Genomic DNA, 287,498 nt, shown 5'->3' on the forward strand with positions numbered 1-287,498 from the left:
ATAAAAATCAAGCTTTTGGGCTCAGCAGCTAAATGTTCATGTTGGCCAGATCTATACACATGTTGACCTTCTTTGTTTTAAAACAAAAGACAGTTTGTCACTGTCCATCAGCCAGAGACTCACCTGCAACAGGCAGTTTCTCAGGTCCCAGCTCTCATCCAATATCCAAACTCAACTCAGAGTGACCTCTTTCCTCTGCTTGCCTACCACACTTCCTATCTCTTCCCAGTGCACCTGCTCCCTTCTTTCAGCAGCCATAATGAACACACCTCATTTTTGCAGGAAACTGTATGCTCCCCAAGGGTAGAGACTATCTTCCAATTGGAGATTTAAATGCGTATTGATCAGAATACCCCGCTGCAGGAAAAATATACGAAGAAGAACAAGGAAGCCCTTAAAATACCAGTGTGGAACAATCACCAAGATATATCATTAAGCGGAAACATAACTCTGCAAGAATACGGTAACACTGATTACAAGGTTACCAGGGAGGTATACCGGGTGGTTGAGGGGCAGAGGTAGGAAGAGACTTTCCCTCAGGTTCTCTCTGTACCTTTTAAATTTGAGCCATATGTATGTATTCCCTAGTCCAAAAAGAAGAGCAAATTATAATTTAAAATAAAATCTAGTAAAAAGAAAATATTTGCTCAACATAAAACAACAGTGACCAAAAAAAAAAAAACACACACACAAAAACCCTACCAAAACAAAATAAAAATAAACAAATGTCATTTGGGGTATTACACTTTGGGAAGTCCTTTAATAAATAAATCTGTTTCACATTAGCTTAGTGTTACCGAGACTTGTTTCACCAGGGAATTCCAAAAGAAACATAAGGTATCTAGTGTTTCTCAGATAGTTCTCACTGCTTTTAAAAAATATTCACTTATGGGCCAGATGCAGTGGCTCACGCCTGAAATCCCAACACTTTGGCAGGCTGAGGCAAGAGGATCGCTTGAGCCAAGGAGTTTGAGACCAGCCTGGATAACATAGTGAAACCTCATTTCTACAGAAATTAAAAAAAAAAAAAAGAGGCAGGAGGATCACTTGAGCCCGGGAGGTTGAGGCTGCAATGAGACGTGATTGTGCCACTGCACTCTTACCTGGGCAACAGGAGTGAGAAAAAAGAAACTATACTTATGAATATCTCACAAAACACAAGTGACCCACTGATGTGCTCTAGGCAACATTTTAAACCAGGGCGTAGATCCTAACTCTGCTGCCAGCTCTGTGAATGAAACTGGGCAAGTCCTTTCCCTTCTTTGGGCCTCAGTTTCTCCATCTCCAAAATAAGCCAGTGGTATGAGATTCTCTCTGACATTCCTTCCAGCTTTGAAGGTGAGAGATTCTCCAGCAAAAAAAATATATCAAAAGTCTCCTCCAAACTAAGCACGTGCTTTAAGTAGCAATTGGAGGCTGGCAGAGGACGATGATACTTGTTAAAGAGAAGTTACAAACATACCTGATGTAAACACGTTTCCCAGCTTCTCCAAAAACCTGGGGGATTAAAAAACAAAACCAACCCCAGAAGACATTCCAGGAGGTTATAAGAAACCAATGCATCATCTTTGGTTCACGACAGTTGATGATATTACCAAAGTCTCATCACTTCCACTTACTCACTGTCCAGCCTATTGGGGAAAACCCTGGTTTGAGACTCAGTTTCCTCAGCTATAAAATGGGTATAATAATTGCTTTGGCGCTTTCCCAAATTCTTGGTATAGGCACTTAATTTATGACAGCAACAGAGATAAGAGAATAGAGAGCCTGCAACAGGCTTGTCAAGCCATTTGTCAAAATGAAGTAAAAACATTGCTTATCAAGTTACATTTCATTTGTTGGTAGATTTCCGTTGGTTGTGGCAAGAGCATGGTATGAGACTATCCTCCTCATCCATTACTAGAGGCAAAGTAAATGTATAAAAGCCTTTGGCGAAGCGATTTGCCCATATATATCAAGAGCCATGCAAGCATTCAGGCCCTTTGACCCAGCAAAATCTAGATCTGGGGATTTTAAAGAAATGACAAAAATAGGAGAATGTGATATGTATGAAGACATGCACTTTGGGATTATCTGTGATAGTGAAAAACTGGAGTCCTTCTAAATATATAATACTAGGGAATGATATATCCACTTAAAAGAGTATTAAGCAGCCATTAAAATAATTATTAAAATATTTATTTTTAAATGATAATCATGAAAACCTGTGGCATTATAATGATAAACTGTCAGGTGTGAAAGCTGAATGAACGCGAGGCTGTAACTACACTCATAAATCACCTATGTAAATTTTGCCTGAAGTAAGAGGAACACTGAACAGTTCATTTGTTAGGGTGGTAGGATTATGGATAATTTTCTTTCCTTTTAATTTCCCTTATTGTTGTAACATTGCAAACTAAATAAAAATCTGGGAAAAAATACAATGAAGGCAACAGACAGGTACATTGTGTTGTATCCTTCGTAAATCCTTTCACTGAAGAACGGGATTAAATGTGGCTTACCATAGCAAATCATAAAATAAGACTCACATTTTGCATTTCCTCTAGACCCTCCTACCCTTCTGAGAATAAATTAAAATATAAACACTAGAGTTGAGTTTTTAAAATCCAGGATTATCTCATTATTCTATTTAAAACATATAAGGAGAGAAAATACACTTTTTTCTTCTGGATTAAAAGTTTCCCTGGCCAAGTTCTGTATGTCTGTTCTTCCCTATTGGCAGGTCAAGGGTCCCCATTCCTACCACAGGAGTTTATCAACCTGTTGACTTTGCTCAGCTATCGCACAGATGGTGGTGAAATCATCAGATTGAAGGAAACCCAACAGTTCTTGCTTTATGAAATGAGCATGCTATTTCTGGCCAGGCTACAAGCTCGGTCTGGTATCAGGATCTCCTGAGATGATGTGCAGGAAGGCACAGAAGTGCTTTGCAAATCCTCCAGAGCTGTGACCATCTGGATCTTTTTTCTTTAGGAGTCAATGTAACATAATGGAGGACTACAGGGATAGAGTGGACTTAGGGGAGTGGGGAGACGGGGCCTGGGTTTTAGGCAACCCGAAAGTGTTAGTGGTCAAACGATTTGTGTGGAAAATCAGACTGGCTTTCAAATTCCAGCTCTGCCATCTCCTAACTGTGTGATCCTGGGCAACATCCCAGGTCTGAGCCTCAGATTTGAGGCTTCATCTGTGAAACCGGAGTACTAACAAAACCTGCTGCACAGGTTTGTTTTGAGGATGGAATATGATCATGTATGCAAAGCACAGTGCCCAGTGATGTCCAAGAGATGTCCCTTTTCTCATTAGTCTTGCCCTCCCATGAACTCACTGTAGAACCTTTGGCAATTCTATTTCCTTCTCTGGGCCTTAGTGTCTCCATCTGCAAAATGGGAGATGGGATGGACTCAGCTGTCTCCCACAGCCATTTTAGCATATGGGCCTATGATTTCACAGTGGTTCTTGTAGCAATGTCCTTTTCTTTTCTTTTTCTTTTCCTTTTGCAGTTTTTATTTAAACAGAAATAAAATGGGCACGTGGACTGTCTATTCATTTTCTTTGCTGCATAGCCTTGCTTTGTGACTGGTGAGTCTGATGGCCAGCTGGGCTGCTCTTTCCACAATTGCTTTGTGGTTCTTGGAGGAAACATTGTAAGCGATCTCAGCACAGTAAGATTTGTTGCACCTCAGCAGCACTTCCAGCTCCTTGACGTTGTGGACCAGGAACTTCTGTAAGCTACTGGGCAGCATGTGCTTTGTCTTTTTGTTGCTCCCATAACCAATGTTGGACATCAAGAGCTGGCTCTTGAACCTTCTCTGAATCCTGTTGTCAATACCTCTAGGTGTCTGCCAGTTACACTTAATTTTGACATATCAGTCTGACTGCTGCCGGATGAATGTCTTGTTCCTCTTTTTGAAAATCTTGGGCTTCATGAGGGGTCTGAGGGCAGCCATGATGTGAGTAGGAGGTTGCTGCCACCTCCACAGGCAGCACCGAGGAAGAAAGGGCAATGTCCTTTTATTTTTTGAGACAGAGTCTCACTCTGTTGCCCAACCTGGAGTGCAGTGGTGCGATCTCGGTTCACCGCAACCTCTGCCTCCCGGATTCAAGCTATTCTCCTGCCTCAGCCTCCCAGGTAGCTGGGATCACAGGCGCAGGCCACCACGCCTGGCTAATTTTTGTATTTTTAGTAGAGATGGGATTTCACCATGTTGGCCAAGCTGGTCTCAAACTCCTGACCTCAAATGATCTGCCCACCTCAGCCTCCCAAAGTGCTGGGATTACAGGCATGAGCCACCGTGCCGGGCAGGGAATGTCCTTTTAAAAATAGATTGTATGCGAATGTGTATCTCAATGGGACACAGCCAGGGGAATGGGGTTGCAGAAGTTTTCTATAAGATTAGGCTCTCAGCTCCATAATCCTGCCCTTGCTTTACTCCTGAATGTGCTTCCTCTAGTTAACATTCCAAAACCACCATCCCTTCCAAATGGGGTTATTCCAAAGACATCCAAAGACATAGAGGAGATGTTGTAATGCCCTTCAAAGTGGCACAGTGAGGGTTCCCGTGAAAAGATCTGTCTGAGCAGATCTCTTCCTCTGGAATTTCAGAGCAGATTTTTTTTCACAGGATCCTTTGCTGTGCCACCTTGTTTGTTCTTTCCTGAGGGTGATGACTCCCAAAGAGCAGAACTTAGACCAGTGGCAAGAAGCTTTATGGAAGCTAATTTGTGCTCAGTGAGGGAAAGGACTGCCTAGAAGGCAAGGGGTTCATGAGCTCACTGTCCCTGGAGGTATTCAACCTTAGAATGGACCACTGTTCACTGGGATGCTATAGAGAAGCCAGCCTGGATACAGTTCATACAATTAAATAAGGCCCACTACCCAAAGTCCCTATGCTACTAATGAACTATTTACCAATTAATTATCACTTAATTAGCAATATAGATGATCCCAAACTTACGATGGTTTTACTTAGGACTTTTCCACTTTACAATGGTGTGAAAGCAGCATATGTTGAGTGGAAATCATACTAAATTCTGAACTGTGCTCTTTTCCCTGGGTATCATACCAGAATATGCAGTAAGACACTCTCTCAATGCTGGGCAGCAGCAGTGAGCCTCAGATCTCAGTCAGCCCCATGATCACGAGGCTAAACTATTGACACTCTGTAATGTGTTGTGTGGCCAGATGATTTTGCCCTACTGTAGGCTAATGTAAGTATGCTGAGTATGTTTAAGGTAGGCTAGGCTAAGCTATGGTGTTCGGTAGGTGTATTAACAACATTTGTGACTTAAGGTATCTTCAATTTATGGTGGGTTTATCAGGATGCAACCCCATTGTAAGTTGGGGCACTTTGTACATTAATTTTTTTTTTGAGACAGTGTCTCACTCTGTCACTGAGGCTGGAGTGCAGTGGTGCCATCACGGCTCACTGCAGCCTCAACCTCCCAGGCTCAAGTGATCCTGCCATCTTAGCCACCTGAGTAGCTGGGGCTACAGGCACGCATCACCACCCCTGGCTAATTTTTGTAATTTTTCCTAGAGACAGGGTTTTGCCATGTTATCCAGGCTGATCTCGAACTCAAGCGATCCACCCACCTTAGCCTCCCAACTGCTGGGATTACAGGAGTGAGCCATTGCGCCCTGCCTGTACATTAATTAATAAACTACTGGTTGCACCATCTTAAATGCTCTGGCCTATTCTAGTTTCTCTCTCAGGAGAATGCCCACTGGAAGACTCCTGAGGGTGGGGGTTGGTGGAGAATCAGACTGAACACTTAGGACTTATCTTTCTGAGCCTTCTTTTCTACAGAGTGAAATTCTTTCTGCAATTTATAGGGTGTGTGTCTGTGTGTGTATGTGTGTGTGTATATACACTAGAGTTCACCTCATTAGTGCATTATTGACTGCAATTTTGTCTCTTCATTTTTCCTTTAGGATCTGAGGGTATTTTTCTGCCTTTCAGCTGTGGCCAGCTGTGTTTTATCCCAGCAAGTCTAGATCCGACATTGTCTTTTCAGAATTTTAGCAGCAGTACCATGACAGCTGTTAACCTTATGGCTCTCAGATGTGCTTGAGGTGAATTTTTTGTTCTTTGCTTTCTCTCTTTCAGCACTGGAAAAGGATACTTTAAAAACAAACACAATTTTTCAACCCATGAGTACTGTCGGCCTCTTCCTATACATACCTACATTCATACCTCCTGTCCAATGCTGGGCCATTGGCTCCTCTACCAAAGGAGAAATGCATTTAGGTTACCAAAAAAGGTTTTCTGCCGGGCACGGTGGCTCACACGTGTAGTCCCAGCACTTTGGGAGGCCGAGGCGGGTGGATCGCAAGGTCAGGGGTTTTAGACTAGCCTGGCCAGCAGGGTAAAACCCCATCTCTACTAAAAATACAAAAATTAGCCAGGCATGGTGGCAGGCGCCTGTAATCCCAGCTACTCTGGAGGCTGAGGCAGGAGAATCGCTTGAACCTGGGAGGCAGAGGTTGCAGTGAGCCGAGATCATGGCATTGTACTCCAGCCTGGGTGACAGAGCGAGACTCCGTCTCAAAAAAAAAAAAAAAAAAAAGATTTTCTGTAAGCAGCATTGGGGAATTCCAAACCCATCCTAACAATACTTTGTGAAGCAAATCCCAGCTGTTATATCATTTGGTCCTCACAACTGCCATGAGAAATAGGTTGAGTGGGTGGCACTTATTCTCCCCATTTTATAGGTTAGCAAACTGAGGGGCACAGAGGTGAAGTCATGCTTCTAGGATGTGGTGAAGTGAGAGCTAGAGTCATGGGCTGCAGAGGACCAGTTCAGGGAGGATTTTACCTTCACCACATTTATTCATTCATCAGACTCTCAAATGAGCATTTTTATATGCAAGTCCTGTGCTGTTTTGGGGTTGCAAAGAGGGATCAGACACTGTCTCACTGCTTTCATGAGAGAAAGGGAAGAGGACAAGGAGCCATGACAGTGTGACAAAGGCATTCACATAAGTGTGGCACCCAGGGGGAGTCTGATATGCTCACTAGTGGAATAACCCTAGACACAGTGCAGACACAAAAGCCCACAAAAGCAGGCATAGTGACTCCTGCTCAGCCAGGGAGGCCAGCAAGAGAGTCTTGCAAATCTCCAAAGGAAGTTCAGATGTTCCCGTGAGTTTTACCTGGGAGTAGCAAACCCTGGGGTGTGTAAGTGGATCAGACCTTAAGATTGCTGTAGGCTGGGCATGGTGGCTCATGCTTGTAATCCCAGCACTTTGGGAAGCCAAGGCAGGTGGATGGCTTAAGCCCAGGAGTTCGAGACCAGCTCGGACAACCTGGTGAAACCCTGTCTCTACAAAAAATACAAACATTAGCAGGGCATGGTGGCGCATGCCAGTAGTCCCAGGTATTCAGGAAACTGAGGCAGGACAATCACTTGAGCATGGGAGATCAAGGCTGCAGTAAGCCATGGTGGGACCACTTCACTCCAGCCTGGGTGACAGAGTGAGACCTTGTCTCAAAAAAAAATAAGATTAATGCAGTCCTTGAGGACTCTTGTTTCCTCAACTGGTCTCAATTTCATCACCAGGGAATTCTCTCTATTCTCCTGCCTTGCCAGTTCTTAAATAAGCCAAGCATTTTCTCCCTCCAAGCCATTGCTCATCATATTGAACTGTTGGTCTGTAGCATCCTTTTCCCTTTCTTTTCCAACTCACTCTTCCAGATCAAATGCTGCCTCCTTTAAGAAGTCTTCATAGATTTCCTTAGCAGGAAGGGAGGACTCCACTTTTGTTTTCCGAATTGTATATAATTAAAAGCCTGGGCCAGGTGCAGTGGGTCACGCCTATAATCCCAGCACTTTGGGAGGCCAAGGTGGGCGGATCACTTGAGACCAGGAGTTGGAGACCAGCTTGGCCAACATGGTGAAACCCTGTCTCTACTAAAAATACAAAAATTAGCCAAGTGTGGTGGTGTGTGCCTGAAATCCCAGCTGCTTGGGAGGCGGAGGTACAAGAATCACTTGAACCTGGGAGTCGGAGGTTTCAGTGAGCTGAGATCGTGCCACTGCACTCCAGCCTGGGGGACAGAGCAAGATTGTCTCAAAAAAAAAAAAAAAAAAAAAAAGCCGGATCAAGTTCTTCTGTGGATTAAAGGCTTATTTCTTCAGTGTGGCTTCGAGCAACTTGAGGCAGGAGGCTCTCATCTCCCTCCAGGACTAAGCACAAGGCTGTCTTTGCTGAATAGAATTGAATTAAAATGAGAGGAAGGGGGCACATCCATTACCAAAGTCAGACTTTTTTTGGTCCTTTTGGGGCAAATCAGGAATGGTTTGTCAATATGGCTGCTGATACTTTGGGGATCTGGATGTTGCCAGCCTCACAAGTTCTCGTTCAGGGTGTTTAGACAGGTGTAGACCTGGTGAGTGGGGCAGGGGTCAGTGAATCACAGTGGCTTAGTGCTTGCTCTGAAAAAGCTTTTAAGCCAGTGTTTCTCAATGGATGGTCCAGGTACTTCCTGCACCCTACTCACCTGGGGAAGTTACTAGACATTCAGGTTCCAAGCTCGGTCTCATAGCACTAAACCAAGCTCTCTGGGGCTGGGGCCCAGGGATCTGCATGTGATTCTTCTCACACTGAAGTGTAGCAGCTACTGTTATAAGGGAACAGAATGACTTACTTCCAGAAGAGCTGGTGCCCAAAGGAGAAGTCCTGCCCATGGGAGCCAGGAGACTAGGAGGAGTGGTGAGAACTGGACACAGACACTTCATCTCCAACCCATAAGGTAACAGGAAGGGTGAGCTCAGGGCTACGTGGCCTGAGCAGAGAATGGTGGCCACCAGCTGCGGCTCTTGGGGGGTCTTTACAGCCTGAGAGGATTTGGTAAAGTTCATGAGGAGCATTCCAGGCTGAGGGTGGTTGGTTTGCTTTTCCAGACTGAGGTTGTTGAGGGAACTTTGTGCAAACTTCCCAGGGGAGAAGGTTAAAAAAAAAAAAATTCCAAAAAACTGATGGAGAGTAAGCTTTGCTATGTTTCTCTCCTTTGGTCCTAGGGCCTTTCTCTTATTTCTTCCCTTTGGCCTGTGGGTCCATTTACTCCATATGGTAAGGAGAGAATATGTCTTAGCTGCTGCTCTGACCATCTTCATGAGGTACAACAGGGGCCTGCCCACTCTAGCCATCTTCCTTCCTTTGTCCCATTCCTCAAACCATTGTGAATTCCTTCCCTCAGAAGCATTTGCCATTCCTACATTGTTCCCAAACCCTTGGGCAGCTCTTTTTTCAGTATTTTGCTTGTATGTTGATATCCAGTAGGCTCTTCTGCAAAGTGCAGATCTTAATTATGCCATCTGCTCCTTATTTATCTAGCAAAGTCCTACTTACCCTTCAACACTCATCTCAGGTCACCCTCTAGAGATGTTCCCTCCAGCCTCCCCCTTTCCAGAGTCTGGCTTCAGTACCTGGCACAGTTCTCCCAGATCTCTCTTTGCTTGCACACATCTTCACTCTCTTACCATCTAAGTCGAGGCCTGTTTCCCTTCTGGACAGGGCCTGGTGCTCAAGTGGCATTGTACTGTGGCTCCTAACCCAGGGCTGTGCACCCCTTTCCAGGGTGGCTTCAAGGATCAAAGGATGTTGTGTGAGGTTTGCTGAAGGCATCTCTGCAAGTGTTCTTGCCCTCCTCCCTGGCTCTCATGACAGGGGAGGGTACTGAGCTGACTCCTTAGGCCAAGGGGGCAGGGAACACCAGTGACTCAGGCTTTCTGACTGGGTTTGGAGAAATAGTGGAAGTCTATTCACTTGGGGTGTGTGTTCCTTCAGGACCAAGGAGCATGACCCCACCCCTCGCCACCCTCTCCCCTCCACGCCAGCTGGGATTCAGCTTCAGCCTGGGTGGCCAGAAGGGGCAGAGTTTTCCTTTGGGTCTTGGAAACTGCCCCAGGTGGTACCCCCAGGCACCCAGCCTACACAGAAGACCTCAGAGGAAATGGAGGGGCCAAACGCTCGCTAAATGGGCTTTGGTGAAAGGAGCCAAGACAAAACCCAGCTCTGAGCTTAATTAAAAAGAGTGCGTAGTCCCTCCCCCAACAAATGCAGATTGCCCACAAAGAAGAACAGGAACCCAGTGGCCAGGAAGACCCGCAGCCTTATAAACAAGCACTTTGGGCTATGTAGGGCAGCTCTGCTATGATCTGATACAATGACTATTGTCAAGGAGGGCTGTTTTTCCATGTTTTTGTATCCTTTTCTTCACATTTTCTTTTGCTACCTAATTTCATGCATCAGAGGTCAAAAGACAAAAGGTCAGGCCTGGTTTAGAGGCAGCAAACTCCCCACCACCAAGAACGTGTGTCCAAAAGAGCGCTTTGAGGCACCGCCTGCAGACACTGGCAGGTTTTCATCCCTGATTCTCTTTTGTCACTTCATGGGGTACATGAGTCTACGTGCAAATTGCATGAGAAATGAGACACCAACTGCTGTACCAAATTAGGAAAAAATTCACTAAACTGTTTCCATCTCATACTTTGTTTATAAGAATTTGTACCTAACAAGGAAAAGCCCATCTTTGAACTCTCAGCCTGCCTATGGTAGAGAACTTTACACACACACACGCATATGTATGTAAATATATACATACATAAAATATATATACATATACACACATATATCCTGTAAAAATAAAATCTGAGTACATATTTCTTAATTGTTTTGCTGGGAAGATTTATAAAGATCTGTCCAGAAAATTGCCAATACTTGTTCTAAAGATTGTTTTAGTTGAAAGGATAGCAGCATTTCAGTATGAACAATTTAGCATGATTATTTTGGTATGTATTTCGTATGAATATTTTGTCCTCAGACTGCAAATCTTTCCAATGTCTCATTTTGGATTCTTAGGTAATAGTAGATTGCCGGAGTTTCCTTATGTGATAGGTCCACACTATGTGTTTATAACGAGGATACAATGTCATGATTTCCCATTAGAAATATTTTCATGATTTAGGGGGATAATGACTTTCTGATTCTATGTCCATAAGCTCCTCATATTAGATATTTCAAATGGTTTTCATCCAACCGAAAATAAATTAGGGGATATCTTTAATTTTTCTTTGTGTAGAGGTTTTTTTTTTTTTTTTTTTTTTTTTGGTAGATTTGCATTCAGTGCCAGAAGGCCCCCACCTCCAGTACAAAGTGAAGGAAAAGTGAAGGCTTTGGGAAGTGTCTCTGGTGATGGCTAAACACTGAGACTGGCTTCAGGGCTCATCTCAAAGGCACTTTGGCCCAAGTGTAGCTCATCTTTTCCATCTTACTCTGGGCTGGGTTGCTAATCAGCAGCAAATCTGAAAGATTTTTAGAGCACAGTTTTATTTCCGGCACGTTCTCAAATCCAGACTTCATATCCTGTAGCCCCCTGACCTTCCCAAAAGACTTCCCTCCCAAAAGAAAAAATAAAAATCAGCCCACAACCTGCCCTGAGGCTGAGGTATTCACTTGGCGATTTGCAGGTTCACAAGGCAGGCTCCAGGGAAAGCACCCCAATCCTGGGGTGATCCTCTGCCACGGCTCTGAAGTTATTACAGAAAAATGGAGAATGAAGAAACGAGAATATTAAAGGGCCTACTTAAAGGCGCGCTTCACTTCCGTTTAACACTCTGATCTGCGTCCAAAACTAAAAGAATCGTTTAGCTTGTGCACTCACCCTCACTCAAAATCGCTTGTGCAGTAGGCTCTTTTATGTTCCAGTACTTCGTGGAATCAAATTATATCACATTAAAATGTTATTAGTTTAAAACACATTAAATAAATGTAAGTCTGGGCCGACGCATGAATGTTTAAAGCTCACATTACACGGTGAACTAGAAGAAAAGGGGGTGAGGAGAGCCAACAGAACATCGTATAAATACTGATAGAAATAAAGCATCCTATGTGCAAACTTTCTTTAGCAAAATATGGTTTTATTACTTACACTTATTATGGTATTGTTAAATTTGAAAAGAAATATAAAGAGAAATGAACTGATTTACGCTTGTTTTCAATATTAAACAACCAGAATGCCAGTAAATCTTTTCAATGCCCCATTTTGGATTCTTAGGTGAGAGTGGATTGCTGGGACGTGTTGGCAAATTTTAAATACAACTGATTGCCTGTTTTCCATATTCATATATTGCGAATGTAACTCCAGGAGAGTGAATTTTATCTCAAAATTCTTCAAGAGTTGCCTTCAAATAGCGTCTCTGTGCATATGCATACGGCATACACTTGACGTCTACCATGTGTACCTGTGCGCTGGAAACTAGTCGTGGAACTGAATTGAATTAGTGGATTTGAGTTGAAATGAACCCATCCAAACGACCCCAGGTCTGCGCTCTTTGAGGCTTCTCTCAGTAACATTTCTAATGAAAGCAAGAAAAGCAGTAAAGTAAAACAACAATAGTAATAACCCACCATGAGCACCAGGTTACCCGAACACAGACCCATCGCGTATTCTAGCGCAACCCAAGTATTTCCGGGTGGCGAGTCGCTGGCACATGGTGCCCCAGTGAGCCAGCACCCGGAGCTCGAAGCCCTGTAGGCGCAGAGGACCCCACTGCCAACTGAAATGGGTGTTTTGACCCAAACCAATCCTCAGCTCCTTTTTGCCCCGGGCGCCGCCTGAAACCCCGAGGAGACGGCTGGCCCGCGATGTGCGCTTTTTGCGCTCTGCGTTGTGGGAGTTGCAGGTGGAGAGGCGCCCCCATCCATCCCGGCACCGCCCCTAGGGAAGCCCCAAGTTTATACCGCAAGGGACCAACTCGCCGCGACTCGGCGTCCACCCTCAATGCCGACACCGTTCAGGCCCGGCAAACGAAGCAGGGCTGGGCTGGGCATTAGGGGCGCCGCCTGCCGAAGATGCGGTACCACGTGCGCGCTGTACGGACCCCGAATCCTGTGAGTCCAGCTCCGGTCACAGGCTTTCGAAGAACTGGGCCCTCGGCTTTAGGGCGGGGCCTCTTCTTTGCCTCCTGCCTGGATGTCGACTCCCACCCACGCTCTGCGCGAGCTCCGGAGCCGAGCCCCAGTGCCAGAGTCGTTCCCTGAGGCTTCTCCCAGGGCTCGCACAGAGGGAGGCCCAGTGGCGGACGGCGATGGCCCAGCCTTTGCTGGATTCCGGGCTAGGGGTCTGGGGAAGAGGGGCACCGGGCCGGAAATGAGCCCCAGTTCGGGCTCCACGAGCCCTGGAGCCCCCAACGATGTTTCCTGGCTGAGTTAAAGAGCCCGACCTTGGCCCCTCGCCTGGCGATGTCGGCCTCCCCCTCCCTTGCCCGCAGCGTCTTAGCTGGAGGGCAGCTCGCAGCGTGCCTAGGCCAACCCCTTCTGCGTCTCTTTTCTTTTCCTGTCACTCTCTGTTCTCGGTTTCTGCTTTCTCCTTCTCACAGAATGCCAGAGCGCGCAGGGGCCTGGAGGAGCTTCCGCACCAGCCCCTTTTCTGGGCCTCCAATTTGCCTTCCCCACAGTCTAGTCTCCCCCCGTTCCATATTTCTTTCTGTATAGACTCTGCTCGTATTTCCTCGCCGATTGAGCCAGCATGTGTCTCTGCCTCTAAATCTTCTCCCTCGTGTAACATTAAACAAACCAAGGTGTGTTGAGCTGGAGAAGTCCTGGCAACGTGGACAGAAGGAATGGCTTATTCTGTCCTGGGGACATTTCCGGTCACTACAGTTCGGTTTCCCCTTGAGGCGGCGCCAGCTCCGGTTCCGCCCCGCAGGCCGCTGCTACGGAGGCGCCCGCTCGCTGTCTCGCTCTCTGGCGGTGTCTGCGTGTGTTCGGGTGTGGGCACATGTATCTGTGCTTGCAAACCAGGGCGGGCTCTCCAAACCGAAAGCTGCGCGGAGTTGGGTTTCTGGGATTCTAGGGCTGCGGGCAAGGGAGATGGGGGATTTTCCCGGGATCCCGACGCGGATCTGAGCCTAGACTCCCCGCGTTCTGGCCCCTTGTCCCGTATCTCTAGGGCCGCAGTGTCAATTCCGTGTCCTCCGAAGTGGTTCGTCACCTGCTCCGCCGCGGGGAGCCGCCCCTTGGGCCAACGCTGCGGGAGTCCGGACAGTCCGAAGCGTGCTGGCCAGGCGCAAGGGGAGACCGACTCACAGGGGAGAGGGTGGGCAAGGGGACGGCGGCTGGGCCTCGGTACCCCGCGAGGGGGGCTCTGTGATTCTGACCCAGCACCGGCGCCTCCGGGCCCGCGAGGTTTTGAAGACCAGCGGGCGCCCCCTCGGGAACCACATTTGTTTCCCGCTGGTCTCGAGCGTCCAGAGCGCGAAGCGGCGGAGCACGGCGAACCTACGATTCGTGATGCTTGGCCTAATCCTCTGCCCTTCATGGGTGCGGGCAGGAACGGAGTAGCGGCTGATGTCCCCTCCCTAATCCCAAAGCCCCACAAAAGCCAAAATACACACGCAAACTCTCACCAGCGCATCTCACAAACACAAAAACTAAAGCCAACACATGAAAATATAACCCGATCCCCCATCAAAACGTACAGCTCAAAAAAATAAAATTCAAATCGAAGGAAACAAAACACACACAACACGAAATTCCCTAAGGCAACACACACACAGACGACACCCACTCACACCAAATCAAAACACATCTAAACACCGCCGAGAAGGAAAAGCCTTACAAACGACACACAAAAAGACAGCCTACAAGGACAAAGTACAAAATCACACAAAATCAAAACTCACCCCAAAGACCAGGACTTACAGAGCAAAACCCGCTAAAATCAATCCCACGAAAAAACAACACGCAAAACACCCGAAACAAAAGAATATCCCATGGAAAAATGAAAACTCACAGAAAACAAACAAAAACAAAACAAGCGCTCTAAATGGAAACAACAACAACAACAAAACACCAACACCCCCCGCCCCCAGCCCGGGGTGAAATGTCAATTCCGGGAGGGCTTTTGATCTCCAGGCGCGGACAGGCCGCTCCTCCCAGGCGCTGCCTCCCGGCGCGGGCGAGGCGGGAGGGCGGGAAGTCTGGGCTGGGGCTGGGCTGCGGAGGGAAAGAGTCGAGCACTCGGAGATGGCCAAAAATCAAATCTCGGGGTAGGGACACGGGCCCGCAGGCTGCAGGGAGGAGGCGGCGCTGGGGAACTGCACAGACCACTTGGTGGGGGGGCCGCCCGGGAATCCACAGCCACATTTCCGATTGTGGCGAAATCTGCTCAGTGGATATGTGATGTCCAGTTGCCGCCGGGGGCCCCCCTTTCCTCGAGCTCTAGGCTCTTCCCCCTAGGTTGCGACCCAGCCTCGTGACCACCCCCTCCAAAAAACAAACAACACTCTTGCTGAGGACGATTCACTCTCCAAAACTGCCATTGTCCGGCGGGCCAGGAGTCCTCCTACGGAGCGCTCCCCCGCCCTGGAGAACCTTTCCCCTGCGACCACCCCGCTGCAGGGCCCCACAGGCTTTCAGTGGCTAGGCCCAGCAGCTGAACTAACTCAAGGCTGGGGAGGGGAACAGGGAAGGGAGGCTTGAGTCTGGCCCGAAGAGAGAGGGCTGGACATGCCACACCTCTGCTCGGTCTCTGTGGATCTGATTTCCTCTCTGGAATCAAGTCCTGGGGCTCTGGGACTCCACAACGTCTCAGGGCTCGAGGGCAATGCGATTCCACTTATGGGCCGGGGTAAGGTGTCTGGAACTCCCGCCAATCTCCAGGAACTACTGAGATGTTCTGCTCTGCCCGGGTGCTCCAAAGCGGAAGCCCGGATTTCATCTCCAGTATTTCACAGCTTAACCTCCATGCTCTGGGCCAGAATGGAACTTGATGTGGGGAGGGGTTCTGGGACTAGAAGACTGGATGGGACCTGGGGGCTTTAGGGATCTGGCGCTGCCCTAGGGTCAGGGGCCCAGCAATAGTCAGGGCCCCAACAAATTGGGGTGGGGGTTGGATGGCTGGGAACCCTGGGGTCGGGCGCCGCCCTAGGGGTGAATAGGAGTAAACCGGAACGTCGCCTCGGTGCCTGGCAACACTGCCAGCCTTTGCAACCCCTTTCAAAAGCACCTGCTTGGCCGAGCAGTTAATTTCTTCAAAAATAAAAACCCGGCCTGCGCTCGTCTAAGCAGCGGGGTTTGCACATGGAGATGTCACAGGCCCCGCGCACAGCGCAGAGGGCCGCGACCCCCAAGCGCATGTCTTAATAGAGGGTGCGGCTGGAAGACCCGGGCTCCCGGGCTCCGCTTCGGTCTGCCCCTTCCCGTAGGTGCGCTGGCTAGCGCCCGGCGCAGGCTGAAGCCTTCCTTCCCTCCCCCCAACCCCTATAAAAGTCTGGGGCGGCGCGGCAGCAGCACTGCTGCTCTCCCGGCTTCCCGCTCTACTCCGGCCCGGCCGGGTCCGCCACGTCTGGCGCACTGAACAGGCCCGGCCGCGCAGCGCCTACCCTTTCCTCGCTCCGGGCCGGCAGTGTGGGGCGGCGCGCTGGGGGCGCGGCGTGTCTGGGGACATCTTGTGATGTTGGCGAGAACAGGACATGATCTCACATGGCGAGAAGCTCTTTAGTTCCTTAATCATTTCACGGTGCCTTCGGACGCTTTTTTTCCACCTAAAACGTTTAGTTTCAGCTCAGTGATCAGCTACCCCAGCTCGGCGGGGGAGCGGAAGGCTTGAATTATTCCGACCTGTGAGCGGCCCCTGGCACCGAAAAAAAAAAAAAAAAAAAAAAAAAAAAGAAAGAAAAAAAAGGCACAAAAAAGTGGAAACTTTTCCCTGTCCATTCCATCAAGTCCTGAAAAATCAAAATGGATTTAGAGAAAAATTATCCGACTCCTCGGACCAGCAGGACAGGTAGGACCGCGATACGGGCTCCAGACGTGCAAACTCCGGGACACGGCCAGGCCCTGGTCCCCACGCAGGGTGACCCTGGAGGAGGAGGGGGCGCGCCGCATTTTCGTAGAGACTGTCTAACTGCGGCGTGTTTGTTATGTTTTTTCACCTATCTGTTCACACACTTCTGCATCAGTCCAAATATCTGTGAGTTTGTCTGTGTTTTCCTCTGTTTCTGAATGTTCACGCTGGTGTCCTTCCGGGGGTCTGCAAGTTAGGGCCTGTGTGTTTATATAAGGGACTCAGTGTGTGCATTACAGTATATGTATTTTTAAAAGATGTAAAAATATATGTTTGTGTCCAAAAGTTGTTTGCCTGTGTGTGTGTGTGTGTGTGTGTATCTTTATACTCGTGGGGTATTCGTGTGTGTTTATAAGTTAGTACTTGTGTGTATATTCTTTTGGGTATCCAAAATGTGTGTCTACTATGAGTGTTATTTATGTAATTGGGAAATATCTGAGTGTACATCCACTATTTAAAGGGTCTGCATTCACCTGTTATATCCCAAGTGATTTTTGGATGTGAGAAAGAAGTGGCTACACTGACCTTTCCATTTTTGGATGTCAACGGCTGTCCAATGCATACATGCCAATGTTCACATTGTGTCTCTAGGCAAACTCCTAGACGTGGGTCTGGGGCCTATGGAGATCCGTGGTGTTTAGCATGTGCATTGTAAGGCCCAGTGTCCATTCTATTGGGAGATAGGACCAGGAATGAAGGTGTGAATTCAGGGCATGCAGCCTCTTGGTGTGTAGTGAGCACTGTTCAGGCTACCATTTGTACAAACAGGTCTCCTGTGGCAGGCACAACCTTGCAGATGACAGCGGACACCTGTAGGGTTAGTTGTGACATTTCTAGGGACCCCCAGCCTACATTCACTTTCACCTAGACAAGCCTCTGACACTGGCGTGTGTATTTGTGTGTACACACAGACACACACACACTGTGTCCTCAGGTTTTATCCTGTGGGTGCCGCACCAGTGGAGGAGAGCACAGTGGGTGGATGCGTGTGCATAGTCTGGGCATTCAGCTCTAGGGCCTGTATGCGCACAGGCCTCCCTGGCTTAGGTCCCCATGTGCCTCCCACAGGCTTGAGAAGTAGGTAGCAGGATGTGTTTATGTCTGAGAGGAGATAGCAGGGACAGTAGGCCTCCATCTGCCCTGAGGCATGAATCAGGTATGGGGGGCCTCTTTCACTCACTAGGCCACTGTGTAACTCCACACAAACATTCTCCTGGCCCTGGCAAGAAGCCCTCTTCCCCCATCTCTGTGCCCTCTGAGAACCCCCATCTCTACTCCAGCCTCAAATACAAGCCTAAGAGCAAAAAAGATAAACTTAGACCCCAAGCCCAGGACAACTTCTGGGGCATAACTGTGTTTCCAAAATTGTGGCTGAAGAGAAGTGAGGGCAGAGATCTGAGGCAGAAGAGTGCTCCCAGGATGAGGGCTCAGGAAAAGGTACCTGGAAACTCCTCTTCTCCATCCTCAATTCTCAGAAGGCCCTTCTCCCTGGCAGTGGGCTTCTCAGCAGATGGACTTTCAGAGAGACCTGAGCCTGGAAGTGGGTGTTGTGTATGTGTGGGGAATGAGGCGGGGATGTGTGAGTGTCATGGAGAGGGTCTGCGCAGTCCTCGGGCTGGCTCTCCCGACAAGCTGTCTAGAAGAATGTAATTCATGGCGGTCGATGGGCTCTTTGATTAGTTCAATTGCCTGAATAATCATTTAATCAATAAAGCATTTTATTCCTCTGCATAGCTGGACTGGGTGGGGCTTGGGGTGGGGTGAGATACGGGAGCCCTAGGCTGGCCAAGCCTTAAAATCTAGAGAGCCACGCCCCCTCCTCACTGATGGGTTGGGGAAGAGCTGCCTGCCTGGAAAAGGGCGACAGTTGAAGTGAGACTGCACTTCCATCTGTCCACTCCAGCCTGGGTCAGGGCTGGAGAAGAGAGGGAAGCTGAGAAGCTGTCCAAGCTGGTGCTCAAAGGGTTGTCCAGGTCTGGTTCCTATGAGAGCTTCTTCCTTCTCCCAACTTCTGGGTAGTTCATGGGCCAATAGACTTCCTTTTTCTTCCTTCAGAACCATATTCCATTTCTTACCCCAACCTCAGTTTCCCTATCTGCCCAACGGGGAGGGAGTGTGTCCTTCTGGCTCTAAGCCCAAAATAAGGTCAGGTCAACACTAAGCAGGGAGCCACTTAAGGACCTTCTCCTCTAATGTCTTCCTTGCTGTAGGGAAAGGAAACACAGAGGTTCAGAGAGGGGCAGGGACTTGTAGGAGATCATAAAGCATGAGTAATGGAGGGAATAGGAATGGAAGGTGATCTCTCTGCCCTTAGACCTCCTGTTCCTGCTGGGAGAAGAGACAGATTCCCCCCTCTCTCCATGGACCCCCTTGGAGAAAAACTACTACTTGGGCAAGTAGTAGTCTCTCCTTGCCATGGGAACCCTTGAGTCCTTAGATCCGGGCAGACCTGGATGGATTGAGTACTTTCCCACTGGGCATTGACATCCAGTCTCACAGTTCTGGAATGAGCCTGGAATGGAGTGATAGATATTAATAACCCCCATTCATGAAGCTTCATCTCACAGAGCCTAAGAAGTCACATCTCAGGATTTGTTCTCTGCATTAAACAAACGGGGAAGCAGAGGCTTTAGAAGGGGCTCCCTGTCTCAAGTCTTTGGGAGAGAGAGTAGTCCCAGCGCCCCTGGCCTGCAGGACATGCTGGTAATGATAACACACCCCGACTAAGGTGATTTTACACGATTCTTGAAAAACCTGGTTAAATTCTCATTTTTTCTCCATCCTCTTCAAGAACTCCTGAAAACAGGGACAGGTCAAGTAGAGCAGACTCCTGATCTAGGGGCAGGAATCACGCAGGAATCTGCTGTGCCTCCACTTGCTGTATAATTTCAGGTCAATTTCTTTCCCTCTGATACTTAATTTTTTTTATTTTTTAAAAATGAAGTTTAGAGAGAACTCAGTGGGTTGAGACAGCCATGCTGGCAGCATCCCTGATCTTTCCAGAACCGAGCAACCAGTCTGAGCCCTATTGGGCCTCACTTTGTCAGAAGCAAGAACAGGGAAATGGGCTGGACTTGGGTTGAGAGAGTTGATGTCAGGCTAATAGAACACTGTAGCAGCCCCCACATCCTGAAGCCACGGTAATGCAGTGCGCTGGGAGGCGTGGAAGGGGAAGCCGGGAGGGGGTGTGTCCCCAGTGAAACGAGGCCTCTGGCTTCTCAAACATTATTCTCAATGGGCTGTCTTTCAGTACTAAAACTTTCAAAGGCAATTCGGTTCACATAAATTGAGTTTCTTCCTGGATAGTTTCCTTTCGCGGTCTCCTGCCCCCAGCGCCTAGCACAGGGCCCGGCCCAAAGTCCTGTTACTGGGAGAAAGAAAGCGCATCACTGTAGATCAGAGCGAGGCCCGACTGCGTTGAGAGCCGCGGTGAGAGCTGCTAGTCTCGCTCTCCTGGACCCAGGCTTCGGCTCGTGGGCGTTCAGAGACAGGACTGAGGCGCAGTAGCCCGGCTCCACCATGGACTTGCTGTGCAGCCTCGAGCTAGTCACGTAACCTCTCTGGGCTGTCGTTTGGTGACCTGTAAGGCTGGGCTAGGTGGTCACGGTATGAGGTCCGGTCGCGCCTTTTGGGGTTGGAACTTCCCAGAGGCCGCCCGCTCGGGCGGTGATGAATCACCCCTATCCAGAGGGAAATTCCTTCCCCCAAGAACGCCGAGAGTTGCGGGAAGGGGCTGCTCTGGGTGCACAGGTAAGACGGGTCCTGTGTGTGCCACGCAGCAGAACACTGTCCCGAAGCCGAACACCTACTGTGTGAAAGGGAGAATCGGCGCTACTCCTGCTCGGGCCGTGCCCCGGGGATTCTATGCAAGCCTCACGGGTATCCGAAGGAAAACCTGCGTGTGCAGGCATATTCCAGCCGAGTTCTTCGATTTGGCAGCATCGCCCCTCCCCCACCATCCCGAGAGCGGCTCTGGAGAGGCGCTTTTGAGAAAGGTTTCCAGCCCGCAGCCTTTCTTCTACCCCAGACTTGCTGTGTGACTTTGGACAAGTCGTATCCTGCCTCTGGGCCTCGGGTTCTGCACCCGTGAAATGGAGAAAGCATAGCTTCGAGGCCCTTTTAGCTCTAAGATTCTAGAGAACCTGGGTTTGTAGGCCTGAGCTCAGCAAGAGAGGCTGGGGGTGGGGGTGTCACTGGCTGCATCCCTCAGGGCGTCCCGCACTCCCGCCTCTCCAGTAGGTGTGCAAGCCGCCATGTTGAGTCTGGGCCGAGGATCTGAATTCTGGTCATTTCCGACCCACTGGGCGCCATCGGGTGAAGCCAGTGCAGGAAGTCTATTCCATCCCAGTCCCTCTCTGCTGTTGCGATCTTCCTGCTCCAAGGCCTGGGGTGAAAGGGGAAGATCCGGACAGGCGGGGTTCCAGACAAAGAAGAGATAACGCCGCCACTCCACCCCGGCGCGCACTGCAGCCTCCTGGGTCCCCAGAGGCCCGCCTGGGGCCGTTTTCCGCAGCTGTGCCCTGGTGGGGGGTGGGGACGGGTGTCAGCGCCGGAAACTTGTCTACTGGTCAGGGACAGCTGGGTGTGGAACAGGGACAGAAGGTGGGCCCAAGAGTCGACCCCAGTGTAGGAGTTTGAGAAGTAGAGCATGAGTAGAGAGAAGGCAGAGGAAGGGAAACCGAGGCAGAGAATAAAACAAGAGGATAACCCAGGAATCCTCCCATGATCAGCCTGTACTCTGTCTTCCTTACAAGCCCAGTCCTGGAGCAGGCATCTCAAAGCCCTTGTTTTGTGGATTTATGTTTAATATTAGCGGATCATCACTCATGAAATAGAAAGTGAGTCTTCGGACCACTCCCATGAGTTGCTGGGGCAAGGGAATCCTCAGCGTCGTTCTTGAGCCAGGGCCCAGATGGCTCACAGAACTATAGCTTCCTGGGTGAAGAATGACTGTCACACGCTTCCTTTTCAAGGTCCAGTTTCTTTGATTGTTGTCTCAGAGCCTTAAAACCCACAAAGAAACGGACTCGCTAGTCAAAGATCCCTTCTGTAGCAAGAGAGTTCTGCTACAAATCCATCCATTTTGTCTACATAGGGACAGGAACTTCCCCTGTAGAGGGAAGGTCAGTTTCCCGTCAACTGGAAGCTGCCGCATTGCAGCGCGCCTGGCCGCTTTGCTTGACCCTTGCAGATAGAATGCGCCTGTCCACCCGCCCGCTTCAGGGACCCTTATTAGCCCTGGACGCGACTTGGCTCATTCGGTTCTCAAGAAGCCTTGAGCCGGGTGCGGAATTTCTCCGGTGGACAGAAGCGCAACACCAGCTCCCAAAGCGTCTGGCAGTTCCTGATCTGAGGCAGGAAAGAGGGCCAGCCACTCTGCTTGGGTAACCTGGCCCAAAGCCTTAGCCCCTCCACCCACGTGCGCCCTGGTGCGCCCCAGTTACTAACTTTAAAGGAGTGTGAGATATTCTCCCCCTTCCCCCAACGTCTCTGCCTTTCGTTAATGCAGCAATGAGGGCCCTGCAGGTGGAGTGAGGGAGGAGGGTGGACGACGAGGAGCCAGTGGTGGTTTAGTAGGTACTTGATAAAATTAGGAAATAAAATTAGGAAATATTTCCGTGGAAGGAGCCTTCAGTAAAATCTAGTTAACCCCACTCTGCCCATTTTACAGATGAGGAAAGTGAGGTCAGAACTGGCAGATATGCACACACTCCGATGCACACAATCCGATCCCATCACGAGCCTGATGGTGCAGGATCTCTACTGCGCTCCTTGTCTTCCTCCAACATACATTTTTTGTTTTTTGGTTTTTTTGGAGACTTCCCCCATTCTCACCCTTCAATCGACTGCTCTCAAGCCTTGAGAGCGTCCCAGGATCCCAGCATTGCGGTGGGGAGGTCCAGCCCGCGTGGGACCCGCAGCGGGACTCTCCAGGCACTGCGTGGGCCCCTTTCCCCTCCCCACAGCCGCGATCCACTAGGCCTTAGTCCAGCGCGTTTGTCAATGAACGTGGCGCCGCCGCCTGGGCCCCGCCCCCCATTCTCTCCCATTGCCCAGGTGTCCGCTAATCAGGCGGAGCCTGTGGGCTGCTTAGCCAATGGGGCGGTGTTTCGGGCCAGGGCCGGCTGACGCCGCTCTGATTGGCTTGGTGGAGCGTGATTGGCAGGTTAGCCCCCGCCCCGCCCCCGCCCGGAGGGAGCTGAGCCCCGGGCGGCGCTGTCCACACGCAGCGGGTCCTGAAAGCGGCTCCGGGGCGGCGCGGTGGCGCACTGTGCGCGCCGAGCAGGCGGAGGGCTAGCGACGGCGGCGGCGGCGGCAACGCAGGCAGTCAGAGCCGGCTGCGGCTCCATCTCAGCCCCGGCAGCCCCGGCAGCCCCGGCGGCGTTGGTGGCAGGGACCCTCTGCTCTCTCCTCTGTTCCTCACTCCACGCCTGGGGCAGGCACGGCGGCCGTCCCGGAAGAGGCAGCGGAAAGACAGTGGAATCAGACCCACGAGGGAGGGCGGCGGGGCTCGAAGAGTTGGTTGGCACGAGGTAGACACCCCGGCGAGGAAGAGTCCGTCGCTGGTGTCCCCGTTCCTGGTCCCAGCGATGGGCGAGCAGCGGGGGCCGCGGGAACTTTGAAGGCAGCGGGTCTCAGTGTTGGAGGGCTGCACGCTCCCGGGGACTCCGGAGTCGCGGCCCCAGCGTCAGGGGCGGAAGCATCTCCAAACCCGCCAGGACCCCGCGCTGCCGGAGAGGAAGTTCTTTGCAACTTCGTCCGAGACGTCGGAGAGCCAGTTGGAGAGAGGCGGAGGGGGCAAGTCCGAGCCCCAGAGACTCGGAGAAGCAGAGAAAGAAAGGATCTGGCGGAGACCGAGGGGTCGAGGAGGGACCTCAGAAGCATCGAGGCCGCGGAACCAGCCTGGCAGCCCCCGGGTCTCTCTGCCCCCTGAGTGAAGTCAAGGGCCGATTGTTCCGGCGGCCTCCTCAAAGCTGCTCCTTCCCGGGGCCGGGGGCTGCTGGCTGTCCCGGAGGCGGGCCCCTACGCTATGCCCCCGAAGCCGCGGGCGCCTTGGCCGCAGCTACCCCGGGCTGGGCCCGGAGCTGCCGCTTGAGCCAGCCAGGGAGGGAAGCCAGCCGGAGTTGGGCACCCGCTCCTAGCCCGGGTGCGCTAGCACCATTTCCCGCCTCTCCGCGCAGCTCCGGGCGGTCTCCAGCAGGGAGGCTCTGAGAGAGACCCCGAAGCTCCAGCAGTGTTTTCTGAGCCCAGCTCGCACAGTGCCTGGCCTGGTGGCGAGGCTCCCTATCCGCCCTGGGCAGCCCCTTGGCGCCGGGAGGCGGCGGCGTGGGCCGGCCTGAAGTCTGGAGCGCCCCGATGGAAATACACTGTAAGCACGACCCGTTTGCATCCATGCATAGTAAGTAGGCGGCGAGCTCGCTTCTCTCACTCTCCCGCCGGGACCGGGTTGGGGGTGCCGGACCGTGGGTCAGGTACTAAGGCCGGAAGGATCTCGGACCTCTGCAGCCGCGCAGCTAACTTTGCAAAGTGCAGGGATCCCAGGCAGGGGACCTGAAACAACGCACTTGGCCGCCCGGGCTGAGGCACCTGGGAATCCCGCCTCCGGCAACGCGTAGCTTGGGCAGCGAGCTGCAGCCTTTCAAGGCTCCGGCGGCGACATTTCAGCTCTTTCGGAGAACCCTGGCTTGGACCCGTAGAGGGCTCCGGGCCAGGCCAGTTGGAGGGCAGTAAGTTGTAGGGAGAGGTCAGTCAGTCTCAGACAGCGCCCCACACCCCTACTCCGATGGCGCCTTTTTCAGCCATGGGGCTGATCCAGACTGGCGCTTGGAGGGATAGTGGGGCCCTGACCCGTGTCTGTATGTGTGGAGGAAGAGGTTGAGAGCTAAGCGAGGACACCGGGGCTAGGGCCCCAAAGGCATCCTGGAGTTGAGGAGGGGGCTTTGAAAAATCAAGGAAGTAGCGGTTTCTGAGTTCAGCTTCTGCTTAGGAGCCGGCCAGTTCATACAGAGACCCTTAAAGACCCCATTGGGTCCTTCTCTGCAGGACGCCTTTTCTCATGGCTTCTCCCCTTTAAAAAAAGAGGATAAGAAACGAAAAAGAAAGAAAGAAAGAGGAAGCCAATTAGTTACCACGCAGGCACCCCCGCCTCTGAAAGACGCAGCGTGTGTAGGAGACGGGAAGGGTCATTTCGGGCGAGGGCAAGGCCGGCCTGGCTGCCTGGCCCGCAGGGATCCTGCCAATTCACCCATTACCACAGCCTCCTGTGAGATGAGCGCTCCTCTCACGGTGAGTTAACGCCGGATTAGATTCGGAGATTTCAAGGAAATTCCAAGTGGAACGAATCGCGTTTCCTTTCTGTTTGCTGCAGAGCCAGGTTGGAGGAAGGTGCCAGGCTTCGGCAGCCTCGGCTCGGGTGCCGCTCGGGGTCTCTGCGGGCTGCAGGTCAGGGAGTTGCTCCCGGGCTAGGAGCCGTCCCCATGCCTGGTCCCCCCACCCCGCTCCCCCCCACCCCAACAGCCTGGGATCCAGCTTTCCTAGCCGCAGGTCCCCTATTTAACAAAGGCAGCAGAGACCCGGCTGGAGTGAAGGTGAGCTTCCCGGGGCGAGCATGTCCGTGTCTGCCACGCAGTGCTGAGTGGCCTGGCAAGCAGGGGAAAGCTTGTGTAGGCAGCCAGGGCTGGCTGCGGGCAGGTCAGTTTCTCTTTGTGTCAATTTTCTGAGTCTGAAGTAATCCACCAAAGCGGTGGGGAGCTCTGTGCAGAGGAGCCCCCTGTTCTGGTCCCAGCCCAAACGATTCCTCAAGGTTTGGGGCCTGCGCCCAACCGGTTTCCAGTCTGTGGTGACCCCAGTGCCCTCCACAGCCTTTTCTGCCTCGGACTCCAGCCTGGCTCTGGGGAGGCCCTGATCTTGCAATGTAAGCCCAAAACAAACCAGTTAGGGCAATGCTCTGAGAGGTGAGCAAGCCCTTGGCTCAGCCAAGGAGCAACTGTGGGGACAGATGGGGAGCACCAGCCCCTGCACTTCTCTCCTCACTTGTGGAAATCCACAGGCCCTCACTGTGTCCTTCCGCCCAGCGCTCCGTGGCCCAGAGGTTGTGCCCTAGCCCTTGGGGAGATAGCATCAGACCTGGTGGTCTCTCGGCTGAGCATCAGTGTGGAGAAGGCGGCTTCTTTCAGGTGCAGGTTAGCCAACCGCTAATGTCTGTGCCTCCTTGTCCGGCCTTCAATCGCCCCCTCCGTGGGAAGTGCTCCCTCCCATTTTCAATCTCCCTGGCAGCACAGTGGGGGCTGGGCCCCAGCCAGTCTAGCTTCCAGAGCTGGTGCAAGACCTTGGCTTCTCTGGAAGCACTCTCGGTTCTGAGGCCCAAAGCTGTTTTCTTGCACAATGTAGGCCTGCTCTGGGGCCCCAACTTGCTAGCAATGGGGAGTGGGGGGTACAGTAGATCCTGGAAGGTGGCTGAGGTAGTAGAGGCTCAGATCAAGTCCCACCTCGTCACCTTCCTCCTGGCCCCGTCAGTTTCTTCTTCCTGTTACCGCTCCCTGCCTCCGTCCCCCTACCACTGCTTCCCCCCACCACTGCTTCAGAGCCGGATAGCTTCTTTGGAGAGGAGCAGGGACTTCCAGGAAATGGGCTTCTGAGTTTGGAGGAGTCCCCACCCACTATTCCAGGCTCATCATTTTCATCAGCACGATAACCTCCTGCTCTCTTCCTGAGCGGTTCCCCTAGGTATCTTTACCAGTTATAAAACACTCATAGCCAGGGTCCTACCTGACAGTGGCCTAAACCTTCAGCTTCACCCATTTTACAGAATATGATATTGAGGTCAGAGAGACAAAAGTACTGACTCAAGAAGTTCACATTGGCACAGCTGGAGCTGGTTCTTGGGTCTCCCTGACCATCTGACAAAGGCATTAAAATGAAGCTTCAGAGGGTTCACAGAAGGGGAGAGGGAGGGACTCAGATTCCAGAGAGAGGGCAGTGGGTATACACATATGCAAAGCTCTCTCTCTGTCTAGTCTAACCATGTATATGTCTACTGCCTGACTCTCCACATGTATCAATACCATTAGGGAGACTTCTTCCCTGCCCTTTCCCTGTGCCGCTGTTTGCCTGTCTGTGTACCCCTTCATTCTTTCTGGTGCATCTAGGAAAAATTTTAATGATCTTGTGGGGGTCCTGGAGCTCAATCTGTGGCTGAGTCAGCAAAGACCCTTTCCCCAAAATCCTATGCTCAGCCATGGTCTTTGGGGGTATTGGGAGGGCCTGTGGTGGGTAGCATGACCTTATCAGGGCCTGAGGAGCGTCTGTGGAGGCCAGCCCTTTCCACACCAGAGTCACAAAGGCCTCAGGGGCCTCTGCAATTCAGTCTTTCTCTCCTCACTCCCCTCCAAACACTGCCCAGTCTGCCCTGTCCTGTGGTCTGTCTTTTTCTTGTATCTGTGGGTCTGTTTCCTGGTCTTCACCTGATTTGTTTGCCTCTGTCTCTGTGTCAGTCCCCCTTTCACGGGATGAGTCCTCACCTAATTGGAGTCCATAGGAAGTACAGGCTGGGACTTGGGTTCTCCAAGAAGATGCAGGGCCAGAGCTGGCACCCCAGAAAACAAAGGTCCTCTGTCTAGAGAAGTCCCCTGTCCTCCAGAAGCCCCTTCCTGGGCTTCCTCCATTTTCTCTTCTTATTGCCTCCCGTTGTGTGCCACCTTCATCTTTCTTTTCTTGGCCTATTCTAGCTTCTCCATTCCTTTTCCCTCTCCTCTGCCTGCCTAACCTGCTGCTTCCTTTCCAGGCTCTCTCTCTCTCCAGGTTGTCTGTCTCATTCAGTTCCCACTCTTTACACTTCTCTTAACACACCTCTTTTTTCCTCTTTTCTTTCCCTGTCCTGCCTCGCCTCATTCAGACTTTGGACTTCACTTCTTACCAATTCCAGAGTAAGTGACCTTCCTCACACCATAGTTGTAAACCTTCTCACCACCACCCTCTAAGAGCTCTATTGGGTAGGATTGTAATGGTGGAGAAGGCCAAGGGGTCTTGGGGACCTTTCAAGGAAGTTGAGGAAGGTAACAGGCTCCCAGGTCACCCCAAGTCTGTTGTCAGCTGTGGACCTATAGATGAGATTATGAAAGAGCATTACTATCTCAGCCTATGTGGTCAAGGGTAGAGGGTTTGGGGACCTGCTCTCACCTTGAGAGACCTGGCTCTAGGAGACCTTTAGGGTTTTCCCATGATACAAAACAGCCCCCAGTGCTCATAAATGTCCTGCAGGACTGCTTTTGGAATTTAAGTCCTCTGAAGGTTGCCACTGTGTTTTGGGCAGAAAGTCTCAATTGTCAGTGACATAGAGAACAGGCTATTGCAGATGGACCATAATACCTGGACTCCCAGGTCATATCAAAAGTGTGCTGGGTGTTTAAGCTTCCTTTGCCTGCCCTTTGTTTTCCCAGATGAGCTTATACCAATTTTGAATTTATTTTCTTTTACTTAAATCCAGCCTGCTCTTGAAAGATCTGTACAACCTTTTTAAATAGGTGTTCCCAGCCCCAGAACAAAGCCTTCTGAAGGCTCTTGGCCAGGGTGGCTGCAGTCTTTCTGTTTTAGAAAAACTATGCAATTATGTTTCCAGCTGCAAAATCCTATTTGGAATGGTTTTCCTTTTTCTTATGTCTTTTAGAACAATCAAAACTGAATAAAGATCATTTTGAAAATCAGAAATCCAGCTTAGAACTGCAACTAAGTACTTCAGTTATCTATAAAATTGTGTTTTTCCTTGAAATAAGCCTGAGCCTGGACATTTTTGGGAAATATTCATGGGAAACTTGAGTGGATTGCTTGGACAGTTTTTAGGAAATACATTATATTATGGGGGTTTTTGCTCCCTTTATTTCAGATGCGGTTCATGAACCTGGGTTGTAGTTTAGTACTGGGGAGAAATAGCTGAGATGAGGTGGCTATTTCATATTTTAGAGTTGAGTGTATATGTGTGTGAGACCTTTGAGGTCTTTCCCTTGTATGGTCGAGTCCTAGTCCAGTCTTGGTTCAGGAGGAGTTTCCCCTTCCTTTGCCTCTGAGCTGCCAGCAACATCAATAAATGCTTTGACTTGGCTTTGGGCTCCAGTCTTCAGCAACGTCAGTGAGTGACTAATTAACAGCTATAAGGTCAATGATGTTGCTGCATCGGATCACTCTGTGTTTACTGGTTTGGCTCTTCATTTACTTGAGTCCTTGTGTCCTTCCAGATGGACCTTGATGTAAGAGAAGGGTGGAGGAGGCACTTTCTCGGGCTCCTTTTACTTAAAATCTATCCCAGGACCCTTGTAAAACCTGGGATCCAGAGGCTTTTGTAGGTTTCTTTATTTTCCCTGGACCAAAATAAAGCTATATGTCAATTGCAAAACGTTGTAAAAATTCCAGGGAAACTCCTTTATAACAAATCCCCGTGCAGTGGAGTGGAATGTGCTGTGTGTAGAAGATGCTATGGCCCATTTCTTTTGTGTGCTTTGAGAAGGTACAGTGGTCAAGTCTGCATGTCAACCTCACCTTCTTAAAGGGAGGGTTTTAAACAAGGCAATGGTTGTTTTTTTTTCTCAGTACTCTGCAGGTGCTGTTAAATTTTTAAAAAATTCCTTAGCCTTTGAATTAGATTGCTGATTAAAAACAAAATTCCCTGAGATATACGTTTATTGGAGTTGTTCTTTTCACTTTTAAAGACATTTGTTAAAAGGAAACGAGTTTTATTTTTTTCCTCTTTAAATATGATGTATTTTAATGCATATTTTCTCCCCAGGATCTTCCTTAGACCTCAGCATCACATAATAAGTTGTGCCCATTTCGTTTACATTGAGATCTTCACACATTTCATTGTTTAGAAAAATTACGGGGAAAATGCTAATAATAGTATGGGGATGTTTGCTGTCAATAGCTCAACAGACTGGCTGCAGATGGACAAAGGCTAAGATTAATTTTAAAAAGCAATCTGGGGACTTCGTGTAGTTTGCACGATTGGACTCCAGGCGCGAGACATCCAGCCTGCCGGCCATTTGTGATCAGAGGGGCTCTGGGTCCTCACAGCGGTGCTTCTCCTATGTGACTGGTTCTAACCACCCTTTCCCTTTCCTTTTGTTTCTGATCTGTTTCAGGACATGGAGGAGTGAATCAGCTTGGGGGGGTTTTTGTGAATGGACGGCCACTCCCGGATGTAGTCCGCCAGAGGATAGTGGAACTTGCTCATCAAGGTGTCAGGCCCTGCGACATCTCCAGGCAGCTTCGGGTCAGCCATGGTTGTGTCAGCAAAATTCTTGGCAGGTAAAGGCAGGAGCTCGAGGCTTCCCTTGATCTTTCAAATAAAGACCTAAAACATGACCCAGCAGCTGTCCAATATGACAGTATCATAGTGAGAATCATGGTGGCATTTTGTTTCACACGCAGAGCACTTTAAAGTCTGCAAAGCCCCAATTCCAAGTAGCCCTGGGAAACCCCTGTCTCTAGTGACATGTGGAATAGGGTGACTTAGTCAGGAGGGAAGACATGTTTTCTGAAAGCCTGGTGAATTGTTCTAAAGAACTCAAGAGTAAGACGTTCTTGGGAATTTCCCTTATATATCCTAGGTGAGCCTGGGTCCCCGCGTAGGACTTAATATCACATAACCAGAGTTCAATGTTTCATTTTAATGTTTTTGGAAGCATATTCCACTTTTAAAAGTCAGCTGTTATTTTCAGTTTTGGGTTATTATCAACCTTGTTACGTTGGGCTGCAGTATTTTCCTTCTCTATGTTTTTATTTCCATCGCAGTGACAAGCATCCAAAGTATATATTAAATTAGAGAGGAGGAAAAAAAAAAAACCCAAACACCAACTTTCAAATATGACATTTGAAAGTTGCCACTTGACCTGGCGATTTGCTGCAAACAAAATACTAACAATGAGGCTTCTCCCATAGGACCGTGCAGCCTTTTAGCACTCCCGTTTATTTTCTCAGTAGCCTCCGCATGATCCAATGAAGCACGTTTTAAGATGAGAAAACAAACCTAGAGAGGCAAAGTGACTGACACAGGTTTATCTAGCCAGGCAGTACCCGGGTTGCAATGACGCCTAAAGGACCCCTAGACCATCTGGGTCTCACCATAGCCCCAAAACAAAGCCACAGGTTTGTTTCTGGGCATGTGATCTTGTTTTAGGTCTGCCCTGGCAGGCAGGAGCTTTCTTGGGCTTAGCTGTTCAGTGCTTTCTCACTATTTCTTTTCCCGGGTCAGAAAACAACCTTTGTCCTGTAGTTTGCATTATGGTTTGAGCACAGACACCTGAATAGGAGGTAAATATTTTGAAGTATGTCAGTGACATTCTGACTTTCTGCTGGCTCCTTCCCTTTCATCTGCTGGAATTCAAGAAATTCTCTCAGATGGAAGGAGCAACAGCTTCTAATAACCTTGGGGAGGCTGCTTGTTTGAGGCCAAGGGAAGAAGTTTTAGGACCAGGGGTCTGGCAGCTCCTTTGGGGACCTTGATCCCAGGGTTCATTCCGCATCCTCCAGCCCAGTGCAGGTTACCTGAGCTGTGGGGGCTGTGGGCTTCACTCCTGTTTAGCACTCAGAAAGCAAATTAACCCCAGAGATAGGGGGCGATTGCAGGACATTAACATGGTTTTCTTGTGAGGTGGTTGTTTTAGGCAGGCGGATGGGAGCGAGAGAAGAAAAGTCGAAGACAGAGAGATAGAGAAAAGAAAAAGAGAAAAAGAAGACAAAGAGAAGAGAGAGTGATTTTAAAAAGGCAGAGAAATAGAAAGAGATAGATAAATGACAAGACAGGAGAAAGAGAGAGAGAGCACAATACTTTAGACTATCTCAGCATCAGACTTCTAGAACCAAAAGGCTCCTAGATATCTTTTTGTGGAGCCTCTTCATTGTACCGAGAGAGAGGGAGAGAGAAAGAAGGCCCTTTCTTTGTTTTTGCTGAGACATCTTTGCTGAGCCGACATTTTGCTCGCTGTTTGAAATCTCAGGGCAAGATACTGAGCCTTTTTCAGAGGGGACATCCAAACATGTGGTCCTCATGTTCTGGTGCTCTGGAGCCTCCAAATCTCCCATGGAGATTGAGGGGGACAGGGACGCTTCCGAGACCAGCCGGCAGCCGGAATAGATTTGTCACTAGGTAGAGTGGCACTCGGAAGTTACGCGCCGCTCCGGTGCCTGACCGTTTAAGTTGTCAACAATAAATTGGAATTTCATAGCTCATTATTTTCATAACTAAGAACCACAGTGGACAAAATGTCACTCTAATTAGAACTGCCTTTTAAGAAACAAGTTCAGCCCTAAAACAGTGTAACTGGGAATTTCTGAACTGGGGCTGTTCAATCCACAGATTTTTTTTTTTTTTTTTTGGTCACCGAAGAATTTGATGGGCACACAAGAGGTGACAGATTGTAGGGAGAGTACGATGTGTGGTGGCTATGGTTTTCAGAGTGTGTGGCAAGGCAGGCAAAGTCCCTGGGGCACACAGGGATCCCTGTCATCTCAGGAAGGTGGGCGGTCTGCCAGGAGTGTGGGCATTCGGTCTACAGAGCTTTCGGAGGGGCTAGAGACGCACAGCTTGGTGGCATCTGAGGCTGAGTTAAATCCACCCAGGGCCTGGCTGCTGTCTTTTTTCACTGGAGCCTGGTTGGGAGGTTCAGGTCATTGGTATTGGGTAGTATGTTACACAGTAAGAAGAAACACTAGGGATTTTAATCCTCCGCATGTGCTCTTTATTTTATGTTTTGCAAAGCTTATTCTCAACCGTCTGTATTTCTGTCTTCAAAACAGCCCCACAAAGCAAGCAGGGAAGACATTCTCCCCCTATTGTATGAATGGGAAAATTGAGGCCTAGAGAGGCTAAGTGAGTTGGCCAAGATCACACAGAGAGTTAGCATCAGAGCCACCTACACCTCTTGACTACTAAACTAATGCTCTTTGCACCGAAGGACATTGTGTGTTGGTGGCTGCCGTTGGTCTTTTGTCTGTAAGCCAAGGGGCTGCACGGCTGTTTTGCTGAGATGAAAGGATAGTTATTAAATCTGAATCCTCATTTGACACAGTTTCGAGTTGGGGTTTTCGGAGTGTCAGGGTTGCCTTCTAAGTGCCTGGCCCATGTGTCAGTCCAAAGGACGACAGAAACCTCTCATGTCAAGGCCGCAGTCTTCCACAGTTGGCACTGCTCAGGTGGGATGGGCAGGTAGCCCTGCGTGCTGCCGCCCGCCAGCTATGTAAGTGGGGGCCAGGCTGGGGGGGACCTTCAGCCTGCCACCCTCTCAGAGTTGCTATGTGAATGTTGCAGTCCCATTCAAGTAACATATTTTGAGTATCCAGGACAGGGTTGTCTAAATGTCTGTAACCCCTTCCCTGAGATTCTGCCTGTCCTAACAGACACTCAGTGACTATCGATTGAGTGAGTGAATGAATGAAAAATGCATGTGAAAATGCCTGGCCTGGTAAATAGTAAAGTTCTCTGCAATTGCAAGGGGTCATTATTCTTATTATTATTTAAAATTTTATAAGCAAAGCAGCAGCTTGCTGTAGCGGGAAGAGCACTGAATTTAGAGTCAGGTTTGAAAGCTGGGGCTGTCCCTAACTACAGAAGGGAGTTGGGCAAGTCACTTAGTCTTCCGATCATTTATTTTTCCTTCTATAAATCCCTGTGGCCTTGCAGGGTTAGTGTGAGGATCAAGATAATTCGAGGAAGAGCTCTTTAGGGTGCTGTGGCTGAATTATAGTGAGTTGTATTATAGTAAAAATTGGCTTTACATTATAAAATTGACAGGACAATTGGAGGCTGCAGAGATTGCTGTGTGCCTTGACTTAGGGTGCTTTTCTAGCCATCTGGTTTTTTTGGGATATTGTTAAAAAGTTGTTTGTGAGTAATAATTTTTTGGCAATTACAGAAAAATTGCTGAAAGCAATTTTTTAGAAAGAGGGAAGATAGGTTGAGTTTTTACCTTATGGTCAAAATTTGTAAATGAGTCACTCTTTTCAATGAAAAACAGACATTTCACTTTCACATCACTGCTTCCAAAGTATTTCATCTCTTTCAGGATATTCACTAACTTGGCCTTACCCAAACATACCCAGGCTGAGAATTTCAGCATTTCTGTAAATGTGACCAGTCATCTTGGGTAACATTTTCTACCCATCTCAGAATCACCTCGTTCCCTTGCCTATCATCAACTCTTGTTAGGTATAAAAATTATTAGTCATTTAAAAAATGTCCTTTTGGTTTTTTAAAACAGATTCAACTGCAAGATAATTTCCTTGGAAAAGGAAATCAAGAATTCTTCTGTAAATATTGAGAGAGACGTCTGGTGATGTCTCAGATTCAGAAAAGAAATTATGTCAATTTTTTCCCCCCTGAAATGATGTTTCATGACACTCTTCTTCTTGGTCTTGGTTTTACTGTAAAACCCTGACATCCTATTTTCCTTAATGAGCAAATGCTGATAGCATGGAAATGTCCTTAGGAACAGCCATTTACCTCAGGGGAGGTCCCTGGAAGAGTTGCCGTGACTTGTGGTTGGTTTTTCCGATTGCTTGAGTTTTGACTTACAACAGATATTTTCAGATAAGTCTGCAATTCAACATTCCTTTTAATTTTACACCGGGATTATTATTTTTCTCTTACGGAAAAATAAGTTGCATTTCAGGGGACAGTTTCATACAATGCTGGAGATTGTGCTAGGGCTTGGGAGAGCTGGCAAATCAAAAGTGTAAGCTACCTTATTGGGGAAATTGTAGTTCAAGAGGCTGGGTGGGCAACAGCCCTAGCTTGCCCATTTGGTCTTGTGTGACCCTAGGAAAACTGTTTAACCTTGATGAATCTCTGCTTTATACCTGTAGGTCAGGACCTATTCATTTATTTGTTCATTCACTCATTCATTAATTCAAAGCAATTTATGTGCTTTAGAACTGTTGGAGATAAAATGGGAAAACTGACTCGAAAGTTTTCTGTAAACTATAAAATGGTAGATGAATGTGAAAGAATTTTGTTAATGCTTAGCCAGTGCTGTCCAATAGAAATACAATGAGAGACTGGCCGGGCGTGGTGGCTCATGCCTGTAATCCCAGCACTTTGGGAGGCCGAGGCAGGCGGATAACCTGAGGTCGGGAGTTCGAGACCAGCCTGACTAACATGGCGAAACCCCCGTCTCTACTAAAAATACAAAATTAGCTGGGCATGGTGGCACATGCCTGTAATCCCAGCTACTCGGGAGGCTGAGGCAGGAGAATCACTTGAACCCAGGAGGCGGAGGTTGCAGTGAGCCAAGATCACGCCATTGCATTCCAGCCTGGGCAACAAGAGCGAAACTCCGTCTGAAAAAAAAAAAAAGAAATACTATGAGAGCTGTGTATGCAATTTAAAATTTTCCAGCAGCACAGTAAGAAAAGTTAAAAAAAAGAGGTACTATATTTTAATTATATATTTTAACTCAATATATAAAAATTGTTATTTCAACATATAACTAATATCAAAATTATTGAGATATTTTACTTCTTTTGGTACTAAGTTTTAAAAATTCGGTGTGTATTTTATATTTACAGCACATTTTGATTCAGACTAGCCATATTTCAAATGTTCAAAAGCCGCATCTGGCTGGTGGCTACTGTATTGGAACGTGCAGATCCGGACGTTTCCTGGACAGAGTAGCCCGTTATTTTGTTGCCAATATCCACTTTACTGGTTCCTCATGGCTAAGCTTCTTTCTCTTTGGGTCCTAGGTATTATGAGACAGGAAGCATCAAGCCTGGGGTAATTGGAGGATCCAAACCAAAGGTCGCCACACCCAAAGTGGTGGAAAAAATCGCCGAATATAAACGCCAAAATCCCACCATGTTTGCCTGGGAGATCAGGGACCGGCTGCTGGCAGAGCGGGTGTGTGACAATGACACCGTGCCTAGCGTCAGTTCCATCAACAGGTGAGGGGCTCGTGCCTGTGGGGGTTGGGGATTTGGGGGGATGGCAGGGCATCCTGGAGGCTCTGCATGTGCCTTTCCTGAAGATCTGGTCTCTCTTTTCACCAAGGCCCCTTAGGGGTTACTGAACAGGAGGGATGCTAATGGGGCCTTCTTGGTCTCTGTTACCCTTCTCTTCTTTCCAAAGCAGGTAGGAGTCCTAGGCCCAGGGAGAGGGGAGCATGCCAACACCCTGGCCGCTCGAGTTTCTTCTGAGCCCAGAGTTATTTCCATCCCTCCCTTCACCACCCACCTATATGTGTGGAACACTTCACAGAGAATTGTCCTGACTAGACCTTCACAAATGTCGCTCTCCCTGCAAACCTAGGCTCAAGGTCTTAGCACTGGCCCATCTCAAAGATTCCCAGGAAGAAAATCCTTCCTCCAGTTTGGGCAGAGCTTGAGCCAGTGAGTGAGAGGAACATAAACCTGACTTGGAGTTGGGAGACTTGGCTCCTTGTTCCAGCTCTGCCACAAACTCAAAGTGGGACCTTGACAAAGCTCTTCCTCTCTCTGAGAGCCCAGAACCCCAGTGGTTCTGATGTGCATCTTCAACTCCAGAGGTGTTGTCCAGGAGGCTAAGATGCTCTGGAGCAATGGAGTTGCCCTCTCCCCAACTCATACGTGGAATCTCACACAGGGAGAGAAAGAACCAGAGAAACACCCTGGGAGTCATGCACAGGATCTTCCTGGCAGCCACACAGCTCCCTTTCCTTTCCAGTCTGATCCAAGACACATGGAAGGGAGCTCTCAGAGCTTTAAAAATAAACGTATGGAAGAAAGTTTTCTGTTGTAGATGATGCAATTTCAACTCCATTTAAACCCACAGAATCAGGGATGAAGTTCAGAGATGAACAGAAATGATGGTTCTCTAAACTCTGCAGAGAAAAGAGAAGGCAGCAGCCTGAAAACTTGGACAGTTTCCATTTCTCCAAATCACACCCTACCATCATCAGTGCAGAGCTTGTGTGGGCGTAGGGGACCCTCACTCCTGGCAGAACGAGGTGGTCGGTCAGACTAGAATGAGAGCCTCTTGTCCTGATAGTGGATCCTTCTGTGATGATTCAAATGCACAGATCGCTGTGGGAGTGCATGTGTTCACATTTTGAGTCCTGCTATTTTGTAAATTGTTAGCCTGCTTTTCTTCTCTTGGCAAACCTTGACAGAGGCCCTGACATCATGCATGGTACAGGGGAGATAGAGGAGAATCAGGCACACAGTTTCTTGGTCTGTTCCAGAGGGGCTCTTTGTCCAGGGTGGGGTTCTGACAGGCACTTAAAAGCCTGATGCACCTGGACAAAATTGCTGAGGGGGTAGCAATGATGATGGTAGGTTTTGGGGAGGAGGGGATAACTCCTGTTCTTTTTCTGGATTATAAGAGGCTCCATTGTGTTTTATGAGCCCCTTATTTCTGGCTCTTCGCAGGATTTCCACGGCACAAAACAACATGACAGGCAGCTGGCCTGCTCTGCAGAGGAACATCAGCCAAACCCCTGGTCAGGCTTTGGGGACCCACAGGTTTCCCAACGTAGAGTACACATATAATTGGGGGTTCGCAAGATAACCTTAGGTAGTCCGTGGGGGTCACAAAATATAATGCCTTACATGGGGCCAGGCAGATAAGGTAATGAGGGAAGCAGGCCAGGCAAAAGACGATGGGGAGAGGTTGGTCCCTGACAAGCTAGGCAGCACAAGTCCTATTAAAGGGGCAGTGCTTCTTAGCTCCAGCCGAATGCTGCCAGGACCATGGGTCTGGTGTTTGCCAGATTTTTTGCATTCTTCAAGAGAAGGCAGAAGCTGGGGCTTGTGTAGATGTATGCATGGATATTTCTGTATGTGAAATCTCTATATTTAAATTAATTTTTTTTTTAATGTAGAGATGGGGTTCTCCCTATGTTGCCCAGGCTGGTATCAAACTCCTGGGCTCAAGCAATCCTCCTACCTCAGCCTCCCAAAGTGCTGGAATTATAGGTGTGAGCCATCACACCTAGCTTAATCTATATATTTTTTTAACAGAGGCAACTAATTTCAATTAAAAATGCCTTGCAGGATGAGCATAACTTATTTACAGAGCATCGGTTTACATCCTCTATAATGCAAAGATGCAAGGATGCACATTGTTTTCTAATACATTTATTTTAATGTATTTTAGAAAAACGTAAGTAACACACCAAACCAGTGAGTTTGTGAACTCCCCCTCAACACTCCCACCTACCCACTTACAGTAGGGAACTATAATTGCCTTATAAAATAAATTTATTTAAGTCAAAATTGAAGTGATGTGAAAGAAATGTATGAGGCAAATAGAGCAGTGGTTACAGATGTGGCAAAGACTGTGAAGGGGCATGGGATGTGTGGTCAAGAGAGATCACGGGCCCGCTGATGCTTTCTGCCTGGACCTGTGCTGTGGGGAGGTTCTAACTGCTGTCTGTAGGGCCACGGCTAGCCTCAGGGGCGTCCTGAGTGTCCAGTCCAAAGCCATGGCCAGGCAGGCCGTGCCTCTAAGGTGCTTTCATGTCTGTGGTCTCCTATAGTCCTTAAGGCTTGACTCTATCCTGTGGCAGGTGTAGCAACAGAGGCCAAGATGGAGAGTGCAGAGGAACAGTGACTTGGAGATAGACATGGGGGTAGAACCCAGGTTTCCCAATGGTAAAAGGAGGGCTAGTTTCTTTCCACCACTGCCCTGTAGGACTCTGCGAGTGACAGAACTGAGGATCTGTGAGATGAGAGACAAGAGGGAGGACAAGTATTTTCTTCTCCATTTCAGATCCTCGCGGGCTGCCCGTTCTGCTGCCTGGCTGCCTGCCCTCTCTCATCCTTAGCCTTCTCCAGTGCTCCTCACTGGGGGCTCCTTTTTGGGAGTATTCTCTGGCTCCTTCCTGCTCTCTTCAGTGACAGCTCACTACGTGTAGGACAATCTCATGCGGCTGCCTTCCTCACCCCTAAACCCCCAAAGCCAGAGCCATCCCAGCATACAGTTTTATTTTTCAGATGAAGGCAAAGCTCCCACTGCATTCAGATGAATGCAGCTTCTAAATGCCTGCCTTGCAAATGACACTGTGTAAGAGGGTCCACATCTCTCCCAGCCCTTGCCTCCCTTGGAGGCAAATTTTCACCCTTTCTGATTTCAAACAGCTGGGGAGGGAGTGATGGCTGGATTTGTGGCTATTCTTATAGCCACAGGGGCATCTCCACGGTTCACCCCTAGGAGTTTGTGCCTTCCTATTACCTTCCAGGGGACCAGCCTAGGAAACCATGACTGACAAGGGGTTAAGCATCACTGAACTAGTTCTGTTAGGCTTGTGGGGGATTTCCCGGGACACAGATCACCTTGTTCATTTGACTTCTTATGGACAAACATGTGCTGGGAGGCTGCACAACCTGCAGGGATCGCTGGAATCCAGTCTGAGTGTCCATTGGAGGTGGCCATCCCAAAGCTGACCCAAACGGTGGGTTGAATGAGGTCTTCCTTCTTCTATTCCAGCACCGTGGCCAAGGGGTGGGGACTACAAGTGGCACTCCCAGCTTAGAGGGGCAGCTCTATTTAGTACCAACTGGTTGGGTCATGTGAGAACGCGAGGCCAGTATTGTTGGGTGTTCTGATTTTTCAAGAGAAGCTAGAATGCAGATATTTATGAAAAATCTCCCAACTTAAAAATATTAGCAACTAATTCAAATAAAAACAAATATACTGTGCAGGCTAACAAAACTTGTCCCGGGCTGGAGGTGGCCCTGGGGAAGATGTTTTGTTAGTTCTGCTCTTAATTCTAATTTTGGTAGCAGGCCTTCTGAGATTGTTTATCCGTTTCCTCTTTCTTTTTTTTTTTTTTTTTTTTTGAGACAGGGTCTCACTCTGTCACCCAGGCTGGAGTGCAGAGGCACAGTCATGGTTCACTGCAACCTTGATCTCCCAGGCTCGGGTGATCTTCCCACCTCAGCTTCCCAAGTAGCTAGGACTACAGGTGCCACCACCATGCCTGGCTAATTTTTTGCATTTTTTGTAGAGATAGGGTTTCATCGTGTTGCCCAGGGTGGTCTCGAACTCCTGGACTCAAGTGATCCACTCACATCGACCTCTATCCGTGTCTTCTTTCTTCTCCACAACAGTCACAGGCCTGGGTGCCACCTGTGGGGCCCCTTGCAGCTTGGCACAGTTGGACCCCTGGGTTTTGAATTCTCGGCATAGACGATGGCCCAAGCTTCTTACTGCACTGATGGCAGTTTGATCAGTGCCATAGATGTGGGTGTTTCTTCAGCCTTATCTTCCTGTTTCCTTTTTCAAGGCACCATGATTTTCTCTTTCACTGTAATTTTGTGAGGACTGGTGGTGGGGCGGGGGGCGTGGGATGATGGTGGGAAGCCTAGCCTTTCAAAGAAGGAAGAGTGATGTTTCCATGGGATCCTTAAATGCCACAAAGTCCCTCAGAGTTTTAAACCTCAAATTCTAAGTGGGTTTGAAATCCAAATAGCCTTTATGCCTCACATAGGAAGTATTTAGCAGAGGGACCGCGCTTCCTTTGAATGTGGCTTAAAGTAAAGTGCTGGGGCATGGGGGCTGGGAGTCTGGGCTGACTCGCTGTGCAATTCTGGGCAAGTCATTTGAGCATCTTGGGTTTTAGTTTCCTTATTCATAGGAAGAGTTTGATGCTGAGCTCCTTTCTCTGTTGGAACGTCTAGTGTGCTCTGCAGTACGGCAGCCAGGGTCCTGCTCATGCTCAGCAGGTAAGGGACGGGCAATTTGGTGTGACTGCCAACTCAGCCCAACTGTCCCTGGCTTAGAAAAGGTCCTGAGTGTGTTCTTATTGGATGAGTCTTGACAGCCTGTCATATTTAAAAATTAAAATTTGTTTAGAGTTGTTATGATTCAATTACAGTCTTGTTCTTCCCACTACAGTTTCTTCTCAGTGTAAGCTGATGCTCTTTGTTTTTACTTGGTGACTACTAAAGGCAGATGAGCAAAATCTCTCACCCCTGGGGGCGGCTTCAGAGGCTTCCCTATAACTCTGAGATCCCCCTTTATAAAGGACAACCCTGATGCATTCTTAAAACAGTGTGAGAGTGGCTACCTTCCCCTCCCCAGCTTCCAAGGGGGCCACTTGTGCTTTATTATTATTATTATTTTTAATTTTTATGGGTGCATAGTAGGCATATATATATATTTATGAGTACATGAGATATTTTGGTACAGGTATGCAATGAGTAATAACCCACCATGAAAAATGGGGTATGCATCCCCTCAAACATTTATTCTTTGTGTTACAAACAACCCAATTACACTCTTTTAGTTATTTTTAAATGTAGAGTTAAATTATTACTAACTATAGTCTCCTCATTGTGCTATCAAATACTAGGTCTTATTCATTCTTTCTATTTTTTTGCACCCATTGAGCATCTTTACTCCCCCACCGCCCTCGCCTTGTGCTTTTTAAAGCAAATGTGAAAAATCTGAATATTTTAAGACGGAAGCTAGTCATTAATCTTTACAAAGACACCACTGAAAATAACATCTTACATTTAAGGAGCACCTAGTATGTAGCTACCACTGTTTTAAGTAATTCATTAATTTAATCCTAATAGTAATCCTATGAGATAGAAATGATTCTTAGTCCCATTTGCAGATGAAGAGACTGAGGCATAGAGAGGTTAAGTAATTTACCCAAGGTCATGTAGCTGGTAAATTGTAAGAGGGATGGGATTCAAACTCTAGTGGTCTAGTTCCAGAGCCTGTACACTGTGCTACTGCAGCCTCTTAATGATTTATAACAATTGATAATGCTTTCCCAGTGATATTTATAACTATTTTAAAAGAAAATGAGGAAAACATAATTTTCTTTGCTTTTTTACATACAAATTTAATAGTCAGACAATGATTTGAAAAGTAAGGATTTTAAGCTGAACTACAGTGACTTTTTTGCCATATATTTATTTGTAACTATATTTATGTCTGGTATATCCATATATTGACATATCCAGCAATATCTCTGTAGACACATACACACAGAGAAAGTGACATACACAAAAATATAAACATTAGGTCAGATGCCAGCTTACTTCCAGGTGACCAAAAAGAGAACCTCACTCCCAGAACTGGACATTTTATTATGACCCACTCTTCTCCCAAATGCCATGAGTTTTCTGGTTGTCCAATATGCTTCGAGTTTGCTTAGTTAAAATAAGTGGTTTGAATATTAGGGAAAACAAACAAACAATCTGAATGTATTTGAGGGAACACTTAAGCTGACTGATTAGAAAAGGGCAAGAGGCTCCTTGCTGAGCTCAAGTAGCCAGGCTCCAGATGGCCTGTGTGTGTGTGGTGAGACTATAGGGTGAACAGAAAAGACCATTTCAGGCTATCAGCTGAGGACACGGACTGCCCTTGGTGCCGAGCACCAAGCTGTAAGATCAGAAAGGGCAGAGAGGCTACTGCCCATTGAGTTTAAGGGGAGGCACCCACCTGCTACTTCTGTCATTCTTCATTTGTATAAGCTGGAGACCCAGTGCAGCCTCAGAATAAACTTTCAGATATTAATGGTCTGGAATGTGAAAAAGCTTCTCACAGAATGTTGCATGAAAAGAGCAGGATGCAAAACTGTATACATGGAGGCTGAGTGCGGTGGCTCACGCCTGTAATCCCAGCACTTTGGGAGGCCGAGGAGGGCCGACCACTTGAGGTCAGGAGTTGGAGACCAGCCTGGCTAACGTGGTGAAACCTCTTCTTTACTAAAAATACAAAAATTAGGCAGTGGCATGCGCCTGTAGTCCCAGCTACTCGGGAGGCTGAGGCAGGAGAATCAGTTGAACCTTAGAGGCAGAGGTGGCAGTGAGCTGAGGTTATGCCACTACACTCCAGCCTGGGTGACAGAGAGAGACTTCGTCTCAAAAAGAAAAACAAAAAAACAAAAAAACTGGGCATGGTGGCGCATGCCTGTAATCCTAGATACTTGGGAGGATGAGGCAGGAGAATCACTCAAACCTGGGAGGCGGAGGTTGCAGTGAACTGAGATCGCACCACTGTACTCCAGCCTGGGCAACAGAGCAAGACTCTGTCTCAAAACAAACAACAACCACAACAAAAAAAACTGTATACATGGCATAATCCTGATTTTGTTACGAGAAAAATGGATATTTCTAAATATGCCTAGGAATGTTGGTATAAAGGAAATACACCAAAATACGGTTTTTAGATGTCTTCTTTATACTTTCCCATACTGTCCAAAGAGTCTACAATGAACGTATATTACTGTTATAATAAGGAAAAACTCTAATAAATGTCCTTTCAAAAGGTAATAGTTTGAGACTGGAATATAACTTTTCCAAAGAAACCGGACATTTTATTATGACCCACTCTTCTCCCAAATGCCAAGGAAGGAGCTTTCTGGTAGATCCGAAGGAGCTTTTCGCGTGGCCCTGTTCGGCTGCTCTCAGATGCGCCGGACTTGCTGTCTTGCGCATGCGTGGTCCTTGCTGGAAGTCTACAAACTCTTCAGAGCCTAAGGTTCTGCAGAAGGATGTTAGAGCGGTCAGATGGCCAAGGGAAGGCAGTACTGCTATTATCTCTTTTATGTACGGGGCTTTTCCATAAGATCTTTTTTCTTTTCCGAAAATGATTTGGCTACTTAAAATAAGCAGAGTGGTCTGTTCCAACTCCGTCATTGTATCGGAGGTCCACAATGGAATGTACTTGGTCAAGGTCACAGTGGAGTTTCTATTAGAGTGTGAGCAAGGTCTCTGAAAAGACAGGCCAGGATATCACTGGCTCCAGCCCTGTGGATCCTTTCTGTGAGGTTTGGTGCAAGGTAGGCTTCCTCTTAAGAAAGCCAAACCGGATGTCTCCTGGCTGCACTTTGACTCTCCCTAGTATCAGAACAACATATACATCCCCTCCCTTGGCAACTTCCTAGGGGAAGGGGTGTTATCCCTCCTTATGCGTTCTCTAGGGCAGAGAAACCAGCACGTGAGCGCTGCCAGAGGACAGAGAGATTACCAAGTTCAGTTCCTTCATTCCACATATAGGAGGCTGAGGTCTAGGAAAGGGAAGGACTCCCTAAAGTCACTCAATGAGTCTCTTATGGAGCTAGAGCTATACTCGAGAAAGGGATGCTTACTCGTAATGTTAACACATCATCCTCTTTCTTCAGAAGAGGCACTTGAAGCCCAGAGAGGGGGTGCAAATTACACAAGGAAACAAATTACACAGGGAAACAGAAGCAAAGTTGGGACTAGTCCATAAACCTTCCACCCTCCTGATTGCAGCCTGGGTTTATAATCTCCCTCCACCTCTGCCCCTCTGCCTCAGCTCGAACCATGGCCCAGCTTGGGTATGAGTTTTCTGGTTGTCTGTGCATAGCTGGTTGAGGTCTCTTCTCCTTCCTGATGGTAAATAGCAATTTTGTTTTTCAACTGCCCACAGGATCATCCGGACAAAAGTACAGCAGCCACCCAACCAACCAGTCCCAGCTTCCAGTCACAGCATAGGTAAGAGGAACTTTTAAAAAAAATTTAAAAATCTAATGGGCTCCAAATATTCTAAAGAACTTTTAATCATTCTTATGGACAGATAATTCTGCATAAAACACTTCAGCACACGTACTAATGCGCCTTCTTTGTCATTCTCCAAGGGCTGAACCTGGTAAATGAATTTTATAAATACTGCTAAAAGGTTTTGAATTTTACTGATTATTATGATAAATAGCTTTCACCATGAGACAGAAAATTGAAATCTAAGCCAAAAAAAAAATCCACTAATGGGGGTCTATAGAATGTCAGATAATTAAAGTAATAAATCAAGAAAGGGATACTTATTCATAACATTTTCTGCATCATTAGTCAGTAAGTAGTTTTGAATGTGTTTTTTTCTTCTATCAACCAGCCCTTCTACAATTCTTTGTGCACTTGCAGTCTTGAGTGAAGATGTGGCAAAAGTTCCCAAACTTACTTTCTCTCTCTCTCTTGCTTCGATCTCATGAACTCTATGAACTGTCCAGGGCTGCCAGTGGGGTTTCCAGTGCTCGCAGGTGACATCTGAGAGTGGCTGTGACCCGACAGAGTGGGAGTCATACTTCCTAGTGCTCAAGAGTTCAGAAATGTCCTTTGTCTTCCCTTCAAAGATTGTGAAATGACATGTGTCTATTTAAGGTGTATTATTTCTCCACTTGGGATACAGGAAACACCGCTGGTTAGCTGGGGGAAAAGTTATTGTACTATATAAGAAAGTGGGCAATGATTTAGCAAGTCTCTGACACTTCTGGTTGCCACAGTCAATCCTGCAGAATCACACCTGATTGTGTAACATTTCCACACTTTTGTTATTCCTTCTTTAACTGAGAACTTGAACTCACACGGTGATGGGGAATGGGCAGAGTCCTGGCCTCCAGTTCCAACTCTGTCATTACCTCACCCAGTAAAATGTAAAAGTTCTCTCACCTCCCTGAGCCTCAGTTTCCTCATTTGTGGGTGGAGGGGCACTAACCAGGTGCTCACTGAGGCCTCTGATCCTCCATGGTTGGCTCTTTGGATAAAGGTAAGACAGATTTCCTCCCTGCCATGAAATAATTCCTCATTTAGTAATCCCTTCAGAAAGTGTCTGCTAAGTCCCTGCGGTGCAGACCTTGGCATCAGAGGCCAAGCCTATAAGAAAGGGAAGACAAAATCCCCATTCTCAAGGTAAAGGGGGAATATAATGAAGAGAAGTTTGCAAGACAGAGATGAAGCTCAAGAAGAAGGGATGGGTGCTGTGGGGGCAGAAGGAAAGGAACCACCAGCTCTGCTGGGCTAGGGTGAAGAGGGTGAAGGAAGGCTTCCTGGGGGAATGTTTGTGGCTGAGATTTCACTTGTAGCTGACCAACTATTTCAGGTCACATAGCACTGAAAATCAAATGGGTATAACTGCTAATATTCTTTCATTTGGTTTAGAAGAATAATTCTACTGTAGGTCAGCAGCATGTTTTGTTCTGTCCCAGAAATTTTTAAATTAAACTACATCTCGCATACATATAGCCCCTTAGAGTTCACAAACTTACCGAGGAGTGAGGAAACTGAAACTTACAGAGATGAAATAACTAGCCCTAGGTCATGTTGCCAGTAAGTGGTGGGGCCAAAAGTGGAATCTGGGTCTTTTGAGCCTAGCGCAATCACAAAACACCAAAACGAATGTCATGGGCTCTGCCAGCAACATGGTGAGCTTTGGTTATATATGGTGGTTGTTGTTTAAAGTACCAAGTGACCTGGGATCTTCTTTCTTCCTCTGTTTTTTACATGTTAATACAGAAAAGGTTGTGGGATTTGCATAAATCTATTTTAAGGAGCTTCTTCTGGTGAAGAAAAAGAGAAGTTAACGATTTCTGCCTCTGTGTCTCTTAAGGAAGATGTGAGATCAAACTGAAATGTGAGAAGAAAGGCATGGCTCCCTCTAGGTTTGTAGGAGCCAGGAGCTGGATCTGCTCCAAAGGGAAGCCGTGAAGGGCTTCTCAGGCAGTCACCACCATTTCTAGTGATTTCCTACTCTTAAGAATCAAAGGTGGCTCCACCTGCCTCCAGCTGGTTATAGCCCAAGGAAGTGTGTCTGAGATTGGTCTGTAGGTTTTAATGAATCAAAAAAGAATTCCCACAGCCCAGAAATGGCAATTCAGCTGTACAGCTGGAGAGGCCCCTGCTGATGGACTGGTCTCTCCCTAGGAATCTGGGGCCAGAAGTTAATGTGAAACTTGCACAAAAGTTGCCCCCCGCCTCCCATCCAATTCTTATTCTTAGGAACTTTGAGACCTAGCCTCAGTCACAATAAGTCACCAACCACTGCCCCTGTTTCTGGGCAGGGGAAATCTAGACTTTAAGTAAGTAAACCCAAGGCTAAGTTCTGGTGCCGCTGTTTATTAGCTAGATGACTTTGAATCACTTTCCCTGTGGAGCCTCAGTTTCCTCATTTGATAAATGGGGATAAATAATAGCACTCTGGGCTGTTGCAATCATCAAATGAAAAGTACTGCATTCATGTGAAGTACATTATTGCTCTTCATTGTTTATTAGTGCGAAGCAGATTAGTTATAGGGTTTGAGGCTTTAGTCTCTGGGTTCAAATCACCACTCTGTCTCTTTTATTTTTTATTTTTATTTTTGAGACAGGGTCTTGCTCTGCTGCCCAGGCTGGAGTACAGTGGCACAATCATAGCTCACTACAACCTCGACTTCCTGGGCTCAAGTGATCCTCTTGCCTCAGCCTCCCAAGTAGCTGGGATTATAGGCTTGTGCCACCACACCTGGATAATTTTTTTTAAAGTTTTTTGGTAGGTCTTGCTATGTTGGCCAGGCTGGTCTTGAACTCCTGAGCTCAAGTGATCCTCCCACGTCTGCCTTCCAAAGTGCTGGGATTACAGGCGTGAGCCCCGGCACCAGGCACTCTGCCTCTTATTAGCTGTATGGTCCTGGGTGAGCCACTTATCTTCTCTGAGTTTTACCTTTCCAATAGGATCATCACAATTCCTAGCTTCTAAGATTGTTCTCAGAATTAAATGAGATAATGCCTCAATGCCTGGCACAGAGTAAGTTCTCAGAAAATGTTAGTTATTGTTATTGTCATAATTAATATTAAAATCAAATCGGGGAAAACTGGAAGGAGAAAAGGCAGCAAGAAAACTATAAAAAGAAGGGGCACTCTGCGGTTTGGAGTTTGTTAGCCGTGCGTGTGAGTTTGTGCTCAGGTAGTTGTGTTTGCACCCAAGGTTGGGTTGGGTGTGCAGGCTGGTGGTGAAATGCCTAACGAGTAGTTCAGGTTTTTTTTTTGTTTGTTTTTTGTTTTTTTAAGCACTGACTGTTGGTGGGCCCCGGCTCCCCTCTTTCTCCTCTCCAACCCCTGCTTCCTGCATCCATGGATAGGCTGGAATTTAAGCGAAAGCCCTTCCTGTTCCCGTGTCCCCGTGTTCCTTTCTGCAGGGGTCAGTCCTTCTCAGTGCCCACCCTTCCCTTTCTCCCCGCATCGCAGAGAACTGGGGCACACGGCCCGCCCGAGGCCTGCGCTCGTGGCTCAGGTGTGGCCGCCTCCGCAGAGCGAGGGTCCTCAGCGCCCCCTGCCCACCCTGCGCTCGCTCCCTCCCAGCCGCCCCCAGCCTCACGTGCGGTGACAGCCGGTCCGCCGCCCTCAGCCCTCTGCGGCCCTGACCGCCCGTCTTTCTCCGCGCAGTGTCCACTGGCTCCGTGACGCAGGTGTCCTCGGTGAGCACGGATTCGGCCGGCTCGTCGTACTCCATCAGCGGCATCCTGGGCATCACGTCCCCCAGCGCCGACACCAACAAGCGCAAGAGAGACGAAGGTAAGAGAGGCCCGCGCAGCCCCGTCGGGGATGCGCTCCACGGGGTCTGTTTCCGGCGCTCGGTCGCGGGTGGCAGCAGAGGTGCCCGCGAACACCCCCCTTACCTGCAGAGGAGCGAGTCCCCCTTTTCGTGAACACGGGAAAGGGCTGAGCCCTCCGCAAGACAGACAGGCAGCAGGGTGAGACTGTGGCATTCTTGCTGGCCTCCCCCATGGTCACCCCTTGGATAGAAGCAGCGGGCCTGGCAGAGCCCTTGTGGCCTGAGCTTTGGCCTTTAAGAAGACCCTGTGTGCGTGCAGATATGCGGCCCGAGGGCAGGGTGTGCTGGGCTCCACACCCAAGTCCACTTTGTGGAGGAGCTTTGGACCAGAGAGAGGGGGCTGGCCAAACCGTGAGAGGGGCACACGTGCGGAGGGCGGAGGGGTGGGTTCTCTGAAAGGCCCTGCACACGTCTCAGCAGACAGAGAAGGCCTTCAGCCCTGATGATGGTGTTGGGGGGCGGTGCTGAGGAAATTAATAATCATCTCATCTTTGTCCTTGGGTCTGGAAGGAAGAAGTGCGGGGGTGTTGCGGGGGATTACAAAGATGACAATCTTCCCGGTTGGTTTTTCTCAGCCCCTCCACGGGCCTGGCCCTGTGGTGCCTGGGTCTCCAGAGCCAGCCACCTCCATCCTGGACACCGGACACCTTAACTGGGGCTCCTTTCCCCTGTATGGGCTGCCAGTACTGGCTGACATTAATGGGTTTGAGAGGAGAAAAGACCCCCTGGGAGCCTGTAAAACCTTAGTCAGGAAAAGAAAAAAAGAAAAAAGAAAAAAAAAGCCAGAGCTGTGGTCTAGGGCCTGAGAGCAGCGTGACAGAAATCTTGATTCAATTATTCTGTTCCTCAGCACAATTCCCTTTCTCAGCTCCGTGTAAGGGATGTGTGTTCTCATGAGCACATGCCTAAGTACTTAAGATCTGTAACTAGAAAATTGAGTCGGCCCAGCCGTGGATTGGCCTGTGGTCTGCGTGTTGACAGCAGTGCAGAAGCAGAGCCGGTGGCCTCGGTTTGGAACCGTGGGGGTGTGTGGGGAAGATTTGCGGCTTTTGGAACCTGCCTTGCCTCTCTCTTCTGCTCCTGCTGCTCCTGAGCAGATGTCAGACGTCTTTAACTCAGTAGGCTGCGGTGCTGTGTTGCTGCAGGAGGCAGTGGGCCTGCCATCTCTGTTGTTTTATGAGGTTGATGGTATCATCTTTTCTCCCATTGTCACCTGGACTCGCAGCAGATGTGCCTAAGCTGGGGCCTGGATGTATTTGTTCACGGTGGAGGGACAGATTGTGTGAGACTCCCCCAGAGGCTGAGGGATCCAGGTGGAGATTTTTGGGGAAAGAGAAAAGCTAGTTTGATGTTTACCACCAAACAGACAGGTTCTGGCCTGGGGGCATTATTTACTTTGTTTTCGGAATGCTATATTGGCTTGCAGTCTGACCAGCAGTCATGGTTTTGCCCCTCAAGCTCCTTTACAAGGTATAGCGTGGTCAGAATGTGGGTGGTGTTGGTCTTGACTACTTCATACTACTCAGATCATGCCCAGAGGAGGACTGCAGCCCATTTGGGGGTATTGACCTTTAAGAGGGACGGTGACAAATGGGATTGTGTCCTGGGCGAAGAGGGATCTGATACAGCATCTGGGAACACCTCAAGCCTGTAGGGATATTTTGGCACAAAGAAGAGCAGAATAAGCGAGACTGGATTGCTGCCTTCAAGTATTTGGAGGGCTGACACGGAAGGAGGAAGGAATGAGATCTCATTGCATGGCCTTAAAGTGTGTGGCTGATGCAGAGGTGATTTCACCTCAGTTTAAAAAGAACCAAGTTGCACATATGAGAGTGGCCTAGGATAAAAGGAGATGCCTCGGGAGGTAATGAGTGCCCTATCTCTGGGGATATGTAAGCAGAGACTAAGTGGCCACTTGTTGGGCTGCCAACAGAGTATCAAGAATCAGCTGTGGTATTGGATGATCTTTTTTACTTTTTAATTAAAATTTTTTTCTTAATAAATAGACACGGTGTTTTGATATGTTGCCCAGGCTCATCCTGGACTCCTGACTTCAAGTGATGTGCCTGCCTAGGCCTCCCAAAGTGTTGGGATTACAGGCATGAGCCACTGTTCCTGGCCTGGGTGATCTTTGAAATCTTTCCAGTTCTGATATATATGGTAGAGTCCTGATCCTCAGGAAGACTTAGGGGGCAGTCCAGTCGGTGGTCTGTGGTAGAAGGGAGAATGACTTGATGGTCCTGGAAGCTTATAGGAGTGGAAAGAGTGGGGGACAAACCCAATCAACCAGAGCCTCCCCCTAACTCCTACCCCACACCACTGAGAGTATGCACGTTTGATCCCAGGGGTGGGCAGCAATGGCCGGGCTCACACCAGGGAAGTGTCTGACGGGGGTATTGCATAAGTGCCCCCTTCTGATGTTTCCCATCCTCTCTCTCTATCTCTCTGGATTCCTGCAGTGGCCCTAGGGGGAGGTAAAGAGGCAGAGACTGTCACTTCCATTTTACTAGGGGAGGGGATGGAGGCTACACAGCCATACAGCTGATATGGACTGGGGAGTCAGGAGGAGCTGGAGTGCCCCTGAGGCCTCAGTTCCCTGGTATTTTCCAGCTACCTGTTGTCCCTCAGCCCTTTCAGAGATGCGCTTTGGAGGCGGAGCAGTCTGGGGCTGGGCAGAGCCTGGGGCCGGTATGGGGAAGAGTTTCAATCAGAAGGGCATGATTAGCAGGTTGGATGCGGAGAGAGAAGTGAGACCTGAAGGCCAGAGGTTGGAGGAGAGCAGAGAAAGTAAGAAGCAGCCACTGGGGAAACAGGGATATTTCAGGCACACTGGCCGGCTGGCCCATGGCAGCTGCAAACCATGGATTTGTGAGGGTTCTGGCCTCCAGTGCGGTACCATCAGCAGCCTGAGAGAAGAATCATGGGGTAAGAGAGGCAATGGAGAGCTAAGAGGAAGACAGCTGAGGGTCCTTGCCCATTTTTCGGATGAGGTGACTGAGGCTTTGCAAGGTGGAGTTGCTTACTCTGCTGCCTAGTTCACAGTCATCCCCAGCTTAGACTTGAGTTTTGCTCTGAGGGCATTTCCTGGGGCCACCCTCCTGCCCAGATCTTGCAGAGGTGAATGGGTGATAGGATCCAACCACAGAGGGTAAGCTGGCGAGCAAGACTGGCAAGCTGAAATTCCTCTGATGAGCAGGGCAGTGGGTGAGGTGACACTGGAGGAAAGAATAGGGCAGGGAGGGCCAGTTTTGACCAAAAGGATCTTGGGGGCTTCTCATAGGAGGTGGCATTTGAGAGCTGGGTAAAGGGAGGAGAGGGCATTCCAATCAAAGGCAAGAGAGATTGTGCCAAGTCTGGGACTCTGGTGAGCATGTGCAGGGAGAGGACCAGCACGGCAGGATTTGGAAAGGGAGAGAGGTAGAGAGATGTGGGTGGCTTAGACTTTGATGGAGGCTTTCAAACATTTAGTCTAGAAGCATTTAGGGAGATAGTTTTGAGCTATGTGTCTCAGATGCTCAAGAAACATTCACTCTGCTGAGTGTTTCAGGTAAAAAGATAACATGAAAGTGACTAGCCCTGCACTATCCAACAGAAGTAGAATGCAAGCCACGTGTAATTTTAAATGATCTAGTAACTACATTAAAAAGAATAAAAAGAAACAAGTGGAATTAATTTTAATAATATATTTTATTTAATCCAGTATACCCCAAATATCATCATTTCAACATGTCATCATATAAAAAATTTGATGCTATATTTTCTCTTATTTTTGCTGCCAAGTTTTTGAAATCTGGTGTGTATTTTACACATGTAGTACATCTCAATTTGGATGCGAAACGTTTGACAGTTAAAGTTAGATGTAGTCCTACCAAAACAATAAAGCTGTGTTTAGTGGGACAAATATTTTACACTGCTTCTATTTTAAAATTAAAATTAAAATCAAATCAAATAAAAAAATTAGCTCCTCGATTGTACTGGCCACATTTCAAGTGCACAGTAGCTACATAGGACTAGCGGCTGCTGTGTTGGACAACACAGCTCTAATACAAGTGCTTGGCACATAGTAGGTGCTCAGTAAGTGCTCCTTGGTAGAGTGGATCAGTCACATTCCTTTAGAGGGTTCACAATTAGTAACGAGGGTGAGTGGAGGGACCTCTACTATCCTCAGTCAAGGGTGCTTTTGTTTGGTATTTTGGGCTTCCATAGAAAGCTCCGAGTAGAGTTCTGGAGCAAAGACAAACAAACTAACTAGAATATTGTTAGGCCAGTGGATTGGCAAAGGGCCCTTTCAGTATAGAGATTCTAGAGTTCTTCCTAGGATGCCTGCCTCCAAGACCAGACTCGGGTATATGGCCACTATGTCCAAGTCTCAGATGAACTGTTCTTCAGCAACAGGTAAGATCTCTGTGGCCTCTGGAGGAAGAGCTGGGGCTGGTTAAAGGAAGCTGCAGGAGGCAGATTATGGCTGAATGCAACATACGGCTTTCAGAAGCAGCCAGGCTGGGCCAAGAATGGAAGCTTTATCTTAGAAAGGTAGTGAGCTCTCCATCATCAGAGGTGTGAGCAGGCGCTGGACAAATGAGGAGCAGAAGAGTCAAGGATGACATTCTGGTTCGGACTCTGTGACTTTTGAGGCAGGCCTGTTCTAGCCTGGGTGGCCAATGCTTCTGTGCCAGTACTGTGTCTGCAAGTTCATCTACCCACTTGTCTTTCCCTTCTGCTGCCTGACCCTGAGGCTGCCACTCATGTGGACTTGACAGGGCAGGGGCCACAAATCATTTCTATCCCCAGCGCAGCCTCTCGGCACAGCCCTGGTTCACAGGGATGCCTGGGAGGCCTGCGGGTTGGCTCTGAGGGTCAGGCTGGGGTGCCACCCAGTTATGAGATGTCGCTTTGTCTCTTGGTTGGTTTGAACTGAGAGCTTTCGTCGAGAAAGCTGTGGCATGGCTCAGGAATCCTGCTGGGTGAGGGGAATGGAGGCTGAGTCAGCACCTCCCTCTCCGGAAGGCCCAGAGGAGGTGGTGGCAGGGAGAGACTTGGCAAAGCAGGCAAGGTTGTGAATAGCGGCCATGGGTGAAAGGGCAGCCTCAGACCCTGGGTTCCTTCCTGGGCTTTTGATCTCTAGTGAGACCTCCTTCCGCCGCTCTCCCCACTTAGGTCCCCTCCCTGTCCCCCTCACAATAACTCACAGGGCCCTGAGTTTGAAAGGCCCTAAACACACTGAGGTCAGCGGAGTGCGAATCCCTTTTACCAGTTCAGAAAGCTGACCTGTCCAGCCAGTGTGGACTGTGGTGGCCAGAGGTTTCTTTTTGGGCAGTAGGGGTACGTTGCAAGTGAGTTTCCAGCCTTCTGGGCTCTGGACTACCTTCTAAGGAGGGCACAGGAAGGGCAGCCAGGGTTCAGAGGTGGCCTGTCCTTTCCAGAAGATGCCAAGTCTGATGAGACTCTCATGGGGAGGTTTGTTGGGGGGCATTTAGCCAGGTGCTCCCATTATGACTTCCTTTTTGGGGATGCCTGTCTCCTGTCTGTTTTTGTGTCTCTCCCCATGTCTTTGGGGGTGCATCTCATTCTGTGTTATTTGGCTTTATTTCCTGTTTATTGAACCTTCCTCTGTGTCTGTTTCTGTCTCCCGGTCTAGCTCTCACTAGCTTTCTTTTTCGTACATACTCTCTCTCACACACACACACTCTCTCTCCCTCTCCTTCTTCTCTTTCTCTCACACTCATTCACTCATTCAATTTCCTTTCTCTCTTGCTATCTCTCTCTCTCCCCAAATCCCCTCTTACCCTGTCTCTTTCAGGCTGGACGCCCCCTCAGCCCTGCCCAGCAGACCTCCACGGGAGCTATGGCCAGAGGGAAGGGGTTTCAGAAGCTCACAGACCGTGCTGGGGCCCTGGGCCCCTCTGACATGGGCAGGTCCTGGTCTTTTCTCTCCTAGGACCCTTTTCCTTCCCTGGATGCATAGATGCTGTCTGCTGCTCCTGGGATAAGGGCAGAAAACAGAAGCAGGAAGTGGGGAGAGCCCTCTCAGAGCTCCCAGAAGGGATAGGTATGTGGAAAAGCTCAGGATTCCTGAGTCAGGAGTAATAGGCAGCCCCTGTGGGATTGAGAGTTCACAGATCTCTGATCCCTGGAGAGCCCCAAATAAGGTGTTGAGTCAAAGGCACAGGCTCATGGGCAGGGATGAAATGGTTTGAGGACTTCTTGTAGCAAGTTACTTAATCTCTCTGCACCTCCATTTTGTTATCTGGCGAATAGAGTTGACGCAAGCCTTGTGGGTTACAGTGAGAATAAAATGAAGTGAAGTGACAGCTGCCAAGGGCGTGGCCCCAGGGCCTGGCTGTAGTCAATGCTGAGTAGATGGCCACGGAGAGGCCTATGTTTGAGGACGTGAGGCCCGTCATGGCAGAGGGCAGCAGGCTTTAGCCACGGTCCTGTTGGCAGCTGGAACTGGCTGGTTCGCCCACCACCACCTTCCTGTTTGGAGCTGTGGAGCCACGGAGCGATTCCATAGTACTGAAGAAGCCGATTGCCTGCAGCCGGGAGCCCGGGGCATCCAGGCTGAACAACAGTGCCCCCAGGTGTCGGCTGCAGAATGAAGGGCCACTCACTTTCCTCCTCCTTTGCCTTTAGGAAGCTGAGTCTCCCAGCCTGCTTCATGGCAGAAGAAAAGGGTCAGGCCCCAGTTTTCCCTGAAGAGAGGCACAGGGAGCACAGGGGGGTGGAGGCCTCCAGGGTGGGGGCAGAGGATAGCACCCTGGGCCTGGGAGAGCTGGGCGTCTGAGGGGTTGTTGGGGCCACCAGCCTGGACCTCGAGACTCCCCCATGGGAGCTGGAAGGGCCTTGGAGAGCACCTGAGACGCCCCGCTCCGTCATTCACATGGGAAAACAGGCTCAGAGAAGAGAGGCGGTCTGCCCAGATCACACAGTAAAACCCCAAAAACCTAGAGAGAGAGGATGGCTCTGTGGAAAATCCTTGGCATCCCTTGCCTTTCGATGTGATAAATTCAGTTTTCCTCTCCCTCCTTTCCTCCATTCTCACAGGGCCGTCCGCCATCCCCACTGTTGACAGCCAGCCCCATCAGTCTTATCTCCCCATGGGGTGCTGCCCACACGTCCCCCCGCACTGACCTCAGTTCTTGAGAGAACCCCTGCCCTTCTCTCGCGGGCCTCCCTTTCCTCCTGCTCATTCCTCCTGTGCCTCCAGTCCCTGTGTGTTGGCTCAGCTTCCCATCTCCAGGCCATTGCCCACTCAGGGCCTGCCACCTGGAATGCTGTCCTTGAGCCTGGACCTGGCCTGGCTTTCTGGAACCAGCCCACTCCCCTGTGGGGATTTCCAGTGTTGGGTCATTGGTCCTTCACAACTGGCTGAGACCCAAGGATTCTTTAGGGTCCAGTGTGGAGTATGGGTGACCAGGCAGGCTCTCCATCTCCTTTTCCCAGTGTGGCTTTGGGGGCAGGAAGGAGGTTACCACCATTTTGTCTTGGCCTCTGCTGGGGCATTCCAAGGGCAGGTCCCCTCCCTGGCCCTCTGTGTGCTGTCCCCTGGATGTAGAGAGGTGTCTACATGTCCCCTCATGTAGAGAGGTGGGTTGTTCCCTGAGTTCTCTTTTTGTCTAGGAAGGAGTCAGGACCAAGGTTCTGCTGGGGTGTGGTCGTGGTGGGGGCATCACATAGAACCCAGGGGGGAATTGGCAGCCTGGCAGCCATGCTTTCCTTGGCTTGCCCTGTATTGATGATGATTTTGAATTAGTTACCAACATTGCAAAATCAGGAAATTTCATGTATGGATGGATGCCTGGCTTCTTTGGGGAAGAAAAATCAGATCTGGCAACCCTGGGGCAGCTGGCAGCCTGGCAACCCACAAGGCAACAGTCATCTGGGGCTGCTGGGCCCGAGTTCTCATGCTCTCCCCGCTCAAGTTGCTCTCGGCACTTGTGCTCTGTTTTTCTTGGCCTGAAGGTCTTTGAGCTTCTGGAGTCTTAGCATGAACTCTAAAGAAACCAGTTTGGCTCAGTCTTTGCCTGTGGCAGCTGAAGCTAATGGGAGGCAGATCCTGGAACTGGCCGGTGGGGCCGAGTGTGCGTGCGTGTATGTGTGTGGTCAGGGAAGTGGGTAGTCAGGCTTACAGGCCAGAGGTGGGTAGGGTAGCGGAGGCAAGAACTTAGGGTAGTGGCCAAGCAGCCACACTCCTTGGCAGGTCATGTGTTCTATACCCTGCAGGTAGGGTAGTCCAGGCACAGAGGGTGCAGGCTTGGCCCAAGGGTATGCAGGGGGCAGTTAGTGGCAGAGATGGTGAGGACCTGGTTTCCATCTCCCTGCCTGGCGGGCCACTCTCCCCTGTGATCTCTGTCCTGATCTTGTAGCCGTGGGCACCTCAGCTGAGACCCAGATAGACAACTGCTGGAGGCCTCTGTGGTAACGCAGGGCATCTGAGGCCAGGTGGCCAATTGGAGGGGCTCCTGGGGCCTTTCCCTAGTGCCCAGGGCCTGTCCCACGGGTGGGGGCTCAGGTTTCGGTTCCTCCTCGCTCCTGGGTCCCCAAGTTTCACTTTGATTCAGTGAGCGAGAGCCCCCGTGAGAGCCAACGCCACTGAACCCCCACCCTCTCTGTTTGCGCACCTGGTTTGCCCCAGCCCCTCCCCCTCCTCTTACCCCCAGTTTCTTTTCCCATGGGGTGGTGTACTGGTGTTCGGGAGAGCCCTGGGGGTATGGGAGAGGGCAGGGTGCTGCCATGTGGGGATCTCAGTTCAGGGAATCAGTTTGGGGGCCAACCAGTACAAGAGTGGTGGGGCCGATGGAGGGGGATATAGTCTCATCTGCTGTGGGCAGTCCCCTGCCAAGGCGGTCTGGAACTTGAGGTGAAATGGCCTTGGCTTTCTCCACCCTGCATGCCCTGCTGCCCCATGGGGAAGAGAATCCCACAGTCCTTTCTCTCTGGCTTGGGAATATGGTTTAATCCCTGGCTGCATAGCCTGTGGGTCAGAGAATTTACAAGGCTTCAAACCCCTGCCCCTGCTGTGTCCCTTCTTCCTGTCCCTTTCTCTGTCTGGGCCTCAGTTTTTCCATCTAAAACAGGAGATCAATGAATTGCTGAGGTTTTTTCTGGCACCAAAATTCTGAGTTTCTCCTGGTTCCATCTCAAGTCCTCTTGGCATTATTGTAGAGCAGCAGTTCTCAAATGTTTGGTCCTGGGTCCCTTTAAACTCTTAAAAATTATCAAGGACTTCAAGGAGCTTTAGTTTATGAGGGTTAATTAAAATGGATGAAAGTTTAAAATATTTATTTATTAAAAATAACAGTAACAAACAAGTAACATAAATAATATTTTTGAAATAAGAAAGAACCGAATCTTCCAAACCCAAAATTTAGTATGAATGGCATTGGCTTACAGTTCTGCAGATCCCTTTAGTGTCTGGCTTAATAGAAAACAGCTGGACTCTCATAGCTGCTGCTGTATTCACTCCGTTGTGATGGAACACATCTTACAGCTTCTGAAAACCTCCACTGTAGACTCGTGAGAGAATGAGAGTGAAGAAGACAAATCACATATTGGCATTAATATGAAAATAACAGGTGCAGCAAACCACTATGGCACATGTATACCTATGTAACAAACCTGCACGTTCTGCACGTGTATCCCAGAACTTAAAGTAAAATAAAAAAACAATGAAAATAATTTTGTCCTCACAGATCACCTGAAAGTATCTTGGGGACCCCTTCTTCCAACCCTGGCAGGGCTCCCTGGACTACACTTTGAAAATTTCTGCTTCAGGCTGCTGCAAAGTCTGAACTTGCCTACTTATCACTCATATAGATAAGGTGAGCAATTAAGTGGTTTCAGTTAAAAGAAAGGTGTCATCAGTCATTTCTCCTGTTCTTAGCTCCTTAAGACAGTGGGAGCCATGGCAGGTCTTTGAGCTGAGGAGGGAGTGACAAGACACACTGGGTTTTGGAAATCCTCCACTAGCCGATTGGGATATGTATGTAGTGCTTCTTGCTTCTATCCCAGGTTGAGCTCCCACGGAAAGACATAGCTACAGAGCCTTCTCCCCTTCCCAGCAGATTGTTGGTAGGGCTTGAGGTCTGATTTCCCTCCAGCAGGCTTTCTTCTGTGCCAGCAGCAGCCAGCTCGTGCCACCCAAGAGCCTGGGGAGTGAGTGTTTCAGAACCCTGCCTACTCTCCCCATCCAGCTTAGCTCTGTACTAGCCTGCAGCCTCCTGGAGACCCCATCTGGGGCATATTTTTGATGGGAAGAAAACCTAGCAATGCTATTGATTGGGAATGAAACAAAATAAAATAAAGAAGTGGGTTTGGTATTTATCTTGACTCCTGGCATTTGAGGAAAAGCAGGTCTAAAAGACAGTTGAGAAAGGGGAGATTTTTGTTCTGATTCCACAGGGGCTTCTGGGTGTTTCTCGAATGTTTCTGGTTGACTCATGTGTGTGTGTGGGAGGGTTGGGGGGTGGGGGCGAGGTGTGTGTGTGCCCGCATGTGTTTAATTTTACTTTGAAATTTCTAGTTTTCATTTTTATTAGTACAAATTAACATTTGTATTAGTCCTTCCTTGGGACATTTTATCCCTGTGTTAGAATAAACTGTGGGAGAGGGAGAACAAGAGAATGTCTTAAGGTAATTTGAGAAAAATTGAGAGAGGAAGAAGGATAAAAGGTGTGAGAGAAGGTATGTGTGAGAAACACATTGCTTGTAGCAAAATTAACTGATCTATGAGAGGAAATAGGCAGAAAGAAAGGCATAGCCTCTTGAGGGACTGAACAGTGGAGGATGAAAGTGACGAGGGAGTCAGACACTTCCCAACACCAGCCACCAGGTGGCACCATCGACCCAGGACAGCTTAGTTGCTGTCCAGGGTTAGGAACAAGAGGGGTAGGGTAGCAGGGCAGTGTGTACCGGCCATTCATGAGCTTGGTATGCTTATAACTGGGTCGGAGGTGGCAGTGCCCAGGTGGGCTGACCATTAGCTGAAGTCTCACTTCTTCAGCAGCATTCAGTCAGGGAGGGGGAGGCTGGACCATTGCTAGTGGGGATTAATCTGGTCCTTTCTCACCTCCATGGTCCAAATGCCTTGATATAAACCTTTCTGGGAGTAGAGTCCTTGGTTCTACTCTAAGCCTTTACTTGCTGTGTGACCTTGGCCAAGTCACTTCTCTCTGGGCCTTGTTTTCTGCATATTAAAATGTGGAAATTGGAGCAGACGATTTTTGAGGTTCTTTTGGGCTCTGACACTCTGTGGTGTACCAGAGAGCACTAGAGCTGGAGTTAGATTCTAGATCTTTCTGTCAGCCATGTGACCTTGGGTAGGTCACTTCTCACATCTGTGGAGATTATAGTCACATCTTCCTCTTAGACTTACATAAAATAGAAGATGGAAAAATGCTTTTGAAATCTTTTTGGTGCTTTAGGAAAAGGAGAGTGTTGTGATTTTATAATTTTTGCTGGAATTTTTTTTTTTTTTTTTTTTTGAGACAAGGTCTGGCTCTACCGCCCAGGCTGGAGTGCAGTGGTGTGATCTCAGCTCACTGCAACCTCTGCCTCCTGGGCTCAAGCCATCCTCCCAGCTCAGCCTCGGAGTAGCTGGGGCTACAGGCATGAACCGCCATGCCTGGTTAATTTTTGTATTTTTTGTAGAGATGGGATTTCACCATGTTGTCCAGGCTGGTCTCAAACTCATGAGCTCAAGCAATCCACCTGTCTTGGCCTCCCAAAGTGCTGGGATTACAGGCGTGAGCCACTGCGCCCGGCCTTCTCTGGAATTTAAATTAGCGGGAAGCAGGGGCTCCACCATCTTCACTGCTTAGAAAGTTTGTGCCTCTACATGTCACCACGGAAAAAGGCCTGCCTTATGGCAAGCGTTTGCTCAAGGTCACTGCATCTCTGTCCTAAATATCCATTGAATCTGCTCATTTCTCTCCATCCCCATTGCTACTGCCTTGGTCCAAGCACTCTCTTCTCTCATTTGGACTATTGCTGTAGCCTGCTGGCTGGTCCCCATCTCCAATGTCGTTGACTTGTCCAAATAATAGTCTGCCCTCCACATAGCAGCTGAAAGAAAATTCTGATCAATGACTTGCCTGAAGGGTTTTAACCTTCAAATCTGCCCACTGTTCTCAGAAGCTATGCAAACTTCTTAACAAGGCTGCCAGGCCCTCTCCACTCTCCTCTTTTCATGTGCACTCCAGTCATACCAAACCTCTTTCCATTCCTTAAACACCACATGCTCTGTCCTGTTTGCAACCTAGGAGTCAGACAACCAGGGTTCTAGTGCTGACTCAACAATGACTACTCCTGGAATCTTGGACCAATCTCTGAGCCTCAGTTTCCCAATTGTGCTTGTGATTGGACTGTTATATGAATTGAATGAGATTATGCATGTAAAGTGCTCAGGATGACCCCATATATAATAAGTGCTCAATAAAGAGTGCCTTTTATTATGCTCTTCCCACTGCTTGAAAAACTGTCTTCCTCCCTCACCCTACTGTTTACCTGGCTGACATCCCAAACTTCAGGATCTAGCTTGTGTCACTTCCTAAGTGAGGGCTTCTCAGATGCTCCCCTCCAACCCAACTCCCCACCAGCACACAGAACCTGCCTGTTCATCAAAATATCACATTTGTCACTCGCCTGTTTTCCCAGCAAGACTGTGAGCTCCATGAAGGCAGGAACTGTGTCTGGAGCAGTCACCAATGTCACCTTAGTGCCCAGCACAGGGCCTGGTTCACAACAGCAAATATGTACTGAATGGGGGCCATGGATGTCACAGAAGCCATGGGCTCATCTGGGGAATGAGTGGAGGCTGCTGAGCAGAACACAGAGCCTTGCACATCAAACGTCCCCCAAGTCCTGCCTGACCCCAGAGTCTCCATCCTCCAGGATCTTGTGACAGCCATTCTAGATGGGGAGGGAGCTCTTTCGTGATCTACATGCACACATGCATACATATGGATACTGGTGCCTGTGGTCCTCTTTCTGCCTGCCATACCTAAGCATGTGCTCCAGATGTGTATAGATCACAGCACCAAAGAGGAACTGCAATATGGGATAACTATAACGGCTAACATTTACTGAGTATTGACTCTGTGGATTTTAAATTATTAACTCATGTAATACTCACAACCACTGTACCAGGTGGATACTCTTATTATCCCCATTTTATAGAGATACAGAGAGAGTGAGACAATTTCCCAAGGTCACACAGCTCAATAGTGGCAGTGTTGGGACTAGTACCTAGGTGCTTACCGGCCATCCCAGTCTGCCTCTCACAGAGGGTGTCACAACAGGTTGACATCCATATGAGGCTGTGTTCTCCAGGGGAATGTCCTCAGATCTCTCCAACATGGGGCTTTGATTCTACTTTTTCGCAGTTCTGCCTGTTCCCGCATTATCCTGTCTGGCTGAGCTCAGGGGGACCTTGGCTCAGAGTCTGTTGCATCACTCGGGGTACGCCATTTCTGAAGCTTTCCTAACACTGCTGCGCACACTTCCCTGTCACACCTCCAAGTTGATCACCTTCAAGCGCAGCCGGCTGGTCACATGTGGGTTTTAAGCCACAGCAGGTGGCACCATGGGTAGACTGGGGTTTGAGCCTTGCCTTTCCTTTTACTAGCAGTGTGAGCTTTGACAGCAAAGGGCTTTAGCTTCTTTGAGCTTCGATTTCCTCACCTGTCAAAGGGGGATAATAATTCCTGCCTTTTCTGGTAATTAGAAAATGTTGCCTATAATATTTTGATTAGCACTGGCACATGGCAAGTTTCAAAAATATCACCTATTATTTTATTATTTCTATTATCAGAACAAAGTGTTTTTACTCTGAATCTAGATTCCTCAAAAAGATCTCGTTGAGAACGTTCTAAATTCCCAGATTTTTTGTTTTCTCTCTCTCTCTCTCTTTTTTTTTTTTTTTTTGAGACAGGGTCTCACTCTGTTGCCCAGGCTGGAGTGCAGTGGTGCAAACACAGCTCACTGCAGCCTTGACCTCGTGGGCTCAAGTGATCCTTCCACTTCAGCCTCCTGAGTAGCTGGGACTACAGGCATGCACCACCACACCCGGCTACTTTTTAAAAATTTTTTTGTCAGGACAAGATCTTGCTTTGTTGCCTAGGCTGGTCTTGAACTCTTGGGCTCAAGCAATCCTCCTGCCTCAGGCTCCCAAAATGCCAGGATTACAGTCTTTCTCTCTTTTTTAATGATCATTTTATTTATATTACTAAGTTTCATGATAGGATTGTTCAGCTTAGGGTCAGAAGAAAAGGAAAGAAATACCAACTGGAATTCATGCTGGCAGAATTTCAGCTCCATGTTTCAGAAACACAAATAATTCAAGTTGTAGCTGAGGGCAGCTGTCAGAAGTAAGGTGAGCCTGACACGACACTGGAGAAGCCTGGGTTTCTCATTCTGACTCAGCCGTGGCCTTGCGGTGTGGTCTGAGTCAGGTCCTGCCCTTCCGGAGCCTCGGTTAGGATGCACTGAGCCCGGACAACCCTTCCAGCTCCTGATCCTTTCTCCTCCCCCGCTCCCCGCCGCTCCCCCTCCCTCCTTCTTCATCTTCTCGCTCTTCGTTTCCTTTCTGTCTCAGACACAAACGCCATCCAGCACTTCTGAATAGTACTTTTGTTCCGTGAACATCTCTTTTCTGAAAAGGACGATTGGTCAGGTTTGTATCTTTTAACTGCTGGCACATTTTATCAGTTAAGAACCTGCGTACCTCCCTCTCGGGAGACAACCTTAAGGAGGCAGGCAGGCAGACAGAGAGGCAGAGACAATGGGCGAAAAACAACTGTTTGGGGGCCTAATTTATGGTCCCTCCAGCAAATGCCTTCCTTCGTGGGAGCCCCTTTCCCCTTTCCTGCTCTTCCCCATGGCCCCGAGCGTCTTCCAGCAGACCCCAGTGTATGACTCCTTCCTAGCTCCCCAAAGAATGGGGAGAGGGAACGAGCAGAGCCTGTGCCTGAGCCATCTCGTTCGAGGCCTTCAAGGCGGGGCTTGGAGTCCTGGCTTGGCACTCCCTTGCTGGTGATCTTGGGCAAGCCATGCTGGGCCTCGATTTTCCTACTGGCACCAGAGAGAGCAGGACGCGTTCTTCAAATTCTTGTGCAAATTCAGCGAGAAGCAGTGCATGAGAAAGTGCTTTGTAAGCTGTAAAGCTCTCTTGCCTATGAGAGTATCATTGTAGTTCATCTCACATACCCGCTCTGTGGCAAGGGACACATTTCTGAACATCTCCAAGGGTCAGTTTCCCCATCTGTAAAATGGGGACTATATACTTAGGTCATACAATTACTGTGAGAATTCCATAACAGAGGTAAAACACCTGGTACGGTTCTTGGCAGTGGGAGGTGCCCAGGTCTAGGCTGGGCCGTTTTCCGTTTCCCTTTCTTATTCCTCCACAGCGCCTTTCCCTGAATGCAGTGTATAGGCACGCAGCCGCAGGCGTTTGAAACCCAACTGGCCACTCTCTGGCCTGCACCCCACTTCGCTCCTCTGTAGAAGTCGGACAGTAACAGTATCTGCTTCCGAGGGCCGTGGGGGAAGATTAGACTGTGCCCATCCGTGGCTCGGCACAGCGTCAGCACCAGGTGAACGTTGGTGATGCTGCCAGGCCTTCCTCCCTCTGGACAGCCAGGCACTGGGCATGGGCTGGACGGGACCCCGGCCACCATCTCCTTCGAGCCTACTCGTGGCCAGTGAAGAAAGCCAGGCATGAGAGGAGCAGGAAGCGAGTCGCTCAAGGGCGCACCGAGTCATATCCCAAGATCTTTGAAGGAGGTCCAGGGATCCGCGGTGCCACCGTGAGAATACAGCTCGGCAGAGAGGCCGAGGTCCCTGCGGGGAGGCCGGTCCCTTCCTCCTCGGCCCCGCGGTCCGGGCGCCCCGTGGGCCTAGCTCCCGCCCACCGGCCGGGGGTCCTCGGGGCTCGGGCTCCGACGGAGGAGTCCCCAGCGCCGGGGGCGGAGGGCGGACGACTTCCAGGAGGTCACCTGGATTTCCTGCGCGACGTGGAAGGAGAAATGAATTCAGCTGCGGCCGAACGTGGCGCAAAGAGAAGCTGCGCGCGGCGCCCCCGGGAAGGAGGCCGCCCGCTCGCGCGGGCCTCCGCCAAGCATTTGCAATTTAATTGACATTGGCGGCAGGAAGCCAATCAGTCTAAGTCAATTCACGTTCCGAGATAAAACTAATCGGCGGCCGGCGCTGCCCCCGCCGGCGCGGCCGCGGCGGGGCCCGGGGCGCAGCGTGGAGGCGGCGGCGCGCCCTGCAGGTCCCGGCGCTGGCGCGTGGCTCGGCCCGCTGATGGCCGCGCGGCCCGCGGCGGCCAGGAGAGGCCCGTAATGAATGACTTTATTTGCCGGGACCCCGCTGAGAACAATTGAGTTTGTTATGCTAACAACGGATGCCAGCTTTCCGGGGCCCCGGGGGGCGCGGGCGCGGCGGCAGCCGGGAGCTGGGCAGCGGAGCAGATGATGCGCGCCGGGGCGAGGGCGCCGGGCGGGGGTCGGACGGAGCTGGCGTCGGGACCCGGCCTGGAGGGGCGAGGCCGGTTCGGATGGCGGACGCGCAGCGTGGAACCGGGATGGGAGTTCGTGATCATTCCTTGATGTTGGACAGGCAGGTCCTCCTGGGTTCGACTGCCACTCTTTCTTCCCTCTGTCCCCGAGCCTGAGTGGGGGTTCTGATCTTGCTGGATGATGCCCTGACATAAACTTTTTTGTCTCTTGCACCGGTGGAAAATTAGAAAAAGGCACAAACACAAAGGCATCACTTTTTCCAGTGACCTGCTGTGGCTTGGGAAGTTCGGGACTGGATTTTGACCCTGCCACGTGTGCTTTGCGCCCTGGAGGGAAGGCCTTCCTTCCATCTCTGTCCCCTGTGTGTATCCCCATGCTCTGTGGCCAGGCGCCCGCCTCAGAAAGCTCTTCTTGCCCTACACAGAAGGCTGCCTCATGGAGATGGCTGGCTCTGAGGCCCCACAGCCTTCTCCTGCCTCCCCCTTCGGACCTTGAGTTCCAAGGGTAGAAGTCGTCTCCCATTCGTCCCAGACGCCCTCAGTGCCCAGCATAGGGCCTGGCACACACGTGGAAGTAGTATGTAAGGGAATGGACTTCTCTCTTTGCGATCTCTTGCTTTCCCTCTGGTTACAGACACCAGAGTCCCCTTTTCCAGTTCTGTTTTCAGGCATGCTGGCATTCCCTCACTCACTAAATAACTGAGAACCAACCTTTCATCAAAAAAAGCCCTGGCCAGGGAGAGATAATGTAACCCGTGTGATGAGTGTGTGGCAGGCACCCGCTATGTGCTCAGAGTTGGCAAAGGTGTAATAAGTGCTTGCTGAGGGCTTTTCCCTTTGTCATGGCACTCAGAGATCCCTGGTGCCACCCTGTGACAATCACCAACCCACCCCCCATTTGAAGATGGATAAACTGATGCCCAGGGTGTTTGAGAGGCAGCATGATGCAGTGGAATGGGTCTAGGCTGGGAATCTAACACTAGTTTGCTGTGTGAGTTTTGTCCATTTTCTTCCCCTCTCTGAGCCTCAGTATCCTTATCTATAAAGTGGGGGAGTTGGAGATGATGGCCTCTGAGGGCCAGTTGAGTGTGAGTTGTCTACAGGGAAGAGGGACCCAGGTCCCTGCTCCCAGCCCAGCTCTCTTTGGCCTTATAGTGTGACCACTGGGAAAAAAATTGCCCTCTACCCTCCGCTGTACAAGGCTGATGGTGACAGTGAAGCACTCACTTTGTGATAGGCGAGTGTGGTGAGTGTGTATGTACCAATACTGTTTTCCTTTGGCTGTTGGAAAAAATGAGGCTGGGTGCGGTGGCTCATGCCTATAATCCCAGCACTTTGGGAGGCTGAGGTGGGCAGATCACCTGAGGTCAGGAGTTCGAGAACAGCCTGGCCAACATGATGAAACCCCTAAAAATACAAAAAACCTCTATTAAAAATACAAAAAATTAGCCTGGCGTGGTTGTGTGCACCTGTAATCCCAGCTACTCAGGAGGCTGAGACAGGAGAATCGCTTGAACCTGGGAGGTGGAGGTTGTAGTGAGCCAAGATTGTGCCACTGCACTCCAGCCTGGGTGACAAGAGCGAAACTTCATCTCAAAAAAAAAAAAAAAAGAGAGAGGTTCAATAACCAGTCCAGGGCCACAGAGCCAGTAAGTCACAAGGCTGGGATTCAAACCCAAGCACTCTGTTTTCAGAGCCTATGCATATAACTGCTCTACTAGTTGGCAGAGGCAGCATATAACCCCCATAACACCCCTCCCTTGCCCTACACCTCACCCCAGTCTTACTCCCACCTGCCTTGCTCTTGGAGCTCCAACGTGCATTCTGCATGTTTTCAGGGCAGCAGGAGCACTGATTTTTCAAGGTGATTTTTCTCTCCCTGGCCTTTCCCTCTTGACCTAGGTACAGACAGCTGAGAGAAGGCTCCAGCAGGGAGGAGAAGCTGCTGTAGGAAGCTGGGACTCCTTGGCTCAGTCCTAGCTGGAATCTTATATTTGGGAAACGGTTTTCTAAAAAGGGCAGAGGGAATCCAGGTCTTGTCTGTTAGGAGCAAGCTTTTACTATTCATGATCAAGGAAGTACATTTATTTCACAGTTGTTTTTGGTACTTGTCTTTCTGTCCCTCAAAGGCGGTCTGGAGAACTCTTTCTCTCTAGAGCTATACCCTTTTTAGCAAGACAAATTAGGAAGATAGTCCCTAATATGGGATAGTCTTGAAGGGTAGAACTGGAGGCGCCTTGGAATCATATATAGTGATTTTAAATCATGTAACCCCAGTTGGGCAAGGTGGCTCATGCCTGTAATCCTAGCACTTTGGGAGGCCGAGAGGGGTGGATCCCTTGAGCTGAGGAGTTCAAGACCAGCCTGGGCAACATGGTGAAACCCCATCTCTACAAAAAATACAAAAATTAGCTGAATGTGGTGAAAAAAAATCATATCAACCCAATGTTTCCTCTTTAAAACAAGTATTTTGTAGTGCTTCCTTTGCTATCCTAAAACGAAATTTAGAGGAAATAGAATCCACTCATATACACAATTTAAAAAATAGATTTAACGTCCCAATTGTAACAAAAAGGGGAAAGAAAAGTAAAATCATAATAAAATGATATATTTTCATTATGTAAATGCTCAGACATGACTACACCAGAAGACATAATAAAGTAGTTAGTTGCTTGCACTTAGGCGTAGAATCTCCATGAATGCAGCAGCTATAAATGTGGACAGCTGTGTTTTTTGGCAATATAAATATCTCTGGCGGTGTTGCCATCAGTGAACTGATTTTCTGAAATTATGAACATGTCCTGATAAAATTCCAACCAAAGCAAAGCATAATCTTCCATCAATGTATATGTTGGTTGTATTCTTGGAAAAGTTAGTGTAAATGGAAACACCAAATCTCTGTGTATGTCGGAAACACAGAGTTATGTTCATGGCTCACCTATCTATAAAGAGTTTTCACCAGCTTCAGTGTGGGATGGGTCATTCCAAAGATGTGTGAGATGCAGGCCAATTATTTACCATGCTGAACTGTGCTGGGTAACATCCCTGGCCCCATCCATTAAATGCCATACTTCCTCCCCCATAACAATATTAGTAATAATTCATAGATTTCCCAAATCTCCTCTGATCTGATCATGCTTACCGACAACCACTGGAATGAATGGGTTTCTCTCTAGGGTCTCTTTCTTTTGGGAAGTTCTGTGGAGTCTGTGAAAAAGCAAAATCTGCATGTATTGTGCACCCATTGTGTGCAAGACCTGACCTGGAGACACAGAAACATAGCCTGATTTAGATGTGGAGCTGTGAAAGCTACGTGACCCCGCTCCATGGGTGCTAAGCTCCCAGGGGCCTCAGTCAGTGAGCATAGCCCCACCCACATCTTATCCTTGTCTGGGATGCCCCTTGCCTCTTCCTTCATGCCCCCAAATCCAAATCCTGGCTCAGATGCCACCTTCTCCTTCCAGGAGAAGGACACCCCATCCTCCTGCACTGGACGGGTTCTTTCTGTCTCTAGACTTTCATTGCCTGCAGTTGAGGGCTCTCTTAGGATACTTTCACAAGCTTGGACTGTAAGTCCATCTCCAGGCCTTCTCTCCTTGACAGAGTATGGGCTCCCTGAGGGCTGAGACTGGGTTCCCTGGCAGGGCTATGCTTGGGACCAGAGCACCAGCAACAGATCAATGAATGCTGGAACCAAGGGACTCACCTTAGCCAGGTACCCCTCTTTGTACACATCTTGTTCTTTTTATTTTTTATTTATTTATTTTATTTTTTTATTTTTTTGAGATGAAATCTCGCTCTGTGGCCCAGGCTGGAGTGCAGTGGCATGATCTTGGCTCACTGCAAACTCTGCTTCCTGGGTTCAAGCGATTCTCCTGCCTCAGCCACCCAGTAGCTGGGCCTACAGGTGTGTGCCACCACACCTAGCTAATTTTTGTATTTTTACTAGAGGTGGGGTTTTGCCATGTTGGCCAGGCTGTTCTTGAACTCCTGACCTCAGGTGATCCATCTGCCTTGGCCTCCCAAAGTGCTGGGATTACAGTGGGGAGCCACAGAGTCCATCCCTTGTTCTTTTTAATTTAGCAAATGGCTTCTGTTTTCTTGTCCTCACTCTCAGTCCTTATTGACTCTCAGGAGGTGCTCACTGTGCAGACATCACTCTCTCACTTGGAATCCAGCAGCTTGTTTGCTCTGACCAGTGCTGTAGGCCTGGCACGATTTATTGACCCCATTGCACAGATGTGTTGAGAGAAGTGTAAGATCACACAGCTGGCAAGTGGCAGAGCCAGAGCTCGCTCTCTGTGCTCCACCACTTTTGTCACTTAAACACTTCCAAGGCAGAGCCTCTTCCCTGGGGTGTCATTCATCCGTTTACTGACTCCTGATGTGGTGTCGGGCACTGTGGTCTCAGAGGTAGGTAAGGCCTGGGAGACCCCATTGTTTTCCCTCAGGGATTTTCCCTAGGGACCCCGTTGTTTTCCCTTAGGCAAGGCATGGAAGGGGAGCATCAGATGTCCCCTGGGAGGGTGTGGCCACTATTTCCCAGTAGGAGGTCACACCGGAGCAGCTGTCTCCCTTCTCCTTTGTACCTGTTTTTTTTTTTTTTTTTGCCAGTTTCAGTGAAATTCACTCTACAAGTATTTCTTGTGTGCCTGCTATGTGTGCTAGGCATTGTCCTAGTTGCTGGGGACACAGCAATGAACAAGACAGACAAAAATGTTTGCCCACATGAGTGACGTTCTAAGGAAGAAAGACAATAACTAAATAAGGAAAATAAGCAGCATGCTGTTCTATGCTCTGGAGGAAAACAAAGCTAGGTGAGGAGACAGGGAATGAGGCAGGGCTGAGGGGGGAACTTTGCTGTTTTTGGAGGGTGGTCCTAATGATGAGCTGACGTTTGAGCAGAGGCCTTAATGGAGGGAGGAGTGAGCCAGGCAGATATCTGGGGGAGGAAGTTTCCAGAGAGAGGGAAGAGCAAGTGCAAAGACCCCAAGGCTGGTGAGCTTGGCATGACTGTGGAACCCTATGGAGGCGAGTGTGGCGGGAGCAGAATAAGCGGGGAAAGAGTGGGAGGAAACGAGGTCAGAAAGGTGGGATTGCTGGGGGGTACCCAGTTCAGTACCAGTAAAGCCTAGTAAGCTGTGAGGGGCTGTGGGTTTTGCTCAGAGTGGGAGTAGACAGCAGCCTAGAACCTCCAACAGGGAACTTCAGAGGTGCATTTTCTCCCCTACCTCCAGTGAGTCACTCACTCCAGCATACCTTCTCTCCTAATCACCTCCCAAACCTGCCCCCTTCTCTGGATAGCCATTCCCACTGTTAGCTCTGTCCTGGCTGAGGGCTCCCACTCGACCCTGGGCCTCAGTCTCATCTCCCTCCAACAGGGTCTCTACACCATGGCCAGATTAGACCGTATGACCCTCCTCCCCCAACCCTTCTGTGTCTGGAATTGTGAATGTATTGATATCATCAGACAAGGGACTGACTGGAACAGAGACTGGGGAATCTGGGATGTGGGGATTGGGGCTGCTGGTAAGTGGGTTGTCATTTTGTCTGGGAGGCAGTGCAATGTGGTGCAGTGGGTGGCCCAAAGCCCCTCCCCCAACCCTCAACCAGCTCCTAATCCCCAGCCCTGTCTCTGGCTTCGGCAATGGCTCCCCCCAGAGGCACCTGCTTTATTTATGGCTTCTCCCCAACTCCCCACAGGCAGAGGAAAGTCCATTAGTGTGTTTGCAGACTCTGCCAGCTCTGAGCAGATGCAAAGCTTATTTGCAAACCGTCATTGCCCTGGCCTCCTCCAGAGACTCTCATGCTGGGCTCAGCCTTGTGCCTCCAAGAGCCACCTCCCTCAGGCAGCCACCGGGGCAAGCCGCTTTCCTGATTTCCCTAAGCATAGTCTTGGCTTGGAGTTGGGAAAATTAAATTAAATGCCACGAAGGAACCATAGCAGTGCATTGGGCCATGTTGACAGTAGAGAATGAAGTCCTCTCTGTCGATAGGAGTTCATTGTTCTGACATAAATTAGGGAGGCATTGAGAGAAAGTGGAAAAAGTCTTGACCTGAGAACCTGGGACCCAAGTTCAAGTCTCTGTTAGGCTGCTGAGTATCTTGGTGATTTGGGGCAACAGTTTATTGCCTTCTGGGCCTCAGTTTCCAAGCTGCACAAGGAGCTGTAGACAGGCTTGGAATCCACTCCAAGCTCCAGAATTCTCTGATTTGAATTTTGGGGATGTTTCTTTCATCCAATGAGCTGGGGACAAAGTGATTTGTCCAAAATGGCTTGGTAATTCTGAAATTGCCTGGAGATTGGCCTCACTGGGGTACAAGGCACTGAGGAGTTGAGACACCAGGGCTCTCAGTCTCACCTGGCCTGATAACTCTGCTGTGTGACCCTGGGCAGGCCACTTTCCGTCTCTGAGCCCATTTTCTCATCTGCAAAATGGGAATCGTAATCTCCTGCCCATCTCCTGAGATTATCATGAGAATCAGATAAGCTGATGAATGTTTCATATTCCACAGGAATATGTATTTGAGGGGTGCGATTATTATCATTTTGTCGCTGTTATCCTTTTCAGATGTCTAGGCATGCACACTTGCCAGTGTAATACAAGAATATGCCCCTATAGGGTACAGAGCCCAAACACGTCAATTTAACTACATAAAAGGGAAATAAGGGTGCTTCCATGAATAATGAAGAGCCCTTCTTATAATTTGTGCTTGTTCAGTTCCACACCCTCATAAATCCACCATTCCTGTGTGTGTGTTTGGTGGAAAAACACACCACAGACATACACAAAAGCCTCTTGAGTTCTTTTCAACTGGGATGGGAGATGACACACGTTGGCAGACAGAGGCTGATCTCTGTGTATCCAAGAGGAGTCGAGCCAGTCCGAGTACATCTAACAGGTCAAGCTCTGAAATGAAGAAGCAATAAGCCAGTGAAATGGTACTATCACCGAAACATGATTGATCAATTGAATTCTATCAGAGACAGTGGACAGTGAGATTAACTCAGGCCTGATAGGTTCAATGAGTTAAAGCATGATGTTCATTTCAGCTTCATTTCACCAGTCTTTGCTTGTGAAATTGGTCAATCAATAGAGGTTGAAGATCATATATATATATATAGATATCGGGGACCATCTTATGGGGAATATAATCTTGGTAGTTGGCTCCTGGCTGGGGCTGCCTGCTGCGGGTAATGGAGACAGAACAGGGACTCCATCAGCCCCATCGAAATGGCCTGATACCTTCTCCAAATGAAAAGTATTTTTGGATCTCTGATGATTTATCCTTTTTTTCCTCCCTCTCACTTTGATCTATGACAAAACCCATATCCATCTTGGAGAAATATAGTGATTTCTCCTGAAAACATTTGTGCAATGATCAGATAGATACACTTCAAATACGAACCTTCTTTTTAGTTATAGCGTCCTTGGGAAAAAATACAGACAGTAATTTAAAAACTCAAATAGGGGTAATGCAAAGATATCAGAGTAAATATGATTTTTAAACCCTTTTATTTATTTATTTATTTATTTCTGTGCAGTGGGGGATGGGAGAGAGACTGCTGTGTGCATGAAGGCCATAAAAGGGATGTATGCATCCCTTCCAGGTCCTTCCAGGTATAATTAAAATGAAGCCTTTCACATTCTTTGATCTCATTTAAAAGCACAATTCACAGAAACAAATCACCCTTTTGCTCCTAGTATTATTTCATTTGCTTCAGAATATTTTCACTATGGCGGTTAACATCCTTTCTAATTAGTGTGCATATCCCTCTGTAAGGTGGAGTAATTAGGGACTACTGTATGAGGTAATGGACTTGGACAGTATGGATTAGAGAGAACAGACTTGCCCTGTGGCAATGCACCAGGTATTACTTCCTTTCTGCCTCTCGTTTGAGGTCATCTTGATTCATTTTAGCACAAAGAAATCCCATCTCTTCATACCAACACCATGAGAGCTTCAATAATGTATTTGCACTGTTTGTATATCAGAGTGTATATTAGGTTCTGGATAATGGATAGTGATGCTGAACAGCTCGACAGAGAGGAAGAGCCCCTCACACTTCACGCCCTTTCCCCTCCTCCAACTCCTGAATTCTAATCATGCTGAATTATAGCCGTTTCCCTGCACCATGCTTTCTGTGCCTCCAGGCTGTTGCAGATGCTGTTCCCTCTGGTTGGAATGCAATTCCTCTTCCCTGGGCATTTCTTTGGCTAACTCCATCCTTAAGACTCAGGGTAAGGCTGGACATGGTGGTTCATGCCTGTAATCCCAGCACTTTGGGAGGCCAGCCTGGCCAACATGGTGAAACCCCTTCTCAACTTAAAATACAAAAAATTAGCCAGGTGTGGTGGTGCATACCTGTAGTCCCAGCTACTTGAGAGGCTGAGGCAGGAGAATCGCTTGAACCTGGGAGGTGGAGGTTGCAGTGAAACAAGATGGTGCCATTGCACACTCCAGCCTGGATGACAGGGTGAGACTCCATCTCACAAAAAAACAAAAAACAAAAAAAACCCCAAAAAACAAACAAAAAAAGACTCGGGCTACATTTTTTCCAGGGGGCCTTTCTTGGGCTACACTTGCCCCTAGTCTGGATTAAGTGGAGTGAGTTAGTGTAGGGCTAGGAGCAGACTCTGGAACCAGACTGCTTGAGTTTGGACCCTAGCTTCTCCACTTCTTAGCTGTGTGATCTTGGGCAAGTTACTCTTCTTTTTCTTCCTTCCCCCCACCCCCCCAATCTTTAGATCTTGTGACTAGGCAAGTTATTTAACCCCCACCTCAGTTTCCTCATCTGTAAAATGGGAAGAAGCAATAACAGACTTGACATCTTAGGGTTTTTGTGAGGATCCAATAGGGAAGGTGCTTAGAACAGTGTCTCGCAGAGTGAGCCTGAATAGGGTCTGGCCACTTGCATTAGGCTCCCAGGGCTGTGTCTGCTTCTCAGGCTCCTAGCACTTATCGCACTACACTGCAATTATTCACTTGTCTTCATCCTCCAGTAGGGGACGGGGCTAAGACTTGAAGCTCTCTCTAGCTCTGGTGGGAAGGGCAGGGCCAGATACCCAGTATGTAGCTCAGGGATCAACGGATCCAGGAGGCTTGAGGCAGGAGTCAGAGGCCTCATGTCCAAGCTCACCTTGAATCTGCTGTCTGGCCCCTGACAGATCCCTTTGCCATCTGGCCTCCCGTTTGCCATCCTCGAATGTGGAATCACCAGCCCTTGGGGCCTTTCCCACACTGACAGCCTGTGACTCATTGGGTAACACCCGGCACAATCAGATTCACTCTGGTCAAACCTGAACGTATTTGGCAATTTTACAATTTCGCATTTTCCTTCTCCGAGAAGAAAGATTGAGTGAAACTAATGGCTGAATAATGGTAGTTTCAGTGGAATTTTTCTCCATGCCACCTTGATTTTTCTTAGTCTGCAGCCCCAGTTTAGGACAGGATTTAGAAAATGACTCAGAACATTGGTTTTTGTTCCGGGCTACCAAGGGACATTTAGAGCCCGGCCACCCTCATCCCTAGCATGGGGTCTGGCTCATAGTAGATGTCCTAGAAGCGTTTGCCAACTTAACCTGGTTGCCTGTACCCGGAATCCCATCTCTTACCTTGGCATCTTGTTTCCCAGGCCTGGCTCTGATCGTCCCTTCTCCAGGACCCCCCTCCCTATTGTTAGTCATCTCTGGATCACTCTAAGCACCCCAAACAGCACCATGCAGAGAATAGAAGCTCTGTAATGAGTTTGAGCTTGAGTCTGTGAACAGCATTTTGTTGTTGTTGTTGGACTCTGAGCAATATATGACTTGCTGCATTTTCTTTTTGGTATATGCTGCCAGGGAGCTTAGAGCTCAACTGAGTTTAGTAGTTTATCATCCACTCTAGTTCAAAATTTTATGAACAGCCTCAAATCTGTCTTAGAAGTAGGCGAGACATAAACTCTTAGTTGCTTCACTTTTTCCTCCTCTGAGATCACTGATATAATAGAGGCCACTCCTGAGTTCTCTGATGAAACCAGCGACTGTCCTAGTGCTGAATTCTTCTGAGCCATACAGCCCTGCAAGCCCTCAAGCCTTCCTAGCTTAATAATTCAGTCAACAAACATTCATTAGCATCTCCTATGCTTGAGGTAAATGGCACATGGGCTCTGCCCTCAGCGCATACTTTAGCAGGGGAAAAAAATACTAATTCTGGAAACAGCTAATGTTTATTGAGCACTTACTATGTGTCAGGAGTTATGCTAAGTATTTTACATGTATTCTCATTAAATTATTTTGTCAACTCCAGATACTATTATTATCCCACTTTACAGATAAGAAAATTGAGGATTAGAGCAGTTAAAGAAGTTGCTCAAGGCTGGGCGTGGTGGCTCACACCCGTAATCCCAGCACTTTGGGAGCCCAAGGCGGATGAATCACGAGGTCAGGAGATCAAGACCATCCTGGCTAACATGGTGGAACCCCGTCTCTACTAAAAATGCAAAAAATTAGCCGGGAATAGTGGCGGGCGCCTGTAGTCCCAGCTACTGGGGAGGCCAAGGCAGGAGAATGGCGTGAACCCGGGAGGCGGAGCTTGCAGTGAGCCGAGATCGCACCACTGCACTCCAGCCTGGGCAACAGAGCGAGACTCCGTCTCAAAAAAAAAAAAAAAAAAAAAAGAAATTGCTCAAATATCATGGGCTTGTGAGAGACAGAGTTCTGGAATTCGAACCCGGGCCCGCATGAGTTCAGAGTGCCTAGGCTTCCCCACTGTTCTGCACCGGGTCTGCCACAGTGCCCAACTTCACTTTAGCACATGTGGGAGCTGTGCGAGCGCTCTGCTGTGTTATCTTGGGCAAATTACTTCATCTCTCTCTGCCAGCTTCCTTAACTGTAAAGTGGAGGTTCCAAGAGGACTGAGTTCACAGAATGGTTTGTGAAGAGTAAAATCCAGGCCATAGTGGTGGCCCATGCAACGTGCTGAGGACACCCAGAAGAAAGGGTGGTGAATTCAGCCTTTGGATTTGGAGGCAGGCTTCAGAGAGGAGGCAGCTTTTAGACTGAGTCTTGCTGGGCAGGAGGGAAGGGCATGCCAGCAGAGGGAGCAGAATGTCCAGGGGCACTGGGGAGCAGTGGTGAAGAGACACGAAGGCTGACAAACGGCCTGCTGGGATGGCATTGTGGGGTGAAGTGGGGGGTGACCCTGACTAGAGGGGCAGGTCGTCGAGGCCTCGGGGGCTCAGGCTTTGTCCCCGGGGAGCCTTGGAAGGGTTTTCTTGATGAAAATGAGGATGACAGCAGCTAGCATTATTTGGACACTAAACTCTCTGCCAGGTGCCGTGTTAAAGTGTCATGGAGATTATCTCATTTAATTCTTATAAAAGCCCCATGAATTGTCCTGCATACTGTTGTTTTCAGTTTACAGATGAGGAAACTGAGGGCTTTCATCTTAGCAGCTGACAGGAAGAGTAAAAGGAGGTGTCCCGAGTGCTGGATCTGCAGATAAGGGACCTAGGTACAAATCCCAGCGTTGCCACTTTGAGCTGAGGGACCTCAGTGACTCAAGCTCTCTGAGCCTCTGTTTTCTCATCTGTAAAGTGGAATAAGAATACATACTTCATAGAGATGTTCTGAAGGTCAAAGAAACTGAAGGATGCACAAATAACTTGGCTCAGTGCCTGACACTGAACAGCGCTCTATCCGGGGTGAGAACAGGGGGTGTGGGGGAGCTTTGCAGCCCTGTTATCTCTGTCAGCCCCACTTCATTCTTTGCTAGGGACAGACAATGCTCTCTCAGTCTTGCACAAGGAGTTTTGCTAACATAGCCCCAGAACAAATCCCTTGGCTTCCTATCCCTTTTAAAAAATTATTTGGTTTTTTTTTTTTAGAGACAGAGTCTTGTTCTGTCACACAGGCTAACGTGCAGTGGCGCCATCGTAGCTCACCGAAGCCTTGAACTCCTGGGCTCAAGCAATCCTCTTGCCTCAACCTCTCAAGTAGCTGGGACTACAGGCCTGCACCACCACACCCCAGCTAACTTTTAAATTTTATTATTATTATTATTTTTGAGACACAGTCTTACTCTGTTGCCCAGGCTGGAGTGCAATGGCATGATCTTGGCTCACCACAACCTCCGCCTCCTACGTTCAAGTGATTCTCTTGCTTCAGCCTCCCGAGTAGCTGCAGGCATGTGCCACCACACCTGGCTAATTTTTGTATTTTTAGTAGACAGGGTTTTACCATATTGGCCAGGCTGGTCTTGAACTCCTGACCTCAGGTGATCCGCCCGCCTTGGCCTCCCAAAGTGCTGGGATTACAGGCATGAGCCACCATGCCCAGCCATTTAAAAATTTTTTTTTTTTAGAGATGGGGGTCTCGCCATGTTGCCAAGGCTGGTCTTGAACTCCTGGCCTCAAGTGATCCTCCCACCTCAGCCTCCCAAAGTGCTGGGATTATAGGCAGGAACCACTGCTCTCAGCCTGAAATAATCCTTTAAAGTTACAAATTAGCATGGTCTGAATTTGGTGGGTGTCTACTTTATAGGTTGTTTTGAGAATTAGCCATTGCAGCCACCTGAAGATGCCAATTCCAAGCTCATTGGACTCACTTGACCCAAACTGGAAAAATGCCCCAAGTCACATCATTTCATCTTGCCAGTCACCCCAGCTCTGTACTCCTGTGGCAGATGACCATCAGGACCTGCTCTGTCCCCCATCTTCACAAGGGAGGCAAGTCTAGGCATGCAGGCAGTGCCAGAGGCCTGTGGTTACAAGCAGCAAACTGGGCCGATCTAGAGACAGCCCTGGACCCTGGGGTAAGGTGGGGGTGTTGTAGTGCATAAAACAGGAATGGGATCTGGGAGTTATTTTCACAGTTTTTCCTCTCCTTTCCTTTCCTTTCCATTCTTTCTTTCTTCTTTTTTTTTTTTGAGACTGAATCTTGCTCTGTCACCCAGGCTGGAGTACAATGGCACAATCTTGGCTCACTGCAACCTCCATCTCCTGGGTTCAAGAGATTCTCGTGCCTCAGCCTCCTGAGTAGCTGGGATTACAGGCTCCCGCCACCACGCCTGGCTAATTTTTGTATTTTTAGTAGAGACGGGGTTTCACCATGTTGGCCAGGCTGCTCTCGAACTCCTGACTCAAGTGATTTGCCTGCCTCGGCCTCCCAAAGTGCTGGGATTATAGGCATATGCCACTGTGCCCAGCCTATTTTCATAGTTTCAAACAGCTTAAGAGTAAATATATCCCTGTGAAGAAAAAGGATTTATTCCTGTCTCTGACTTTCCCCCAGCACTCCCACCACCCCCAACCAACAGGCCTCTCATCACAGGAGTGCTCATTCAAGAGGATGGGATCCCCTTGGTTGGCTCAGGCAGTCTCTTAGCGGTGGGATGGATCATAGCCAGGGAGTCCCCTATAAAGACTGCACAACAACCAAAATGGGAAAATAAGTCCATGCTCATTTAATACTACTTAGCACACAAAATCTAGGTGGATTTTGGTGGAGAAAGGGGTTAGAAATGACCAACTCAGCTACCTTAGCTTTCTACTGGGGTCTCTGAGGCTCAGAGAGGGAGAGGAACTTGCCTGGGCCCACACAGCAAGTAACAGCAGAGCTGGGGCTAGAACCCGGGACTGCTGGCTCCCAACCCTTTTTCCACTGGGCCCTGCCACTGCCCTGCCATGCTAAGGAGCAGCTGTGAGGATGAAGGAAGCTGTATAAGGGCTCTGGCTTTGGCCTGGGTTCTGCAGAGAAACTGGACTCTGAGAAAGGCTGGAGGCTGACCTGGCGGCTCTAGCCTCTTTTCCTGGGGCTCTTCAGCCTCCAGATGGGGTTACATCCCAAACGCCATGATGCTAGGAGGGATTTCAGACATTCCTGTTTGTTTTTATATTTTTCCTCCTAGTGAGCATCTGCAGACATAAAGCGCATGATGATTTTTAAAGAAACAAACCAGAACCCTCCAAGAAAAATGCAAAACCCCTGAATCTGCTGTGCTCTGAAGAAAATGCAATGGGTTTATGATCTTTTAAGACACACAAGAGACAGCTTTCTCTTGACAGATGGGAATCTGAGGCTATTTTGCTTCTTCCCTTTTTGCGTGACCAGGCCCGATTGTGTAAAGCTTTTAGCTTCAAAGCTGGGTTGTGAATAACATTGGTTTAACCTGAAATTTAAAGCCAGCATTTCTTTGCTCCCCGAGACGGGGCTTCCTGCCCCTTGCTCCCCTGAAGCTAGCTTCCAGAATGTTAATTCTATGAGCCATGGTTGACTAAGCCCAGCACTGGGTCTATTACATATTATTTGATTTGGAGTAGAAAAAAAAGATTTAAAGATACCATGCCCCCTGTACACCTTTGTACTTTTGCCCGTGTCTGTCCATATATTTAAGCATACCATTCACTTTGTGAGTTCAGACTTTTCTCCCTGGAATAAAATGGGTCTGAGCATTTCTGTAGCCTGCCTCCAAGACCACATTCTCCAATTAAGTCAGACAGCATCTTCATGGTGCAGATGAGAAATGCTACGGAAGCTTACACTGGAGGCCTGGAGGTTCAGACCTGCCCTTGTGCAAGGGCTGATTTTTGGGATTAATTTTTATAGCTGTCTCTGAGCATATAATCTGTTTGTTGGTTCATTCTCACTGAGTACCCACTGTGTGCGACACCAGAGGCAGGACAGAGGGTCCCCTCTTAAGACCATGCGCCTTTTCAGTCAGAGTACTTATCTTGGTTGATACTTGTACCTTTACTGGTCCGATTATTTTTCAGTTACTGTTTGCCACCTCCTCTGGACATAACTCCATGAGGACAATGGCTGGCTCAGCTTTTGCCCATCACTGTGTCCCTGGCATTAGCACTCACTAAGCTTGGTGGAGGGAAGAATGATGAATGTGTGAGGTCAAATGGAGGGATCCTGACATTTTCAGACAGACATGCAGAGTGATGGTGCTTGTCACACTTGTCACAGGTAGTACCAATTCATTCATTTCTTCCACAGATATTCGCTTTGGAGGAGAGAGAGATGAATTACCTCCCACCTTTACCCCGAAGGTAGCTCATAGCACAGTGTGGGAGTGAAGGGCCCAGGGGATGTGGTTCCTAAAATAAGGGAGAAAGTGGTCAGAGCCCTAAGAATGGGAGCTGGAGGACCAGCTGGGGCATGAAGGAAGGCATCCTGGAGGAGGAGACATGTGTGCTTCTGGCTGTGTCTGTTTGGAGAACAATGCCCGTGTCCATGGGAGATGGTTTCCATTCCATATGCGCACAGTGAATCACCTGCGGCTGAACAGGTGAATCAGCAGATCCACCTTCAAACACCCACAAATGCAAGCTCCTACCTCCCCTGGCCCCTAGTTTCTACCAAAAGAGGAGGCTTGGGAGCAGAGTTTAGAAAGCATGGCCTGACCTGAAGGAACGAGCGATTCGGGCCCTGGGACTGAGAAATGTGGAGGGCACATGTTTCCCCAGCCCTTCCTGTAGCTCCTCAAGACTCCTGCAGCAAGGCTCAGATCCTCCCTCTGGCCCCTGGGGCTGTCTGGCTCAATCCCTCCCAGCCTCTCCAGATTCTCCTGGGGCCTCTTCCCTCTCTCCCTCTGTTCCTTTCACCCCCTTCTCTCAGGGCCTTTGTACGAGCGTCTCCTCGGTCTGCCCCACCCCCTCTCCCTGGTCACTCCTTACGGTTCCATGCAGTTCCTCTTGGAGACTTCCCTGATTCCTCCCACAGGAGGCCACTCCCCTCTCCATTACACATGGTCACATGGATACATTTTTATGCTCTCTTTTCACCCTAGCATCAGTCACCGTTGTTTGTAATCCTATGTTTATTCCTGTGATCACTTGACTAAAGTGGGCTGCCCTCTCTAGACTGGAGAGAGAGAGGCTTGTCTTGGTCATCACTGTATCCCCTGTTTTTGTTTATTTTTTAAATGTATTTACTTAAAAATATTACCTGATACAGAGTAAATATTTTATCAATATTTGTTAAACCAATGAATAACTAATTATGTGTTTTGGAGTGTCCAAATCCTTCTTAAGGAAATGACAGACACTATTGCCTTTATTTCCCTAGTAAAGAAAGCAAGCGAGGTGCTGGTGGGGTGAGAGTGGTGAGGGGAATCGCGGGACAGGGTGAATGCCCGGAGAGGCGGGCTCTGCCCAGCTCGCAGCCCTTCGAGGGCAGTCCACCCACCTCGGCCTCCCAGGTGCCGGAATTACAGGCATGAGCCACCGCGCCTGGCAGCCTAGATATCCTTACAGGCTCAGCTGACAGAGGCTATGGCTGACTCTCAAAGAACCAGAGCAGGACGCAGCCAGTCTGCTTCTGGGGAGACTGCAGAGAGGGGCGCGTGTCCAGCGAGGCTGCCTGTGCTGAGTCTGTGTGGTGTCCTCAGGGGGAGGGTCTCCTAACACCCCCTGTGTGTACACTTGAGGGCCTGTGTGCCCTGAGCCTTTACTCTGTGCTGGGCTCTACTGGGTGACCAGACAGTGACCTTGCCCCCAGGGGCCCTCAGTGGAGCCACCCTCTCTGAGCTTTGGGCTCTGAGCTGTGGAAAGAGCCTGGCCCATGAGTCCCGGGGGAGAGGGATCAAGCCTGAGGACTCCTCTGGGAGGATGGCCTGGCTGGCTGAAGAGACGCCCCTTAGAGGGGCAGAGTTGAGGGGATCTGATGGAGCAGCCTGGGTGGGCCGGAGGAGCTGGGCACTGCCCTGCTGGGGACAGAGCCAGGCCTCAGCGGGAGTTGTTAGGAGATGGCTGACAGGAAGGAGGCTTCACTGAGTTTTGGGCCCGGCTGGCAGGGTCAGGGCTGGGAAGTATAACTGAAGCTGGTGGAGGGAGAAGCTCTTGAAAGTGGATGGGCCCCTTCTGACAAGGAGGAACTTGGTGGTGTCCTGGGGACCAAGGCCCACGTCATGCTTTAGCAGGAGTGACTGGGACCAGGATGACTGGGCAGAGCCACAGCTGAGTAGGAAAAACTGAGCCATCTTTCCTGGTGTGCGTGTGCATGTGTGTGTGCATGTGTGTGTGTGCATAGAACCTTTGAGAAAAGGATCGTTTGGTGGGTGCTGACCAATGGAAGAACACTGCTGGGCAGACAGACTGGGCCGTGAGCTCCCATACCTGCTAGTCTAGGTGACCTTGTGGGAATGGTCCCCATGGGGATGGGCCATGATGGGAGAAGGGTCTCTGAGGATGATGTCCTGTGGGCAGGAGCAGGCACCTGTCTTGTGGAAGGCCAGGGTCACGGGCTGCCAGAGGAGGGGCCTAGGCTTCAGGCTGGGGAACGTTGGTCAGAGAGACCAACTTCTGCCTTGGCCCACATGTGGGGGTATCTGGTCACTCAGGCTGTGGCCCAGCCTACAGTATCCTCTTGGGTCAAAATTGGTGGGGAATCCATTTTCTCGGAGGGCTCATGAGCTGCCTCCGAAGGCCCTTCCTATAGAGGATGCTGGGTCCTCTGAGCCTGTTGGCTTCTATAAGGGATCCGAAAGGCCAAAACTCAAAGCTGCTATCTTTGTTCAAATGTCAGCCCTGCATTGCCGTTGTCCCCAGATAAGTACAGTTGAGGAAGCATTGACTTTTGACTGAGTCTTGGTGACACCACATCTCACTGCTTCATGGTCTTTAGTCTGGCCTCATTCCTCACATGGGTGGGAGCTTGACGTGATGGATGAAGTCTAGTCTAGGGCAGCAGTGCGCTGGTGGGGGCAGGGGTCAGACAAGGCCTTGAGTAAGGGCACCTTTCAGCATGAGAGCAGACCCACGCTGGTTTTCCCCAGGGCTTCCTGACTGCAAAGGCAGATGCCTCACCTCTGGACCTGGGTTTCAAGAAGCCTCTGGTCAGCCTTGCATGAGCAATATGGTCCCAGAGAGCCCTGGGGAATGATGTACCCCCGAGGCCATTTCCTCACGGGAAACATTTGCCCTCTGTGCTTGATTTTATTTTGAACAGTTCAAGCTTGAGGCTCAACAGAAGATATTTCATCCCATTTGTTTCTTTATTGATAATTCGTAATATTTCTTTTGACATGTAAGCATCATCACCAGAGACTGTTACAGTGTGAATAGCTAACAATACAGAACACAGAGGGAATTTAATCTTATACTTAGTTAATTTACATTTTGTAATAAGCAGTACATTCAAACTTCTGAAACCAAACCAAACCAAAGAAAAACATGCCATGAAAAGTCTGTCCCCCTCACCTCCACTCACTCACTTCCTACCTCCCTGAATGAGCAACCACTGTGCATGTTTCTCATATATCCTTTGGAGAGATTTATATTGCACATCGTCTTATTTTCTTCCTTTTTTACACAAAAGGTTGTACATTATACATGCTGTGCTGTACCTTGTTTTTTATTTTTTAACATAACAATATATCTTGAAGATCTTTTCATATCAATTCACAGAAGGAAGCCTCATTCCTTTTCAGCTGCTGCACAGTTTTCCATTATGCAAGTATGCCTGGCTGAGTTAACCAACACCCCACAAATAAACTCTTGGGTTGTTTCCAGTCTTTTGCTACAAGAACCTTGTACATACATCACTTCTCACATGTGTAAGTTGAGCTGTAAAATAAATTCCCAGAAGTGCAATCGCTATATCAAAGGGAATGTGCATTTGTGGCTTTGATAGATTTGTCGACTTGTCTAGCACAGGTGTTGTTACCACTTCCACCAGAATTATATGAGAGTCCCGTTTTCCTACAGTCTTCCTAGCACAGTGTTTCACTGACCGGTCACATGATGTGGTAGCAAATGTCCAGGGTAAGGACCTCAACTCTGGGAAAAACTGTACCTCCCGGGAAGGTCTTTAGGACAGGAGGGGCAGGAGCACTGGATGACTAAGCCTGTGGGTCAGCCCAAGCTCGAATCCTCAGGCAAACCAATAAATCTCTCTAGGTCTCAGTCTTCTCATCTGCAAAGTGGGGAAAATAACCTACCTTGAGGGTCATCATGAGGATTAGATGACATGATGCATGTCAAAAGGGCTTTGCACAGTCCCTGGCACATGGCTGCGGGAGGCTGACTCTGAACTTACCAGCAGGTGACCTTGGGAAAGGCAGTGCCTTACCTGAGCCCCTGCTGGTGTATTCTCTGGTCAGGGAGGGAGTTGGGGTCAGGTCCTCTTCATAGTCTCAGGGTCTGACCTGTCTTTCTTTAGCAACGTGTATAACCTCCACTCACCCTTCCTCTCTCCTGCTCATCAAAGGTATTCAGGAGTCTCCGGTGCCGAACGGCCACTCACTTCCGGGCAGAGATTTCCTCCGGAAGCAGATGCGGGGAGACTTGTTCACACAGCAGCAGCTGGAGGTGCTGGACCGCGTGTTTGAGAGGCAGCACTACTCAGACATCTTCACCACCACAGAGCCCATCAAGCCCGAGCAGGTACGCCTCGTGATGCACGCCCACCACACCTGCCACCGCCACACCGGCCCAGCCAGGTTCCTGAAGGCAGAGGCATCTGGCGGGGTGTGGGTGAGGGCACACCAGGTTCTGCTCAGAGAGGTCTCTTCAGTGTTCTTGGCCAAACTTGGGCAGTCGCTACATCCTACAAGGTCGGGAGGGCTTGTCTGGGCCTCCAGTGGCTTCTTGCCCTGGTGCCTCTGTCGCTGGCCAGCCAGGGGGTGGGTGACTTCTCTGGCTGCTCTGGTGTCCTTTCCAAGGGCTCTTTGGACAGAAGGGTGTAATGATCTTTCGGGCCACGTAAGGTGGTCTTGGGTCAGTATCTTGTCAGTCAGGGTGTTGGTGGAAATATGTAACCAGCACGCGGCCTGGGGGCTCACCGGCCGTGAACAATGGAATGACGGAGCGGGTGGGCATCCCACTGTCTGCCCTCTCACCAGGTCGCCTTGTCATGCTCTTAGTGACTGAATCCAAAATTCTGGAGATAAAGAAATGTCTCATTGCACAAACTCCCACCTGGGTTATTTGCAAGAGAGGGAGAAAGCAGGAGGGCCAGCCCTGGCTGACTGGCTGTCTGCTATACCCTGGGCAGTGTAGTCACTACCTGTGGCTATAGAGATGAGATCACGAGGCTCGGCCCAGTGAGAGGCTCTTGGGGCCTGACTAAGGTCCCTGGACTACCAGATTCAGTTCATAAGACTATTTCCTGACACCCAGTGTGTGCCAGGGCCTTGACAGGTAACCTTGCAGGTGAGACATGGCTCTGGACTGCCAAGAGCTCCCACCTGGTGGGCCAACCAGAGACCCTACAGACAATAACTTTCCTCGGCACTTTCCTCGCTGGTACTAGTGGTGAGAACTGGCTGCACTGAGCTTCCTCTAAATGCTAATTAGAGGGTGCTTCTGAATTTTCTCCAAAAAGTCAGTCCAAGCAGTGTAGGGTCCCTGCACAGCTCCCATGGAGAGGCGAGGTGCTGGAGAGAACTGTGTGGTGAGGGAAGAGCAGGGCCTCTGGGGCCACCCATCTATGACAGTCTGTCTCTATCTGAGCAGTTTCTATGAGAGCTCTTACAGACCTTCTAGCCGCTTTGTTTTCAGATGGTAAAACCAAGGTCCAGAGAGGCAGAGCAACTTGCCTAAGGCCACGCTGCAAGATGCATTCACATAACAAATATGATGAGTGTCTACTTTGTGCAAGGCCTGGAGCCATGCACTGGGTCACATCAGTGAACAAGATGGGCTTGGACCTCCCCTCAGGGAGCCTACAGACTTGTGGAAGAATCCCAATAGAAGAATTACCTAAAGGGTCATGGGTTACAGGTGTGCTTGGTGCTAAGGAGGAGGTGTCTGAGGTTCTCTGAGAGCCTAAAGGAAAGGCTGAGCCAGCCTGGAGGCCTCAGTGGCCTCCTGGGGGAAAGGTATTTATGCTGAGCCTGAAGGGGTTGGGTGGAGCAAGGAGAAGGGGTGTGGGGGTGGAGGGAAAGTGCCTGGCAGAGGGGACAGCAAGTGCAAAGGCCCTGAGTTGAGAGGAAGGCAGCAGGAACGAGGAACGGAGAGAGCTGGTGTGGTTGTGGCTCAGGGATGGGCGGGGGATGATGCTGGGGAGGTGGGCCTGGTCTTGTAGACTGGGTTGAGGATTTTAGTCTTTCTCTTACAAGTCGAGTGACACCTCTGTTGGGTAGGACATGGTTATGGTGCTGGGCATAGCCGCCCCCACACACTCTAGATCTTGGACTTCAGGGAGGAGAGTCTGTTTCCATCACAAGCACCCTCTCTGCTCTGCTCAGAGCCCTTCTGAGAGATGGCAGAAGGCACATTTTCTCTGACATGGGAGGAGAGTGAGAGGGACCTCGATCAGGAAACCTACCTGGATGAGGCCTGTCCTTCCCTCCAGAATGTGGAAGAAAGTTTATCTTCTTTTTTTTTTTTTTTGAGCTGGAGTTTTGCTCTTGTTGCCCAGGCTGGAGTGCAGTAGTGTGATCCTAGCTCACTGCAACCTCCACCTCCTAGGTTCAAGCGATTCTCCTGCCTCAGCCTCCTGAGTAGCTGGGATTACAGGTGCCTGCCACCACGCCCAGCTAATTTTTTTGTATTTTTAGTAGAGATGGGGTTTCACCGTGTTGGCCAGGCTTAGTCTTGGACTCCGGACCTCAGGTGATCCACCCGCCTTGGCCTCCCAAAGTGCTGGGATTATAGGTGTGAGCCACTGCGCCCAGCCAGAAGGTTTATCTTTTTTTTTTTTTTTGAGACAGAATCTTGTTGTGTCGCCCAGGCTGGAGTGCAGTGGCGCGATCTCGGCTCACTGCAAGCTCCACCTCTCGGGTTCATGCCTTTCTCCTGCCTCAGCCTCCTGAGTAGGTGGGACTACAGGCACCCGCCACCATGCCCGGCTAATTTTTTCTATTTTTTAGTAGGGGCAGGGTTTCACCATGTTAGCCAGGATGGTCTCGATCTCCTGACCTCATGATCCGCCTGCCTCGGCCTCCCAAAGTGCTGGGATTACAGGCATAAGCCACTGCACCCGGCCAGAAAGTTTATCTTCTAATGGCTGACAAGATCATGTAATTTTAGGGGTAACAGGAGCCACAGAGGCAAGATTTCAACCTGTTGTTTTTTTAGAGGCCCAGAGAGAGGACAGGGCATGTCTGAGGTCACCCAGCAAGTGAACAGGGAAGAGCGGGGATCCAGGCCTCTGCACTCCACCTGGCCTCTGCAGCACAAGTGTTTCTGTGAACCGCTTATTCACACAGACACTCTGTGTGAGACTCCCTCTGTGTTTCACATGACCGTCATGGAGACTCAGAATCTGCACCATAACTCCTTTAGCTCAGAGTGCCCAGGAAGACCACGCAGCCTGCAAGACCTCATCCCTGAGTGGTCTGGAAGCCGCCCATGGATTCACTCACTCACCTGCTCACATGCCACTCCTCTAACTTCTTCCCTGAACGTGGGCTGGGAGCCAGGCACAGTGCCAGGTGCTCATCAGCTCTGTCCAGTCTCGCAGGGGCAGCATGCTGTGGACTCAGAGCCCGCAGGACAAGAGAGACTGTTCAGAGGGTCCTGATGAGGTGTCAGCCAGAGAGGGGGATGTTACCTGGGTTGGGAGCATCAAGGACAATGGCACTGAGGGGGCAGTGTTGGATGGGGGGCTTGAAGGACAGGTCCCATGGGCTCATGGAGAGATGGGGTCTGATGGGGAGGAGACCTGATTACAAACTCTGTGAGGACTCAGCATCTCCAGTGTCCTTCAGAATGAGCAGGCACGTCTGCAGGCCTGTCTCTGACTGTGCGCTCTGAGACGGCGACTGCAGGCGAACTGTGTGGCGGGATAATGACTGACCCAGTGTTTTCTGGTTAATCTGCTTCACCTCCCTGTAATGTGTTTTAATGAGGAGAGATGGAAGGTGAGGAGACGGGGCTGCCCTGCACCCACACACAGGCACTGGACTATGAATGACATACCCTCGTGCCCGATTCCCAATCACTTTGGACAAATGATGCCTGAGCAAGGGGCCGCAGGCTGGGAAGGGATGTCAGTCAAGGGTACAGGTTCCTTGAGCCCCTCATGCTAGCTCTCCAAGAGGTGAATGTTCCACAGGCCTCGCCTGTGAGCCCCAGCGTGGCATGGCGGTGGTGACAGGAAAGGGGCCTGAGGTGCTGGCCGCGGAGGCTGGCTGCCTCTTCCATTTTCGAGCAGATTGAGCTGTCTCAGTGTGTGTCTCTGTGGCCTAGTGCCCTGGATGGGGGCCTTGCTGTCACTTTCGCTGAGCAGCTTGGTGGGGAAGAAAGAGCACTTACTGGCCTTGGGGTCGGGAAGCTTGATTTGAGTCCTAGCTCTGCCCTGCCGAGCAAGTCACTATTTTTCTGGGCCTCAGTTTCCATATCTGTGGTAGGAGTGATCATGATTTTGATGACGACGACAGCAACAAGAACAGCCGCAGCAGCTGAAACTGAACGTGACGACAGCGATCCTCCTCACCTACACACCACAGCGTTCAGTTCACAAAGACCGTTCACATCCATCCTCTCATTGGACCCCCAAGGCAAATGCCTGCCAAACAGTCTGGGCATGATTTGGGAGCCCCATTGTATAGACTAGAGCATTTTTTTTCACAGATTGTTTATTCAAGGAGTTTCCAAGATTGTTGAACCGCAGAGCTGGAATCTCATCTCAGGGTCTTCTGTCTTCATCTCATACAAGATGGTTCCATGGGCCTCCAGGTCCAGGACGATTCCAGGGGCCAGTCTTCTGGCTGGCTGGTTTCCAGACCTGGCCTATTTCAGTCAGAGTCTGCCTGTCATTCCAGAACTCTCAGAACTTGCCATAGGTTTGGAGAGGCCACATCCTCCCAGATCCTCCCACCCTGTCTCCCATGGGAAGAACATTTCTCATTGGGGCCAGGCAGGGGTCCTGACAGTTACTGCTGTTAACTCGGAACCTGCCCCACTTGCAGCTTTTCCCGCCAAGATCTACCTGGGTGGGTGGGCCCAGGCTGCTGGCTTTTGTAGGGAAATGTAGTAAACCCTTTGCCCTGGGTGGAAGGCGTTAATGTTGACCACTCCTGGGCAATGAAACACTTCCTTTTCAAAACGGTTATTGAAAAAGCAATTCTGTTTTCCCTACATGTGGAGTGAGTAAAAATCACGTTGGAGGAAGAAAAGAAAATAAAGCTGCTGGTGGCGAGTGTGTGTGCACGCATGCGTGTATGTGCGTGCGTGTGTGTGTGTATGTTTCCAACAGCGGAATCTGTTTCAGTAAAACTCCCGTTGACGTTGTCGTCGGCGCAGCGCTCTTGTTAGGAGCGGGTCCCTCCTCCCGCGGCCACAGGAAGGCCGCGGAGCACAGCCTGCCGTATTTACTCTCGGCAGACTATTAACCAACACCAGGCTATTAATCTGGCTTTTGAGCCTTCACTAAAGCCCATAAAAGCTCACAGTTGTCAAATGGAGTTCATTTTAATTTCCTTTCAATCACAGTAAATTATTCAGGTGATAAATCAGCTGGAGCAGCCTCCTGGCTGTAATAGAAACCCTAATTCCTGGCTAATTATCCAGCCCATTGCTGCCAACAGATCAATACGGGTGCAAAATGGAACGGGCCAGGGCCGTCCCTCCCATTGGGCCAGAGACAGAGAGACAGCTGGGGAAGGGGACGTGCTGCTGACCTCCCAGGGAGTTCAAAGGTCACAGGGGGTTAAACTGGGAGAAGATCTGCCCCTTGTCTAACAGAGAAAACCACTAGAAATGCCTCTTGCTCTCATCAGCTGCTTTGCCCCCTCAGTGGTGGCACCTCTCCAGGCTGGTGGGCCGAACAGCATTGCCTTCTCCTGTGGGCATCCTGTTCCTGGGAAGGGGCTGGTTTGTGCTTCTGAGCATGTTGAGCTTGGTCATCAGGGATGGCCTGAACCTCGACCATGAGGCAGAAAAAGGGCTGGGTATCCTGGGGAGAAAGAGGATGTGGTTTTTTTCTTCAGGGAGCTCATTTTCCTTCATTATGGATCTGTGTCCCACCATGAGGAGGAGAGAAGGAGAGGAGGAGGTGGGGAGACAGGTGGGCCAGGCTGAGAAAGGGGAAGGCTTCCTGGAGGAGGTGCCTTGAGGGAAGGGCAGAATGCAGCCCCGTGGCAATAGCAGATGGCGGGCTGGAGAAGGCATTCTAGGCCGAAGGAGCAGCACAGGCAAAGGACTGTGGAAAGAGAGGAATGCAGGTGTGGGCAGGGAGCTGCAAGGGGGCCTGGATGGTTGAAATGGGGGGCAGTGAAAGGAAGTCAGGTACAATGGGGTGGAGGAGCAGGAGGGGACCTCAACCGCAGAGAGCTGGAATGCAGAGATGAGGTGTGACTGCTCTGAGGGCAGTGTGTCCCAGAGCCCGGGATCTGTGGCCTGGATTATTCTGCTCACCTTGGAAGCAACCTTCACTGGGACTTCTTGCCTCTCGTCCTGTTCCTGCGACTACCGTTGGATCTCTTTCTTCTTGAAGTCTACCTCCTATAAGAGTTCCTCATGGTTTCCCACCATTGAAACCCAACCCCGGACCTTCATCCCCATCACGCCCCTTCACCGTCCCCATGTCCCTCTGCTTGCTCACAAGACCCTCGGGCTGTGGCCAGGCCTGACCTTTCACTGCCCACACAGGCTGGGCTGCTCCTGTGTCCAAGGGGGCTGCTGCCCATGGCCCAGCCTCTCCCAGGGCTGGCGTGCGCATGTGTGTGCGTGTGTATGTGCATGAACGTGTGAATCCCAGGTGAGGCTCTGAGCGTGTTTGGTGACAGGTACTACAGTTATTACTTTCTTAATTTTGTGGCTCACTCTCTAAGCTGCTGCTCACTGCTTCCCTGCCTGGAACATTCTTTCAGCCTGTTTCTAAATCCTACCCTGTCCGGGCCCAGGAGGAGTCCTGCCTGCCCTGTGAGGCCTTCAATGGCCCTGCACCAATTCGGCCTGCACCAACTTGTCTCTTATCTGAGCTCATAAATATATTGGGTTTTAATGATTGCTGTAGTAATTGCTGTAGCTACTATGTATTCCTTGCTTATGGCATGCCTGGCTCTGTTCTGAAAAGACCCTTACTTACCCCACCTCATTACCAAGTCACAACAACTCCCATCATCCCCGTTGTGCAGGCAGAGTAGCTGAGGCTTGGTGAGATGAGTACAGTGGCTTAGCCAAGGGCACACAGTAAATATGGGGCCAAGATCATAAGCCAGGTCCTTGCCTCCAGAGCCCAGGCTGGTGGCCATTGGGGTACCCCCCAGTTGCAGCACAGGCTGCCCACTGACTCTTAGAGATGGATAGTTTCCTGGAGATGCAACCTGGGGGTTCAGTTTGATCATGCAAGCAGCTGAGCATGAGTTAGGAGGTGCTAGCACGGCCACATGAACCAGTGTGGTCTCAGGAGGCATAAACAGAAGTCTAGGGTGGTGACTGTCCCATTCTCCTCTGAGCTGGTTCTGTTCCTCTCACCCTGCCTCTCTCCTCATGGGGCTGTGCTCAGGGCCAAGCTCCTTCTTTGCAAAAGTAGAGTTTGTGCGGAAGAGGCAACTGAAAATTCTTACCTAGGAAGAATGACTGGAGAAATTTGGGCCATTTGGTCTGATGAAGAGAAGGCTTGAGGTTGTGGGCAAGGAAGAAGACAGGCTAAAAGAACTCACTAATAGCCCAAGCTTTCTGACAGTGGAATGGGCCTCCTTGTTAAGTAGTGAGCTTCCCACTGCTAGAGGCTTGCAAGTAGAATCTATCCATTTTCATACATGTGGTTTTAGAAGTTTAAGAATCTGGAGGGCTTAATTATCTAAATGCCAATGCCTTTCCAACCTGAAAGAATGATTCTAAGATAAGAAGAATGAGAAGGGTCTGGTGGGAAGAGGGGAAGGAGTAGAGAAGATCTTTTACACTGAAGCACCAGAAGGGGCACTGAAGGGCAGTTCTCCCGAGGAATCCTCACTAGGGTGGACAAAGAGGATCAGTCTGCATCACAGGAGCCATGGTCCTGGGCAGCAAAGGGGTGGGGACTGCAGGGTCTTGGGAGGCCATTGGATGACTCCAGCTCCACTAGTGCAGGGAGCAGGGCTGGGGTTCTGGTGAAGATGCCAGGGCCAGGATACTGGTGGCTGCTGTCAGCTTTGCTGCCTCCAGACAGTATCTGGCCTCCTCTGCCCAGGAGTTCAGGGCCAGGTCCCATGGGGGAGGAGTAGGCTGGTCAGCACATTAGCAGAAAGTGGTATGTGGTGAGTTAGTGAGGTGCGAGGGGACTTGTAAGTCCCTCTGCGTGCGAGGGGACTTGTGTGCTGGGGTCGGGGCCTTGGACTGTATTACCTTGAGAGCAAAGAGAGGCCTCTGTGAGATTTTAAATCAGGGAATATCAGGATCCAATCCAACACAGAGTGGAAGATTACTCTTGCAGCTGTGAGGAGACTTGGAGGGCTAGGGGACCAGGAGGCTATTGCTAGGGTATAGGCGACGTTGCTTTACCCCTGAAGATGGCTGCCTGGGTCTGGCTTCTCTCCAGTCCGTAGTATTGCCCAGGAAGTGTGGCCCCATCATGCACGGCTTCTCTCCTTTCCCTTTTGCTCCCCCACCTCCTCACACTTCCCCCCACCAACCCTCCAAATCTCCAGCCAGGCCCCCATATTTCCTAGAGTTAGCTTGAATTTGATTCTGAGCTTCCTGATGGTCAAAGCAAAATGGGAAATGCAATCAGTTGTGTTCTTCTCATTGTCCACCAGTAGAGAAGAGTCCAATTCCTCAATGGAAGCCATTTTTTTTTTTCCTGACATTTAGAGTGGAAGGAAATTTTCACATGGGTTTTCAGTGGGTAGACCAGTGAGGCAATGGTCACGGTCCTCAACAGCACATTTAGAGGCCCTGCAGTAGGTTGTATAGAGCTTGTCTTATGGATGAGTATGACGCCCACATGCTAATCAGTGCATTTCTGCAGGGGCAGGGCTACTGTGACCATGAGGCTCAAGAGAGCAGCCTTTCTGATAGCCCAACTTAACTAAGAAAAAATCCCAGACCCTCTAGGGTAGCTCTTCTTAGATTTTCCAACTTGATGCTCTGGGAAGATACGCTTTGGGGCTTTGAGACCTCCTGCCACCCAGAGGGTACCCCTGGGAAAATGTCCTCCTTAGGTGGAAAAGTTTCAGTCTATCGGAAGGTGCCTCCAGTGGTCACCATCAACTGCATCAGCTCAACTCTTGATGAGAATAAGAATTTCGTAGTTTGCGTTGACTTCTCTGATGGGAGCTTGGTAGGCAGGGACTTGGGGACTTGAAGGAGGGAGAAGTCATATGTTTTAGAGATTAAAGAAGGAGATGGTAGGCTGGATGTGCTTTTGTTCAGGACTTCCCAATTACCATAGCACACATAGAAAGTGTTAATATTTGCGTAAAACACCAGGATAAACAGGATGCTCGTGGCTGGAGGCAACTGGCCTACAGGCTTTAGCTTCCCCACATGTCCCCTGGTCATCCAAAGGCTGAGAGAGTTTGATATCTTGGCACACTATTTGTAAGGCTCTGCTTTTGTGGAAAGGAAGAGTTGGGGTTTGGTTGGAGCTTTGACTCTTCTTTCTTATTCTTCCTCTGTAGGGTTGCCAACCTAGCAAAAATGGACATGGTATTGATTTGGGTACTGAACAAGTACCAAAATACTCACTCCATACCTTCCCAACCATTTCTAGGGGCTCTGAAAACCTGAGTTGGGCAGTACCACTTAGGCTTAACTTAAGCACCCCTTAGAGGAGACCTAAAGTGAAGCTTCTGGCACATTATTTCCCAAACTGACTGCCCTGTAGAGCAGACCCTCCCTGGCTTACCCACCCAGTTGCAGGAGGGGAAGATGGAACTGAGAGACAGACTTAACTGGGCCTTCCTATGGGAAACCTGAAGCGTGTAGAAGCTTGAAGTTCCAGAGAAGGGCTTCTGAGCCGCAAGGCACAGTGATGCCGCCCACCAGCGAACACAGCTCACTGCTTGTCCTGGGCTCTGACCAGTCGGATAAGTGACTCCTCCCATGGCAGGGAGCTATAAGAGGATGGAGGCAGGGGGACAAGGCTTCTCATCCCAGTTGTCCCCAGCAGGAGGAGAGGAGGTAGAAATACCTTCCTGAACACTGAACTGCTTAAGATTTAACTTGGACGCTATTTTGCCTTAGGAATGAGATAATCACAAGGATTATTCTGGAATTGTTGCTCCCTAGATCTCTAGAAGTGCCGGGTGCCTCTAGACCAGCCATACTCTCCCTTATTCTATTTATTCTATTGTCATCATCTCAAAGTGACCCAAGGATGAAAATTACATGGACTCTATGGGACCTCAACCTTCTTCACTTGATTTGCTGCCAAGAATATTGCCTGGGGATGTCCATTTGTTTCTAAGTAGCTTTTGAAATATTTTCTAAACAGTTGAGTAGTCTTTGTCTTCCTGTGAACCAAGCACAAGGACAGCTCCCCAGTAAAAATCGTTCCTGCTTTGTAAGGGAGGGGGATGTTTGAGGGAATACTGGGCAAATTGCCATAGTGAAAAGCGTGGGGTTCTGGGCTTTAGTGATGGCTCTTGGGCTAGTCACTTTGGGTCATGGTTTTTGCATTTAGGGTGGGAGATTGCCCTGGGTCATCCTTGAGATCCATTCCAGCTCTAACATTCTGTGAGTGATAAAACAAATGGGAAATCCATCACTTATTTTTATTTTGACTTGTTTACAGTTTTTCCTCCTGTCTGTTCCACTCTTTTTGATGACAGGCAAATTCTGTGTTTGTGGGATTTAAAGATTACAAGTGAATTGTCAAAGAGCTGCCTGCACCTTGCTCGGATGTTCTTTCATTCATTTATTCATTCATTCATCCAAGAAATTTTTACAGATATGCCATGTCAGTGACATTGACTACCTGTGCTGTGTTGTGTAGCATAAAGTAACAGCAATTGATGCAGCCAAAATACTGTGTGAGAATTGACTTTTGAGTAGAGATATTTCCCCTCAAACAAGGCTATCCAATATTTGCAATTCAAAAAAAAGACAAAAGAACAGATAATTTTGGTCTTACACCTTGTTTGTTTTGAGGGTGTGTCACAAGTTTGACTTAAGGAAGTCGGCTATTTACAAAACTCTTAAAAAACAATAAAAATAAACATTTATTGTTTTGTAAATTATTTTTTAAAAAAGAACATAGATTTCTGATTCTTATAACAAGGTCTGAGCTATTGTAGGCTCTCCTATTGCAAACAATTGGATCAAATATAACAATAAAGCATTATATATATGTGTGTGTATATATATATATGTATTTTTTTTTTTTTTTTGAAAGAAAAAGGGGGAAATCCTCAGTGGCTGGAATTTAAAAGGCAGCTCAAAGCCAGAACTTTAAGTGCATGAGCTAGTGTCCTGGTGGCCCAGGGTATGGGTTCTCAATATAGTCTCTAGTGAACAGGGGCTGGGGTTTTGATGCTGATGTTGAGACAAAAGATGTAGTCTTAGAATTGTGTGATATATAGGAATGGGAACCAAAGCTCCTGCAAAAAACTAGAAACCTGGAAGGGCTGCACTTTCCATGAAATGGGCACTAGGTAAGTTTTACCCACAAGCTGAAGGAGGCAGTAGGGAAACTTGATTCTACATGGGACTCAGAGAAAAACAAAATATTTCTAAAAAATTCAAGGATAGAAATAATATAAAAACTGGAGGCATATTAGTGAAATCCCTGAGATGCCTCGCAGATGCATATAAAAAAACTTTCATCTGGCTCCTTCCACAATTTAGTATGTACGACATGCCTACAGAATAAATAATAACTACTAAATAAGCTCACAATTTAAAAATGTCAAACCACCCAAGAAAATGAGGGAAAGTTAGGAGACATAACCAGGAAAATGAGTACTCCAAGAATCCAAGATAGCAGACAATTTGAAAGAGACTAGAAAATGATTAAAGAGATGAAAAAGACTAGAAACCATTATAAAAGAATAAAATGCCATGAAAAAAGAAGGAACATACTAGAAAGAGAATCAAATAAATTTTCTAGAAATAAAAATTATGATGGTGAGAATTAATTAAAAATTCAACTGATGGATTAAATACCAGATAAGACATAGCTGAATAGAAAATTACTGATTTGGGAGGAGACAAAGCTGAGGAAATTCTCAGGAACATAGCATAGAAAGCTAAAGAGTTGGGAAATATGAAAGAAAAAGGTAAGAGATAAAACAATATCATGAGAAAGTCCAACATACACCAAATAGTTGGCATGGAAAAATAAAAACAGAGAAAAGAGGCAATATTTGAAGAAATTTGAAGACTTTGTGAAACAAAACTATTGCAAGAAACATGTATCATTATATTGAAGAAGCATACTAAATCCCAAGCAAGTTAAATAAAAATAAACAGACAGCTAAGCAAAACTTTAGTGAAATTGAAGAACATCAAAGACAAGAGAAAATTATGAAAACAACCAGAGAGAAAGTATAACATTTAGACTGACAGGGCTCTTTTTTCAGCATTGTTAGAAGTCAGAAGACAACAGAAAATATCTTCGAGTGTTAAGAGATAGTAATAATTACCTCGTACTCAGATAAATGATCATTTAATAGTGAAGGCAAATAAAGACATTTTCAGATAATGGCAGGGAGAGTTTACCACTCACAGACTCTTACTGAACTGCTAAATCATGTACTTCAATAAGAAAGATATGAGAGACTTGCAGTTTCAGCTCTGACAAGTGGAGTTTTGACACCATTACTCTGATCTTTACAATAAGAAGTAAAGCTGAACAAAAGGAAAATCAACACGTTTTCTTGGCCTAAGTCATAAGAATACAGAGTTACGGCTGAGATCTGCCAGATTAACATGAAACCTTACTTTAGTCCAATTACTTCATGTATCATGTACAACTTTCAACAAAATATTAGGCAAGAAAAAAAAAGTAAGAAGAGACAAAGTAAGCATCAAAATCAGACTCAGACTTTGGAATTATTATATAGGTATATATTTTTTTCTTTTGAGACAGGGTCTTGCTCTGTCACCCAAGCTGGAGTACAGTGGCATGATCTCAGCTCACTGTAACCTCAACCTCCCAGGCTCAAGTGATTCTCCCCTCTCAGCCCCCCAAGTAGCTGGGACTACAAGCAGCACCACCACGCCTGGCTAATTTTTGTATTTTTTGTAGAGACCAGGTTTCACCATGTTGCCCAGGCTGGTCTTGAACTCCTGAGCCCAGGTAATCAGCCTGCCTTGGCCTCCCAAAGTACTGGAATTACAGGTGTGAGCTACTGCACCTGGCCAAGATAGGGAATTTAAAATGATTATAATTAATATGTTAAGGACTGTAATGGAAAAAGTAAACAACATACATGAATGGATGAGTAATGTAAGCAGAGAGATGAAAATTCTAAGAAAGAATCAAAAGAAAAATAAAAAACACAGTAACAGAAATAAAGACTTTCTTTGATGGGCTCATCACTAGACTGGACACAGCCAAACCAAGAATTTGGGAGCTTGAAGATATGACAGTAGAAACTTTCCCACACTGAAAAGCAAAGAGAAAAAAGAATGAAAAAACAAAACCAGAACAGAACACCTAAGAACTGTGGGATAATTTTAAGAGGCATAGCATATTTATAATTAGGTTGCCAGAAGGAGAAGAGAGAATGAAGAAGAAGAAATATTTGAAATAACAATGGCTGGGAATTTTTCAAAATTAGTGACAGATGCTAACCACAAATGCAGAAAACTTAGAGAACACCAAAATATCTACATTAGGCATATAATATTCAAAAGCCAGAATATCAAAGACAAAGAGAAAATCTTGAAAGAAGCCAGAGGTAAAAATTACCTTACTTATAGAGAAACAAGAATAAAAATTACAGTGGATTTCTTGTCAGAAATCATGCATACAAGAAGAGAGTGGAGTGACATATTAAAAGTGTTGAAAGAAAAAGTTCACCCACCTAGAATTTTATATCATGGGGAATTATACTTCAAAAGTGAAGGAAAAAATAAAGACTTTCCCAGTTAAACAAAAATGGAGGAAATTCATCACCAGCAGACCTGGTCTAGAAGAAATGTTGAAAGAAGTTCTCCAGAGGAAGGAAAATGATGTAGTTCAGAAACTCAGATCTACATAAAGGAAAGAAGGGAGTTGGAGAAAGAATAAATGAAGGTAAAATAATACCTTTGATTTTTCTATTCTTAATTGATCTAAAAGGTAACTGTTTGTGTAAAGTAATAATAATAACAATGTATGGAGTGATTTATTACATATGGATAAGTGAAATGAATGGCAGCAATGTCCTAAGGGACAGGAATGAGGAACTGGGAATATTCTATTAGAAGGTACATGATTGAAGAGGAATAGTATCATTTGAAGGTGAACTTAGATTAGATATAAACGTATATTGCAGACTCTAGGGAAAGTACTAATACTTAAAAAAAGAAATATAATTGAAATGCTAACAGAAGAGATAAAATGGAATTGTATGACACGTTCAGTTGAAACCAGAGAAGGAAGAAGAGGGGACGTAAAGAAACAAAGAACAAGTTCAACAAGTAGAAAAGTTACAAATGTAGTAGATATGAATCCAATTATATCAATAATCACTTTGAATGTGAATGGTCTAAACATACCATTGAACATATTGAAACCCCGTCTCTACTAAAATACAAAAAATTAGCTAGGCATGGTGGCGTGTGCCTGTAATCCCAGCTACTTAGGAGGCCGAGACAGGAGAATTACTTGAACTTGGGAGGTGGAGGTTGCAGTGAGCCGAGATCTCGCCATTGTGCTCCAGCCTGGCTGACAGAGCAAGACTCTGTCTCAAAAAAAAAAAAAAAAAAAAAAAGGGAGATTGTCAGAGCATATTAAAAAAACAGAAGGACTCATCCATATGTTGCCTACAAGAAGGATATGAAATACAAAAGGAGAGAATGGGATTTAAGAAGTGATGGTAACCAAATACATAGATAAATGAACAATAATCTAAATAGGTTTGTCCAATAAATAATATCACCTGTAAAAGTAATTAATAGTTTTGGAAGTTTAAAACAAAGTAGGAAAAAAGGCAATAATAATATGTAAGATTGGGAGGAGGCTGATCTAAGTTAAAACATTCTAAGTTTTTTGCATTTCATAGGAGGAAGATAGATATATTGATAAACGTTAGGCTGTGTTAGGTCAAGGATGCCAGTGAACAAATTAAGGAAGACAATTAAAGGGTAACCATTATGGTAATAGAACGCGTAATGTGCAAACCAGAAGAAGCAAAAAGAAATATTTAGAATACTTAGTGGATCCAATAGAAGATAAGGGAGAAGAAAGGTAAATTAAAAATATAAAATCACACAATAGAGGATAGAAATAAATAAAAATATTTGAGTAGTCTCGATAAATAGATTGGATTTGCAAGATAAATAGAAGACGTGTAAAATAACCAAAACCCAGAAATGTGGTGTTTTTAGTAATTAACCTAAAACAAAATGGTACTGAAAGTTTGCAAGGACTGAGAGACGAAAATATGGCAATACTAACCAAATAAAATGTGATAGAGTAATCTCATTATCAGATGATATAAACTTCAAGGCCCAAAGTATGCTCAAAGACAAAGAGGATTATTGCTTAATGATAACAAGAACAATTTGTAGGAAAATATAACGCTCCTGAACCTGTATGCACTTAGCAACAGAGTCTCTAAATATTTAAAGCAAAAAATGTCAATGAACAAATGAACAAATCCCATGATATTTTGGGGAGACTAAAATGCCCCTCTTGTTAATGAATAAATCAAGCTGACAAAAAATTGGCAGGGGTATTTGTAAGATTTGCACAACATAATTAACAAGCTTAATAGAATAGACATATGAAAGGACAACAATTAGAGAATACTTTTGCTTTTTGAACTCCTGGAAGGAATACTTCCATGAATGCCCATTCATCCTGCCCCCTACTTATACCACCGTACCACCCTACTTCCCTACCCCTAAATATGTCTTATAAGGAACTTGTAGAGGAAGTGGAACTGGCTGGCCTATAGAAAAGAAAACTCATGGCCGGGCACAGTGGCTCACGCCTGCAATCCCAGCACTTTGGGAGGCCGAGGTGGGCGGATCACAAGGTCAGGAGTTTGAGACCAGCTTGGTCTCGAGGTGGTGAAACCCTGTCTCTACTAAAGATACAAAAAATTAGCTGGGCGTGGTGGTGTGTGCCTGTAATCCCAGCTACTTGGGAGGCTGAGGCAGGAGAGTCGCTTGAACCTGGAAGGCGGAGGTTGCAGTGAACCAAGATTGCGGCATTGCACTCCAGCCTGGATGAGAGGGCAAGATTCCATCTCAAAAAAAAAAAAAGAAAAGAAAAGAAAACTCAGTGGATATGCAAGAATGTGATCTGATCTCAAAAGGGCTCCTGTGGAGAAGGAACAGAAGCAGACTTCTTTGTAGTTCCAAGGGGCAGACCCAGGATTTAGGTGGAAATTACAGAGAGGCAGCTCTCATCTCAGTTGAAGGAAACCTTCCAAGCAGGTGAGCTGCCTAAATGTGGATTGGGCTGGGAATCTTCTGTCACTGAGAGTGTCTGGTGTGGGCAGTGAGGCCACTTGGGAGGAAGACTGAGGAGGGGTTTCAAGTGTCAGATTGGGGCTTGGAAGAGGTAATCACTAGGGTCCCTTCCAGCTCTGAGCTTTGGCATTCTGTGACGCATGTGGTTGCATTTCCTCTCTTCTATTTTGGAGAAAAGATGAATTTGTTGATTCTTTCCCGATGTCTTGGCTATGAAACCAAATGGGATGACTTTATTGAAGACCATCACATAGTCCAGCTCAGTGTCAATGCTTTTAAGAAGGTGCAGACCTTCTTGGGTCAGGGCAACAGAATTGGTGATGTTTTCATTTCAGGCTCACCAAGAGGACAGATAACTTTATCTACCTGTTGGTTACAGTAGTTCAAGGGTTCCTGGCAAGAGCCGGCTCATCAGGATGAGAGCATGCAAGGAAGATTATGACCAACAAGCTTTCAGAAGGAGCTTAGGGACTTAGATGAGTTCTAAATGACAGGTTAATAACAGTCCTATCTGTGTCCATCCATGAGGCTGGAGCTGGGGAATGGAGATTAAGGTCAGTGGAGTCAAAGAGGTGTCGCTTAGGGAGGTCGAGGGTAGGTGAAGATAGTGGTGGGAGGTCCCGAGGAACGGGAAATCTGCCAGGAGGAATGGCCGCATTTCACTAACAGTATGAGGGGATTGGCTTGGGCAGATAATGTGGAATTCTGAGGAGATGCTGTGGTAGGATGGTGTGGTGAGCAATGGCATGGAATTTTGCAGACCCCATGCCTGGCCCAGAAAGGCCTGAGGAGAGGACGGTGGTATGCTTTCTACTGGGGAGTGCGTCAGGGACCCATGTCTGGAGGACTGCTGGAAGTAGCATAGTGTCATGGTTAAGAACACAAGCTTCGGAAGCAGCTGCTTGTGACTTTGCAACCTGTTATGTTAGTTTTGAGCTCACGTAATCTCTTGGGAGACTGTGGTAATAAAAGTGAATGTAGGCTTACCTCTGGAGTCTATGTGATTCTTCCTTTATTCCTACCTTTGAGAACACTGGTTATTATCACATCTCAAACAAATACGAGCTTTTCTTCCTTTGTGTACAAAGTTATTATTTCCAATCTACTTGGCTTTACCACAGCTTTATCCTCAGTTTTCTCATAAGTAAAATGGGGATAATAACAATACTTGTGTGGGCCGGGCGCGGTGGCTCACGCCTGTAATCCCAGCACTTTAGGAGGCTGAGGCAGGTGGATCATGAGGTCAGGAGATCAAGACCATCCTGGCTAGCATGGTGAAACCCCGTCTCTACTAAAAATACAAAAAATTAGCCAGGCGTGGTGGCGGGCCCCTGTGGTCCCAGCTGCTTGGGAGGCTGAGGCAGGAGAATGGCGTGAACCCGGGAGGCAGAGGTTGCAGTGAGCCGAGATTGTGCCACTGCACTCCAGCCTGGACGACAGAGCGAGACTCTGTCTCAAAAACAAAACAAAACAAAACAAAACAAACAAAAAAACAGCAATACTTGTGTTGTAGGTGGTTGTACAGATTAAACAAGGTTTGGCAGAGGGTTCAGTCCATAGTAGGTACTCCAAATGTTCCTTTATTATCATTGTTGTTATTATTAAGGAGTGTTCTGCCACATCAGAGGTTCTACAGGGCAGAGAGTCAGGGTCATGGTGGGAAAGGGATCAAGAAAGCTCAGGTGGGTAGGGCTGGGTTGGGCAGGAAAGGAGTTGGAGAGGAGGCAGGAGGGAGTTTGCGCAGGGAGACAAAGTGGCTATGAATTGTCTTGGTGGGAGGGAATGAGAGACAGACCAGAAGGCCCTATCTGACCTGCAGTGATGGGGCATTTGAGCTGGGGAGTTGCTGGGAACTTTTTCTTCCCCAGACTTTCTCTGTTTTTACTGTTTGCTTGGCTACAGATTACACAGGCAAATGAGCCCAGGCTTCCAGGGAAATATTCCATTAAGGCAATCAAAATAACAATTTGTATCACTTTTAGAACTTCTGCCTGAGGAGCTAAGAAATATTTGTACTAAATTATTAATTCTGGGTTGTACTGTAAGGATCTTCCCCTACAAACAAACAATTTAATATTTCCTTTTTGGTGCAACAGAGGACGAGTTCTCCGGTCTCCTAGATCTGCCTCAAAAGAAGGGAGTAGGTATTTAAACCCAGACTGTGATACTTCTAAGGAACCTGCCTAACAGAATGTGTCCCGTCCCTCTCGGAGGAAGGGATGGACTGTCAGCCTCGGTAACCTTGTTCTCAGGGACACTCGCCGCTCCCACTTATGGTCGGGCTGCACCTGTGCTGGCCACATGGCAAGGCGGTAAGAGCCAGAGCTCTGGAGTCCCTGGTCCTGGAACCTGGCGTGCGTACCTGCTGGCTGTGTGATTGGGATAGTTTGCTCCCCCTCACTCAGCATCGGTTTCTCCATCCACAAGAGGAGGGTGGCCATGCCGATATGCTAGCACAGAGCTGGTGTGAGGCTCCCGTGTGTCTCCAAAGTCTTGGACAGTGCCTGGCACGTGGGAGACATTCAGAGGATGTTATTTATTATTATTTGCATTCTCACAGAATGTCTCAGTGATATAGACACGGCTCTGCCTTTCACCAGGGGCAACGGGGGTGGGGTGCACAGAGAGTGTGTGGGGAGGAGGATGAGGAAGAGGGTGCCAGGTAGGGAAGTGGAAAGAGGGAGAAGAGAAGGAACAAAAGCATGGAGACATATGCATATGTGTTCAGTCTGGGAAAGGGAGAGTAGTTTCAGGTGGCCAAAGTGTGAGGTGTGGTGGGGGTGTGGGTGATGGTTTTGGAAATTCTGTTAAAAAAAATATATATATATATGTTCACACACACATATACGTACAAATATAATATAATGTAATGTCATATAATATGTAATACAGTAATGTAATATCCGGACAGTGCATATCCTTAAATACTTTCACTTGAGACCATTTGAGACCAGCCTGGGAAACATAGCGAGACCCCATCTCTACAAAAAAACTAAAAGTTAGCCAAGTGTGATAGCTACTCGGGAGGCTGAGGTGGGAGGATCACTTGAGCCCAGGAGTTCAAGGCTGTAGTGAGCCATGATCATGCCACCGGACTCCAGCCTGGGTGACAGAGTGAGACCCTGACTTTAAAAAAATAAAAAATAAATAAACAAATGAATACGTAAAATTTCAGGAAACTGAGGAAATGGTACTTGATCCAAAGCAAGGTTTAAAATTTTTACATTGCATTAGCCTGACAGGACATTTATGGTAGGTTTGGAGCCACAGTGTAATTTTTCATCTTTTAAACATCAGGCCTTGTCACTTTGGATGTTGGAGTGTGAGGATCAGTGGTGGGCCTGATGGTGTTGCCTCTGGAGCTGCCAGGAAGGGGAACGTTGCTTCCATAAGGGACATCATTTTAGGAACAGGCATATTTATTTATATGGGCTCCTCTGAATACATTCATTTATGAATAGAATCTGGATGTCAAATTATAGCACATGGAATAAATCTGGAGAAATCCTGTGATATATGTGCCCTGGGGGCAGCACTATTCACTGTTATCCTTTTTTGGGCTTCTGATCCTGTTTAGAATGGGTTTTTGGGATTTGGAAAAAGTAACCACTTCCCTCCTGTTTTGGCCCTGCACGTGGCTGAGTCATCATTTTACACTGTGGCTTGGGGGTTAGGAGCTAAGGAGCAGAAAGCGGCCATGGGGCTTTCCAAGTTCGTTGGGCCCTGCCTGCTGGTGGTTGGTAAAGAAGTTGCCTCAACTGTCTCCTGGGGATGCTTCCAGGCCAGCTCACCAGTGGATTTCAAGTAACTCAAAATGGACTTAAACCGCAAAGTGTCCTGGTGACCGTAACCTATCTGTAGCACGTAGTTTTCCCTTCCATTACTGGTAGTCAGAAAGCGGCATCTATGCTGTGGGGCAAAACAACTCAGACATGTTCACACATGGCCTTGAGAGACGAACCTCTCATTGCTTTGGAGAAGCTTAGCTACAGGAAAATCTTACAGGACAGCTGACATTGGTCATTAGATTCCCCTCATGGGCAGATTTGAGGTCAAAATTTCCAGAGGTTTCAACCTGATGAATGTGGCCCAGGTTTTGGCTGGTTCTGGGGAATCTTATTTTCCAGCACTACACACTGAGGTCAGCTGCTCGGGTTTCTCTCGATCTCTGACTGGTTCCCATGAAAAGTTCCCTGATTTACAAATTCGAGCTGTCCATCTGTGCACCGGGAGAAACACACGGAAATGCTTGAGGCAGCGCTGCTTGGCATTGCGGAGTTCCTGAAGCTCAGGGGCAGCTGGGCCATGGCCCCTCTGCGAGCCTCAGGGAGTCACTTCCTGATGGAGCACTGCATCCTGACGGAGCACTGCTCAGGGAGTCGCTTCCTGATGGAGCACTGTATCCTGACGGAGCACTCCTCAGGGAGTCGCTTCCTGATGGAGCACTGCATCCTGACGAAGCACTCCTCAGGGAGTCACTTCCTGATGGAGCACTGCAGAGTTTCCTGCGTGCTGTTCCTTTAGGGGGAGGTATATGTGTGCATCTTGGTGTAGAGAACTCAAAGCTGAACACTTTCTAGCCCCTGACCATGCTGTTTTGTAACAATAGAGTACAAATGATGTGCCAGGCACTGATCTGGGCACTTTGCCTGTATTAACTCCTTAAATTCTCTCAACAGCCCTGTGAGGCGGAGACTTTATTTTAATTTTACAGAAAAGGAAACTGAAGATCAAAATAGTTAAGTAACTTTTCCAAGGCCTGCAGCTGGTAAGTTGTGCTGCTGGGATTTGAAGAGCAGCTTCTCTATCTCATTCAAAGAGTGGCCCAAACAATTGGACCGGCTGATCCAATTTACCAGAAACAATGGCTGTGGATCAAGCATTCTAAAATAATAGTTACTATTTTTAGGATCTGTTTCTTGTGTTAAACAGATCTATAAATAGCAATGCCCTTTGATAGGTTACTTGATTTGGTTATCTTGGCATAGATGTCATCTTGGAAGGTATGGGTACAGTGGCTTACACCTGTCATCCCAGCACTTTGGGAGGCCAATATGGGAAGATCACTTGAACCCAGGAGTTTGAGACAGCCTGGGTAACATAGTAAGACCTCATCCCTACAAAAAATTGAAAAATTAGCTGGGCATGGTGGCTCATGCCTGTAGTCCCAGCTACTAGGGAGGCTGAGGCAGGAGGACTGATTGAGTCCAGTAAGTGGAGGCTGCACTGAGTCATGATTGTGCCACTGTACTTCAGCCCTCCCTGGGTGAGAGTGTGAGACCCTGTTTCAAACAAACAAACAAAAAATTAAAAAAAAAAAAGATAGTTGTCCAAAGGGAGTTTTGTTTTTTACCATAAAGACAGGAATGTGGCTGTACCTGTCCCAAATATCTTCCAGTTCATAGCCTTTGTGACTGTGTTATACAGAGAGGAACTTTGGCGTCTCCGTCATCTATAGATCTGTGCGTTGGAGGTCTGTGATTGTTGCTACAGCAGTCTTCTGAGGGGATTCCTGTCCCTGTCTGTGGGTAGTTGCAAGGCTCACTCTGCGTGGCTTCAGGCCTGGGTTCCTGTCAGGTCACTGAGCTTTCACATGAGGGTGTCAGTACCACTTCCAGCTCGGTCTGTGTTTAACCATAGGCACAGAGCAGCATCCCTCCGGTCCCCGGTTAGAAATAAAAATGCTTGGAGAACATTTAATTTATGTCCCTTTCATTTATTTTAAAATCATTACCGGATAAAGCCATTCAATTGGGTAACTGCCCCACCAGTGTGGTCCCCTTAGAGTTATACTGAACCCATATGGAGACACCCTAAGAAATCACGTTTGAAAACCACCCCTGGATCTGAAGCGCATTCGGCACTTTCTCAGCTTGCTCTTTAGTGGGGTTTTGGGGAGAAATTCCACCTGGTTTGAGAGTTAGTCAGAAAACCTCTGAGTAATGGGCGGTCTGCATCTCATGGACTCTGTGAGGTCGTGAACCAGCTTCCCTTCTCCAGCTGGCAGTGGGGAGGGCCTCATGCAGTCCTTCCTGGAGTGAGATTAAAAGCCTCCAGCCTCATCTCCTGGCTTTGAGGATGTGGAGAGCATGGTGGTTGAGAGTGGGCACTAGGGCCAGGCTGTCTGGGTGCCGTCCTGGCTCCATCACCTACCAGCTGCACGATTCGGGCAGGTTATTTGCCCTTGCTAAGTCAAAGTTTCTTCATCTAAAAAATGGGGATAATGAGTGCTTGCCTTATAGGGCTGTTAGAGGTTTCAATGAGGTCCCTGTGACATGTGGCACATGTTGACATGAGCGTGCCCCATGTGTTTGTTGTTGGGTCCAATTATTATTATTTTTTAATCAGCTTTTATTTTTTTGAGACAGAGTCTCTTTTTGTCACCCAGGCTGGAGTGCAGTGGTGCAATCATAGTTCACTGTTATCTTGAACTCCGGGGCACAAGCAATCTTCCTGCCTCAGCCTTCTGAGCAGGTGGGACTACAGGTGTGCACCAAAGTACCTGGCTAATTTTTTATTTTTGTAGGGATGGAGTCTTGCTATGTTGTCCAGGCTGGTCTCGAACTCCTGGCCTCCAGTGATCCTCCTGCCTCAGCCTCCCAAGTCCCTGAGATTACAGGTGTGAGCCACTGAGCCCAGCTCTAGTCACTTATTGGGTCCATTTTATGTTCTCCCTTTTTCTGTCCTTTCTTCCCTCCATACCTCCATATATTTTTTGCATCCTTGTGAGCTGCTTATATCTTTTCTGGAAAGTAGTGAGGTATGAAAAAATGAGTGATTAATACAGTTAATTAATATAACAATGGCTTATAGGTGTAGGTTCTTTGGAACCTACGCCTATTCTTCTCAAAGTCTTTCATGTGTCTTTTCTGATTTTATTACGAAAATTCTCTTGCAACATTAATTTACCCAGAATTCTTACACAGTGATCCTTAGGCCTTCTTTTCTGGTATTAAGTAGCTTGCAAAGATGTAGCTGTGTGTGTGTGTGTGTGTGTGTGTGTGTGTGAATGTTGAACTAATCCACAAATACTCAGCAATATCTTTAGGAGAGCTGAAGTTAGCAAGTAAGATCAGCTTTATTGTACTGTGAAGATCTGATTTTCGAAAGTAACGTGGGGTGTGTAAAACTCCAGTCTCATGTCCTAGAGGCCAAGCATAGCCATTTGAAATGAGGAATAGGAAAGAATGGGGAAACAGATTGGAGCCACCACCTATGGGATGCTAGGAGCCAGACAGGTAGGCACTGAGGAGACTTGGGGACGCCAGACTCCCCATCTTTGCCTGGGCTCCCCCTTGGCCTGCACCCACCTCAAGGCAATGTGCCTGGGGAGGCAAACCTGATGGACCCGTAAGTCAAGGTGATTCTGGCCACATCCCAGGGAATGGGAAGAAAAGAATGTGAAGCGATGGAGATGGGGGACGGTGGGACTGAGATGGAGAATAGCTGGATTTGGCAGGGCTAGGGTGGGCCTGCACTGGAGGAGGGTAAGCACAAGGACATAGCAGGCCCTGGGTAGGGAAACTGAGGGCTGGGTGCAGAGAAGGAGAGCTGGAAGACAAGGGTCAGCGGGTGTTACGCTCCATGGTTAAAGGCTGAGGCACTTGCAGCCTTGTAGGGTAGCGTCAGCAGTGCTGAAGGCCGTTGCCCGGCCACCAGGCCCTGCCCTTTCATGGCACTGCTCCTCCTGGGCTCACTCTCTTGCAGGAAAAAGCCAGGCCCCACAACCTCTAGCAACTCCTCTGCTAAAAGCTCTGCTTCCAACATCAGCACTTGTAGCTGCATAATCTAGGTTAAAATTTTATTAATGGCGTGATCATGGGAAAGTCACTTCATCTCTCTGTGCCTCAGTTTCTGCATCTGCAAAAAGGAAGAAGAATGAGAACCACACCCCTCTGGTAGAGGCAGAACGAAGCCCAGTATGAAAGCTGTGTCAGCAGCTGAGCACGACTCTTACAACAGAGCAGGGACTTGCACACGTCCCACCCCTGGGTCCTCCTCAAGCCCACCTAGCACATGGAGGGGGACTCTGTGTGTAAAAGGTGCTGTGAAATTACCTGACTGCTTTCACATCTGTGGCCTTGTTTGATCACTGTGAACGCTTCTGTGATATGAAGGCAAGCAGACGTTATGATTGCCATTTTGCCTGTGAAGCAAGTGTAAGCCAGGGAAATGCATTTTCTTTGCTCTTCCTAACTCCAAGTGTTGCTTTTCCTGAGACCTGGGCTCTGATTTGAGGCCTCCTGTCTTACAACAGTGTCCCCTTGAGCAAGTCTTTCCCCTTCAGCTTCCATCTGAAAATTGAGGGGATGGGAATGGGGATACCCCAAATCCCTTCAGCTCAGACGCTGCCTAGAGTTATAGGCCTGACCTAGGAGGCCTGGGTCCTTTCCCTGAGCCGAGGAGAGGGTCAGGCTCCTGGACATGCAGGTGGGCACACGAGTTCATGTTTCAGCCATCAGCTGCCTGGGCACACTGCCAGGCTATTAAATGAGATAATGAGATAACACGTGCAAAGTGACTAGCACTTGATCGAGCGCTGCTATTATTAGTTTTACTACCACTATTATTCTTCAGGAAGCAGAAGTGAGTTCAAGTACAAGCTCTTTTTCTTACTAGCTATGTGATTGGAAAGGGTCTGTCTTGGGAGATGCCCTATGCACCCCTGCATCATCCAGTGAGCCTGGTGTGAGTCTCATGTCCTGGAGGCCAGGTGTAACCATTTCTCCATCTCAGTCCCACCCCCGCCCCCACCTCCACCGCTTCATATTCTTTTCTTCCCATTCCCTGTGACGTGACCAGAATCACCTTGACTTGTGGGTCCACCAAGTTTGCCTCCCCAGGGGCATTGCCTTGAGGTGGGTACAGGCCAAGGCGGGAGCCCAGGCAAAGAGGGGGAGTCTGAGGTCTCCAGATCCTCCCCAGTGCCTATCTGTCTGGCTCCTAGCATCTCACAGGTGGTGGCTCCAATCTGTTTTCTGTCTTTCCTATCCCTCATTTCAAATGGTTGTGCTTGACCTCCAGGGCATGAGCTGGAGCCAGGACAGGAGATTCACGCCAGGCATACTGGGTGATGCATGGGTGCATAGGATACCCCTCAAGACGGACGCTCTCAAATCACACAGCCGGTAAGAGGCAGAGCTTGTATTTGGACTCACTTCTGCTGCTTCCTGAGGAATAATAGCGGTAGTAAAAAGAATAGATAGCAAAGCTCTGTCAAGTGCTGGTCACTTGGCACACATTATCTCATTTAATACTCAGAACAACTCTGTAAGGGAAAAACTATTATGAGTTGTGTTCCACAGATAGGTAGCTGAGGCACACAGGGGCAAGGCCAGGGTCTGTGATGGGTGGTGCTGGGGTTCTAACCCAGCTCTGTCTGCTTCCTGAGCCTGCTGGCTTAGCCGCTGTGCAGGCCACGCCCTTGCACCCTAATCCATGCTTTCTCTTACCCTACAGCTGCCTTCCAATATGGTTTAGCGTTTACTGGGCATTTTCACTCTGTTGCTCACCAGCAGCAGCTCTAGTGCTTCTGGGCCAATTCCTGCCTTCATTCCCCCTTGTGCCTGGGCCTCTGTCTCTCCCACTTAACCTGTTTTCAGGGCTCTAATTATCCACTCTCTACCTGGACCCGGAATCTACTCCTCTCATTGCGTTTCTTTAGGATATTTTCCGAGTACCTGCCGGGTGCCAGGCACTGCTCTAGGTACCTGGAGATTCAGCAGAGAACAAAGCAGATGAAAATCACTGCCCTTGTGGAGCTTCTAGACTCCTGGACGGAGATGATTTCTGACCCTGATGCCTGGGTGCCTCTCCAGACTCAAATTCGATTCTCCCTGGTGCTGTGCACTGAGAGCCCTGCCTTCTCCTTCTTGCTGTTCCTGGGACAGCAGCACATCCTGGTGTCCACTTCTAGAGGACCTGTTTTCCCCTGGAGACCTGACCTCCTCCTCCAGGCACCCTGGGGATGTTGCCGTGGGCTCAGGGCAGGTCCCAGGGCTGCTCCTGGGGGTCGTGTGTGCAGGCATGTGATTTACCGCGCCTCACTGCGCCACATGTCTTTAAAATTACAGTGCCCATTTCCTGCTGAAATAATTTCCACAAAGAGTGGCTCCTATTACCACAAGAGGCGTGCAGACGTCATGATTTATTATTATTTATGGTCCCAAGGCCTTGTTTATGCAAGATGGGTTAGGTGCGTGCGATAGAAATGCCATTATGCAAATGACATTGAATGTCCTTACTGCGCCTAAATAATTTTTGTGTTGGACGATTAAACCTCATCTGTTATTGATATGGGCTGCAGTCGGGCCATTACAGAGTCCCAACAGTACTTACTCCCAGTAATGGGAAAATTGAGAGAGAGAGACCAACGCAATTGCCTCAAGTGGGCCGTGATGGTCTGGAAGGAGTAGAACATCTCCGGGGCTGAGCAGGGGAGCCTCAGACTCCTCAGGATAAATAAGGAAGGCAGCGCCGGGCAATAAATTAAGCCCCGGCTGGAGTGGGTGCCTTGCAGGATTTGCAGCCTTCCAGCCCTGTGATTTAGCTATTTGATTTAGCCAGGGGACTAGGCAGCCCCAGCCCGAGTTCCAGTGAGGCCACGCGTCGAGGGGAGGGTGACAGGGGGAGGGTGGCCACGAGGACACTGGGCATCCAATCTGCTGCGCCCACACGACGCCAGCGTGCACCCGCACGCGAGCACTCTCTCACTCTCTCTCTCTTTCTCTTGCTCTTTCTCTCTCTCCCTCTCTCTCTCCCTCTTTTTTTTGACACAGCTGTGAAGTCCCATTTTGATCAGTGTTGATAGCTTATGAATTCCAAAATTGACAAAATTTACAGAAAAATGAGGATAATCCATCTTCCTTAGCAGCCTGTCAGGAGCTGGCCATACTTCATAATCTCCAATTACAGATGCTATTTTCCGACATTTACATGCAGATATTAGAACCAAATGAAAATGAGAAACAAAGAGGGAATGGAAATGCAGCTATTTATATGTATAAAAGACAAACAGGTAAATTCAAGACATTTAGATTGGATTTGGGTTCCCTTTAGGAGGCTGGAAAGAGACAGCCTTGAGCACGTGGGGTTTCAGAACAAAATGGCAAGACACGTGGTCTCAGCAGGGCCTACCCAGGGTCTGGTGGTTTGGGTTAAAAATGGGTCAGCCCTGCCCAAACGGCTAAGGATGCTTGACTGGGGGTGGGGGACACGTAGGGCATCCCCCAGGGCTTTAAGGGTCTCTGAGGATCACCCACAGCCCATACTGAGCAGTAAAACCCACACATATTTCATGAAAGGGCCAGTTTAGAACCTTCCACATTTATTTTGAGAAAGAAAGGGTGGTGGGGCAACTACCATTGGAGCTTTGCCCTAGGGCAAATTTCAAAAAGTTGGCCCTTTCTGGTGACAGAATGTACATACTCCTGCTGAGAAGGGGACACAGGAAGGGGCCGCTGCTTGTCAGAAAGGCCCTGGCCAGGTGCATAGGGAGTTGCACCAATAAACTTTTAAAATGGGATATAAATAATAAAATTAATGGGGAGAGAAGGAGTTCTGATATATGGATCATCCGCTTCCTTCTCGAGGCTAATCTGGCTGAGAGAGGAGGGTCTGGGAGGAGTCTTTGTAATGAAAATGTTCTTCCCATAAAATTGAAGGGAGAACAGCCTTGTTGCCCTCGCAGCTGTATGTGGCACTGGCTTCTGGAAAGCCGGGGATATTAATTAGCACTGCTTTGGATTAAACTCTCCCAACCGTGTCGGATGGTACGATTTTTCTCTTTGTGAGCTTGACAGAGGGTGGCAGGAAGGATCCTGCCTGGGTTTTCCCAGCCTACTGTTATTACTGAACTTTTATTTGGGGATAAAACCTCTTCCTTTCCTGGAAATAAAAATGAGATATTCCAGGGTTTTCCAGGGCAATTGGGCAGAGAGAGGCTGTTTTGTTGGACCAGGCAGAGGAGGTGGAGACGGTTGGATGGGGAGATGTGAACATCTCAGTTGCTTTTGGCTTGAAAGCTTTTGTTTGTTTGTGGGAAACCTATTTCTAGCCAGCAGTTTTATGTTATTTGAGCTTTGATTTGTGGGAAAGAGGTGAAGGAAATAAAATCAGGAGTCTAAATTAATATATGTGTGTGTGTAAGGGAGAAGAAATTATTAAAAATCCAACTCAGACTAAGCCTTTAGACGTGTGTTTGTTTACATGTCTAGCCTCAAGGCAAATGGCTTGCTTGTCTAAGTAAATTATAGGTATTAGCACGAAAAATAATTATTATGCTTTGTTTCTAGGTATGAAATGCAAGATTCATGGAATTAACACATAACCACAAAATGCAAATATATTTCCGTAGTTAAAAGCAGAAGCTCTTTTTTTTTTTTTTTTTTTTTTTTTTTTTTTTTTTTCTTTTTATAATTTCAACTTTTATTTTAGATTCAGGGAGGGTACATGTGCAGGTTTGTTGCGTGAGTATATTGCATGACACTAATGTTTGGAGTACAATTAATCCCGTTACCAAGGTAGTGAGCATAGTACCCAATAGGTGGTTTTTCAGCCCTCACCCTTCTCCCTCTGTCCCATTTCTTGCAGTCCCTGGTGTCTAATATTCCCATCTTTGTTTCCATGTGTACTCAATGATTAGCTCCCACTTATAAATGAGAATGTGCAGTGTTTGGTTTTCTGTTCCTGCACTAATTCACTTAGGATAATGACCTCCAGCTGCATCCATGTTGATGCAAATGACATGATCTCTTTCTTTTTTATGGCTGTGTAGTATTCCATGGTAATATGCAACCATTTTTAATAGTGAAAGGAAATTATATCAAAGCAATGACTTGTTGTTTTGTCCTATCTGACAAAAACAAATGAAAAGAGACTAACAATCTGTTTTGGTCAGGAGTTAGAGAAATGGTGATTCGAGCACCAGTTTAAATTATTTTTAATGAAAACTTGACATTATCTGTTAAACTTTGATAAGTAAACCTGTGAACCAGCGGTCTAGCATGGCACATGTATACATATGTAACTAACCTGCACAATGTGCACATGTACCCTAAAACTTAAAGTATAATAAAAAAAAAAAAAAAAAAAAAAAAAAAAAAAAAAAAAACAAAGGTATCAAAGATACTTATAGGTATCTCATCAATAAATTTCTAATGTCAGTGTTTTTGAGAGTTAAGTAATATACAGACTCCTTTTCTCAGTGGATAATTTTGGGGCAACTCTAGCAATAGATATTAAATAAGTACAAAAGATAAAACAGGAAAATAAGTTTAGGAATGTTAGATATGGGGACAAAAACCACAAAATGCATGCCATAAAATGCCACGCATTTGATAATCTGGTCCATACTCCAAGATATGAGCTTTTATAAGACACCCAACAAAGGAAATAAGAGGCTATAAATATGCGATACTTGTTCATGGCCTCCCTTGACCCTGAGGTATTTGAGGGACACTCCTCCTTGGATGTCATACATCTAAACCTGACTCTAAGGATAGCTAAGCATCATATAGATTAAGAGAAAGGTGTAAAAGGGATATGGGATAGATATTTATTGGGCTTCCATAATGTGTCAAGCATGTTGCACATATTAAGACCTTTTCTCATCCATATGTTATGGCATAAAACTATTCTTCTGATCTTACAGAACAAGTCTTAGAAGCAGAAGCTCTTAAGTAAAGTTAACCCTGATAAAAAGGCATATAAGCAGAAACACCATCGTCGCTGTGCTAGTTTTGTCTAGATTATTAACATTAGCTAAAATTTGGGCTTACACATCATAGCTAAATCCTAAGCCTAGTGTCTCCTTCCTTTGGTTTCTGATCTTTCTAGAAGCCAGAATATCACCTTCAGTAAAGAACAGAGAGGGCTTGAACTAAGCAAACAGTCACATGCCTGGTTTTTCCTTAATGGTGCTAACAGTGCCACATGTTACTGTTTATTTCTCTATTGTTTTGCACTAATGTTAAGATGAATTGCTAATGTTGGCATTAAACGGGAGCACCGCTGTCCTCTGAGTTGACGGTGTAGGAGCTTTCTGTCTAAATGAGGAGAATAAAGGATAAAGTTAACAACATCTGCGGTTAAACCTCTCTGGAAACCTTTTCTATAGGAGGTCATTCTTCAGCCAGGATTTGAAGGGGCGGATAGACAGGAACTGGAGGAGAGAAAGCGAGAGGGCACCCGGCGGGGAAAGCATGGCCATGTCAAAGGTGCAGAGTCAGGTGGGTTGTCTAAAGAGGTCACCAAACACAGGAAGATGAGCCTGGCCTAGCAGGTGGTGTCCCCGTCAGGGCTCCGGCGTGTCGTGGAGCAGTTTACAATCAGAGTAAAGAACACAGGCTTTGGAGTCAAACAGAAGCTGGGTTTAACCCCCGGCTCTGCAACTTACTCAACTTCTCTCAACCTCAGTGTTCTCATCTGCAACTTGTTGGGGTTAGTAACAGTGGCAGAGGGGGTTTAGAGTGGTGTTTCAGAGCTTGGACTTTGGAGTCGCACTGCTGGGGGGTGAACTGGACATGTTATTTTGGCACCTTGTGTCTCATTTTCATCATCTGTAAAGGGAGGGTAGTAATACTTACCCTGTAGGGTTGTTGCAAGGATTAAATGAATTATTAATAATACATTTTAACATCTAGAACAGTACCTGGTACACAGTAAGCACCCAGTCAATGCAAGTTATTCCGCCTCTTAGTAAAGGTATGTGAGGGTCTAGGGGGAGCTGGTAGAGTCTTCTGAATGGCAAACCAGGGAGTCTGAATTCACCATGAGAGGCCTTGCCTTTGCAGCCTTCTCTTTCTGGTAGTTCCCTTGCACAGTTTCTGTTTGGCCCTAGGAATCCTTGGTGACCCAGAGGGCGCTCCCTCCTGAGGCTGGCTGGGTATGCCTTTGCAGAGCATCACGTGTTAGGAAGTTCCTTCTGACAGGGAGTGGAAGGGTAGAGAGGTAGTCTTTGGCCTGAGGAGTGTGTGTGTGTGCATGTGTGTGTGTGCCTGCAGGTTCCCACATGGCCAGAGGTGGTGGTGGTGGGGAGGGGCATCCAGGCCCACTTCCCTGTCCCCACCCTGCCACCCTATTGATCTGGCCGTGTGGAGTGAAGTTTTCTCTTTTCATTTCTCCATGGCTCCAACATAACCTTTCTGTCTTCCTTGTAGCTGGGAAGTCATGCCAAAAGAATGTGAACTATGAGAGTCTTGGGGTGCTCCCTCTCCTCCCATGCTAGGTACTTGAGGATGGGGATCCTCCCTTTGTGCCCCTCATTCAGGCCCCTTTGTGGCCAAGAGTCCCGCACTCCCTTGGAGGTAATGGCCTCCCTGCCCATTACTAGCCATGTAGTGGGAAGAGCAGCTGGGCCCCATCACGGACTGCCTGGAAGAAGCCTGTGGAACTTGGCCACCTGGAGATGGAGCTTTGTCCCTGGAACTTTCCCTCCCTTTGTCCACATCAGGCTCTGGAGCTGCTCGTGACCCACCCAGGCAGAGCTGTAGCAGGTGCAGAGGTTCCCCAGACAGGGAGTCCCCATCCCCCTTCCCCACAGGAGTCAACTCTACTGGGATCTTACTGTTTAGGAGGCTTTGACTACTGGGTCCTGGGCCACTGGGTCCCAGTTCTCATTCTCCAGAAGTGGAGCTTTGTGCTCTAAGCCTTGTCAGGATAACCTTTCTGTCCACGTATTTGGGAAGACCTGTGAGCTTGCAAATAGCACACTGGTTAAGGGAAGGAGAAAATACCTAATCACTTTCCATTTCTAATGAACTTAGAGTGAGCCCTGCCTTGACCGTGAGAACAGTATGAATCAGTCAGGTTCTAGGCTACCAGGAAAGCAGAAGCAAGCATCATACGCCCCAGTCCGACAGCATGTCTGGTGGAGGAGTGGAGGCCCTGGGGCCCCGTGCTGGATCCAGGCAGGGAGGGCACTGGCACCTGTAGGACCTCTGTTGGAACTGGAGCTCCAGAGAGCACACCCAGGACCAATGTAGGGAGACCAACATTTAGCACTTTCTCACACCGGAGCTGTGTGGCTGCCTCGGAAAGTAGTGAGTTCCCATCACTGGAGATACCCATTTGGTGGATTTCAAGTGCCAGGTAAAGATCAGCCTACAGCACTCCTGAGCTCCATTAGGCCCTGAGATTTGGGGCTTACTAAAATTCCGTAAGAGGACAGGGGAAGAAAAGGGCCTTCTGATTAGTCATTGCTGAAAAGTTGCTCTCGGACAGAAGTTACAATGTCTGACTTTGGTGGCCTCCCTGGGCTTCCCCTGCTGGTACCCACCACCACTTGGGAACCTGTCTGGGGGTGTGCCTGAGGGGGGCCTGGCAGGCTGTAAACAGAACAGGGGGAGATGAGTCACTGAAACTTTATAGATCTCTTCTTGGAAGCCCTTCAATTCTGCTGCAAATCATTTTTTGTTTGTTTGTTTGCTTTGGAGATGGAGTTTCGCTCTTGCTGCCCAGGCTGGAGTGCAATGGCACAATCTCCGCTCACTGCAACCTCCGCCTCCCAGGTTCAAGCAATTCTCCTGCCTCAGCCTCCCGAGTAGCTGGGATTACAGGCATGCACCACCATGCCCGGCTAATTTTGTATTTTTAGTAGACACAGGTTTCTCAATGTTGGTCAAGCTGGTTTCAAACTCACAACCTCAGATGATCCGCCCACCTCGGCCTCCCAAAGGGCTGGGATTACAGGCATGAGCCACCATGCCTGGCCTGCTGCAAACCATTTTGACCCAGGCCATGAGTACCTTTCTGGAGAAACAAATGAATAAAGAGCGTGTTTGGCCCACGTCCGTGGCAACCTCTGATGAATAAAAGCACCTTGACATCACTTATCCTCTCAGTGACCCTGGGAAGCACCTCTGGCACCGTTGGAAGAGCCAGGCCATGGTACCTGTCCCAGTTCATTTGATTCCACAGGCATTTATGTCACATCTGTTCAGAGCTGGGCACTGGGCCAGGAGCTGCTGCCACAAAGATGAGGGAGACACAGTCTCATCCTTATGAAGCTCACACTCTAGCTGGGGGATGATGTCCCTAAACAGTTAAACGTATAATGCAGAATAATAAGTGCTGTGGCAGGGAGAGGCACACTCAGCCATTTTAGGAACACAGAGAAGGGGAAATCCGTGAGGGCTTCCTGGAAGAGGAAGGCCCTTCAACATCCTTTGTAGTACTTCCCCCTAGTTAATATTAACGGTAGCACTTTGTAGATTATGGAGTACTTCTGCAAGCATCATTCAATTAAACTTTTTATTTTGAGATAACTGTAGATTCATATGCAGTTGTAAGAAATAATACAGAGGACTCCTATACACCCTTTACCAAGTTTCCCTCCACAATAACATGTTGTAAAACTATAGTACAATAAATTGACACTGATAGACATTGAATCCAAGATACAGGCTATTTCTACCACTGCAAGGATTCCTCCTGCTGTTTTTTCGGTAGACATTTTCAAAGTATTTATTTATGAGTCTGGCACTGGGGACTCAAAAACTGAAACGCAAAAGGCCTGCCCTCCAGGGCTTTATTCCGATCTCTCTTCTGGGCTTTCTCACAACCTTGTGAGGTAGGTCACATATCCCCCTTACAAATGAGAAAAGGTATCAAGAGTGAGAGGTGCCTGGCCTAGTTTCACACAGCACAGACTTGGCCGTGTCAGGCTTGAAGTCTGTCCTCCTGGCCCTAGACCCGGTGGAATTCCTCAGCCACGCTGCCTCCCCTGGTTGCTGTCAGGCCTCTGGATTCGGGGACCTGAGGTCAAACGGGCAACATCTTCACCAGCCCACAGAGGGAACCTAAGCCTTTCCTGGGGCCATATCAAGGAGAACCCCATTCCACAGAGTGAGGACCCCATCTTGGTGGGCACAGACTTTAGTGAGCCAGAAGGGCCCCAATGGATTTGGTCCATCTCCCTCATGACAGATGGAGTCACTGAGGCCTGGCAAGAGGAGGGTCTGGCCCCGGTTGCATGGGAGTCCAGGGCAGAGCCAGGTCTCCAGGTCCCTTGCCAGCCCATCAGATCCATTGTAATCAAGGCAGAACTACTCCTTAACATACACTTTGCCAGGTGGAGTTTTGTGTGTCCAGGTTTAAAGAACGCAGGGCATTCCTCCTTGCAGATTCAGTGCTCTTTCCCCAGCTGGAGGAGGATAGTGGGTGTGTGGCCAGGGCCCTTCATGGAGGAGTGTCTGAGCTGTACCTTCAGGGGTGGCAGTAAAGTCCCCTCCAACTCTAACTCTGCTTCCAGGTAGGGGACCAGTGCTGCACACGGGGTGGGCAGCAGGGCTCCCCTCTCTGAGCTCTAGTTCTGCATCTGTCCACATCCCAGGACTCCCGGGGCACCACGGACCTGCAAGGACTTTGCAAACTGGAAAGTGCTAGGCAGGCAAGAAGACTTAGACTTCTTGCGTTTGGAACTTTGGCATCCCTGAAGATGCAGGGATGATGGCCTTCAAGGAGCAGGGCAGGGCGCCAGGAAGAGGAGGCGAGAGAGTAAGCTCCTGGCTGTCCTTGGCCTCTTGCGTTCTCTCGTTATTCCACAGGTATTTGTTGGATGGCTGATGAGCGGTGACAGGCAGTGCCATGAGTCAAATATGTGTGGTTTAACTTTATTTATTTTAACTATGGAGACTTTCTTTTTTTTCCTTTTTTTTTTTTGAGACAGGGTCTCCCTCTGTCACCCAGGCTGGAATGCAGTGGTGCGATCTTGGCTCACTGCAAAGTTCGCCTCCGGGGTTCAAGCAATTCTCCCACTTCGGCCTCCTGAGTAGGTGCCCACCACCACAGCCTGACTATTTTTGTATTTTTAGTAGAGATGGGGTTTCACCATATTGGCCAGGCTGGTCTTGAACTCCTGACCTCAGGTACTCCACCTGCCTCAGCCTCCCAAAGTGCTGGAATTACAGGTGTGAGCCACTGTGTCCAGCCATAATTATGGAGACTTTCAAAGTAGACTTGGAGTAATTTAATCAGCCTCCAAGCACCCCTCCCCCAGATTCAACTCATGACAATTGTTGCACTGATATCCCTCCCCCGACACACTCCACTTATCTTTTAATGGCTTTATTGAAATATAATTTTTATATCATAAAATTCACTCATTGTAAGTGCGTGAATCAATAGTTTTTAGTAGATTTAAGGAGTTATGCAACTATCACCACAGTTTGGTTTTGGACTCGTTTCATCACTCCAGAAAGATCCCTCATGCTGGTTTATAGTTAATCTCTGATCCCACCCCCATCTCCAGCCAATCATGGATCTGTGCTCTGTGCTTGTAGATTTGCCACTTCTAGCATCTCTATGGGCTATCCTTTATGTCTGGACTTTTTCACCAAGCATAATGCTTTTGAGATTCATCCATGTTGTAACATGTATCAGCACTCCACTCCTTTTCACTGTTGAATAGTATTCCATTGTGTAGATATACCACATTTTATTAACTGCACTTTATTTTTCAACAAACTTCAGACATTATGTCACTTCACCTGTAAATATTCTAGAATGAATCTTTAAAAGACACAATCTTTTATTAATTTATTTATTTGAGACAAGGTCGCCCAGACTGGAGTGCAGTGGTGTGATCAAGGCTCACTGTGGCCTCAACCTCCTGGGCTCAAGTGATCCTCCTGCCTCATTCTCCAAAATAGCTGGGACTACAGGCATGCCACTATGCTTAGCTAGTTTTTAGTTTTTTTGTGGAGATGGGGTCTTGTTATGTTGCCCAGCCTTGTCTCAAACTCCTGGCCTCAAGTAATCCTCCTGCCTCAGCCTCCCAAAATGCTGGAATTACTGGTGTGAATCACAGTGCCTAGCCAGACAAGACCTTTTAAAAAGCATAACCACACCACTATCACATCCACAAAGTTAGCACATCCATTCATGTCATCAAATACTCAGTTGGTGCTCACATTGCCAATTGTCTCATTATATGTTATGATTTTTTTTTTTTTTTTGAGACAGAGTCTCACTCTGTTGCCCAGGCTGGAATGCAGTGGCTCGATCTTGGCTCAGTGTGCAGCCTCCGCCTCCTGGGTTCAAGCAATTCTCCTGCCTCAGCCTCCTGAGTAGCTGGGACTGCAGTCACATGCCACCACGGCTGGCTGATTTTTTTATTTATAGTAGAGATGGGGTTTCACCGTGTTGGCCAGGCTGGTCTTGAACTCCTGATCTCAGGTGATCCGCCCACCTCAGCCTCCCAAAGTGCTGTAATTACAGGCGTGAGCCACCGCGCCTGACCATGTTTTTTGTTTTTTGTTATTTAATGATTATTTATTTTACAGTTTGTTTGAATCAGGGTCCACATTGTGACCTATCGATTTGTCTCTAAGCCTCCTTTAACCTACAGGTTCACCATCTCTCGTTCTTGACTTGCCATTCATTTGTTGAAGAGGGAATCTAGACTTTGTCATGTGGCCAGTGATAGAGGCAAAGAGCATCAGCGGTGGAAGGAGACTTAAGAGATCCTCCAGTGAAAGTCCTCAGACAGGTGGGGAAGCAGAGGCCAGTGAAAGGAGGGGCTTGCAGACCCCTTTGCCTGCTCAGCCTCAGTCGCTGGAGCCAGGCCCTGGAGACACGTCTCACCCACTCCAGCTTCTGTCCTCCTTCTGGGTAGATGTAGAGGTGGGCAGGTGTCTGGTCCTTCAGAATGGGAATGGTTGGCCTCGCTCTGGCCCAGCTCCCAAGGGATACCTGTGGCCTGGCGGTGAGCCTACAGGAGCCCAGCAGGTGACAGGGAGGCCTCCTGGCCCCAGGTGGCCATCTGAGGTGACCAGCCCTGCAGCCTTGCCCCATGCGCTGCCCTCTTTTGTGCTGCCCTCCTTCTCACGTGTCTGTGTTTCTTTTCTCCTCCATGCTATGGCAGTGGTGCCCCGTGCTGATGAGACAATACTTGGTGCAGCCCCAGGCAGTCCTTTTCCAGGTAATTTCCTAGGGACCCAAATGATGCCCAGTGCACACTCTCTTGGGGCACGTGCCTCCTTGAGTCCCTTGCTAGAATTCCTGAACCTCTCATATTGCTTAGTTTCCAAAGTGGTGTCCCTCTCCTTACCCCTCAGATTCTCATGATCGTCGAGGTAGGCAGGCAGCTAGGGACTAGAATTAAAATTTCATTTTACTCATGGTGAAAATGAGATTCGTAGAACTGGCCCAGCTCACCTACAGCCACACAAGTGAGAAAGGGGCAGAGCTGGGACAAAAACCCTGTGTTATCACTCCTAGTTCAGTCTTTTTTCCCCCACTGGGTCAAAGGCTATCAGTGATGCAGATAAAAATGAACTAAGGGCCAGGCGCAGTGGCTCACGCCTGTAATCCCAGCACTTTGGGAGGTTGGGGTGGGTGGATCACTTGAGCTCAGCAGTTCAAGACCAGCTTGAGCAACATGGTGAAACCCCATCTCTACAAAAAATTAAATAATTAGGTGCTGGGTGTGGTGGCGTGTGCCTGTAGTCCCAGCTACTTGGGAGGCTGAGGTGGGAGGATCCCTTGGGCCTGGGAGGTTGAGGCAGCAGTGAGCCATGATTGTGACACTGCACTCCAGCCTGGGTGAGAGAGCAAGACCTTGTCTCAAAAAAAAAAAAAAAAAAAAAAAAAAGGACATCCATCCCTATCCCTGTACCTCAGTTTTTCTATGTTGGGAAAGATGACCCTGACTGTCCTTCTATTATAGTTCTGATATTTCAGAGGACAAGCTGTTCCATCATCTAGAACATGGTGTCTGTGAGGATGGTGCACACACCTTGAGCTGGTGGTCTTGACCTTGAGGTCTTATAAGAGTCTGTGGCAGCTGGGTGTGGTGTCTCATGCCTGTAAATCCCAGCACTCTGGGAGGCTGAGGTGGGTGGATCATCTGAGGTCAGAAGTTCAAGACCAACCTGACTAACATGGTGAAACCCCATCTCTACTCAAAATACAAAAATGAGCTGGGCATGGTGGTGGGTGCCTGTGATCCCAGCTACTCGGGAGGTTGAGATGGGAGAATCACTGAAACAGGGAGGTGGAGGTTGCAGTGAGCCGAGATTGCACCATTTCACTCCAGCCTGGGCAACAGAGCGAGACTCTGTCTCAAAAAGAAAAAGATTCTGTGGCAGCAGGCAGAGGAAGTTTTATCCCAATGGTTGCATTGCAGTGGGGAATCTGTGAACTGCTGACTTCAGTTCATTTCTGTTCCTGGGTCATGGTCAAGGACAGCACCAGGGTGCCCTGATGAAGAGGGAGAAGAAGCCTAAAATGACATCCTAAGAAAGAACCCCAAGGGCTCAGAAAAAGTAGGAAATGTAGAACACAGCTGTTGCCTGTGATTCTTAGGGGCTGGGGTTGGCGGGGGCAATGTACCCAAGTATGTAGGTGCACCAACACACTTACACATCTGTGACTGTGTGTGTACCTCTGCACCCCGCCACTCAGCCTTTGGCTTCGAAAAAACTGAGAAATGGAAGTAGAATGCCGTTGTTACCGGGAAAAGAGGCACCAGGAATTCCTTTCCTCTTCTCTTTCTCTCTCTCTCTCTCATCCTTCCTTCCTTCCTCCTTCCTTCCTCCTTCCTTCCTTCCTTCCTCCTTCCTTCCTTCCTCCTTCCTTCCTTCCTCCTTCCTTCCTTCCTCCTTCCTTCCTTCCTCCTTCCTTCCTTCCTTCTTCCTTCCTTCCTTCCTCCTTCCTTCCTTCTTCCTTCCTTCCTTCCTCCTTCCTTCCTTCCTTCTTCCTTCCTTCCTCCTTCCTTCCTTCTTCCTTCCTTCCTTCCTCCTTCCTTCCTTCCTTCCTTCCTCCTTCCTTCCTTCCTTCTTCCTTCCTTCCTTCCATCTTTCTTTTTCTGTCAGTTCACCTTTCCCAGCCTTCACTTTCACAAAGAACTTGAGGTGGCCTGCAAAATAAGCAAGTATGTGTATCTAAGTTAAGTTTGGAAAAAAAGTTCAGAAATTACATAGAGAAAAGGGGAAGATCATTGTGCCAGGAGCCAGCAATGATGTGCTTATGGTGGTTGAACACTGAATTTGACCGAGTTTCCTGGCAGTCAAAGCCAAAAGAGACATGCAGTTGTTTCCAGTGTTATTGTTGTTTAGTCAGAGGCAGATTAATGACTCACCAGGGGAAAAACTTTACTGGTGTTGAATTGTAGGAGGGATTGATAAGGAATTTGAATATTCTAGTGGGCAGTGTCCCCAGAGGTTTTAAACAATCTTCTTTTTATGGCTGTTTTCTTTTTTTGCCTCGTAAAAGTGTTGAATGCCTGATATTCCATCAGAGACTGGTGAAAGCACTACCCAGGGGCTTTAATATGTTGGATAGGGATGTGGCTTTCTGGTGACCTGACTCGATGTGGGGTAGAGGTGGAAGGAGGGCAGGGGATGTTAGTGTATCACTTAGTGCTCTTGTTCAAACACTTCCCAGTTAATTTTTGAGTGTTGTAGCTCATAACATGCTACTGAACCATCATTCATTCATTCATTCAACAGGCACTTAGGGGGCACTAAGGATGTTCCATGTTCCACACTGTCAAGGCAACCTGGAGGGAGATAGACAAACAGCCACTCTACATGGTGATAATGGAGGTCTGTGCAAAAAGCCACCAAGTATGGAAGCATAGACAAGGGAGAGATTGTTTCTTTGTAGGATTGTGGAGTTCAGGAATGGCTCCACCAAGGAGGTGACATGTGAACTGGGTCTTGTGGATAATGTAAGAGTTCTCTAAGTCACAGAGTGAGAGGGACCCTCCGGGCAGAGGTAGGACAGTGTCTGGAATGGCTGAGGAGCTGTGGTGTAGCAATGTTCCAGGGAACCCAAGAGATTGGGGAGAATGCAGTTGCCTTTACAAATCACGGACACCTCAAAAGGACAAACGGTGATGAGGACTTAGGGAACAATTAAACACCAAAACTAAATGACAGCTTCCCCTGGCTCATGCAGGAGCAGAGTAAGAACTGAGGGAATCCCACCAAAGAAGAGAGGCTGGGCTCTGGGCAAGCCCTGCAAGGTGGTTATGGTGAAAGGCCCAGATATCTGGGTGCAGTGGCTCATGCCTGTAATCCCAGCACTTTGGGAGGTCGAGGCAGGTGGATCACTTGAAGCCAGAAGTTCAAGACCAGCCTGGCCAACATGGCGAAACCCTGTCTCTACTAAAAATACAAAAAATTAACTGGGTGTGGTGGCATGTGTCTGTAATCCCAGCCACTTGGGAGGCTGAGGCAGGAGAATCGCTTGAACCCGGGGGGCGGAGGTTGCAGTGAGCCAAGATCATGCCACTGCACACCAGCCTGGGTGACAGAGCAAGACTTTGTCTCAAAAAAAAAAAAAAAAAAAAGAAAAGAAAAAGGAAAGGCACAGATGGTGAAGTGCAGCTAAGGACTCGTTTCCAAGTGTCCCGCCGTCCCCCAGGGCCTGGCTTATAGGGAGGTTTGCTTTGCTTTCTGGGAGCCAGTGGTGGTTGGATGCCTGGATTTTCGGACCTCCCACTGCATGTATAACATAAGTTGAAGATTTCTTGTCTTAAAAAGATGATCCAAACCTAACTTTTGAAGTGGCTGAACGAGCTTTGTTTGATACTGAATTTGTTGACTAAAACAAAAATCAAATAGCAACATAAGCCTCTTCCATCTGGAAATTAAATATGTAAGGGGCAGGATATATCCCTGTTGACCACCCTTTTTGTGGTTCTTTTAAACCCAGGTTGGCTCTGCTTTCCTGGGGGAAATAAAGGCATTCCCTTGCAGACCCAGCAGCCCAGCCCATGTCAGAGAGAAGAGGCTGAGGTCTAGGAATGTGCCAGGCCCCAGGGTGGGCTGGGGAGGGGTGCAGGGATGCTGACTCTTGGCTGGGATGCTGCCTGGCCCTAGGAAGAGCACTCCTTCCTTCATTCACCCAGTGTTCATTGTGCAAGCCCTTCACAATCGAGTTCCAGCTAGTCTACCATTCCATCTTTCCCCTTTACGCTTACACCCCCTCTAACTATTGCATGTGCCCTGTTTCTGGGTCACTCTTGTCCTGTTACCTCTGAGCCTGACTTCGGCTGTTCTCAGTCTTGGGAGTTAGGGATTGTTCACTCCCAGGTTAAATACAGCCTGCATCAAGAAACCCTTCCTGACCACTTCACACCCCATATACATTAATGACTCTGTGCTCTTGTCCCTCTTGGATGGAATTTCTGGGCCAATGTGTCTTCTCTTGGGGTTTGTGGGTGAGGGTCAAAGAGTGTGTCTGGTCTTCACACATCATGTTGCACACAACAGGGCTCAGTAAAGGTTGAATGAATGCACGCCCACCATGCTCAGGCCTTCACTAGGGCATTCGGGAACACAGAGAGGAGGGCGGAACTGGGACCTACCCCTGGGGGCCCAGAAACTCTAGAAGATGCCATCTAGGAAAAGACCCTTGTCAGAGGCATTTTGACCTGCCGTCTTTGCACACAGCAATGAACTGAAGGAGTTGCTTCCAGTGAGTGGAATTCTAAATTCATGCCCGATTCATTCTCAGAAAATTAGGAGGCTAATGCCACGACCAAGTCTTGTTCTACAGAAGAGGAAGTCTAGACAGCAACCTTTTTCCAATAGCTCTTGCTGCATGGAATGAAGCAGTATTTTCCAAACTTTGCTGGCTGTAACCTAGATCAAGAAGTACATCTTAATCTCTACCTCGTACACACATACCCACTGACATGGGAAACAAAGATTCACAAAACAGGACTTATCCTTTCTATGTGGGACACCCTTGGATATTTTTTTTTCAATTTCATTTATAAAAATGTTGGGACCAGCAAGTTGATTTCACTGTGTTTTAATGGATCAGGTACTCACAGTATAAAGATCATTAGGGTCATTGTCAAGGTTTTGGAGTCAGAAGCACCCAGGTTTGAATCCTGGCTTGGGCACCTAGAAGCTGTATGAACTTAGTTAGGCAAGTCATTCCTGCGCTATCATAAAAGCCTCAGTTTCTTCATCTGTAAAATGGGGATGTCATAGAGCCTGCTTCAAGGGGTGACTGTGAGGATTAAATGGGATAGTACAGCTAAAGCTCCTGGTACAGAGTGAATGCTCAGTGAGTGTGAGATTTTGATGCAATTGTGAAGACTGTGGTTGTTATTGTTCTGGCACCACTTGGCGGGGCCAGCAGAATGAGGGTGGGACTCACACTTCCTGGGGAATGGTGGTTATGAAAGACTTCTTGGAGGAGGAGGCACTGAGACAGGGCAGCAGGATGACTGGGTCCCACCACTAACCCCACAGTGAGCAGGAACCCTGCGTGAGCATCCCAGGCCAGAAAAGGCACTCTTCCTTCCATGAAGGGCAGACTTGTTCCCAAGGATTTTTGGCTGGACCTAGAGCTCGCCACGTTAGATGCCTTTGCCTTCCACATTTAGGTCTCTAATCCACCTGGAATTGATTTTTGTGTCTGGTGTGAAGATCCAATTTCTTTTTTCCCCTGTTTCTGAATGGATAACCAGTTACCCCTGCTCTGTTTATTAAAGAGTCCATCCTTTCCTGCTGATTTGTACACCATCTCCTTCATATATCACGGTTCCATATGTGCATGGACCAGGGTCTGGACTGGATTCTGTTTCATTGGTCTATTTATCTACCCCTGTGCCAATACCACCCTGTCTTAATTACTGTAGCTCTATAGCGATTCCTGATGCCTGGTAAGCCTGTCCCCCTGGCCTTGTTCTCCCTTAGAAGGACCTGGGCTTGCTTTGGGCCTGTGCTCTTCTCCACATGTTTCGGAACCAGCCTTTGATGAATGAGGATCAAAGTTCCCACTGGGGAACTCTGGACATGCTGTCCTCAGCACGAATCATCTAGAGCCTGGGCCTGCAGCACCTCCTGGACTCGCTGCTGCCATCACCCCCAGTCGAAACTTTAGCTGCCCAGGAAGTAATCTCTGATTTGAAGGGAAAGACACCAGGAATGTGCCTGAGTCCCAGCCCCTTCTGCCTGCCACCCAGTGGCTCCTTTGGTTTCCCTCCCAGTGGCTCAGTCCTCGTCATTTTACTCAGGGTGCCTGCAGCTCCTTCCAGAAGACTGCTTGCTTCTGTGTCCCTCCCTGACAAGGACATAACCCTGGACCAACATGGGTGTGTCCTCCATCAGCAATGCCAGCGTCCTGGAGGAAACTCCCCACATAAAATCTTCACATACACAAACAAATTTGTTGGCTTAAGTATTTGCAAATTCCCTCCTCCCTCCCTTCCTTCCTTCCTTCTCTTTCCCTCCTCCTTCCCTCCCTCTGTCTCTCCCTCCCTCCTTCCTTCTCCTTCCCTCCCCCTTCCCTCCCTCCATCTCTCCCTCCCTCCTTCCCTCCTTCCTTCTCTTTCTCTCCCTTCCTTCTCTTTCTCTCCCTTCCTTTCTTCCTTCCTTCCTTCCTTCCACCCTCCCTCCCTCCCTTCTCTTCCCCTCCCTTCCTTCTCTTTCCCTCCCTTCCTTCTTTTTCTCTCCCTTCCTTCTTTCTTTCCTTCCTTCCTCCCTCCCTTCTTCCCTTTCTCTTTTCCTTCCTTCCTTCCTTCCACCTCTTTCTTTCTTTTTTTTGACAGAGTCTTGCTCTGTCACCCAAGCTGGAGTACAGTGGCATGATCATGGCTCACTGCAGCCTCGATCTCCTGGGCTCAGTCGATCTTCCCGCCTCAGCTTCCCGAGTAGCTGGGACTACAGGTGAAAGCTACCACACCTGGCTAATTTTTGTATTTTCTGTAGAGACAGGGTTTCACCATGTTTCCCAAGGTGGTCTTGAACTCTTAGATTCAAATGATCCACCTGCTTTGGCCTCCCCAAGGGTTGGAATGACATGTGTGAGCCACTGCACCCAGCCGCATATATTTTCTTTACCTGAAAATAGGCCCTGGGGTGGGGTGGGAGGAAGAGACTTGTCACTCATGCTTATAATTTAGTCTATCCTTCAGTTGAAAGATCCAGGTTGGTGCCTTTGCTGCCTTCTCTGGAGACCATTCTGACAGTGGCTTGGATGACAAGGAAATGACTCATTGCAAACTCTGATTTCGTGAAATGGCTTAAAGAAAGGAGCGTGACTCATGGGCTAAATACACATGGTTGGTGTGGACTTGGTAAATTAGATATGTGCACCCTGTGGTTTTCAGCATACAGGTGTTTACCTGCTTCTAGAATTCAAAAACACTTGCCAAATGGTGGCTCAGTTAGTTTGCCATATTGGATTAGGGTGGGAATTCATGATGACCCACCCCAATTGGTATTCTTCCCTGTTGGTGGTGGGTAAAGCCCTCCTCCCCTTGAGCCTCAGTTTATTCATCTGCGAAATGAGGATTTGGAATGGATGATCTCCCAGATTCCTCTTAACCCTTGTTTCTGTGATTCTACCTTTGTGGTTTAAGAGCACAGAAATAAGAAACCATTCTTTCCATTCTCTTGGCAAGAAGACACTTATTTCTGCCTTGCTTTTGGTTACGGACCGTCCATCCCTGCACTGAGGAGTGTGGGGTCTCTGGCCAACTGGAGCTGGGTGAGGGCAACATGCAGGCCAGAGGGAGCAAAGTTTGGATTCTTGTGAAGTTGCACTGAGTCCTGCCCACCTCCTCTCCTGGGAAGAATTGTTGATTCTGGACAACTGTCTCGTTCCACCAAGCTGACTCTGCCCTTTCAACACTGGAAGTGTTCATGAGCCCCTTGTGGGCCTTGGCACAGGCATGGACTAACTCAGCTTGGTGGCTGAGCTCAGAACGTGGAGTTGGCATTTGACTAAGGTACTGTGGAGTCTTGGTGCTGAGCCGTCTCTGTTTCTTCTTTCAGACCACAGAGTATTCAGCCATGGCCTCGCTGGCTGGTGGGCTGGACGACATGAAGGCCAATCTGGCCAGCCCCACCCCTGCTGACATCGGGAGCAGTGTGCCAGGCCCGCAGTCCTACCCCATTGTGACAGGTGAGGGCACCTGGGGCATGGGGGATGAGTGAGGGGGAGAGAGAGAGATACGAGTGTGTGGTGGGAAGAGTGGCTTCTTGGTGTGTTTGGATGTGATTGGCCAATTTTGTTTTAACGAGGTTATGAGGCCTGGGAACAGGTCAGGTGCTGGGGCCAGGGTTGCAGCTGTGATGAGACATGGCTGGATATGGTTCCAACAAAGCTGGGGAGAACAAATGCCAAATGGACTGTGGGCTGGAGGGGACTTGGGGTGGGGGGCAGGAAACCTCATGCCAGAGGGGCCCCCGTGGGTGAGGCTGAGTGTTCAGAGGCCTAGGGTTTATTTCTTTCACGAGAAAGGCCACCCTGGTGGGCACCAACCTCAAGGAGGAATGGGATTCCTTGCAGATTGTTGTTGGCAGGCAGAATCTGAGTCAAGAAGGGTAGGCAGCGTAGGCTGGAAGGTGCATGGCGGATGCCAAGCAGCTTCCCTCTGGAAGTCCCAGGGCCAGACTCTTTAGCTGTCTGTGTAGAGATTGGGAGTGTGGGTCCTGGAGGTGCACTGTTGAGTCTGATCATGCCATTTACTAGCTGTGCAGACTTGGGTGAGTCATGTATGCGTTCTGGGCTGTGGCTTTAAGCTGCACAGCGGGACTAGTGCTAGCACCTACCCCAGGGGGCTGTGGTGAGGATTAATTTGTTCGTATGTGGAAGGTGCTTGGACTCTCGTCTGGCACATGGTAAGCACCCAATACATGTAGCTGTTAGGATTCTTCTGAGAACCCTCTCCCTGTGGCAGGTCACCAAGGGGCTTGCTGACTTGCTGCTGCAGAAGGGCTGGATGCGTGGGCCAGGACGGGGAGACCCCTGGCCCAGCTGTGCTGGGATAACGTGGAGCTGACTCCGTGTGGACAGACTCAGCTGCCAGCTCTTGGTTGTCCAACCGGGCAGGCAGGAGGCCCGCTCGGGTACTGCACAAATAGACAAGGGGCTGGCGGGCCACACTTGGGCCAGAGCCATGGGTCTGGTTTGAGGTAGCAGGATGCCCATGTGGGCTGGTAGGCAGGGCACAGTGAATAGTGACAGTGACACGGGACTCGTAGACAGGCAGGTGGACTGTGGGTGCATCAGGGAAGCTGGGTTAGACTCGGATTAGAACAGTGGAGGGGGTCACTTAGGCCAAAGCAGCAAGACAGGGAGGGCCCAGCTCTGAGACCTGGGCTGAAGGGTCAGCACTGAGGCTCAGGCAGAAGAGAGGGGCCCTATTTGCAGCTCTGAGCACCACATAAGGGCCAGTCAGGTGGCAAGAGCGACTTTGTCCCCCATCCACCTGAGGTGAGCCAAGAGCCTGGAGTGCACCCAGGCCTGAGGTGGGAGACGTTAGCAAGGGGCAGGGAGCCGGGGAGCCCATGTGGAGTAAGCCTTTGCTGACCCCACAGGTGTCCGAGGGGGTCCCCTCCCCTGGTGTCACAAGAATCCATGACAAGACCTCTGAAGGCACTCCCATTTCACAGACACAGAAACCAAGTCTCAGGGAGGGGCGGTGGCTTGCCCAGCATAAGGGGTAAGGGGGAGTTAGAGCTGGCCCTCTGGCTCCTAGATCCTGGGCCCTTTTTCCTCTTTTTCAAGGAACTACAAATAATTATAGAGGTGGGCATGGCAGAGTGCAAAGAAACCTGGATTAGCGAACAATAATAGAAACTGGCACTTCACTGAGCACTTACTGAGAACCAGGCACTGTGCTAAGTGAACTCACTTTATCTTCAGAGGAATCCTGGGAGGTGGGACCGTTATGATCATGTCCATTTCACAAATAGAGAAACTGAGGCTTGGGGCAGTTGAGTGGCTTGTCAAGATCACAGCTGGTGAGCAGTGGAGTTGCAGTTGAATGCCAGGGCCCGTGCTGCTGGCCATGCTGCCACACAGATCAGCTGGGGCTCATCCAGCAAGGTCACTGCCTTGCTGTCTGACTCTGGACACATCTCTGAGCCTCCGTTTCTCCAACTGTAAAAGGGTCCTGGTCTCTCAGGCTCCAGGTAAGGATCAAATGAGATCCCAGAGGAGAGTGTTCTGCAGAAAGGAGGGTTTGTTACTGGGATCAGAGTTTATGAGAAGATTGGGTAGGCAGATCACAAGAAGATGTTATAGGCTTACCTTGGAGACATTGTGGGTTTGGTTCCAGGATACTGCAATAAAGCAAATATCTCAGTAAAGTGAGTCACACACATTTTTTGGTTTCCCAGTGCGTATAAAAGCTATGTCTGGCTGGGCGCAGTGGCTCACGCCTGTAATCCCAGCACTTTGGGAGGCCGAGGCGGGCAGATCACCTGAGGTCAGGGGTTCTAGACCAGCCCGGCCAACATGGTGAAACCCCATCTCTACTAAAAATACAAAATTAGCTGGGTGTGGTGGTGCATGCCTGTAATCCTAGCTACTTGGGAGGCTGAGGCAGGAGAATTGCTTGAACCTGGGAGGCGGAGGTTGCAGTGAGCCAAGATCATGCCATTGCACTCCAGCCTGGGCAACAAGAGCAAAACTCTGTCTCAAAAAAAAAAAAAAAAAAAGCTATGTCTATACTATACAGGTTGAGCATCTGAAATGCTCCAATATCTGAAACTTTTTGAGTATGACATGATGCTCACAGGAAATGCTCATTGAGGCATTTCAAATTTTGGATTTTCAGATTAGGAGTTGAACTGGTAAATATAAAGCCAATATTCCAAAATCCAAAGCGATCCAAAATCTGAAACACTTCTGGTCCCACGCATTTTGGATAAGGGATACTCAACCAGTACTGTAGTCTAGTAAGTGTGCATTATGTTTTTTAAAAGACACATACCTTAATTTAAAAATACTTATTGCTAAAAAATGCTCATAATCATCTGAGCCTTCAGTGAGTCATCTTTTTGCTGGTGGAGGGTCTTGCCTCGATGTTGATGGCTGATGACTGATCAGGACGGTAGTTGCTGAAGATTGGGGTGGCTGTGGCAATTTCTTAAAATAGACAACGATGAAGTTTGCTGCATCAATTGACTCTTCTTTTCATGAAAGATTTCTCTGTAGCATGCGATGCTGTTTGATAGCATTTTATCCACCATAGAATTTCTTTCAAAATTGGAGTCAGCTCTCTCAAACCTTGCCACTACCCTACTAACTAAGTTTATGGAATATTCTAAATCCTTTGTTGGCATTTCAACAATGTTCACAGTATCTTCACCAGGAGTGGATTTCATCTTAAGAAACCACTTTCTTTGCTTATCCATAAGAAGCAACTCCTTATTCACTAAAGTTTCATCATGAGATGGCAGCAATTCAGTACATCTTCAGGCTCCACTTCTAATTCTTGTTCTCTCACTATTTCCACCATATCTGCAATTACTTCCTCCACTGAAGTGAGTCATTTTCAGCCCTCAAAGTCATCCATGAGGGCTGAAATCAACTTCTTCCCAACTCCTGTAAATGTGGATATTTTTACCTTTTCCCATGAATCACGTATATTCTTTTTTTTTTTTTTTTTTTTTTGAGACAGAGTCTCGCTCTGTTGCCCAGGCTGGAGTGCAGTGGCATGATCTGGGCTCACTGCAACCTCTGCCTCCCGGGTTCAAGCAATTCTCTGCCTCAGCCTCCTGAGTAGCTGGGATTACAGGCGCCCACGACCACACTTGGCTAATTTTTGTATTTTTAGTAGAGACGGAGTTTCACCATCTTGACCAGGATGGTCTTAACTCCTGACCTCATGATCCACCTGCCTCAGCCTCCCAAAGTGCTGGGATTACAGGCGTGAGCCACCGTGCCCAGCCAAATTGTGAATGTTCTTAATGGTATCTTTAATAGTGAATTCTTTCTAGAACGTTTTTAATGTACTTTGCCCAGATCCATCAGAAGAATCACACTCTCTGGCAGATATAGCCTTACAAAATGTATTTCTTATATAATACAACTTGAAAGTTGAAATTCCTCCTTGATCCACAGGCCACAGAATGGGTGTTATGTTAGCAGGCATGAAAACAACATTCATCTCCTTGTACATCTCCATCAGAGCTCTTGGGTGACCAGGTGCATTGTCAATGAGCAGTAATATTTTGAAAAGAATCTTTTTTTTTCTGAGCAGTAGGTCTCAATGGTATGCTTAAAATATTCAGTAAACCACGCTGTAAACAGATGTGCTGTTATCCAGGCTTTGTTTTTCCACTTATAGATCACAGGAAGAGTAGATTTAGTATAATTCTCAAGGACTCAAGAATTTTTGGAATGATAAAGGAGCATTGGCTTTAACTTAAAGTCACCAGCTATATTAGCCCCTAACAAGAGAGTCAGACTGTTCTTTGAAGCTTTTGAAGCCAGGCATTGACTTCTCCTCTCTAGCTATGAAAGTCCTAGATGGCATCTTTTTTCAGTATAAGACTGGTCTATATTGAAAATCTGTTGTTTAGTGTAGTCACCTCCATCAATGATCTTAGCTTGATCTTAGCTTCTACATCAGCACTTGCTGCTTCACCTTGCACCTTTGTGTTATGGAGATGGCTTCTTTCCATAAACCTCATGAACCAATTTCTGCTAGCTTCTAACTTTTCTTCTGCAGCTTCCTTACTTCTCTCAGCCTTCCTAGAATTAAAGAGAGTTAGTGCCTTTCTCTGGATTAGGCTTTTGTTAAAGGGAATGTTGTGGCTGGTTTGATCATCTTCTTCTTTTTTTTGAGGCAGGGTCTCACTGTGTCACCCAGGCTGGAGTGCAGTGGTGCAATCATGGCTCACTGGTCTTGACCTCCTAGACCCAAGCAATTCTCCCACCTCAGCCTACTGAGTAGCAGGGACTACAGGCATGCACCACCATGCCTGGCTAATTTTTAAATTTTTTGTAGAGACAGGGTTTTTCTATGTTTCCCAGTGTGTTCTCAAACTCCTAGGCTCAAGCAATCCTCCCACCTCTGCCTCCCAAAGTGCTGGGATTACAGGTGTGAGCCACCATGCCCATCCTGGTTTGAGCTTCTATCCAGACCCCTCAAACTTTCTCCATATCAGCAATAAGGCTTATCGTTCATGTGTTCACTGGAATGGCACTTTTAATTTCCTTCAACAACTTTTCCTTTGCATTCAAAATTTGGCTGTTTGGTGCAAGAGGCTTTGCTTTTGGCCTGTCTCAGCTTTTGACATGCCGTCCTCACTAAGCTTAATCATTTCTAGCTTTTGATTTAAAGTGAGAGATACATGACTCTTCCTTTCACTTGAACACATAGAGGCCATTGTAGGGTTATTGATTGGCCTAATTTCAGTATTGATATCTCTCAGGGAATAGGGAGGCCCTAGGAGAAGAAGAGAGATGAGGGAACAGCCAATCAGTGATGAGCAGTCAGAACACACAGAGCATTTATTGGAAGTTTTCCATCTCATATGGGCACAGTTTGTGGCTCCCCAAAACAATTAGAATAGTAATATCAAAGATCACTGATCACAGATCACCATAACAGATATAATAATGAGAAACTGTGAAATGTCGCAAAAATTACCAAAATGTGACCCAGAGACAGGAAGTGAGTGCATGCTGTTGGACAAATGGCACTGATAGATTTGCTTGACACAGGGTTGCCAGAAACCTTCCATTTGTAAAAAAATGCAATATTTGTGAAGTACAATAAAGTGAAACACAGTAAAATGAGGTGTGCTGGGCATCCTGCCATTTATGCACATGCCTCTTTAGGTAGAAAATAATCCTGTAAAAGTTGAGGCTGTGGTTGCCTTTCTGAGAATCTTGTCTGCAGAAATGGTCAACTGGTGGCCAGCTGGCCAAAGGGCTAATCTAGCCCACAGACATGTTTAGTTGGGGCTACATAGAGCTTTTTACAAATTTGAGTCAATGTTTAGAAAATAAAAGTCTGGATTTGGGGATTCCCTTACAAAAACTGGAAAATTTGGCCACACTGGGTCATATTCCCACATAGTCGTGGTGGTTGGGGTTCAGTAGCAGTAGCTGCTGCCCCTCAAGACAGGTCCCCATGGTCCCCACTCAGTTGCTTCCTTATTTATCTTACAAGCCTGGCAAGGAATTTGAGTTGAACTGATCTAGAAGATTGGTGCTAAGAACCAGCTCAGTGGCTTAGCTGTCCTGGGGTCTGCAGGAGAAGGCTTCTTTGTTAGGCCCAGGCAGGAAGTCTGGGCATGGATTGAGTTTTAAAGTAAACCCTTGACCAAAGACCTGTTTATACTTTGATTTATCCATTTTAAAGTCTCATTGTAGAGCAGAAAAAAAATAAACATCCCAGCCTAAGTCAAAATTATGCTTAATTTAAAAATATTAGAAGTATTCTAATTATCAATATAATATATATTCTTATAAGTAAACAATAGTTAGCTAGAAAACATAATAAAAGAGCTGGGTGCAGTGGCTCACGCCTGTAATCCCAGCATTTTGGGAGACCGAGGCAGGCGGATCATTTGAGGTCAGGAGTTTGAGATCAGCCTGGTCAACATGGTGAAACCCCGTCTCTACCAAAAATACAAAAATTAGCCAGGCATGGTTGTGCACACCTGTAGTCCCAGGTACTAGGGAGGCTGAGGCACAAGAACCACTTGAACCTAGGAAATGGAGATGGCAATGAGCCGAGATCACGCCACTGCATTCCAGCCTGGATGATGTAATGAGACTCTGTCTCAAAAAAAGAGAAAACATAATAAAAGAGAAGACCCCACTAACTATAACTATATATATATATATATATATATATATATATATATATATATATCTCACCTGGGAATAAACTTAAGTTTAAAACTCCCTTAAGGGTCATAATAGAATAAATGAAGAGATGTAGTTTATTTTTGGATAAAAAACTAAATATCATAAAATGCCAACTCCTCCGAAGTAACCTATTAATTCAAAATAATTTCTATCAAAATACCAACAGATTTCTTTTGACTTTATCAAAATGATGCTAAATAATAGACAAATTAATACTCAGTGATAGCTAGAAAAATTTTAACATAGAGAAATGAGTAAAAGTCTTAGCATATTTTAAAATATCTGATAAAGCTACAATAACTAAAACTGTTTGTTACTGAAACTGAAGTAAACAGACAAAAGGAACAGCATAGAAAATTCAGAAATAGGTCCAAATATACTTGGGCATTCACAAATGCAGCATTTGAAATCAGTAGAAAAAAAGATAAATCATTTAGTTAATGACGTTGAGACAATTGGGCCTGTTGAATACCTTCCTCACTCTTTATATTAAAATAAAATTCAGGTTGAACAAAACCTTTAAATATCAAAAATGAAGTCATAATAAAACAAACAAACAAAAAAAACCTCAAGGGATTTTTTTTTTTCAATCTCACTTTGTTGTCCAGGCTGGAGTGCAGTGGTGTGATCATGGCTCACTGCAGCCTCAACCTCCTAGTGATCCTCCCACCTTAGCCTCCCAAGCAGCTGGGACCACAGGCATGCACCACTACATCCTGGTAATTTTTTTTATTTTTGTAGAGACAGGGTCTCCCTGTGTTGCCCAGGCTGGTTTTGAACTCTTGGGCTCAAGTGATTCTCTCACCTTGGCCTCCCAAAGTGCTGGGATTACAGAAGTGAGCAACTGTGCCTGGCCTGGAAATTTTTTTATAATTTTAGAGTGGGAAAAGTCTTTTTTAAACTATATTCTGAATACAAAAGACAAAAGAAATAAATTTAAGTATTAAACATTTAAATCTTTTGTATGTATATGGAAGAACATCCAAAAGACAAAGAACAAAATGAAAAAAAAAGTGTAGAAGACAGATGACAAAAAGCTAATTTCCTCAATATATAAAGAGCTTTTAAAAATGAATAAGTAAAAATCCTTTGCCCATTTTTTTCTACTGATTTTTTTTTCTTAACGTTTCATTCAACCTGAACATCTTTTCATTGGGAAAAAATGCGGATGCCCAGCAGTATATGAAAACGTGTTCACCTGACTTATAACTTTAAAACCGTAAATTAAAACAATCATGAGACACTTAAAAACATCTTAACAAAGATTAAAGTTCAGTGTTGGAGATAGTATGAGAAACGTATCTTTTCACACACTGTTATAAGAGCATACATTGATGCAATCTCTTTGGAAGGGAAACTTGGCAATATTGATCACTTTTCTTTTTTTAGAGCTACACGTACTGGAATGGGATCTATCAAAATTTTAAACGCACATGTTTACTTGCTTGACTCAGAACTTTTATATGTACTTTTAGGAATTTATGTCATAGGTATATTCACATAGATGCACAATGATATCTATATATGTATGATCCTTACAGAATTATTTATAATGGTAAATAAAAACAGACAATGCAACATCCATCAATAGGAGCTGGTTAAATAAATTATGTCTCTTGCACACAATAAAATACTATGCAGCCACTAAAAAGAATTAAATAGAACTATCTGTACCGATGTAAATAAGTGTCTAAGATATACTTTGAAGTAAATATTAAGTATTTAAGTATTTCATTGATATGAACAATGAAAGTTTTTCATTTCTATGAAAAAATATAAAGGATAGACACACAGATGCATGTGCGTGTGCACACACACACATCAGATGCTTGTATGTGAAGATCCGGTGGGAGAGCTTTGAGCCCTTTCCTCTGCTTTTTGGGGCATTATGGTGCTGTAGCAGGGATGCATTGCAGTCGACTTCTCCACCCAGTTCCACCCAGCATCCCCTTGGGATAGCATATATTCACAGTGCCCCTTTACTCTCCTGAAATTACATTCATTAAGAATGTAGGTCTGTCTTCACAACTAATTTCAAATAAAATCAAAACAATGCCCTATGAGGTAAATGAGATGAAAGCAAAGTTATGTATAATTAAATAATATGTACTTTGATATGTAAATGCTCTGTATGTTTAAACTGCAAGACATAATGAAGGTGTCCAGGGCTTTCCCCGTGCACAGAATCACAGTGAATGCAACAGCCCCAGACATAGCCTTACACACAGGTATGGACTAGGGACTAACACTAACTCATCCTGCCAGCGTGATTTTACAAATAGGTGAGGAATCCTTGGCAAAGTTCCAAGTAAAACAAAGTACAAGCTTTGCTCCATTTACATGGTAGTTGCATTCCTAGAAAATTCAGTGTATATTAAGACCATGGAAATTGCAAGTTCACATTTATATGTAAATGAAGTTCAGTTCTAGATTCAAATACTTGTAAACGGATTTCTCACCTACCTGAATGTTTGGCAGGACAGGAGAGTTGTGAAGAATGGAGAAAAAGTCTTCACTGTGTGGGATTCTTGCACTGCAGGGCAGTAACACCCCTCAGGCAGGGAGAAGCCCCCATGGATTTTCAAAACGTCCTCTGGAGGTGCAGTTACCCACCCCATTGAGAACTGTTAAACACCTTGAAGGAATGCCCCCAGGAGCTGTTGGGGGGTGGGGGGCTCTGTTTCACCACACGGCATTCATCTAACTCCACCTGTGTTAGCGGATGTGCTGACATAGTGCGGAGCTCTTCAAGGGACACTCAGAACCTTCGGGCCCCACCTCTCTCCTTTTCCCTCCTCACAAAACCCGGAGTGCTGTAGGTGCCCAGCTGGATGGTGAGCCCGGCCCAGGGCTCTACCTGGGGTCTGGGGGACAGATGGCTTCTGCGCTGCTCTATCTCAGCCCTCACACTCTGGGCTGCTCAGGGAAGATCTCATTAGAGATGGATATATATGCCGCATTAAATATTAAGTTAAACACCTGCTCTACCACCTAGGGCCACAGTTCTGAAACTGCTCACCATTTGCAAACTGGTGACATGGCCAGCCTGTTACTGCACTGTCAGCAGTTTGGGCCTGTCCTGATTGGGACTAATTATCTGCAGGTGTCTCATTGGGCCACAGGCCTGCTGATGGGGGAGCCACTGTGCCTACCTGCCAGAGAGGACAGCGGGTGGGGCACCAGGCTCCCCACTTCTGCTCACCTCTCTACTGGTGAAGGACTCAGCTGGGTCCACCTGACCTTTTGCCTGAGAGAACAAAGGAATGGGGCCAGACTGTATCTTGCTGGCCTTTTTCCCTGAGGACCATCTCTTTGCATCAGTAAGTTGGCATGTGAGGAGGAGATAGAGAGAGGCCTCCTGTGGGCCAGCAAGTTTGGGAAACACTAGCCTGGTAGGAGACCTGGGCCCTGGGGACTGAGGCTCCCCCTGGGCACTGCCCCTTTTTAGTAGCGGAAATACCCACAAAGACAGACAGAATGGCTGCCAAGTCCCTGAGTCCACCTGCTCTGATTTGCAGTATCCCTCAGGTTCAATGTTTGGAGTCTCAATACCCAAAACTTGGCAGCCCAAGAAAGTCCACCCTCTTCTGGCTTTTAATCTGAGCAACAGCCAAGGGCTGAGGGAAAGAGCACTGGAACAGGAGTCAGAGGAACAGGTTTCTGTCTGGACTTTGCACCTAACTGGTCCTGTCTTTGGACACATTGGTCATCCTCTTCTCTCCAAGCTCATTTCCCTATCTATGAAATAGGGGTGGTAATTCTGCCCCTGCCTCCCTTGGCTGTTTCAAGGATAAAATGAGCCAGTGGGAGGAGGGGGATTAAGAGCCACCGAAGGGGCGTCTGAGTGTATGTGGGCAGTTGTGGAGAAGGAGGCTTGGAGGAGTTTGGGATCCAGCTTTGGCGAGTCCCAGCCTTCCTCAGAGCAGACGTTCTGACCATACCCGGGTAGGGTGGGAGGATCCTGTGGTCCCACTCCTCACTTCACAGCTGGGGAGGCTGAGGACAAGAGAGGGAAGCGACCTGCTCAAGGCCACATTTAGTGAGTGAGAGCTGGAGCCCCAGTTCCAGCTCCCCCAGGGCCCTGGCTTCCACAGCCTACTGCCATTATATGATGAAATGGACTAAAAAAATCCCAGTTCAAATTTCCTGAAGGCATCTCTTTCAGTGTGCAGTTGAGAATGTCAGCAGGGAAGCCAGATTACCAGAGCTGGAAGCCCACTTCACCGCATTCTAGCTGGGTGATCTCAGGCAAGTTACTAATTTCTGGGCCCAAGTTTCCCATCTGTAAAATGGGCCAGCACTAGAGTTTTCTCACAGCTTCTGGCAAGGATTATACGAGCGGACCTTGCAGAGTGCTTAGCACAGTGCTTGGCAGGTGGTAAACACCCCATAAATGGTAGTTATTACTATGTGTCTGGGCTCTTGTCCAGAGTCCCTTATCTCTGCCCTGGGGGCATAAGACAAACAGACATTTGCCCAGCGACAGCTCTCTACGTGGGGATGCTCTCCGAAGGGTCCTGATCCCGCAGAAATCCACAGAAGGTGGTGGACTCTTGGAGACCCCGTCAGGATGTCTGGCTGAAGGGCAGGGGTGGAGAGCTCTGAATTTTTTCCACTTGTTTAGAGTCCCAGTGTCTATAATTGGAAGCAGGGACATCCACTGTGTGTTTGGGGATTTTGGGGAAACAGTAAACACTGCATGGGGTTGCTTTCAGCCTGTGAACCCATGGACTCCAGACCTGGGGCGTGTCAAGGGCTGGGGAGCCCAGGCTGGTTTCGGCTGCGTGGTGGAGACCCTCTGCTGGGCTGAGTGGCTTTGGGGTTTTCCTCCTCAGGAAATATGTTCTGCCTCCTCTGTCACAATCCCCTCTGGCGGGGTGCCAGGCAGCTCTGAACAGCGATTTGTTCATATTTCCATGGGGCGTGCCTCCTTTGACCCATTTTTATGAGCCTTTTTGAGGCTCATCAGATGCAGTGAAATACCTCTTCTCTCAGAGTGAAATCATAATGAATAATGAAAGCAAAATACAAGAACACCTTATGTATCCAGGCTGCCAAAAGGCGCTGTGAAAAATTACAACAAGAGCTACAGTGCAGGATGATAACCTGCAACTGAGTGTCGGCCACGGGGCTGTCCTCGGAATTCCACGGAAGATGCTGGGCTGGCTATCAGAGTTGTTCTGTGGGCCGGGCATGTGGCTCATGCCTGTAATTCCAGCACTTCCGGAGGTCAAGGCGGGAGGACCACTTGAGCCCAGGAGTTCGAGACTAGCCTGGGCAACATAGGGAGACCCCCCCGATCTCAAAAAAAAAGAAAAAAGTTGTTTTGTGCATTGGAAAGGAGATAATATCAGTAGTTACAGCTTATTGGGCTCTCGCTCTGTGCCAGGCCGGGAGTACCATGGTGCCCCTGGTGGACAGTCCCTGCCCTCACTGGGCTTACTTGTGGGGCAGAACCAGGCAATTTACAGTAAACACAGAATAAATTTGCAATGTAATTTTACCAGGGCATGTGCTCTGAAGAAAATAAGTGGGAGAGAAGAGAGAGACTCAGGGAGTGGTGCCCAGCGGGGTGGATCTCTGTAAAATGGTGGTGTTTGATCTGAGATCTAAATGTTGAGAAGCTTTGTGGGGAGCTCGGGGAAAGGCATTCTGGCAGAAATTACAGCTTCAGCCTTTTAAATGTACAAATGAATGAACGAATGAATGAATGACATGCATATCCTAAAGGATGAGGCAGGCTTCTCAGTTCTTTCTCTGCTGCCAGCCAGGCTCAGCCCATAAATCAGGCCTCGAGGGCTCTTGGAGTTAGAGGAAAGCATAGAGGTCCGGCGGCCTGACTCTTCACACAGCCCGGGGTCAGTTCCACATCAGGGCTTGGTCACCTCTGGTATTGGGGATTTCACTACCTCAAAGGCGAAGTCTCTTCCAGCGGTATTTACCCAAAGCTGTTCTCGGTTGAAGTGATTTCCTTTCCCACTGTCAGGCCAGAAGCTGAGGTATCTACAAAGTCCAGGCGGGCATCTATGCTTTGAACTCATAGACCAGGCACTGCCCAACACATCCCTTAGCCTGGCGTGTGCCTCCGAGGTCCAGCCCAAACGTGCTTTGATTTGCATAGAGTTTTTAAAACTTTAAAAAAAATTAGTCCTAACATTTTAACAACCAGAGGAGATACACCCCAATGTCCATCCGTGGAGACCTTGTTACATACAGAATAGCTCATCCACACAATGGAGTGGGAAAGAACGGGGAAGCTCTTTATATCCTCATAGGGGATGTAAATAATGTATCTTTGAGATATATTATTTATGAAAAAAGCAAGGTAAAGAATAGTGTATACAGCGTGCTGCCTTTGCGTAAAAAAGGGACAATGGGAATGCATATTTATGTTTGTGAGAATTAAAGAAACTCTGGAAGGGTACTCAGGACTTAACCATGTTTAGGCAGAGGGTGTGGGGAGAGCACTTTTTACTGAGCGGTGTTTACATTTTGATTTTTTGAACCTTATCAACATATCGGCTATCAAAAAGTTAAATTTAAAAGTGCCTTAAAAATCAGGAGATTTAACATTAAGAGGGTGGATTGCTTGAGCTGAAGAGTTCAAGACCAGCCTGAGCAACATGGTGAAACCCCATCTCTACAAAAATCTACAAAAATTAGCTGGATGTGGTGGTGCGCGCCCATAGTCCCAGCTGCTCGGGAGGCTGGGGCAGGAGGATCACCTGAGCCCAGGAGGTCAAAGCTGCAGTGAGCCATGATTGTGCCACTGCACTCCAGCCTGGGCAAAGGATCGAAACCCTATATCTAAAAAAAAAAAAAAAAAAAAAAAAAAATTAAAATGTCTAGTTTCTCTGGGAAAAAAAGTAAGACTCGGCCACCTTGGGTCTACATTCCCAAGTGGCCACACTTGGGGAGAGTTGAGAAGTGGTTGCCCCCTGTAGCTAAAGCAGCAGGCTCCTGTTTACCCCACACCCCACCTGGCAGCTTCATCCACTTACCTTAACTGCTGGCCCCTGTGGGCATTGGGTTTTCAACCCTGTTCTAACCCAGTCACCCCATCCTTCCTGTGTCCTCTTACCTTCATTCCTGCCCAACAGAAACCCCTCTCTCAAGCCAGGAAGGGCAGCCCACAGGCTCTCCAGCCAGCCTTACCTGTCCCTGACTTCAGGCCTCTGCTCAAGTTATTCTACCTGCCTGGGATGGCTTTCCCCAGTATCGGCTCAGTGTGCAAACCACCCGCTGGGAAGGGCCTGGAATAGCGAGTGCAAAGTTCTCAAGAATGTGCAGCAACACAGCGTTTCATCCCAGTGCAGTGACATCCGCTCTCTCCAGACTCAATGTTGTGGGCCCTTTGCAGTAGCAGTGGCTGCAGAGTGAAAACTCCATATCCAAATTGGACTCTCCCCAGAGATGCAGGGCTATTTGCATTCCAGAACGATTTGGGGGTGAATTCTATTGAAATTTGAAGTATTTGTTTTTTCACTGGTAAATAGACTCACAATTATAGATTCTTGGATTCCTAGAAACCTAGAATTTTGGAATCTTAGTGTTTGGAAGGCTACTCAGAGGTTCAGAGGTGCCAGAGGTCCAATCATTTTAAAGCCGAAATGAAACTCAAGCATCTTCGTAATTAAAATGCACGTAGAAGAAAAATATGATTTGCTTTCAGGTTAGCACAATGTTCCCAAGAAATATTTGTTGAATAAAATGAATTAATATTTGTGTAAAGTGTAGCATCAATTAAAAAAATAATTTCAGTGGAAAGTACTCCAGTTGTTTCTGACCTTATATTTTGTAGGATAAAAAATAAATGAAGCTGGACAGTCCTTCTGCTAATGCTCTCATAGATTTTTATACCTGTGAGTGGCTTGGGAGCCGACCCTTCCAAAGAGCCTTCAAGCAGGTCTCTGGGCCTCCAGCGTCCAGCCCACCCTGCTGTGATCCATCTTCCTAAAATAGCGATTTCATTAGCTTGTTCTTGTGGTCAGAGATCCCCACTGCCTTGTCATTGTCTGGAGGAGAAAAAGTGCAAAGGATAGCACCTGAGCAATTTGCAGAGCTTCTGCCATTCATCGCCCATTCACTCATCTCTCCATTAAAACTGAACTCCTCCTTCATGTCAGACATCAGCCTAGTCTAAGTCCTGAGGGTTTTAGAATTCCTGCCCTCAGCCAACTCACAGTCTGATGGGGGAGGCAAACATGGATACATGTATGCAGCAAAGCAAAACAAAACAAAAATGAAAAAGAAAGAGAAATATTGTGGGAGAAGCCAAGTGCTTTTGACAGCATGAAGGAAGGAACAGTTGCTTCTCTTTGTGGGGTTTGGGGAAGGTTTTATGGGGAAGCAACATCTAAGCTGCTCCAGGGAAGCCATCCACTCTTGGCTTCTCTTTGGTTTAATCTCTCACCATTCTCTTAAAAAACAAAAAAGCCTTTTTTTTTTTTTTTGAAACAGGGTCTTACCCTGTGGCCCAGGCTGGAGTGCAGCAGTGTGATCATGGCTCACTGTACCCTTGTCCTCCCAGCCTCAAGGGATCCTCCCACCTCAGCCTTTCAAGTAGCTGGGACTACAGGTGCACGCCACTATGCTGGCTAATTTTTGTATTTTTTGTAGAGACAGCGTTTTGCCATGTTGCCCAGGCTGGTCTCAAACTCCTGGGCTCGAGCAATCCTCCCACCTTGACCTCCCAAAGTGAATAATTCCTTTTTAATTGCAAAGTAATACATGCTCACTGTAAAATAAATTCAAATGGCACAGAAGTATGTACAGCAATCTGTCCCCACGTCTCCTCGGTCTATTCCTAATCCATTCTGTAGATGTCATCAGAGTTGGCAATTTGGTATGTGTTCTTCCAGAACCTTTGCTGTGCATAAAGAAACATGTCAGGATGTACACATACAGTTTATTTCCTATAAATGGGTTCAAACTCTCTGCATTGTTGTTTAATTTTTTAAGGTTATTCATGTTTTAAGGACACCCTAGCTGTCGGTAAGTAAAGAGCTTCCACCCTGTCTAATGAACTGGACGAACCAGCATGGACTTTTTCCCTAGCAGTGTGGCTGAACAGCCCCGATCCTCAGGGCTAGGGGGTGAATCTCTCTCAGTATTTGATACACGGGGCTTCAGACAGAGGTGAACAGGCCCAAGAAGGGCAGAGGACAGGGCACCTTGGCATCCACAGGAGGCCCAGGGCTGTTGGCATAGAGACAGCTGACTTGGAGCCTGGCTATGGCCTCCCCCATGCTATGCGGGGAGGGAGGCTGCCAGGAGGACAAGGGGAAGCCACGGGGAGGAAGCTTTAGTTTAGTGAGAAGAAGCACTTCTGAGCAGTTTGAACTCTCTGAAAGCTGAATAGGCTGCCTCAGGAGATAATAACAATGATAGCTAATGTTTAATAATAAGCATTTGTTATGTACTTTGGTTCATTTAATCTTCTACTCTTTAAAACACAGGCACTATTTTGGTCCCAAGTAATAGTTAAAGAAACCTGTGAGTTCACACAGCTTGTAAGTGGAGGTATGGTTTTCTCCTAACTCCTCTACGGTCCTGCTTCCCTTGGTACCAAGCCCCTCAAGCAGAGCCCTTTTCCGCTCACTGTAGCACAGAGAGGCTGGCACCCACCGGGGTCTGGGAAACTGATCAAACGTGCAGTCCTGTGTGCAGATGCTGGATCAGACTGCCTGGCTTTGAATCCCAGCTCTGCCACTTATGAATTGGTGACCTCGATTTCTCAACATGTGTGTGTATGTATGTGTGCACACCTCAGTTTCCTCATCTATAAAATGGGGATAGAACTCACTATGTAGATGAAGTGAGTGGATAACTTGCAAAGCACTAAAAGCCCTGCCTGGGCTTCTTACATGCGGCTCTGAAAATCTGGAGCTCGGGAAAACAACCTGAGTCAGGGAGTCAGACTTAGGGGTCCCCAGCAGAGGGGCTGGTGGGAGAGCTTGCGGGGGGATCTGTCCAGCGTGGAGCAGGCCTGACGGCTGCCTGTCTTGGATGTTCCATTGACCTCCTGCAGTTTCCAGTTGCGGCTGTAACAAATTACCCCAATCCCAGGGGCTAAAACAATGCAAATGTATTATTGTAAAGTTCTGGAGGTCAGAAGTCCTAAAATCAAAGAGTGGTGGGCTGTGTTCCTTCTGGAAGCCCTGGGGTAAAATTCGTTTCCTTGCCTTTTCCAGCTTCTAGAGGACACATAAATTCCTTGGCTCATGGCCCCTTCCTCCATCTTCAAAGCCGGCAGAGTAGCATCTTCTCTCCTCCTTGGCCTCTGCTTCTGCTGCCACATCTTCTGTCTGTGACTCTGACCCCCTTGCCCCTGTTTCTAAAATCTCTTGTGGTTACATTGGGCTCACCTGGGTGATCCACACGCTCTCCACATCGCAAATACCTCAATTTAATCACATCTGCAAAGTCCCTTTTGCCATGTAAGGTCACATAGTCACAGGTTCTGGGAATTAGGATGTAGACATCCTGGGGTGGGGGGTGGATTATTCTTCTGTCTACCACATCTCCAGGGCCAAATATAAAAGCCTCCATGAGCACCGTGTGTCCTGTAGTTCCCCTGGATGACCCATCATCTGTCAGGGCACTGGGCACCTCTTTTGCTCCGTTTCTGCCTGTTCTTTCTCCACTCTCTCTGTGAGCACTGGCTGGTTCTCACTCTGTCTCCTCCATCTGCCCCAATGTTGAGACAATTTGTGCCCTCCCTAGAGTCAAGAGACTTTGGAATATAGGTGCTGGATAAACCCTAGGGATCACCAGGTGCAATTCCATCATTGAACAGATGGGGAGGCTGAGGACTGAGAACTCAAGTTCTCCCAAAGTCAGACACCTCTGGAGCCCATATCCCTTGACTCCTATTCTAGTGCTCTTTCCTCCATGTGGAACTCAGCCTTTGTCCTTGCAGAGTGGGACTTTTTTTCCCCCTCTCCTATCCTCTTTTCTCAGCCTGGTTGATCCACTGCCCTCTATCTGCCTATCTATGAAGCTGCCCAGTGGAACCTTTATCCAGGCCCGTCTTTTTGCCATCTTTCAACTCAGCCATGCGGAGTCCCTGACTCCAAGCCTTTGGTCTTGCTGGTTCCTGTACTTCGGATGCTTCTGTCATTTGCCCAGAGGTGGCGGCAGTCTGCTGTGAAAGGGAGAGAGGGGCCTGATTTGGAGTCAGGCTCACAGGTCTTCATCCCAGCTCTGCCATAACTCCTGGTAACTTTGAGAATTCCCTTCCCCTCTCTGAACCTCAGTTTTGCTGTCTGCCCAGTGGGAATTATAAATCCTGGCTCATTCTTCCCTTACGGGACTATGGTGAAGTGCACATGAAAGAAAGTGTGTGACAATGGCCCAGAAGCTGTAAGGGGCTGGGACCTTTCTTGTGAGCTCACGGAGAGCCAGCCACCTTGACTGTGCCAGGGGTCTGGCCTCCCCGGCAGGAAAGTGAAGATGAGCTGGTCCAGGGCTTTGCCTGTGAAAGGATCTCACAACACTGCTGAGGGATTTAAGAACCAGCAGGCCTGACAGTCCCTGCCCATGTGCCTTCAGTGCATGTCTCCCTGGAGCAGTCCCCAAGTGCTGCCTCCTCTAGGAAGCCCTCCTCAATTACCCTACAGTCAGAAGTCATATTGCCCTTGATCAGCCCACCATTATGCCTGTTAGCCCATTGTGCCTTGATTTATAATTCTTTGTGTCCAGCCTAACTTTCTTCTTAGTCTACAAGATTCTGAATTGTCTCTGCCTTCTCCAGCACAGCCTAGTATGGGACTTGGAATATAGTATGTACTCAGGAAGTGTTTATTGAATGAATGAATGGATGAATTAATAAACCAACGAGCTGTCTGCTATGATTGGTCATTACTAATCACGCAGCACTCCACCCTTCTAGGTCATTGTCAAGGTTATTGACATGATTCACACACTCACATACATATCTTTGATTAGCATAAAGGCACATTTGAATTCAAGATATTATCATAATTATTATTTCTTCCCAAATGCATTAGCTTCTACTAGTCTGCTGCCTGTTTTTTTTCTTGGCCAAGTTCACAGCTCAGGAAAAAAATCTCTCTCTAATTTATCTCTATTAGCTTTTATTTTCATTATCTGTGAGGCCATAGAACTTCTACTCCCACCCTGAGATCATCTATAAATGTTTAGTAAGGCTGTTTCTGGCATGAATGCTTAGGGCACCTGCTGCCTGTCTGGATGAACCTGTCCAGAGAAGTGTTTGCCTTTTCAGACCCATTAGTTCCTTTCGTATGCCTCTGTGAACCCAGGTTCAAGATGGGGTCACATGCCCATGTTAAGGATAGTGTGGCCCAGCAGCCTATTTAGGGGGCTGGTGTGTAGGATAGGGGACTAGGGGGCTCTTCCCCCAGAGTTGGTTTCAATCCTGAACAGCTAGAGAGGCAGGCCGAAGCTAGGGTCCCATGAGCCAAGAGTCACCAGCAGGAGTGATAGCTGATGCTCCCATCCACTCCCTCTGCACCATGCATTGTTCTAAGCCCTTGACTTATTAATAGCTTGTCTAATCTGCATAACAACCCTTTGTGGGAGTCACTCTTCTCATCCTCATTTCACTGGTGCAATAACTGAGGCACAGAGAAGCATAGAAACTTGCTCAAGGTCACACAGCTTGTAAGTGGTGTAGCCAGGTTTTAAATGCCGGCAGTCAGACTCCAGAGACCACACGCCTGGCCTCTAAGCCACACTATTCTCATAAAGCCTGGTGAGTCATGGCAGCCTGGAAGTGTGCCAGAGGAAGTCTGAGTTGGACAGACCCCTATCTGAAGAACAGAGCTGATAGGTGGATTTCAGGCCACGTGTAGGGGCCCGGACTGATGGGGCTTCTTGGGTGATATCTGATTGAAGGGTAGTGGGTTGACTCACCCCTGAAAAGCTGGCATCCCCTTAGGTCAGCCTCCTGCTCAGACAGACCTCATGCAGCCTGACCAGGCCTTAGCAGGCCCTGGGTGAAGGTTTGGTGAGTGGATGGGCAGACACAGCAGGTATGATTGTTCCTTCTTTCTTGGAAAACATGCTGTGTATTCTTGCATGTTCCTGCCTGGGCCAGGCCACCTGGACACGCCCCAGCAGCCTCAGGGCTCTCAGCCCCTGCTGTGCAGCCTCCCAGCCCTCAGGCTGTGTGTTGTCCATTGTGGGGAGCCCTGTGCTTCAAGAAACTCCCCACCTAGACCAAAGCTTTCTTCTGTTCTTTTGCTTTCAAGCAAAAAATAAAAGCATAAGAAAGATAATTGTCATTACTTAAAAACAAATATTTTAGAGATGGGGTCTCACTCTGTTGCCCAGGTTGGTCTCAAATTCCTGGGCTCAAGTGATGCTCCCATCTCAGCCTCCTGAGTAGCCGGGACCACATATGTGAACCACCCTTCCCAGCCAACTGCTTTTCTTAAACAGACTTTCTTCCTCCTTCCTTGGTCTGGGAGAGAGAAGGCCAAGTGCCAGGGTAAGGATCATGCCACTTAGGTCTGGTTCTCTTCAGGAACAAGTCGTGAAGTCCCCAGTTCTTCACACCTGCACCCCACGGAGTTCCTGCTTTCTTATCCTCCATTGCCTGGCCTGCCTGAGAGGAGGAAGGATGCCAAGTGCTGGTGGTGAGGGGTGGGGAACCTTGGCCCAGGTCCCGGGGCAGGCCAGCAGGTGTGATCCAGGTGACTGGATTTGGGGGAAGGGGAGGGGTGAAGCCAGAGGCTGCACTTAGGGCTCTGGGCAGCTACTCTTTTCTAGCTGGATTGGCAGCCTTATGGGGTCTTTCACAACCACTAATATCAGCCCCGAATGTTATAGTTGCTCAAAAGGTGTTGCCCAAAAGAAAACCATGGTTGGCACAAATAGCCGTCTGTGCCAGTGTGGGTGGGGGTAGATTTCAAACAGATACCTATGGCTTCATTATTTTAAAATCCGTCTTGTGCTAATGAGGCTGATGGAATAAAAGGCCCTGGTGGAACCCAGCCTAAGGCCGTGGAGCCAGGGTGCGGCTTCCCATCCCCCTAACACTCCCCACTCGGATCCTGCAGCCCTATTTTGGCCCCTCTCCACCTGGGCTTCAGGGCCTCTCTAAGGGCTGGGCCCATCAGTGGCCTAGTTTCTCTGTGGCCTGAGCACACTTCCAGCAGGGACAGGCTCTGCCCACGGCACCCTCCCGGATGAATCCCTTCTTTGACCTTTGTAATTATTCCTGTTCAATCTTCCTTCGTGTTTTCTTCCTCCTCCCTTTTTGAGGTGCTCAACTCCTGCACTCTCTCCAGTGTATTAAGGATGTGAGTGAAATTGATGACTGGGATGTCTCAGGTCTTTATGATGATGAATGACTTTCACTGCCAAAGCTTTTATTGTCTGTGATTTGGGAAGAAGGGGGAACTGATATATCAAGGCTGCCTGTCACACCATTTAATACAGTTATAAATCCTGACGTCACTAACTGGTGGTCAGGAGCTGGAGAATTCCACCGCCACCGCTTTGCTGAGCCTTTATGGATTTTCTTCTTTCTCTTGCCTTTCTTTGCTTGACTATCACAATTGTGTTTTGGGAGGGGGGATAGGGACAGCTAGATAGTGAATTTAAAAATCACAGGGACACCCTGGTCTAGGGAGGGGATGGGAGCCCTCCCTCACCCTTACTCTAAAAGAAGCAGCAGATAGAAGGCCTTTCATTCTAATGTGAGCAAGGAAATTGTTTGGTGAGACAAGCCCTGAAAGTATGCTAATGCCTTCTTGCATGTGCACCACTCTCTACAGTTTACTAAGTGATTTTACATCTGTTATTTTTCAGATCCTCCTACCATCTTGGGAGGGCAGCAGGGAAAGACTTGATCCTCATTTTACAGAAGAGGAAACTGAGGCTCAGCAAGGCGATGTTCCTTGGCCAGGGTTATGCCACTTGGGCTGATGACAGGAGCTCCCTGGGGTGAAGCAACAGAGCATCACCATTAGGCGTTTAGGGCGTGGGGTCAGACAGCGCTGGGCTCCAATCCCAGACCCCCCTACCTTTTAGCGGCTGACCCTGGGAAGGACACTTACATTTGCTGATATGCCATTTCCTCACCTGGAAGTGAGGCTAACACTCTCCTCATTGGGTTGTTCTGAGGGTTGTTCTAGGGTTAAATGAAATCAGGCACGTGGGTTTCTAAGCTAGGTTCTTGGCTCATCAAAAGTGCTCAGTAAATGTTTTTAAAAGGTGAAATGATAAGGAGAGGCATGTGACAGATGTCACAGGTGCACAACGGGGGCCACTTCCCGAGGCTGGGTGGGAGGGCTTCCTGAGGGAGGTGACACTTGAGCACACGGAAATGAGCAGGAATTAACCAGGCTGGGGAAACAGGTGAGGGAAGAGCATTCCAGGCAGAAGGAACAGCATGATAAAGGATGAGTGAAGAAAGCAGCTGGAGATGAGGGAGGGCCCAGGTCCCTGAGGCTGCCAAAGACCTGGGGGCAGACCTTGCAGGTGCTGGGAGCCCTGAGGGGAGTCGAATCTCCAAGGGAATCTCTGTGGGGTCTTGACAGAGGGTGGAGGTAAGGAGGATGAGACTCGCAGGAAGACCTGATCTGCCCCAGGTGGCTGTAAAAGCCCAGGAGAAAACGGATGAGGACCTGAACCCAGGCTGTGGAAAGGGGGATGGAGGAAACATTTTGAGGGGTGGAACTGGCAATAGTCACTTGTGAGGAACAGGTGGGCGGCCATCAACGATGGCTCCCCTGGTTGGAGTTTGGGGGACCCGGGAGATAATGGAGCCAGTGGCTGAGATGAAGACCATGGAAGAGGAGCTGGTTTGAATATTTAACTTTGGGGTACCCCAGGGACACTCAGGTGGAATGTGCAGAGGCAGTGGGGGCGGGGTCAGGACTGGGGGCATGGACACAGGTGGTGGGAGGATGTGAGTCACTCAGTTGAGAGCTTTAGACAAGGACGATGGGGAGGAGCAGAGCTGGATAGGGACTCTGGGAAACCAGGGTGGCTGAGGAGGAGGACGCCATGGAGAAGCCCGGAGTGGGGGAGTGAGTGGTGATTGACACGCCCGCCACAGATGCGCTCCATCTTGGAGGCTGTAGCAGTCACAGGACTTCACTGTAAACAACAGAATTCTCTCTGGCTTGTTAAGCAGAAAAGGGATTTTCTAAGGATGTTAAGATGCTCAGGGTCTCCAAGAGGGCCACAGAACCAGGTTTGGAGGCTTCCCAGTCAGGCATAAGGCCTGGCCCATGCTGCAGGACTACTCTGTGAAGCGGCCATGCTGTCGCCTGTGGACGCAGACCCTTTGGCTCACACAACCGTCGCTGGACACCGGATGTCACCGCTAGGACCTCCGCCTCAGCAGATGGACTCCATGTGGTGCCTGCTTCTTTGTGTCATCAGCTTCTGAATTAAAGACTCACACGCACGTGTCTACTTGGGGGACCCAAAAATATGCCTGCCCCCTCACGCAAGGGAGGCTGGGAAATCACGTCTCTGACTTTGGCCTCAAGAAACCTGAACTCTTAAAGTGGAAAATGCCCCAAACAAAAGAAGGATGTTCGATGATGTCAGGCAGCCAAAAATATTTGAAGATTTAGAGAGTGAGCAGAGAGATCCAAGGTAACAAGGCTGGAAAGAATCCATTGGCTTTGGTAGTTAGGAGGGCCTTGTTCTTCCAGCCAGTTATCTCCCATAGCCCATCCATTTCCACAGGATTTGAGACAGCATTAAATGAAAGCCCAAGGGCATCTGCACATGGCCAGAAACCACCTGAAGAAAGGACGAAACGGTTGCACTGGATTTGGGATGGGGGTTGTGGCAGTGGAGCCCTGAAGCTCCAGGAAAGCCGTAGTGAGGAGAGGAGGCTGGACCAGGAGGCCATGGGGTGGGGGCTGTCCTTCAGGACTTGAGTGACTTGCAGTGGATGCCTGGACTGGGGAAAAAGTAAGGGAGAAGAATGAAGCAAGGACCTGGTGGCCCGGCCCCAACCCTGTAGTCCTGGGGGTTGGCTGGCAGGCATTTCCCTTTGGCTAGCCCTTGGGTAGTTTCTGGGCTTTGGCTGGTGGCTTTTCTCAGTGGAGAGGTTGGAAAGTAACACCGATTGAGCTCAAAGAAAAAGCCTCCTGTCCTTATGGGCACAAAATCCCTAGCACTGAGCGCGGGCTGGGCTCAGAGGAGTGGCCTGGGAGATGTTTTCTGAGTGAAAGAAAGAATGAGCCTAGGCATTTGTTTAGCTTCAGCTCTGCGCCAAACATCGTGATGGGTACCACAGGGAAACAGAGGTGAGCAGGACATAGTACCTGCACCAGAAGGGTTAGGTCTAGTGTCTTCTACTAGACAGCTGTCCCAGCAGTCTGACATGTGCTGGGCTGTGGAGCAGCATGGCTCTGAGAGCACTGAAGAAGGAGCATGGGACTGTGGGGGACAGGACCAGGGCATCTGGGGGGTCTTTCACAGGAGATGACATTAGTGGCATTTGCCTGGCGCCTGCCAGGACTCTGCGGCAACATTTGCTAAGGCATGGAGGCGAGTTGGGGGAAAGCAAGCCATTTAGGGCTGTGGTACTGGTGGGGGTGCTGGAACCTATACCACCCCAGTAGAGATGCTTGGGAAAAGGCAGGAGGAGAGGGCATGAGGGGTCTGGACTTCATCCAGAGGTAATGGGGAGCCGAGGAGTTCAGGGCCCCATGGATCAGAGGTGGCTGGAGCCAGGCAGGGGTTCAGTTGGGCTGCGGTGGCGATGGGTGTCTGCAGTGCGGCTGGAGTTGGCTGTGGATGACACCCCCAGACTCTGCCCCAGGGGTGTTAGTGGGAGAGGCTGGGCCAGTGGGTGCCAGGATGTCCGGGCCAGGCCTTCTTGCCCAGGGGCGCCCCCAGAGCCTGCTGGGTGCCCTCATTATGCCCCCTCATGTGGCGAGGAGAGCCGGGAGCTGCAATCAAGACGCCGGGTGCCTCCTGCTGGTGTTCGGAGAGCGGCAAACCACATGAGATCCCATCTCACGCATAATGTGCATCCGAGGACAAAATTAGATTGAGAAGTAAATGGAGCCGAAAATTTCCAAAGCATTTCCCGTCAAGAAGCTGTTTGATTGCATGTTTTAATTCTCCTAGTCCTCCTGCCCGGTGAGCTTCAATTTGGTGGGGATGGCTGGGGCAGAAGGAGCCTGTGATGGGAGGGGTTGCTGGGGTTCTGGGGCCTGGAGGCCAGAGGGAAGAAGAGAGGCCCTTTACACATGTGAATGCAGACCCCACGTGCCTCCTTCTCCAGGTGATGTGGCTCAGACCTCAGACAACCCTGTGAAGATAGTGCCGCTAGCCCCAATTTGTAGACAAGAAAACTGAGGAGCAGAAATTAACCTGCCTGAGGCCGCATAAATAATATGTGGTTGGCTGGGCTGGGCTGGCAAGCACTGGCCTGTGGAACTTTAAAACTAAAGCTTGTGCTGAGTTGGATTACACGTTTGAATGTTCTATTTTCTTTCTTTTCTTTTGTTTTAACCAGAAGACTGCCTTGTTCCTCTTTCTCATTCTCTTTCCTTCCCTCTTTCCATCCTCCATTTCCAAACCCAGGAACAAACCATGGGAGGCAGAGCAAGGGGCATGGTTCCCATTTTCAGGATTGTAAAGCAAGGCTCATCGAGGCACAGGCATTTGCTGGTAGCACAGAAGGAAAAAGTTAGGTCAAATTCTGTGAAGTCGGATTTCTGTGTGTGTTGCCCCTGACCAGTAGGCTCAAGGATGGCTCAGCCCTATCTCCCGGGCTCCAGGGACACGGCTGACTTTGGCCAAGTCTGCAGAGCCCAAGAAGATGCTGGCATTCTTAGATCTACTCACAAAAGAAAGTGTTGTAATTCTCTTCATCAGGGACGTGAGCGCCCTGGACTACTGGAAGAAAATTGAGCATCAGTTTCTTGAGCTTGAGAGGTGTTCTGTGAAGACAGAGGGAAGGGCAGGAAAGCAACAGAGAAAACCTGGGAAAGGAAACCTGGATCAGGATCCATGCTGGGTCCAGGACCCAGGCCTGGCTGTGCACAGCCCTCTGGGCAAGACCCTGCCCTTGCAGGAGTTTCTTCTTCTCACCTGCAGAATAGGCATTTAGTGATTTTTTTTTTTTAACAACTGTTAAGGTTTTGTTTTTTTCTTGCTTGTGTGTGTGTGTGTGTGTTTGAAGAAACCTTTATTCAGATGAATCTTCCTGGGAAGCCTGATGTAAACTAGTTAGAAGTGAGGTTCACTGGTTGAAAGAGTGGGAGCTCCAGAGGTCCCTGAGGTCCCCCTGGAGGCTCACGGGAACAGATCGACCCCTCCCCCAAACTGGTTGACCTTTAGCATCCTTCGAGCTCCGGTGCTCCCTGATTCCACAGCGGTTTTCCAGCCAGCGTGAAGGCCGCTCACAGTCGCATGTCCTCTGCTAAGCCCAGCTCGGTTCCTACCTCTGGGCCCACAGCCCTCACACCTTACCCACAGCTGCTGCCTGGACCCGAGGAAGCTCAGACTGAGTCCCAGGCACATCTGCCACTCCAGGCTCACAGGAGGCAGCAGTCAGATGCCCACTGCATTGCCCACTCTGCCCCAACTCAGCCCGAATCTCCTTCTAGGTCCTCCTGAAGGAACCCTACACACTGAGGCCCTGTTTCAGTGCCTTCTCCTCCAGAAGGTCTGCAGTCTGACTGCAGGAACCGAATCTCAGATCTGCTCTTTGCTACATGTGAGAGCTTGCGCAGGACCCTTCACCTCTTGGAGCCTCAGTTTCCCCATCTATGGACAAATTGAACCCAGGCCTGATTGGCTCTTGTACCTGTCCCCACATGGAGTTCCCTGTTTAGTGGCGTCCCTACCCCTGCACTGTACAAAGCACTTTCACTTCTGTGATCCCATTTGGGGCTCTGATTACCCATAAGGGAGGCAGGGCAGGGGTGATCAATCATGTTTTACAAAGGGGAAACCGAGACCCAGAACCAGCAGTGGCCTGCAAGCAAGAGCCTGAGCTAGGCTGGTGGCTAGCAAAAGCAGCCGGTGATTCTGTGAGATAGTTCGGCCCTGGCACCTGATCTGCTTCTCAGGGAAGGGAGGGCTGGAGAGGGATGGGCTGGCACTTCGGTAGCCTGCAGCGCCAGCCTAGCAGCACAATTTAATGCATGTTCTCTGCAGCACATTAATTTGCTGTGCACCCTGGGAGGTGCCTCTGTGGGATGGGCTTGGTTTTCCTTGGCAAGCAGTGCACCTGCTCAGCCTGCCTGTCTCATATGGGCCTCCTTGCTGCTTGGTTTGAGGAAAGAATTGGAGGTGTAGGAGCTGGCGTTGCAAAATATCAGCGTTGTCTGTTTGGACTTTCTTGGTTCCAAGCCTGGCACTGTGACATCGACTATCCCGTTGCCCCCTGGACCAGCCGAGGCACTGGTTTAGGATTCGTGATGGACCTCAGTCCCTTTACAAGAAATCAGAAGCCTATCAGAGGCTTGGATACTTACCTATTGACTTTTTCTTAAAATAATATGAGCTGTCAGCCGGTCCTGGACAAAGGGCAGAGAAGCCGATAACTATGGATTCCTCCTGTCTCTGCAGCATTAGCTGATCTCCTTCTGGTGGGTGGCCTGGGGTTGGGCATCAGGTGCACAGGTGAGGACATTTACAGAGGAGAGGGGACCTGCCCGAGGGCACAGTGAGGAAGTGCGGGGTTTTCTGACTCCTAGTCCAGGGCTGGCTGTACCTCCATGGGCTTTGCACTTGGTCCCCCAGCCCTGAACTTACCCCTTAGCTTCAAAGATCCAGTAGGTCCCTCCCACCATGCCTGACTTCATTGCAAACACATCTTAGATTTGAGCCCCAGGAAGGGCTTTTTGCCCAGTGGAACTTGGTGGTTAAGAGCACAGACTGCTAGGGTTTCTAATCCTAGAAACCCCCAACCTGTCACATTTTCTGCCAGTGCAACCATGGGCAAGTTACTTCACTTCTCTCAGCCTCCATTGCCTCCTCTGTACATTGGTGGCAGTAACAGGCATCAGAGGTAATAACTGACATTTTGGAGCACTTACATGGGCCAGGCGGCTTCCTAAGTGCTTTACATGCATTGAGTCTTGAATCCTTTTAAACAGTCTAAGGAGGTATCATTATCCCCATTTTATAAATGAGAACACTGAGGTGTAATCTTGCCCAAGGTTATAGAACAACTAGTAATTTTAATCCAAAGAATCTGCTCCAGACCTTTTGCCCTTCACCGCTAGGCTGAGCCTCTTAACAAGGACAATAATAATAGTGATCATTTCTACCTCATACGATTGTTCTGATGACTAAATGAGGTGACGCAAGTAAGGCATTTAGAAGAGTTTCTGGCAAATAGAAAGATCCCAGTGCTGGCCACCATTCTTCATGTACCTTGCATGCATTCGGCGGATTCGGCGGCACACACAGGCATGGGGTGAACCGCTCCAGAGGCCTCCACCTTTGTGCACAGGCCTGCTTCCCTCTGCGCCTCTCGTCTTCCGCATTTAGACCCCATGTTTTATTCGGACCCCGGAGCTGGCAGAGGTTTAGCACAAATGAAAGCGTGTGGTAGGGAGGTGCAGCGAGTGTGAGTGGGCCATGGGCACCAGCCTACGTGTGTTCCCAGAGCTGTCTCACTCACTCGGCCCTCGCCACCACTCCATCAGAGAAGGACTGTTGGGGTTCCCCTTCCTTCTCCCTTAGACAGACGAGGAAAGGAAGGCGGGGTCACCTGCCCAAGGTCACACGGCTGGTAAGTGGCAGAGCTGGGATTTGAGCCCTCGGAGCCCATGCTCTTAGCTGTGTGTGTAAGCAGTGGGGAGCCATCGAGGATTTCTGACAGCAGCTCAATGTGAACAGAGCTGTGCTTTCAAAGCCCAATCTGGCTTTGCTTTTGGGATGGACCGAGGGTGGCTGTGGAGCGCAGGAGGCACGGTTAACAATGGTGGCCTTACTGAGTGTTCACTCTGTGCTGGGCCCTGTGCTAGGGGCCTTACCTGTATTTGTTAATTTAATCCATGTGACAGCACTGTGAGGAAGATAGGATCGTCCTCATTTTATAAATGCAAAACCTGACACACAGAGAGGCGAAATGACTTGCTGGAGATCACATGGCCAGTGAGTGTGGAGCCAGGATCTGAGTGGAGACCACCAGCCCTGTGGCTCTTGTCCCATCCCACACTGCCTACCATCCCGCATGGCCCCCTTTACAAAGATTTCACATCCCCAAATCCAGAAGGCCAGTCTGGGGAATGCTATCCTTTCTGTGCTTTCATGTATTTATTCTATTTTTTCATTTAGCCATCATCTTGTTTACATAAAATCTATCTCCCAGGAAGGGAGACTTTCCCAACCATTAGATTTGACAGGTATGTTCTGAATTAGCAGCTCCTACCCAGGGTGGGCAAGAGGTGCTGGGCAAACATGTGATGGGAATACTGCCAGCCCTGGGCAGGAGAACATGGGGTGACCGCCAAGTTTCGGACCAGCCCCGGGACTCTGTGATTCTGAAACATGAGGCGTCTTTGGATTTGTCTTCCATGTTCACCGGCCAGTTTGGAGATGGCTTGATATAGGCATGTACCAAAACCAGGAGTGGGGGCATGGCGGGTCTCGATCAGCAACCAACCTCCTGGAGGTCTTTCTGTTGCCATGCACTGCACAAGGGCTCTCCAGGGAGCCACTCTGGACCCAGACGGACAGTTGGGCTCTCTCCACATGCTAATTATGATTACATAGGTTTGTCAAACACTGGTTTGTCCTATCAGTTTCTTGGATAAGAGGTGCACAATATCATGTTGAAGTGACATACCGTCACCGTCCTCTGATGACAAAGGTTCATCTTTGGGAACCAGCATTACTGAACCTCGCCAATACAGTAGTGAAGGCTCTGCACGTCTGTAAGTGGGCGGCTCATCCTTCCACCAAGTACCCCAGACTATCGCGGCTTGGGCTTCTTATGTCTGATTATATTGTTTTCCTGTCTCTGTCCTTGCTGCTCACCTGCCACCTGTCACTTTTCCTAATGTCAGTTTCCTGGCCATAGAAGTCTCTTTCCTTCCAATTTTGCTGTTTTTAATCTGCTGGGGGCTGGGAAGCCAAGCCACTGAGCTCGTTGGAACTATGTGCAAATGAAAGTGGGCAAAAAGCCTGTCCCTAAGTCCCTCCCAGCCTTCCAGAGTTGGTGCCAGGAAGGACTTAGGGACAGGCTTTGTGCCCACTTTTGGCTACTCATAGCCGGATTGCAGGGGCTGGGGTTGTTGATGGTGCATTTCAGATCGGTAGGGCAGGCCACCACAGAGGTCTGGATGCCAGCCTGGGAGAGGCCTGGTGGGGACATGAGCTCTGAGTATGCAACTTGGCCAAGGTGCTGCTGGCATCATGATGCTGTCCTTGAATGTGAGAAGTTCCTGCCATGACACTCTGGCCTGAGAGCGGCTGCAGTGGGGGCAGGGGGCAACTGCACTTCAGACATCTTGGTTCATCATTATCTCTTCTTCTAGAGTCTGAGTGAGCCCCTTGGGCGCGGACTGTGTTTAGTTTTAAGAAAACATTAATTTTAACTCAAAAAGTTAATTTGGAATAAAAAGTAATACACACATGTGGTTAAATATTCAAGCTATACAGAAAAATAGAAAATGAAAAATAAATCTCCCACGCCCAACCTAAGCCCTCCCATCTGTAATCCCTCTCCCCAAAGTTAACAGTGTCTTCTGTATATTTTCAGTAACATTTTAATTCCTCTATCTGCCTCCAGATTTTATCCTCTTTTTACTAGCACAGATGGAATTATACTGTACACAGTGTTCTTCCACACTTGCCTGTTCACTTAGTAGTTTACCTTGGAGATCGCTCCACAATTTCCACAATCAAATCTACCTCATTGTTTCTCAAAACTGTATAATAAATATTCCACCACAGGCAAGTATCATAATTTATTTATCCCAGCAATAAGGATTGCTGCCTTCCTTCCTTCCCAGGAAATATCTTGGTGTATTTTTCTGTGTGTTTCCATAGGTGAACTCCTAGAAGCTGACTGGTCACAGGGGAGGGTGCATTTTGTATTCTGTGATTCACCTACTGAAACAATCGTGTGTGTGAGGCAGGAGTGACTGGCTCTGAAGTCAGCCTCAGCCTGCATCCAGCTCACCTCTTAAGAGCTGAGTACCTTATCTGCAAACTGGGGATTGTAAAACTTGATGATATCTCCTGGAGTGGCTGTGGTACTTAAATGAGATAATACATACAAAGTGCTTAGAACAATGCTTGGCGCTAAGAGCTGTATAAAGGATAGTTGCTGTTGTCGTAGTTGTTATTGTTCCTGTTATCATCTTTGCATCCTTTACAGCACTCAGGACAGTGTTTAGGACTTAGTGTCAGATAATGCATGAATGAGTGAATGAATGAATAAAGTCACGAGGTAGCCCACTTTGCCCTGGGAATCCTTGGGCCATAAATACTGCCTTCCCCCTGTCTCTGGAGCAGTTCCCATCGTGGCAGGGAGGCCCAGAGCCATCAGTGTGGTAGAGCTGCTTTGCTGCTTTCCTAATTAGAACCCTGACTTTGTCATTTCATTAAGTTGGCTCAACAGTTGCTGGTTCCAGGGGGCTGGTGTCATACATGTGCATGGAAATGTAGACTGAGTCCCAGTGTCTGCTCTAAAATGCCAGACACATGAAATTCAAACACGCTTCCAAAATTGAAACACAGTATTGGAGTGTGATAGTTCCAGAGATTCCAGGGAGGTGGGTGAGGTCAATTCAGAGGAAGGAATGAGGAGGGTTAGCAAAGTAAACAGCTCCCTGGTTAGTGGATTCTGAGATTGTCTTCCTGGCTCTACAAATCCAGATTAGATCTTTAGCCAGGGCAATTAGAAGGAGATCAGTCAGAATTAGTTAAAAGTGGGGATTAGGTAATTTTGGGAAAAGAAATTTAGGGTTATTATTCCTAAGTCAATAACACCACCCAAACTAATGGCTAATAAACCTGTCATTAGGAGCCTGCCAGATCTGCTTTAATGACTGGATACAGCTCATCTGCAATTAGCACATCCATTGTCTGCAGGCAGAGGTAGGCTGTTACATCACCATTCCCACTGCCCTTCCCCTCCGGGTGAAATATTCCCCCTCTGCATCTACCGTCAGCAGCACACCCTCCACTAGTGGCAGGTCTGGACAAAGGGAGACTCCAGAGCAGCCCTGTTCAAACTGCCACACATTTCAAACACCAGCTGGAATGAATAAGCCTGGCGGCGTATGCACTGCGTGTACACATCCACCGACGTGTGCGTAGCAGGATGAATCCCCGCCCCACGTCCTGGGTACTGAGCTGTTTCTCCCCCTCTCCCTAAGGTGGCACTTGTTCACTGTCATCTGCTTTGGGGTTTGTTGAAAATCTTCAGCTCATGTCATTGTCTTTGGCATTGTTCACCTTTTCCTACAACAGGTGTCAAAATATACTTCAGAAAAAGTTAAAAGGATAACTCTTGTACAAATATAAAGTGAACAATATGTAAAATGAAGTTTTTTTTTGTTTTTTTGGAGAAGAAGTCGCGCTCTGTCGCCCAGGCCGGAGTGCAGTGGCGCAATCTCGGCTCACTGCAACCTCCACCTCCCAAGTTCAAGCAATTCTCCTGCCTCAGCCTCCTGAGTAGCTGGGACTACAGGCGTGCACCACCATGCCCAGCTAATTTTTGTATTCTTAGTAGAGATGGGGTTTTGCCATGTTGTACAAGCTGGTCTCAAACTCCTGACCTCAGGTGATCCTCCTGCCTTGGCCTCCCAAAGTTCTGGGATTACAAGTGTGAGCCACTGTGCCCAGCCTAAAATGAAGATTTTATTTCATTTGCAGACTGACCACTCCCATCTCCTTCTGTAAGTTCCTTATGCTTAGCCTCCTTTCACTCGGGTTTAATTCAGGGGCTCCAGGAAGTCTGATGCTGTGGGCAAGAGTGTGGAGGCCACAGCGAGCAGGCGCTGCCATATCCGTGTCTGTAGGAATTGATACCCACCTTCTTTTCCATCAACATGGGGGTGAAATGATGCCACCAACTTATGGAATGTTACCGTGGAAAAAACCCTCAGAGGCCATCTGTTCCCACTGCTTGAGTATTCAGATAACCAAGGCCCAGAAACCAAGGCCCAGAGAGGGGGTGAAGTTTACCTGAGGTCACACAGCAATCCGTGTTGCCTGGAGTGTGCAGGCTTCCTGGACCTTAGGAGTACCCAGCAGACAGAGTTGCCAGTTTGCAAAGAGCTCTGCCTTTCCCAGCCAGTTCCCCCATATTCCCTTATAGTTTGGGCCTTGTATGCTAAGATCTCCCTCTTCTGGGCAGGACCTCTTGCCCCAGGGCTGTCAAGGCTGGCAGACCCTCTCGGGCCATCAAGCCATCACCAGGATCCCGCCCCCACCTCTCATCTTGTTCACAATAATTAATGGCTGCTCGATGGCTTGCTTCCTTCTTTCTCTCACTCACACACACAGTCAGGTAGATGGAGGGGGAGTTTGGTTGGTGCCCTATGGTATTCAAAGTGAAGGGTTTTCACACTGTCAGGGTAATGAATTCTGCAAGGGTTTGAAGCGAAGGACTGGGAGGATTTCTGTGTCATGTGTCTGGGAGTGACAACCCCCAGTGGTTAATTACTGCCACACGATGAGAACCGAGCTGGTAGCAAAATGAGATAAGTTCATTATGAGCTAAATTTGAAGTTAATTGGATTCACATTCCCCCCCATTAGTGTACATAGAGAGAGCCTACCTAGAAATGGGCTCTATGAAAAAGAAAAAGAAAAAGTTGCATCTAAGCAAAAACTGGTAAATCAGGCCTGGTTATTTTGTGGAGTTCGTGATGAAGGGCTTTCTGAGATGTTGATGCGAAGAGAAGCATAGTTCCTTCAGAAGAGCAGACCCAATGTCATACGGTTAATTTCATCTTGGCAAACGTTTTCTGAGCACCTACTGTGTGCCAGGCCAGTGCAAGGGAAACAGGAATGAGAGCAGTTCTTGATCTCTGGGGACTTCCAGTCTAGATGCAGGAGAAGGATGGGTGCCCAATGCTGGGGGATTGTGAAGGCATCTGGTGCCAGAACGCCTCCGTTTGGATAAGGGTCCATTTGTGACTAGCTGTGGGAACTTGGGCAGGTGCCTAATCTCGCTGTGTTTTAGTTTCCACATCTGTAAAATGGGGATAACAATAGGGTTCACCTTACAGAGTTTTTGAGGATGAAATGAATCTATATCTACAAAGCAGAGTGAATAGTGTTTAGAACACTGCTTAGTGTAGAGCCTTGTCTGGCGTACAGTAAATTCTACAAAAATATTAGCTGTTATTATTGTTATTATTATCAGCCGTGCAACCTTGGGTACATCAACTGCTTGGGAGCCTTCATTTCCTCATTTGTAAAATGGGGATTATAACCGCAACCTTATGGGGTTCTTGTATTGAATGAGGTTAAGACATGGAAGTGCCTGGCCAGGGCCTGGCTTGTGGGAAACTCCAAGGAGGCTGGAGCTCTGTGGGTTGACCCGTCACCAAGGGGGCCCAGGTTCAGGGTAAAGGATCATAGACCTCACTTCTCCATGAGAAGAGTAACAAAGAATTTGCAGACATGTTTTAATCCTGTTACAGAGAGTACCATTGTTACACTCCCAATAAATACCCTCTTTTTCCAATTATCAAAGAAAGCCCCATGCTCAGATCGTTGTATTACCTGCCAGAGGTCACACAGCGAGTAAGTGGTGGAGCTAAGATTTGAAGCCAGGCCTGTGTGACTCCAAACTCCACCCCTCCCTGCAAGGCTCAGGGGCCTAGATTTGGCTCTGGAGGCAACGGGGGAGCCTGTGTGAAAGGGAGAGCAGATGTGGGTGGCTTCATGCCCCCTCAAGCCTGCCGCCTGCAGAGCTGCCTGGAGGTCTCCTCCCTGGGGTCAGGTCTGCCCTCTGGATGCCAGGTCTTCCACCAGCGTCAGCCATAGCGTGCCTCTGCCCAGCCTGCCCTCTCCCCAGATGCAGCCTGAGACTTTATATCTTCCCTTCATGTCTTTGCCTGTTGAGCATTTCCCAGCCCCAGCCCTAGGCAATCACGAATCTACCTTTCGTCGGTAGATTTGCCTATCTTGGACATTTGTATGAATATATTCATACAATACATAGTCTTTTGTGACTGGCTTCTTTCACGTAGCATAGTCATTTCAAGTTCATTATGAATGTTACTACTGTAGTATGTATTGGTATTTCACTCTGTTTTATTGCCAAATATTCCATTGTATGGACATACTACATTTTCGTTATGCATTCATCAATTGATGGATATCTGAGCTGTTTCCACTTTTTGGCTATCATGAATAATGCTGCCACGAACATTTGTGTACTAGTTTTTATGTGGACATATGTTCTTATTTCTCTGGGGTGTACACCTAGGAGTGGGAATTGCTGGGTCACGTGGTAACTCGATGTCTAAGAACTGCCAGACTTTTCCAAAGTGGCTGTACCATTTTACATTCCTACCAGCAGTGTTTGAGGGTTCCGATTTTCCCCATCTTTGCCAATGATTGTGACAATATGTCTTTTTGATTGTAACCTTCCCAGTGGGTATGAAGTGGTGTTTTATTGCGGTTTGGATTTGCATTTCCCTGAGAGCTAATGATGTTGAACATCTTTTCATGTGCTTGTTAGCCATTTCATTTATTCTTCTTTAGACAAATGCCTATTCAGATGCTTTGCTCATTTTAAAATTGGATTATTTGTCTTTTTATTATTGAGCTGCAAGAGTTCTTTATATATTCTAGATACAAGTCCTTTATCAGACATATGATTTGCAAATATTTTCTCCCATTCTATGGGTCATTTTTTCCTTTCTTGGTAGTATCCTTTGAAGCACAAAAGCTTTTAATTTTGATGAAGTCCAGTGTATCTATTTTTTTGTTTGTGTCATATCCAATAAACTATTGCTGAATCCAAGGTCATGAAGATTTATGCCCATATTTCCTTCTAAGAATTTTGTACTTTTAACTCCTACATTTAGGTCTTTGATTCATTTTTGAGTTAATTTTTGTAGTGTGTGTGCATCTGGTTTTGAGTCATACTTAGAAAATCTTTCTGCACCTGGATTAGAGAGGAATTCACCAGTATTTTCTTCTAGTACTTGTATAGTTTTATTTTTTTACATTTATTTCTCAGTTCTATTTGTAGTTTATTCTTATATATGGTGGGAAGAGTTGATCTATTTTATCTTTTTTCCCAGATGGCTTTCCAGTTGTCCTAACACCATTTATTAAAAGTCCATATTTGCCCCAGTGATTCGAGATCCTACCTTCATCGTATGCTAGATTTCCATATAATCTATGCATTGGATTATTGGGTCCATAATCCAATATGGATTGGATCTTTTGAGCCTTTGTTTAAATTTTTCATTCTATTCCATTGGTTTTTTCTTCAGGTGCTGGTATCACAATATTAATTATAAAGACTTCATAGAATGTTTTAGCATCTGGGAGGGCCAGTCCCCTCGAGGGGAAACATTTTTAATAATCCTACAATAATAGCATTTAAGTAGAAATCATGAGATCTGAATTGAAGTCCCTGTTCTACCGCTTACTCTGTGACTTTGGGCCAGTCAAACCTCATCCCTGAGCCTCAGTTTCCTCATGTATACAACAGGGGCAGATCCCTGTTCTTCCCCTTCCTCTCAGGATTGCAAAGAGTGAGTTATTTCAAACCAAATGTGTCTCTTCTGGAGGAGTGGCCTTTGTGTTGAGTTTCACTGTTCTGCCTGGACTCCTTGCTGATAGTAAGCAAAGCCAAGTCTTGGTTATTCTCCCTGGTAAGAGAAGGCCACGCATGAGTTAGATAAGATGTACTTACGTGCCATTAATAGGAGGAATTATGTTAGGAACGCAAATTGATTCATTTTAGTTAGTTATTTGCAAACTTATTATAGGCCATCAATAACATTCAGTGCCATTGCAAATGATACAAATAATTTCTTCCTTGGTTAAAAAAAAATGAAAGAAATGTGTGCTTTGAGGTCATAGCATGTTTAGAAGCATTAAATCTGGTTTCCCATCCCAGTCCAGAGGCTTGAATTAGAGCTAAGAAGGGGGAGTAGCATCTCCTTAGCTGCCTTGTGTTGACAGGTTGTAAACCCCAACCCTGGCGACATGCCTGAGACATGTTAGGGAAGGGACTGAGAAGGCGAAACTGCCTGTGCCCTCCAAGGTCACAGACTCCTCAGCTTGGTGCCGGGAGAGTTCTGATGGGCCTCAGAGCAGATCTGAGGCTTGAATTCATAAGAGTGGGTTCCCCAACCAGGCGTGGGGATCAGCCTCTGCCTGGAATTTGATACGTGTTCTTAGAGGTTCCAGGCAGCAAGCTTTTAAGTAGAGAACAGTGATGACATTTATTAAATCTTTGTCAATCAGCAATTGCCACCACATTGCTGCTTAGCAAATGCCCCCCAAACTCAGGTCTTAACACAGTAATCGTTTATTCTTGCTAGTGCACTTGGGGTCGGCTGGGGATTGGCTGCACCAGGCTGGGCTGGGTTCCAGTCACAGTTTGGGTCCATCTCTGCTCCACATGTGCCCCCTCCTCCTTGGACCTGCAGGCTAGCCAGGACATATTCTCAGGATAAGGGAGAAGGGCACCCAGCCACACAAGCACACATCAAGCTTCTGCTTGCCGAGTGCTCCCATCCCATTGGCCAGAGCAAGGCACATGGCTGAACCTAAATTTAAGGGTCAGAGGAGGCCACTGTGCTCTAGCAGGAAGAGCTGCAAAGGGTTCCTTTTGTTTTTTCATAAAACTGAATTTATTTGGTTTTAAAAACCAGTTTAATATATGTCCTTCCTACTTTTTGGTGTTAAATTACTATTTCTTTTTCAAGCTGATGGTGGTGAGGGTGGGGTGAAGAATTACCTTCCACGCTGTGCCATGTGCTTCTCACACATCTTCCCTCTGCCTCCTTACCACAGCCTTATGAAGAAGGCATGCTTCTGTGTGGTTGCAGAGATGGCACAGGGCAGGGGTGGAGAGGGCAGGCTTGCAAGCCAGACTGGCTAGGTTTGAAACCTTGCTTTTTAATCTTCTAGCTGTGTGACTGTGAGCAAGTCACTTAAACGCTCTGTGCCTCAGTTTCCCCCTCAGTAAAATAGGGATCATAGTAGCTCTCTAATAGGGCTATTGTGAGGAATAAGTGAGAATGTGTGTGCCTAACTCACGGTTTACTCTCTGTAAGCGTTGGCTATTATCCTCCCCATTTTATAGATAAGGAAATTGAGGCTCAGAATGACTAAGGGACTCTCTCAAGGTCACACAGCTAATAAGTGGCAAATCAAGGATGTGAGCCTGGGCAGACTTGACATGCTTCGTCACTGTGCTCTGCTGTCTTCCTTTCTCTGGTGAGCTGCAGCCTCCCCGAGACCTCCCCACACAGTGTCATCAGGTTTATGCTGGGAATTTTGTAAGCTATGAGGCTTCAGTGGAATAATGCTGCTCAACAGCCCATACCAGTGTCTGGCACACTGGAGCAATTCAGGAGGTTGAGAGGACACAGAAAGCTGTCAGCTTCTCTCCCTTCCTTGCAAGGAACAACCCAGGCCCTTTGTTTTCATGACTAGTCCAAGGAGAGTAAGCGCAGCTACAGGTGAAGCCTCTGGTTCTGGGGACTGTGCCTGCGTATAACTGGAGCCGTGGACAAGGCAAAGGAGCCCCTCTGTGATGGGAACTCGGAGGCAGAGTGATGTGTAGAGTGCATGCGGCCATGTGCCAGCTCCTCTGAGCACATACTGCCATCCTGGTGGGCTGGGAGAGGGGGACCTGAGAATGGAATGAGTCCCCAGCATGGTGGTTGCTCAAGTCCTGCACAAGGCTGGAGTCGACACAGTCCATTACCTGGCTATTTCACCAAAATTTTCCATTGGTTCTAGGAGATGAGTCAATTTTCTTATGATTTCCCAAGCCTAAGATTTATCCAGCTGATTATAATCTTGGGTTTCCCCCTGCCCCCCAGTGCTTATTCCTCTTATGTCTCTGTCTTATCGTATTGTACTGGCTAAAACTTTCAGAACAATTTTCAGTGATAACATTGATAATAGGTTTCCTTGACATGTTCTTGACATTAACAGGAATTCTCTAAGTATCTCACCAATTAAGTATTTTTAAGGTATTAACTTTAGATTTAGTATCAATATAAGGACAAGGAAGTATACTTCAATTCTTATTTACTAAGAGGTATCATAAGGAATTAATATTGAATTTTAGCCAATGCCTTTTCTACATCTTTTATATAATCATATGATTTTCTTCCTTTAATACATTAACATGATGTCCTGAACAGTGCTTTAATATTGAACCATCCTTGCATACATAGAATGAAACTTTTTTGGTCATGGTATATTATTCTTTCTGTAATATTGCCCAATCAGTATGATAGTAGACTTTTTACATGTATATTAACAAATTGTGAGACTAGTCTTTAATTTTTTGTGTGCTGCCTTTGTTAAATTTTTAGATCAGGATTATGCTAGCTTGGAAAAATGAATTGGGAAGATTTCCTTAGTTTTATATATCCTGGGAACAGTTTAATAACTGAGATATGTGTCTCTTGAAGGTTTAAAGAACTTGCCAAAAAGAATAACAAATAAAAACTTTCCCAAGAAGCTAAATGGATGAGGCACTTATTTTTTTAAAACTTTTTCTATTTCTTCTAAGATTATTGGGATGTTGGTATTCTCTGACTCTTCTTGAATTACTTTTGGCAATTCATATTTTCCTAGAAAATTGTACCTTTTATTGAGATTTCTACATTCATTCATGTGGAGTGTGTTTCTTTATGTTTTTAAATGTCATCTCTGGTTATAATGTCTCCTCATTCTTTATCTTGATTATCTGTGCTTTTTTTTGAATCTTGATAGATTTGTCTATTTTATTGTTCTTTTCAAATAACAATTATTGGCTGATGTATTGTTGTCTGCTTTTCTGTTTCCTAATTCATTCTTTTCTTTTCTTTTTGTGAATGGAGTCTCACTCTGTCTCCCAGGCTGAAGTGCAGTGGTGCCACCTCAGCTCACTGCAACCTACACCACTTAGGTTCAAGCGATTCTCCTGCCTCAGCCTCCCGAGTAGCTGGGATTACAGGCATATGCCACGACGCCTGGCTAATTTATATATATATATATATATATTTTTTTTTAGTGAAGACAGAGTTTCACCATGTTAGCCAGGCTGGTCTTGAACTCCTGACCTCAGCCTTTCAAAGTGCTGAGATTACAGGCGTGAACCACGGCCTGCCCCTAATTCATTCTTTTCTGTTTTTATTTTGTTGATTCTTTCCTCCTTCTTTCCCTGGGTTCATTTTATAGATTTTTATCTGGCTTCTTGAGTGCTTTGGTGAGGCACTGATCTTCTGAACATTTGCTTTAGGGTTCAAGGTTTTAAAGCATGTGTAACAGCAGCAGAAACTGTTGGGGTTCAGAAATGACCCTGAGAGCAACCCACCGTTGAAGAAAGGATCCACTCCCAGGGGGCAGGGGGGTGGACTGTCAGTCCCAGCCTTGCCTCAGGTCAGCCGAGTATCTTTGGACAAGTTCCCTCCCCTCTCATGATCCTCTTATCCATCCCAGGCAGCCAAGTAGGATGTGAGCACTTGTACCAGGCAGCCTCCTACTGAGCTAATGCCCCCCATCTTTCAGGAGGCAGATTTGGCAGCACCCCCTTATGTGGTCCTGGCCTCTACCCCAACATGCACACCCATCAAAACTGTGCAATTGAATTTTCCTCTGCATGATGGAGCCAATCAGTGATGGTGACAGTGTCCCAGCTGAGAGACACATGGACACTCTGGACTCATGGTCAGAAGCACAGCAGCCTGAAAGAGCTGGACACTCGCCCATGGGAGTGTGCACGCCTTGAGGGCTGAGACCTTAACCTCCATGTCCCAGCGCCAGAACAGTGTTTGGCACTGGGAGGTGCTTCCTGCATCTTCACTGAATGAAGAAACAGCTCTAGGCCAAAGGAGGAAAAATTCAGTACTAGGCCAGATATGGGACTATAAGGTTTGAGGCAGATATGCCCCCTGTTCACTGTGGGGGGCTGTTGAGGAGAGGAGGAGGGAGGCATTTGAGCTGGTCTTTGAAGGCAGGTGGTGGCAGGCTGTGTGCAGTTGGAGGAAGGGGGACTTTGTACAAAGGACATAGCAGAAGCAACAGTGTGGAGATGGAGAGGTCCCAGGCATTCTTAGGGAGTAGAGAGTAGGGAGAGCTGGCTGGAGTCGGGGCGTGCTGTCACCTGCGTTGCATAGCCTCCCCAAGCAGGGGGTTCTGATTTCCCAGGAACAGGCCACATCCCTGACTCTGTTCTTGCTGAGTGGAGTGAGGGTGGCTGGAGATGTGTGTGCATGCGTGTGTGTGTGTGTGTGTGTATGTGTGTTTGTGAGAGCGTGTGAGCGACAGGGGGGAGCTGGGGGCACATTGCCATTCAGCGTCCAAACGTGACAAATGTGCAGAAGCGTCCAGGGAGCTGTGGACATGAGCGGCTGGCCGCGGAGATGCTCACCCTGTGATTTGTTGCTTTGATTCCTCAGGCCGTGACTTGGCGAGCACGACCCTCCCCGGGTACCCTCCACACGTCCCCCCCGCTGGACAGGGCAGCTACTCAGCGCCGACGCTGACAGGGATGGTGCCTGGTGAGTCTGCACTGTTGGCGTCTCCACAGCAGGCAGCGGACGGGGTTTCGGTGGGGGGACATCCCCCCGCAAACAGCCTGGGTGACCTCTACGCTTCTGAGAAGCGGACCTGAATAAATCAGGCAGAGGTCTGCGCTCTCTGCAGCTGGGCCTGCAGTGGGCCCTGGACCAGCCAGCAGCAGCACCAGGGAGGACACCGGGGGCGAGGGGAGGGTCTTTGACTGTCACTCAAACAGGCCTTGTTGGCCACGTACAGAGTCTGAACACAGAGGGTGCAGGGGCTGGCTGCAGGTCACCCAGCCGGTGTGGAGCGAGCCTTCTCCCCAACCTTCCCTCCCTCGCGGCCCCCGCCCTCTCTCCCACACAATCATGTGACGTGAACAAGCAGAAGGCTCTGAGGTGCTCGCGGTGGCCTTACTCCTTGGGGTTGAGGATAATGTCTTCAGGACAGACGGGATGTTGGATGGTGGGTTTGTCATTTGATTCTAAACTGAACACCCTGTGGCCATTGGAACCTGATCCCCCCAGGCCGGTGATTGTCAGTTTTAAGACATCTGGAGAGGAGGCTGCCATGTCTCCTTACGTTGTGGGGTGGTGTGGGGACAAGCGGTACTGGCTGTCTGGGTGTTAAGGGCATTAGCATAGCAGAAATACCCGAGTATTCTTTCTTGAAAGATGTTTTTAAAAATCAGGAGGAAAATCGGGCCTCCACTGGATGTTGTTACACGTCTTTTATGAGTTAGCATTGTCTCCTTTTAAAAATTATTTCTAAAAGTTTTTATTTATTTAATTTAATTTTTAATAGACGAATAGTTCAGTGTATCTATAGGGTACAGTGTGGTGCTTTGACAGTGTACACATTGTGGAATGATCAAATCAGGCTAATTAACATACCCTTCACCTCAAATATTCCTCATTTCTTTGTAGTGAGAACCATTAAAAACCTCTCTTTCAGCTGTTGGAAATATGCAATGCATTATTACTGACTATAGTCACCATGCTGTCTCTTAGGGAGAGTCATTTACAGGGGGCAACACAGCTTGTTTCAGTGCCTGGGGCTCTAAGGGCCTTATCTCCTCCTAACACACACTCTTGCCTGTCTCTGGGCACCTAAAAAAGCCAGAATAGGCCGGGCACAGTGGCTCATGCCTGTAATCCCAGCACCATGGGAGGCGGAGGCAGACAGATCACTTGAGGCCAGGAGTTCGAGACCAGCCTGGCCAACATGGCGAAGCCCTATCTCTACTAAACAAACAAACAAACAAACAAAATACAAAACTTAGCCAGGTGTGGTGGCATGCACCTGTAATCCCAGCTATTCGGGAGGCTAAGGCATGAGAATTGCTTGAACCCAGAAAGCAGAGGTTACAGTGAGCCAAGATCGTGCCACTGCACTCCAGCCTGGGCGACAGAGCGATACCCTGTCTCAAAAAAATAATAATAAAAATAATAATGTAATAAATAAATAAATAAGGGAGCCACCCCTTAGAGGGCCCCAGTTCAGCCCTGCTGAAGCCATGCCCACTCTCCCATGCACTGGGGAGAGCCTGCAGGGCCAAACGGACATGACCACACCCCTCTTCCTAGCTCATGCTGGAGTCCCACCCAAATAGGCCCAAGTCTCTTCCCCCGGGCCATCCTCCTAAAGCCAGCCCATGTCACTGGTGTGTGCATCCCTGGGCCCGAGGCCTGGCTCTCTGTCGAGAGTGTGGACCGAGCTTGGATGTGCGAGCTGGGTGTCCACACATGCGTGTGCAAGGCCCCACGTGGTGATGAGGATCCCAGGGTGGGGAGCTCAGCAGGACGGATCTTAGCTAGGTTGGCTCCCCCTACGGCCACATCCTGGCACAGAACGCCAAGAAGGCCCAGAATTCTACATTCGATCCTGGCCTTCCAGGTTGTTTCGAAGATGTATTTAACAAGGTAGGAGGATGGAGCGTATTTCATTTAACGGTTTGCTAGCTTGATTGATGACTTTTAGATATGAGACACATGGGAAACGGCCTCCGTGTGTACTCTTGTCCTGGGCCTTGCCAATGCCAGGGAGGCCTGCCAGGTTCCTGCCTGCAAAACTTTGGTCTGCTGCAAGGATGGACCTGTGGCAGATCACAGAGGTGGTGGGACACACACCACCCTTCCCCTTGCCCCGCCCCACTGGCTCCTCATTTTCCAACCTTTAGCACGTCCAGGCGGCCTTGGGAGATGGATCCCAAGCCGTGTCCATGGATGGCCCGTCGCATTTATGTAGTGCCTTATAGAACACGGACTTCCCCTGAGTGCTATGACGCAACAGTCCTGCAAGGGGGGCAGGGTTAGGAGAGTAATCCCTGTTTTCCAAAAGGGCCAGAGAAGCCCCGGAGAAGCCAGGGAATTTCCGGGGGGCTGTGCAGCTTGCAGGAGGAGGACTTGAACCCCAGTCTTTGGCCCCTTCTACCTCCCTCCCAGCACTCCCCACACCTGGGGAGGCACTTCCTCCTGTGCCCTAGGCTGCCTGGGTGTGCTCTCTGCATCAGTCAACTCCAGCTTATCTGTGATGACAGAGGGACAGGGACAGCCCCGGAACCTGTTCTGAGAGCATGTCAGTGGTGAAGCGGAGGCCACCCAGCCGGTCCTCTCAGCCCCCCACTGGAAACCCCAAAGAGGCTGAGTTCAGAGAAGCAGCTGAACTTTGCCAAGTTTATCCAAACAGAGCCTGCCCTCTGGCCACCAGGATTCCTCCAGCCCTAATTACCAGGCTCAAGACACAAATGGCTGCAGGCCTGGCAGAGCCTCCAGTGGGAATGGATGGCGACTCCTTGCCCATTAACAGGGCAGCAGGAATCACAGGCCCGAGCAGGGGCACAGCTTCACCAAGCCTGGCAACAGCTGGACAGGGGCGGCCCCAGGGCCCCATGGGACTCTGTCCTTGGGCACAGAGGAGGGTGCACGAATGTGGAGGGAGGAAACAAGCACTTCGGCAGAGGAACCTGCTGCCTGGGAGCCTATGACTTCTTCCTTCTCTCTCTCCCTCCATTCTTTCCTTCTGCATCTGTCTCCTCTTCCTCCGTCTTTTCCTCTTTCTCCTCTTGCCCCAGCCTCCTTGCTGTCTCTTCTCATGCATCTCCCAGCATTTATTCAGTGCCATGCCTGGCGTCAGGGCTGGGATTCCAAGCTCAGCCGCACAGCCCTTAGTTCCTGTTTCTCAATGGCCAAACAGGGTCAGGTCTTTGGGACTCTTGTTTCCAACCAAATTTCCAAATCTGTTTCTTGGGTGGCCTGTGGACATTGTTTTTGCAGACACTACCCCCGGCACTGTCCCACAGAACAGAGAGGGCCCACCTTTTGGCAGAGCAGGGGCCCTAGGCTGTCAGGCCTCACCGTGGTTGGCCTCAACTTGCCTTTCTGGCCTCGTCTCCCAGCCTCCCCGACCCTGACTGCTGTCTGGTGCCCAGCACACCTTGGACTCTCACCCATCAGTTCCTTCATCATTCTTGGAGAGCTTCCCACCTTGACCTGTTAGAATCCAGCATCACCCTTCAGGGCTGAACACAAACCTCACCTGCTCAGAAAAGCCTTCCCAGATGACCCCCTCTGGGGGAAGATGCTTGTGCCTGGCTCTGCCACATCATATGACCCAACGTGTTCAAGGCACAGCCCCCTACGCCATGTCCACCACTCTCACTGGGACCTTATTAGTCTCTGCACCCTTCATGGCCCCTAACACATATCAAATTATCTTTGTGAATGTTGGTTAGGGAGAGAGGAGAGGGAAATTATATGGACCTGTGAGTTAGTTTCCTGTGGCTACTGTAACAAATCTCCCCAAACCTGGTGGCTTAAAACCACAGAACTGTGTTCTCTTATAGTTCTGGAGCACAGGAGTCTGAAGTCAGTATCACTGGGCCAAAATCAAGGTGTCGCCAGGGCTATGCTCCCTCTGGAGGCCCTGGGGAAAGATCTGTTTCCTTCCTCCTCCAGGTTTTGTGGTTCCCGGCATTCCCTGGCTGCAACTGCATCGCTCCAAGGCAGGAGCTTTCAGTGTTTCCCTGCTCCATCTTCAGGTTGCCTTCTACTCTGTATGTCGAATCTGCCTCTTCTCTGTTATAGGGATACATATGCATTTCGGTCACACCTGGAGGATCCAGGATGATCTCCCCATTGCAAGATTCTTAATCAATCACATCTGCAAAGACCCCCTTTTTCCTTTCACCGGGAGTCACATTCACAGGTTACATATAAACAGCCTTCCTATATCAGGCTCCAGGGAGTAGGGCATGGATTTGCCCCAACGCACTTGAGAACTTCACCTTAGTGTTTGTTCAGATGCCTATTCGTGACCTCTCGGGCTTCTGAATCCTGAAGGCATCCACTGAATTGTGACGGTGCTGAAGATGATGATGCCATTGCATTGACCCCGAGGGCCTGTTGGCATGTTTGGAGAAACAAGTGAAGCAAGGCTCTGGGACACCTGTGTCTCTTGCTTTTGTCTCTCTGAGGTTGCTATGCTGCAATGATCTGTTTCACTGTGAGATCTGTTTCACTCCCTCCTGGCCTCTGGTGGGCTGGTGGTGCAATCTAGAGGGAAACCCAAAATCTTCGGGGTGTTTTTTCCCCACTGTCGGCTTTAGAAAACATTTAGCTGCCACTATTTTCACTTCTTTTTTCTTTTCATTTTTTAAATGAAGGCATGGTCTCACTCTGGCCGTCGCCCAAGCTGGAGTGCAGTGGTGCGATCTTGGCTCACTGCAGCCTTGACTTCTTGGGCTCAGGTGATCCTCTCACCTCAGCCTCCCGAGTAGCTGGGACTACGGGCACCTGCCACCATGCCACCTAATTTTTGTATTTTTTGTAGAGACGGGTTTTGCCATACTGTCCAGGCTGGTCTCCAACTCCTGAGCTCAAACGATCCTCCTGCCTCAGCTTCCCAAAGTGTTGGGATTACAGGCATGAGCCACTGTGCCCGGCCACCACTTCATTTCCAAGTGAAGGCTTTTATTGTAAATGTGCTTGGAGGATACACAGAGGAAGGCACGCTTGCCTTGGGCTATGCTTCCACAGCCACACTGCAGAGCCTGAAAAAGTGGATGTCATGTTTTTCATTACTAAATGTCTGCTTGTTAGCTTGGACTCATGTTCAGCTTGATTTCTGATTCCATCATCAGAGTTGTCTGCTCCTTCCGGCTCCAGGGCATCCCCATGTCTGCAAAACATAGCTTCTGCTCTTCTCTAGGGTTTGCAGATTCAGTAAACTCTGCATCGCCATTTGCAGAGCAGTTATGTTGAAGAAAGCGAATATAGCATCTTATATCAGCTTAGAAAGGAAACAGTTTTCAAATTTTATTTCCATCAAGTCCCAGAAAATGCCGAAAATTTTGCACCAAAGATTTCATAGTGTCTTGATTGGTGTAACCAGTTGATTCCTGCCTGAAGATATTTTGCAACCTAACATGGTTGCAAATATCATAACATGGTTGCAGATATCGACATGGCATTTGAAATTCTGACAAATTCTGGGCTAGAGGAAAAAGGAAGGGGAGTTCATTGCCCTTTGGCTTTAGTAAGTCTGAGAAAAAAAGATTGCTATCTTTGAGGAACCGGTGGGTGCCGCATCCCGCATGGCCCACCAGAACAATGGGCACAAAGGCACTAGGTGGGGTCCCTGTGGTCCTGGGCGCTGTACTTGCCATGGATTGATGGACATCATTTCTAGATGCCTTTCAATTGAGGCACTCACTAAACTGATGGCTTTTATTTTCTTAAAGAAGTAGGAGGTGAGGGTGCAGTGTGGAGTGGGGGCCTGAGGCCAGAGGAGAGGTGGGCCCAGCCGTGTGGGCCGGGAAGGCACAGGGTCCACTGAACGCCACAGGGGGAGTGAGAGGGGCCTGCTCCTTCCCACCTCAGCACCTGCAACTTCCTCTGCTTAAAGGGCTCAGCCCCTCTCTGCTCTTTGCCCAGCTTGCCTGGTCCCCTCTCACCTATCTGGGTTTCCCCTCCATAGAGAGGCCTTCCCCAGTGACCAAATACATTTGAGTTTCCTGTTGCTGCTGTGACAAATTACCACAAATGAGTGACTTAAAACAACAGACACTTTTCACCCTCTGATTCTGGAAGTAGGTCTCACTGGGCTGAAGTCAAGGTGTCTGCAGGGCTTGTTTCTTCTGGAGGTGCTAGGAGGGAATGATTTGCTTTCTTGTCCTAGCTTGTTGCTGCTGTCGGCATTCCTTGGCTTTTGGCCCCTTCCTTCCTTGTCGAAACTGGCGATGTTGGGCTGAGTCTTTATCCGGCTGCCCCTCCTTCCTCCCCCATTCACTTAGAGAGCTCTGTGTTTCCCTTGGACCCACCTGGATATCTAGGATAATCTGCCCATGTTCAGGACAGCTAATTTCATTTTATCTGCAACCTAATTCCCCTCTGCCATGTAACCTGACATAGTCATGGGTTCTATGGCTTATGATATGGACATTTTTGGTGGGGGGGGGCCACAATTCTGCCTGCCACACACCCTCCGAACCAGGACCCCCCATCATTCCTCTCCCAGAGCTTCCTGCTCTTTTCATGTGCAGCACTAAGCCCAGCTGAAGTCATTTAGTGTGTGGTTTACTCGTTCCTCTCTGGCTTCTCTTCAGGTCTGTATGGTATGTAAGAGCTATACAATAATCAAGGCTATGTCTGTTTTGTTCACAGTTGTGTCCTTAGTTCCCGGCACAGTGCCTAGCACCTAGTCGCACTCAGGACACAGTAGCTGAAATTAAAATGGAGAACTTTAGGCCGAGCTGCCAAGGAGAGCTTCGCCAGGTTTGCTGTGGCCCTGAGTCTGGGGCTGGGGTGATGCAACCAAGGAGGCTGGGGCTGACCCGGGGCTGGGAGTGGTAGCGCTGTTAGAGTGGCCGCCACATGGGGAAGCAGTGGGAGGCTGGGTGGTTAAGAGCATGGACCTGAGCCAGACTCCCTGGTTCTGAGTCACAGTCCTGCTTCTCACTAGCTGTGTGACTTGGGGCAAGTTACATAACTCCTCAGGGCCCTGGTTTCCTCCTCGTGTATAAAATGGGGATACTGATAATAAATGTGAGCATTAAGTGATGTAATATACATAAAAGCTCTTAGAATTCTGACTGGCACATATGGAGTGGCACATAAGTGTTCATTATTATTGCTATTATTATTTACACAGGGGCCTGGGCTGGATAGGGCGGTGAACGGAGAAGCCTAGCAGGCATGCTAACGCTTAAATCAAGAGCTCTCCAGCAGAGCTCATACCTCCTGGAGCCTGTGGATCAATGGGAAAGCCAACTAGAGAAGAATCCAGTCAGAAATGAGAGCACTGCCAAGTAGGAGTCAGGCAGTCTCCGAATGCAGTGGGTCTGGAGAAAACAGAGAGGCAGCTGTGGTTGGTGCAACTGAGAAAGGCCTTCTGGCAAAGGCGGCCCTGGAGCTGGGCTGGGAACCGTGTGTGCTTGGCTATCTGGAGAGGAGGATGGGGGCTTTGCGGTAGGGCAGAAGGCTAAGCCTAGTGGCTGGTGTGGATTCCCAGAGGTGGGAGTCCAGCCCAGGCCAGGCAAGTAGGATTGGCAGGGAGGGGAGCCTGTTGAGTGGAGGCTGATGGCCAGCAAGGTTAGGATCTGAGCTTGACAACTTTTGGAGGGCAAGCAGACATGCAGATGAGGCCTTCTGCAGACAGGTGCATGAACCCCAGGAGCATGGGGCGAGGGCCAGTCCAGACAGAAATATGCAGATGCCCCAAGAGAAGCGAAGGGTGCTTTGGCAAGAATGTGGCTTCACCATTATTAGCAGTGTGACCACAGAGGAGCTCTGTGACTTCTCGGAGCCTGCCTTGCTGCTGTTTGAAACGATGGTTGTGTAGTTACGGAGACACTGCCTGTGTGAGATAGGAAGGGTATTGAGGTTCTGGAGCAGGGAGGAGAAGGTTTCTTTTGTGGTCTGGCAAGCCCACCCCTGATTCTGCGTCTTGCCTGCCCTACAGACCTGCTCTGTGCAAAGCATGCAGGCTTAGGGGTGGGGGCCGCAGTACCAGGCAGCATCCTGGCCTAGCTCAGCCAGGACACTCTGTGCCATCTGACGTGTCATTTCCACTCTCTGGGTCTGGTTAAGCATGTGAAACAGGGGGAAAATATATACTGCCCAGTTCCACAGACATGGCCGGGACTAGTGAACAGGATTCAGAAGGCCACCTTTTCCAGCCTTGTATCAAGAACCTTTCCTATGATTAGTACTGAATACATTGGAATGGGCAGACTTGGGAGGGTCCAGTGGACACTGGTGAGAACTTGGTGGTGGGGATTTGAGCATCAGATGGAGAGAGGACCAGTGCTCTCCAGGCACCTCCGTGACCTAAGCATCAGGCTCAGGGAGCGTTTGCTCAGGGAAAGAACAGCCTTTGTTCTTAACACTAACTTCCCTTGACCCCTGACTTTCTTTCTAAGCTCCTTGCTGGGACTCCTGGTAGCTCTCTGGCCTGGGCACGCTGCCCCTTTGCCAACCTGGCCCTGGCCTCTGGGGTGCACACCTGTTGCTCGTTCCTGACTCTTTGCTGCCCTCTGGTGGCCTCCAGTCACTCTGCCACAGCAGGAACATAGACTTGACCCTGGGGAATCCTAGACACAGCTACGATGAAATGCAGGTGGCCATTCACTTGTTCATTGATTCATTCTCCATACATTTCCTAAGAGACCCTTGGTGCCAATTGTGGGCTAGGGGTGGAGTTGCCGACACAGCCCCTGCCCTCAGGGAGCTCACAGTCTAGTTGGAGAGATGGATATAAAAAAATCCTGATGTGGTAATGTTAAGAGCTAAGACCTAGGAATCTATAAAGTGTTGGGGAAATGCAGGTGAGAGGGACCACTGAGTCTGCTGAGGCAATGGGGTGGAGTGGGAGAAATCAGGGAAGACTTCTCAAAGGAGGTCATTTGAGCTGGACCTTGAAGAGTGAGTTTGCCAGTCTGTGAAGCTGGAGGGATATTGTTGGGTAAGGGACCAGTGCGTGAGAAGCCCCAGGGGAACCAGAGAACATGGGCATCAGGGAGGGAGCTGGGAGTGACCAAAGCCTTGTGGGGCTGGTGGGAGATGAGCTGGAAGGGAAGGCTGGATCTAGGGAAGAAGGGTCCCAGTCACACCCACACCTCAGCCCTGGAAACCTCTGGGCATGAGGCTGAGCTTCCAGTAGCCTTGCAGAGGGCAGGCTCTGCCCAGGCAGATGTGGAGAGCCAGGGTTGCCTGTTGCCTGTGCCCTCATAGGGTGGGGGGACGAGGGGTCTAGAATGATGTGATCGGGACAGTCTATGTGACTAAAGCTCCAGGAACCCTGCACGGAAGTGATGCTGGGAGTGAGGAGAAACTGATACCCACATGTAGGGTTTCTCAGCTCTTGCCTGCATTTGGGAAGAAAAGAATTACAAAAGCCTCAGAGATGGAAAGGACTCTGGGGACATGAAGGTCCTACTTGAATTTAGGAGACCTAGGTTCTGATTCTAGCTGCCAGATACTCACAGCATGACCTTGAGACATGACCTTGGGACTCCCTGCTCTCTCTTAAAGCAGGAGGCAGGGCCTGGGGAGGCTGGGCTGAATGCACCCCAGGGGGCTTTCTGCTCCTGCCATTCAAGGTTTCTAAGTCAGTGATGTTTATCCCTGCTGATATCAGCTCCTGACCGAACTGGAGGGCTCCCTAAGCCCTGCCACCTCTGTTCTAAGCAAGCAGCAAGTGCTTCCAAGTTCCCTTCAGATCTGGGGCTGTGAATAATAAGACAGTGGCCCTGGGCTGTCGTGTATAATTTGGTAATCACTTCCAAGGGCTGGACTGAAGGAGAAGAGCCTGAGGACTTGTTAACCTTACACACTGCTCCCATGTCTTGATCGGGAAGGCCCAGAAACTGCTGGGGCAGGCCAGGGCTGGCTTTCGGGGCTTGTGCACCTGGGAGGAGGGCTCCCAGACTGGAATCTGCAATCTTAGGGTGAGAGAGAGGTAGTAAAGATCACCATCATTTGTTCCATCTTTGAAAGCAAAGTGTCCCTTTTGGGAGCATGGAGATGGGGAGAGAGAATATCCTAGGCTCACAGGTGCTGGGAAACATTCTTATTTCTCACAACCCCATTGCAAGGACAGCTGAGAAGCAGAGTCTCAGCTGGGAGAGTGCCCTGTCCAAAGCCAGTGCTCACTGGCCCGCCTGGGAAGTGTGCAGTGCTGGGGGAGCTCAGAGCCAGGGGCTGAGGACAGCTTTGGTGCTGCTCTGGGCTGAATCTACTTGTTAGATTTCCCCAGTTTCCAGCTCCTGATGGTGGTTGGCAGGCCCCAGATCCAACTGCACCAACCTGGTCATGAGTATGTGAGAACATGTGTTTGGGATCCTGACTTACAATTTCTTCCTGATGTCCTTCTACTAATGGTGTTTCTTAAAAACAAACAACAGACAAAACGACTGGGCTGTGATGGCTTTTTAGGAGATGAAGGGGAATGCTATCAGAATTTGCTTTAGAAGAAACTGAAGCATTTGTGGAAGGGCTAAGCGTTGGGTGGCTGATGCAGGGTCAAGGTGGGCCTGGAGGGCTTAAAGGTTCTCCCAGCCCTGAGAGGTTAGGGGTCCCCCATTAGTGCAGAGAGGAGCCTGGAGGTACACAGCCCAAAGTGAGGGTGTCCTGAGGACAGTGGCCTTGCTGAACCTTAGGCCTTCTTATCCTAATTCCTGATGACCAAGTCAGATTCTGACCAGAAACAGAGTGGACATGAATCCAGGAGATAAACGCCAAGGACTGGATGAGGACTGCAGCCCGGGTATGCACAGGGCCCACGGAGTGGCAGCAGAAGCCATGCTCAGCCCCTGCCACACAGCAGGTGGCAGAGCAGCCTGACGCCAGGCCTGGGGTTTAAGCCACGCTGCTACAGCCACCTCCCAGTAGCACTGCTTGCCAAAAGGCCTGTCAAGAGGGCAGGTGGCAATTCCCTCTGTTTTGTGGTTGAGTCTTGGTTGGGGGCAAACAGGGAGAAAGTACTCTGGGCCTGGCTTACCTGGAGGTAGGCTGGGAAGGACAGGCTGAAGTCCTAGGAGGAGCCTGGGCCAGGCAGCCCCTGCCCTGAGGGCACCCTATGCAGGAGTGTCAGGGCTCAGACCAGCCCCTTCAGCTACTGGGCAGCAGCAATCTGCCCCTTTGAGGCTTGGGGCCCAATGCACTCCTTCCCTTTTCTTTTACTTTTTATCACATTATTTACGAGTGCGTCTCCACCTCCACCAGACTTGAGCTCCTGGAAGACGAGGTTGGTGTCCCAGCCAAGACTTCCCACAGGATCCTAAATGAAAGTGCAGGGCCCTGGAGAGGCCCTGGGCTAAAGTCCCAGGAGCTTTTTAGGAATCTACAACAATCTGAGGCCCAAACAAAGCTCCTTTTACCTCTAAAATTAAAATAGGAAACTAGAAAACTGGCATTAATAAATGTCATAGTAAATGTTTACAAATTGTAACATTATTGTTAACTTCATTAACTATTAAATTTAGGGCTTACAAAAATTTCATTACATTTAAAAACCATTTTTAGATTAGATTTTGTTCCTTTAAAAGAATTTCTAAGTTTGTGCCTCAATTGCTGAGTATTCATAGCTAATCATCAATTAGATTACTTGTGGCCAAATAATTTCAAAAGTAAAATTATAAAAATAAGCTTTTTGTGTTTTTAGAGTGAAAAGTATCATTATTATAGGGCATTTAATGCATGATGTGCTGTGGGGTAGAATGGAAAGGGGCCTCCGTGTCCTAGAAGAAGGGGCTTGGGAGAGAGCCTGTTGAAATGTATTGAACATAATAAATAATTGTGGGGCCTTGAGCTGATCAGGTTGCAGTGGCCATCCATTCATCCATCCATCCATCCATCCATCCATCCATCCATCCATTTATCCATCCATCCATCCATCCATCCATCCATCCATCCATTTATCCATCCATCCATCCATCCATCCATTTATCCATCCATCCATCCATCCATCCATCCATTTATCCATCCATCCATCCATCCATTTATCCATCCATCCGTCCATCCATCCATTTATCCATCCATCCATCCATCCATTTATCCATCCATCCATCCATTTATCCATCCATCCATCCATCCATCCATTTATCCATCCATCCATCCATCCATTTATCCATCCATCCATCCATCCATTTATCCATCCATCCATCCATCCATCCATCCATTTATCCATCCATCCATCCATTTATCCATCCATCCATCCATTTATCCATCCATCCATCCATCCATCCATTTATCCATCCATCCATCTATTTATCCACCCATCCATCCACTATCGCTTCCTTCCTTTCCTTCTCCCTTCCAACATTTATTGAGCATCTACATGTGCCAGGTATTAGCCTAAGGATACAAGATCAAAACCCATGACCCTTGTCAGGCAAATCTGTGAGGGGCTATGGGGGCCAGTTGTGGTAAGAGGCAAGCCCAGGGACTCTGGGAACACAGAGAAGGGGGACGGAGCCTAGACTGGGGATGTCAGACACAGAGGGGCTTGGAGTCTCTGTACAGTAGGGCTGGGTGGGAGGCATGTCTGAGGGTGCTTTTGCAGAGAGTTTTGCTAAGATTGAGAAAACACATCAAAGAATAGGGGCACAGCTAAAGCTTTCCAAGTCATCCCTGGTGCTGCCCTTAGGGCAGGGGAGGAATCTAGGAAGAGACAATTTTCAGGTTTATTGTTGAGAGAGAAACATATGTTAGCCAGTGGGAGGTGGAGTGAGGAGGGAGAAGATGAGTGTTTCAGGCAGAGCAGGAACAATGAAGACAAAGGTTCTGAGATGTGCTTTGCTCCTGTACTTACTGCAGTCTTTCCGAAACCCAGCTTTAATATACTGGGGCTGTCAGAGTTTGACTCCCTTCGGCTTGCTGGGATCTGCAGCCCCTGTCTCCAAGACCCTGACAGCTGTCAGTCTTCATCTGGACCAACCGCTGCCTCCAACCCTGAGGGTCACTCCACCTGGGATACTGCTATCCAGAGAACTTCTGGCAGTGTCCGAAGCCCTCAGGGCAGTGAGAGCCAGTGGAGTTTGGCTTCTGCCTTCCAAAAGGAGAGTGTTCTCAAATGAGGCCAAACCACCCATGCCCGTAAGCTCATTCTACCAACAAGCCCCATGCTTCCCCACCCCCAACCTGCATGGTGCTTTAGAGTTATCAAGGGACACACAGCTGTTAGCCCCAGTTGCCATTTGAAAGCATGTTGTGAGGTTGGAGTGTGCATATCCATCTCGGAGGCAGGCTGACTGGGTTCGGGAGGTGGTGTTGCATTGCCAGGGGGACAGCCAGTCAGGGAGCAGCTGGGCTTGGCGCCTGGAACTTAGGGTCTCTGAGCCTCCGGTGTCCATGGAGACTGAGAGGAAATGGAGACTATCTATGGGCTCTGGGGCCAGGGAAGGTGCTCCCTCAGGGACATAGGTGGCCTTCCTAACTCGAGTTCTTTTATGGCCCAGGAAGAGCTCTTCCTGCTGGGATGCTAGGGAGCTCACACTTGGAATTCTGGTATATTCCTTTCTCCCTCCCCATCCTCACCTGTCTGTGTTTGACACATGCTCCTAGACCCAAATTTAAGGCTCTCTCTTACAGGAAGCCCCCCACCGCAGTCCCTCATCTCCCCACTGTGTGCACCCCCAGGGCACTGCCCATGGTCTGCCATAGAGACCCCGTGCACCCGTCTCCTGGCTGCTTCTGAGGTCAGGGCTGCCTGGAATTCCTCTCAGATCCTGGCCCTGCCTGCAGTAGGTGCTGCCTGCAGTAGGTGCTCAGTAGCTGTGGGTGGGATTTATCTGAATACAGCACATGCTCCTCCCCATCTTGCCCGGTCCAGAGTCCAGGGCAAGTTAGGGTCCGACTGTGTAATTAAACAGGGCTTGAGTGCCACTGACACGCCCCCAGTCCTTCTTCCAATATTTGCTCTGGCTTCTAGCAGGAAGACGCTGAGACAATGGCCCTTGTTACCCTCTGTTTGAGTTATTTATTTTTTTCACTTTTCCCTCCTTCCCCTCTCGGGGGACTTGCCTCTCGCCCTCATCCCTCATGTTTTCCCTTTCACTTGACTGTCACTCTCATTGTCCTCCCGGGGCCGGGAACGCGGGGTGACAGGCAAGGGGAGCCCAACCGGGCTGGGAGGCTGGAAATATAGTCATTAATGGGACCCGCGAAGCCCAGATGTCCTCCCTGAATGCGGGTAATTTGTTTTTAATGAAAAACCATGCGGTGACCCTGAACAAATGAATTTTCTTTATAAGGAGTCTATGTGCAACGGGCACAAATAAAGGGCCCGAAACAGGGAGACTTAAATCCAGGGCTGAAAGAAAGAAAGAAAGGAAGAGGGAAGGAGTGGAAAAGAGAAAGAGAGATAAAAGAGGGAGGAAGGAAAAATGTGAAATGACAACTGTGTTACCATACCCTTCGCCTGAAGAGCAATCCCAGGCCAAAAATGCCTTGGGCATTGTCCTGCCAGGGCAGGGTTTCTGACCGCTGTGGCCATCGTGGGGTCTTGTTCACGATGATGCTAAGAAGAGGAACCCCCACCTGGACAGAGCTTTGCTATTCATGCGCCCCTTTCATGTATAATTGCAGTGGAGCCTCACGGTAGCCCCTTTTACAGAGGTGAAAACTGAGGCTTAAATGGTTTGCTAGCAAGTGCTTCAGTCTAGATGACAAGGGAAGGATTTTGCCAATTTGGAGTGTGACTCTTAGAAACACTGTGTTACAGCCCAGAAATTGCTTTCATGGTGTGATGCAAAAGAAGGGTGTGGCACGAGCAGGTCTAAGCGGGGCACCAGGTGTATACCGAAGAGTCTTGGGTTGAAGCAGTTTCCCATAGCACCTACAACTTTGCACTGGACCTTTGTGAATGAATAGCTTTTCCATGGGCACTGCGGGTGTGGGGTTCCTGAGTAGAGAAGAACTCCCCAGGAACGAGCCAGACACATTTGGAAAAACAAATGCAAAGAAATTGGAATCTAGCCTTGGGAAGCAGGAGACCAACCAAGGCCCACCCCCACCACCCCATTCAGGACCTTTTGTGGGCTGTAGAGCTGGCCACTGGGGGCGGCAGCAAAGACATTGATTCAACAGAGGCCCTAGCCGAGGGCCTTGCCTTTGGCTTTGGAGAAATCTGCTCTGCAGGAGAAGCTTTGAAGGCTGTTAGCCCTGTGTAGATTGGGCTGTGCCTGTGTGGAGCGTGTTGTGTGTTCAACGGAGAGGCCGTTGTGTGTTCTGTAGCTGCTTTTCCATCCATCACTGATGGACAGGGCTGGACTCAACCTTAGAAATCAACCCAGGGCTGTGCAGATGAGGACGAGGAAAGGACTTGTTCAAAGTCATATGGCAAGTCAGAGGGGGAGCCAGGTGGCCCTCTTTCTGCCCTGTTGTCCCCACCCCCCTCAGTTCCTCACCAAAGCAATAAAAAAGAAGCTATTTTGTCTCCTGTCCTTGTGCAGAACTGGTATAAAAAGGACGGTTCTTGGATGCCCTGGCTTCTACAGCAACCCAAATCAAGACCCCCACCTTCACCCCAACTTTTGTTGTGCTCTTCCTGAATGCAGATCCTCTCCCAGGCCCTGGGACCTGGCCAGCTACAAAAACATCTTCTCTTAAGTCTCAGGCTTCTGTGCCTCCGTGGATCCAGGCAACGGTGGGCTCCCCAGGCCTGGCCGAGGTTGGTCTGAGACCTGCAGGTACGATGGGGCCACAGCTCCCCCACCCAGAGTCAGGTAGCCAGACACAAAGAAATGATTGTTTTCTGTTCCTGGGTTCAGTTTCCCTCTGGAAGCTATGACCCAGTTAGAAAGTCAGACAGATAGAAAAATCTGACCACGACCCCAACTGAGGTTCTGAAGTCGTGGCTTCTATTTAGGCCTCTGCCTCGAACGCTCCCTGGTGAGGCCCAGCCCGCCCGCACTTCTTCAGCCACCAGGAGCAGACCTTCCTAGCCGCTGGTTTCCTCCGTAATTGATGATTTATTCCCCACTGACTTCCAAAATGGATTTGAGGCACCTTCCTGACCTTTCAATAACATCAGCCCCAACCTGAAATCCCTGTCACAAAACAGGAGGACTGCCAGTGGTTCCCGGTGGGGCAGGAGTGGATGCAGATCCACCCCACCTGCCCGAGGATGGGCAGACTTGCTTTTCACAGCGTGGCACCACTGCACCGTCCTTTGTGCCCAGCCCTGCTCTGGAGCGACCCCCGCTTCACTGCTAGGAGCTGGGAGCTCACTTTTTTGGAAACAGCTCCTGTCTGGATGCATACCAGAGCAGGCTTCCAAAAACATACTTTTAATCAAAAGAAGACTACCAGAAAAACTGGGGCAAATTGTGATTTTGACAGTGGACAATTATAAATACCGGGAGGGGTTACTAGTTGGCAAATAAACTCCGCTGGTGAAGTCTTGGATTAATTATAGCACCAGTGAGCTGGCCGTGTGGGCTCTCCTGATTGTCTTCATTTGCGGAATATGTTCTGGTCTTCCTCCCTTTCTTCCTTCTCTCCCTCTCTCCCCAGCCTCTCCCGCTGCCTTCCCTCCTCTCTTCCCTTCCTCCCTTCGTCCTTGACTCACTTATTCATTCATCAGACAATCCCTGAGTCCCTCCTGGGTGCTGGGCCTAGTTCAAAGAATGGGCACAGAAATGACTGAATGAATTTCTCAAGACCCAGGAGAATCGCCCATGCTACCTGCTCAGATGGAAAGAAACCAGCTTGCATGTGGAGGTTCTGCAGGATTGCTAGGCCCAGGGGCTAGGCAGAGACTACAGGGGGACAAGAGGGCAAGGTGTGGGGAGCTCAGAAGCTGAGGGTTGCTGACCCGATGGATGCTCTGGCCGGGCTCACCCTGGGCCTCCCTGGGAGAACTGAGGGAAGCACCTGGAAATCTTGGTCTCTGAAGTGGGTGCCTGGCCTGTGTTTCCAAATAGGGGGCTCTGTATTTAGGAGTGGGGAGGAGCAGGGAGCTGCCCTGAATGGCTGCCTGCTTTGGAAATTTCTATGCATTTGTAATAACAAAATTACCATAATTTGCTCGTTAACGCAGCTAGATCAGTCAAGCATTGTTCCGTCGCGGGCGGGGAGGCCGCGGTGCCTCTCTCTGCACACTCTCCACACCCCAGCCCGCCTGCCAGCCCGTTAGAGCGCTGGAAATTAGCATGCAAATGGTCCTAATTCGGTGGGCGAGCTGTCAGGCAGCGCCTCTCCGGCCTCGTCTCTGTGAAGGCCCTGACAGCCCGGCTCCGGCGCCGGCCCACCCTCCTCACTCCAGCCAGGAGGGGCTCCGAGGGGCACCTCTAGACTGACAGCTTGGCGGCCTCCCTCCCTCCGTCAGCGCCATCAGCCCTGGCGGCAGGCTCCCAGGGGAGCAGGCAGGGCCTGCCACCATGCTGGCCAGGCCGGAGGAGGAAGGCAGGCAGGTGGGCTGAGGGGGGAGGCTGGCCCACGCTCAGGCCCACCAGCCTTAGCTGGCCTGGGCCGATGGGGGCAGGTGAGGGTGGAGTTGGAGTCCCCTGACTCAGGGTCCGTCTGGGGCATGGGGACCCTCACAGATGGTGGGTTCTGAGAGTGGCCCCATGAGGACTCTGGACAACCTTCTCCCACCTGCACATCCACAAGGATCAAGTTCAAGTCCTGCCCTGCTCCCCACTCTTTGTCTTCCAGTCCTGACTTAACACATTGCTCCTCGCCCTCCCCCATACCTGGACCGTCTCTGTCCAGGTCCACTCCTGGAACTCCTCAGGCTCTAGTGGAGAATTAGGGAGGCTGAGAAGCGGCATGGACCAGGACTTGGCACCTTTGGCCATAGTCCTGCCTATAGGTTTACCAGCCTTAGAGGGAAGTCACCTTTCTGTCTCTGTACCTCAGCCTGCACTTTTATGGTCTTTTCCCCAGGGCTCCTGTGAGGAAAATGGCTTGCTTTGTAGCAGTAGCTGACACCTACTAAGCACTTTTATTGGGGGGGCGGGGGGAGACAGAGTCTCGCTCTGATGCCCAGGCTGGAATGTAGTGGTGCAATCTCGGCTCACTGCAACCTCTGCCTCGTGGGTTCAAGCAATTCTTCTACCTCAGCCTCCCGAGTAGCTGGGACTACAGGCACATGCCACCATGCCCAGCTAATTTTTGTATTTTTAGTAGAGACAGGGTTTCACCATGTTGGCCAGACTGGTCTTGAGCTCCTGACCTCCTGATCCGCCCACCTTAGCCTCCCAAAGTACTGGGATTGGAAGCGTGAGCCACTGCGCCCGGCCCGTACTGTGCACTTCTATATGCCAGTCCTGCACTAATTGCCTTTCACTCCCCGACCTGCCTGTTTTTTGCAATGCTCCCATTAGGCTGCTGTTGATGTTATCCCATTTCACAGAGTAGGAAGTGGAGGCATCGGCTTGCACAGAGTAACTTGCCCAAGTGATAGTACCGGGATAGAGCCTAGTAGGCTCACTGGTTCTAGAGCCCTTTTAACAAGAGAAAACACAGGGGCCTGAGAGCTGGAGCCTGCCTCTGCCTGGCAATGTGCCCTAGAGCATGTTCCTGAACTGTGCTGGGCCTCGGCTTCTGCATCGGTGAAAGGCATGATGACATCACCTGACAGATGATTTGTGCCTCTCATAGTACCCGGCACATCATTGACACTAAATAAATGTAAGTTGAGGCCAGGCACAGTGGCTCACACCTGTAATCCCAGCACTTGGGGAGGCCGAGGCGGGAGGCTCGTGTGAGACCAGGAGTTTGAGGCTGCAGTGAGCTATGCTGGTGCCACTGCACTCCAGCCTGGGCGACAGAGTGAGACCCTGTTTCTAAAAAATAAAAGAATAAAATAAATACAGATTGAAAAAAAGAACCCAGGCAGGCCTGTCTTTGAAGATCCATTGTACTTATCCTTACGTTTTTCTCCTGATCTGTGACAGCAGTGTGAAGCAGCTACCGCAGGAGGGAGAGATCATGCAATAGGGTTTGTCTTAAAGTTTCCCCTGGGCTGTCCCCAGGCTGTTTCTCAGCACCTTGTTCCTTCCTTCTCTTGAGCAGATGAAGCCCCACGCCAGGACTTAGGGTTTGGCGGCTGTAGAGCAGGCTGGACCTCAGTCCCCACTTGTCCAGTCAGCCGGTGACTCTGGTGCAATGAACAACCTGCCCTTCCCTGCGTGCCCGCCCTGCCTGCCCCCTTGGTCTGTTTTAAGGGCATCTTATTGGGCCTTTTTAACCTTCAGATAAATGGAGAGGCGAAAGAGACCCTGAGAGTAGGTGGGAGCTCATGAGCCTGAGTTTCTGCCGCATCGGAGGACCACCTGCTCCCAGCATACAGACTGGCACAGGGCAGATGCCCAGTGAACATGTAAGGAGCCACCTTAAAGAACCTGTGGGCCAAGACGGGAAACAGGCACGCAAACCTGGGCAGGGCTGAACCCAAAGCTGCCCACCTACCTGCTTCAGACCAAACACCCCCAGCCAGGGGTGGCTTCTCTTTCCTATGTTGCTTTTCCTTTCCATCTTCTTTTTGGTTTGTTTATTGGGGGTCACAGCATGATGGATCCACGTGCCAGCCTCTCAAATCGCTGCTGTTGGGCTGTGTGGAACATCTTTTGGAGAGAACGTGATCTGCCAACCACAGGATTTGAAGCAGCATGAGGACCTCTCAGGGGCGCATCTATTCCCACCCCAGAACGCGGTGCTGGGGACTTCTGAAATAGGAAGGCCGGACTGCTGCCTGCGAAGTTCATTGCTGCGGGCGGGAGAATTGCCCAGGCTCCCCCTAGTGGAGAATCGGGATGCATCGTCCTCCTGCATTCCTGGTGTGTGGCCAGACAGGACTCCGCACCCACACCCCTCCTCAGTTTACCCAGAGCTTCCACACCCATCCTCTTGTAGAATCCTCACCACAACCCCGTAGGGACCCATTTTTATGGCTTTTGTGACAGGCTTAGCGAGAGGAAGGGGCTGGCCTAAGGTCATGCAGAGGCAGGACTAGAATCCAGCGTGCTTTCCCTCTACCAGCTGCCTCCACACACCTGGCCCCGCTCCGTGAGTGCCCTTGGCTTTGGCCAGCTGACCCTCTGCTTGCATAGCCACATGGCCTGGCCCTTCCCAGTCTTGTGGCATTAGGATAGAAAGGGCCAGAGGTGTCCACTCAGTGGGAAGGTCAGTCTCACAGTAAATCCTTGCAATAGCCTCTTTCCTGGTCTCCCCATTGCCAGTCATGACCCTTTAGTCTATTCTCAACAATGCGGCCTCAGCGAGCCTGTGAAAATTGGAGTCAGGACATGTCCCTCCTGTGCACACTCAGAGTAGAGGCCAAAGTCCTGACCTATCTCCCCCTCCCCACTTCCCTCTCTGGCCTTCTCTCCCCCCTCCCCACCCTGGCTTCTCTCCAGCCACACAGGCCTCCTGGCTGTCCCAGCCACACACCTCCCACACTCCTGCCCCAGGGCCTTTGCACTTGCTGTTCCTTCTGCTTAGAGGGCCCTTCCCACATATATTCATATGGCAAACTCTTGCTTCCTTCATTCTTTCTTCAAAAGTCACCTTTTCAGTGGAGTCATCCCCGGTCACTCCATCTAAAATTCCACGTCCTCCCAATATTTCTTATTCTGTCTCCTGCTTCATGTTTTCTCTTTAGCACCTATCATTATCTAGCATGCCGGACGCTTTGTTTTTACTTGTCTGGTTTACTGTTTTGTTTGTACCACTGGAATATAAGCTCCATGAGGGCAGGGACTGTTATCTGCTTTGTTCAGGGCTGTATCCTCAGGGCCTGGTACCTAGTAGGCCCTCAGTCAGTATCTGATAGATGAATGGATGGATGAAATTGCGACTGTCTGCAGTGGGCCTGGTGTCAAGGCAGATGCCACCAGGGCTCCTCAGGACATCTTTGGGCCCCTCCCACTGAGCCCTGCATTTGCCCTCTTAGGTGGTTTCTTCACTTTTCTTTCCTTGGCCTCCCAAGATATCTTTCCTCCCCTCCTCTTCCCTCCCCTCCTCTTCCCTCCCCTCCCCTCCTGCTGACTCCCTCCCTGCAGAGCCATCTCTCAGCCAGGTGTGTGGGCTGGTCACAGGGGATACATATGAAAGTGTAAATCTCCTAGAAAAAAATGGGTCTTCATCAGCACAGGACTGCATGGGGCTCCTGCCTCCTGGTCCAGCCTTGGGAGCTGTGAGGGTCATCCTAATTCAGCTCCCTCCATGGAATGGCCCTGTCAAGCTCACTGAGTCATGGTGGCGGCTGCCCTGTGGCCTGCCTTGAGTCCCCCATAGAAGCCAGCCCTTCTTAGTGGTTAGCTTATGGTGGCTGCCTGCTTAGAAGTCAGTCTCCTTAGGGGCCCCATTTCAGAGGCCGTGGGAACTGGACACCAGCATGCCTCTGAGGACGCTAGCGAAACTCTTTAACATGGATCAGTGCTTCTCAAGCTTTATTGCACCCAAATCATCAGGGATCATCTCAGAGAGCAGATTCTGCTTCATAGAGTTGAGGGTGGGTGCAGGAGGCTCGTCCTCTAACATGCCGCACACTAAGTACCGAGTCCCTGCCCCCTGTCTCTCAAACTTGCTGTACATTGGCGTCACCTTGGAAGTTTCGACAAATATTACCATCTGCCCCCCCGCCTCACTCCGAGCTCCCTGTGAACTAGTATGAGATATGGCCTGGTCATCTGGATTTTTAAAGCTTCCCAGATGATTCTTTTTTCTTTTTTGAGACAGAGTCTTGCTCTGTCACCCAGGCTGGAGTGCAGTGGTGCAATCTTGGCTCACTGCAACTTCTGCCTCCTGGGTTCAAGTGATTCTTCTCCTTCAGCCTCCTGAGTAGCTGGGATTACAGGCACGTGCCACCACGCCCAGCTAATTTTTCTATTTTTAGTAGAGATAGGGTTTCACCATGTTCGTCAGGCTGGTCTCGAACTCCTGACCTCATGATCTACCCGCCTCAGCCTCCCAGAATGCTGGAATTACAGGTGTGAGCCACTATGCCCGGCCCCCAGATGATTTTTTTTTTTTTGAGACAGAGCCTCACTCTGTCACCCAGGCTTGAGTGCAGTGGTGTGATCTCAGCTAACTGCAAGCTCCACCTCCCGGGTTCGCACCATTCTCCTGCCTCAGCCTCCTGAGTAGCTGGGACTACAGGTGCCCACCACCACGCCTGGCTAATTTTTTTGTATTTTTAGTAGAGGTGGGGTTTCACCGTGTTAGCCAGGATGGTCTCAATCTCCTGACCTCGTGATCCACCTACCTCGGCCTCCCAAAGTGCTGGGATTACAGGTGTGAACCACTACACCCAGCCCCAGATGATTCTTAATGTGCAGCAAGGCTTGACAGCCACTGGCCCGGGTCACTGCATTATTCCTGCCCGCCTCCACCTCCCCTCAGGGCAGCTTTGCTGTAGGAGAGCAGTAAAACTTACAGGAATTTGTGGACACAGTGAGGAAAGGTGAGGAGCCGGGGAGGGGGTGGGGGGCACATCCCACTCTCAGTCAGCCTTGGGAGAGAGAACCCCAAAGGAATGAATGTAGGGTGCAGATGCTGAAGGAGAGGGGCCACTGAGACCCTGAGGCTGGCAGGGGGAGGGAGGGAGAGGCCCTGGGAGCTTTTTCAGCCAGAGGAGTGACCAGGAGAGCTGAAGCAGCTGGGTGGTCCAGCCCGGGTCTTTGACTTCTTCCTTGACCCTGACTCTGTTAGGAGAAATAACTCTCCCTTCCCTACTTCAGCCCGGCCCGCCTTTCATACCTGTACCAACGCACTGGCCCCAGCCTCCCAGGGTTGCAAGTAATTTATGTGCGCGCCTGCCCTTCCCGCAGACTGTGGACTCTCCGTGGGCAGGGACCGTGTCTGATTCATCTCCGCCTCTTCCAGCCCCAGGCCTGGCTTGCTGGGGGCAGGAAGGATGTGCAGAATTGAGCGCGCTCCTCGGGGCGCAGGGGAAATCGGGGCCTCTGTGCTGCTGAGTTCTCAGCACACAGTGAACCCCGAGCGTCCTGGTAGTAATTGTGGAGGTAAATCTTGTCTGGTATCCTCGCAGACACTTGGTGAGGCATTCCATAAATATGTCAGCAGAAGCATTAAAATTTGATGGCAGGCAGCGCAGGTCGGGACTAGCACTGCGACTTCCCAGCAAGGTATGACACCTTCACCCTCCGTCTCATTAGTCAGCGGCGGGACATTCAGGCCTCAGCGCTGAGCCCAGCAGAGCCAGCGGAGGTGATTTCTTCCAAGGAGGACCCCTGGCTGCTCTGAGGGACAGGCCAAGGTCTGGGCCGCAGGAAAGTAAGTCAGCTTTGGGCTGAGCGAAGGAGTTCCTGAAGGCCTTGGGAATGTGCCAGGAGGTTTGAGGGTCTCCAAGCTGGAGGGGGCTGGGCCATTTCTGGAGGCTGGGAGCCAGTAATAGAGGCTGGGGGCTGGTTTTAGCTTTCCAGTCAGTCTTGTGGAAATTATCTATTTGCCCAAACACAGAAAAAGCCTCATAGAACATTTTTAAAAGGTATGGGATTGGATTCATAATTTTAACAAGCAAAGAGTCATTTGGGCAGAAATTGGGGGGAGGAAAACTGTTCCTTAGTGGCAGAAAGACTGGAAACCAATCTTGTCTGTTTCCCACCCTGCCATTGTCCATTTGGGGAAACTGAGGCTAAGTGAACCTGGAAGGGATGGGTAGAGACGGAAGATCAGGGACTTGGACTCCTAGTTTGAGGCTTTCCTTACAATCAAGAATTTTAGGCATTTGTTGAAATATGAGAAAAACATCCTGAAATATAATTTTGCTCAAAAAAAAAGGTCCCAATGTATCCGTTTTTGCAATAGACACACAAAGCGTGTGCTGTGTGCCAAGGATTGAGCTAAGTATCAAATAGCTCCTCACATTTGTATAATACTTTTTAATTCACAAAGGACTTTGAAATGCATCAATATTTAGTCCTCTGAGTGTTGTAATGACCATACTGCAAATTAGGAACTCAGACTCAGAGATTCAGGAGACTTCTTCGAGGCCGTCCAGCTAAGTGGCTGCTGGGCTTTGGCCAGGACTGACTGGCTGCACACCCAGGGGCTTTCCACCACCTCCCAGTTACCAACATGGAGTAGCAGCCACTCCTGCCTTCAATGCCTGTGCAGAAAATCAGTGCTCCCCTTTCTACAATTATTTACAAAAACCATGACGTGGTTCAGAGCTGTCAGGAGCCTTGGGTTTATCGGCCAGTATCCTACATTCTCAGCTGCCTTGTTGGGGAGTTGAAAGCAAGGACAGTCATGTCTTTGTGGCCCATTCCATGTCAGCACCGTGTGCGTCCTGCTTACTGGCCTCTTTCTTGGAAGAAAGTGAGGACTCCCTTCCCTGGGGACAGAGGCAGTACACTTTGACTCAATAATGCAGCCTGGGCTGGCAGGTGATGGGACAGATTTCGGTACCCACTAAATGACAACATTTGAATGTCCTCCAGCCCACATTGCAGCCACTTCTTACAGGAAGCTTTCCTGGATACCCTAGCTAGAATGAATTTCCATTTCTACTCTGCTTCTGAATCCATCTTGCCTTTTGCTGGCACCCGAATGTCTAGTTTTGGGTCTAAGAATCCCCTTTAATGCAGGCAGTTCCCTGAGGATTGAAGCCCAGGCGCATTTCACTGAGTATGCCTTACTGGGGGCCTAGCTCTGAGCTCTGAATGGAGTAGGACCACAGTGGATGCTGAATTAAATGCAGTTACCAAAATACACAGCATCACCAGTATAGGAGTCTAAAAGTGAAACATAGTCCCCAAATCAAAGCTTAAGATAAGTTTTCCCCAAATCTGGCGTAGGAGGACAGTGAAGAACTTTAGAAACTTGGGGAGAGATGTTACTTTCTACCATGCCCTACCTTTTAAATCATTCATTCCAACTCTGAAGTTGCTCCAGGTAGACCCATGGAAAGTGTGTATGACTGCCTGAACAAACCCAGTTGAGGCTAGACACACGAGAGCCTAGTGAGTTTATTTGACACTTATCATGAATACAGGAGTTGGATTTTCCTGGGAATGCAGTTCAATGTTATTCCTACTCAACTCTGCAGAACCTGGGGCCAAGTGGGTTAGGCCCTGGGATGGGGGCTTCTGGCAACATTCTGGATGTTCAAAGAGACTCTTCGGGTTTCCAGGCCAAGCATCTGCCAGTGGCCAAATGGGTGCAGAGAAAAGGTGCTAAGGACAAAACCTAGAGCCTTCCTATCTTTGTAATCCAGCTTCAGTCTGGTACTGCTCTTTTTTTGCTTCTCCCTTTAGAAAATTTGTGTATTTTCAAGGTCAGGAGATCAAGACCATCCTGGCTAACATGGTGAAACCCCATCTCTGCTAAAAATACAAAAAATTAGCCAGGCGTGGAGGCGTGAACCTGTAGTCCCAGCTGCTGGGGAGGCTGAGGCAGGAGAATGGCGTGAACCTGGGAGGCAGAGCTTGCAGTGAGCCGAGATCGCACCACTGCACTCCAGCCTGGGCGACAGGGCGAGACTCCGCCTAAAAAAAAAAAGAGGAGAAAAGAAAGAAGAAAATTTGTGTCTCTTTATTTTAGCTTGTACTTTTGCGCTCTTTTGAAGTGAGCCGAACTGAGTGCTGTCATTATGTGGCAGGGGAGGCCTACTGAAGCCTGCAGGTGGGAGCTAAGCCGCTCAGGAGAGCACCAGTGTCCTTTTTCACTCATGGGACCTGCACGGTGGTTTCTGCAGTAAACACAGCCCACTTCTCTTTGTGTGTGTTACTCCCTTTCTCTGCCTTGCTGTCTCCATGTTTCTAGCAAAGATCGGGACTGGTGTTTCACTAATTCTTTCTAGCATGGATTTCACGACCTTTTCTGTTCTGACTCTGAAAGGGGCTGGCTCAAGGAACATATCTGCTGGGCACACTTAGTGCTCACTCAGTCTGCATTGGTATTGTGGGCAAGCCCTGTGCTGGGGGCGGGGCTGCAGGCACCTGTCAGTCACAGATGGTCAGCCTTGGTTCCTGCCATTGAGGAGAAGCCAGACCCAACAGCAGGGGAAACAAGACAGGGTCACAGACAGCCCTGAATCTGTGTGCCCTGGGACATCGGCAGTGATAGACCCAGGGCTGGGGACTCAGGGACCAGTGGGGGACTGCTCTCAGCTGGGATGATTAATCCAGAAAGCCTTCCTGGAGGAGGTGGTATTTGAGCTGGGTCTTGACAAATAGGAGAATTGGACATGAGGAAGGGAAGGAAGGTGGTGTTTGGGATGAAGGAAACAGCATGAGAGATGGAAACGGCCCCGTGGAGTAGGTGTGCAGAACAACTGGTGGTGTGGTTGGCCTGGAGTATGGCTTGTGGCGGGTGGGGGTGGAGTGGAGGATGTGGGCAGTGGGAGGTGTGGCTGGGAAGCTCCATGGGAACCAGCCCCTGAAGGGCCTTGACCTCCACCAGGAGCCGTCGGGGTGTTGACCTTCACAAAGTGCTACCTGTGGGCACTCCCAGCACAGGGCACTGCAGTACCCCCCTCCCCACCTCACACATGCACACAAATCAGGTGTTATCTTGCACCCTAGTGAGGCTTCAGGGGGGTCATTTTTACATGCCCATTGTTTGCTTAGATGAGGGCAGGACAGGACAGAATTTTGGAATAGAACCACAGCAGCAGAATGGATTAAACTTGGACCAGTGTTGTTCAAAATGTGCCATGGCATAGCCAGGGATCTCAAATGGAAATGCCTGCAGGGGCCAGGCAGGTTACAGAAAGAAAGGTCAGCCTTGGAGGCAAGTACAACAGATCTAGATAGATGGAAGTCCTGTGGCTACTGATTCTTGCCCCTTTCAAACACCAGGAGCCGATCAATTCTTTCCTCCTGGCCCTATGTGTCCCGAGGCCCCCAGCTCTTGCCTGTGATGGATGGCCAGCTGGTGGAGTCGGACCTGTGCCCTGTGGCAGAGGCACCATGATGCAGCAGTGGAGTTTGTGTCCACTGAATTCCCTAGAGGATCCTTGAATTTGGGTTTTTGTAGTTGTAGACAACAGGAAGGGGACACAACAGCCTCTTCTTTACAGAGGATCACACTGAGGCCCAGAAAGGCCACTTGGCCACCGCACAGCTGGCAGGTGGCAGAGTCCTGGCCTCCACGCCAGGTTCCCTGGGGCTCACCCAGGCCTGCCGTCCAGCTGTGGGGTCCGCGGCTCTCGGGAGAAACAGAAGTGAGACACATTGTGCATTCTGCCCCTCATGCTCACCCTCTCTCTCGGTTTTTCTCTTCCCTCTGTTTTTCTGAAGGCCTTCGTGGCTGGCCTGAGCTGGTGGGAGAGAGGTTTTTCCCAGCAATGGATCGATGCACGGCTGTCGGGGCTGACAGGCTGACCTTTACTGAGCTCAGGTTTTCATCTCCCTGTTGGGAGCCCAGGAAGGTCTCGCTGTGGAGAGAGGGACGGTGAGAAGCCTTGGCCTGCGAGGGGGTGAGGCTTGGCGTGGGTGCAGTGAAGACAGCTTCTGAGAGCTGAAAGCCCTTGGAGGTCACTTATTTCAATTTCTTCCAAACACACCACTTTTACAGATGAGAAAACTGAGGCTTGGTGAGAAATGACTTGTCCAAGGTCACTCTAAGAGGCTTTGACACAGCTCCAGAATCCAGTGTGTGTGTATGTGTGTGTGTACACATCCAACATACATACGTCTGTATATTATAAATATTATACATATTATTATGTATACATACATAGATACATTATATGCATGTGTACGTGTATATCGGGAGTGTCTATACATGTGTATTATGAAAGCCTGGCTGTGGCTACGTGTGATGCCATGCCTATGCTCACTCTGGTCGTCAACAGTTTGGTCCCGCAACATCCCGGGTAGCCGCCGATCCCTGAGCCACCGGGCATTTCATGCAGTTCTGCAAAGCCATGGAGAGGAGCTGAAGAAACCTCATGGTCCTTTTCAAATTGTTTCTTCCTCCTCCTCCTCTGCAAAGATTTTCTCTAAGCCCTGTTTGAATCCTTCAGAAACAGAACTTGGCTGCGAAGTCACTTTGAAAGACTTTCCATATGTTAATTGCAGCCGGCCAAGGTCTGGAGCAGAGGTGGGAGCCCACCATCTGCAGACGGGGTCGGCCCCCAGTGCGCTCTGCAAATCCCCGTCATCTGGCAGGTGTCGTTTTGGGTTAATTAAGAGCTATACTGAGCCCGTTTACCTGTCACTTCTGAGAATTTTAGGAAACTTTGACTTTCTTGCCATCTCTGAGCTTTGAGCGAAGGGGAAGCTGAAAACACCTCTGAATCTGGTGATGTTTCTGCCTCTGGGATCTCCAGGACAGCTGCATTAAGTGCATCTTATCGTAACCCCTTTTTAAATTTTTTATTTTAATCAGTGTTCTCTAGTTAGTGCATTGGTTTTTACAGTGACGTCTTCTATATTGGAAGACAGTACTGTTTGGGGGAAACCCACCATTTGTCTGAAATTTCTTAAGGCTCTGGTTTCTCTCTGTGTCTTTGAGGAAAGAGCATACATTCCTCTAGCTTTGTTCTGTGTAATGGCTTTGGAGGAACTTTGAATTTGCAGGTCAGGGGCTCTTTCACCCATCGGGGTTTGGGGCTGTCAGTGCTAACCTCAGAGCTCTATGTTCATGGAGGGATGACTCAGTTACATCCCCAGATAGCTGGGTTCTCGGTTGGTCAATAGGCCCCCTTCTTCAGTATGAGAGAATTTTCTCTCTGTGCTGTTGACAATGTTCTATTAATATATCTTGGTAGGGGTTTGGGTCACACAGATCTATGCATTTGTCAAAACACAGCAATAGCACATTTAAGATTTGTGTGTTTCATTATGTGTAAATTTTGTATCCAAAGAAAAAACTAGTAAACAAATAATGAACTTCAGTTAATTGTATGCATGCTGAAGTACTTAGGGCAAAGTGTACTGATGTTTGCATTTACTTGGAAATGAAATACACATTAAGGTGAAAGAAAGGCTAGAGGGATGGAGATCGATATGACCAGCAAGCATAAGAAAACATTGATGGTAGAGTTAGGTGGTGGCTACATAGGTGTTCACTATAACATTCTTTCAACTTTGCTGTATGCCTGAAAAGTTTCAAATACATCAGGGGTGAAGAAGGGTGTGATGAGAAGATTTCCCTTTCCTCTGCTGGCCCAGCTCAACGAGGTGTTCCTTGGGATGGTGGGATCCCTGGGGTCTGGGAATATAGGCCAGGGTCCCAGGCCCTGCTCTGTTCCTGACTGGCTAGAAGACCCTGGGGATGGAAAGGTTGAGGGAACCTTTCCCTCAGGTTCATCCCAGGCCTGATCATCTGTGACTATGAGTGATGGCACAGGTTGGTAAGTTTCAACATAAGATGAATCTGTTGCGTGAAGGGAGGAGGAAGTGCATTGCTCGGGGTTAGGCAGAATGCCGGGAGGGACTGTCAGCCTTGAGATGCCCAGTGGGAAGCCACGTTCCTTCTGCCCCAGCCCGGGCTCCTCTGCTCCGCATCCTCCTCACCGGGGTTATTGTGAGGGTGAGGTGCCATGGCCTCGGAGCTGCTCCTTGACTGCCAGCGTTCTGTTTCTAGTCTCGCCGTCATTTTTTTCCTCCAAAGGCCACCTTCCAGACAGTTCCCACGCAGCCCTCCCCTCCTGTCTACCTGGCCTCTGAGGGACTGCATGTGCCGGGCCTCTGCCAAGTCCCTTCTCCTTTCTGAGACTCAGTTTCCCAATCTGCGACACAAGGGCATGTTGAGTATGTGGATCTCGCCAATCCCTTCCGGTTCTGTCACTTTCGCAGCTCTGTATTTCTTTCTGTCACTGGGTTTCCTCTTCCCACCTGCCCAGGATCAAAGGGTGAAGGGGCAGGGGGAGGAGCTGGGATCAGAGGGCTTGGGTGGGGGCAGAATTTCTGAGTTTGTTCTCTCTCAATGAGAGAAGGTACCTAGTCCCCACCACACAGGGGTTTGCAAAGAGCATCTGCAAACGTGAAGTCATTTGATCTTCTCCATAAGCTTAACAAGTAGGGATTTTCCTTCCCTCCATTTTATAGATGAAGAAACTGAGACTCAGCAGGTGAATGCATGTGCCCAAAGCCACACAGCTTGGAAGAGGAAGAGCCGGCCTGGAGCTTGGGTCTGTGTGACTTCAAAGGCCATTTTCTGTCTTCTCCTCCGATGTGGGCAGCTCTGGGCAACAGCAGAGAGCAGAGCACACCTTGGGTGTGGCCTGGAGCATGGCCTAGAAGGGGACCAGCCCTCTGTTCTTAATTCTGTCAACAGCAGCTAGAGAAGGGGGATCAGAGAAGGGGGATCAGAGAAGGGGGATCAGAGAAGGGGGATCAGCCCGGATGCCCTGGAATCCCATCGTGGGCCATCTGCCTGCCCCTCCTCCCTGCCTTTGCTCATGCAGTTGCCTCCTCTGGCCCCACCATGACTTTCTCTGATTCCAATAATCCCAACAGCTGGCCAGCATCACCTGGCACTTTGAAATCAAGGTAAAGTTGATTCAAACCCTCATTTGCCACCTAGTGGGAAAATCCTATGTTCTCCTTAAGATTTCTGCCCCATTTCCAGGTGGAGGCTCACTTTCCCATGCTCACCTCAGGCTCAGGCTTCTCGGGACATTCTTCAGCCACTTTCTTTCATCTCAATCCCGCTGGCTCCTTCCTCTGATTTCCATGTGGGGAGAAAACACCAACCCGGCCATCCAAGGCATTTGAGTGTGAGTGAGCAGAAATGGCAGAGGTAGATTAAACACCCAACAGACAACTGAAAATGGGAACTTGGGCACCCCACTTCTTCAATGTTCTTCTACCCCCAGCCCCACCGAAAGCTATCAAATTACATTTAGGGCCTCAGTTAGTTTTCAGAGGAGGCTCTTTCTTCTTCCATCTCCACCCAACATCCCCAGTCCCCTTGGCCTGGGGAAAAGGTAGTTTTGTTCTTCCAGTAACATTCTTTCACTTACTTCTTGCCAGTCCTATGATGTAGGTGCTTTTATTTTGCTCATATTCAAGATGAGGAGGCTCTGCCTGGAAGGTTCAATCGCTTGCCCAAGGCCACAAAACCAGTGAGCAGAGGGCCTGATGGCAGAGCGTGCTTTCAGCCCCGCCGCAGGAATGCCTGTGTCCACCACATGCCCACCTGCCTTCTGCCCCCACAGCACCATTTTGGGGCCCAGTTTACAGTGCCAACTGCAGGCCCAGTCCCATGAGGCTTTGGGTCCAGTCCTGTTTTCTCCCCAGGACTGCTTGCTCCTGGGGGAATGCCGATGGAGAAGATGGAGGCACGTGTTTTGTTGTTGAAAGAGTTCTTAGGGGTTTCCATGTGACCAACTCCAGAGACCGCCAGGAACCACCTCTGAGAATGGCCATGTGCTGTGTGTCTCCCAGAGGTGGGTCTCACTGCCCACTGAGGGACAGCCACTCCGATGTAAGCTGGCACCTACCAGAACTCACAGCAGCTTTTCTATGAATATGTAAAGAAAAGTTTCCCAATTCCAGGGGTTAGTATTTTTGAGAGATGCCAAAAGTGTGGGTCAGTTAGAAGGAGGCAAAGGGCCCGTGGTGTCCCTTGTGCTGGGCACGGTCATCTGAAAGGGGTTCATTGTGGGATCTTTGTCTTGGGCCTGTTGGCTGCACCTCCGGAGGCCGCAACAAAAGACAGAACCAGGGGCTTTCATTTCCTTCCCCAAGAATGTCCTTCCTGCACATGAGGAACATCATTTTGTGCCTAAGGATGCCACTGCTGTGTCATCTCCCAGGTCCAGTCCCTCTTGCTTAGACTGTGGCCACAGCCACCTGGAGGGGCCCCCTGACTGCAAGCTGTCCTCCTCCAGCCTGTCCTCCAGATTCTGGCACTCACCAGTCTGAAGCCTTGGCTGATCCCAGCCCTAATGAGAGAAAAGCATTACACTCTTGCCCCACGCCTGCTCTGCCCTGCAGCTGCCTCTGCGGGGCCTCACGGAAGACCTGGCCATTCAGGGGCCACGTTCTGCCTAGCCCCACTGCCGGGCCTTTGCTTGTGCCTGGAATGCCCACCTCTCTCTGCCATCAAAGTCCTACCCACCCTTCAAGGCCTGGTTCACGTGGTCCCTTCCACTCCCAGAAAGTGTTCCCAGGCCTTCTCTGGACTGTTGACTAAGGACCTAGCTTCTCCGGATCTCATGGGGTGAGGGCTCCCTACACTCAGACAGCTTCTTGTGTGGCACTTCAGATAATCAGACACCATCCCAGAGTCCCCAGCAGGTGGCTGAACCAGCCTCTAGGTCAGCCTCACGACCCGTACATGGTCAAACGCCCCTTACCCAGAGCGTATTGCTGTCATAGGGCAGGGGCCCCATGTTGGGGGTGCCCACCACACTACCACTCTTAGCACACCAGGCAAGCCAGTCCCTGGTAGGCTCATTTCTCCCACCAAGGGGCAGGATGGTGTGGTGGGCAATGGAATAGGAGAAATTGGTTTGGATCCTGGCACATAGCAGGTGTCCAACACACCCCTGGCTGTGGGTGCTAATAACGGAGGCAGTGAGAGCTGTCGCCTGAGTTAGAGAGCCTGCTCTGGAAGCGTGTGCCTGGTTGACCTAGGAGTCTCATTCATTCATTCAACAAATAATTATTCCTTCCTACTAGAGGCCAGGCCCTGTGCTAGAGGTTGGGATCAAGACGTGAAGAGACAAAACTCCCTGCCCCCATGGAGCTTACATCCTAGTGGAAGAGGCAGATTATAATAAGATAAGCAGGATAAACAAGACAGGTTGGATTGTGATCAGCTCTATGGAGAAAAAAAAAGCAGGAAAGAGAGATGGTGTGGAAGGAGCTTCCCTTTTAAATACGGTGATCAGGGAAGGCTTCCCCATGCTACAGAGAGCTGGTGAGCAACCAGGAATTGTTCAGACACTCATTGTCTGCTGTGGACTGGGCACCAAGCTGGGGTGAGGGTGGCACACAGGTGCAGAGAGGAATCCAACGGACCTGCAGGCCCAAGCATGCCCACATACAACGGATTCCCCTGCAGGTCAGGGCAAAGCCAGTGCTGCAGAACCACATGGGAGACTGGGGTCGGAAGAGGAGGGGTGGGAGAGGGGCTTCCCAGAGGAAAAGGTAGCCAAGGACCTCTACATTCACCACTGTAAGGCTAGAAAGGTGGGGACAGGGTAGAGGATGGTGGGTGACACTGACTTAGGTACATCCTATAAAGGAATTGGGAGCTGTTTATGGCCCTTTGCAGGAGCCAAAGCCAATCTGGGGATGGATAATATGTCCACAATGAACTAACTCCAGCCAGATGGACCTGAGACTTGCACTTTGTGGGGCTGGAGATCTGGGAGGCTTCCTGGAAGAAGTGGCCTTGGAGCTGGGCCAGGCAGCAGAGGCGATGCTAAACAAAGATGCAGAGGTGGCCTTTGCCACAGTAGCCCAATGCCCTGGGCTCGGCATTGTCAAGAAGTGCCTCTGATAGGGCAGGTCCACGGGTGCTCAGAGTCCCGAGGGGAGGGCGCTGTCCCTGTTCTCCAGGCTGCGCTGTGTCTCTACTCCCCCACCTGAGGAGGAGGAGGCTCTGTGGTGCTGATGGATATGCCGGAGCCGGGCGGCTGCAGCCCACTGTCACCGGGCTCTCCCTCTGCATGCCAGAACCTGACACCCTGACCACTGAGGCATAAAAAACAGAGAATTGGAAGGCTCAGCCTGTCAGGCTGGGAGTGGCCCCCAGAGAGGCCTGAGGAGGAGCGCGAGCATGTGTGTGTGTGTGTGTGTGTGTATGGACACGCTCTGCCTGTGGTTGTGAGGTGTGGGGGAAGCCAGCTAGACCTAGGAAGTGGGAGTGGCTGGCCCCTCAGTCCTGCCTCATTATTCCTGCCCCACCTGGCAGATCCCCAGGGGCCCACCTCTAGGCTTGGGTTGTAGGGGAGAGAGCAGGCTCTTGGTCCCGGGTTCTGGCTGGCCCGTTCTGGAATCTCTCACCCTTTGGCCCTTTGTAAGCATCCTTGTAGGGGATCGCGGAGGCAGGCTTGGGCCACGAGTGGGCTCATGGGGCTATGTAACTCCTGTCACCTCCAGTAGGGAAGGGCTCCCATGCTCTGTACCCAGCAGCAGCCAGCTTTCCATGCCCTGTTCCAGGGCCTCTACTGAATACAGTCTGCCGGGTACTGGGCACCTGGCGATGAGTCCAGGCTGAAGCCTACTCTTTGGGATCCCCTATAGCCATGGGGGAAGACAGGCAGGCCCTGCCAGCTACAAGACCAAGGCAGCGAGGTGGTAAGGGACAGAATTGTGAACTCTCCTCCTAGTGACCTGGCCAGTAGTAAAGAGGCTCTCCTGGGATGGGCACCCAGAGCCCAGGGAAGTGCCAGAGGCAGGTATTACTGCTCCATGAGCACCTGGCCGGAGTGAACCATGTTCGGGTCCCACCATGCCCCACAATGCTCATCACACCCTGGCACACCTCACAGCTCCTGCCCAAGCACGCCCACAGCTGCCAACAGCTGCCCCCTCCCCAGTGGCCAGAAGGCCCCAACCACTCCCTCTTCTGTGCTCCCCTAGCCCTTTGGCTTGTTGTTTCATTTCAGCACAGTTCTGTCTGCCTCCTCCAGGCAGAGGGCCTGGGTTTATGTCTCATCTCCCTGACGAGACTGAGGCCCCAGGGACAGCCACCCCTGCCTTCACAGCACAGAGGGCCAGGCTAGGGTTGAGGTTACCTTTGGCTTCTCTGTCCAGAGCCACTCAGGAGCAGGTGGGGGGTAGAACTGAGCCCATTCTGGGGTCCTGGATTGGCTTCACTCAGGGATGAGAACCAAGCAGTCTGCAGCCTTGAACTTAGCAAGGTGTATCAAGACCATTTTGTGAGACGACCTGGGCATCAGCCTTCTCATATGTAAAATGAGCCAATGGCCCCAAGGAACATCTGGCACATGGGGCCACAGAACGACATGGGAGTTCCATGGTACACATGTGAGAGTCTGCCATTCACTCCCGCTGATAAGGAGGGGAAATACAGACAATGCCAGTGACAGCTGCCCACTCCATAATGATGTGGACCTGACTTGCTTTTGTTGGTTACAAAAGCGCCTGCAACTCACGGAAGAGGCAAATGCCATTGGCAACCAGGCTGGCTGGGACCCAGGGCCTTTTCTGAACTGGATTTGACGTTTGGTTTCTGTTTCTCTCTCCACCCACCATACACAGGGAGTGAGTTTTCCGGGAGTCCCTACAGCCACCCTCAGTATTCCTCGTACAACGACTCCTGGAGGTTCCCCAACCCGGGGCTGCTTGGTGAGTACTGGCGGAGGCCCTGCGGGGCCCTTGGGCCATCAGCTACCCCATCCAGGCCTCCTCACTGGCCTGGGTCCCTCGACATCCTGAGGTCTGGTCACTGAGGTGGGTGGGTAGCTTGCCCAGACACATGGAGCACAGGTGTTTTCATGGGGGCCTTAGGGCAGTAAATAGTGCTCCAGCCCTGCTCATGCCCTCCTCCCTCCCCCAGATGCTTTGGTGGGTTAGGAAAAATGGCACAGAAGGGAAACAGAGGAAAAAAGGGGCATTGAAGGAGAAAAAGGAAGGTAGGAAAAGTGCCTACCTGTGAGTAACTTGTATTTCTTAAGCCTAATGACATATTCAGGCGAGAACTCTCTAAATAAGTGTCAGTAAAGATACTAACTTGAATCGATTGGTAGTGGCTGCCTGGAGACCACCTTGATAAAGACCCTGATGCCCAGTGATTGATTAGTGATGTCTGCATGGACATCACCAGAGCCGGCTCTGTTAGAACCTGGTTGCCTGTGGCTGGAGGTCTGACAAAGCATGCCATTTAGGGCTCAGCTGGTGCCCACCCTCTGCCCAAGCCTTGGATTGGCAGATTGTCCGTGACTGGTGGCAGTCTGATCTGTGAACATCATCAAGATTTGGGCCACCGCAAAGACCATGCAAGTCTAACTCAGCTTTCAAAAGGCCAAGGGGAGCCCTCTGTTTTGTTGGACTGACCTTACATGAAACCAGCTAGTGAGTGCCAGTTGGAGCTAAAGGTTCTGGGATATGAAGTAGAGGCATGGGCTCAAAGATGTCACTCACCATCTGGGAGGTGGAGCCAGCCAATCAGCCTGCAGATAGCCACATGGAGCCCTCCCCCAGTCAGCTAAGAATTTTCTACTTCGAGCAGTAAAAGGTCAGACATGGAAGGGCCCTCTGAGACCACCCAGGTTTATCTGCCCAGCTTAACAAGGCCTCCTTAAGGAAGAACCTTTTAATTCCTTGGATCCTTAATTATTTTAGGACTGAGAAACAGACTTCATCAGAAAAGCCATGACCTGGTGTCTTCAAACTCAAGTTGCCAAACCATAGGTCTGTGAAAAAGGCCATGTAATCTCAGCCTTGACCCCTTCCCAAACCTGATTTGGTGGCTAGGACAGACACACAGTATGGAAACCACTTCTCTCTTGCTACTACCATTCCATGCTCTTGGGACCTTGGGCTGTCCAAAGGATTTTGGTGTGTCATGCATGACTTGGGGATTCAATAAGAAACAATTCCCATTAGTGCTACAGGTCCCTGTGCAAGGAGATTGCAAGCCTTGCAGAAGACTCCTAGCTTCTTATTATCTGTGGTCTCCAAGAGGGGCAGAATCTGCAGATTGATCTCTTCTCAGACTCCTTTTTTGGTTTTGGTCAAAATTAGTTCTAAGTATCGAACCAAGATATCCACTTACCTAATGTTTTTTTCTTAAATGGACTATTTGAGTTGACCCAGATGTCTGTCTCAGGAAACAGGAGGCATGGGCTGGCTGTGGGCTCCCTGAACCAGTGTCTTCCAGCAGGGGTGGGGGTAGGGAGATGAGTCTTGAGGCCCAAACCTGGGAGTCCTTCCCAGGAAATCTGCCTCAGGCAGAGGCCTGATCCCAGTCCTGCTGGGAGACCCCAGGGGATATGGCACACAGGAGACCTGGACACTGGCCTGTGGGAGAGGTTCCTTCTGATGGAGAGGTGACCCCAAGGAGGCCATGGTGGCCCAGGGCTGCCACACATGACTGCACTGCCCAAGGGGACAAGTGGGAGCTGAACCCCAGCCCATGCATGGCACAAAACCCTGAGCCCTGGCACGGGGCTGCACCTTCTCAAAAGGGACACATTTTTCTCATTTTTACAAGGTGTCCTAGAGGTTGATAGTGGCTGTCATTTATTTGCCTAGGAATTCAAGAAGCAGAGAAATTAGAAGAAACGTCTCAGGCACGTGTGGCAAAGGCTTGGTGTAGGAGGTGGGGCTATCTGTGGAGTGTGCACAGAGCGGCCCCTTGAAGGCCAGGCTGGGGAGTTTGGACCTGACTGTGTAGGTCTGAGGAGATAGGGAGGGGAGGGCAGGACTAGACCACATCCAAGGCTTTTGCTACTCAAGCTGGAGTGAAATCTAGTTCACAGCCCCAATTGTTAGGCTTGGGCTGTGTGCCTGTTGTGGAAAAGATGCACACTGTCCCAGGGAGCTCACAGGCTGTGGGTGGGAGCCTCAGGCAGGGGTGTCTGGCTGGGAGGTGCTCAGTACCTTTAGGGGGCCAGAGACAGCATGGAGAGGAGGAAAAGGAAGCAAAACTCCATTCATCTACATGAGCACTTGCTAATTGTACCAGGCACCCAAAACCCTTTTCACATGGGCTATCTGATTTCGTCCTCTCAGCAACCCTACAGAGCACATACTATTATCTCTATTATACGGAAGAGGACAATGAGGCTCAGAAAGGTGAACTAATTCACCTGAGGTCACACAGCATTCAGGTGGCAGAAGGAGGATTTAAATTCAGGTCACCCTGACACCAGAGCCTATTTCTGGAACCAGTATGTGATGTGGTACTCTACTCTCCCTGACTGATTCGCAGTTTGAACAACAGCAAGCCAGGAAAAGAGGCCTCACCCCTCTGTAGAAACAGGCCTTGGGAGTCCTGAGTCCTGAATACTCAGACCTGTGTGTGAGTGATGAGACTGGCTCTGGTCCAGCTTTGAAAGCAGGTTACTATCTGTATCTGTCAGACTTTCAGTTTCAAACAACAGAATCCACTCTGACTGGCTTAAGCAGAAAATGAATTTATTAAGGGATATTTGGGACTCCTAGAATCTCCAGGAGGACAAAAAGAGGTAGGTATGGGACACAGCCAGGACAACACCCACCACACAACTAGAGTTGCACTAGCATCAGTAGCCCTGCTGCCAGCCAGCACCCAGCCTGCAGCTCCACTCCACTGTAACTTTTCCCAGGGTGCTCGGAACTGGGCACCAGAAGCTCTGTCCTGCCCCCAGCCAAAGCCGGATGCCTTTGCCACCCACTCCCAACAGACGGAGTCCCCCAGCCCACTGCTTCAAGGGGCTACCTTCTCAATCAAGGTCATATACAAGAAAGTCTAATTGGCAGAGCCCACGAAACACACCTGTGCCCTAGCAACAAGGGAAGCTGGGAGGATGAGTTCTGACTTCTGGCTCAAAGAAGCAGGCCTCCTACTGCAGAATCTCTACAAACACAGGAAGAGCACAAACGATATTGGCCAGAAACAAACATGAGAAATGGTCCCTGCACTGCCCAAGTCTATAACCTGGAGGAGCCTAGGCAGGTCTGGGCCTCAGTTGCCTCGGATGTAAATTGAGGATAGTCATCCCAGCAGCCTCATTCCAACAGGAGCCGCATGCATGCTCTCTTGAGAGGTGCAGGGCAGAGGAAGCTGTGATCCCACCTTCCTGAAGATGGGTGAGATTGCTGCCTCCCCAACCCACAGCCTTGCAAATAGCTCCAGGCCCGTTCACCTCTCCCGGCCCGCCCTGCCCCACAGTGTCTTCAGCGTGGCCTGAGAGAATACCCCAGGGCAGGGAGACCTAGATGGGTTATTCGTGACATCTGGGGAGGGCGCCAGGGCATGGAAACCTGTCCGGAGGTCCCTGGGTGCTCCTGTTAGATTGGTGGGCTCTGTGGAACAGGCGAGACCCTACACACACACATGCACACACACACAGATGCACGCTCACACTCATACACTCACACACACACACTCACACACTCATACACATGCACACACGCAGGCACACACACGCTCACACACTGATACACTCACACACACATGCACACATATACACACATACACACACAGACACATGCTCACATCCCCACTCCCACTCGCACACACCCTCGCATGTGCTGCCCACACCTCGTCCAACCTGGCTGAAGCCTCCTTCCCAGGAATGGCCAAGGTGAGGATCAGCGATGCCAGGAGATGAAGCAGAAGGACTGGGGCACTTTGACTTCTTGGGAGAATGTCCCTCAGCCAGGGCAACTGTGACTCAGCATCCCACCAGGGCCCCAGGGTGGCAAGGGGGCTGCGGTCCCGTTCCCGGCAGGAAGAAAGGCCGGCTGCGGTCAATTAGGATTAGAATAGGAGTGCCTGTGGCTGATGTGAAGGGATTAGAGAGAAAGCAGAACCGGGAATGACTGTGTCAAGCAGTAAATTGACGATAATGTGAATTAGAGAGGAAAAATGACAGAAGAAAGGACAAGTTTATTCTAGATGGAGGTTTAATGGGCGCCAGGAAGACAGAGTGCTTTGTGAGGTGATGTTTTCATTTTTCACAGTAAATGCAAGCTTTCACGCGGAGGCCCGCTGGAGGGTCTAGCCTGGCTTTGGGAGGGAGTGGGTCAGAGTCCAGGGTGAGAGGTGGCTGGGGTTGAGGGCTTGGAGGGTCAAGCCAGGGATCCTCCAAGGAGAAGACTCTACTTCCGTTTCATGTCCTTTGGGGCCCGTGTGTAGGGCAGACCCTGTGATTGCCCTGCCTTCGTGCCATGCCCCTCTCATGCACACACACCCGCCTTCCTCTGGGCTCACCTACAGGCAGGGTGAAGGGCAGGCACTGCAGACACTCCATGGGTGGCTGTCCCCATCCCACAGAACAGAGAACAGAGGAAGGCTGACAGGGGTCTCTGAGTCGGGACTGCAGCCAGGGAGGTGACAGAAGAGGCGGCAGAAGAAAACCCATCTCAGGGAATACTTAGGCATGGGGTTGGTGTTTGTGCCGTCTGGAACAGCACAGCAAGGTACTAGCTCCTCCACTGCCATACTGCCTCCTTGGGGGGATGGGGAGGGAGCAGTACATCGGCTCATCAGGGCTGAATGAGGAGGAGAGGTGGTGCATCCCAAAGTGTCACCCCTACTCTGGCAGACTCCAGGACTCAGCCCCCAGTTATGGTACAGGTTGACTCTCCCTAATCCAAAAGCCAACTTGCTAGAACCATCTTGCACTCTCCAGAGCTTCTTTCTGACCTTGGATCCCCTTCCTGCTCTGAATATTAACCTGTGTCAGGCTGGCGTTTGCCCCATTATTGTCCAGCCCTGCCCCCAGCAGGGTCAGGAAATGAGTGGTGAATGAATGAGTTAATGAATGAATGGGCAGGGGGTGTCTTCGCTATTGTTTGCTCACTCAGCAAAGTTGGTTCGTTTACATGTCCAATCCAGCCAAGCAGGTGCCACATATGGCTCCAGGCTGGAACCGGGGACAGACTCCCAGGAAGAGCAGAACCCAGCTTCTGCCTTTTGGGGGCTCTCCAACCGGGGATGGGGGAAGTGCAGAAAGAAGTCTTTCCCATAGCATAGGGACAGACTACAGGGGAGTGTGAGCTCAGGGCAGGGGGCTTCCCAGAGGAGGAGACAGGGCTCTGAGATTTGAAAGAGGCATAGAAGTTTAACAGATAGGAAAAGGGGTGAGGGTGCAGGCCAAGAGTTCCAGGCAGGAAGCACATTGTGGGGAAAGGCACAGAGGCAGGAGAGTATGCTAGCATGAGCTAAACTGTGCCTACGCCATAGGTTTAAATGAGATAATACATGCACAGGCCCTAGCAGGGCCAGGTACAGAAGATGTGCTCATCTGTTTGCATTGTGTATATATGAGACAGCTGCAAGGAGTTTCATCCAGCTTAAGCATGATATATGAGTGTGGGCAGGAGGAGCCTTCCCTGAGGGAAATGAATTCAGAGATGCTGGCTGGGGATAGCTCACAGAGCACCTGCAGGCCAAACAAAGGGAATGCTTTTCATGTTTTTATCTTCTAGGTCGGGGGTTGGCAAATGATTTCTATAAAGAGCCAGAGAGTAAATATTTTAGGCTTTGCAGGCCACAGTGTCTCTGTTGCAACTATCCAACTCTGTCATAATAGCAGTAAAGCAGTAATGGGCAATGCCTACATTCATAGGCAAGACTGTGTTCCAGTAAAATGTTAGTCACTAAAACGGGCAGCTGAGAGGATTGGACCCAAGGGCCCCAGGCTCCGGACCCCAGCTCTAGATGGCGAAGAGCCTCGAAATCTTGTGAGCAGGTTGTGGCCCTGATGGGACTTGCCATCTGGGGAACAGACTGGGACAGAGATCTTGGTGAGCGAGGATGGTGGCCCGGACTGAGTGAGGGGAAGAAAGGACAGAAGTGGAGGAGACTGGTGGAAAGGGGACCCCGGATCTGACCTCGGTGCTCTCTCCTGTCTCTTCCAGGCTCCCCCTACTATTATAGCGCTGCAGCCCGAGGAGCCGCCCCACCTGCAGCCGCCACTGCCTATGACCGTCACTGACCCTTGGAGCCAGGCGGGCACCAAACACTGATGGCACATATTGAGGGTGACAGCCACCCAGCCCTCCTGAAGATAGCCAGAGGAGCCCATGAGACCGTCCCCCAGCATCCCCCACTTGCCTGAAGCTCCCCTCCTCCTCTCTTCCTCCAGGGACTCTGGGGCCCTTTGGTGGGGCCGTTGGACTTCTGGATACTTGTCTATTTCTAAAAGCCAATCTATGAGCTTCTCCCGATGGCCACTGGGTCTCTGCAAACCAACAGACTGTCCTGCAAATAACCGCAGCCCCAGCCCAGCCTGCCTGTCCCCCAGCTGTCTGACTATCCATCCATCATAACCACCCCAGCCTGGGAAGGAGAGCTTGCTTTTGTTGCTTCAGCAGCACCCATGTAAATACCTTCTTGCTTTTCTGTGGGCCTGAAGGTCCGACTGAGAAGACTGCTCCACCCATGATGCATCTCGCACTCTTGGTGCATCACCGGACATCTTAGACCTGTGGCAGAGCATCCTCTCTGCCCTGGGTGACCCTGGCAGGTGCGCTCAGAGCTGTCCTCAAGATGGAGGATGCTGCCCTTGGGCCCCAGCCTCCTGCTCATCCCTCCTTCTTTAGTATCTTCACGAGGAGTCTTACTGGGCTGGTTGTGCTGCAGGCTCCCCCTGAGGCCCCTCTCCAAGAGGAGCACACTTTGGGGAGATGTCCTGGTTTCCTGCCTCCATTTCTCTGGGACCGATGCAGTATGAGCAGCTCTTTTCCAGATCAAAGAACTCAAAGAAAACTGTCTGGGAGATTCCTCAGCTACTTCTCCGAAGCAGAATGTCATCCGAGGTATTGATTACATTGTGGACTTTGAATGTGAGGGCTGGATGGGACGCAGGAGATCATCTGATCCCAGCCAAGGAGGGGCCTGAGGCTCTCCCTACTCCCTCAGCCCCTGGAACTGTGTTTTCTGAGGCATGCCCAGGTTCAGGTCACTTCGGACACCTGCCACAGACACTTCACCCACCCTCCAGGACCCCAGCAAGTGGATTCTGGGCAAGCCTGTTCCGGTGATGTAGACAATAATTAACACAGAGGACTTTCCCCCACACCCAGATCACAAACAGCCTACAGCCAGAACTTCTGAGCATCCTCTCGGGGCAGACCCTCCCCGTCCTCGTGGAGCTTAGCAGGCAGCTGGGCATGGAGGTGCTGGGGCTGGGGCAGATGCCTAATTTCGCACAATGCATGCCCACCTGTTGATCTAAGGGGCCACGATGGTCAGGGCCACGGCCAAGGGCCACGGGAACTTGGAGAGGGAGCTTGGAGAACTCACTGCGGGCTAGGGTGGTCAGAGGAAGCCAGCAGGGAAGATCTGGGGGACAGAGGAAGGCCTCCTGGGGGAGGGGCAGGAGAGCAGTGAGGAGCTGCTGTGTGACCTGGGAGTGATTTTGACATGGGGGTGCCAGGTGCCATCATCTCTTTACCTGGGGCCTTAATTCCTTGCATAGTCTCTCTTGTCAAGTCAGAACAGCCAGGTAGAGCCCTTGTCCAAACCTGGGCTGAATGACAGTGATGAGAGGGGGCTTGGCCTTCTTAGGTGACAGTGTCCCCCATATCTGTATGTCACCAGGATGGCAGAGAGCCAGGGCAGAGAGAGACTGGACTTGGGATCAGCAGGCCAGGCAGGTCTTGTCCTGGTCCTGGCCACATGTCTTTGCTGTGGGACCTCAGACAAAACCCTGCACCTCTTTGAGCCTTGGCTGCCTTGGTGCAGCAGTGTCATCTGTAGGGCCACCCCACAGCTCTTTCCTTCCCCTCCTCTCTCCAGGGAGCTGGGGCTGTGACAGGATCATCTGGGGCAGGCCCTCCACTTCCAAGCAAGCAGATGGGGGTGGGCACCTGAGGCCCACTAATATTTGGACCAAGTGGGAAACAAGAACACTCAGAGGGGTGGGAATCAGAAGAGCCTGGAAAAAGACCTAGCCCAACTTCCCTAGTGGGAAACTGAGGCCCAGCTTGGGGAAGGCCAGGACCACGCAGGGAGACAAAGCAGACTTCCTCTGGCCACCGCTAAGTATTTTGTTCCCTAAGTCCCTCACAGGGTGGTGGAACAGAAGAGAAAACTAAGGCTCAGCAAGGTGGAGTCCTCAAGCAGTGACTGGTGGGGGTGGGGCTGGGACTCGGGCTCCTGACCCCCAACCCATGGTGTTCCCCATCACCCTGGTCTATCCACATCTCCTATTCCTGAGGAGAGTTGACAGTAAGAGCAGTGAGAGATGGTTCTGGGCCCCATGCCCTAGACACTCAGTCTGTAAGAACTGCCAAGGAAGCCTGGTCACCCAGGCCAGGGATGGAGCCCAGCGAGCTCACAGCAGGCACACGCACCCCCGCCCCCACCCAGAACCTGCGGGGCAAAGAAGGGAGGTAGTTGGGGCCAGAGTCCACCTCCAGGAGCCAGGGTGAGCTGGCTGCAGCTTCCACCTGTCAGGTAAGGTAGGAGAAGGTATGTTACCTGGCACCTCTCTCCCTGCCTCCCTCCATTTAGCAGGAAGTGGTGGGGTCAGGGGTCTTCAGCACAGACTTCTTGAGCCTCTGCCCCCTGTCACCCTTCTTTTGGAATGATGTGTACCCACATCTTTGGATCCTGCCCTCCTTGTGGTTCCAGGCTGTTGGGAGGAGGTCAGCTTCCCCTGAACCAGCTGCCTGAGGCATGCAGCATCCTTCCTCGGCAAAGCCCACCTGGCTCACAGCGGCCCCCTTTCCCCATCCTGTTCCTCTTCTTGCCCTGTAATGAGCTCCCCCCATACCTTTCCTCCCTCACCTGAGGCTTTGCTGGCCCTCAGATTGGTTTTGTATTTGTGAGACAACCACTTGACTCCTGGGCTGCCAGGCAGAAGCACAAGCGCACATGAATGCACACGGATGTTCTCACACACACACGCCCGCTCTCACCAATTCACAGCACCTCGCGGTCCGGCGGAGCTGCCTGGGAGCTTGGTGAGGATGGCTCCAAAGGACACAAGCCGTTGAGTAGATGCCAGAGAATTCTGAATGGAAAACACAAGTCCGGGGCCTCACCAGCATCGTGGCAGAAGGCCTGGGGCATTTCTCCATGGGCCTTCTTCCCTGTGTTCGAGCTCTGACTTTTGGAAAAGGACATTGTGGATTTTGTGAAAATTTCTCATACCATTAGTCTAGCTCCAACCTAGAAAAATTGGATGATATATCAAACCCAACATCCCTTTCCCAAGGCACCTTAGTTAAGGCTAGCCCTTCCATAACTGACATTGTACGGTGCTTTGCAATCCTTGACCACTCTGTGGAGCAACGAGCATGATGCCTACTTTATAGACGGGGAAATTGACATTTGGGGCTCACACGGCAACATACAGGCGAAGTGAATTCTCAGATCTCCAGGCCCCATTCTCTCTCCACCGAGTTGTGCTCCTGTCATGGGAGTGTATGGCTTAAAGACACTCCCCACCCCCATTCCCTAGAAATCCCCCAGACCCACAATCAGGCAAGAAAGAACAGGGACCCAGAGGCTGGCCTGACTTAGGGGCCTGCAGGTTGGCGGCTTTGTTTCCTAAGAACATTGAAACCTGCGGAGTCTTTGACCAAATCCACAACAGCGCTTCTGAGGTTTCATCCAGACTCTTTCCCAGCTGTCCCTGAGGTTCAGAGGGTATCAGAGTCAATTCAAGGCCACACCATAATCCCTGACCAGGCCTGGACATGGGTCCAGCCCTGACTCCAGGGGTCCAGGTGCCAGGGTCATGTGCTGTCCCCCACTTCCCTTTCTTTGCCTTCCCACTTTGGAACAGGCTCCAGGCCTGGCTGTGACAGTATGCAGGAGTGCCCAAGCCAGGGCCACCAGGGTGTCCACAGCCCCTGGAAACACAGATCACAATCTCGAGTCCCCTGAATGAACTGCTTCCTGGGTGAACGGGGTGGTGTAGCCTTGCCACTCGGGCAGGGCACCAGACAGCACGGTGCAGCAGTGCCCGAGATGCCCAGAAGTGTGCCTGCCCCCCTGAGTGGCATTCAAGTATGAAAACTTGTAAAATGTTCTGTCGGCCTAAAGAAAAATGTCCATGGGCCAAATTTGACCCACTGGGCACCAGCCTGTGAGCCCCAATGCCTGTCAATTGCCCCCTTTCTCATTCACCTCCTGTCCTTTGTTGCAGATTTGGAGGAGATGGGAGCCCAGAGAGGTGAGAGATGTGCTTCAGGGTGTCCAGCAAGGCAGGGGTAGAAACGGGCACGCCCAGAGCCTGCCACTCTCCCAGGCCTCATCTTGGGCTCTTGCAAGCCTTGCGCTTTGAAGATGGAGTTGGGTGGAAGGTCAGAGGTGCTAGGGACGGGATTGGGGAGCTGCTGGGTTTTCAGGGGAGGTCAGTGCTGCTTGGTCACCTTTCACATGTGCAGGGAAGAGACTCAGATGTGGCCACAGGGCACTGAGGGGTGAAATCCATTTACCAGAAGTCACGCCCCAGAACGACTGCCCAGCCTTGGCAGCCAGTGGCTCCAGCCACCCCCTCCTCATGACATTCAGCCAGAATTGAGCTCCAAGCCAGGGAAGCAAATCTTAAAAACCAACCAAGCACCCTGACACAGCCCTAGAAACACGATGAGTCTGAAATACAGCTTCCCAGGAGGGGAGTCTAAGATACAGCTTCCCGGGAGGGTGGAAACCAACTCCTGCCCCACGGCCAGGCCAGGCCCAGGCAGGCATGGGTGGATCCCACAGGGCTCTGAGCTAGACCAGCTCCACGGTGGCCCCGCTACGAGGCCAGTTCTGCAGCCTTGGCCTTGTCACCCATCGAGAGGCTGCTCTGATGGTTCCCAGCCACACACCAGCTCTCCTGGGGAAACTATTTCTTTTGTTCTTTTGGCCTCGGAGAGGTCCGAGGCAAGTACATTTCTTAAAAGGTAATAAAATGCATTATTGGAAAGTTGGACAGTCAGGCCACGACTCCTAGCCCACGGCGTGCCCCACCTCCCAGCAGCCCCTTCAGCCCCTTGCCCCTGTTGTCCCCTGTTGCCCCAAACCTCAGGGTTCCCTCTTGCATATTCATGGGGGAACCACAGTGCTGATGTGCACTTCCCCACTGTCAGCTCGGCTGCACCTCGTGTGGCGCCAGGTCCCAAGGGCCTCTGCAGAGGCCAGGCTGTGAGCCCCTTGCCTGCCTGCTCCCCTGATGAGGCAACAGCTTCTCTGAAATGAGCTGCCGGCCAGGAGCAGGCAGGCACCAGCCTGTCTTTCCTTTTCTGGTAATTCCTCAGCACGGAGGCTCCATTCCTGGGCACCCCAGGATTGAAAGGAACCTCAGAATCATGTCACTGCCATTCTAGAGTTTCAATCCAAGGGGTCCCCTTTAGCTCATCTCCAAGATGGGTAAACGTAGCCACCATTCAGAAAGCCCAGAAATTCTTGTTCCCACATCTTAGACCCCTGAGCAACACAAGGAGAAAATGCAGCTGCTTACCTATTAATATCTACTGAGGGACAATCAGCGAAGCCTCAAAGGAGTCGTCTCAGGTAGGGTACTTGGCCTGTGGCAGGAGAGACAGAGGCACAAACCCACCCACCCATCAGCTTCTGGTGGCTGATCGGGGCCCAGGGAGGGAAGCAGGTGAAACAGCAGGGTGGGGGTGACTTGGCAGTCATGCATCCCCTCCCCGACTCTGAGGCCTGGCAGGAGGAGGCCACACCAGCCTCACCTGCCCTGACCCCCGCCCCCCACCCTGTGACCCTGTGGCTATGGCCACTGGTCGCCCTTGTCCCCAAAATCACCATGCCTGTGGCCACGTCCCTCATCTTCTCCAAAAGCATCATTAAGAACAAGTGATTTTGGATGATGGATTTTTGATTTACAAACGGCGCATTTCCCTTGGAGTGGAACAGAAAGGATACCATTTAATGGCGCCCTTCTTTTCAAGCATGAATACATTTTAATGAAACTATTTTATTGTATTTGAGGAAATGGAGAGTTGAACATTCCAACCTATCAATAGCCAATTAATTGCTATAAAGCTAAAAAGAAAATAAATAAATCCTGAGTCTATTTTAAACACTCTGCAAGAAGTTCAGAGCCTCAGAATCTGGCCTTCCCCTCCATAAGGTGCACGAGCATGTAAACACACACACACACACACACACACACACACTCCCCTACACCTCAGACATACTTGAAACTCAGAAACAGTACTGAGTCTCCCCATGCCAATTCTTGCCTGCTGTCTTCGACTTGGGTCAGAGAAGGTGAGCAGACCCGGCAGCAGCCTGTCCCGGGGCTCAGGAAGAGGCAGGCCCATCCCCTGGCCCCAAGCCCCCAGCACAACAGAGGGTGGCGGGCAGTGAGGGCCTGGCGTTGCCTGGGCCCCACTTCTCAGCCCCAGCTGCTGGGCCTCCAAGGTTGGGCTGAGGATGGAGTTTTGGCTCTGGGTTTGCCCTGACTCCTGCTGGAAGACGCTGCCCTGGTTTTTCACCCTCTAGTGGCCTTGGACATTGAGTATTTGTAGAAATGCAGATTACATTGCAAATGGAAACCTTTGCCAGGAAGACACATGCATTTTGCTTTTAATTCTTTGAGACATTTGATTTTGTCTTAGGGACTGACCTTTCAGCATCAAAGAAATACATATCTACTGTATCCGCCAAAGTTTGTGATGCCTGCATAGACGCTTACTTGTAAAAAAAAAAAAATACAAAAAAATACAAAAAAACCAACAACAAAAACCACAATTGAATTGCCTTTGAAAGTGGGAGATGATCTGTCTCCAACGGATTGAAAAAAAAAATGCTTCTTAAAAAATGTGTATGTTTTGTATTCTTTTTTTCTAGTAGAAAATAACTGACTTGAAATATTGGTGGTTTTTTTCTTAGTGACGTGTGTTGCTTTTGTGTGTAATAATATTTGAATGTAATTACAGCAGTGCCAATTTGCCAAAGATGTTGGACATATTTTTCTTTTTTGGGGAGGAGGGCAGGGCTAGGGGTGGGACTTGGGAGAAAACAGGGGTGGGGTTTTGGTTTAATTTTTTTTTTTACTTTTTTTTCCTTGTCAAACCTGAAATTTGTGGCTTCCTTTTAAGTTAAATGGTTGACTGCAACACCTTTATTTTAGATTAGTTGGAGAAACATGCAATAAGATTGGCGTAGTTTCAATATCTGTGTGTCTTTTCATGAGTGGCTGTTACTTGTGAAGAATTGATTTTATGTAACCTTTATGTGAGATAATTATTTGTAAATATTTGCCATAATTTTATTGGTTCCTAAAATAAAAGTAATTTTTTAAGTTCAGAAAAAGAATTTGATCTTGTTTGTTTTTACTAGTTTGAGGATGACCTTTGACAACTTTGACTGTACCGTAGTCATGCATGGATTTGATTGTTTTGTCAAAACAAACCCATGTTGCAGAATTGGGCTGTGCCCTGGGCAGGGGGCAGCAGGCACAGAATCCACCCTTGAGATGTCCCCAGGCTTGGCAGGTTGAGTCATGGGTGAGCCTCCACTCTGGATTTGACTCCTAGCTGTGATTTAATGTCAACTTCTTCAGTTCCCAAATGGTAATTCCCACCTCATTCATTCATTCAGCACACACTGATTGAGCATCTATTCTGTCCCCAGCACTGGGGACACAGAAGTGAACAGGGCCAACCAGGACTCTGCTATCAGTGGCACAATCATAGCTCACTGCAACCTTGAACTCCTGGGTTCAAGCCACCCTCTTGCCTCAGCCTCTCAAGTAGCTAGGACTACAGGCGTTCACCACCAAGCCCAGCTAGTTTTTAAAATAATTTTTCCCTACTTACAAACTAACATATTATCAGCTAATTTTTTAAAACTTTTTGTAGAAACAGGCTCTCACTATGTTGCCCAGGCTGATTTCAAACTCCTGGCCTTAAGCCTTCCTCCTGCGTCAGCACCCCCAAAGTGCTGGAATTACAGGCATGAGCCACCGCCCCCATCCCATACGTGCTTTTCACTTTGATCCTGTCGAGCCTCCTGGAACCTAAAATGCCTGGATCCAGACAGAACTCAGAAGCCATTCACACCAGGAGACCTCGCCTCTGGGCCCCAAAGCCACAGGCCATATCCAGTCAGACCTCGGAGAGCAAGAGTCCACAATCCTTCTGTCCTGTCCTTAAGCCTTTGGAACTGAAAATTTCAGGTGCAAAGGAGCCCAGAGGTGGCTTTTCATCAGCGGGTAGGGCAGCTGCAGACTTGAGCCCTGCCCCTGCCGGGCGATGTCAGAGTGTGCAAGGGCAGGCAGGGACCGCTGCGCCCGTTGGCACAGTGTGCAACTCAGTAATTGCCAGAGATGGAGTGGGCGAGTGACCACGTGGGGGCCGTGGACAGCAACTCATTCATATTTAATAAAGCAGCTGCACGGCCTCCATTCATTTCTGCAATGGATGGTGGCGAAGGTGATTCCTGAGGGAGAGAGGGTGAGCCATGGCAGAGTGCTGGCCTGGCTCCTCCCTTCTCAGTGCTCCTGACTTACAGCACAAACTTCAAAGAGAAGTAGGCATGTTTTTTTAACTGAAATCGGACCCCAAACCTATGAACTGGCGAGGCAGGGCAGCTGCTTCGTTTCCTGACACTGTGGCTCTATCCTTGGCTTTCTGGGGACAGAAGCCTCAGACCTGCCCTCCCCAGAAACAGGGCACCAGTCTCTGCAGTAAGCAGGGCATGTGTGCAGCCCCCACGTGACAGCAGAATGGAGGCAGTGGGCAAGGCCTCCAGGTATGGAGGTGGAAGTACCAACCCTGACAGCCTCAGGCAGCCTCCAGCAGCCCCTCCACACTCAGGGACAGTGAAAGAGGAGCAGAGACAGAAGAGTGAGATCTGCCATGGGAGGTGTTCCTCGAACTCCCCAGGGAGCCAAGCCCTATGCTGGGTGCTGGGGACGGAAGAAACCCCTGGGGGAGTGAGACTGCTGCAGGGCAGAAAGATCAAGCCTCCTGCAAGCCATGCTCAGGAGTCTCAGCTCCAGGTTTTGATGGTCAGTTTGCTGATATAAGCAGTCTCTTAACTTCTAGAAGCCTTGATTTCTTCAGCTGTGTAATGGGTATAAACCTGATAATACTTACCTCAAGAGTGTTATGAGAAACAAGTGTTATGCATTGTGTAAAAGTTTTTCCAAATGACAAATGGGAGTTTTCCCAGGATGTCTTCTCCACTGTAAGGAAGTCAAAATTTTACACCCCAAGGTCAAATTCTAGTCAGAACCTCCTCTGTGCTGGGTGCAGGAGGAGGGTAGAATGCAGAAATGAACCAACCAGGAGCCTGCTCTCTGGGGGCAGGTGATGTGTGTATTTTAATTCTAGGCATCACATGGCCAGTATCACCTACAGCTGGAGCAGGCAAGGAGGTGTGGTCTCAGGAGGGGTTCCTTTCAGTTGTGGGAGGGGTAGCCAGAGAAGGCTTCCTGGAAGAGATGGTTTTTGAGCTGAGCTGTGAAGGGTGGGCAGAATCTTAACAGGAAATTTTAGAGAGGGCAGGAAGGGAAGGCATTCCAGGCACAGGTAACAGTGTGAACAAAGCCCCACAGATGGGAAAATGGGTGTGTTGGGAGGAGATACTGAACCATTTACCTCTGAGTTAACCAGGCACTGTGGCCTTTTCCCCAAGCCTACCTTCTGAGGCTCTGTGGGTGCCACCAGGTCAAAGGTAAGGGGTAGCTTGGGTTCTGGATCAAGGTGAGGGCTAGCCTAGGCTCATGTCATTTCCTAGCAGATGGGGTTCCTCAGGGAGGAGAGGAGGTGGCAAATGCAAGCAGAGGCTGACATCTTCCTTAGGAGGCAGCGAAGGGGAGCGTGTTTCAGATGGGGGTGGGAGCAGATGGATTTCCAGCCCCGCAGATCCAATAGCTGTGGAGCCTCTTGGCCAGCTGTGTGGTGATGTGGGGAAGGGGACCCTTCTGGCCGACTGAGCACTGCTGTGGCCTCCTCAGCACACTGCCCCAATAGCTGTCTCTGGGAGGGACGCCTGGCCTGCAAAGCCCCGCAGGAGGAGGCCATCACTAGGAGGCCCGCTCTGCAGGAGACACAGCTGCTATGATTTTAGACCACTGAGGCCTTCAGCACCCCAGGTGATCTTAGTGATTTATTTATCTACATGTCCTGATTTTTCTTCAGCGCACGTGCATTACACACAATTTGAAGATAATTTTTAAAAGTTGACGTTGCTCTCCTTGCTTGGTCTTCCCAGCAGATCGTGATGGGGGCCTCTGCAAGCTCCACTACAGACCAGCTCTGAGGACGTTTAGCAAAGAACCTGCCTGTGTGAGTCTGTTAGGGTACAGAGCACAGGAACACACACTGGGTGGCCGAAACAATTTATTTTCTCGAAATTCTGGGGCTGGAAGTCCAAGATGAAGGTGTCAGGCAGGGTTGGTTACTTCTCAGCCTTCTCTCTGTGTCTTCACACCCCCTTCCCTCTGGATGCGTCTGTGTCCTAATCTCTTCTTACACAGGCATCAGTCACCCTGGATTAGGGCCCACCCTAAAGACCTCATTTTAACTTCATTACCTCTCAAAGACCCAGTCTCCAAATACAGTCACATTCTAAGGTACTGAGGGTTAGGACTTCAACATATAAATGTGGGGGTGACACAATTTAGTCCATGACACCATTTGAGAAGAAGGAGACCCCCAGATCCTGAGAGTAGTCCCAGCTGGGACCTGCTCTTCACCCATCAACACTACCTCTGCCCGTGCTATGCCACCCTTAACCCCAGTGACACCTGCCCCTGTTTGTCCAAAGCCAGAGGCTTCTGCCCCTCAGATCTGAACTCCCAAATGTGGCCCCCAGGAAGATCCTTACCTCATACCTTCCATCCAAAAAAATTCCTAGTGGAGCCAAGAGTTTCTTTAAAAAGTTTTAAATAGAATGAATGGGGTTATAGATGAATATATTTCAAACTTCCATATGAAATATGACTTTATAAGCTTAAAAAGATGGAAAAGTCTCAAAGGACAAGATTGAAATATTTAATCTTATGATTTGCTTTTTTTAGTTTTATGTATCCAAAAACATTTAACAAAATACAAAGATAAAGAAGTTGGAAAAATCTAAGGAATGTGAAAAGGCATAATGCCTTTAATACATGAAAAATGTGCATGCAATTTTATGAAAAATCCTACCACCCTCAATAGAGACATGGGTAAAGGTATCCACAGAACACTCATAAATGAGCACAATGTTTAATCCGACACTGAAAACACTATTTGACTTCACAAAAATCATTTTTTAAAAATACCTAGTGCTGGCGAGGGCGAGAAGAAATGAACACCCATCTATCCGGCCACTGAGCTGTCTTACAATATGAGGCCAAGGCTGCTGTTACTCTCTAACCCCAGCTGGGTTGGGTGGTTCATGCCTGTGATCCCAGCTACTCAGGAGGCTAAGGTGAGTGGATTGCTTGAGGCCCGGAGTTTCAGATCAGCCAGGGCAACACAGCAAGACCCTATCTCTAAAAAACAAACAAACAAATCTCTAGGCCTAGGTGCTGGCCCCAGGGTACCTGGAGGGGCTAGAACTTGAAAGGGTTGGAGTGGGGATCCTGCAAGGGGCCTGACCACTCCCAGTGCTGTGGTTTTTCCCTGGGGCTGGCTGCCTGCAGTCACAGGATGACATTTACAGCCCAGGTCAGGTGGGAAACATGGCGTTTCAAGCCCAGTGGTGTCATCTGGAAGGGCATGCAAGCAGCAGAGGTTCCCACATTATCCACAAACATGTGTAAATATCGCGACGGCGCATAATGCAACCAAGAAAATCACTTCCCGTTGTTTCCCCTTCAGTGATATTTTCTGCTTGGCTGAGTTTGCTTAGCACACTGGAAAGGCCAACTCATCAGTTCTTGTTGTTAATCAAGAGCAGTAATTGTCCGAGTTCAAAGCCTCCTGACTTAGACTCTGCTGAATAGGATAACAAGTTCCAAAAATGCTAAGTAGTAGTTTCTATAAATGGGCTTTTTTAATAGGGAAGGCCCCTGAAGAGGGTTTGGAAAGAAAACCTTTCTGTGAAGTGGAATTAAAACATTGTGCAGACTTTATAGAGCATGGCAAATAAACTCCTAAAACTCCTAGAAGCTCTTAAAGCATGGACATTGTGGATGCAGACTCATTTTCTCATTCACAGTGCAAACTGGTGTATTGGTTAAGGCGATATCAACTGATGTAAGAAACATATCCCATACCTTCAATGTCTTAACACAATAAAAATCTGTTTCTCACTCACATGTCAGCCTTGTGAGACCCAAGGAGAGGACCCACATAAGTCATACCCCATGTTAAATGTAGCATTCCTGGTAGGCAGGCAGCCTTCCACAAGGTGACTCAGGGATCCAGCCTCCTTTCTTGTTTTAGCTCCGCCGTCTTCAACCTTATGGCTTCCAAGTTTACCTCGTTTGTCTGCATCAGGCCTGCAAAAAAGGAGAGCACGGAGGATCAGCCACTGGAGAGTGTTCATGGGCAGGGCTGAAGTGGTAGATATCATTTCCATTCACATTCTAGTGACCAGAACCCAGTCCTGTGGCCCTACCCAACTGCAAGGAGGCTGAGAAATGCAGTCTAGTTCTGTGCCGAGGAAGAAGAGGACATGGGTCTGTGGGACAGCTAGCCAAGCAGTATTTTCATGACACTCATGAATTCCAGAATTTCAACCCCAGCTTTGCTCAGTTCTTTTCTACCAACTCTGGAGCAGTGGAAGGCAGAATAAGTTGATGCAAAACAATGGCATGCATGTGCCTGACCCAGCTCAGCCCCCTGCTCCTCACCTTTGTCCTGCTCTCGCGTGAACTCACGCTGACCCCAGGCTTGGAGAACAAGCAAATTCCTGGCCTGGAAGAACTGAAGGGAGTCCCAGGGCTTGTCGTCATCAGCCCTGCTCTTGGTCTACTCTGATCTTCTGCCTTGCTTCTAAACATAGGACTATTTGGGTTGAGTTGTGAGCAAGAATGTCAGTTAGCATTTACTGAGCACTAACTATAACTATCTGCCAGGCACTGATGCTTAGTGAAAATTTTCCCATTGTCCCAGAATTGCACAGCCAAGGCCAAAGCTGAGAACTGTAATTTCACAGATCCTCCAATAGTTGGGTCCAGTCACCTCCTGCAGGGTGGGGAGGTGACAATTCAGAGAATGAACTTGACCACTCAATAACACCCCCTACTCACCCTACCACCACCATCACCACATAAGTAAAGACTGAGAGAGGAAGAGACAGTCAGCTTGAGGAAGATGCAGATTCAGGAGAGAGGCTAGTGGGCAGGGCTGCTGTTTCCTCTGCCCAAAGCCAGGGGTCAATGGCTTTAAGAGACTCCCTGGGAAGTTTGGAGGTACCTTCAAAAAGGGGAGCCTGAGATTTCACCTTCTGTATGGGCATCTGCTTGGCCAACAGATTTGGTAACCTGCCCTTACATTTCCTGAAACAGGGGAAAGGAGAATGGGTAAAGATATGCATGTGCCTTGTGAGCTGTGGGACACCATTGATGAGAGCCACCCTCCCACTGCCCAGTGGGAACCCCACCCCAAAACCCTCTCCCTGGACCGGGAACATCTGGAAGCCGTGCGGTGGATGGTCTTTGATGAGGGTTGGAAGAAGGAACAGAAGGAACAGAGCCACGTCTCCCACCATCCAGGACCTGCCTGCAGGGGTCAAAGAGGGGAGGCACATGGGATTACCAAATGAGAATAAAGACAACACATCCTACAGACGTCATGACAGCCCCCAGTTAGCTGAGTTTAAGTCAGTCAAAAGGGAAACGATCCTGAGTGGGCCTGACCTAATCAGGTGATCTCTTTAAAAGAAGGTCTAGCAGTCAGAGAAACAGATGCCTTCCCTTTGGCCTTGAAGAAGCAGAGGGTCAGGCTGTGGAGAGGACCACACAGCAGGGATTGGTGGGCAGCCCCCTAGGAGCTGAGGGCTTCGGCTGTCTAACCGCAAGGACCCAAGTTCTGTCAACACCCAGGGAATGTGGAAGAGGACCCTAGCCTTAAGTGAGATGACAGCCCCAGCTGGCACCTTGATGCAGCCTTGTAAGACCCCAGGGAGAGGACCCAGATAAGTCACACCCCAACTCCTACCCCACAGAAGCTGAAATAATCAACGCATGTTATCTTCAGCCACTGGGTTTGTGGTAACTTGTTATGGAGCAGCAGAAAACCAATGTAGTTTCTCCACAGGCTGCCAGAGCCACAGCAGGGGCCGGTCAGCCCCGGGTGATGGCAGAGAACTCCAGCGTCGGATTATGTTTGAGATTGAAATTTCAAAAAGAACAGGACAGAATGTTAAATACCAAAACGAAACTGTTCTAATAACTGAAAGTTATTCGAATGTTCTGGAATCTGACCAAGATGTCAATAAAAGTGCCACCACCCTACCAGAAATGCGAGAAGGAGGATAGTTCCATGTAGCACAGCTGGGGGTGGTGGGGGGGAGGGGGGAATTAACTCATGTCATATTTACACGCCAAAGAATTAAGACCCCTTTATAAAATGGACTTCACATGCAGGCTCTCACTTACTCCTTACAATAACACTATGAGGTCCTGACAATTATTACCATCCTCACTTTTATGGGTGGAGAGACTCAGGCTGAAAAGCCCAGCTATCTCACCCCAGGTCACACAGCTGGTAAGCCGTGGCCAAGACTTGAAGCCAGGCTGTGTGTGACCCCAGGTGGAGGGTCCCCAAGAGTCGCTGCTGCCCATTCAGCCCACAAACTCCCAGCACCTGGGCCCTGCAGCAGGTAGTGAAGGCTCAGTGGGGATGGGAGGGCATTTTCTTACCCTTCACAAGAAAGGCACCGGCTGGTGACACCTCCAGGCAGAGTCTCCAGGGCTCTTCTCCTGCTGCGTCTCACCTAGGCAGCTCTGATGCGGCTGGAAGTCGAATCCAGGAAAAACTAAAATTCCAGTAAAAATCATGGATCAACTGGGATGACTTGAAACTGCTGTCAACATCTGCATTTTAGAATGAATTGCTGGCTGTCTTCTCCTTCTTTCGGACAGTAAACACTCCTGGATATCTGTTCCATGCCAGGGTCTCGGCTAGGCACAGGGACCCCAGGGACAAAGAGGAACAGGCATGGTCCCTGCCCTCAGGGAGTGCCCCATGTGGTGGGGCGGGGGAGCAAATCCATAGCCGTACAGCAGATCTGTGAGTCTATGAGCAGTATCTCAGGAGGTAGACACTGTGGGTCTGGTGGGAATGACAGGCTCTAGTGGACCGCACGGGAACAGTGGTGTGTCACTGGTAACCAGCACCTTTCCTGAGCAGGTAGGATGTGCTCTTGCCACCGTCCTGCAAGGAGCGTCTGTATGTTCCCCAGATGAGGAAATGGGTTCAGATCAAGCTGTCTGGGGAGGAGGTGAGCACCCTGTCGCTAAGAAGCCCAAGCCGGAACTGGATGTTTACTTGGCAACACCAAAAAGTCTCATCTGATAGAGACTGGACTGGGGGCCTCTATGTGTACAGTGGGTTTTCATTTTGGTATTAAATTTTGGTGTTTTTAAAAAAAGATCATACACACACACACACAGTTAAAAAATTCAAACAGGGGCCAGGTGCGGTGGTTCACGTCTGTAATCCCAGCACTTTGGGAGGCCAGGGCAGGCAGATCACAAGGTCAGGACGTCAAGACCAGCCTGGCCAATGTAGTGGAACGCCATCTCCACTAAAAATCAAAAAAATTAGCCAGGTGTGGTGGTGGGCACCTGTAATCCCAGCTACTCAGGAGGCTGAGGCAGGAGAATCGCTTGAACCCAGGAGGTGGAGGTTGCAGTGAGCCGAGATCACACCACTGCACTCCAGCCTGGGCGACAGTGAGAGACTCTGTCTCAAAAAAAACAAAATTCAAACAGAACAAAAAAAGTAGGCAGTGGGTCTCACTTCCACTCCAACCCCGAGGCTCCCAGGTCTCTTTTCCATGACTCTAGTCGCTGTGTATTCTTCCAGAGATAATTTATGCATATGTTATATATGCATATACATAGAGATATTGCGGGTATGTGTGTATATACACATATCTCTTCATTTAAAATATTCTCAGAGTCTCGTTTCTTTGTAAAATTTCATTTTGAGGAAGTCCAACTTTTTCTTGGCAAAGCTAGAAAGAATAGTATTTTTTTTCAAATCCATGTTAAATATTTATTTTACTGCCTGTAGTAGTCAGAATTAGATCAGCTATGAACGACTGAAAAATCCAGAACAGCGGTGGCTAAAACAGGACAGATTGTCTTCTCTCACATTCAGAGTCTGGAGGCCAGCGATCCATGGCTGATACAGCAACTTGGCCAAGGAGGCCCACACGGACCAGACTCAGTCATCTGTGTCCCTCCTGAGGCTGTGTCCCTCAGCCCCAAGGCCCAAGATGGCAGCATCAGAATTCCAGACAGCAAGACAGAGGAGACAAAGGAAAGAGAACCTGCTGTCTCTGAGTAAGGTTCCAGGAGGCTGGCACCTGGCACTTCCGCATGTATGTCATGGACCAGAAGCACATCCTAAGGCCACATCTGTCAGCAAGGAAGGCTGGGGAAGGGGATCTCTACTCTGAGTGGCCCTGTTTGTCCAGCTACAAATTCTGTTATTCCGGGAAAAGGAGAGACTGGATATTGGATTGTGAGTAGCAGTTTCTGTTCTATCTCCATTGCCCAGTTGGTCAGAGTAGAGACACATTTCTTCATTTATTCAACCAATTGTTATCGAATAAATATTTGTTGAATTAAAGGGAGATGGCAGAAGGAGGGACTCGTGTGGAGATAACAGAGGACCCAGATCTGCTTCAAAAACTCACAAGGGACAAGCTAAGACCACCGGCCTCGAGCCCTAGAGAGGACTATTATCACCTTGCCTGTTTACTCTCATACCTATATCAGAAGGCCCTCACCCAGGACTCAGTCTTTCCATCTGAGCAATGGGGCCGGAGATATGAGTTTGAACCACATGACTTCCAGTCCTTCCATCTCAAAATCTCAATGAGTGTGTGGTTCTAAATGACTCATAGTCAAGGGACCAAGCATTCATTATGAAGCCTGAAAGTCAAAGGTGAGAGATCAAAGACACCAAGGGCCCCTTGGAGCTGGCCTTCCCTGTGGTGACCCTCATCCCTCAAAGGGCCGTCTGAAGCCCCCAGGCACATTATTCTGCTGAGCCAAAGAGCTAGGTCTCAGTGAACACTAGCATCCACCCAAAGACTAGGCAGAAAGTAAAATACAGCAGACTGCCTGTCAACAGAAGTTTTCCAAAGGGGAACTATTAAAAATGGTAACTTGCGGGTTCATAAGGTCCAAACTATGGAGGAAGGAGTGTGGCTTCTGCAAAGAGAAGTCTGCCTCCCTGATCCGCGAGGCTTTGAGGAAGAATGATGTCTGAATGAGAATAAACCAAAAGATGTTATTGTTTAGTCTTCAAATGGCTTTGGAGGCATTCCCCAGGAAATCCACTAAAAACATAGCATTTTTCAAGAAGTCTTGGGACATTTCCTCATGATTAACACACTGGCTTAGGGAAAGAAAAGCCAAAAGTAGGGGAAAATAGACTCTTCTCTGAATAGAAAACAGTAGCATTATCTAATTCTCTAGGGACTGGAATTAACTGGTTTTAATTAATATTTGGTAGTTATTAGGGAGAATTTCTTGTGAGAAAGGAGTTAAGCCCATCAGAATTAAGTAAGGCTCTGGAGGGGCTGCCAGGCTACTTGGAGGTCTGAAGTGAATCAGGTGAGCTTCAGTGGGGAAAAAGAACTCCAAGCTATGGGCTTGGGAGAGTAGAAGACACAGTTCAGGAGCCACGTGGACATTAAGGCTGCTCGGCAGCTCGCCAGAAGCTGAACCTATGCTTTATCAAGGGACTTTCAAAATAGGGAATATGCCCATGGGATGTTTGGCTAATCACAGTTGTGGGTGTGTGGACACAGTCACAGCAGTACTAAAATGTAGAGACAGGGAGGCAGCTAAACTCTGTGGTCCGGTCCACGGTTCAGAAGCATCTTTCAGTCCCAGGCCAGCCAGCAGCTGCTTCTCCTTCTGCCAGGACACTAGGGTTTCTATCCAACTTCCCCAGCAATGCTGAGCCTGGCGAGGGTTTTAATTTTCTATCTTGATGAAAAATGTGTGGTTTATACACTGTCGTAGAACAAATAGAATTGGGATTTATGTTTCACAACTTCCATGGTTTGTTTGGGTTTCTTCCATATGTCTTTGACAGTCCTATCACATTTCTGACAGTTATGATTTTTTTTTTCTTTCTGGGAAGTTGGGGAGAGGCAGAGAACACATTTTTCCCTTTTTCCCACTAAGTCTTGCTTGAAAGTATGTGTGAGCATCATATGGGCCCATGCGTGTGCCTCTCTTACTGAGAAAACACGTGAAAGTGTGTGTGCAGGCTGTGGGGGGCACTGGGCTACATGTTTGTGTAGGGGGCACTGGGCTACAGTGTGTGGACATGAACATGTTAAGTATAGTGCTATGTATTGGATACATGTTTGTGATGTGATGGTGGTGGTGGTGTGTGTATGTGTGTATGTGTCTACAATAGAAAAATCAGCCAATTAGGTGTTATTCTAATTCGGATGTCATCAATGACCAAGCCTCTCTCTTCACAATGTCATGCACGCACGTGTGCGGGGCCTGCCGGCAGTTGGGAAGGGTCAAATTGTTCTCCATGCCCCAAATTCCATGTGTTTTCAATTACTTTCACATGTGTGTTTCCACGTGTGGTGCTTTAATTATGTAGGTGAAGAAAATGTCTCACTCCCAATTATTGATCGAGGCCCATCCCTTCACTCTGTGCGGCAGAGTCCTCCTCACCAAGTGTCATTAAACACGACATCAATCCCAATAGATTGACTAATTCCTTTTTCATTATTAGAACAGATTTACAACTTTGGAGTCAGGGTGTTGGGTGGGTTTTTTTTTCCCACTAGAAAATTCATCTGTATCCTAGAATCAGCTTGTAGCTCAATGTAAATTCAGTGTAGAATTTAGTCAGTTATTAAGTGGATTTAAGTGGCTGAACCCTGGTGTAATCTGACCAGCAATGCATGAAGGAAAGAGTTGGAGGTGTAAAAAATGTCAAATAGCTTTCTCAGATGCATTAAACTATTAATAAAGATAAAACGATCTTTTATGTTTGGGGTTTAGAACATCTCTTTTATGATAGCAAGAAGCCACTTTGATTCACGTTGGTTTCAAGGTCTGGTGTCATTATTCAGAAGGTGTCAGGAAGGAAACGGAGACAAGCTCCTCAGCAGGAGGAGAGGTGAAAAAAGAAGCTCGGAGTGCAGGACTGCTCTTGCCCAGCTGGGTTGGGCAGGGAGATGTGACAGTGAGGGGACGAATACAAAAGGCAGTGGTGATTGCGTCCACACCATCAGAGCCCTCTGTAGACGCATCTCCGTTTGGTCCTGAGATATGTTTTCCGTGGCTCTTCTGAAGAGGTCACGGCCTCCCTCTGAGGGGACTGGCGTGCTGGGTATTTTCCATCTGCCCCCAACCCCACCAGCTCCATGGCTCTCTTCAGCCCTGCTCTGCAGCTCAGGAGGTTGATCTCTGCGGACCACCTCATCCTGACTCCCTTGCCCTCTAGCTTCTGGTGGGATGGATCCAGCCAATGGGAGGCAGCAGAAGACTGGAGAGAGGGGAGTGAGAGGTCGGATAATTTATCCGCACTCCCTCCTTGCCTCACCCCAGTTCTGACAGTGGCTGCCTTCAGGAGTTACATCCTCTTGCAGCCCCTCTTCCACGGCTCCCGGTCTTCCTCCGGGTTCTGGCAACAACATTCCATCCCCTTGTCCTTCAGGCCTCAGGGTGGTCGCAGCTCCCCACTGGGGCTGCACCCTCCCAAGGTGGGTTCCTGGGCCCTGCCAGTTTGCACCACGGTACGCTGTCTCATCGTTAAACTCTCCTCCCTTAAACTCTTTGAGTGGGCCGACCATTTTCTCCCGAGAGGCACTGACTCAGAGGAGCCTGATCCTCCCAGGGCTGTGTGCCTGTCAGGGACGGAAACAGGAGCTGGGGAGTCGTGCAAATGCTCCGGGAGAAATGTTGATGCACGGCTGCCCCCGTGGCCGAGGCTTCTGCAGCATGACGTAGCACGTGCTTCCTCTATTCCTTTAACAAGCCTTGGCTGGGCGGCTTCCAGGGGTCCGTTTCCATGCTAGGCAGGCGCTGTCCTCATGGAGTTTACAGTCAGGGGTTAGGTGCTATTGTGGGAGGCACAGGGCTTTGAGCAGCAGAGGAGGAGAGGCGCTGGGTGAAGGGGCCAAGAGGAAGGAACAACCAAACTGAGAATCTGGAGGACGGGAAAGAGATGTCTGAGAAAAGGAGCTGGGGGAGCGACGCAGGGACAGTGGTGTTTCTGGCAGAGGAAACAGCAGGTACAAACCCCTAGAGGTGAGCCAGATCAGGAGTAGGGGGCGGGGGCATTTGACAGCTGTCCCCCCTGCCCGGGGACCAGGGAGCTGAAGTGCATTCACAGAGGAGAGGTCGGGGAGAGAAAGCTGTGAAGGGGGCACTGAAGGACTGCAGCCCTCCTTGCCCCACCGCAAGCCCCACTAAGGGGTTCTGTCTTTATCTTCAGGGCCAGAGGGCCTTTGGACACAGCCAGATTTACATTTGTAAAAGAGCCCTTTGTCCACAGCGTGGGAAATAGAAATCCGGCAGGAGGCAGGTGACTCCTTCAGAGGAACTAAGGTATGGTGAGCTCGCCAGCCGAATGGGGGAAGTGAACCCACACGAGTGAATCTGAACCCCCATTTTCTGGACGCGGACACAAGGCCCAGAAAGGGCCAGATCTTGCTCAGGTCACACAGAGAGGCAGCATACTGGGATCAGGGAGAGGAGAAAGGAAATAACCAAGGACTGGAGCCACCTCGTCCTGGAAGGAAGACCCCTTCAGAAGGGATTCCCGGGGCAGGCCCTGGCCACCCCCGTGTTTCCTTGCAGGGCTGGGGGGGGGCCTTTGGATCCACTAGACCCCACCCTGGCAGGACCTGAACCCTCACCTGGACGCACCCCAGGCACCTCCACCGGCATAGGTGACAGGAGCTTCCCACTGAAATCATGCGAATATTAAGCTAATCAAAGCCTTTCTTGGGAAGGGATGGGACTGGGAAGGCGGCCCTAACGAGCTGCTGCGTGTCACTCCCTCCACCCTGCGCGTCCTGCGCTGTCCCATTTGTCTGGCTGTAATCTACATTTCAAATGATTACATGGGAAGCTGAAGTGGTAGTGACAAGGATAAACGAAGCTTGTTAAACTAATAGCTGCACTAATGCCCAAATATGTGAACTTCCCGACGCAGGCCGCATCCCAGCCTGGCGGAGCTGTCAGCCCCGCTCCCCCGGGCTCCGCCGCCAGCCGCGGCCACATGATGAATGGCCCTGTCGACCAAACTCATCCGGGGCCCAATTAAACAGGCAGAAATGAACTGGAGCCGTCAGGCAGCCGGGGAGGGGGGACGCGGGGAGGGGGAGGCTGAGCCAGACACAGAAAGGCTGGTGGGGGGGAGGGGAGAGCAGAGAGAGAGAGCCCAGGCCTAGGGGGTGGGAGAGAGAGAGCAGCCTGGGAGAAGAGAGGGTCAGAGGCCCAGGAAAGAGAGAAGAGACACCAGGGTGGGAGCGGGAGGAGAGAGACAGAGACACACAGAGATAGACGAAGACAGAGAGACCGAGAGACTGGGAAGGCAGAAGGAAGAGACTCCCAGATAGACACAGGGAGCGGGGAGAGACAGTCAAAGATACACACAGAGACAGAGAGGCAGAAGCACACACAGAGACAGAGTGAGGAGAGACAGCTGGAGAGAGGCACGCAGGACAGGTGGCCCAGGAGTGGGGGCAGAGGCGTTGCCGCTGGAGGGGGCGGTCCAGGAAGGGCCAGAGGCGCGGTGGGGGGAATGGACGAGAAAAGAGGGCGCGAAGAGAAAATGAGTCCCGGCAAGTCCTGGCAGCTCGCAGCGGCAGGGAAGTCGTTCTGTCAGAAAATGGTCATTTAATGGTTTGCCGAGCCCGCGACAGATATGTCATCTGAGGCGGCTCGGCGGCAGTCCCAGGGCATTTCATTTATTAATTACCAGCTTCCAGCAGCTCGCTCGTCCCTGCTCCATGTCGTCACCAGCCCGGCCCCCCACTCCCTCTGCCAGCAACACCCCCATTACCCCGTTCCTGTTGGTGCCTCCCCTCGTCCCATTTTCCGGAAGAGGCGGCCCAAGGCCAAGGCCAGAGAACGTCAGGCCTGCCAGCTGTGGGCCAGCCTCCCTCCCCGGGGGGCCTCCTCGGCTGGGCCTCCTAGACCAGGGTGGGGAACCCAGTCCCTCCCCTGCCCCAAGCCTAAAGGGAAGCGGGAGGCCGTGACCTATGTGCTCTCCTTTTCTCCTTTCGTAGAGACAGGGAGATCTTGTGTTGCCCAGACTGACTTTGAACTCCCCAGACTCAAGCAACCCTCCCGCCTCAGCCTCCCGAAGTGCTGGGATTACAGGCGTGAGCCACCATACCTGGTCCACATTACACTTTCTCATTCACAAATAAAATACTGTTTTGCTTGCCTGATAATTTTATATCTTTTTTTCTTTTTATGTAAACTCACTTTTACAGCCTTCAGATCTGTTCTTTCCCCCCTCTTGGCAGTTCCTAAGCCCTTTAAAGGGCCTTAACTCTGATTTCCTTTCATTCAGACCCAAGGAGCTTGTCTCTGTTTCCAAGCAGAGGTAGGTGCTAATATTCTCTCAGGTGGCCCCTTGCCCATGTGAGAAATGTTCCACCAGGAATGTTTAGTAAACTAGGAATGGATGCTCACAGATCGTGCTGGTGGCCAGCCCTGCCCACTGGGCAGACTGCACAAGGGAGGCTGGCACCTCAGCCACCCTCCCTTTCCAGCCTCCAAACCCCACCCTCCAAGCTGGCCTGGAGCTGCCTCAGAGGAAGGGAAGTGGCAGGGTATCTCTCTGTCCCCAGAGAGTCAGGGACGACTCTGGGCTGCCTAGGTCCCCAGTTGGCCACACTCCACAGGTCCTACTGCCCCCCAGGACCCCATGATCCAGATCGTTCCCAGAGGAAGATCCACAATGGAAGTGAAGTCCTTGTTTTTTGTTTGTTTGGGTTCCTTCCTCCCTCCCTCCTCTCTCCTTCTCTTTTTCTCTCCCTTCCTTCTTTCTTTCCCTCTTTCTTTCTTTTCTTTTTCCTTCCTTCCTTCCTCCCTCCCTCCCTTCCTCCCTCTCTTCTTTTCTTTCTTATCTTTTCTTTTTTTCTTTTCTTTCTTTCCTTTCTTTGTTTCTTCTTTCTTTCTTTCCTTCTTTCTCTTTTTTCTTTCTTTTTCTTTCTTTTTTGACAGGATTTTGCTCTGTCTCCACCCAGGCTGGAGTGCAGGGGCATAATTTTGGCTCACTGCAGCCTTGACTTCCTGGGCTCAAGCAATCCTCCAGTCTCAGCCTCCCCAACCCTGAGTACCTGGGACTACAGGCACACACCACCACACCTGGCCAATGTTTTGTTTTGTTTTGTTTGGTAGAGTTGAGGTTTCACCATGTTGCCCAGGCTGGTCTTCAAACTCTTGGGCTCAAGCGACCTGCCTGCCTCAGCCTCCCAAAATGCTCATGAAATTCCTGTTTTAAACAGGATGGTTGCTCAGAAATGGTGGCACCGACTAGAGTAGGGTAAACTCTTTCTTTCAGAGGCCCAGGGCCGGTAAGACATTACTGAGGCCTGTGTTGGCCCTGGCATGAATCTGGAAGGTTGGTCTGAACCTCCCACTTCTACTACCTGAAACCTCCAGAAGGCTCCCTGCACATCCCATGTCCCCAGCTGCCCAAGTGAACATAGCTCCTTCCCAGAGCCTCCCTGGGCTCCCCATCCCAGCCAGCAGCACTTGCAGCCCCACCCTCCAACTTGAGCATATCCTGTACCTAATGTGTCACCAAAGGGGGCACAGCCCACCTTTCAGCCTTCCCACCTGTCTATCCCCCATCAACTCCCCAGCGCAGACATCTCTCACCTCCTTCGGGCTTATGGTTCTCCTCCACACCACACCTGGGTGACCTTCCAAGGGGCAAAGCTTCTCCCCTGACTCCCTTCAGAGGCACAGAATTCAGGCTCCTTTTCAGCCTTTGAGATCTTGCCTATTTTTTTCCTGCTCCTGCCACTGAACTTTTAGCTCCCTCTGACCTCTCTCTATCTCTCTCTCCTCTTCTTCACCCCCAACACTGGGGCCTTGGCACACAATATCCCCTCTGCCTGGGATCCCCTTCTGTGCACTGGGACCTGTAGGGAAATGTCACAGGTAAATTGGACTGTCAAGGAGTCCAAGGATGGAAGTGAGCCCAGTGTCATGGGCAGCGGTTTACAACAGCGACTGGAGGAGCACTCTCCTGGAGTCGGGGAGGAGCCTCTAGCATAGGATGGGAGTCTTGGCTCAGGAACCACTCAGGACCTTCCAGCCCAGGTCTCTGACCCTATGCATCTGCTTCTTAGAAATCATAGCTGGTAATCGCCCTTTTTGTGGGTTCCTGTTAGTGGGGCCAGGGCCGGGAGCTTCCAGGAACATTGAATTTTAGTTTATTCCTAACCTTAGCACAAATGATATGCTCCAGCAGTCCTCAGAAGAAAGCTGGTGGGGACAGAACTCACCTGTTCCTTGTAGGGGCATCCAGGGCTCGTGGGGACAATGAATGTCTCCTGCAAAGAGAATTAACTAAGAGCCAGTACTGTAGGAGTGGGTCAAAGTCCATGAGGTCTACCAGCAGACATCACCCTTCTCACAGTAAAGATAGGTCAACTGAGGTCCAGAGAGAGGAAAGGAGTTGCCCAAGATCACAGAGTGAGCCAGAGGCAGGCCCAGAGCCAAAGCCCAGGTCACATGACTTCCCACCAGGGATCTTCCCGCAACATAGCAGAACCACTGTCCCCTTGGTGTCAAAACCCTATGGGGGAGCAATTGGATCCCCATTGAAAACAGAATTCCTCAGCTTTAATTAATCTTGTCATATGAAATAAATGACCATGACTGTTTTCAAAAGCTCATTAAAATATATTTTTATATATTTATTATTATTATTTCTTGAAATGACCTGGGCTCCCAGATTTCTGGGACGAAGACTGTGATTTATAAACACTCTCCCATGGATCATTTCTTGTACAGTGGACAGCCTGAGAAAAGGACCATAAGGCTCTTGGGTTATTTTTGTTAGCTCAGATTTGCTTCCACTGGCGCTCTGTTCTCCTTCACTGTCTGTGATTTGGCTAGAACTGCCAGTCAGTCTCAGGACAAGCCTGGCCACCCATAGTACCTCTTCCCTCTGACAATAGTGACTGGTCCAAGAGATGGGCATGTGACCCATCAAGACCAATCAGAGTGCTTCCCTGGGACTTACACACATAGAAACTCCTTCTTCCTGCTGCAATGCCAGGCTAGAGCTTTCAAGGGCTCTTTTCTTTACCTGCGCTGAGGAAACTCAATAGCAATGAGAAATAATGAGGTCAATATACAAATGGAAGCAAACTCAAGAAATGGAGAGAGAAAGAGAAACCCGATCACTTGGTTTAGGCCCTAGATTCAGCCATGTCTGAAGCCAGTGCCATCCCCTGGAGGTACCCAGGGTCATGGGCCAATTAATTCTCTTTATTCTATTTTTTAGATTGATTTGGGATTTTTCCCCCTTGTACCTGAAAGATGTTCCAAAACAAGTACAAGGCCTTTCCTTCTGTCCGCCTATTTTACACAATAGTTGGCATATACACAGCCCCCTCCTCTGAGACACTTTGGGTACAGAGCTCACACACACATTCTTTCATCACTGGGGAAGAAGGCCCCAGTAACAGGCCCCTGTGTCCTTTCCTGCCTCTCCTGCACTGTCTTCTCAGGGTCTTGGTGTTTCTTCTTGTGGGCAGAGGAAATTTCCAGACCACTGGAAGTCCTCTTTAGGCTCAAGGGGGGCCAGAGGCTCTGAGATGTTTTTGGGTTATGCACAAGACTGTTTCCAAGAGGGACAAAGGAGTCTCTTTCATTCAAGTGCTCTGATCACATCACTCTCCTGTTCAAAAGCCTCCAATTACTCCCTACTACCAATGGGGAAAAGTCCAGACTCCTTAGCCTAGCAGTCTATACTCTTCACAGTCTGCCCTGAATTCCTCATCCTCTCTTTCCTACCTCTGAGTCTTTGCTTGCGCTGTTCCTCCTCCTTCCTCTGGAACACCCACCTGTGAGAGTCCCTCCTGTCCTTCTAGGCTTGGCCCATGCGCTACCTCTTATAAGCAGCCTTCCTCACTCCCCTAGTAATAAGGCAACTTGTTCTGGGCCTCCTGGGACAGGCATGTTATCTGCCCCTCTTTGTGACTTATCATATAGTCTGTCTTGTATTAAATGTATTGTTTATTTTGCCTGACTTGCTCTCTCTACCTCCATCCTGTCTCCAGACTGGGTGATTCTTAATTTTATCTTTTAGGTCTCAACTCAAAGGTTACTTGCCCAGAGAAGCCTTCCTCAGCTGCCTCCCCCTGAAAAAGTCTCTTCCCCTTGATTTCTTGTGGTCACTGCACTCTAAACTCTTTTTCAACAGTACTTATTGCATTTTATGGTAAAATATTTATTACTATTAAAAGTATTTGATTAATGCCTGTATCCTCCTATTAGAACATATGCTCCCTGAAGCCTGAGACTTTGTTTTGTAGCTAGAGTGGCACCTGAAACACCAGTCAGAATTAGTGGAATCACTGCTGGTAGAGTCAGTGACTGAATAGGTATATGAATGAATAAATGAAAGTCTCCCCCAGCCCTGTACTAAATGGCAGCTTGCTGGGGTCAGGGACTGTCAGTGATCTTTATATCCTTCATTGTACCTCGCATATAGTCATAGTAAGTGGTCAGCAAACATGAATTTAACCATCAGCAGTTTATAGGAGTTCCTGGACTCTACCCATGGCTATAACATGAGCCAGAAACCTAGGGCCCCAATCCAAGCTGGGTCAAGAATTGAAAAATTTTAATAACCACAGAGGATATTCCCAAATCCAGGCATACCAGGGCTGCAGAAATGACTGAAACAAGCCCCCCTGCCCTTGGGAGCAAATAGTACAGTTGTCCTGAGTGAGTTGTTCTGACCCATCACCTCTCCAATGGGGTATGACATCGTTCTCGAGTTTTATTGCTACAAGATGGGCTTACTCAACTCCTCAGTAAATAGCATTACATAAGCACCATGCGCGCACACACATGCAAATCCAGAGTGGACAATAACCCCAGGCGTGTTGGAGTGTTTGATGGGATGGCCGCGGGAAAGCAAGCCAGGAGCCAGTTCTAAAAAACAATATTTATTTATTACAATTGGCAGAGCAATGGAGAAAATTGCCACTTAGATAGGATTTTACATTTTGCAAAGCATTTTGTAATCAGCACAATTTCTCCCAACAGTTCTCGAGGACAAGTTGTTTTTGTCATTCCCATTTGCAGGCAGGGAGGAGATAGTAGGAGAGAATGAGGGAAGTACTGTGCTTCTACTTACACAGACCTCAAGAGGAAAGGAGAACTCTGGCTTAACTGAATATAAGCATGTTTTTTTTTAGAATATCTACTATGTGCTGGGCAATGGGGAAGACCTGCATAAGATTCTGGGCCTTAGCTCACCACTGATTTCTCTGGGGGTGTATGCCCTTTGTCTCATCCAGAGAAGAAAACAATATGTAATCTTACATTGCCTCCACTTAGTGCTTTGCTTGGCCACCTCTCTTTTGGAAATTCACATAAGTTACATCAGGCTAGGTAATGCTGCTGTAACAAATAATCCCAAAATCTCAGTGCCTTAAGACAGCATTTTATTTCCACCTCAAGCCAAATGTCTGTTGTGGGTCAGCAGGAGCTGAGGGGAGTGTTATGCTCATTGTAGACCCAGGCAGAAGAACACCCACCTGTGAGAGTTCTTCCTGTCCTTCTAGGCCTGGCCCAAGCACTACCTCTTATAAGCAGCCTTTCTCACTCCCCTAGTAATAAAGCAACTTGTTCTCGGCTTCCCAGGACAGGCATGTTATCTGCCCCTCTTTGTGACTCTGAATGAGTGTTGTGCTCATTCAGAGACCCAGGCAGAGGAAGTAGCTTTCACCTCAAACATCATAGGTAAATGTGCTAGAGGAAAAGAGAGTTCTGGAAACTCTTGCATTATCAGTAGTTCAATTCCTTGGTGCAGAGGTGACGTATTGTTTCAGGGCTTACTTTTTGGCCAAAACCAATCATACAGGCCCACTTACCCAAAAGGCATCCAGGAATTGCAAATCTTCTGTGCCCGGAAGATGCAGAGGACTGGCAATACTTCACAAACAGAACTAAAAACTCTATGCAAGTTGAAGTTCATCCCATGCCAAGAAGAAAAATTAAAGCCAAATCCTTGAGTGTGTCCTTACATCTGGAAAAACACCAACTTTTTAGGGAAAATGGATTTTTGCAACTGATTGATTGTGCTTTCTTAGGAAGGAGAAAAACCTGAGACCTGTGCAAAGACTGACTTGTACCAAAATCAAGAGTGTCTTGAGATGCATTAAAGAGAAAAAGCCTACCTGGTGCAATAAGACAAGCAAAATAAATTAAAAGACATATAGATTACAAAGGAAGAATTAAAGTTGTCTTTGTTTTCAAATGACATGATTGTTCATAGGAGATCCTAAAGAATCTACCCCCAAAAAACCTACTAGAACTAATAAATGCATTTAGAATAAATCGATATACAAAATAAATATAAAAATCAATTGTATTTCTGTACATTAGGAGTGAACAATTAGAAAATTATATTAAAAATAAATACTATGTATAAAAGCATTCAAAAACATCAAATGCTTAAGGAGAAGCTTAAAAGATGAAAACCTTCTACACTGAAACTATAAAACAATGCTGAAAGGAATTTAAAAGACATAAACAAATTAAGCAAATTAACAATTAAATTTTAAAATCATGATTGAAAGACAATATTATTATAGCATCCATTTTCCATAAATTGATTTAAATACCAATTTCATCCCAGTCCAAAAGATTTTAAAATTTATTTGGAAAGGCAAAAGACCAATAATAGCCAAAACAATCTTGAAAATTAATTACAAAATGAGGAGACTTATGCTATCAGATTTCAAGACTTACTATAAAGCTATAACCATCAAAACAGTGTGGCTTTGGTGAAAGCATAGACAAATAAATCAATGGAACAGGATGGAGGATTCAGACATAGGTCCACACATATATTGTCACTTGATTTTTAACAAGGAAGCCAACACTGCTAAATGGGAAAGAAAAATGTCTTGGCAGATAGTGCTGGAATAAATGGAAATCCATATGAAAACAAAGAATCTTGGCCCCATCTCACACCATACACAAAAATAAATTCAAGCTGAATTACAGACCTAAAGGTAAAAGTGAAAAAAATAAAGTTCTTAAAGGAAAACAGAATGTCTCTGTGACCTTGGGGTAAGCAAAGATTCCTTAGAAAAGACACAGAAAGCATAAATGATAAAAGGAAAAAGTTGAGAAAATGAATTTGATCAAAACTAAAACTTCTGCTCATTAAAAAGTACCATCAAGAAAATAAATCGGGAAGTTACAGAATGAAAGAAAATATTAACACCACAATTATCTGACAAAAGACTTGTATGCAGAATATATAAACTCCCACAACTCAGTAATAAAGACAGGCAGCAGAATTTATTTTTAAAAAGACAAAAGACTTGAGCAGACATTTTACAAAAGAAGATATATAAGTGGCTAATAAGTGTACAAGAAGTCACTTAGCATCATTGGTCATCAGGAAGATGCAAGTGACAATGAGAGATCACTACTTACTGTCTAGAATGGCTAAGATGATAAAAGCTGACAACACGAGACATTGGAGAGAATGTAGAAAAATCGTAACTCACATATAGTGCAATTTGGAATGTAATATGGTATAACCACTTTTGAAAACACTTTCATAATTTCTTGAAAAGCTAAACATATATCTACCCTATGACCCAGAAATTTCATTCCTAGGTATTCACCTGAGAAATAAAAACCTATGTCCACAAAAAGGCTGGTAGGAGAATTGTCATAGAAATTGTATCCACAATAGTTAAAGAATGGAAACAACCTAGATGTCTATGAATAGGAGAATAACTAAGTAAGCTACAGTATTGTCTTCCAGTGGTATCCTCACGAGACAGACACAGGCAACAATATGGATGAATCTCGAAAATATGATGAGGGAAGAAGCCAGACTCAGAACGTGTATAACATGTGATTCCACTTATTCTAAAATAGGCAAAACTATCCTGTAGTAATATAACTTAGATTCGTGGTTGTTTTGGGGTGAGGGTGAGGAATGCCTGAAAAAGTTCTGATTTAATCTACTTTCATGAAAACTGGTGAGACAGACTTAAGATCTAAACAGTTCATTGTATGTAAATTATACCTCATGGGTCAGCCCCTATCAGCAAGGAAAGCCAGGCAATAATGTCCTCAAGATGTTCCAAATAATATCATGGCTCCATCACTAAGTAAAAGGGGAGAATGAATATTGGGATGCCAGACCTTGTTCTCAGAGCATCATACATTTGTTCATTTAATCTTCACAATGACCATTATTATCCCCTCTGTGCTGATGACAGATCTCTGCTATAGGAGGTGTTGAAACTCAGTGTCATGGCATATGGAGACTGGTTGAAGGAATCAGAGATGTTTGATCTGGAGAATATAAAATTGAGAAGACTCAAGAGTTGATTATAAATTCCTGAAGATCTCAGGGCAAGGAACCAGAGTTCTTCTGGGTAGCCCCAAAGGGTGGGGCTAAGATCAACGGAAAGGAGATGGTGTCTAGGTCTGGTTTCATGAGAGGAAATAACATCCTCCTAAGCACCATTAGCCCTTCCCCAGAGCCCCGCAAGAGTCTAGTGAAGGAGAAATGTCTGATAGTATCCCCAGTCTACAGACAAGGAGGCTGAGTCCAGGAGAGATCACATGATTCGTCGCACACTCAGTGACAGAGCCAGGGTGAGATCTTAATGCTCCTCCCCGGTCACTCAGCCTGTCCCCATTTGAATGGCATCTGGGAGGCAGTAAAGCTCAATGTGGAAACTCTGGAGTCACACACAGACCTGGGTTAGTGTCTCCACCACTAGCAAGCTGGGGAACTTTGGATTAGCAAACCATTCTGAGCTTAATTTTCCCATCTGTAAAATGGGAACGATAAAAATGGTAGCTCTCTTAAGACTGAGATGAGGATCAGTTGAGATAATGCCTGTGACATAGCAGAACATCTGGCACATAGTAAGTGCTCAGGAAATAATGGTTATTATTGTTTGCCTCAGAGATTCAATCAGTGGCATAGTACCTGGTACCAATGACCTTGACGCAGCCTTAAGTTCACATCCTGCAAGATGGGAAACATCTGGATCTTGTGCAATGTTTGCTATGCCAAGGAGGGTCGGAGGCCTAATTAAAATTGCTACTCTGTTTGCATTATCAAATGTCAGAGTTTTTTTTTTTCTTCTCACAGAGCAAAGATTTTTCTTATCAAAAATCTATTCGCTAAAATGCTAATGATCGTCAGTGATTAGAAACTGCTGCTCAAATTTTGAAAGTTCCCAGTGGGCCTCTCAGACATGGCTTGTAACTTGTCAGTTGAAGAAATGTTCTCAACAAATCAAACTTTGCTGTATATGTTAAAAAAAAAAGAAGAAGAAGAAGAAGAAAGAAAAAGAAAAGAAAAGAAAAAAAGAAAAAAGATTTCATTTCCTTAACGCTTCACTGTACGAGTCCAGCAGGGACTTTTGAGTTAAGTGACAGAGACCACGTTATTAGTTGTGGAGCCGGTTCTAATAGAAGTCTCTCAAGGCAAGATCGTCTCAGATAGGCCCCAAAAAACTGCTAACGAAAGCCTGTCAAGCTCATCTTAATTTCAACGAGCATTTAGTTTGCCAAAAAGAGGCACAGCAAGCAATTTTCTTTTATTATATTCTTTTTTGTCCTTCCTCTCCTTTTTCTTCTCCTGTGCCTTCCTCTTCAGGAGGAAACATCTGCAAGGATGTGTCCTGAACGTGTAGTCAAGCATCAGATGCCATCAGCTTGTTCTCCGTGGTCAGACCTGGGTACCTGGGGCCTCCTGGGCTGTGTCTGCACAGCCCTAGCAGAACCAGATGGGCTGATGATGTGGGAGGGCGGGAGTCACTTCACCCTGGGCTCTTAGCTGCCCTGGCACATGTGGACACCAGAAATCAAAGGCCTTGCCTCTCACAGGACCTCACATACTGCTCACCTGGTCTCTCTAGGGTGGTCTCCAGGAGATACATGACTGGACTGTGGTGGAACTCTCACTTTGGCCACAATGAGAGATTTGGTGTCCATTTACCTCTTAATGAGGCAGCTCCGCTGGAGGTTTTAAAGTCCAGGGACATAGTCCTGAGTCGTGTTTGGAGCACAGACTCTGCAGTCAGGCAGTCTCAGCTCCACCACCGTGCTCATTCATTCAAGAAATATTATTGAGTACCTATTATGAGCCAGGTCCTGTGCTGGGAGCTAGCAATAGCGAACTGAACGAAACAGGTACTGTCCTTGTCCTCCTGAAACGTGCAATCTGGTGGAAGAGACAATAATCAATTAAGCAAATCAATAAATTAAATAATTACAGACTCTGATTAGTGTTTTAAAGGAAATCAATGGAGTGCTATGAGCAATGGTTCTTGAAGTGTGGTCCCTGGACCAACAGCTTCGACATCATCTGGGAGCATGTTAGAAGTGCAAGTTCTGGGTACAAAAGCAAAAATAGAAAGAATGCATAAGATCTAGTATTTGAAAGCACAACAGAGTGACTATAGTCAATAATAATTTAATTGCACATTTAAAAATAACTGAAAGAGTATAATTGGATGTTTTTAACACAGGATGGGGTTTGAGGTGACAGATACCCATTTACCCTGATGTGACTATTACACATTGTGTGCCTGTATCAAAATATCCTACATGCCCCATTAATATGAACACCTTTTATGTATCCACACAAATTATAATTTAAAAACTAAAGAAATGCAAGTTCTCAGGTTCCACCCCAGACCTACTAAGTCAGAAACTCTAGGGTGAGTGGGGCAACAACCTGTGCCGTAACAAGCCCTCCAGGTGGCTCAGGTGCATGCTCAAGTTTGATGACCTCCGATACAGAATGATGAGGCTGCCAAAAGCCTTTTGACTGAGGGTGGTGAAAAAGGCCAGCCCGAGGAAGTGATGCTCAAAGAGAGGCCTCAGGAATGAGGAGGACCCCTGTGAGGAGTCGGAGGAAAAGTGTCCCTGGCTGTGTGGTTTTGGACCTCAGTTTCCTTATTTGTGTATTGGGGATGACAATAGTTTCTGCCATCATAGGGCTGTAATGAGGACCAGTGGCTAAAGGGCTTAGCAGGCTTTGCAAAAAAGGAAGCTCGCTGTTAATGATTATTTTTCTTATTTAGCATATGATGCCACCAGGTCCCAGCTCTTGGGGAACCTGCAATACTAGGAAGGTGGCAAGCAGGCTTCTGGGAGGCCCAGTCTTCAGGGGTCTGCGCTGTAGTGTCAATAGAGTCAGGACCTCAGATACAAGCAACAAAGCTTCCAGGGGTCTCATTCCAACTTCCACTTAGCATCGGGCTCCACCCTCCATCAATTTTTTTTTTTCTACTTGCAAAGAACTCCAAAGTACCAGGGATTTTGTGCATTTTTAAAGCAGCACAGATCCTGGTACATCATCCCAACAAGATGACGTGGGACACTTTCATCTTCAGGAAGAACGCTTGGTTAAAAATCAGAGAAGTCCCATTTGTCCAGCTGGTCAGCAGCCATGCCATGAATCTTGCCCGAGAGCCCAAGGTGCACGGTCGCTGACCTCAGGGAGCTTGTGACCTAGTTGGGGGATATGAGACACACAAACAGCTGCACAAAACACGAGGTAGAAAATGCTATTAGGGAGATGTCGAGCATTCAGGGGACAGGGAGATTGATTCCTGCTGGGAGTTTGGGGACACCTTCCTGGATGTACGTTCCCTCGAGGACATCCATCATTTCTTGCAGGAGCTTCCAAGTCTAAAGAGCTGATTATTCCCTCCTACACCACTTGGGACTGTAAATCAAAAAGTCCAGTTCATAGAAATCTTCAATTCTTAAGCAGGGAAGAGAGGCTCAAAGTTGGTTTAACCTCCCTGCCAGCCCTTTGGAAGGAGAAGGGGAAGAAGATCTTTGAAAGCTGCCTCTGTTGTGTTTATTTCACGATCAGGAGGTCCTTAGGAAATATCTAGACCAATTCTCCCACTGTAGAGATGAGAAACTGAGGCCAGAGAAGGAAGGGATGTTGCCAAGTTTACCCGCTGAGTCAGGGGCAGTGCTGGGACTGGAATCCCGGCCCTGTGGCCTCCTGTGGGGGTAGGAGCTGGGGCCGCAGGAGGTTTGCCTGAGAACACTGGCCTGGACTTGCTACCAGGACCTCCTGGGACCCCTGTGCTGGGTCTTTTTGCTCTCATCAATTACCACCAATTTCTTGTCCCTGCATCCAGATCTTAGGCCTACCCAGCTAGAACTGTCTTCTGCCCCAGGGGAACCAGACAAATGCCCAGAGACTGAGGCAGGGGCCAAGCCTCTTCCTTGTGTACTTCCTGCTTTTGCCCTGTTTCATGGCCTCTGACTGCTTCCTTAGCCCTTGCCCTGGACTTTGGCCCCAGAGGATCTGGGGCCATTGTGGGGTGGGTACAGTGTCTGTACCTTCAGCTGCCAATGTCTGCTCCCTCCAGACCCCAGCTCATCCGACTCATGCTCCTGTCACGTCTCCTCTCCCTTGGCCTGCATGGACCTCTCACCGCGTAGGTCCTTGGCTCTCACCTGGCTCTTCTGGCCCAGTAAGTGATGCCCCTGCTTCCCATCCTTCTACAGCTTCACCAAGAAGAAAAACACCCACATAGCATCGAGAAAAACTACCACATTTAGCCTCGCTTTAAAATTCAGGTAAATTAATACAGCTAGAAAAGAAAAACAAAAATGCAGGCTTGATTAGTGAAAATTTTACTACTTAGAATTGATGACGTGAACTAAGGTTAATTGATCATGCAGGTAACAACACTTATTTGCATCATGACCACGTGTCAGAATCACTTAGTTATGAGTTGAACTTGATGATACCACTGAGCTCAGGTAAAGTATCCTGGGCCTTCATATTTGCCACATAGTTTTGTCATCTGCTCCCAGTTTTAATAGTTTGGAAATGTTTGGCCATATTCCAAGGTCATGGCAGTTGTTGTGGTCATGAAATTATGTTAAAGGGTAACAGAGGTCATCTATATCAGCCTCAAACCCAGGGAGGGAATCCCACCCACACCTCGCTGGGAGTGGTCACCCAGGCCCATTCTTGAGGATTTCTGGTGGCAAGGAGCTTGCTATCAACAAGGAATTCTGATCTTTGAGTAATGCCAATTGAGTGGGAGTCCTTCCACAGATAGAGTCAAAATCTGCCTCTCTGTGGCTTACACTATCAATTACATCATCAATTACACCATCAATATTGGTTCTGTTGATCTAAACGTTAGTGAAAAGTCTTCCACATGACAGTCCCCTCAGTATTTTAAGATGCTGAGATTGTGAGACCCCAAGAGGCAGTATAGTATAGTGGATAAGAACCTACTTATTTGGGTTCAAATCCTGGCTCTACCACCCACTAGCTATTATTATATTGATGGAGTTATGTACTCTGTCTATACCTCAGGTACCTTAACTATAAAATGGTGACCATAGTGTTTACCTTTTGAGTTATTGAGACAATTAATGAGCTAATATGCCTAAGTGCCTGGAACATACTCAGCTCTATGTAAATGTTAGTTACCGCTCTTTTCTTAGTCTCACAGACTAACTATTCTCCATTTATTCCATTTTTCCCCTTAAAGATTACTTAAAGCTCCTTCATATGGAAACAATTTAGGAGTCCTGCAAGTTTCTCAAATTGGGTACAAAAAACAATAAAGCATTGTTATAAAATTAAATGAGTTATTTCAAGTAAGGCGCTGAGTACAGTTGCCTGAAACATAGTTAGCCTCAATAAATACTTGCAGTCATGGTTATTGGTGCTTATTGAACTATTCTACAATAGAGACGAGAAATTAATGATATACAAGTCTCAAATCTAAGTGACTTTTGAATAACTTAGATGTGTACCTAAGTGAAATGTCTTAAATAAAGACTAGGCATGCATGCAGAAAACTGCTCTAATTACTCAGCTCCTGCAGACACATTCCCGTCTTCGGAGACTCACAAAGTCTCAGTTACCGTTTCCCCTCAGGTATTGCGCTTCATGGTGATGAATGGGAACTGAATCTTGGAATGGAAATGCTGTTTCCATGGGACTGTGGTGGCAGCAGGAAAGGCATTAGATTAGTGTTTGAAATGCACAGTCTTGGAGAGGAAGCCGGAAGCTGCCTTCAAGAACACCCCCAGCTCAGCCCTGAGACTCATGGAGGGAAAGTCTTTCACCAGCAGGAAGGAGTTCCAGGAGCATCAGGGATCGATCTCGGGGCCACCTCCAAAGCAGCAGCTCCCGATACAGCTGTTTCAGACACAGCCGCTTTTTCCAGGTAAATCAACCTTGCTGTCTCAGAAATCCCAGAAGCAACAAATGCTATACTTTTTTCTCCTTTTTGCCCACATCTTTTTGTTGTTGTTTTGGCTGTCATTGTTTGAGTGTGACTATATTTCACCTAGACTGCTGCATGCATTATCTCATTAGATTCACAATGCTCATCTGAGGTTGGTAGTTTTATTCCCGTTTTACAGATAAGAAAGTTGAGACAGATTGTTCACAACTATTTCAATTCTCACTTTTCCACACTCTGAGAAGATGTGCATGGCCAGACTAGTTTTGACCAGTGGAATGTGAATGGAAGTGAAAGAGCTCACTTTAAGGGCCAGTGAGTGAATCACCATGCCCTGTTCACTTTGTCTTGGTCATTGCGGAAGGAGTAACAAGAAGTTTCCATAAACCTGGGTTCTGGAGTTACTACGATGAATAGAGTCCCCAGCAAATCTTTAATGAACACGCAGCATGAGCAAGAGATCAATCTCGGTCATTTTAAGCCACTTAGATTTCAGAGCTGTTTGTTACTGCGGCATAAGCTAGATTATCCTGACTGATACAGAAGTGTTCCATACCATGTCGAAGGTTACAGAGGTGTGGAACTGAAATTTGAAGCCAGGTTTGTCCTATTTTAAAGTCTGTGCTCCACTCACTGCATTATTACACTGCCTCCTTTCTTTCTACCTCCTTAGTTCTCTGCCTCACTGCCTCCTCACCCCAGCCTACCCACTGGGCAACTATGCTCAGAGTGTAAAAGGGTCTCACTCCACTCCGCTTAGCAGGAAGCACTTCCCTGCCCTCTGGAAACACTCCTGGGCAACCGTGGTTTTTACAAAGGCACGCTGAACTCCAAAGGCAGGGGCGGAAGTGGATGGAATTGCCTCTCACACTGTTCCACCCTCTTGTACTTGTTGCTCTCCTTCCCATCCCGAGGGATCCTTCCCCAGAAAACTCCAGTCTCACTGGGTTCCTCATTTTATGTCTCCTCAGGATTAAAGTCTGGCACTCAAGGCCCACCGTGAACCAGTTCCTGCTTCCTTTCTAGTTTTCATTCCTGTCTTTCCTCTGCATGAGGTCCCAGGCACAAACATGTAGGAATTCCCTCCTCCCTGATCCTTTTCATCTTCTGGCAGTCACACACACGCGTGCGCACACACACACACACACACACACACATCAGTTGCTCCATCCCTCCATTCCCAGCCCCTAGTCCTCGCCTGCGTCTCAGCGTGAGTCACTCTGCATCAGCCTGGTCGATGCATGCTCTGTCTCCCCTCAGACTGAGGCGCTCAGGGCAGGGACTACATCTGATTTCTTTCTGTGTCCCCAGAGACCCCATAAGGTCTGATCCATCCAGAGTGGGGGCTTCTGACATAACAGCATAGGATGCTAAACACCAGCTGCCCAAAGCCTGAGCTTCCATAGTGGGCAAAAAAAGGGCATTTTGCAACCTTCCCTCTGTCTCCTTTGAATGCGATCCAGCTGAAACAAACAAAAACAAACAAAACGTGCTCTTCTCTCTGAGCCCCAGGCTGGTTCTCCCCGGGCACTGTGCTTTCAAACATCATCTGCTTTCCCACTCCAAGCTCTATCTATCATCTTTGCCAGAATCTGTCCCCGAGGGGCTGTGGCACGAAAATAGTCAACATTTAACACAATCAGAGCTTGTTCCATGGTGGGGGGGAAGTGTGTGTGTACTGGCAGGGCTGAGCACACGGCTTGTCTTCTGAACTGAACACAAACACCTAAAGACGGGATTCTCTCATGAGACCATCCTCCTCCTTCCCCCTTTCCTATTTTCCTTTTGTAGAGGAGGCAGGGCAGGACAAATGCAAATGGTGGCCCCACTGGAGTGCCCGCTTCTCCCGTTGTCAATTGTGCCTCTAGATTCTGGCATGTCGTGGCCTCATTTAAGGGTTCTCACCTACCCATCGCTACATAGCACTCAGTGGCCAGGGACTGGGAAGATACGTCGGTACTTCTTCATGCCTTCAGTAGCAAACATTGTACTTGAGCGTTCCGTTTATAGAAACGTAGTTCATGGTGCAAAGTCCTAACCTAAAGAATCCCAGTGGAACTTCAGGTGGGCTGGCATGTTTAAAGAGGGGACAGAAGGGAGAAAGAAGATCAGAGAGGGACAGGTAAAGTCAGTCAAAGTGGTGTCTGTGTTTAGGCTGTCCTTTCCTTTCAAGTCCCTGGTTTCTGGTTTCAACACCTTTACTTAGAGGCCTCAAGAGGAATGACAAGGTGGGTATTGGAGACCCAGTGCTCGAGTTCCTCCACAGCGACGTCCATGCCCAAATAAATAATATTTCTGTGCTTGACCGTGGCCAAGGGCATGCCCCAGGGCAGTTCAGGTTAGGTAGTGTGAGACAGAGGCAAGAAGGAAAAGCCAAGTGAGACAGTGGCTGCCTCTTGGGGTTCCCTTCCATCTTCTCTTTGCTCTTCCTGGGTGGACACGCCCCTCTCCTCCCCATGTGTTACTCCCTTGGCACTGAGCTGTGGCCGCAGAAGTAGCCATAGCATGCCTTACTGACACTCTCTAAACACCCCCAAACATGAGGCTGAGACACCTACTTACAGTCGCTCCTTGCAGGTACTGATGTGGTAGTACAGAGATAGAATAAGGTAATCAATGAAGCTCCTACTATCCCCAATTTGCCACAAAAACAACCAAGCTCCAGTCACTCTGCTCCAGGTGACACTGAACCTCCTGTGAGATGGGGTGGCTTCCCCCAAACCACCCAGAAACAGGCTGATTGATTGAGCTGAATTCATTTTTCCTCCTGACTACAGGGACAAGTGCTTACAAATTGAATGAAATTGATGCAACGTCTGCAAGTGGAGTTATTCAATTTTCAGCGGCCGCATTCTGAGCCTTTAGCATGCTCCTCACAGTTTTAGGGCAAATAATATTTGTTTTCTTCCTGCACAAATATGAAAATGTTTCCGGCATTCTGAAAGCTCCTCTTTTGGGTATTTGCACTGAATTCCATTTCTGTAAGCGTTTGCTGAGGCTATTGGTCCAAAAGCCAGCAGTTGGCTGGCGATCCTTGAGTGCTGTATGCCAGGCATTTTAACATGTTTGATCTCATTTGACCCCCTACAAGAACCCTCTGAAGGGGACTATTTCCCCTGCTTCCCAGATGGGGAAACCGGGACTTGGAGAAATGGCTTGCCCAAGGACACACAGCCAGTCAATACTGGATCTGCCTCCAAAGCCAAGCCCTGTTGTGGGACTCCTCTCAACCATGAGGTGGTGCAGGTCCATAAAAGGCGTTGGCCAGCTCCAACTTGAGTGGATGGTAAGTCATCAGAGCCCAGCTTAGGCATCTGCAGAAAACATTTATGAATGAATGAATGAGTGGGTGAATAAATAGACAACTGAGGGAATCTCTAGGACAAGGCTCCCATCTCCTCCCTTCCGTGCATCATAATTCTGCTTTTCTGACACTGCCCTGGGAGCCCTGGACCCAAGAGATCCTCCCAAGTCACATCTTCACCTCATAGGCCACCATGTGGTTGTGCATCACACAGGGCCCAAACATCAACAGCCCTGTGAGGAGAAAATGGCTGAAGAGCTGTCTCCACTCCTGGAATAGCTCGTTTCTGTGTGTGCTGAAGGGCACTGCCTGGAACAACCGTGACTGTGCAGCTGCCATGGGAGTGTTCTGCAGCCCTGGCAAGCTCCTCTAGCCAAGCCCTTGACAGGTCCTTGCAAGGGCCTCTGGTGGCAGGCAAGGAAGTCTTCCCCGTTGGAGCAGAAGGGGAACCAGACTCAAACAGGAAGATCACACAGCAGAACTGGGACCAGGCTTTCTGATACCCAGCCCAGTGCTTATCCCCCTGCCCCATGATGCATCCTCTTTAATGACTACCAAAATCATGGAGACCCATCAACCCTAGGCCCTGGTTTGCAAGTAGCTTTAGTTTTGAGTTAACAGTTAGGAGCATATGATTGATTAGCAATGTCTGCGAAGGCCAGAGTGACATCAGAGGTGAAGTATATTTATGGACCCCTCCCCAGACCCTAACCAATATGCCTTTTTCCTCTTCAAAACAAAACAGTTTTGAAATTGCCTCTCCTTCTTCCTGTCTCCAGCTCAATATAATTTTCTGACCTAATGGCCAGAACTTGGGAAATTTCACCTTAATGCTACCTGGAAAGGAAGGGTTTGATAAACAATTTAACATTGACTTCAAGATTGCAAGGGGAGTGTTTAATTTGCTCAAGAGACCCACTGTCCTCAAGGACTCCAGTCCATTAGCTTCTGTCCAACTAATGACAAGTGAGTTTTCTATATTCATTAAAGCAGACTTGGGATTTGGCTTGAGGGGCAGTGAACTGGAGAGGAAATAGCACTGGACTCAGGAGGAATGTTCTTGATTACTTGCCGTACGTTTTGAAAAAGAATAAAATGGGGTTTTCTAAAATCCTTTAAAGTCAGGCTTTTTTCTGATATGGGCAGGTGAACCTTCCAGTGGAAACCAGGGGTCCACAGAAAGGAAGTTTGCAGGTCAGCTCAAACCAGCTCAACTAGCTCAGGTCACCCACCAGCTACTTTCCAGTGCTCTCCCAACAGGCTGGGCTGGAGGAGACAGAGATTTGAGAGATCAAGCCTTGCCTTGGAGCACTCACAATCTAAGGGGGGAAACTGAGGCAAAAACACCATCCTGCAGGTGAGGGCAGGGAGCAGCCCTTGCTGGTCCCCCAAGGCCCCGCCTCTCCTGCCCTGCCTCGCAGAATTCAATGGATCTCAGCACAACAAGTATTCATCAGGATCCTGGTCAGTGCCAGAAGTGTTGAAAAAAGGCAAAATGTCTCACCGTGCTGCCTCTGCCCTGTTCTCTGCACCTTTGCTTCAGCCACCCCATGAGAGATGGAGTTGGGGTTATTTCCTGACCTGCTCAGAACAACTCCCCAAATGCCTACAGAATGCCTAGAGAATGCCAGGAGGTTTCTGAAGCTGCTGCTGGCATAAAGAAGATCGTTGTGTAAATTATGAAAGAGCCCTTGAATTGTCAGGGTTTGGAAGGAGACAGATGGCTCACTCAGAAGGGGTGATTGGAGAGTTTACTGAAGACATTATTTATGAAGGTGTGGTCATGGCTAAGAAAAACTAGCAAAAGATGGTGAAATACCCTAGCAACAGAGGGGAGCTGTTACCGCCCTTAGACCCAAAGGGACCACAGAAGAAAGCAGTTATGAAATCCCATTAGGGCTGCAGCTGGGGAGATTTTGACAGACAAGCACAGCCACTGCCAAGCCAACAGGGAGGGAACAAAGGAATAAATACTCAAGCCTCTCTCCACCACCTCCTGCCTCCTGCTGGTGCTTCCCCTTGGCTTCTCTGCCCAAGAACAGAGATCCCATAGACACTGGCCTTCCAGGGCACAGAGCAACAGGGAGAAGGGTGAGAGCAGGTATGGGGGTAGAGATGGCCAGCCCCAGTTCCTCCAGATATTTGCTGCCATCTGCCGGAATGTCATGATAAACATTCCATTCTACAATATGATGTAGATGGCGGCCCAGTGTTGGCCTGTACAATCATTGGTGGTAATGCTGCTGTAGTCAGGACTGACCCCAACCTCACTCTTGCTCACCCCTGTCCAGCTCATACTCTGGCTCTTCCAAACACCCTGAACAGAAGTCCTACCCTTCCTTCCCTATTTTCACGTACGCCAATCTAGAAAGTCCAGGGCAAATACCACCTCCTCCTTGAAGCCTGCCTGATGATTCATGAGGGGGCCTCTCTTCTCTCTCTGTCTGTCTCTCTCTCTCTCTCACACACACACACCCCCCTGGCTCCTCTTTGGGAGTAGAAAGTGGGCTCGTTCATTCCGGAATTGACCCTTGAGTCCCCTCTGTCCCTAAGGAAAGCGTCCACGAAGCCGTTCACCATTGTGTGCCTCTGTCTGTGCCTCCTCCACAGGCACAGGGGTGCGTGCAGGGAGCCCCACCAACAGTGAGCCCGACAGGCGGGATGTGAACCCTGGCTCCACCTCCAACTAGCCTTTGGTTTGGGGCAAGTCACTTTACCTTTCTGAGCCTCAGTTTTCCCATCCCACCCATGGGAATGATAATCCCTACCTTAGGGCTGTTGTGAGAATTCCATAAGATCCTCTGTGTGGCACTCACTAGATGATAGGGTCCCTTCTCTTCCCCCAGTAGAATGGGAGTCCTCAAAGGCACCGAGGGCACATCGTGTCTGTCCTGACCCAGCCTCGGCTCTCAGGATGGCCTGCGACTCGGAGTGGGGTGGTAGAGTGTGCCAGTTAGAAGGGCAACCTCTGGGTAGCCCCTGGGCAGTAACTTGGGCAAATTACTTGGCCTCTCATGCTCTGTTTCCTCATCTTTAAACCAAATAAGAGAAACAGCAGTGGTGTTCCTAGCTAATACCCATGCAGAGATTACTGGGCCTTTGGCACCGTTTTGAGTACCTGAAGTACATGAACTCATTCTATCCCTAAACCACACCAGCAGGTGATATGGTGGCTTTTTCCTGTTCGCCAAACATTTCCAGTTGTCTTTCAGGCACCTAGTAGGGTTGCATTTCCCCACTACCTTCAAGTTTGATGCGGTCGTGTGACTTGCCTTAGCCAATAAAATGTGAGCAGCAGCGTCGTCTGTCACTTCCTGGTAGAGCTTCCTCCGGAGCTTTGGGAATCGGCAGACCCCAGCAAATGCCAATCCTTCCCTTGGTTCTTCTCGTCTGTCTGGCCATTGACCATGACTCACTAGCAAGTGCTCCCAACTGTGTGTGAACTGGCAGCCCTGGGTTTTCTTTCCTCCTGGGTTAAACTTCTGGCTATCAGTGGGTGAGTGTCTGTTACCTCCAGCTCACTTGCACCTGGCACCTTAGGAGTCAGGGCACGGCTTGCCTCTCTCTCCCTCTGTCACAGTGACTGGCAGTGTTCCACATAATGGTTGTTCTGTCAGTCTGGGCCCCAGGCTGACAATGACAATAGCACAGGCCAGTGTCCTTGGCTGATACAAGAAGGACAAACAATGTGACTGAGACCACTTCAGGCCACTGACATCTAGGAGGTGCTCATTACCACAGCACAACATGGCTCATTCTGACTGAGACCAATGGGGCCTCAAATTTATTATCCCTGTTTCATGGTGAGGAAAGTGTAGTATCTATATCATGGATATGATTGATGTTACCACAGTGTTGGTCCATGTAAGCTGGAACATAATTATCCCTTAATAAATGTTAGCTATGTAAATATCTATACCCCAGATCGCTACAGACATAGGCATAGATGTAAACATGGACATGACTCTGGGCCTGAAGACCTTTCCAGAGGATGGCTTAGGGCAGCCCAGGCCCTCACAGCCTGGAAGGAAGGCCAAGGTCTCCTCAAGCTCTTTGTGGTTCAGCTTGGCACATTTCTGCTGCTTCACCACAGGCCCGAGCTTGGGAATCAGCAGACCCCAGCAAATGCCAACCCTTCCCTTGGTTCTTCTCATCTGTTTGGCCATTGACCATGACTCACTAGCAAGTACTCCCAACTGTGTGTGAACTAGAAGCCCTGGGTTTTCTTTCCTCTTGGGTTAGACTTCTGGCTATCAGTGGGTGAGTGTCTGTTACCTCCAGCTCACCTGCCCCTGGCATAGTCTGGAAGAACTGGAGACTGTGACAGCCAAAGGGGCAGGCACCCCTGGGCATCTCCCAAGCCCATGGTCTCTGATGCAGGCTCAAGTCACCTGCATCATGTCCTAATCATTCATAATTGACAAAGGGTGACATTTCTGAGCATTACATTTGGATCATCGTTCCCAGTTTACAATGAAACATTTTCCTTTTTATATACTCAGTACTCACTGGGCTCTGGGCACTATACTAGGCTGAGATTTCGGACTCCACCAACTCACAGTTTTAGTAACAACACTACCAATAATGATAGCTAACTTTCAGAATGCTGGGTCCATGCCAGACCTATGCTGAGCAATCTACGTGCATTACCCTAGTTTATTCTCCCAAGAAGTGTATGAGATATAGGATAGGAGTTACCACCATTTTACAGATGAAAAACTGAGGCACAGAAGGATTGTAACAGGGTCAAAGACAGCTGGAAAGTGGTGGAGCCAGGATTCAAACCCAGGCTGATCTGACTCCAGAGCCCTAGTTTCCCAATAGTAGTGACTGTAAATGGCTGAGGTGGAGAGAAGGAAGCTGGATCTTACTCACTCCTTACAGCAGCCTTGTGACGTAGATTTTTTTGTCCTCATGTTGCAGATGGAGTTACAGAGATAATAGAAATTTGTACAGTCACACAGCAAGCAAGTGGAGAACAGGAGTCTTTCTCAAGCATGCATGTCCCTAAATCTCCTCTGTACAGGAAGTCACCAGCCATCAAACACAGGTTGTAATGCAGAACATCATAGACCAATAACACATTTAATAGGGACACAGAGAGAGGAGCAGAAAGGACAGAGAAACTAACTCTGGGGTAATCAAGGAAGACTTCCCAATGGAGGTGGCATCTGAGTAAGGAGAGGAAAGAAGAGAATCCAGAAAGAAGGCATAAAGACTCTGTGGTATCGTACTGGGGGCCCAACACCTGATGGTGAAGGTAGCGTCAGGTCAGCACTGCCTGCACCTCTTCAAGGCTGCCATTCTAAGCGCCCCCTTGCTAAATGTCTCCTTTCCTTCTGCCTGGATACTCAGACCACTCCAACGGGAGGGGAAGTCTCAGCCACTCATATTCCCCATTCCCAGACCATTTGGAGAATGGCCAGGCTGGGGGAGCGGGGGTGGTGGTAGCCTGCAAGATCTCATAAGACACACCTGTAGGCATACGGACAAATTTTCCAACCACATTCAATTTCCCCACCTGTCTTCTTGCTATTGTAATTCCAGCTCCATTTATTTTATACCCACCTGCCCCATCTGGAAGGAAATTGGGCAGGAGTAAGAAGGGAATAAAATAATAGGAACTTTTTAGTCTGGAGCAGTCATTAAATGCTCTCTTTGCCCATCAGACTGGTATTTAAATGGAGGAGGGGTCCGGGGTGGGCAGAGGGCATTGTTAACAACTGCCTCAGTGTGGCAGCAGGAGACAGGAATAATAGACTTGGAGAATGTTTTCCAGATTGTGCTGAAGTGATGGAAAACAATGGGTCCCCAATGGAAGTAATGGTGCACAGAACCCCTCCACGGGTCCTGCAGACAGCAGCAGAAACTCTGCCTTGCTCCCTTTCTAACAGGACTGAATTAATTCAGGGACCGTGTGAGCCTTGTACTCCCATTTCGATTACAGACAGACCTAGTTTTTGCAGAACTCATTAACTAGCAGGTCTTTGGGGACCCGGGCTTCCAAGCCTTGCTGGACAGGCCCCAGGAGCCGGCTTCTGAGGAATCCAGGAGCCCGGATGTGGGCAAAGCCTGTGCAAAGGGGCAGGCCTCAGAGGGCAGCATCGGCTGTTCTGAGTCTGAGGGAGGTCAGTGGGTGGAGGAGGCAGGAGGGGCCTGAACAGGTGACTTCTCGCAGCCACACCAAGCCAGGGCAATGGAGGGACTTGGTGACAGGGTAGTCAAACATTGATGACTGGGGTTCTGAATTTCCTGTGAAAGGTCATTCTCCAGTAGCAACTTAGCTCATCAGCCCAAGGCGAAGAGGGCACTGAAATCTGAAAGGGAGATCCGTGGATGTGTTCGAATGCCGCTGGCCTCAAAGTTCAGCTCCAGGGCCCCCTCCTTTAAAAAGCCTTCTGTGACACCCCTGCTGGCCAAGATCCCCCCTCTCCTCTGTTTCTGTCCCCTTCCCAAGGTAGCACGCCCTTTACACTGTGCAGGGGGCGTTCCCAGCTATTTCATGTCTCCCTGCTGAGCCGTAGGTTCCCATAGGCAGGCTTCTTGCACACTTTGCATTCCCAGCTTCAGCAGGCTCCATGTTTACTTGCTGAACACCTGAATGGATAAATGAATGAAAAGTGGCTGTAGGAAAAAAAAAAGTCAAAAGGATACAATATTTCACACAAATCTTCCCAACAGCCTCATACTGGGAGGCAAGTGGAGATACCCCAGCTGAGTGGCGGTACACGTCCACATTCTAGACAGGGCTCCAGAACCATGTAGGGGCAGGATCTTCCTGGGAGCAGCAGAGCACAACAGTTAACCCAGACTCTGCAGCCTGGCTGTTTAGTTTATTTCCCAACTCGGAACTTAACAGTTCTGTGGCTTTAGCCAAGTTATCTGTCCAAATATACCCTTAGTTGCCCCATCTGTAAAATAAGGGTGATAAAATAGTTACCTCTTAGGGTGTTATTTGTAAAGTGCTTAAAGCAGTGCTTAGCACAATGTAATGAGTCAATATCCCCCTCCTCTTGGACCCACTCAAAGTCTGCTGCTTTTCTGTGTCTCATCCTCCCCATCCCTGCCACAGACACCTGGCCTCTCTCCCCTCGGAAACCAAGCTGCTCTGGGTCAATGGGGGCCCCTGGTGGCCAAGTTGTGGAACTGTCCTACCATCGTTTCTTCACCACCTCTGTCCTTATTTAATCCCATAGAAGAATACTGAATATACCACGTACCCCTTCTCCTTGCCTCTTACTGTTCACAACTCAGTGTATGCTCCCCAAGTGGCCCTTCATTCATAGACACACAACCTCTCTAGCTTGTGTCCAGCTACCTTCCAATAAACTTCCTCCTTTGTCTCTGTTATTTTTCCTCCTCCCACCCTACCCCATTTTGTTACACCTGAGAGGCTGAAGTCTGTTTGGGCTGATAAGCGTACTAGTAACGCTATGCTGCACTGTTCACAAGTCCACAAGTGGCTATTTACATTTAAATTTCAATTCCCTAACATTTAGATAAATTCACTAAAATTAAATAAAATTAAAAATTCAGTTCCTCTGTCATATTACCCATATTTCAAATGCTGAATAGCCACATGTAGTTAGTGGTGACACAGTGCAGATATAAAACAGTTTTATCATTTCAGGGAGTTCTATTGGACAACACTGCTCTACATTCCTCTAAATAAGAGAGAAATGCAATTTTCAGCTTCTAAAAGGAAAACACATAATAAAGAACCAGTTATTTCCTTATCTCCATATATATGTTCAATACAGATATATACATGCCTCTGTGTGTGTGTGTGTGTGTGTGTGTGTGGAGAGAGAGAGAGAGAGTTTTCATGCATTATAACTGCTAACCCCTTTTGAAAGTATTTGGAAGCCCTTGGAATTTCATAAAGGTGTCTGACTATCACCTCTCATCTAATTCAACCTGCTTTTTCTAGAGCATCAATATTCAAGATAAACAACAACAAACTCTTCCTCCCTCCCTCCCTCCCTTCATTCCTTCATTCCTTCGTTCCTTCCTTCCCCTTTGTTCCTTTGTTTGTTCCTTCCTTCCTTCCTTCTTTCCTTCTTTCTTTTCTGAGACAGAGTCTTGTTCTGTTGCCCAGGCTGGAGTGTAGAGGTGCAATCACAGCTCATTGCTGCCTCAATCTACCAGGCTCAAGTGATTCTCCCACCTCAGCCTCCTGAGTAGCTGAGACTACAGGCATGCACCACCATGCCTAATTTCATTTTTATTTTTAGTAGATATGGCTATGTTGCCCAGGCTGTTCTCAAACTCCTGAGCTCAAGCGATCCTCCTGCCTCGGCCTCCCAAAGTGTTGGGATTACAGGTGTGAGCCACCCATGCCTAGCCAACAGCCTATTTCTTATATAGCTTTGTAGACTTAGAATTTTGTTTCCTCACTGGTAATGTAGCTACTATGTTAGTTCAGTTGTAATCCAGCCACTGAATAGCTGTGTGATTTTGTATACATTCCTTACTCTCCTGGAACTGCCATCAAAGGGATGATTGCAGGGGATTACTGAGTCCCCTTTTAGCTCTAAGAAAAGTTTTGCTTCTAGAGTTGTTTCATCTCATGAACGTAAAGAAGCTTATATTAAATGGCCATTAGGGTCCACAAAGAATTGGTTACATAGCCTTTGTGGGCTGGTGTGGGAACCAACTGACCATTTCACATCTATTTCTACAGGAACACGCACTCTGAGGTCCAAACACTGGCCATGTCTCCGTTGGGGCAGTCAGCACCTAGAGCTCAGTGCTCTAAGCCCAGGAGCCTGTGGCAGCTGATAATGATGACTAAAGGCTTGGCCTGGAGGCCAGGGAGGGGGCAGTGAGCAATGCCTACTGTCATTCCTTCTTCCAACACAGACACAAAATATGCTTTTAAGATTGCCTGATTAGCACTAGAGAGAAAAGGTGCCAGGTAGACTTTGTTAGACAAAGACAAGTGTTCCTGCATTTATTCAGCTGTTCATGGTATGTTAATGTCAATCCCATTGACAATGGCAGGAATAGGCCTAGGCTGCTGTGCCCTTCCTCTGTGTAATCAAGTACTTCAAGGCAGATAGCGTGGGTGTCCACACTATATGTGACAGCCCAGGAGTCAGACGCCCTTCCTCCTGGAGAAGCCGATCATTTTCGCTCCACCCTTTCTTGGAAAAACAGCTTGGAAGGGGATCACTGTACAGTGTGTGGGGGCCTGACACACCCCTGCTCCCAGCTGATTGGGTCAGAGGCAGAATCTGCCTAAGCTGACCCCATCAGACTGTCTCCTCTGAAAATCTGGAATCAGGGCACTCCAACACTGGCCAATGAGCCACAGGGAATGGCATAGGAAGGCCTTGGAAGTTTGAGGGCTGAAGCTACCTTTTTGTGGAGGCCTTGATAGGCCTTGTGCAAGCAGATGATAAGCAGCAAAGCCAGATCTGAGAGCAGTAGAATGAAATGGGAGCTCAGACAGAAGCAAAATGAGAAACCAGGCATCCAGTAATGGATAGTGGCAATGTGGAAAGGGGAGATGGCCGAGGTCCAGTTCCTGAGAGGCCCATCTGTACCTTTGGTGACTGGGTGCCACAGGAGCCCCCAGTGCCTCCTCCCCCTTTTTTTAAACCTGAGCGCCCAGTGGGCTTCTTGCCTTGAAATGATTCCTGCCCAGGCTCTCAGAGTCTCAAAACAGAGCTATGATAAAATGAATGGATTTTGCTTGTCTTTGCCTTTCTGCTTCCAGGATTAATTTTTGTTTTTGTTGTTATTTTTTGGTTTGAGATGGAGTCTAACTCTGTTGCCCAGACTGGAGTGCAGTGGCGTGATCTGGGCTCACTGCAACCTCCACCTCCCAGGTTCAAACAATTCTCTTGGCTCAGCCTCCCGAATAGCTAGGATCACAGGCACCTGCCACCATGCCTGGCTAATTTTTGTATTTTTAGTAGAGATAAGGTTTTGCCATGTTGGCCAGGCTGGACTTGAACTACTGACCTCAAGAGATCTACCTGCCTCGACCTTCCAAAGTGCTGGGATTACAGGCATGAGGCACCACGACCGGGCAGGTTAATTTTTTTAAACTCTGTTTGATCATGGCCTGAGGTCCCCAAAGGAGGAAACTAGATGTGTAGAGAAAGACTCAAGGGTGGGTTAGCAAGCATTTTGGGGTACCTCTCGTGTGCCAGGCCTAAGTAAAGGACAGAGGGGTAACCTTCCCCTTCCATCTCCAAATCTTAGCCTGGCTCCAGGGCTCTGCTCAGCGCCGCTGCTTCCTTAAGACCTTCCCAGATCTACACACACATGCACACACACCCCAGCCAGAGCAAGGCTTGCTGTCTCCCAACTCCCAGGGGTAGTCTTGGCACCTCCATTTGGCCATTCCTACTTTCTGCCTTGTGTGACAGTTCCGTGCATCTGGTCCTGTCCCTTACTAGCATGTGAGGTCCCTGGGGACAGAAGCTGGCTTCTGCTCACCTAACCAGTTTGGCTGGATTGCCTGATGTTTAGACCATATGGTTTTGACGAATGTAGCCTCATAGGTGTTCAAACAAAACCATGGCATCAAAACCAAGTCTCCAGAATGCTCTGGAGTATGACTGGGCACAACTCCCTGTTTTTGTAAAGGAGGACACTGAGGCTGAGAGAAGTCACTGAGAGATGCACCTTGACTTTCTGCATTCCTGATACAGCTAATCTCACTTCTCTGAGAAGCCATCTCAGACGCTCTCCGTTGACATAAACATCTCCCACCTCCCAGCCTAGCTCTGTGAGATGTTATTCCATGTAATGATGGCCAAGGGAGGCATTCCAGATAAAGAATTATGAAGAAGCCCCAGTTCTTCACTAGTGAAACTGGTGAGTTCCCCTAGTTTGACAGATCTGCTCACTGAAATGATTGATGGGACATAAGCACTGTTTGTGGCTTTTTGGACCTTTAATGTAGGGAATGCAAGCATTTGTCCCTATGCACTTTCTCATGTCATTAAACAGCTAAGGGGCAGCTCAACATGACCTCCAAAAGGATGGGTTCTTGGCCAGCTCCTTAAGCTCATGCTTTTCTAATTAAGAATATTACACATGGCTGGGCACAGTGGCTCACGCCTGTAATCCCAGCACTTTGGGAGGCCGAGGCGGGCAGAACACCTAAGGTCGGGAGTTCGAGACTAGCCTGACCAATATGGAGAAACCCTGTCTCTACTAAAAATACAAAATTAGCTGGGCATGGTGGGGCAGGCCTGTAATCCCAGCTACTCGGGAGGCTGAGGCAAGAGAATTGCTTGAACTTGGGAGGCAGAGGTTGCGGTGGGCCGAGATTGCACCATTACACTCCAGCCTGGGCAACAAGAGCAAAACTCTACCTAAAAAAAAAAATACACACAATTATCAAATATTCATCACCAAATATGAAAAACCATCATAATAAGGACCAGATTAACTTCTGATACCTATGGCATAGCTTACATGTAAACTAAACCAATGACACAAAAACACTAAATATTGATTAAATTTTGGTTCTGTCTTCCGGATCAGGGATGATAAATAGGTTTCCTCTCAATTGCCAGTGGTCATTGTTTGGTGGCAGTTACTTACAGCCTGTGTTAAGAAGGATCCTGAGGGAGGTACAGAGTAAGGTGCTGATGGATGACTTGGATTTCACGGAGTAGGAATTGGGACATTGAGAAAGGTCATTTTAGCAAAGGGGCTGGGCAAATGCTCAGCCACATGGCCCATCCATGGAGACATACACACCAAGCACCCTGGGAGCACTTGGTTCCTGACCCAAAAAAAGACGACAAGCCTGAGGGTTGGGGTGCAGTCCCATGAACAGCCGCTGGGAAATTTGAGTGAGAGCACGCCTGGAGGGCATTGGTGGCCCACTGTGGTTCCCTGTCAGCTATGATGGCAGGGAACCCTGAGGAGAGTCAGCTGCAATGCAATTCTGCAAGGTCACTGTGACCCCCTCCTGCCAGGGGCTCCCTCTTCTCACCCAGGAGGGACAAGACTGTGCCTGCTTCATCAAGAAACTCAATGTTCATTAAGGCTGTGATACCCAGCCTTGCAGGCAGTGCCAACGTGGTAGTCTCTTAAGCCCTTCACACATCTGTCTATCCATCCTAGAGACTGTCTAGATCCCCAGACCAGAGAAAGCCCAGGGACATGGCACTGCAGCCCAGACCCCAGGAGGCTTGCACAACAGGGCTTAGATCTTGCCTTTGGCCTGTAGCCCCGTTCATTCCCCTTCTCCTCATCTCCCACCACTCCCTCACCTGCAGGGGGACGTTTGACTCCAGCATTTGAATAAAATAAAAACTGACAGTGTGGAGCCATGTTCAGGGCTGAGCTACAAAGGATTCATGCAATTATCTCTGTCAGAATTCATTTTGTCAACGCCCCTCTCCTTTTCAGGTTGCACACTACTAATATCTTTGGGAAGTTTGAGGAGACTGAGAATAAAGTGAGGGAAATGCCAGCAACCTCTCCAGGGGGAAGTGGCTCCCAAGTGGAACAAACTCCAGAGTGGCACAAGAGGGGACAAAGGCAGTGTGAAGGGAGAGCAGCGATGAGAGAAAAGCCCTCAGGGAGAAGAGCCACAGAAAGTCCCTGAGTCACAGTGGGGAAGGACCTTAGAGGCATCTGCTTAACCCCTGCCCTGATGTCAAACCCCACACTCAGTCCCGCAATTCAAGGACAGGGGCCCATCAGAGTTCAGACCACTTCAGCTCTCGAGGGGTGTGGGCAGCCCCTACAATGTTCCTTCAGAGTCTGGCCTAAGACTCCCTAGAGAGACCATAGGTCCAAGCCTAGAACAGCCCAGGAAAGGGCAGCCCCATGTATGAGTCAGCCACACACAGGTTATCCCAACCATTCCCCCATATCCTTCCCACATGTGAGCGCAAGTGCACACACACACACACCCTCCACCAATGGAGAATCTAGATGCGAACTACTCCTAAACCAGTGCATCCAGCTCGTACTTCTGCCCTGCACTCCAGGCCTGGGTGTCCAAGTCAATGGGCCATGCCTCCTTGAATGGCTAATGGGCATCCCAAACTTAGCACCTGATCTTCTCCCCAACCTCCTCTACACCTAGGCTTCCTCGTCCCAGCTAACCACAATTCTGTCCTTTGAGTTGCTCCCACTAAAATCCTCAGAATCATTCTTACTTCCTTTATTTCAACCAAACCCCACATCAGATCTGTCAGCAAGTCCCATCAGCTCTGCATTTTTCAAGGTAAGTCCAAAGTCTGACCTCTTCTCACACCTCCCCTGCCTCCACCCTGGTCCAGCCCCCACCCTCTCTCATCTGCATCGTGTGTCACTGGCTCACAGCAGCCTGGGTGAGCCTGTGAAAGTATCAGTCCAGTTATGCCACTCTTCTCAAGACCCCCAGTGTCTTCCCATGTCACTCAGTGTAGCAACAGGGCCCTCATATTGGTCTACAAGGCTATGCTGGATGCCATGACATACCCCTTAGACTCCTCTTCATGGATATAGAATTTATCCCCCCAGATGTTGGGAGTGGCACCAACCACCAGCCCACAGCCATCATCTCCTCAGGCACTGCCTCAACTAAAATCACGCCCCCTCTTCCAGGGAGCCTGCACCCAGTGCCTGATTAACACAGGAATATAAGATCTGGCCATCTCACCCCAACTTAGGATGCCTGTAGAAAGTGAGCCTGTCTTCAGACCTCCATGCAGGGTTGGCTGAGGCCTCCCTTGAGACTGCATCACAGCTCAGCTTCCTCCTCTGCCTTGTCCGTTTCCCTTCCTTCTCCTTTCCTTTTTCTTTCCTTTGCCCCTTCCCTTTTCTTCCCTTCCCTTCCTTAGGTGTTGATCCCAAAAGAACTCCCTAATAAACCTTCTGCCCACTAATCTTCATCTCAGAGTCTACTTCCTGCTCCAGCCACACTGGCCTCCTTGCTGCTCCTTAGCGTGACAGGCATGCTGCGCCTCAGGGCCTTTGCCTGTGTTCCCCCTCTGCCTGGGAGCTCTCCCCACATGTCTTCACATGGCTCACTCCTCATCTCTTTCATGTCTTTACTCAGGTATCAACTTCTCAGAGAGGCCTTCCTTGGCCATCCCATCTACAACTGCAATAGCCCTAACACTTCTATCCCCTTCCCTATTTAGTTTTCTTCTTAGCCATCACCATCAGATGCATATACTGTGCTTTGTTCATTGTCTCCCCTAGTAGAGTGTAAGCTCCATGAGGGCAGGAATCTTTGTCTTTTGTTCAATGTGGTGTCCCCAATAACTAGAATAGTGTGTGACACATAATAGGTGCTCATTAGATATATGTTGAATAAATGAATTAGATTCAATGTTGTGAAATCCATCCTTTCAGTTATCCACCCACCCATCGATCCATCTCTCCATTCTTCAAGCAGGTACTGAGCATCTTCTGTGGACATACCAGGCTAGGTATTGCGGGAAACTCACACACACACACACACACACACACACAAGCCTCTCTGTTAATGGTTTCATGGTCCAGGAAGAACAGGAACAGTACGAGGCTGAAAGGACTCAGAGGAGAAGAAGATCCTGCCACCTGGGAAATGAACCATGGGAGCCTTCCTAAAAGAGAACATGGGAGGACAGGGAGAATTTAGAGAGGGGGACATGGAGGGAGGACACTCAAGCCAAGGGAAGGATAGGATCAAAGGTGTGGATTTAAGTGTGTTGCGGGAGGACAGCTCAAAGGGCACAGAGCTTTGGAAAACGCTGGGAGGGACTCCTGGGATGGTTAGTGAAGACAGCAGATGAAGACATCAAACCTTTTATCTTTATCAGACAAATGGGGAACCCATAAACGTATCCATGCAAAGGACTGATATGGTTACAAATACTCTAGTTTACAGGCAGACAGGGCAGTCATCGAAGATGGCAGAGAAGGAACATCAGAAGTTGGGCTGCAGGGTCCAGAGAGCTGGCTCCAGTTCAGTGTCATCACCAACTGTGCAGGTGATATTTGGTGATACCAAACCACATTTCCTCCTTTTTGGCCCACTGGTACCTGTCATAGACCCCCAGAGTCACTGAGCTGCAGGGACCTCAGAGGTCATCTAGTCCAGGTTTCTGAACACCAGGCTGGGAAATCAATTTACTGAGCTGTGAGTGTTTTTAAAATGAAAGAGAAGAGAAAGGACTATGTCAGAGTACATCACTTATAGTAAAGGTAAAATTGCTCTGCGAAATTTTTGTTTCAGTTGTGTGTGTGTGTGTGTGTGTGTGTTGGTTTACAATATAAATCCATGTCTGTGGGTCACGGTAATAAATATTTGAAAGCCATTGATTTAGTCCACTCCTTTTCCACTGTGTGAATTGCCTTTACAGCATTCTCAGTAAACTACATGGCCACTCTTGCCTGCCTCCAGGAAGAGGATGTGGACCACCTCCCAAGGCACAAGCCCCCTCTTTGTTGGCTGCTCTGTGCCTAAGAAGTATCTCCTCACACTGAGCTCAAGTCTGCCTGTTGTCCTTCTTCCCCTTGGTCTTCTCTAGCTCTCTGAATATCTCCCCCAATAAATTCAATCCCATTTCAGATGACTGCATTAACAGAATTGAAGACAGCCCTGCAGGACTCGTGACCACGTTTTCAAGGCTTCGGGGCTCATCTATTTCTATTGCCTGCCAGCAATCCTTTCTCCAGGAAGCAAGACCTGAGTTTTCATTCCAGGCAACCTCCTCAACTCCATTCACAATCAACATGACTTGAGTGGGACTGACCCCAGCACCTGCTCCAGGGTTGGCCAATGGGAGCACCGTGGACACAGGGACAGGCTCCAGAGTGGACACATGATCCAAGCTGAGCCAAGGAAAGACAGTCGGGGGCTTTCACTGAAACTATTAGAAAAGACGGTAGGCTGCTAAGATGGTAGACTATAATAAGCCCAGAACTGCAATGAACATCTTTACCAAAGCCTAGGGCAAATCTGCCATTAAATGAAGCCAATGAAGAGAAAAGTAAAGAAAGAGGACAAAGAAAAAGAGAAAGAGAAGAAGAGATGCTGAAGTCAGAATGCAACATGTTGAAGGAGGACTTGGAGAATGTCAGAGGCCTCTGATGGGAGGCAGTTTGGTGACACGTGCTGGCCTTAGTGTTGATGAGAGACAGGGTGAATGCATGACAAAGAAGGAAGAGGCAGGAGGCTGGGAAGGAAGACAGAAAACACAAGCAATGGGATGATGGGAAGAGAGGACAGGAGAGAAAACAGAAAGTGGAAGAGAAAGATAAGACATGGAGGGGCTGGGACGGAACAGCTCCCAGGGCAGTGGGGGAGGATGGGACTGCCCACCACGTATAAGGGCAGAGATGCCCAGACCAAAGAGGGGGCCCATCCGGCTGCATCATGGGGCATATAATGGGAGGCCTTGGGCCTGTATGAATAGCAGACGGGGCTAGGAGGCCGACAGATGCCATTAAGAAGCGACTTGATAACCCTCATTAAACAGAACTTCACAAATGGCTTAATTTGAATTTCCAATACTTGATAGATTGCAAACCCAGAACAATTACTTCTGATGTAAAGGATCAATTCACGGTTTCCTGAACTGAATCCTAAGGAAATGGAAACACTTCCAATAGGGTTGCTCAGATTAAAACTCCTTCAAATGCCAAATAGACACTGACTTATCTCTTTTTAAACAACTTTTTTTGTAAGGCAAAGGTTAGCATTGTAAGGAAAGGCAGGATGAAAATTAATCTCACGTACTATGACCTCCTCGGGCTGGGTTTGAATTACATTTCCACATGGCCTGTGAAGATCTTTCATGTCTCTCGCTCCATTAGTTGGTGTACTTAGCAAAGGTCGGGTAATGAACAGGCGTACTTTTCCAGCCCAGAACAAGATCCTGGCACACAGCCTTTTCCTGCCTTCCCTGGTGTGTTGGAGGTCACTGGTGTGGGCGTGAGTCATCTCTGCACGCTCCTCATCCTGAAGGTGCCTGCAGATGATGGACGTTAACTACCATTGTCACCACAGTTCTGGGATGGCACAGGTCTCACATGCTTCCCCAGTGCTCTGGGGGCCAGAGAGAATTTAGTGGAAATCCTCAAGTGTGTCTGTTTGAATTTTCCGCAGGGGAAATTCACGTGTGCCTTTCAGGGAATGGCTTCATTTCAAGCAACTGCCAGCTGAAGTCAAAAGAGGGAGGGGGAAGCAGAGGAGGACAAAGAAGAAGAAATGGCGAGAGAAGTCAGTGGAATAAGAAAGCTTCCCATCCCCAGACACTCAGAGCTTTCTGTCTGCTGGTCTCAACCGTGGTTCACATTCACATGGGTCTCTGAGCTTCATGGTCCACTTTGCCCCATTTCTTTGCCTTCAGAGTAGGATCTGAATTCACCCCTTTCATAAGATGGCATTAGCCGAAAAGATGGGCAGAGCTTGTGTTGGGTAATAACAACATGTGCTCTTATTCTTCTCCAGCAATGGAACCTCCCTGTTCTGGGGACATAGAGAGATGAACTAGGTCTGGCCTTGCCCCCAGGGAACTTAAAACTGAGGAAAGCAGATGTGTAAGTCATTGGCTGGCACCCACGGGCATTGGGGATTCCGGCCATGCCTCCCCCTCCACCCACCACCTGAAAGAACACAGCCCAGGTTTCCTGCGGGCAGAGAAGAATGTTCAACCTGTTTATGGAAGGGAATTCAACTTCTTCTCTGTCCTGCTTTTCCTCCCTCTGCCTCTTCTATCTTAGAAGTCACTCAGCCATCTGTTGGGTTATGCTTCCTCCGGTCTCTTTCCCCAGTAGTTTGGAAGATACACATTCTATTCCTGGTTGTTTAGTGCTGACTCTTTGAACATTTAAACACATCCTGAATGTTACACTTTTCAACGACTGAAGGGAATGGGAATCTTTCCCATCGTGCTCCTTTCATTCCCCACACCCCAAACTTCTTTACCTAGGAGGGTCACCTGTTTTCAAACATACACAAAAGGCTGCTGGTTTTTTTTAGCTGATGCTTGTGTGAAGGAGTAAGGAAGGTATGGGTGAGAACCAAGAAGACTGCAGGGGGAAAAGCAAGGGGGAGGTTACTGAGCCCAAGGACAGGAAATGGATTGTGGCTGGAGGAGTGTGGGGGAGCAATCAGAAGAACCCAGGCACAGTCTAAATGTCCAGACCGACCAGCCACCCAATCTTCAGGTCCCCTGCTCTCTGAGCCCTGGCCACCAGCGCCCCAGTGACTGAGTGAGGAGGACTCTCTTCGGGGCACCTCCCCACTGTGCCAGAGGGGCCCCCGCATGCAGTGAGGGGGGGCTCTGTGCTGTTCTTTGGGATGAAAGCCAGCACACCGGGACAGCCAGGGCTGGAATCATGGGGGTGACATCAAAGATCCCCAGCTCTCTCCTCTCCATCCCCTGCCTCTCCTTTTTACTGGGCTAAGAATCTGCCAATGACAAGCCCTCCTACGGGAAAGAGAAACTGTGAGATGGGTTGTGAAATCAGACAATATTCAGAACCAGAGCCCGCAGCCATGTCAGATCCTCACCTCCCAAAGAGCCCTTCGGAGGATCTACCCAAGGATCCCCCCACCTTGCCAGCCTGTCTACTTATAATTGTTATTTTTCTGGAACTAGCTATCAAAATGGATATAGAATATTCCTCATTCCGTACCCAGGACCTAGAGTGACCTTTTGAAAATGTAAATTGGATCCTATCCCTTCCCTGTATAAAGTCCTTTGACTGCTTCCCATCTCCCTTAAAATAAAATCCAAAGTCCTTACCGTGCCCTGCAGGGCTCTGTGTGGCCTGGCGGCTGTCTGCTTCTCCCACTGGATGATGTGCTGTTCTTGCCTTGCTCATCACACTCCAGCCCTGCACGGCAGCTTCTCCGTTCCTTGGAACTGCTGGTGTGGTTCCAGCTCACGCCCTCTGCACAAGAAGGTCCCTCCGCCGAGAACACTGTCTCTCTTCTTCTCTTATCCTAGCTCGCTCCTTCTCATCCATCAAATCTCAACCTCAATGTCACCCCCTCGGAGAAGTCTTCTCCAACCCCCCTATTGAAATTAAGCACCACCACCCTATATATTTTCTTTACACGGCACCGTCTTCCTTTGCAGCAGTTGCCTCAATGCGTGATTACTTCTCCATGCGCATGGCTTCCTTGTTTATTGTCACTCTTGTCCCACCAGGCTGCAAGTTCCACTGAAAAGGGCCCTGTCTTCTTCACTACTGTTTCTCCAGCGCCTAGAACAAGGCCCTGTACATAAAGGCTACTCAGTCATTATTTGTTAAGGGAATGAATGAATTTATTAAATAAACATTTAGTGAGCATTTCAAGGTTGTGGCGAAGATCAAGTGAGATAAATGATTATCACCATAAGCAGCCTCATTACTGTTTGTACCTGTAATAAACTTACAAACAATTGCATGGGCCAACCACCAGCCCATTTTGGGTTACTTCCAGCACAATCCGAACAATAGCAACCATGGAAAAGGTCAAGGTTCCGCCACACTATGCACAACAAGAAGCATGTACACTCTGATCATTTGGATTAATCTCCGGACTTAGGTTTGATCTATTTCTGTCAAGCAAGCAAATATATATTGATATTTGCAAAGAGCCTCATGCATGTGGTGCCCACTAAAATACGGCTGCATTTTCCATAGTAATTGTCTCTAGAAGCTCATTCCCAGCTGTGCTGGCTCATTTAGCTAATCTGCAGTAAGTACGGTATTGATCCAAGCAGCAAGAGAGGAGCACATTAACCTGGCCCAAGGAAGGGTGATTAGTTTGGCTGCACGGTCACTTCACAGAATTGGCTGAGATCTAAAAGCCACACTGAAATAGTCTGGAAGTCAGCCCCCTATCCTCACCTCCCCACCTCCCCTCCTGAGCAACACACACATTCGCACAGGCAGGGGATCTGAGCTGGTCACAAGGAGAGTGGCAGTGTGACAGCAGCACCACAAGGAGACATTATCCCTCCCAGGAAAGGCTCTTGTCATTCATTCCTTCATTCATTCATAAGAGACGATATGTTACAAATGTGATAATACCCAGCGCTCACTAAGATGAATCAATATTGATATTCTCATATGCTGCTTATGGAAATGGAAATGAGTAAAATTATTTGAAAAGCCAATTTAGCAGAATGTATCAAAATGTTTATATGATTTGACCCCGTAATTCTACTTCTCTGAATATATTCTTAGTAAATAGTCAGGGATGTGCAGTATTGCTTATAATAATTATAAATGTCCAAAATTAGGGACTGGTTAACTGACTAACCTACTGTATATTTTTTCAGAGAATACTCTTTAGTCATTGAAAAGTATTTGTGATTTATCATATGGGGAAGGGGCCAGGGGACAATCAGCTTTCAAAACAGTGTGGATAATTTGTAGATCATTATCCCAAAATGTTTAAAACTAAATTTGCAGCTGGGCGTGGTGGTGCACATCTGTAGTCCTAGAGTAGTAGTACTCAAGAGGCTGAGGTGGGAGGATTGCTTGAGCCCAAGAGATTGAGGCTGCAGTGAGCCATGATCAAGCCACTGCATTCCAGCCTGGGTGACAGAGCAAGACCCTGTCTCAAGGAAAACAAACAAACTAACTAAATTTGCTAATATCCATAGAAAAACTACTGGGTTGTTGATTAAGAAAATGTGGCACATATACACCATGGAATACTATGCAGCCATAAAAAATGATGAGTTCATGTCCTTTGTAGGGACATGGATGAAATTGGAAATCATCATTCTCAGTAAACTATCGCAAGAACAAAAAACCAAACACCGCATATTCTCACTCATAGGTGGGAATTGAACAATGAGATCACATGGACACAGGAAGGGGAACATCACACTCTGGGGACTGTTGTGGGGTGGGGGGAGGGGGGAGGGAGAGCACTGGGAGATATACCTAATGCTAGATGACGAGTTAATGGGTGCAGCGCACCAGCATGGCACATGTATACATATGTAACTAACCTGCACATTGTGCACATGTACCCTAAAACTTAAAGTATAATAATAAAAAAAAAGAAAAGAAAAACTACTGGGTTAATAAAAGAAAAGGTGGATGCACCAGAGAATGTTATATTATTCTCCATTCTGTCTGTGTTTGAAATATTTCACAATATTAAAAATGAAAAGAAAGATTGAAGAGATATATATCAAAATATTGACAGTGGATGTAGGATTTCAGGCTATCTTTAATTTTTCTCTGAGAGATTGTCTCAATTTTCCAGATTTTCTAATGTGAACTTGTATTCTTTTTAGGATCCAAAAAGAGAAAAAATAAAAATTCCTCTGCAACAAAGCAACATGGACACATAGTATCCCGTTGGTGAGCACCTGCCAAGCACAGGGCCTGGGAAGCAGTCGTGAAAGAGCCATGGGCGGGTGAGAACAGGCATTCCAGGCAGGAAGAACAGCTTGGATAAAGGCTGGAAGGTGGGAAAAGTGTTGTATGAACAAGTTGGTAAATCCTTGTTTGGCTGTCAGGATCCATGAAAGGTGTGGTGGGAGATCAGACTAGATGGGTTGGGAACACCCAGAAATCAGACAATTGGGAGCCATTAAAGAGGGCTGGGGAGGAACAACGGGAGTGTCGTGTCAGGAGGTTCTCTGTGTTGGCATGGTCCTGCAGGCGGGAGTAGCGGATGGTTGGGTGGGCTACGCTACAGCCATGGTACTCAGTGGAGAGGCTGGAATGCGGTCAGGTGCGAGAGACGTGGGCTGAGCCAGGGCAGTGGCAGCAGGGCACCCAGGAAACATCAACAGACTATTCCCTGCCTGTTTCCCAAGACCTGGCACAGGCTCTCTGGAGTTATGGGAAGAGCTCAGGCTGAGGCGCCAGACTGCCTGGGTTTGATCCTGGCTTCACCACTCACTAACTGTGTGACCATGGGCAAATTACATAACCTCTCTGTGCCTCGGCGTTTTCATCTGCACAGTGGGGATACTAATAGGAGGGTGTCGTAGAGCTGTTGTGAGGATCCAGTGAGTTAATGCACATGAAGCATCTGGCCCAGGGCCCAGTACAGAGTAACAGCCCCGTTAGCCAGCGTTGTTCCCTCTGACCCCAAGTCCACTCAAAGTGCCCTGAGAAGATCATGTTGCCTGCAGGACCACCCGTATCTGCAAGGGGCACAAGCCCAGGCACACAGTGTGGGCTCTGTCTTTCTGATCCTCCCCCAAACAGTTATGAAAGAGTTAAAATGTTAACAAAGTCAAGATCAAGGAGAGACTGGAGGGATATCATAGAAAGGTCCAGTGGCCCAGCCTCCAGTCTCAGCTTTGCCATTAACTCCCTGAATCAGAATCGGAAGTCAGGCTGACGATCATTGTCCTGGGACGGAATCTCAAGGCCCCTGGCTGATGGTAGTGCGTCTGGGCATGGCCTCCTCTTCTGGGTCCAGCGCCACTTTTATGACTCCACCACCAGCCCGGGTCCAGTAAGTGAATGAGTGTGGCTTCTCTCGTCTAAAGGGACCTTTCACAGCAGCTGTCCTGGGCCAAGATCCATCTACTCATAAGGAAATAAACAAAAACTCTAGTTACTCATCATATACACCTTGCACCCACCAGTTCCTAATGCGAAGTGCAAGTAGCTTCTTTAAAAATTAAAGGGTTGAAGGCAGAGCTGCCTTTGGTCTAAGTGGGCAGGAGAGGTTGGTGGGAGCAGGCAGTCCCCAGTGGCCCCATCTCCTCTCCTGTTTCCAGATCCACAGAAGTGATAAACAGGCTCATTACAAGGCAAAGGATATGCACAATCAATCCACACCTTTAGGGCTGGGCTACAATTTAAGGAGAGGAGATGAGAGGATAAATAAAAAGGCCTATTTTCAAGAGAGCCATTTAAGCCCAGAGAGAGGCCATAATAATGTGCACACCAGCTCTGCTTAATTCATCCCTGGCTCTCTCAAAATTGCCCGGAGATAATCAAAAGGAAGTGAAGAGGAACAACACAGGCTCCAATTCAGAAAAGGCTGTAGTAATTAGAACCCGAGGCCTGGACCCCGCTGTCAGGCAGCGCAGTTGGTCACCATGGGGCCTCCCGCTGTCTTCCAGAGGCAGAAGACACTTCCGTTCTTCCTGTCTCACCCTTAAGTCGGAAAGCATGGAATTGACACATTCACGATTGTATTTCTAGAATCATCTCTCAAAGAGATAAATGACTTCCACCAGCCAGCGTTGTCTGACCTGGGTCTGGGAATAGATAAATTCATTTTACTCAGGAGCTGGAGCTCCATTTTTCTCCTGGTGCCATCTATAATCCCATCTCTTTCAATGTTTGAGGCACTCAGTATGATGAATGTGCCCTAGGCATAGGGTGAAAGGTGAAACCTCACTGGGAAGATGGAGCAGCTGATCTTCCAGCCAACCCCTTGTGACAACCTGCTTTCAGGGCATGTTGGGTTCAAGAAGATACCATCTCATGCCAGTTAGAATGGTGATGATTAAAAAGTCAGGAAACAACAGATGCTGGAGAGGATATGGAGAAATAGGAATGCTTTTAAATTGTTGGTGGGAGTGTAAATTAGTTCAACCATTGTGGAAGACAGTGTGGTGATTCCTCAAGGATGTAGAACTAGAAATACCATTTGACCCAGCAATCCCATTACTGGGTATATATCCAAAGGATTATAAATCATTCTACTATAAAGACACACACACAGGTACGTTTATTGCAGCACTATTCACAATAGCAAAGACTTGGAACCAACCCAAATGTCCATCAGTAATCGACTGGATAAAGAAAATGTGGCACATATACACCATGGAATACTATGCAGCCATAAAAAAGGATGAGTTCATGTCCTTTACAGGGACATAGATGAAGCTGGAAACCATCATTCTCAGCAAACTATCATAAGAACAGAAAACCAAACACTGCATGTTCTCACTCATAAGTGGGAGTTGAACAATGAGAACATATGGACATAGGGTGGGGAACATCACATACTGGGGCCTGGTGGGGGGTTGGGTGACTGGTGGAGGGATAGCATTAGGAGAAATACCTAATGTAGGTGACCAGTTGATGGGTGCAGCAAACCACCATGGCACGTGTATACCTATGTAACAAAACTGCACGTTCTGCACATGTACCCCAGAACTTAAAGTATAATAATAATAAAAAAGAAGCCACTACACAGATGGGTCCCCTGGAAGGACCCGTATTTTGTTCCAAGCAGGAATTCCTTCCTCTTCCTGCCAGGCTTCTCTTTACCTGGCTGTGGACAAGCTGAAGCCTGCCTCAAAGAATGGCAGGGCCCCTTCCACATCTCCAGCAGCAGATGAGGTCTGGCTGGAATCAGAGGAAGACAGAACAAGCAACCTGACCCTCACCAGACAGTCCAAACCCTCAGCTTCTGCAAAGCTACAGGGGCCTAGAGAAAGATTCTCTATTGATAGTAATTCTTCTGGGGGATTTTCACATAACAAGGCCACAAAAGTGACCCTCTTCTTTCTCCTTATTGCCCTTCCAGGCTGGTGAATTGGGGTCACCCAAACCCCACAAGCTTCACTTTCCTCATTCATAAGGAAGGGATCTTAATTCCGACCCTGCAAGGATTCAGAGGACTAAGAATATACACTGGTAAGATGTAAGGGCCATCACTATTCTGTCCTAACCAAGTCAAATCATAGCAGAGCACCTGATTCAGTGCGTCTCAGTCAAAGCTACCCATGAGCATCATCAGGAAGTAGCTAGACAGATGATTGATAGATAGATAGATAGATAGATAGATAGATAGATAGATAGACAGACAGACAGACAGATAGATGATAGACAGATCATGATGCCCAGGCCCCGGCCAGGACCAGTTGCATCTGATCTCTGCCAGTGGAGCTGGCATCAGTATTTTTTCAATGCACAGCCAGGGCCAAGAAGCTCTGGCCCAGTTTTCTCACTCACCCATTCCTTTCTTCAGGACCCAAGATCAGCTCCTTGTCAGCCACCAAATGGTTAATACAACTGGGTTCAGTGGGCTCCAGGGCAGCCCCTGCAGTGACCTTCACAAGGAGAGGCAAAGGAATGATGAGACCCTGGTCGTGACCTGTCAGTAGGGATACTGGCTTGAAGCAAAGTCGATGACGACAGCAAAGCAGTTGTTTTTGAGCCCATACTGAGTGCCGGGCACCGTGCTGAGCGCTTGACGTGCATGGTGTCTCCTTTCATCCTCATTTTAACCCTCGAGGTGGCACTGTTAGGAAAGCAACTTTAGTGATGAGAGCACTGAGGCTTAGAGGGGTCAACAGCTGTCCATGGTCACATGGATCCTATGTGGCAGAAGATTTCACCTGTGGCCCCATGGCGGGGACACATTCATCACCTCACCTCCCTGAGTGTAACCTCATCGTAGTCAAGCAGAGGGCACAGGGAAACCCAGCCCAGAAGGCAGGAGCCAGGTCCAGCTTTGAAGTAGCTCTGGCAGAGCAGGAAGAGCTCATGCTCAGTTGACAGTCAGGTGTGGGTCCATGCCCGTGCTTTGAATCACTCCTGGCTGCTGGCTTTCAGCATATGGCGGCAGAATAAAGCAAGCTCACAGAACGGTGACCCATTCGGATGGCAAGGGCCCAACCCCAGAGACCTTAACAATTCTAATACACAAACTCAGGCAGAGATTAAGCTGTAGAGTCTCCTCCCCATCAGTCTGTCATGCTTGCCCCACGGAAAGTTGCACGTAATGTGTCCATGTGTGTATGCAGGGAGCTGTCCAAGGTCACTCACCAGTTACAGATAGAAATCTATCTGTAGTCTCAGGAAGTGCAATGCTACTTTTCTTAAAATGTGGCACTGAGGGAACTTTTGGCCAAGGACAGGTTCTCCCCTGGGTAAACAACCCTCCTGGTCCAATTCGGTCCCTGGACTGTTGGCCTGGATCAGCCTAATGGCTGCATGGTAGATGTGGTGGCTTGGCACTCAGTATTCTTTCCACCCTCCTTCCAGTGGGTTGTCCTGTACCATAGAGTCAAGAAGACCCAAAAGTACATTTCTCAGATGCCCCGGCAGGTAAAATATGGTTTGGGTCCAGCCAATCAGATGCACTTGAGTAAGTGCTTTTGGACATTACGGTGAGGCAGGGGCCGCGCTGCCTCTGCTTTGCTCCTTTGGCTTGTGCAGAGGTATCTGCAGAAGTCCCAGTAGGTCAAGAAGCAGCGCCCTGGGCATCATTGTTTTACTGTTGTGAATCTCGCTGGTGACTGCTTCTGGATTCCCCTACTTCCCTGATTGTGGCAGAGGTGGGGGCTCTTCTGGCCAGCCAATTATGCAGTGTTGTTCTGTGTGTCATTTTTGGAGACCTAGTTGAGACCCTGCTTCTCTCACCCCTCTATGATTCTGTAAGCGCCTAGTCCCCTGTCTTAAATCCCTTTTTTTCCTTAAACAACTAAAGTTACTTCTATTATCTGCAATTAAATGAACTGTGATTCATATAGGTGTGCTCTCACCAACTTACCTGACCTCAAGTGTGGGACCCAGATGAATAAGGGGAGACAGCACTGCACTGAACCAGTAGCCAGAGATGAAGACTTCTGCGTCTAGCCCACAGGAGCACCTGAGTGAGTCACTTGCCTCACTTGAGCCTCTGTCTCCACATCTGTGCAGTGAAGACAGCCATGCAGCCCATACTCATAGGGCTGTCAGCAAACACTCACTGGACCAGGTCCTTCAGATGCTTAGTCTGAGGGAGGAGAGGGGCTGCAAATAGGGAAATGGTCCTGGCAGATGATTCTGCCGTACAGTGGGTCACAGAGGAGGCACAGGTTCTGCACTCCGAGAAGCATTCTAGCAGAAGTCAGCACTGACAGGCTAAGGGAGGTACGGTGGGAGAACCAACCAGAGCAAAGACCTAAATGTGTCTTTGGTCTTGCGAATTTGGGAAATGGTAAAGTGGAGGGCAAGATGAGGGCTGTGCTGCATCGGGAAGTGTCTCAGGAGGGCAGGGCCAGGCTGGGAACTCAGGCTTTCTCCTGAGGGTTTCAGGAGCAACAGTGGCACCAGGCCAACTCCACACCTACCAGCCTCCCAGCTCGTGCCTCTTCACAGCCATAGTACCCAACTTACTAGGTGTTTCAACATCCACAGCCAACCCGTGAGGTGGAAAAGCAAGTCCTGTTTGTCCCATTTTACAGATGAGGACGCTGAGGCTCAGAGGTAGGAAGCTGATCCAAGGTCACACAGGGGGCACGTGGTGGGGAAGGAAGCGGGCCAGCCTGGCCCTCCCCGATACTCAGTCCCGCTCTTCTCCACCAAGCCCTTGTCAGTTCTGCAGTGCCCCATTCTTGGGGAGGAGCTGGACAGGCTGATGGAGCAACTGCTCTCACCCAGTTGGCTTCTGGCACACAGAGAGCTGAGTTCAAGGCTGAAGAAAGGGCCTGGGCTTCTGAACAAAGACCCGAAGGCCTGGAGTGAGAGCAGTGGAGGCTCTACCCACTCCCAACCCCAAAGTCCTGCCAGTCTTGGGATTTTAGGAAAAATGACATGGGACCTACAGGTAGAAGGCTGATCCTAAATCTGTCACTGACCCTGGGGAGGGCTCCCACCTCACTGAGTCTCAGCTTGCTTGTCAGGAAAATGGGGATAATAAACCTTGCTTTTGTTACTTTCAAGGTTTTTGGAGAAACAAAAGTGATAGGAGAAGGGACATAGAAGCCCCTGGTCACCCAGGAGACCCAGTTGTCTGGGGTCTTCACTTGAGGCCTGGGGCAAGAGGGGTGGGGGCACAGTTTTCTCTCCTGCCCCTTGGTTCCCATCTCTAATTGGTGCCCCCTTCCCCCTCTGCCCAGCCTGTAGGGCAGCTCCCTGACATCTCTTTCCTGTCTTTGTCTTTGTCCTTCCTCGGGTCCCTTCTCTGAAGAATCAGGGGTGGGACTGGGGGCCATGGATGCAGAGACAGTGGGAGGAAAGGACTTCAGCAGCCAAGACTCCCTCCTGCTCTCTGGAAGTCAGAACCTGAGTTCCAAACCCCACGGGCTAGGTTTGGTCACAATCTCGCGTGGCCAAGGTCCTCACCCTTTTGTTTCTAGCATCTTAACACAGTGCAGTCACCGCTGCCATCCCACCATCAGCTCTGTGACAAGTTCCATCCCATTAACTCCTCCATATCACCATGGCAACACTGGCTCCCGACTCTCCCAAAGATAGGAGATAGGCACGCCACCAACACCAGGGTGGGACTGCGCTCCATCCACAGCTACGCAGGGATGGACAGAGACCTCAATGCATTCGCAGTGATGGCAGCCACATTGCCCAAGCTCCTACTCTGCATCCAGCTCAGCCCCTGCCTCCAGAAACAACCCCTCACCCAAGATACCCATGGCCACTGAGTGTGTTTGTTAGCACAGGGCTTTCAGCTTATTTTAGGTTAAGTTTCTCTATGACTACTTGCCCGCCCTTTCTCTGCATGGCACTGAAATCTAAGCAGGCGCAAGGCAGACCTGGAGTTTATCTAGTAATTGTACACAACAGTTGTACATTCGTATTTTCTCACGATTCCCCAGTGTAAACCTCTAAATTATATGGGGTGGCTCCCCTCACTTTATAGAAGAAATGAAAGCCTGGAGAGGTTAACATGTCCAGGGTCACATTGCCATTAGGTGGAAGACTATTTGAATTCAGGGCTGTTTTTTACTTGGTATAGTTAGCATTTATGTAGTTCTTCTAATATGCCAGGCACTGTCTATCCTTGATGCATATTAACTCTTTTAATCCTCATATCAACCCTATGAGGTACATACTATCAATAGCTCCACCTTACAGATGAGGAAACGGAAGCCCAGACAGGTCAGGTAGATTGCCCAGAGTCACACAGAAAGAGACGGAGCATGGACTCAAGACCAGGCAGTCTGGCTCCTGAGTTTGTGTCCAGAACCACAATACTATGCTTGATTATAATTCTAGGGCTCCTCACTCCCAGCCGCACCCCATCCCACCCTGAAGTCAAGAAATTGACCACCTGGCCATCTCTCCAACAGCCACGCCTGGCTCTCACTGAACTGGCTGGCCTCTCTCTCAAAGGAACTAACTGGCTAGTTTTGAGGATTTTATCTCCCCAACCAGTCTGCTGCATTCTTTTCCAATTTCCCTAGCTCTCAAAGTGATCTCACATTTCCACTCATCGCACTGGGCTTTAAAATGCTCCCATTTGGAACAACAGCCGAGAATTGTCTTCCTTCAGAGAGAAGAGCCTTCCAATGCCCTCACAAGGGAAGTCCCTCTTGTCCTCCCACACTCAGCCTGTCTACAAAGACCATTAATGCAATCACTTAACAAGAGACTGGCTCTAATAGAAAGAAAGAAAGAGGAGGAGCATTGTTAGTGGTTTGAAGGGGAGAAGAAATCATAAAATCCATCAAACCTGTATTTGTCTCATTAAAAGTGTTTCTAATTTATAATGTCCTGGAATGCAGATGCCACCCAGCTGTGCGGGCCTGGTAGTACTGCCTGGTACACCCCCCCACACACACTCCTGGGCCCCCTCTCCCACCTCGCTGGGACTGCCATCAATTTCTGCTCATCAGTAGCACTTACAGTAAATGGATTCATTTGTGGCAATGGGAGCTGAGAGACAAAGGTGACAATATAATTAAGGTTTTTAATTCTATGCCTGAACAGTTAAGTCCAGAACTCATGATAATTAGCGGGCAGTAATGAAAGATCTTTAATCGTTATTTTCCCTTTGTTTCCTATAATTGTTCATTTTGGCCAACTACATTTGTCCTTTCATTTGAATCTGGCTGCACAGTTCTATGTCACTTTCATTATTCCTGTAAACTCTAAAGAAAATATGTTGTGGAGCTGGTCATTTACAAAGTCGGTGGCGAGATGGCCTAGGGAGCTCAACCATGCACATCTGCTGATGGGGGCCGTGGCTACTTTCTGGAGGAGAGGAAAACTGGGCTTCAGAAATCCACAGGACTGGGGATGTGTCTACAGAAAAGCAAGACTCACAGGAGAATGAGAAAGCAACAAGCCCTTCACAGCTAAATGGGCCACACAAGTTGGTTTGCAAACTGGTTCTTAGAGAGATGATTGTTACTACACAAGTTCTCGATTCTAAAATGTATGCATTGTTTTTTCACATGTTGGTGTTCCTGTTAGAATGTATCTTATAATTGGTGTGTATATTTAATGTCATGTCTGTCTTTTGTATGTCCTGCAAAGTTGTCGATGAATTGACAGTGTTTCCTAGAGTTGATGGCACGTTAGAATTGATACATCATGATGAAGGTACCATCCAAACAACAAGTAACTTATTGAGGACCTGCTACATCCCTGCTCTCATGGTCTGTACAGCCTGGAGGACCATCAACTCAGCCTCCTCTCCAATCACTGCTGGGTGGCCAGACAGGACATTTTTCACTTGCTATGAACTGCTTGAATCCTGATTCAACTATGGATTCAGAGAGTCAGATTTCTTACAGGCAAGTGCCTCTCAGAAACCAGAAAATGGAAGCAAGAAGGCTGGGGGCTTCTAGCAAGGAAATGGCAGAACCCAGCCCAGGACTGGAGAAGGGTTCAGCTGGGAAAATTGGGATTGTGATAGAAAAGGAAAACCACTCTGGGACAGGTTATAGGGAATGCACTGGGATATGCGGGACACCTGGGCAGACCTATGTGGCTTGTGAGACATCCCATGCATTCCCCCCTCCCTCCACTCCTTCTCTCAGTCCTGAAAGTCGTTTGCCCAAGGCCACACGCAAGCTCATATATTTCTGGAGAGGATTAGGGATAATCCGTGCCTCTTCTGATGTACTGCCCTTCAACTCAAGGTTCTGGGTGTTGCCTCATCTCAAATTGCCTCTAATTGCCATAAAGAGGAAAATTCAGCCATCTCAACAGAAATCTTCTTGCTCTTCCCCAACTTGTTCTACACACAAAGTCAGAGTAATTATTTGAAAATCACATGGTGCTTCCCTGTAAAAATATTCAGTGGCTTCCCAGTATCCCGAGAAAAAAGCCACCTAAACTCCTATTATAAAAACAGTGGAAGGAGTTCTGCACGGCCTGCTCTCCTCTGCTCTTACCTCGGACCTCCCCGTCTAGCCTGGCTGCTTCGCCCCACATGCAGCACACTCATCTCAGCTTTGGGGACTTCTCTCATGTTGTTCCCTCAGCGTGGAGACTTCTCCAACTGCCAATGGTGCCCTGCTCTCTAGTTCAGCTCAAATGTCACTTTCCCAGTATTGCTACCTGAATTATGCCCCATTATTTTGTTTCTTGACACACTTATTCAATGTGTAATTATAGAAGAGACTGCGGGTTTGTTTACTGTGTTTCCACCCATAGATGGTGAGGCCCATGAGGAGAGGGTCTGAAGGTGTTTCCTCAGAGCCCAGACCATTCACATAGATCACCGTGTATCTTCAAGTCTGCATTCTGAAAGTTCCCGTGTCACTAAAAGTATGACAAAATAAATGCATTATGCGAAAGAAACAGAAAGGAAGAGAAGGGAAGAGAAGAGAAGGAAAAAAGGAAGGAAGGAAGGAAGGAAGGAAGGAAGGAAGGAAGGAAGGAAGGAAGGGAGGGAGGGAGGGAAAGAAAAAGCAAAAAAGAGCCTAGACCAGCGCCTGGTACAGGAAGCACTGAATCCATTTTGTTAAACCAGAGCTAACCCTTGAAGGCCTCTTTCTAGATGAAAAGGAACCTGCCAGGCGCGGTGGCTCATGCCAGCACTTTGGGAGACCCAGACGGGTGGATCACCTGAGGTCAGGAGTTCGAGACCAGCCTGGCCAACATGGTGAAACCCGTCTCTACTAAAAATACAAAAATTAGCTGGGCGTGGTGGCGGGCGCCTGTAATCCCAGCTACTCGGGAGGCTGAGGCAGGAGAGTCGCTTGAACCCGGGAGGTGGAGGTTGCAGTGAGCCGAGATCACGCCACTGCACTCCAGCCTGGGAGTCAACACTGAAACTCCGTCTCGAAAAAAAGAGGAACCTGAGGCAATGGAGACCCCCTGAAAGATGAGGTCTGGGGTTGTCACACAGGAAAGCAGCGGATGAAGGCGCAGCCCAGAGCCCTTCGGGGGCCTCTCAGGCCACCAAGCAGCCCGGGAGTCCCGACAGTTCGCCTCTGGGGCACCCGGGTTAGGGACGGGGAGAGGCGGGGCTTCCTCCGCGGAGGCGGTGCCTCGGCCCAGTTCCAGGGGCGGGCTCTTCCTCAGGGAGCTTCCTCATTGGCTACCCACTCGCCCAATGAAGTTCCACCTCTCGGAGGTAGACGCTCTACCCACGTGGGCCCCTCTCTATGGTCCCACTTCCTCCCGCCCAGAGTCTCCGGGGAACCACAACACGTTACCCATGGGCACCTGTGAAGCTGAGGCAACCTTCTGGACCCCAGCGCACGCTCTCGGCCAGCTGTCTTCCTGCTCGAGCCCCTTATGCACAGGAAGGCTCACTCCTCGCCGAAGAGCAGGTTCATCTATTAATTCAGTCAACCAACACGCAACACCTGCTGTGTGCCAGGCTTTGTGCAGGCGCTGGGGGCACAGGAGGTGATCCGGTTTCTTTCTGTCCATTCTCTCTTACTCTCTTAGAACCATCTCAGACACAGCCTGGGCTTAGTGACCTCCACGTGTGGGACATTCTTGTTTGCTCAGACGTCCCTCCTGGAGATCTCCAGTTCTGCTGGATGCTTGTCTCACAGTCCCCCTCCAGCACGACATGAGTCATTCGTTTATTTACTCAAAAAATATTTAGCGATCACCTACTAGAAGCCGACACTGTTGTAGGTTCTGGGGATGGCGCTGTGAACACGGCAGATGGAATTCGTACTCTCTTATATGCTGATTGAGCAAAGACAAAAAACAAATAAGAGACGAATGTGATTGTTTGCCATGCAGTGATCACTGCTGTGAGGAATGAAAGCTGGGCCCCACGGAGGAGACGATGTTTCCGCAGATGGCTCTGGTCGAAGAAACATCAGTTCTCCCCACACCTGTTCCTCCTCTTTCTGTCAGTGGCGTCTCCAGTCTCTCTTGACCAGAAAACCTGGAGTCCCCAGCTCTTCCCCTGTGGACTCCATCCCATGTCCCTCTCGCACCGGCCCCCTCCCTGCACGCCTTCCCGTCCTCCCCACCTCGTCTCTTCCCTCCCTTCCTCTTGTCTCATTCCTGTCCCCTTCTAACTCATCTTCGCCCGCCGCTGCCAGGGTCGCCTCCCATCCATAGCTGCTTAAAGACCTGCGGTGGTGACCAGGTGCTCTCGACAGAAATTGCATAATTCCAGCTTGATAATCAGTGTCCTCCACAATCTTGTCCTAGCTAGCCCCCCAATCTTATCTTTCATGACAATGTTTTGCACCCCCAGCATGCGGACTTGGCGGTATGTTCACAGCGTTTACCTCCTCTGACCCCCTGCTCGCCGCTAGTTTCCTCCTCCTGAAGGCCCTCCTCCACCCTTGGTGGCTAAGTGCCGGCGCCACCTGCCACCTGCGCCACCTGCCACCTGCCACCTCCTCCTCCGAAATTCCTTCCCTCACACGCGCACACACACATCACACACACCACAGCACACACACACCACACACACACCACTTACACGCACCACTCACACCACACACACACCACAGCACACAATCACACACATCACACACACCACATCACACACACACCACACACACACCACTCACACACAACACTCACACCACACACACCACAGCGCACACACATCACACACACCACAGCACACACCACTCACAGCACACACACCACAGCACACACACCACTCACACACCACTCACACACATCACACACACCACAGCACACACCACTCACACCACACACACCACAGCACACACCACAGCACACACACACACCACTCACACGCACCACTCACACACCATTCACGCACCACACACACACCACAGCACACACAATCACACATACCACTCACACACACCACAGCACACACGCACCACACACACACCACACAAACACACCACACACACACCACTCATACCACTCACACACACACCACAGGACACATGCACCACACACACACCACATACATACCCCACACACACCACAGCACTCACACACCACTCACACACACCACAGCACACACACCACTCACACCACACACGCCACACACACCACAGCGCACACGCACCACACACACCACACAAACACACCACACACACCACTCACACCATTCACATACCACACACAACACACACAACACACACGCACCACACACAACACTCACACAACAGCACACACAACACTCACACACACCACTCACACCACACACACCACAGCACACACGCACCACACACACCACACAAACACACCACACACACCACTCATACCACTCACACACACACACCACATACATACCACAGCACTCACACACCACTCACACACACCACACACACACCACTCACACACACCACACACTCCACTCACACACACCACGCACTACTCTCACACCACACACCACACACACCATTCACACACCACAGCACACACACCACTCACACACACCACACACATCACACACCACTCACACACACACCACACACATACGCACACCACACACATACCACTGACACATATCACACACATCACTCACACACACACCACTCACATCACACACACCACATACACCACACAAACACACCACACACACCACACAAACACACCACACAGAAACCACTCACACCACAACACACACACCACACACACCACAGCACACACACACCACACACACCACACAAACACACCACACACACACCACACACACAACTGCTCACCACACACACCACTCACACACCACAGCACACACACAACTCACACACACCACAGCACACACGCACTACATGCACCACTCACATGCACAAAACAGACACACCCCACTCACACACACCACCTACACTACAGCACACACCATTCACACACACACAACTCACGCACATCACACACACCACATACACAACCACACACATCACACACACACACCACATACACCACAGCACACACACCACATAAACACACTACACACCAAACACACACATCACTCACACATGCCACTCACACCATACACCACTCACAACACACATACCACATACACACCACACACAAGCATCACACGCAAAGACAACACACACATTACTCACCACACATACACATCATACATGCACACACTCCACACATACACCACATCACACATACACGCGCACCACACATATGCCACATCACACACACATCATACACAAATACACCCCCCGCACCCCACACAAACACCCCACACAACTGTACACACCACACAGCTGTCGTCATGGTCCTCCTTCCTCCAAGGCCCTCAGCGCCTTACCTGCCCCTCTCTTGACCCAGCAGTTGCTGAGCTGCTTCAGGACAACAGCATTTCCCAGCACATGTGGCCCCCTGAGGCAGTGCCACAGAAGGGAGTGACTGAGTGCGTGTTCACCCTGTGACCTTAGACTATTTAAGCCCTCTCTGCCTCCGTTTCCCTATATGTAAAATGAGGACCAACTAGGTGGATATACATCAGTACTTAAAACAATGATTGACAGTCCTACTGACTGTGATGGTGACCGTAACTAGTCCTGGGTAGAGGAGTCAGAACGACGGTGCGGAAGCAGATGCCAGCTCAGATCTCAGGGAGGGCCTCGGGGTCGATCCACCCCAGGTCAGCCTAAGTCAGTCTCTCCCAGGTCCCCCCTCCTGCCTGACAGGCTGGTAGGACCCGGGAGGATACCCAGCTGGATGCTCTCCTCCCCCCAAAAGAGCTGGGGAGATGCCTATCCTTCCATATTACCCACACTCCGCACACACACACACCTGCTTCCATCCTGTGACTGAGCCCTGTTCCTCCACTCCCAGCAGCCGCCACCAGGGA

The 287,498-nt window shown here is 48.9% G+C and overlaps 1 protein-coding gene, 1 long non-coding RNA gene and 1 pseudogene across 9 annotated transcripts; 1 reads left to right on the forward strand and 2 right to left on the reverse strand.

Annotated features, from left to right (window-relative positions):
* Positions 1-3,539: 3,539 nt before the first annotated feature.
* LOC473126 (large ribosomal subunit protein eL32-like) lies at positions 3,540-3,947 on the reverse strand (annotated as a pseudogene).
* Positions 3,948-16,027: 12,080 nt separating this feature from the next.
* PAX5 (paired box 5) lies at positions 16,028-219,117 on the forward strand. 8 transcript variants are annotated; one of them, XM_001169207.8, is made up of 10 exons: positions 16,028-16,793; positions 29,984-30,149; positions 35,583-35,780; positions 44,227-44,291; positions 47,988-48,116; positions 83,875-84,050; positions 128,849-128,978; positions 170,233-170,334; positions 205,440-205,526; positions 211,752-219,117. In XM_001169207.8, the coding sequence occupies exons 1-10, from the start codon at positions 16,748-16,750 to the stop codon at positions 211,826-211,828; spliced, it is 1,176 nt and encodes a 391-aa protein (XP_001169207.1). In that variant the 5' UTR covers positions 16,028-16,747; the 3' UTR covers positions 211,829-219,117. The 8 variants fall into 8 exon arrangements, with proteins under 8 accessions (XP_001169207.1, XP_063643913.1, XP_063643914.1 ...); XM_009456631.5 differs by lacking the exon at positions 16,028-16,793 and adding an exon at positions 23,048-24,252; XM_063787845.1 differs by lacking the exon at positions 16,028-16,793 and adding an exon at positions 23,072-24,222.
* LOC134807669 (uncharacterized) lies at positions 41,720-48,155 on the reverse strand. Its single transcript, XR_010148716.1, has 3 exons — positions 47,920-48,155; positions 44,752-44,996; positions 41,720-43,314 (listed from the first exon to the last, which is right to left on the reverse strand). It is a non-coding gene; the product is annotated as an uncharacterized LOC134807669 (long non-coding RNA).
* Positions 219,118-287,498: the final 68,381 nt, after the last annotated feature.

This window comes from Pan troglodytes, chromosome 11 (assembly GCF_028858775.2).
Source record: "Pan troglodytes isolate AG18354 chromosome 11, NHGRI_mPanTro3-v2.0_pri, whole genome shotgun sequence".
Classification (NCBI taxonomy): Eukaryota; Metazoa; Chordata; class Mammalia; order Primates; family Hominidae; genus Pan; species Pan troglodytes.

Coding starts and splice junctions, on each gene's coding strand:
- PAX5 (XM_001169207.8), top strand. CDS start 16,748: ATGGATTTAGAGAAAAATTATCCGACTCCTCGGACCAGCAGGACAG. Junction 35,781..44,226: donor AGCGTCAGTTCCATCAACAG/GTGAGGGGCTCG, acceptor AACTGCCCACAG/GATCATCCGGACAAAAGTAC. Junction 48,117..83,874: donor CAAGCGCAAGAGAGACGAAG/GTAAGAGAGGCC, acceptor TGCTCATCAAAG/GTATTCAGGAGTCTCCGGTG.